At 45.7% G+C, this 237,777-nt stretch overlaps 12 protein-coding genes and 3 long non-coding RNA genes across 36 annotated transcripts in view; 7 read left to right on the top strand and 8 right to left on the bottom strand.

Moving 5' to 3' along the window:
* The window catches only part of cecr2 (CECR2 histone acetyl-lysine reader), a 42,910-nt gene extending 10,795 nt beyond the window's left edge, over positions 1 to 32,115 (bottom strand). The window contains exons 1-8 of the mRNA XM_086208199.1: positions 31,824 to 32,115; positions 12,012 to 12,106; positions 8,987 to 9,170; positions 8,047 to 8,174; positions 7,747 to 7,830; positions 7,188 to 7,252; positions 6,920 to 7,080; positions 92 to 184 (exon numbers count right to left, since the gene is read on the bottom strand). Coding sequence (XP_086064325.1) covers positions 92 to 184; positions 6,920 to 7,080; positions 7,188 to 7,252; positions 7,747 to 7,830; positions 8,047 to 8,174; positions 8,987 to 9,170; positions 12,012 to 12,106; positions 31,824 to 31,943 — 930 coding nt within the window. The 5' untranslated portion in view covers positions 31,944 to 32,115. The remainder of the gene's footprint in view (positions 1 to 91; positions 185 to 6,919; positions 7,081 to 7,187; positions 7,253 to 7,746; positions 7,831 to 8,046; positions 8,175 to 8,986; positions 9,171 to 12,011; positions 12,107 to 31,823) is intronic.
* A 5,078-nt stretch (positions 32,116 to 37,193) lies between these two features.
* Positions 37,194 to 46,531, top strand: slc25a18 (solute carrier family 25 member 18). Of its 3 annotated transcripts, XM_086208197.1 has the most exons (11): positions 37,204 to 37,350; positions 38,047 to 38,075; positions 38,376 to 38,716; positions 38,996 to 39,118; positions 39,861 to 39,916; positions 40,149 to 40,239; positions 40,739 to 40,854; positions 41,978 to 42,164; positions 43,009 to 43,181; positions 44,886 to 44,961; positions 45,062 to 46,531. In XM_086208197.1, exons 3-11 carry the CDS (start codon positions 38,697 to 38,699, stop codon positions 45,201 to 45,203), a joined length of 984 nt encoding a protein of 327 aa, XP_086064323.1. In that variant the 5' UTR covers positions 37,204 to 37,350; positions 38,047 to 38,075; positions 38,376 to 38,696; the 3' UTR covers positions 45,204 to 46,531. The 3 variants fall into 3 exon arrangements, with proteins under 3 accessions (XP_086064320.1, XP_086064323.1, XP_086064321.1); XM_086208194.1 differs by lacking the exon at positions 38,047 to 38,075 and having other exon boundaries at positions 37,194 to 37,350; XM_086208195.1 differs by having other exon boundaries at positions 38,047 to 38,716.
* On the bottom strand, positions 46,231 to 50,889 carry atp6v1e1a (ATPase H+ transporting V1 subunit E1a). The gene is made up of 9 exons (XM_086208198.1): positions 50,746 to 50,889; positions 50,459 to 50,524; positions 50,264 to 50,373; positions 48,141 to 48,207; positions 47,926 to 48,015; positions 47,778 to 47,846; positions 47,581 to 47,675; positions 47,400 to 47,487; positions 46,231 to 46,855 (listed from the first exon to the last, which is right to left on the bottom strand). The coding sequence occupies exons 1-9, from the start codon at positions 50,776 to 50,778 to the stop codon at positions 46,793 to 46,795; spliced, it is 681 nt and encodes a 226-aa protein (XP_086064324.1). The 5' UTR covers positions 50,779 to 50,889; the 3' UTR covers positions 46,231 to 46,792.
* Positions 50,890 to 51,188: 299 nt separating this feature from the next.
* On the top strand, positions 51,189 to 71,979 carry bcl2l13 (BCL2 like 13). 2 transcript variants are annotated; one of them, XM_086208191.1, is made up of 7 exons: positions 51,189 to 51,312; positions 52,307 to 52,511; positions 56,883 to 56,966; positions 59,812 to 59,968; positions 61,168 to 61,240; positions 61,399 to 61,527; positions 68,780 to 71,979. In XM_086208191.1, the coding sequence occupies exons 2-7, from the start codon at positions 52,370 to 52,372 to the stop codon at positions 69,809 to 69,811; spliced, it is 1,617 nt and encodes a 538-aa protein (XP_086064317.1). In that variant the 5' UTR covers positions 51,189 to 51,312; positions 52,307 to 52,369; the 3' UTR covers positions 69,812 to 71,979. The 2 variants fall into 2 exon arrangements, with proteins under 2 accessions (XP_086064317.1, XP_086064318.1); XM_086208192.1 differs by lacking the exons at positions 51,189 to 51,312; positions 52,307 to 52,511 and adding an exon at positions 53,681 to 53,745.
* On the bottom strand, positions 71,957 to 74,121 carry bida (BH3 interacting domain death agonist). The gene is made up of 4 exons (XM_086208193.1): positions 73,973 to 74,121; positions 73,478 to 73,711; positions 72,682 to 72,815; positions 71,957 to 72,564 (listed from the first exon to the last, which is right to left on the bottom strand). Exons 2-4 carry the CDS (start codon positions 73,692 to 73,694, stop codon positions 72,367 to 72,369), a joined length of 549 nt encoding a protein of 182 aa, XP_086064319.1. The 5' UTR covers positions 73,695 to 73,711; positions 73,973 to 74,121; the 3' UTR covers positions 71,957 to 72,366.
* Positions 74,122 to 74,577: 456 nt separating this feature from the next.
* Positions 74,578 to 78,962, bottom strand: wee2 (WEE2 oocyte meiosis inhibiting kinase). 4 transcript variants are annotated; one of them, XM_086208185.1, is made up of 12 exons: positions 78,862 to 78,962; positions 77,913 to 78,190; positions 77,624 to 77,814; positions 77,377 to 77,434; positions 76,878 to 77,047; positions 76,643 to 76,764; positions 76,428 to 76,574; positions 76,245 to 76,349; positions 75,878 to 75,963; positions 75,596 to 75,775; positions 75,213 to 75,361; positions 74,578 to 74,875 (listed from the first exon to the last, which is right to left on the bottom strand). In XM_086208185.1, exons 2-12 carry the CDS (start codon positions 78,165 to 78,167, stop codon positions 74,722 to 74,724), a joined length of 1,617 nt encoding a protein of 538 aa, XP_086064311.1. In that variant the 5' UTR covers positions 78,168 to 78,190; positions 78,862 to 78,962; the 3' UTR covers positions 74,578 to 74,721. The 4 variants fall into 4 exon arrangements, with proteins under 4 accessions (XP_086064311.1, XP_086064314.1, XP_086064313.1 ...); XM_086208188.1 differs by having other exon boundaries at positions 75,605 to 75,775; XM_086208187.1 differs by having other exon boundaries at positions 77,913 to 78,246; positions 78,862 to 78,889.
* Positions 78,565 to 85,340, top strand: dennd11 (DENN domain containing 11). The gene is made up of 9 exons (XM_086208189.1): positions 78,565 to 79,861; positions 80,305 to 80,404; positions 80,485 to 80,643; positions 81,602 to 81,755; positions 81,842 to 81,980; positions 82,201 to 82,332; positions 82,420 to 82,570; positions 82,994 to 83,062; positions 83,193 to 85,340. Exons 1-9 carry the CDS (start codon positions 79,474 to 79,476, stop codon positions 83,386 to 83,388), a joined length of 1,488 nt encoding a protein of 495 aa, XP_086064315.1. The 5' UTR covers positions 78,565 to 79,473; the 3' UTR covers positions 83,389 to 85,340.
* agk (acylglycerol kinase) lies at positions 85,166 to 92,355 on the bottom strand. Its single transcript, XM_086208190.1, has 14 exons — positions 91,252 to 92,355; positions 91,137 to 91,176; positions 90,948 to 91,027; positions 90,782 to 90,857; positions 90,535 to 90,660; positions 90,007 to 90,101; positions 88,672 to 88,741; positions 88,396 to 88,475; positions 87,788 to 87,845; positions 87,524 to 87,671; positions 87,334 to 87,431; positions 87,179 to 87,249; positions 87,011 to 87,095; positions 85,166 to 86,906 (listed from the first exon to the last, which is right to left on the bottom strand). The coding sequence occupies exons 1-14, from the start codon at positions 91,359 to 91,361 to the stop codon at positions 86,772 to 86,774; spliced, it is 1,272 nt and encodes a 423-aa protein (XP_086064316.1). The 5' UTR covers positions 91,362 to 92,355; the 3' UTR covers positions 85,166 to 86,771.
* Positions 91,575 to 110,873, top strand: nup205 (nucleoporin 205). 2 transcript variants are annotated; one of them, XM_086208175.1, is made up of 42 exons: positions 91,575 to 91,975; positions 93,354 to 93,496; positions 93,627 to 93,798; positions 93,956 to 94,100; positions 94,240 to 94,399; positions 94,495 to 94,723; positions 94,862 to 95,026; positions 95,119 to 95,294; positions 95,380 to 95,496; positions 95,601 to 95,738; positions 96,059 to 96,209; positions 96,328 to 96,533; positions 96,660 to 96,842; positions 97,148 to 97,198; positions 97,950 to 98,159; positions 98,247 to 98,484; positions 98,582 to 98,771; positions 98,943 to 99,063; positions 99,365 to 99,446; positions 99,602 to 99,766; positions 99,897 to 100,021; positions 100,135 to 100,249; positions 100,506 to 100,655; positions 101,112 to 101,186; positions 101,336 to 101,493; positions 101,587 to 101,667; positions 101,801 to 101,992; positions 102,193 to 102,394; positions 102,559 to 102,657; positions 102,826 to 102,971; positions 103,637 to 103,828; positions 103,941 to 104,062; positions 106,079 to 106,211; positions 106,691 to 106,817; positions 106,980 to 107,053; positions 108,427 to 108,555; positions 108,688 to 108,814; positions 109,013 to 109,185; positions 109,366 to 109,495; positions 109,628 to 109,756; positions 110,205 to 110,281; positions 110,409 to 110,873. In XM_086208175.1, exons 1-42 carry the CDS (start codon positions 91,909 to 91,911, stop codon positions 110,559 to 110,561), a joined length of 6,018 nt encoding a protein of 2,005 aa, XP_086064301.1. In that variant the 5' UTR covers positions 91,575 to 91,908; the 3' UTR covers positions 110,562 to 110,873. The 2 variants fall into 2 exon arrangements, with proteins under 2 accessions (XP_086064301.1, XP_086064300.1); XM_086208174.1 differs by having other exon boundaries at positions 102,823 to 102,971.
* A 1,704-nt stretch (positions 110,874 to 112,577) lies between these two features.
* fgd4a (FYVE, RhoGEF and PH domain containing 4a) lies at positions 112,578 to 167,058 on the bottom strand. Of its 9 annotated transcripts, XM_086208177.1 has the most exons (19): positions 160,867 to 161,070; positions 160,654 to 160,746; positions 134,155 to 134,238; positions 124,571 to 124,723; positions 123,778 to 123,991; positions 121,249 to 121,639; positions 118,673 to 118,762; positions 118,418 to 118,563; positions 117,868 to 118,024; positions 117,264 to 117,402; positions 117,108 to 117,166; positions 116,880 to 117,026; positions 116,432 to 116,604; positions 116,105 to 116,135; positions 115,933 to 116,013; positions 115,722 to 115,847; positions 114,081 to 114,218; positions 113,853 to 113,993; positions 112,578 to 113,768 (listed from the first exon to the last, which is right to left on the bottom strand). In XM_086208177.1, the coding sequence occupies exons 2-19, from the start codon at positions 160,727 to 160,729 to the stop codon at positions 113,502 to 113,504; spliced, it is 2,613 nt and encodes an 870-aa protein (XP_086064303.1). In that variant the 5' UTR covers positions 160,730 to 160,746; positions 160,867 to 161,070; the 3' UTR covers positions 112,578 to 113,501. The 9 variants fall into 9 exon arrangements, with proteins under 9 accessions (XP_086064303.1, XP_086064302.1, XP_086064304.1 ...); XM_086208176.1 differs by lacking the exons at positions 160,654 to 160,746; positions 160,867 to 161,070 and adding an exon at positions 166,737 to 167,058; XM_086208178.1 differs by lacking the exon at positions 160,867 to 161,070 and having other exon boundaries at positions 160,654 to 160,718.
* Positions 167,059 to 173,574: 6,516 nt separating this feature from the next.
* bicd1a (bicaudal D homolog 1a) lies at positions 173,575 to 210,474 on the bottom strand. Of its 5 annotated transcripts, none has more exons than XM_086208169.1 (10): positions 210,069 to 210,474; positions 191,335 to 191,547; positions 185,072 to 185,224; positions 184,026 to 184,523; positions 180,958 to 181,341; positions 180,099 to 180,863; positions 178,830 to 178,981; positions 178,489 to 178,699; positions 177,082 to 177,167; positions 173,575 to 175,585 (listed from the first exon to the last, which is right to left on the bottom strand). In XM_086208169.1, exons 1-10 carry the CDS (start codon positions 210,282 to 210,284, stop codon positions 175,465 to 175,467), a joined length of 2,799 nt encoding a protein of 932 aa, XP_086064295.1. In that variant the 5' UTR covers positions 210,285 to 210,474; the 3' UTR covers positions 173,575 to 175,464. The 5 variants fall into 5 exon arrangements, with proteins under 5 accessions (XP_086064295.1, XP_086064296.1, XP_086064297.1 ...); XM_086208170.1 differs by having other exon boundaries at positions 177,082 to 177,157; positions 180,099 to 180,866; positions 210,069 to 210,473; XM_086208171.1 differs by having other exon boundaries at positions 177,082 to 177,157; positions 210,069 to 210,472.
* A 2,378-nt stretch (positions 210,475 to 212,852) lies between these two features.
* Positions 212,853 to 213,525, top strand: LOC147258225 (uncharacterized). The gene is made up of 2 exons (XR_015116739.1): positions 212,853 to 213,047; positions 213,320 to 213,525. It is a non-coding gene; the product is annotated as an uncharacterized LOC147258225 (long non-coding RNA).
* A 573-nt stretch (positions 213,526 to 214,098) lies between these two features.
* LOC147258224 (homeodomain-interacting protein kinase 2-like) lies at positions 214,099 to 218,466 on the bottom strand. Of its 3 annotated transcripts, none has more exons than XM_086207654.1 (10): positions 218,345 to 218,466; positions 217,924 to 218,125; positions 217,627 to 217,815; positions 217,345 to 217,526; positions 217,090 to 217,213; positions 216,811 to 216,921; positions 216,326 to 216,705; positions 215,950 to 216,216; positions 215,681 to 215,865; positions 214,100 to 215,576 (listed from the first exon to the last, which is right to left on the bottom strand). In XM_086207654.1, the coding sequence occupies exons 2-10, from the start codon at positions 218,107 to 218,109 to the stop codon at positions 215,068 to 215,070; spliced, it is 2,133 nt and encodes a 710-aa protein (XP_086063780.1). In that variant the 5' UTR covers positions 218,110 to 218,125; positions 218,345 to 218,466; the 3' UTR covers positions 214,100 to 215,067. The 3 variants fall into 3 exon arrangements, with proteins under 3 accessions (XP_086063779.1, XP_086063780.1, XP_086063781.1); XM_086207655.1 differs by having other exon boundaries at positions 214,102 to 215,576; positions 216,326 to 216,510; positions 216,619 to 216,705; positions 217,924 to 218,418; XM_086207653.1 differs by having other exon boundaries at positions 214,099 to 215,576; positions 217,924 to 218,418.
* Positions 218,467 to 224,889: 6,423 nt separating this feature from the next.
* LOC147258223 (uncharacterized) lies at positions 224,890 to 225,245 on the top strand. Its single transcript, XR_015116868.1, has 3 exons — positions 224,890 to 224,930; positions 225,036 to 225,132; positions 225,225 to 225,245. It is a non-coding gene; the product is annotated as an uncharacterized LOC147258223 (long non-coding RNA).
* A 10,491-nt stretch (positions 225,246 to 235,736) lies between these two features.
* Positions 235,737 to 237,377, top strand: LOC147258222 (uncharacterized). The gene is made up of 3 exons (XR_015116738.1): positions 235,737 to 236,099; positions 236,765 to 236,970; positions 237,250 to 237,377. It is a non-coding gene; the product is annotated as an uncharacterized LOC147258222 (long non-coding RNA).
* The last annotated feature ends 400 nt before the right edge of the window (positions 237,378 to 237,777 follow it).

The raw sequence follows: 237,777 nt of genomic DNA, 5'->3' as shown, positions 1-237,777 counted from the left end.
TAGATATCTGACAATTTGTAACTTATATGCAGCTACTGGACTACAGAAGTTGTAAAACTGCAGTCTGAATTAATCAAACAAGCACACACACCTCATCATCATCCTGGTTCATGTGTTTTTCAGAGAATCGTAGCGATGCCCAGACAGAGGTTGGGTGCATGAGCTTCTGGGTCTGTTCCTGCTTCTGAGGACAAGATTGAACAACACCAACAACATAAAAACAATGAAGTCAGGCTCTGCTCTCAACGCCTGTATCTCCAACCCAAATCCAAATTAAAGTCCCGTTGTCAGATTTGAACATTTTTGCCCCCTAAATTGATCAATTGTGTTTTAAGATCTTCACAATCAGGGATCCATTTTAAGATCCATCTACAAACATTACAAACATTATAAACAACAACAACAACGACAAAACAGGATATGAATTACATTTGTGGATATGCCAGTAATGTACACAGTCAACAAACAAGCAATTGAGCCTTCAAGATAGATAGATGGATGGACAACCACACAAAAGCCAACAAACTGAGAGGCCCCGGGGAGTTGTGAAGGAGCAGCTACTTTTGAGAGGTCACTCGCTCTGCTCTCCCCTCCCCCAGTCAACGTCTCTCTGCTGCCAACATTCCCCCACATCTCCCTGGGGGTGACAGCCAAGCTTTACCAGTCAAAAAGTCAACCCCTGTGTATCAGGCAAGAAGTGGGCGTGCTGCTCCACTACACAGTCGGATGATAACAGACACCTACTTTTAATTCAGATGTTCATTCTTTAGTGTTCATCAACAACTACGGTTTAGAATAGCTGGGATCCTAGGGGAGCACGCAGTAACTGAAGAAAACACCAGCCGAAGGACAGCTGTAGCAGCAGAGCCAGTCCACACCAGGGACTGATTTTGCAGCTCATGTCAGAGTTCATCAAGAAAGCAGGACCTAACTGTCAGCATGCTGTACAGAGACAAGATTATGGCAATGTATAAAACAACTGAGTGGTCCAAATGTGTATGTGTAGCTGTATGAAACATGAATGTGAGCAGGTGGAGGAGGAAAAAAGAGGAAGGAAGACGTGGGTGGTGAGTGCGAGTCAGAAAAAGGAATGAAGAGAGAACAAAATAAAGACAGATGTTCCTGATCTGATCTTTCGTGCCCTCCACAGCACCTCTGTCTTCACTTCATCTCTTCGTTGTTCTCATTTGAAAAATTGCTGTATCCAGTGCCTCCACAATTCCTCCTTACATTACCAACAACACAGAATGCCTACCCCCCCTACCCCCATCCAACACACACAAGCTCAAATGCCTCTGGTGTCACCACTTGGGGTCGAGAGAATCCCGCAGCACAACAGAGCTGTCATTCAAGAGGCTCCATCCAGCCTCAAGGTGAGCTCCTGCCTGCTGTCACTGCCCCATGAAATGACTGGTGACAGCAGCCCGAGACACAAGGAGGGAAGAGGGGCTACGCACACTGTATCTTACATGGTTGTATGCACACGTGCACATAAACGCTGACATATTTATGTGAGGTAGCGACACAAGGAAACGCATGCAAGATCATACATGCAGCTTGATGAGAGGAAGGGGGATGACTAGATGGAGCTGAAGATAGGAGGAGTGGCTCTTGGGTTTAAAGTTCATGCAAGACAAGTAAATGCAAACTGAATAAGATTAGCGTTAGCTTAAATGATTCATATATCACAATGACTTTAAATGGAACGACAGCTTCGTACAAGCCGGGTACAGGCCATATGCTCAGACTGCACAGCGCGACAGTGATACGCAAGGATGTCTAGATAATTAGCAAATATGAGTTATCACCTGCTGTGTGAGACAATTGAATTTATTTGCATAAAAGCAGAAAATTGGAGTAAAGCAATTACCTTTCATTAGTTTTATGTTGCTCTCTGATCAAAAGAAGAGACAGAAGTGCGGTGGTGGCGTGCAACGCTTTCAAACATGAGCATGGATGTAATACATGAGTAAATAAAAATCTCTTTAGATAAAACTGTATGTCACTAGTTTGATGATACAAACTACTATCAAAGGAAGTTTTCGATCATTAATCTCAAAGTAGCATATAATTTGACGGCGGTTCCCTTTCTGAAGGCGCTACGTAACATAAGCGTCTTCATAACGTAACATGAGAGCAAAAAAAACAGAACCGGGAGCCAAATTCCATCAGGCTAGGATGAAATAAGCTTGTTTCTGAATGAGGGGCTTCTGATATTGTGAGGACACGGTCTTGGTTTAGAACAGTCAGACACATACCAAGAAACAATAAAAAAAAAAAAACAACTTTGCAAATATGCTGCTGTTTCGCCAGAACTCTTTAACCGCCGCTGCTTGAATCACGTCAGAGAGAATGAAGAGTCTATGAGTGACAGCCACAGAAGCGCAAACGCTGCGAACGGCTTTTACAAGCAGAACATCGTCTTATGAAGACTCACAAACATGGAAGGAGGAAACAGCCGCTACTGCAGCTCACACCTGCAGAGAAGGGCCCCAATTTCCACGGCTGAGAGAGGATGTTTAATGCTGAAAACACTTCACAAGCCTCAGGAGAGGAGGAAATGCCCAAGGTGCTTCACCAAACAACACATCATTGGATTTGATATTTTTACGGCCATATTGAACACAATAGTTTGTTCAACTTTTGATTGCAAATTTGCACAAAAGTAAACTAAAAATCGAATATAAGTAAATAATATTAATTTTTTTTAGCACATTATAGGAAACAATCAAAATAAGCTGTTTTTTTTGGTTATACATGAACAATTTATTCAATGAATTGCTGGTATAAAGCAGAAAATAACGCATATCACCACATGGTGCACTACTGTGATATGGGATTGAACATCAGGGCAGGAGATTTTAGTCATATTGCGGGGCTCTTTTTTAGGCTGCTCCTCCCTTCACATGAGCTGGGCTTATAATGGGTTTATAATAGAACCAAAACCCTGACAACCCAGAGTTCAGACCTGGTGGCAGAGCTTCCGCCTTACACGCTTCTCGACGCGCCCACTAGGGCAGTTACCCTCCCAAAACTCCAAAGACTGTGTCCGTCCCCAGACCACGTCAGTTTATTCACTCCAATTCTACTTGCAGAGGAGTCAATCAGAAAAACCTAATAGAAATTAACACAACCACTAAATTAACTCAAAAGAATATAAAAATTAGATGTGGACTATTAAATATCAGATCTCTGATGCTAAAAACTGAATTAGTGAATGAACTGATATCTGACAACTGTATTGACCTGCTCTGTCTCACTGAACCTGGCTGGTGATGATGAGTGTGTTAGTCTAAATGAATCCAGTCCTCCCAGTCACCTTAACATTCATATTCCTCCAGGCTCTGGCCCAGGAGGGGGCTGTCAACCTTAGTCCCTCCCATACTGATCATTTTATCGATAGTGCAACAGGCACCTTAAGAACACCTTGGGACTCAATTGCCCCACTAAAGAAGAAAAACTATGAATCCAAGGAAACAAGCACGTTGGTACAATTCCGAAACCAGACAGCTGAAACAAAAAACTCAGAAAATGGAGAGAATATGGCGTTCGTCCAAAGTGGAGGACTCACATATAGTCTAGCAAGACAGCCTGTAAGAAAGCCCTTCGTAAAACTAGAGCAGCCTACTACTCGGCACTAATCGAGGAGCAGAAGAACAACCCCAGGTTCCTCTTCAGTACTGTAGCCAGAATGACAGAGAGCCACAGTTCTACTGAACCAAGTATTCCTGTTTCTCTGGGTAGCAAAGATTTCATGGACTTCTTTAATGACAAAATTCTCATTAGAGAGAAAATTCATCTCCTCCTGCCATCTGCCGACAAAATGGCACCTATAGCCTCAGAAGCCTTAGAGGCAGCTGTCGGACCAGACATACACTTTGATAGTTTTCTCCCATTTGCCTTCATGAGCTTAGTTCAATCATTTCCTCCTCTAAACCGTCCACCTGTCTTCGAGACCCCATCCCAACTAAGCTGCTCAAAGACTCTCGACCCCTCATTAGCACCTCCCTCTTAGGTATGATCAATGTGTCGCTGTTACCTGGTTACGTCCCACAGTCCTTTAAAGTAGCAGGAATTAGACCACTTCTCAAAAAAGCAACCCTGGATCCAGAAGTTTTGGCCAACTACTCAAATCTTCCTTTTCTCTCCAAAATTCTGGAGAAAGCAGTTGCTAAACAACTCTGACTTCTCCATAGCAACAGCTCATTAGAGGATTTCCAGTCAGGTTTCAGGTTCATCATAGCACAGAAACAGCACTAGACAAAGTTACCAGTGACCTCTGGTACCAGATGAGGGACTGGTCTCTGTGCTGGTCCTATTAGATTTTAGTGCAGCTTTCAATACTACTGACTAATATATCCTTTAACAAAGACTGGAACCTGTCATTGGTATTAAAGGAACTGCACTAAACTGGTTTAGGTCATATTTACTAGGTCGATCTCAGTTTGTATTGACTAATGATAAACCCTCGGAAACCACTGCAGTCAGTTCTGGTGTTCCACAAGGCTCTGTGCTTGGACCAGTCCTCTTCACTCTGTATCTGTTTCCACTAGATCACATAATAAGGATACACTCAATTGATTTTCACAGTTATGCAGACGACACACTGCTGTGCTTATCAATGCATCCACATGAAACAAACCAGCTGACTAAACTGGAGGCCTGTCTAAAGGAGATAAAAAAACATGGATGACTCATAATTTCCTTTTATTTAACTCTGATAAAACTGAAGTTATTGTCCTGGGCCCAGAACACCTTAGAAACACCCCATCTAATGAGATAGGTACCCTGGATGGCATCATCCTGGCCCCCAGCACTACTGTAAGGAACCTTGGAGTTCTCTTCGATCAGGATCTGTCCTTTAACTCCCACATTAAGCAAATTTCTAGGACTGCTTTCTTTCATTTATGTAACATCCCTAAGATCAGACACATCCTGTCTCAAAAGGATGCAGAAAAACTAGTCCATGCCTTTGTCACTTCCAGGCTGGATTACTGCAATTCCCTCCTATCAGGCAGCACCAGTAAGTCCCTAAAGACTCTCCAGCTGGTCCAAAATGCTGCTGCCTGCGTGTTGACGAGAACTAGTAGAAGAGACCATGTCTCTCCTGTACTGGCTTCTCTGCATGGCTCCCTGTCAAATTCAGAATAGAATTCAAAATTCTCCTTCTAACATACAAAGCCCTCAACCATCAGGCACCTTCATATCTGACAGAGCTCATAGTCCTCTATTATTGTGCGAGAACCCTTCGCTCCCAGGATGCAGGGTTCCTGCTGGTTCCTAGAGTTCTAACAGTAGAATGGGAGCCAGAGCCTTCAGCTATCAGGCTCCCCTCCTGTGGAACCGTCTCCCAGTTTCAGTCCAGGACCCAGACCCCCTCTCTATGTTTAAAAGCAGACTTAAACCTTCCTTGTTGATCAGGCTTATAGTTAGGGCTGCTTAGGCTGGCCCTTAGATATGCTGCTATAGGCTTAGGCAGCTGGGGGATCTCCCATGATGCACTGGGCTTCTCTCTCCTCCTCTCTGTCCTCCTATGTTTGTCATACATAAATCATACTCATATGTATTACTAACTAATCTCCTTCTCCGGAGCCTTCAGGCTCCCGACATCCCAGAACCCGGGTGCTGCTGGAGGAGGCTGCAGACCTGAAGAGGCTCAAGCTGCCACCTGTAGCACCACCTGCTCACGTCCCTGTCTGTCTATCACTCTCTTCCCTTTTTCCTCTCTCTTTATCGGTCCCTCTCTTTCCTTCTCCATCGTCCATCTTTGTCTCTGCTCCACTCTCCTGCTCTCTTTCCCCCCAACCAGTCAAAGCAGAAGGCCGTCCCCACTGATCCTGGATCTGCTCCACGTTCCTGCCTGTTAAAAGGAAGGTTTTCATTGCTGCTGTTGCAGGATGTGCTTGCTGATGGAGAATTGCTGGGTGTAAATTCATTGAAGAAGTGTGGTACTAAACCTGCTCTACTTGTAAAGTGTCATGACATAACTTTTGTTGTGATTTGGCGCAATACAAATAAAATTGATTTGACTTGGGCTTTGCCTGTTGCTTTCATTACAGAGAGCGCATGTTTTACCAATACACAACACTGACAAGGGCCACAGACAGGAGTGTTTGACTGCCGAGCACAAGTTGAGAACGAGCGATACAGCTGAGTGTACAGTGATGAAGGACAAGACCATATTCATCCGCTGACAGTTGAAAGTGAATGACCTCTTTGCCGACATCAAACTGCCAGCAGGCTTCTTTACCTCACAGTTGATGATGATGGAGGATGGCTGCGAGGGTTTCTATAGCAACCGTCAGTGGTGGTTATATATCACAAGACTGGATGGATGCTTCCATCTTTATAGAAACAGGTGAAAAGGCAGGGACCTACTCCAAGGCTGATTGGATGTGATGTAACCAATTAAAGAAACATATTCCACAGTCACTACAGTGGGTGGATCATCTAATACAATGGAAGATGCCATCGCTGACTCTTGCTTGCTATGAACAGGTTATTAAGTATACATAGAGTCTCCCCCACAGTACCACACACTACATTCTACTATGAACATGAAACCAAGACTGGAGCTTCCCTCCTCTCATTCTACCAAGCTAGCTGTTGTTCTCTGCAGTCATGTTGTCAGTTGATGGTCCAAGGTTTGAGGCCACGTGAGTGACCTGAATGAAGACATGTAGAGGCCAACATCCATCATTCCATCTGTCTTCCTACCATTGACCCACTGAGAATGATGGGAGTCTTAATCATTCATGCAACATTACTAAATCATTTCTGAACTAATTACATGAATATCTGCTAGGTGACATGTCATATGGAGAAACTGACAACTAAAGAAACAAAGACAAAAGACACACACAAGATATTGTGAGCTGTTGTCATGGTAACAAATGGGACTGCCTTGCTGCTGTCCAACCTTGTGTTCAATCATGGTGCTGATCTCAGGCAGAAAATTCTGGCTGATGACGCGGTAAAGGTGGCGGTCCTGCGGGGAGGTTTTGTCCTTGATACTTTCTGCCAAACCGACCCACTGCTCCTCTGTATCACACACAAGGGACCAAGCGCCTCGCTTATGGTCTGGTAGAAGCAAAGAGCACATGTTTACATAATGATACAAAGTAAATGGAGGGAACATTAATGCACAGATAATTTAATTATATGTAATATAACTAAAATGTTTTCACCTGTAGCAGGAGGTAGATCATCCAGTCCATTCTCCATACTCCCCTCACTTTCCACCTCAACCTCACTGACAGACAAAAACAAATTTGACTCCCAAGTTAATTCAAAATAAAAATCGTTCTGTAAGACTAGAGATACTGTAATTAAAAAAAAAAAAAAACAATCCAGCAGAGCCATTTGAAATGTCACATCTGGTCAGAATGTGTTTGGAAATTTCAACTACTAAATGTGTTGACAACATCATCAACTGATACATCTCAGATCTCAAATGCGGCGAGAGACCGACAGAGCAAAGAACATAGCAACTTGAGGAGCCTTAATTTCACCAATTATACAATGAAATGCTCTTCACGGTGTTTCATAACTTTTGTATTTTGTTTTACCTGTGACTGTACAAAGCCAGAATAATGACCTTGACAGACCACATGGCAACAAACAGCCCACTGCTATGACACTTAAATGCATGTTTTCTTTTGACATTACTAGCACATCTGTGCAACACATGCACAACTCCACATCTGCTGCACTCCTCTCTGCACTAACAAGAAGAGCTGTTTCCACCTGGAGTGAGGGTCTTCCAATCGTTTCTTCTTTGGTGGTCTTCCCCTTTTCTTTTTCTCTGGTAAAGTCAGCTCAGGGGTTTCACTGTAAGGAGGCCGAAATGAAACAGAAAGTATGTCTTAAAAATTCTGTCCTCAAGAAAGGTAATTAGCAGTGGAAGGGCTCTAAAATTAACCTTTAACAGGCCCATAAAAAAGGGTCAAATTACTACCGCGGGAGGACAACTAACATAGATATGAGTTAAGCACAGAAAACCTGCCCACATGCCTTTGCTGTCAAAGAGAATTCACTTGTATTTACCCAATTTTCTCTGCTTTCCTCTTCAGCGGCTCTTCTTTGTACATGCGAGTGCCGTAAAAGTACCAGTAGAGGGCTCCGTTTCCATCCTGCCCCAGCGGCTCTACCCTCAGACTGTCTGCATCCAGACCCTGGTGGGGGTGGGCACATTACACCTTTTAAATCATGTGGAGGAGTGTGTTTTTAAATCATCAGTCATTAGTGGATGATGTCATTCAGACCTCTCAGCCTTCCTGGCAGTGAATCATGAAGCACTGTCAGTATCTTATGTATTTATGAAATGAAAAAATTGTAATCTGCATTGCACAAACAACAGAAAAAATTAAAATGGTATACAGATTACCAGTTAAATCTAAAAATAAATAAATAAAATTACAGATTAGCTTAAAGAAAGCGCAAATGTTTCCCAATGTTGTGAAACCACAAAGAGGAGTGAAAAAACAAGTCAGGCTACCTGTGAAGAATTCCATTCGTATCGTTAACATTCGGTTACAAAAGTAAGCATCTGAAAATCCTATGACTCGTCCTCAGACTTCAGTTAACAACTCCAGTCGTGTTATGAGAGACTAAAAAAAAAGAAAATGAAAACTCTGGTGGTGAAACTCACTGACCAACTAGACTCTGGTGCTTTCATTCTGTACCAAAAACATGACTTTATCAACACAGGAATGTCCCCATGCTGAAATAAATATAAATATAATGTCTATTCTGTAATTAGTGAAAAGAAAAGTAGTAGCAACTAAAGTACTTAAGTATATAGTGCTTGTGTCAGTCAATTGTTTAAGAGGTGTTTATTCTTACTAATGGTCATTTTGGTTGCTGCAACTGAGGGCAGCACACTGGTCTCTCTCATACTTCATCACCTAAATTTGTATAAATGTGATAGTTTAGGAGGCATATCCTTGGCGTGTGAGCGTGTGTTTCCTGGCCATGGGTGGAGTACCTTCAGCAGGTCAAAGACATCAGCAGCATCCAGACGGTAGTCACAGAGCCGATGCAGCAGCTCCACCTGAGTGCGAGGAGGGAGATTCTCAAAGGGGCCCTCTCGAAGTGGGTTGGGCTTGCCCTCCTCCAGTTCCCACCTGTAGCTGATGATGTCATCCAGGTAACTACTGAATGCCTGGGGGCTGAAGTAAAGAGTGAAGAAAGAGAGTTAAGAGATCCACATCTCCTATATCAGATACAATATTATTTGGTATAAAGCAGCTTCACAAATTCACTGGAAACTTAAAAATTCAAACCTGAAACCTATGTGCACTATTTTTTGGTCTTGTTATCTAATGAAATAACCAGAGATGTCTTTTTTTGTTCCTGTCATATTCCTTTAACCAGTCATTGTTTATTGCACCACTTGAGTCTTAACAACACAATCAGTGACTCGGGTACAGAATCGATCTTTCGCCATCTTTTTCCTCTTCCTGGGTAAAATGTTATCACAATCTTAAGTTTCAAAAAAGTTCAGACCACAAAATTTAAACACATGTCTTTCTTATCTAAAATCTGAATTTGGATGTTTACATATTTTACTGGATATAAAAGTCCAAAAGGGACATCGGTTCTGTGTTTAATACACGTCATAACAGAATAAAACATTTCTGAGTCCAAGTGTTTTTTATCGTCCACTGAGATCTGCCAGTGCAGACACATGCAACCGATTCAACTGCTGATGCTGCTCTTTGAAAGGGACACATTATGAAGTCAACGTGTTTCTATGATGACGAGCACACCATTGTCAAATATAACTCTGGAGACAAACAGCCCAAACTACCACAGTGGATGTAGAGATAGTAGAGGTGGGGCTGAAAAACACATACGTGCTGGTTCCGGTTCAGGTCTAGCCGATTAATCTGTACCCTTCAGTTCCAACTGAGATGAACAGAACAAGAGCTTGGGGCTGGGGTGACCATCTATGCAACAGCACAGAGAAAGAGGGACAGAAAAAATGGCTTATCTTGAAAGAGCAGTGTGCACTTTTCACACAGCTGTAGGCTGCCCCCTCCTCGCCAGCCCATCTCTCTCCTCCTTTCTGTCCCTTGTTCTCTTCAGCATCCTCCCTCCCTCCTTTCCCCCGCTCCGGCAGAGCGTTTAACGCGTGCGGATGAAAAGGGCAGCTCAGTGAAAGGCCAGTGCTGAGCAGCCACCCCCAGGATGCCAGCGCCTGTCCAGTCCAATAAAGCAGGTTGTCCTCCCATTACCAGTTGCCTGGCTGGAGAAACGGGATCAGCCTTGCCCCTCTGCTTATCAGCTCAGTGGTACCTCTATGCTACGAGCTGACGCTGGGCGAGAGTAAAGGATGTTTAGAGGTGAGCCCCATCAGAAACTACTCACATCTCTGGCTTTGATTCACAACCTGAGTTTTGAGGAGAGAAAAGTTTCAGTGGAAATGCTATTTTTATACCCCAGTTGCGGTGCAACATCATTTCGTCAGAGACCTTGAGTCAACATAGGGCGAGAGAAGTCTGACTCTTCAGCGAGTCACTGCGGTGCTGACTCACTTCCTACGAGTCTCCTGGGTGCTATGACTATACTGAGGTGGATGGAAATGCTGGTTTGTCTTGGCATCTTCAAACGAAGAAAAATATTCATTGATTCTTTTCCACGAGGCCTCTAGTGTTGAAGTTTAAAAGGTGCGTAGGATTCAGCTCTTTGTCATGTTAATTTAGACAAAGGTTACACAAATCATAATTTCTTTTCAGGCGGAAAAAAAGACTTAAAAACTAAATGTCTTTTTTAACAAAACAAAATGAAAACATAGTTTTAATAAGTATCCAGTAACTGTCATGTTACTGTTTATGGTTGATCAGATATTTCACATTTAAATGAACAGTATTCCCAATTTTAAATTCTCTTATGAAGTGAAAGTGATCACATAACTACTTCTTTTTAGAAAACATCTTGAACCTAAACTTCACTTGTTGATCAGAAAAATTATTTTGTAGGAAATAAAAGATTCATTTGTTCTCAGAATAAGGTAGATGTGTCAGAGCTGTATCTGATGTCTTTTCAAACGATTCCAAGCGCTGTTGGATGTTCTGCTTACTCCTGTATGCAAGTAGTTTAAGTTCAGTGACATCAGGGATTGCAGCCTATATTTCCAAGGGAGATTTCATCTTGGAACTGAAACCATAGTGCCAAGAAGGGAAATACCCACCATCACTTCACCGTCATCTACAACTGTTAAACTGAAGCTGTGTTTACCTCCATCTAGCTTTCTGGTTTCATACAACTTGTACTTTCTGTGACTCACAATCTCCTGCATCTGACTACAGGATGCCATCTCACAAATCTTGCACTGACATGACATCATACTCACATGAGATTTCTTTACATCAACTGCCAGGAGGTTTCTACTACTCTATGTCCGATGCCTAGACTATATGATTTGAATTCTGGTTTTCAACCAAGGACTCATACACCTTTGCCTCATGAACATCTCATCACTTTCCAAGCATCTCAAGTTACATTACATCTCTTAGCATCGAAATTTATTGAGACCAAGTCACAGCATGATTTTATTCTATGGTGTTCCTCACAGTCTAATACCTCCATTGGACTGAAATTTTAGTGATCTAATAAGTTCAGTGCCAGCCACAATGAGGGACATGGTTCTAAAAACCTGGTTAAGACATCAGTGCTGAGTGTAGGATGAAACCCCTCCTGAATCAACCAAGGCTGCCAACAAGGCAGTTCAACCGCATCAGGAGCATTTTGTGACGCATTCCTCCTGGTTTGTTAGTAGATTTAGGATGCAGCAGCGGTCACACAGTGAGATGGTTATCCTAGATTTCTGATGCCATCAGATTTTTTATTCCCAAATTTCTTCAGTTGGAAGACCGTGATAATGGACGTCTTTGAACTTTTGTCACGGTGTGATGTTGGACCACCGAGCCATGACCAGAGATCATGCCACTTGTTCATCTTTCGTCTGACAGATGATTCCAGCATCCATAAGAACCCTGCATACTTACGTGATGTCATTGCGCTGGTAGCATCCCTGCAACAGACAAGCAATGAGGTCCCCAAGGAAGTCCAAGTCCTGCTCTGACAGGGCTTTCTCCAGCTCCTAGACATACACACAAAAGTAGAGAGGACAGGTAAATCCAGCTATCCAGACACAAAGGTAAGGAACTCTGCAAGTTCCTCATAGTTACAGACACAGGACAGAGGTGCACAACGGATATAGTAAAGGCGAATTAAGGTTGCCATAGCTCAGTGTCAGAAAGAAAGAACAGAGTTCCACATAGCATCTTTATCAAAAGAGAAAAGCCTAATGGGGGGTGAAACATTTTTGATGCAGTTGTTTAGCTCATTATATAAGAGACCTACATGTCAGCTGTGTGATGCATCATAAGATTTGGTAGCCGTGAGTTGAGTGTTGGGATCAGTGCGAGGTATGCTGGCAGACAGCAGGAGGGATGATTTCCAAGTTGCTCTGCCAGTGGTGGTTTGGCTGATGCGGAGGTTCAAGGCAAGCCATGATACCACTCTTGCATGGCATGACATTTCAGCCAGTGAGTTTTTATAAAGTGATGTTACTCGGCAGAGCAAAGTCACAAAAGGTCTCAGGGCATCAAGGAGAGGTGGCGAGCAGCAGGTGTTAGGAGCTGCACCACAGCCATGCCCCCTCCTCTTCCCTGACCAATGGAGGCACAGCACCCCCAATAGCTTCCCAGGATGCAATTCTCAACCCAAAGACACCCAGCAGCTCTGGAGTAGCGCAGGATAGAGGGAGGGAACAAGAGGCTGAGGGCATGAATGCACAATATGCCAGCAGCCAAGTGGGCTTTTCACCAAGTAGGTTGTAAAGCAGCTCATTCAGGATGACGTCTAACCAGTCACTTTACAGGACATATACACGCAATGACGATTTATCACTCATGGTCCCTGCACTCTGACCAACAGAACAGGGGCCAAACCTGGTCTTGCCCTCTTGCTCTTTTCAGAAGGAAAAAATGTCCATTACTTAGAACAAGTGTGCATGTTTGTTTCCTCGACTCATGTCTCTTCAGCCTGACTCTGTTTGGAGAAGCCTAGTAATGCTTAGAGTCCCAGAGTGTGCACACCTCCTGGGCATGGAGAGCAACAGCAGCCAGAAGTCAACAGTCAATGCAGTGAGACATAGAAGGGGAGGAGGGAAGGGAAGGGAAGGGAAGGGAAGGGAAGGGAAGGGAAGGGAAAGGAAGGGTGAAAGAAGTTGAAAAACAGGATGAGATGAGTGTTTCTGCTAGAGGACAGAAAAGAGATTCATAAAAGTTGAGTTTGCTCTTCAGGCTTCTACAGAATTATAACCAGGAATGTGAGTTTGGCATATTTAATATTTGAGTATTCTCAGATTATAGATTCGACTGTCACAGTGGAGTAATAAGACAGACCGATGAATCGAGAAAAATACAAGGCTGAACCAGAGTAGCTGAGGCTATAGGCTTTTAGCTTGGAGGGCAGGAGCAACAGTACTACACTAGCAGAAGTAAGACATCACACTCAATAACAGTTCTCTAAATTTTCATGTTAACAATACAACCACAAGTGGACAGACACACACACACAAGGGCTCAGAACAAGATTTCATCCTAGTAGGTAGGGTATGCAACACATGGCATCGTAAGAAATCGAAAGGACATTTTTTGATTATATCCTGTAAAAACAAGTGTTGATTTCTCCAGTTTTACTGTTTTTTTGTTTGACATGTTCTGAGGAAAAGAGGCCAAAGAGCCAAAGTGATCATGGCACCAGGTGTCACTGGCAAGTGCAACACAATCAGGTTTTGTATTTGTGTTGCAGGGTTATATAATGATAGTGATAACAATGATCGGGTGAGCGATGACCTCACTTCTTGTTACATTTATGTGAGTGAAAATGTTCTCAATCCCCAAATTGTTCATTTGATCTGCAATCATGTGCATATTTCCAGGATGCCCGTCTCAACTACTAGATTGTGTAAGGGGTTAATCCACAAACTCGGAGTGGGAGGACAACGCAGGTGTCACTGCAGTTTCCACCTGATCCAGTTGTCATTTTGTAATCCAGAGCCCACACTGTTCAAACAGCAAATGCACTTTACACTTGGAACCAAACAAAAACAAACACTGGGGCAGGATTTCTCCTGCTTGTACTTGTAACACACATGGACGCACAACAGCACATACATGCAAAATATCACAACTAAAACACTGCAATGTGAAAGATCGCGATGGTATATCACGCCTGCTCCACTGTGGAGTTTGGTAGGTGATCTGCTCACACACTCAAGTCCCATCTACCCTCCAAAACTGCCATCAGCTTTTACAAGCGGGTGCATATTTACTCACTGTTAAGAAAGACGATGTAACTTTATATTTCTGAAAGAATCAGCGTGTCAGAGGCCTTCCAGGAGGTTTATTCATCATATTTTATCTGATTAGGGAGACTGCTGTCAGTATTTGTAAGTTTTTTTAACCTGCAGCCAATTCAGTAGAAAATGTAAGTTACAAACTTGACAAGACAGGAAACTTTCCAGGGGACATATTCGAATGATTAGCTCCTGCATTTTTTTCCCCCACATACAACAAGCTGTTTCTTAAGCAGGACATCACTTGTTACACCAACTTGCAGAAGCCCTCATTTAAATAGTAGGGAGCAATGATTCTGGTGCACCTGGCTATTAGGTGGACAGGTGATTGATTCAGAAATAAATTACAACCCCTTGCTATGTGCCATTCATGATTATGATACATGTAACTAATTTGAATTGGTTTGACATGCTCCACATGAACCTGTGTTAAATAAGGCCCTCTGCTAAGAGTTGACCTGTTGCTCAAGCTAGCACATACTTCTTCACATATCCAGCTGGAGCGCTCAGTCACAGCCATAAACTCTGATCATTCAAGATTAGAAGGTTGTGTGTGTTCAAGCACATTTGCAAAGTATCCTGAGAGATCCTGTGTCACACTCCCTTCTACTTCCTGGTTTCCTGTCAGGCAGCCTTTGGGCCAGAGGGAGCCCATCCATCAGAGACAAACTGCACTTTGATCAGACTTTTAAAAAGCCAGGGGCCGCGGCTGGAACAACCTGGCAGACTGGACTGCTTGCTACAGTATAGCCAAACTGAGCAGAACAGCCTCTGGATTGTGTGTGTGCGTGCGTGTTGATGACGGGCTGCAAGGACACTGCTGCAGCCCAATGTGTCCTGTAGGAAGCTTCCCCTCTATAAGCACGCACACGCACACGCACACACACACTGAAAGGACAACCCTCATGCGTTGGCAATAATCATCGACAGCACAAAACAGGGTTATTCAAAGTCTAACTAAACTAAATAAACACAGTGTAGTACTTTGGCTGCTTCACATTAATGATCAATGGGACTCAAAGATAAGAGAGCTGATACAAAGAGTATGAATCATAAAGCAAGGCTGTCAGATTCATCACCAAGCTACTGCAGTGAACAAAACAGGCTATTCGTATTCACACAAAGGGACAAAGATTAGAGGTGGTGTCAGGCCTTTCGTCAAAAGGTGTGTCACCGCCACGGCTCCTCTGCAGGCCGACTTTCAATCAGCAATTCACCCTGAAGGTATTTGCCACTTCTCACAACCCGATTCCCCTGCTGTTTCTCTCTCGGCTCCTGGCTTAAACTCTTATTCCTGCCCTGCTGTCCAGAGTCTGAGGGCCTCTGAGGCATTCTATTATTCCCCTGACAACACCCACACTCCACTCTCCTCCCCACTCTCCCTCCACACATGTGCCCCTTCTGAGAGTAGAGGAGACTGGCAGTGATTCTCCCAAAATTAGTGTCATGATGAGAAATACATAGAAACACCTTGACAAGACATATTCCAAAAAAAAACTCAGCTGAAAACAAAACCAGTTCTTTTCAGCAGTCTTTCACGCACATGAATGCGTTCAATAGAAATGAGCAGTAGGATTTCCTCCCTGGCATTTGTTCTACTTCTCTTATAACAGGAACAAATTAAACATCACAAACATTTGTGACCTCCCTTTGGAGGCATATTGTGCCTTTCATACACAGCTGTATAAAAATGCACAGAGGGGGAATGTCAGGCAGAAGATTATAGATTCTGTGTCAAAAGTGGTTACTAACAGAATGAAATACATGGATTTTCCCAATACAGGGAGCAGCCTAAAATATGCTTTAACTCAGGGCATCAAATCTAATGAGCTCTAGTGATTCTCTTTTTATGTTAAAGGGAATAATAATAATATAAACAAGCTCTGGAGATGCTCATCTCCTAATACCGGTCACACCTAGCTAAGTCAGACCTTGCATTTCAACTCGAAACTAAGTATTGCTGACAGTGCTTGCTCAGTCCTGCTGCGTTGTGTAAACCACTACTGTCTTAAAATTGGTCATTTTTACCACTGCATCGCACAGTGCAACGTCCAGGCCTTGCACACTGTAGTATTTACCCATTAAAATGTGCAAGTCATACACAATTTATGTATTGTATTCATTTTAAAATTTCAGACACCAAAAATCTATCATTCCTTAAGGCGTGTCACTTTAGAGTCACATGCATGAGACATACAAGTCAAACAGTGTCACATGAAACCGCACTCACAAAACCACACTCATGTCCTGTTTTGTTGTAACACACTCGCAATACTTTCAGATGATCATTCCAAAGTGACTGAACTCAACTGTAGTAGTTGTAGGCCAACTTTAATTTCCTTGAATACTCAACCTTTGCAATGGACCTGCTCGTTTCATTTCATGCATCATTGAACTGTTTTAAAGTTTGACTGACACATTAGTCAATAAATGCTTTTAATTATGACCCAAGACTGCCATACAGTTACGATTCTTTAAGCGATTTACAGTCTCAATTTAAAATCTATGTAACAACACAAACCTACAAACACCATTTTACACTCATACTGCTCCAACTACTATTACCATCATCTAGCGATTAATCATGTTCCGTACTGGGGATGATTTGAGCCACTCCAGGCATGAGTCAAGCTAAACTGAATCTAGAGCAAAAATAATCATGAGCAAACTAAACAGCAGAATTAGAAACACACCTCCTGAAGCCACACATGCAATGTCAAAAAAGCAAGCCAGAAATACAACGACTTTACAAATTTCACACATAAGTAACTTTTAGTCAGTTTCATCAATCCAATGACTTTTGGGAACAACATACACATGTTGATTAAATTCAGGTTCATCACATAAAAAGACAGTTTGATGTAATGTTGAGGTTCAACATTTGTATAATTTAGGAGTGAAAAAAAAAACACAACACTGAATGTAACGCCTTCACACTGCTCAAGCATTTTGTGAATTAAATAAAACACATTCAAGATACAGATATCAATGGGAAGGTCTTATTCTTGAATAAGTTACATGGATGCCAGGAACCACCGTAGTGGAAGCTAATGGAGATCTAAATAAAGAATATAAGAGTTGTAACCCTAACCCATAACTAATTACCGCCACAAATTAGCTCACATTAATGACAGATTAACCCTCAATTAACTAATAACCCTATGATTTACTCTGAACACAGTCTCAACCTACAAAAGTATGCAGCTCGTGCAGTTGAATATTCAGAGACTGAAAGCTACATGTCTGGGCCAATCTTCAATGGATGTAGCAGCTTAGTCCCAACCCCCTGCTACGATTGTTCAAGGCTGTTCGTTGAACCAGTTGTTCCAACGATTAGCAAAGATTGCAATTACATAGAAATCAGCCAGTATTTGCTCTGCAAATAAAAGTATATTGAAGGAAAAGACAAAAGGAGCAAATCTGATTGCATAAAATCAGGCATAAATTCGCACATCCACCAGAACACAAAGCAAAGTGTCAATGGCTCAATAACTGTACAGAAACAGGCAAGTTTTGGAATTCATTTCTTAAGAAGAACTACAAGCTTCTTTCGCAGCACAATCATCTGACCCTGATGCACTACATGCCTCAGCAGCATGGGTTATTTGTTAATTTTGCAGTTAGGGAATAATTTAATCCTCATCATTCCTGTATGACCTGAACAAATTTGTCCTCACCAGTTTTCTAATAGATGTCTATCTGCAGTTATTTTCTGTTAGCACATTTGTCCAAAAAAAGATCCCTTTGGGTAACACACTGGTAACCCTAAATCACATTTATTCAAATAAGCATGATAGAAACCAAACAGTAAAAAGGGCGGAGACTGAGGTGCCTTAAGTGAAGACAAATGTAAGCTTTTCCCTTCCCTCTTTGAATCATCTAAACCTCTACAATATTGAAACTTCAAGATGGACATCTCAGCTCATCCCTTCAGCTTTTCACCATATATAAAGCCTCATAAATCCTCAAGATGAAAATGTCTCAGCCAGAGCTCTTGTAGGAAACTCCCCATTGAGGCAGACGGGTCAAAGACACCACCACTGTTATCTGAGGGTCATCACATATCCATCAATCACACCTTTTCCTCCAAAGTTGAGCTGAACACAGGTCGAAAGCTGCCTAGCATCAAACTTCAATTAACCAATGTCTTGACAGTAAAAAAAAAAAAAAAGGAACAAAAAAGAAAGGCGTGTGTAAGAGTGTGGGCGACCGTGTAATTCTTCTGTGAGGTGAAACTTGTCGCTAAAGCAACAGACAACCAGAGATCCCAGGTCTAACATAGATCCAACTTGTGTTACAGAACTCATGACACGCGTGTCTCTGCAGTATGAAAGAGCTGTAATGATGCCCAGGAGGGTGAAACCGTCTTAGTTTGATATGAGGACCAGAATTTTAAAAGACACATGAATCAACTTGGAGGGGAGAATTTGACTTTTTGAAGAAAGACGACATCAAGGCTAAATTATGTTGAAAACCAACACACCCACCAGACTTCAAGGCAGAGCAGACCCACTGAATGTGCAGATAAAAGTGAAATATGCTTCTCTCAGTGGACAATAAGAGGCTGTGTCCACCAAAGTGTTTTCCTGAGGGCAGCAGCACAAATTTTTAAAAACTGTTTGCAATGGGAGTGCCAAGTTTATGCTACTAAGCACCAGGAGTACGAGACACCAAATATGTAAGTTGCACTGACCTCTGGGCATTACCTCGAACCACCAAAACGTCTGCCCTTGTCACTCTTGAACAAAATGATGGTACAAAAGATGTGTCTCCTTGGCCTCCCCCCTAAAACCTGATGGTGTGAATCATCAGTCTAGAAACCCTGAGTCAACTGAGACTCTTGAGGTCAAGCTCAGAATTTTCTGGCCCGGATAAGAGTAGAGGAGTACTGCCACTGTTGTTGTACGACTATTGTTTATGTATATTTTAAGCATGTCTTAGATGAGAATGTAGGTCTCTAACCCTTCACTCTGTGGTTTTATCTCGCTCAAGCCTGCCATTTGTTGACTTAATGTTATCTGGGGGTAAGACCTGCTTTGACGGATATAAGGCGCTAAAACTGGTTTCCCACATGTACTGCAAACCTGGAAGTAGCTGGATCAAGGAAACACTAATACAAATCATTTCACCCACCTCACATTAAAAAAGTAAGTTTGTAATCGTTTTAGAAATATAATCAAGATAAGAATAATCCAATGTGTTGACTTGGTCGATCTCAGTTCGTACTCACTAATGATAAACCCTCGGAAACCCCTGCAGTCACTTATGGTGTTCCACAAGGCTCTGTGCTTGGACCAATCCTCTTCACCCTTTATCTGCTTCCACTAGATCACATAATTAGGATACACTCAATTGATTTTCACAGTTATGCAGACAACATGCAGCTGTACTTATCAATGCATCCACATGAAATAAATCAGCTGACTAAACTGGAGGCCTGTCTAAAGGAGATAAAAAAACATGGACGACCCATAATTTCCTTTTATTAAACTCTGATAAAACCAAAGACATTGTCCTGGGCCCAAAACATCTTAGAAACACCCTATCTAATGAGATAGGTACCCTGGATGGCATCACCCTGGCCCCCAGCACTACTGTAAGGAACCTTGGAGTTCTCTTTGATCAGGATCTGTCCTTTAACTCCCACATTAAGCAAATTTCTAGGACTGCTTTCTTTCATTTATGTAACATCCCTAAGATCAGACACATCCTGTCTCGAAAGGATGCAGAAAAACTAGTCCATGCTTTGTCACTTCCAGGCTGGATTACTGCAATTCCCTCCTATCAGGCAGCACCAGTAAGTCCCTAAAGACTCTCCAGCTGGTCCAAAATGCTGCTGCCTGTGTGTTGACGGGAACTAGTAGAAGAGACCATGTCTCTCCTGTACTGGCTTCTCTGCATGGCTCCCTGTCAAATTCAGAATAGAATTCAAAATTCTCCTTTTAACATACAAAGTCCTCAACCATCAGGCACCTTCATATTTGACAGAGCTCATAGTCCTCTATTATCCAGCTAGAACCCTTCGCTCCCAGGATGCAGGGTTACTTGTGGTTCCTAGAGTTTCTAAAAGTAGAATGGGAGCCAGAGCCTTCAGCTATCAGGCTCACCTCCTGTGGAACCGTCTCCTAGTTTCGGTCCGGGATGCAGACACCCTCTCGACCTTTAAGAGCAGACTTACTGTAAGACCTACCTTTTTGATCAGGCTTATAGTTGGGCTGCTTAGGCTGGCCCTTAGATATGCTGCTATAGGCTTAGACTGTTGGGGGATCTCCCATGGTGCACTGGGCTTCTCTCTACTCCTCTGTGACCTCCTATGTGTGTCATATATAAATCATACTCATATGTATTACTAACTCGTCTTCTTCTCCAGAGCCTTCGGGCTCCCCTCATCCCAGATCCCGGGTGCTGCTGGAGGAGGCTGCAGACCTGAAGAGGCTCAAGCTGCCACCCGTAGCTTCACCTGCTCACGTCCCCGTCTGTCCATCAGTCTCTTCCTTTCTCTCTCTCTTTATCTCTGTCCCACTCTTTCCTTCTGCATATCTATCTTCCTCCATTATCTGTCTTTGTCTCTGCTCCACTCTCCTGCTCTCTTTCCCCCCAACCGGTCAAAGCAGAAGGCCGTCCCCATTGAGCCTGGATCTGCTCGACGTTCCTGCCTGTTAAAAGGAAGGTTTTCATTGCCGCTGTTGCAGGATGTGCTTGCTGATGGAGAATTGCTGGGTGGAGATTCAGTGAAGGAGTGTGGTACTAGACCTGCTCTCCCTGTAAAGTGTCATGACATAACTTTTGTTGTGATTTGGCGCTATACGAATAAAACTGACTTGACTTTACTTGTGGAAATGCACACAATAGAAGAGTGGGCTATTAGCCTTGAGGGAGGTCTGTGCTTGACCCCCGAGTGGGGCCATGGTATAGCTGTGCAGTTATGAATAAAAGGTAGAAGAATCATCTTTAGGCGCTTGCGAGGAGGACATATTTTTCATTCCTCTTTGAATTGCTGATTTGTACTGCGAGTTTTTCTTATACTTGTTATCTTTGATCATGCTATTTTAGATTGATTGGTCTGGGCTGCTAGCTGCTGGGGAACCAATACCGGAACTGTCAACTCCCCAAACCACAGCAGCAGTGAGCCTTACACAGACAGCAGAGAAGAGTTTAGCCTCAAGTTGATACGTCTCAGGAATGTTCTGAAGAGAACACAAAAAATACATATGAAAATAGGATTTGCTCAGTGTGTTCTTTTGAAACTGTTAATCAACTTGTGACAGTTCATTATCATGACAAGCAGCTTTCATATTGCTCAAATCATGCAAAAATCTGCAAGTGTGATCAGCTGCTGGGTGACCTCAACTGATGTTACCTTGAGCGCAACACTGCACAGTTAATTTGTTTAATTAAAAACACCAAAAACCAAATAGCCTGAGCTGTCTGATGAACTCATAATACACCTCTAGTGTGTACATCCACTTACAGAGGGGACTGGTAAGGCAGTCCAGGTCCCATTTGTATCCACATTGCTGAAAGAATGTGGCCACATGTATTCCAGTCTACCTTGGAATGTGGTGAGCAGATCTCAGAATGTCTTTACTGCACCATCCTGGATCCATTCACACCTGTTTTAAGAACTGTCCATCGGTGATCAGATCACCCAGGGTGCCTGCTTATTTAGGGTCACATCACCGCTATGGAAAAAGGGAGAAATGTGTATGTGTTTGTCCAACTGGTGAAGGGTGTGTCAGAGAAGGAGATTTGATAAGCAGTTCTGCTGTGTTTGTATCAGCAGCTTCAAAGCTGGGTTAGATCCATGGAGCCAAAAGTATCAGGGGGTGGCTTCTCTGGCTACCCTCACAGCAGACACTTTCTATGCCACTGCTGTTAACAGCTCCACTGGGGTCTATATCACTAATAGATGGAGGACGTGTGAGGGGATGGCTGGAGGGGGGAAGGGAGGACTGTTTGTTGTGTAAAGAGTCCTCTATTCCTCTCCTTGGCTCCTTTCTTTATCCTGACTCCCCTCCCATTTTCAGCTCACACATGGTTCCTCAAGGAACCATCATCTGACAACACCTTCCACCCCCACACGTAACCACCTCCTGCCACATGACAAACATGCACACATAGCCATAAAACCACAGGAAAAACGCCTTGCCCCTGGCATCCTCAGGATACCGATCAACAGATCAGAGGACAGCATCACCATATTTTACTTACTGCCACACAGCCCTGAATGAAGAAAGAAAAAGAAAATAGTTGGCATATTTGCCTGATAAACCATCCTAATTTAGAATGTGTGTGTTGGCCACCTCCACAGCAACTGTAGCTAGCTTTCTGACACATTTTAAGACTTGGAGCATCCATATGACAACAACTGAATATGTAGAGGGACCACAGGTTGTTTAAAATCAAGCAGCCCTTCCACGCAGGAAGAACAGTGGCACATACTTAAATAGCTTATGCACTTGACAACTAGAAGGTCAGTTTCCACTCTCAGATGAGTTTTATTATAGTGTCAATGTCAGGGCCAGGTGGGACAGGTGCTGGGTTGCAGGAAGGGGTAATGGAGGAGAGGCTGTCAGGGAAGAGAGACTGTGGACAGATTCCCCCTCCTTCCTTCCAGACAGAGAACCTTTGCCTTGGCCCAGTACTTCTGCTATACCACTATCAGCTCTGAGGAAACCACATATTCAACTTCCTTAGATGATACAGAGCATACTGCTTCAGCTGACATCCCTTTGGTCCCATTCTCGTAAATAAAAATGCATTACAAAAAAGTGGAGGTCACTGTGAAGAGTTTCAAGTATATAATGTATATAAGTATATTATGCGGTTGTAAGTTGTAAAGTTCCAATTCTGGCTGGGATCAATGAGTCACTGAAGTGTGGGAGCTAGGTTAATATTATGGGAGATGTGAAAGAGAGAGGCAGCAACTTGCAGCAAGTGAGGTAAAAAAAAAAACAAAAAAAAAACAAGAAGCAAACACTCTTTTCAACCTGAGGGGCTAAATTTGGCAACCTTAAAGCAGACATGCCAAGAATTGCAGCATTGCTGTCAAAACTGGTTACTCTGAAACCACTTTATTGATGTCAGTGTTGTATGTTGTAACATGGACTGATTTTAAGTGAAAGAGAACAAATTGAGACATTCATAGAGTGTGTACCTATTTGTTTTAACTTTGAAAATGTGTGAAAATTCAGGATCTGATTAAACTGAGAGGCCAGAGAAGATTCACACCCCTACTGGTGTGCTCTACAGTGCAAACAGCTGTTGTAAAGGCCGCAATCACTAGGGTCGGTTGTGAAGTGGCATCAGAAGAACTGGGAAATACTAAGGTGTGTAAAATGAAAGGTTCAGGCAACAGCTGCTAAAGCGAAGTCAGACTAAAATTGACAGTGCCCATTAATTTGTTTCCAAATTGGGAATGTTCTCAAATTGTAGTCTGTGAATGTCATAAGCCAGGAGGCCAATGTGTTTAAAAGGTGCCATTTACAACATGGAAAACAAACTAGGCTGACTGCATGGATGGCTGGGTGCCATAGACCGAAAACTATGGAATGGACCAATGCTAGAGTGTGCCAGTCTGCTCCAAAGATTTGCAGGCTGCTTCACTTGGAAAACTTCAACTTAAACATTTGGATTATCATGTATAACTGTACAATATCCACATGTGAAACTCTCCCTCTTCAAAGCACACATTAGAAAACACCTTTTCTGGGCAGGTTAATTCATCATCTCCAGTAAGTTTTTCAGGAATCCGATCTGGATCCCTGAAAAACTCCGTTTAGTGAAATTACCATCACTTGTCACTTATATCATCTCTGCTTCACAATCAACCATAAAGACAGGGTCTCTTTGCAGCACTGAAGTGATGCCTGCCCAGACTGGAGACAGAAAGAGGGAACCATGGGGAGCAGTAACAATGAAGCTGGCTGAAACAAACCCCAGTGTATGTGACCCTCTACCTCCCCCTCGGAGCACACGCTCCCCATGTGAAACCATCTGATGCATGTACTGCTGCTCTCGCTTGTCAATCAGGACTGGGGGAGGGGTATCAGCCTCTTACATGGCCCCCCTCATGATGCATGCAAGGAGAGGTACTAAAAAAGACATGCAAAAGGATTGAGGGGTACGCAGGGTGAGAAGATGTTTTGCAAGGTAAATGATGTGTTGCCTGAGCTGTAAAGTGTAAGAGGTGGGTGTGTGTGAGGCTGTAATATGGGCTGAGCTGGGATGTGTCAGTGGGTGGGACAGAATGGAAGAAGAAAAGGGATAAGTGAACAGTGCAGATCTGGGATGAGAATAGATCATTGTTGCTGTGTTGGAGACCTCCCTGGAAATGACAAAGGAAGTTAAGAAGCCCATGGCTGAATGCAAGCATATTAGTGACCTAAGACACTAAGCACTGGTCCCCAAGAATGATTGCACAGATCACACCCTCTTACTCACACAAATTCCATCATCTAGCTTCCATTTGCTTTTCTACTGACATCCTGTCACATGTATTCACTACGACCATTCTTGGCCCTGACATCAAAGGCTCCTGTTTGAGGTCAGACTAGCAACAAGCTCACCTCTTTGCATTTATGACTGCATCTAGAATCTCTAAGCGCAGATCAGCCGGAAGAAAGAAAAGAAAAGACTATAGAGTGCACTTCTTTCATAAAAATACATCAGCTCTCCTCTGTCAGTCAAACCCAGCCCCTATCAGATAAACATTTGGCTGGATGGAAATGGGGAGAACCATCTGTGAGAGCAAATCTACACAAGCTTGCATACTGGTCTCGTTCCTAAGCTGGCAGTACAAATTAAGTGACAGCTATCTGTAGTTACAATGCACAAACCCTGGGATCCAGCAGGAGCGTGTGTCTTCTGAAGTTGGGCCATGGTGGGGCAACACTTAAGCCTTAATTGTATTCTCCCCCCCTGTTAATCAAAACAACAGAAACAAGGACATACTCACAGGCAGCCTGCCCTCACTTATTTACCAGATCTAATAGGACTAAACCCTCTTTTGCAATCACCAAGGGCTTTATGAAAAACAGGATCCCCCTCCCCAGAAGGGCTGCAACAGCAGCTAGCACCCAGCCAGAGTGGAAAGCCTCCACCCTTCAGGGGGAAGGGAAAGAAAGAACCATCTGGGATTTAGTCATGGTGATGCCAGGGGCTGGGGCTCTGGGATAGGGAGAGTGCTGGGGCTCTGGAAGGGGATGGGGTAAAGGGCAAACTAATGGGTATGGGTAGCGGGACAAGTGATGGCAATGAGAATGGGGCTTGAAGAGAGGTAGACAGAAGTGTATCCTTAGACATGCCAAAGGTTGATAGGTGGAGGGGTGATGTAGATGATGCTGACCTGCATGCTGCAGCCATACAGAGCTCTTACCAAGTTACTCATATTATTTGCACCAAACAAATGCAGCATTGTTTGGTTCAGTGACTGCACACACGCAACATCTGTGTGTAGAACTTTTTTCAACGATGTCCTCAACTTCCACTTAAGCTTGCCGTTTTAGGGTTGTTATGGTTTTCTCTTCATGTCAGTGACGACAGACAAAGACAGTCTCTCGTTACAGTTTGTCATGTAACCGTTCACTGAACTTGCTCATTTGCTTGACAGCATCACGGGTACAAACACTGGCAAGCAATTACACACACAAACTAAATCTGGGTGGGGTCGTGATAAAACACTCAAGACAAAATAGGAATAAAATAATCCTGGAACTGTACAAAACAATATCCAGGCCTACACATACATTTCCTCTTCCACCTTCTGATATCACTGTAAAAAAAATTGCCAATAATCGCCTTCAAGTTAAATAACCCAGAAAACACTTCCAGTATGTGTTAAGTTTTAGCACTGCAATGTTTTATTTTTGCGACAAATACACACATTTACACACCACATTATCAATATATTATAATTCTTGTGTCTTGTGTCATTAAGCTCTGTCACTTAACAAAGACACACACACACACACACACACCTCTACCACCCTACCTGTACTTTACTATGCAGATTATAGAGTAAATGCAGTGAAATGCATGTGTATGTTATTTATTCATTCAGCTCAGTGTGAGTCTCTTTTTTGCTGTCATTCGATGTGAGGATGTTTTTCATCTCCTCAGTGTACAAAACCATTGGACCCGGAACTGGAACTGAAAGTGAAACGTGACCCCAAAAACTGCAGATCAACAAAAGCAGTGGCCTTGCTGGACCCCTAATCCGAACAGGGCCATCAGTTCACACCTGACACCGCTCAGAAGAGCCCGACTGATACCAGCCGGTCAATATATCAGCCACAGAAAAAATATAACAGCTTATAGGTTTTCTTAAATTAAAAAAAACAAAACAGCTCATTTGTGGAAAACAATGCCTATGGTGATGTAAAAATGGTACAATGTAGTGCGTCCAGCAGAGAGCACACCGGTGACTCCGCCATGTTTATTTTCACATTTTATTTTTGTCTTCATTTAAATGATCATATATGACAATGTTAAATATTCTTGGTTTAAGGTGTAGCCCTCTACCTTCACATGAAAAATGCAAAAAAATCACTATCACTTTCACATATTATTAATCAGTAACTTCTTCTGCCCTAAAATCAGGATCGGGCTCAAAAATCCGATATGGGCACTATAACACAGGTCTCCAGATGCACTGATGAGTCACCATCTGCAGTCAGATGTCACTTACCTGCTCTACATGATTTAAGATTGCAAAAACCAAACATATCATTTTTAATCTGCATATTTACACGACCATTTATTACAAACAAAGCACATGAGTATTACATTCAAATTGTGCAGGAATTAAAAAACAATAGTATCTAAACTATGATTCTAAAGAAATAACATCTTGGTTAATTTGCCTGCAGTGAGAAAACGGCTCCAGCGTGAGCAACACTGTCCCTACCAGAGACAGCGGAAAGCAGGAATGCTCTTCTCTTGCCTCGACAAATGAGGAAGAGGAATCAAAATAGCAAAGACTTGGTCCATTCCTCAACTTGTTCCTGGAAAAACTAAAATCACCCAAGATGTTTGACACGCTCATAACACAGCATCACCCTTTTTGAAAAATGACCAGGTGTTGTGTAATCATGACAATTATCTCTCTGAGTGTGTTCACACCTGTGTTTAGCGGTGATCACTCAGCATCCATGTTAATACCAGGTCATCCAAGTATCAATGTTGCGTCTCTTCTCACAGATGAAAGTACATGTACAATACAGTACACATATCTGTGTACAACAGCTAGCTGGGTTTGGGATCGGAGGAAGTGGCTGGCACTAAGCCTTGAGGACTGGGTGGCTCAGGCTACACCAGTTAAATCAATAAACTGGTCCCCAGCAATGGGGAGGAATGACCAGATCATCAATCAAACTTAGAGCCCAATACAACAACCTCAGAGAGAGGCCCAGTTTTCATACAAAGGATGATCAGTCAGCACACAAATCCTCACGCATCTTTGTGGTCATAGTCAAGACAAAGTTTTATGAAATGCTATGGACTTGTGTCTTTAGGGCCCCCAGTCCCCCATCCTCTAAATGGCCTGGATTTATAATCATCCTCTGTTCTTTGCAAAGGCATGTGATTTTCTTGAAGTTTTCCATTTATCTTTTTAGCAGCTGGTACAGTTTAGTGGACAGCAACCTCTTGTTATCTCTGCCTGGGAGTTCAGCTCCTCTTGATATGCCGTGAAGAATACTGCTTTACGATGCTGGCTGTATATGCACCTCTGTTATGATGTTACACAGAAATCTGTCTCATAAAATCTCAAAGCACTTCATTAGTTTACAAAATGGATGTCATGAGGTGGCTGATGAAGACGTGGAAGAAATGCATCACAAACAGGAAACCAGCAGAGCATGCAGTGGGAAGATAACAGGGAGCGAGGCCCTTAGCATCAAGGGCTATGTCAAGTGATGAAGAGCAAACTGTTGAGCATCCATCAACAGAGGCCTTGACAGCATCCGTGGGCTGAGGGATTCCAGGCGGCATTTCACTCATGCACAACCAAAACAATGAATTCAAGGTTACACGTATGTGCCACAGAGACAGAACACTGGGCACGGGAAGAAAGCCATACTGTACCAGGTCCTCCTTCCTCCAGGTCACTCTATCCCTCAGCAGCATTCATACTAATTGTGATTTTGCTCCCTTGCTCACTCACTCTCCATCTCTAAGATACTTTGCTCCACTTTCCCTTTCCACCCACTTACTCTTTCCTCTCCACATCGCACGCCCAGCCTCCTCGTACACACACATTTCGCACCTTGCTGTCTGCTGCCCGAGGAAAGTGGAAACCAACGACAGTGAAGTGTATCAGCCCAGGAACAATGTGGAAGGGGCTGTTTTTGTGAGGCCTGCCAAGAAGATGGGGGGAGTCTCCCATTATCACTGATCAGCACCGTAGAAAGAAAGGAGCTGCCCTAACAGCACCGCAGCAGCACTGTCAGACTGGATCACTGAGTTTGTCAATATCCAGCCTAGTAGAGGTTTCACACTGTGGTCTCAAATGTGGTTTTCACTACAAAAGCCTCCAAAAGAAGCAGGTGTTTGTCTCAGTGTGACATTGTTACCACAACTCAAAGGTTATGTTACATGTTTACCCAGCTCCCTATGCCACAAATGTAACTGGGTCGAATCTTATCTTGCAAAGGAAAGCTAAATTTGAACATCATGCTTCACATGTTCTCCAGGTTTAATGCTATGGAAATGGGACTTAAGACTGGGAACTATTTTGGCACAAGTGAGGGGATATGGATCTCTACACCTGACTGGAGTTCAATAGCAGACACCAGTTTGAATATTCAGAACAGACCTCCAACAAGAAGACAGTGACCCGCTGTAGAGCTCAGTAGACACAGCACTGACGTTTGACATAGTGACAAAACCTGACACGGTACAACAGTCAATTATAAGACACCAAGGCCACAAAGAAGGACTGCCAGAATGTCTGAATAAGCCTGGGCCTGAGTGAAATCTCTTGACACTCCCCCACTCTGTCATGAGTGTCGATGGCCACTTCCTTTCCCCCAACCCGCACCGTTTCCAACCGCTGATTTTGCGTAACACCATTTGATTGCACTGCATCTGGCTCAAACTGCACAGCCTAAAGGCTCTCCTAGAAAAAGACAAATGGAAATTATCTTGCAGTTGAAAATGTAAATTGGCTTCCTAATTTACAAATTACACTGATCCATTGTCATTAACCTTGAGTATACACCAGGTCATGTAAGAACTAGATAAGAGTCAACCCAACATGCTACACTGAGAGCCCAAACCTGTTAGTCGTGTTTGCAGTATGTGGCATTAAGCATAACAAACAGTCTGCAAGACAGCTTCCTCTTATCCCTGAAACACTGTGTCATCAGAATGTAAACACGTTAGAGCTATACACTCCAACTACGGCACGAGCCAGCGTAGCTCTCGGTTCTACGAGGTCAAATGCTCAACATCAGCATGATTCTTCACACCAGCCAGGCCACCGGGCGAGAACATCAACCTGACGAATGGGACAGGGCTGTGTCACCTCATTATAGACAGCCCTGCAATAGGACAGAGTGAGACTAAGTTGATCTGTACTGGTAGCTCAGCACAAATGTTAACCACTCAAAAAAAGGACTCACGCATTCATCCTAATTTCAGACAAACCACTCGATAGGGGCAAGACACCACTGGAAATAAGAATGCCATTTTGGCAGTGAAACGAAACTGGGCCTACATTTAAGGGCCTGTCACTTGGATCAAGGATCCACCCATTCAACAAGTTTTGAGAAAACTGGCAAGCTAGTTTCATGCTGATCTGGGAGACAGACTGACACAGCACACATATCAATCCTCAGGTTCAAACAGCTTTTACATGATGTGCAATACTTACGGGTTGCATGCCATCTAAGGTGGACCTGCTTTCTCACCCAAAGAATCCCCACCCAAATAAAAAGAGGGTTCTGGTGGGTATCTACAAGGTACAAGCTAACAAAACTTACAAATGTGTCACTGACCCAGAGGTGCAATATAAAAAAGTACTGAATTTGCTAAATCAAGCCGTTTCAAGCACTTTGCTCACGATCCAAGCACTTTTAAGACCCTGGGTGCTGGAATTCCTTGAAAATGCTCATGTACTAATATGATACACTGCATGTACTTAAGCTTCTATCACTGAAGATCAGCTGTTGCTATCACAGTAGATTATTGACGTTCTGAAATATCAGAGGGTGACACGGCAACATCAGTCTCAATAGGAAGAGGCGAATCCACACGTGATCTGCTTGGCCATTAACAGAAAAACGCATTACACGTTGAACAACCTCAACAACGCAAGATCCCCAACTTCCCTGAGAACTCCGCGCAGTGCGCTCCTCCATCTGGCTCGCACCTCCTCGGTCAATAACAAAGCGATGCCTGCTTTTGCTGCTCCCTCCGGAGGGGGTGGGGGTGCATGAGGGACTGTTTATGTTGACCAGTTTCTTTAGAGTACAATCAATCCTCCATGGGCCAAAGCAGCACCACCGACTATGATAGCACACCTCTCTCGATGCACGTAAGCAGGTCTGAATACATTTGAGGAGGTCGAGTCGGGTTGTGAAGTTAAATTGCACACGGGGTGTTATACACATCGTTTATTATGGTATAGAAAAAATAATGGGTGGACGAATTCACTCCTATCACCTTCGTGAACCCCATCGGTGTCGGAAACCATCGGTTGAACCACTCGCTACCAAACGGGACTTTGGGGGAGCAAACAATGCCCGAGAAGCATCTGCGTCCCTATGGCTACCCCAGCCAGATGGCTTGCAACTGCAAGACAATAAACTCGAATCTCAAGCCATGAACTTAACTTTATGTGACTGTGTAATAAACAAAAGCACAGCAGCACGGTAAACAAGATAACACACACTTTACAAACGCTTCCACGACGTCACACAATCTAAACATGTCCATCGATTCAATGTACACAAGTTGAGATCATTTCGTCACCTTTCCCTCAAAACACACGTTTCAGAAATATTCCCACTTTTGTTTTTCAGCGGTCTGAACTAACGTGGCTGAAGAGGAACTGACCCAGTGAAAACAAATGAACGGCACATGGTGCTGCTACTAAGTTACATTGGATAAAGCGCAACACGTAACGTTACCAACGGCCACAACACACCTAAAACTGGTGAGCTGCTTTTTTAACTGACGCCCCCGATGTCAACTTTGAGGACCAACAATCAACCCTTACAGCTAGCCTCTAGCTGTGCTAACGAGTTGGCTAGCTCGTTACCTAACAGGATTGCCTTAGTAACGTTACCGAAGAAGTTCAGAGAACACGGCTAAGATGGTTAACCAGATAACGTTACCTGGTTACGCGCACTCGTAAGACCGATTAGACGAAAAAGCTGACACAAACAACTTTTCATATCGATAACTGATGATATCTGTGTCACTACATTTAACCAAAAGTGCGGTTTACCTCGATTTCAAAGTCTGGAAGGTTGAACGCTGTCCTGAACAGAGAACAGAAGTGGGCTATGGCGGGGACTTCCCACCAAGACTGGATCTCTTCCACAGAAACCGTACATCCCTGGGACATTTTCGGACTGGAGAAATTGTTTAAACCTTTGTTTCTCACATTAGAAAGTAGTTTAGCGGCGACCCCTCATACAAACACACTTCCTACAAATACGGTAAAAGTTGCTGGCGTCGTCCTGTTCGGACCGCTGCCATCGCGACTCCGGGAGCGCTACAATCTGTTTCAATCAGTCTCACCGGAGCTGAACAGATGGGCAGGACGATACCACCACGCGGCGCGGAGGGGGGACTCTACCGGGGTTTGAGCCGTCACACTTAAACACGAGTCACCGTTGTCGTTTTAAACTTTGCAACCTTTAAGTAAATGGAAGTGCTATCGACTGAAAATAAATGGCTGTTTCTCGTCGTCAGTTTCACAATAGCTGCAACTCTGTGGTGAAGACCACCACATCGGCCGAATAGTGCGGCCTAAATTTAAAGGGAACGCTTGTGACGGGTGAATGAATAACCCTTTAACAAGTGAAAACAATAAATAAATAAATAAAAACGGATAAGCCAGGTAACGTACTTTTGATAACAGTAACACGCTTGTATTAAGAATATGCGATGGGGTGTATTTTCTTTATGTTTATCGATTTCCTAATCCTGTTTATAAATGTTTTTTTTCTGCCAATCTATGGTTTTACGCGGACTAAACGAACAATGGCTGTCAAACGGTGGCAAACTAAAGGCTCAGCCGATCATTAGCGTACAGTACCAGGTAAACAACGTCCTCATGGAGACTTCGGATATTGCTCTACACAAGGGCTCCCCCCATCGCAATATGTGAGAAGAGCAGGCTATTATGAGAGCGGCGGTGATATTACAAAAAATGTAGACGAACGGAGAGCGAAGCTTGCGACGGAGTTTAAAAAGTGGTTCGAGTCAAACGTGAGGTGATGAGATGTCATGTGTGCGGGCACACAGTTGACCCATAGGTGGCGCAAGAGGGAAACATTCATTTTCCAACTGGGAGAGGGTTCCAAGTTCAAATCAGGTCTCGTCTGTTAGGCTGTTTTGAAGCACCTCCTGAGTTACAGGAGAGTTACAGGAAAGCTGCCCCTGAAGAGCCGGAAACAATCAAACTTTGCTGTGTGGAGGTTTGGGTAACACCTACAACAGCAGCTTAGACACATTAGACTCACTTCGAAAAGGAGCCATTCGGATTCTAAATATTGTGGGATCAAGAGGGCACACAAGCATACCGGTTCTAAAGTCACATGTACTGAATTGAAGGGATCTGAACAAATTTAAAACCACGTGAATGAAGTTCAAAGCCAAAAAATATTGACTTTCACAAAACAATTAAAAAAATGTGACATGGAGCAGGGCTACAATCGAAGATAAATTAGTTTTATAAATTAAAAAAAAAAACACTGTGTGTGTACATATAAGGGTGACACCAACTGGTTAGGTATTTAGGGTATTTGGGTATGCTTAAGGTACATGTTTTCTTGGAGTGGCAAATAAGTTTTGAGGAAATGTTTACATGTAAAAACATTTAAGATGGATGTTGCTGATATACCTGGGTTGCAAACAGAATTGTAATTGCAATTTCATGCAAGGGGCATTTTTCAAAATTGTTCATAAGTTTTTTGTGTTTTTTTTTTCTTTTTCATGTTTCTGTTACTGTTGAAAATGAATAAATTCCTCCATCCGTTCAAAAACAGAGGAATATCTGCTTGAATGAGACACACACAGTGAAGAAATATTTAAAGGAATCAAACATCCCTTTCCTGACCACACAGTGATGAACTCGTGAACACTTCCATGGATGAAGCAAGTAAATAACGACATAAACATGTGTGTATATGTTATGTACTCTTGTTATCATAGTTGTTGGGCCATCAGGAGCAGAAGAGCTTCAGTAAATCTTTGCATAAACTCTCTAGTCTTAAGGTCTGAGGATCATTCTTCCGAGATATTTTCCCCTCTCCTGTTTTGATGATGGTGGTGATGGAGACTTTGGCATGACAGTTGATCCGCAAACTCCCACAAGCGTTGAGATGGGTTGAGCTTCGGCAGGTCTCCGTGTTTGGGCCGTGACGAGAACTTTTAAAACTTGACCCTGACCTTCACCTGGAGAGCTGTGTGGGTTTGATGGCGCGATCGTAAAGTTAGAAGAACGCTCACGGACTCACTAAACACGACAGGGCTCATTGACTGAGAACCATCACTATCAACCCCACACATCATGACCTTAAAGACCTGCAGCCAACCAACATCCCCACTCTTACAGTCGGCCTCACGCCCGCACGACTCCCTCCTGACTGGTTGGATATGAATTAAATGAGGTCTTAGGTTGGTTTGTAAAGCTGCACACAAGGGGGCAGCAGCTGGGCAGGGCGGTGGCAGTCAGCACCCAGCGTCCGGCTCTGTGTGAGGTGATGTAGCAAGGAGACACACTGCTTTTGGAAGTAGTGGGCGGAATTCAACGAGTCACCCTGGTCACCTTTAAGCACATCGGACTCGTATTTTTTTGAGGGAAGAAACAGATATTTCTTCGTTTGAGGAAATTCACTGGAACAGCGACTTACACGTCAAAACCCAGAGGAGTGTTTTAAATTATTTGTAAATCAGCCCCTGGGGAGGGACACCCACTATGTTCACGTTTACTTTTTGTTCTTCCATAAAGGGGGCACTTAAGCAAAAAAATGTGCTCTAATGGTGACACAATAGGCCTGTTCATCAAGATTTAAGTGTTTGTATGCTCCCGTTTCACTCTTCTTTAATACCACCGGGAGCAGAGTGCAGAAATAGTCACAATGAAGAAAGAAAATCCCCTTTTCCTCTTACTGGAGGTGTATTTCACAGTAATGGAAGGAGATATCTGGCATCTCTCAGTTAGGAATTCTTATGTGGCACAAAAAAACTCAGGAATACATCTTAAAAAGTTTCTGTATTCTTTTAGAGAATCAAGGTGGATTCACTTACAGTTACTGGCAATAGAATAGCCACCATGTTTAAAATTTTTTGTTTCTCAAATAAACGAACACCTCAACCCCGTCAAATCTGTGCAAGCATACTCCACGGTCCTAGAGTGAGAACCGCAGGTAGGCTTATTCATTCCAGCGTTTTTCTGTGCTGAATCAAAAGCCCGACGCATGAGCACTCATCCTTATCCCCTGATGAGGATGAGTGCTCATGGAACCAGCTTTTTTCAAACATCCAAAGACATCTCATAGGGCAGCGTCTCTCTAAGACGGGTATACATTCACTAAAGGGCATGGCAGCCGTTTAAAGTGTTCATTTACAATATGCCTTGGATAGTTATTAAATAATAATATAAGTTAAGATTAATAAATCAGGTTTTATGTCTTATTTTTGATTCCTTCAAGTGATCCCCATCTTTGTGTCAAGCATCCTGTTCAATAATGTCCGTCATCAACACGGGGGGAAAAAAAGGTTATTGATCACTAAAGAACAACGAAGATCGGCGATTAACACAGTAATTAGACAGTTTTATCCCTTCAAGATAATTTCATATAATCCAGTCTTGTAAAAAAAAAAAGAGAAGGCGGAGAACTCTTGGACCAGTTTCTTGCCTTGTTGTAGACTTGAATGCCAAAACCAGTCTGATTGTGATTGTTCTGTAACCATGTGTGACTGAAGGGTTTTTTTCAGTTTAACTTGTTCATGTTCCTGTTCTGCAATGAGAGCCTGTTTTTTAATTCCATAACATCACATAATTCAAATTAAAGCAGAAATAGGTACTTAAAAATTCATTTAAGTAAAACCACTGTCTCCTCACAGCAAGAAGGTTCCGGGTTCGAGTCCCGGCTGGAGCACGGGGTCTTTCTGTGTGAGTCTGGATGTTCTCCCTGTTCCTGCGTGGGTTCTCTCTGGTACTCCAGCTTCCTCCCACAGTCCAAAGACATCAAGAGGGGACCAGGTTAATCCAGACTCTAAATTGACCGTAGGCATAAACCCCACCTCCTGCCTGCTGGGATAGGCTCCACCCCCAACCCCCAACCCGTGACCCTAGAAAATGGATGGATGGATGGATGAATAGATTTAAGTCAAAGAAACATATCAAGTCCAGCTCTTCACTCAGTCTATATGGTGAGAGTTGCAACAGATCCGGTGTCACGCCTCTTATTGCACTGCACCGTCTCAGAGCCTTGGAGCTGCAGGCTGCTGGCACAAGTCACTGATTCCTTTACATTAAAGGTCCATCCTGAATGGAGATGTTTGAACACGGAGAGTTCAGATCATCCTGTTGTTCTGGGCAGCCAATGACACTCGTTTTTGTTTTTTTTTTTGTTTTTTTTGGGATCTCTAAAATTAAAAAATTAAAAAAGTAGGCTGCCTGAATAAAATGTACCAATGTTTTAAAACTACACGTCTAATTCAACCAGACAAAAGGGGAGGCGATGGAAGCAAACACACATGAATGACATCTGCTTACCAAACTAGCTGATTGGATCTTGTAAACAAAACCAATCTACCTCCAAGTGTAAGATGCTTTCATCTCCATGCCTCTCAGAGGGGAGACCTGGCTTAGAGCAACATCTTCTTTCAGAGGTCTTGACTGACACTGAATTTGATCTAAATATTTGTTTGTGTCCATTTTTGATAAACACAACAGCTAAAAACCATGATACTTAAGAAAAAAAGGGTTTGTCTGTCCTAATGATTTCAGATTTTACGTACCAACACTGCTAGTCAAAGCTACACACTGACACACAAGCAGTTTTCTAAACACACAACAAATAATTCCTTATTAAATAAAGTGGGGTGAAAACCAAATGAGAAAACATCACCTTTAACAGAAGACTTTCCATGGATGAGAAAACGATCAGTAAATGTGATTGTTTTTCCATCACTGGGAATCAATTCATTAATCAATGCTCATGAAAAAAATAGTTTAAGGGAGATCAGCGGTTGCTGTGGTAGTCACATGCTCTTTTTCATGATGCCCTTGTGTAACCTTATTTTCCCTGATAATAAAAATGGCGCAAACATGATTTTATCGGTATATCACTCTTATCTGGGAAGTAATTGTGAGTCTGTGGACATTAGTGGTATTCCTCTGAGGTATTATGTAATAACAGAGCTAATGAATAAAGGGCTCGTTAGGGACGGAGACTACATTTGCTCCTTTTCATGTATATATATCCTTAATTATAACCAGGCCACGGTGATCTAATAGTAGGTATTTGTCTGTGTGGTGTGAGTCGAGGCAGCAGCTACACAAGCGTGAGTTTATTAAGAGTTGTGTTAGTGCAGTTGCCTGGCTGTGTCACACAGGGAGTCACCACGAGAGGGAGGGACTTAGGCAGCAGGACAATGCTGGTGTTTGTGCAACAGCCCCTGAGTGGCGGCTGGCTCTCTCAGATCGCTCTCGCTTGACTACCATTTCTGCACGCATTGTTGAAGTGAAAGGAAAGTGGACAGCTTGATCCTGCCTGTGGGATGCACCATCAGAGGTAAGAGCCCTGTTCCCCACTGCTCAGTCTCTAGGATGGAGGAAAATGAAGGTTTTTCAAAGCTGTCTAGTTGGGCTGTGCTGTGTGAACTGCGAGTGGGGTGTCCCTGTAAAGTTTAGCGGGGAAACTGAGGTCTGGGAGCTGGGGGTTGGCTCGGGGTGAGGCACCCTTGTCTGTGTTTTGGCAGGGTCACTTCTGTGTGTGAATGGAGGCTGAAAGGAAGTTGCACAGAAAGAAGCTCCGTGAAAGGCATGTGCAGAATGTTACTAGGATCTTGCAATGGGTACCAAAGTTTTTAAATCTAGAGGAAAAAAAAAAATATATATATATATATTTATATAAAAAAAGGTATGTGGAGTCCGGCTGATGAACAATGACATCACAATCTAAACTGTCTCTCTTGTTTTAAAGGAGAAGACAGGTAAGGATAGAGTGAAGGTTTACAGTGGTAAAAATAGAGGCAGAATGTAGGTGGAGAGATTAAGAGCTAGATTAATTAGAGAGATGAGGGAAGTCAGGAGGGGAAAAGGCAGAACAAGAACGCAAGAAACTAACAAATGGAAGCAAGCTGGGTGAACCTCTGATGAGCTTTCAGCTGCATTTAATCTGCAATTCAAACTGTTGTTCCACATCACAATCAAAGGGAAGAACTTGTCAAACAAAATTCCAAACGTCCCTTCAAATCTCCCCTTTCAGTCGTTTGCAAATGTGGAAAAAGAATACCGGTAAGCCCCTCATTTTCAGTTACTGCCCTCCTTGCTAGATCAAATACTCTTATCCCTTTTAGCAAGCAGATTAGAGAGACTCAAGATGTTCTGTCTCTGTGTGGTTGTCCTGGGATATGCCTCTATTCACATTTAGGAACGGGAACGTCTGGATTTTCATATTCAACAAGAGGTGTATCTCAGAACACTCGACACTCTTGTGCCGTTGCAAATGTCATTCAGCAGAGAAAATATCTGTGTCCCAGAGAGTCTCTGTTCACGTGCTCTTTAAAAGTAACCGCATGTGTTTGGTTGTTCCAGGCAGCAGGAGAGAGAGAGAGACTGGCCCAAAGACCCAACACTGGGGGTTTTGGCCGTAGAGAAATAAGTGCCCCCCCCAACCCCCCCAACCCCCATTACGCACACCCTGTCATAGCCCATTGTTGACATTAAAAGGAGTGAGCTGTGTGTTCGTGGTGCGAGTGGGCGACAGGTGAGGATTGAGCTGCAGTGGCGATTTAAGGCTTTGTGCCAAAGTGTGGGAGGGAAGAGGAAGAAGAAGAGGAGGAGGAGGAGGAAGTAGGAAGAGGAGGAGGAGGAAGAGGAGAGGAGTTGTGGGCCTGGAGCCCAAACACAAGCAGGATGGCGGAGAAGAAGGTTAGGTAAGTATCCTCGTCTTGTTTGTTTAGCTTCCTCCAGTCCAGTGTAAAGACTTTAAAGAATGTGTGCAGTGTTCGGTGGGCCATCTTTAATGGCAAAGCATGGAAGTTTTCTCTGATTCGATGCAGCAGCTGAGTTACTGTTCAGGTGAAGGTTGAGCTTCATTCTAACTGGCTGTTTTATTTGTATCTTCGTCCCTCGACGGGTGTGTCTTTCATGCTGGGGACTGTGTGTATGTGCGCATGCATACGTTTCATGTGTCTGTGCTGATCCCTTTGCAGCCTCCCTGCTAAGCTGATTAATGGGGGCGTGGCAGGGCTGGTTGGTGTGACATGTGTATTTCCTATTGATCTGGCCAAGACCCGCCTACAGAACCAGCAGGGTGTCCAAGTCTACAAAGGAATGTGAGTAGGGCTCCACTCGCCTGAATTAACCCGCCGCTGTCATCTATCTGCCACATTATTGTCTAAAGATTTCTGCTTGAAGTTTTCCTCCGAGCAAATGAATGAAAACAGAAACTGTGACGCTTTTTCCTCCTGGTGATTCATGGGGTTAAATGGGCTCCCTGTAAACAACGGTCAGTAATTGAAGCCACATGCAAATGTCGATTATTTAAAGCACCAAACTTTACATATTTTTCCAGTGAATCTCAACGGGCGGAGCAGCAAAGCTGAACACTCTTCCCATATTCGGGTCTGTGTTTGTGAAGCCAACTTCATGGACTGTCATGGTGCATTACAGTAGTTTGAAGGAAAACTACATTCCTGCTTTTGCCTCCGTTTTTAATGAATTTGTAACAATCTGAAACCGAATCAAGCGCTGCAGGGAAAAGTCAGAACCACTGTCTTTAGTGTTGTGTAGGTCTAAAGGGCAGCACAGCTGATGAGGCTCGGCTATCCTGAGTTCAACAAAACAGACATTTTCCGACTGCGGTCTCCCACTGTGAGTCAGAGAGGGAAAAAAAAGTCATGTTTTCCCCTCAAGGCTCAAAAATGAAATTTCAACATATCGGTTCACGGACGCTACGAGGTCGTGTTTTTGTGTGACGATGCTTGTAAATGAAACTGCACACTGAAGTGTGATGCATGTCTGTCAGCAGAGTAAATGAGAGTCAACATGGTGTGCATTTTGGTTTTGTCTTTACAGGCTGGACTGTTTAGCAAAGACAGTACGCTCTGAAGGCTATTTTGGATGCTACCGAGGTATTCTTTGCATTTCTAATCCATGTGACAAACAGCAGCTGTGCTTTACTATAATCTGGCCACCTACAGGATTGTTTCTCTTGCAAGCGCTCAATCATTTTCTCATAATAACCCTGGTGGTGAGCCGTAAGCTGCCAAGGAGGAGGAGGAGGAGGAGGAGGAGGAGGAGGTTCATTCTATTTGTGAGGCTTAGTGGAAAGTGCCACTGTCATCAGCTTGTTTGTGTTCCCAGGTGCAGCAGTCAACCTCACACTGGTCACGCCAGAGAAAGCCATCAAACTAGCAGCCAACGACGTCTTCAGGCAGAGGCTCTCCAAGGACGGGTAAACTGGACGATATTTTCAGTTATACCAAACACACACTAGATACACTGCAGAGTGCAGCAACAAACCACCAGACCCTCAGCATGGCGGTCATGTATATCACCTCACTTTTGAAGCATGCGAGGCATCAGTTTGAGGTAAATTACATGAAGTCAAATTGCTGTTGTGACTGAATTTCACGAGGTCTGTAAGTCAGTGACTATCGTGAACTATTGCCCCAAAAAAGTGTCAATACTGATTCTGAACTTGTGTTCATCTGACTTTCGCAATTTCTACAATTGGTCAAGTCGGTTTTTTCTAAATAAATTAAAAAAAAGTCGTTCAGCTCACTGCTCATCTGACAAGTGCAATTTATACTAGGAAAAATTCTAAGGCTGGGATTTCAGCAGGTTCTAAATCTAGCGTGCAAAGAAATGTAGTTCTACCATCATGAACCAAAGTGGCCTGCTATCACACAAACATACAGTCAGATCTGTATAATGATCGTCTCCATCATCAGGCATTTGCCCCTGTGGGGAGAGGTACTAGCAGGCTGCGGAGCCGGGACCTGTCAGGTGGTCGTTACCACTCCCATGGAGATGCTCAAGATCCAGCTACAGGATGCAGGGAGGCTGGGTGAGTCGGTACCTGAATTCAATCAACGATGCCTCACAGTTCTGATTGGGGTTTTTTTTGTTTTTTGTTTTTGTTTTTATATAAATTGGTCACTCTCTCCTTCCGTTATTGGGAGATTACTGAAACGTCTTTTCATGGGAAACTCCAGCAGTGTTTTGTGGACTAAAACTTCACCCGACCACGAGTATGAAGGAGAGTAGATCCTGACTGAATTCTCATTTTTTGGTGAACTATCCTTTTAAAGTGCGATTTCACACCAAGCGTGTTTTGCCTGTCAAGAAGTCACAAACAGATGTCTTGAGCTCACAAAGACATTTTTCCCTCCTGCATTTATTTATCTATTCATTTCATAGTTAATTTCATGTGTTGACAAAGAAAAAGGAATATAATATTGACAAAATAGTTTCAAAATCTTGAATGAAAAGGAGCAGAGAAAAAGAAAGATCTTATTTTCTCTGCCCCCTTATACCAAGAACTCAATTTCCAAAAAGTCTAATATAATGCATCACTTCCTTGCTATCTCAGTTGCCTGTGACATGTATTTAGCACGAAGCTAATGGCAACCAACTGCTAACAACAGCAAAACTGACGGACAACATCCATTTACAGTGAACTGTTCACTGTTAACTGAGTAAACCACAAACATGTTGACTTGAGCTAAAAACCAAGCTATAACACTTCCACTTCAGCTCTATCATGAGTGAGCAGCAGACTGAAAGGGTTGTAGTTTTTTTGTAGCTCAAATATTGGATTATACCTCATGATGCACTTGATCGTTCTGCTATTCTTCGTAGCTGTTGGTCTTGGGGCACCATTAGCTTCGAACTAAATAATCATCTTTTTGCATTCTGGAGCGACACAAAAGTGACTCTGCAGTGAAAAAAGTCTAAAGAGCTCAAGACCGCTGACGTTTGTCTTCAGAGCCAGTGTTAATGGAGGTGTGACAAGAGGGAAGTCACAGCAGGGTTTGACAGACGTTTAGTAACGTGAGTGTTCACATACTCCAGATAATTGCATATGGCTCCGTTCCCACTAATCTTCTTATCCAAAATTGGACACTTACAGGAGCACACTCACTCACTGTGGTGTTGCAGGGTTACATTCGACTGTGTTTTCCCACCAGCTGCCCAGAGGCCTGTCCCTACTCCAGCTCAGGCCTCTGCTCCTGGACCTGCTCCATCATTGGTGGCGCCCTCACCAACTCGGCCCACCCCTCCACAACGGCCATCTGCCACTCGCATCACTATGGAGCTGCTGAAGACCCGTGGCCTGGCTGGTCTCTACAGGGGGGCAGGAGCCACCTTAATGAGGTCAAACACACACACACACACACACACACACACACACACACAAACACACTTCAAATGTCAGCCAACTGATTTCTCATGTTTACAGTGTCAATATTTGTCTGTACACATTCTCCACACCTTTTTCCTTCGGAGGGCAAAAACTCTACGTAAATAGTCGGCCTCGAGCTAAATGCTAACACATATTTTGTGGTTAAAGTACCCACTGGCTGTGTGACATTCTTCCATCCATCCATCCATTTCCTACTGCTTATCCTGCGAAGAGTCACGGGGGGGGGGGGCCTATCCCAGCAGCCTTCGGGCGAGAGATGGGGTTCACCCTGGACGGGTCACCAGTCCATGGCAGGGCCAACACATAGAGACAGACAACCATTGGCTCTCACAGCCTAGCCTACGGTCAATTTAGAGTCTGGATTAACCTGGTCCCCTCTTGATGTCTTTGGACTGTGGAGGAAGCTGGAGTACCAGAGAGAACCCAGCAGGAACAGGGAGAACATGGAGACACACAGAAAGACCCCGTGCTGCAGCCGGGGCTCCACCCACAACCTTCTTGCTGGGGAGCCACAGTGAGGACCACTGCTCCACCGTGCCGCCCCTGTATACGCTTCTTAAGCCTCATAATTTTTCTGAATGAACTTTGGCACGGCTCCTTTCATGAGCTGATGTTAAATTGCGTAACTGTGTTTGTTACATTTCCTGACGCCGCTGCTCATCAACACTGATCAATAGATTCCTGCAGCTATGTCTGGCTGCTCTGCTGCAGTTGAAATGGTCACTTCTCCGTCTTTGTTCCTGATTTTGTCCTCTTTCGTCATAATAATTTTCAGTTTATCTCATTGGTTGATAGGGATGTCCCCTTCTCAATGATCTACTTCCCACTGTTTGCCAACCTGAACATGCTGGGGAGGGAGACAACAGGAGGCCGAGGTGATGTGCAGGCCCAGGCACCATTCTGGCAGTCCTTCATGGCAGGCTGTGCAGCAGGCTCGGTGGCAGCGGTGGCTGTTACACCACTGGATGGTGAGTGAACCAAGCAAGAGAAAGACGGTCGGACAGGATCTGCTGGTCACACTGTTGCAAAACCTCGTTCCAGTTTTATATACAAACACAAAAAGGAGAACTAACTTTTCCATGACTTTAATTTTTTTTTTTAATTTAAAATTAAAAAATTGAAGGATTTTTAATATATTTAATATATTTCAAATTTACATCCTCTTATGAATGAAAAGTTAAATCCATTGGGAGTAAAATGTAATAATGAACATCAAAGTCAGTTGCTTCAGCCTCTCTTGTTCTAGTATGACCACCAGCATCTGATCAATACGGTTAATCATGGCGGCTAACTTGTGAGGCATGTTACTGAGTCATTGACTTTTCCACTTTTTCCTCTACTTGTGCTGCGGGCACATGTGTCCCATGCTGACAACTACACAATAATCCCACGTGCTTTAAACGTGTGATGTTCTCACTCTGGAAAAAGGTCCAAATCAAGTGTTGGAGTGCTTAAAAGAGTCAGTATGCACACCAAAACTCTGATTTTTGAGTTTGGTATTGATGGATATTATTCTCCCACAACACATTGCACAAAGGTATGAGCAACTGCACAGTTAGAAGTGGAAAAATGTATATATACATATACATATACATATATATATATACATATACATATGTACATATATATACACATATATATATACATATATACATATATATATACATACATATATATATACATATATACATATATACATACATATATATATACATATATATATATATATATATACACATATATATATATACATATATATATATACACACATATATATATATATATATACACACATATATATATGTCTGTCATATGTACAGACCATCATTAGCATTGGGACCATCAACAACAACAATCATGGAATACCCCCTCCGAGTATCTCTCTGAGACTATATCACTTTTTCTGTAGAGAGTCGTGAGGCCTGGTGCGGAGGGTGGGGGACATCCTGGAAAGGTTGCCAGTAAATAAAGAGAGAAAACCCAGAGAGAGAACCCATGCAGGCATGGGGAGAACATACAAACGCCACACAGAAAGGCCCAGCCTGTCATTGGATTTGAGCATTTCTTGCTGAGACAACTGGGCTAACAGTGCTAACTACTGCGTCACCATGACGTACCTCTTTTAACGATCAATCCTCCAGGCTTGCAAAGAATTTGATGTACCAAGAGGTAAACAATAGATGTCAGGAAGAAGGAGTCACAAATAAGCTTTGCTTCCTGTCTGCAGGACTTAACTGAGGGCCTAAAAATATATACGGCACAGTGTTTAGAATGGTGGTGGCAAGTGCAGGTGAAGCATAGGTTGGCTACAACTGGCAGAAATAAAAGACATACCGAGCGCACACCTTGGTCAAGGTGGACTAAGCTGAACCCAATGTAAAAAATGCCATCTTACTTAATTTTAAATGGATGTGACCCTCAATTTTTCTTTGGCCATTTCAACAAGCTTTCACGAGGTTCGTTAAATTTGGCCTGATAGATTTTGTGTAATCCTGCCAAAAGTCAGATGAAAACACCACTAAAAACTTGACCTGATTGTGAGCGTGAAACCTGAAATATGTTGTTTGGTTCTTATTTCAGTCACGAATTTGGTGGTACTGCTGCTACTCTTCTGAGATTGTTGGTCAGTCAGGGTTGAGTCTGAGCAGTTCTTGTTTCTAACACCCATACAGTCATAAAAACCCGCCTGCAGACCTTGCAAAAAGGTGAGGGAGAGGACACCTACAGAGGGATTCTTGACTGCACAAGGTAAGACCAGAGTTTGTAAGTAATAACAGCATAAAAATAGTAATTACTTGTTGTCTTGTGAGTGTAAACGTTTTTTTTTGTCCTCCGTGTACCTTTGCAGGCGCATCATGAGGCGTGAGGGCCCCTCTACATTCCTCAAAGGTGCGACATGCCGTGCTTTGGTCATTGCCCCGCTTTTTGGCATTGCGCAGGGTGTCTACTTCCTTGGAGTGGGGGAGATGGTGCTAGGGTTGCTGGGATAGTTGTACTGTCATGGTGGTGGTGGTGGTCATGTTGTCTCTGCACACATAATTTGCTGCATTAATCTGCAGCACACGCACAAACTGAGCAATCCATGACTACAGAGAGAGGGAAAGACGGCCGCATTCTGCCAACCAAAGGCTGGGAGATGGTCTGATTTGTAAGGGGGCTCTATTTACTAATATGTGAACTGGGTGGTTCACACTAATCATGTTTCTCTAGGTTTGTGGCATGCTGTCAACAGGGTTCCATAGGTTAAACAGGGTCCTGTGTATGTGTGCGACTAATCTGAAGGTCCCATGTTGTTTGGGTTTATCCCAGCGTGCCTGCTGAAATGTGCGAGTAGCTGTTCCTTTAACCTGGGAGAGATAATCCTGTCAGGTTGTTAGGAGAAAGCTGCTGCATGTTGATCAGGGCTGCTAACAAAAAAGATGCCAACCATGAGACCATTTGTTTGATTGTGAGGAGGAACAGTGCACCATCTAAAGCAAGTGACTACTTCCCCTTGTAAAGCTAAAACTGCATCATGTTTGACGTCAGTCTGACGTGAATATTTGGCCTGACTACAAATGCTTATCATTTAGAGTGTTAAATATCTGCGTGTGGAGAAGCAGCTTCAGCCTGCCGTGCTTTGCATCCCTCTCACTCCATTCGTGAGGTCAGAGTTGTAATCTTGGATTCCTTCACTGGATTGGGAAGTGGTGCCTGCCAGTGTCTCTGAGGTCATGTTAATCTGATGGTAAGGCTTTAATCCCTGCATTAGCGTACAATATACACACACAGCTCACTTCCTGCCTAAAGGTCACAGACTTGTGGGCCACTGTCTCATAGCCTTGACTTCTCTGCAGCTCTGACGGCTTCACATAAATCCAGCGAGAAGCCAAGAGCTGCGACTGCTTTGCTACTCGGAAGAAATACGTCGCTTCAAATGATGTGCGCACAATAACTCAAAAACAACGCAATCAAAGCCTTATTACTGCTGTTAGTTGGAAGAGATTGTAAGTCTGAAACGACTTCCGTGGAACAGCTGGGGTTGAGTCCAATTTAGCAAAGACAATTACATTGTGAGACGCATGGAGGGAGGATGGCACCTTGTCTTGCCAACTGTTCGCCACTGGGTGGCACTAAAAGCTCTTTATGTTTTGTTTTGTTTTATTTTTTTTTACATTTTTAATGCACTGCACATTTTGATATAGCTAGCACTCCTAGGCTACTACATTTCCCTCATTGTAGCGTGAACATAGCCTGAGTAAACTGTCTGTTTACAAGCTGTAAATAAAGATATCTTATAAATGCTGATTACGCTGTGTCACACACATTTATTACTTTGATATTTGAATATTTTGTGCACTAAAAAGATGGTAAACACAGACTCTGTTTGCTCACCAAAGCACACGCACACACACGCACACACACAGATAATATTGCTTCCAAAAAGCTCAATATTTGGCAGACGTTGGAACTGAACTGCACTTGCATGCAGTCCTTAAGCCACCCTGAAGAAGTGAAGCAGAAGACACCTGAAAAGATGTATTTGTCATTGGATTATTCCAAGTCTTTTTTCCTACAGTGATACAACAGGGCTCCAGGGTTAATCTGTGAATTTGCGGTTGGGGTTGGCACCAAACAAGGCCACTCTGATTTCAGGCATCATCTGTCAGAATACAAACAAGTCATCATGAGTGAGACAGATTCAAGGAAAAACAAGTAAGAACAGTGAAACACACAGAGGGCGGATGCCTCCTCGTTTATTTTCTTATCTAACAGACACATGAGCTTCTCTCACAAGCAGACCCTGACGAAGATCATTTGTGTTTGACCATAAAAATTAAGTGAAATTTTTACAGGTTGTGAAGTGGAGGGTTTTTTCTCTTGTATGCCGCTGCGTACAGGAAACACTGCATTGACTCCACCACAGCAACTGTGACATGAAGTGTGATTGCTTCAGAAAACAGAGTATAATTGCATTTGCTTCAGCGTCGCCTCCGTACAGCATCAAAGGAGCAGATAAAATGAGGCACTTTGAATGACATTTGCCAATCAAGCTTTTTGAAGGAAGTGCAGTTGGATAGAAGTGCTCAATACACCTCCCATGCCTGAGATACTGGGCTGAACAGTCGGCCTGGTGGAGTGTGCTGCCCCCTACGGGCTTTAGTGAACTTCCACGGGTTTTACTTATGTGATGACAGTAACTGTACCTGGTGTGCCAGAAGCTCTAGCCTTCCCTCCAGGGTGTTGGTGACCTTTATCTTCCCGTTGTCGTTGTACACCTCCACTCCTCCACAGCTGTTGAGACAAACTTGTGTTAAGCCTCAACCAAAAATTTAACTAAGAAGTTCATTTGAAAATCAACAGAAAAAAGTTCATTGGCTATCCCACATGTCTGACGGAAGAAAACGTTCCTGGTCTATTTTGACGACAATGTTGCTCTTCACTGCCTCTCTGTAGAAAGGGATGACCTCATTGACTGCAGCCTGTCAGGAAAAGAAAGAGACTCAACACTACAAACTATCACATATGCAACTAAAATCTATATAGTCTCCTGTGATATCAAGCGGTGCACTTATCGACCTCACCTGAACAATTTCTACATCCTGTTGCCGACAGCGAATGGTAACTTTTGGCTCCAGCAGCTGGTAAAAACCCTACAAAACCAAGAAGTTCAGACAAATGGAGAAAACCCCTCGACTGTTGGTTTCCCTGGAGGGAAGCTGTGGATTTTACCTGAAGCACAAGCCCCTGCAACAGTGAGGAGTAAATGGCTGGATCCTGGGCAATCTGTGCAAGCCGTCGACGGGCCTCCATCAACAAGTCCTGAGGAACACCAGAGGTAGAGAACACTTCAGATAACAGCGAAAGAGACACGTTTATGTAGCTGCACTGATGTCAGCTGTGAGACGGGAGTGTGAGTGAATGTGTAGAAGACCACGCTCACTAACCACGATCATGTCGTCACGCGCTTTCAGCACCTTCAGCCTCGCTTGGTTCATCAGGTTGGACATCTGGCTGCGGGTGGTGGGAGGAGAGTCATCGTGTCAGTGTAACAGCTGTGTTTTTACAACACATCTAATTAACGTTTGATTTGCCATCACATCTGGATTATAAAGACCCAGATTCAAAAATGCTTCCTCCTCATGTTCATAATCACTCCGATCTTGCATCTAAGTTGATTTACACAGCAGAGGACGATAACCCGTATTGATTACCTCCGTCCTCCGCCTTCCCATTGCTGGCCGAGAGGGTCACGCCTGTGTTTGGTGGTCTTTGTTTGGCTGTCAGCAAGATTATGAAAAATATGAGACCATCATGCTTACAGGGGGGCTGTAGCGTGGCCTAAAGGAAGCCCTTTTTTCGGCAGATGTTTCACGTAGCAAAAACTGAATGTTCTATGTACGCTGGGCTTGGCTGAGCACAAGCTTAGTTCATCTGTATCTGACATTCAGAAAACAGGTCCAGTCAGCCAGGGGACTCCGGCTCATAATTCCATGAGGGAGTTAATCCAAATATTAAAGGCCCTGGCTGACAACGTTGTCATGGTCATCTCATGTAGATGTGACATGAGTGGGACGTGAACTGAACAGCTGAAGCTGTGGAATTACAGACAGGCTCAGTCCACTCACTCTCATCCAGGGGTGTTTAGAGAGAGCAGATCTTTCCCTTGCAAGGAATTTTTGACAATTTTGAGTTTATCATGAAATTTGCAGTAAACTGTTTTGATTACCTGTCACCTATCAGTGTTGGTGTCTGAAGAATGTTTAACACTGAGCTAATGGCACCATAGCAAATCAACAGTAATAGCTGAGTCTATGACTGAGTGTCCCATTTTCAGAGGGCAATGACAAAAATGCTGAAACGTGTTTGGGAGAATCCGAGGAGGAGCAGCGGCACAAAGGGATGCAGTCATGGAAGTCTTGGGTTGAGCACAATCTGTCACGAAGTATGTCCAGAGCGTAAAGAAAGCTAAAGGCCACACACACTTGACCGTTCGTCCACTTGAATCATTAAGTGGAGGGTGCAGCATGCGCTTTCAGCAAAGGAGCTGGGAAAACACGAGTGATAGCAAAGAAAAATTCAGACATCAGGACTGCGGGGCAAAAGAGAAGAGAGGTTTACCTGCACACTAGAACAGGGCTGGTTGTACAGTACGTGTACATAAGATGTGAGAAAGACTAGGATTTTAATGCAATACTTCATCATTAATGTGCATTTTGCCAAACACTTCAATCAAAAATATGTGCCCAGTTTTTTTCCCTCCTCCATCACTTCTTCGCGAGCCACAAATATTCAGCTAACAACGCTAATGGCAACAGACAGCTAATAACCACAGAACTGTGCCAGAGCATTTAATGGTATAATCAACTTCTTGAACCAGCTGTAAGCAGTAATCCACAAAAACTTTGAACCGAACAGAAAACGAGTAACACCTGAAGCTTGGCGTTTTAGCTGAACCAACTGGCTGGCGCTCGCTCATGGTTGCGCCTAATTGAAATTCTTCGATTGAGTTGGTTTTTAGCTCCTTTCAAAGTGTTGGTGGATCACTGTAAATGTGGCTGGATGAAGAAGACGTCGATTAAACCAGAAAATGTGCTTGGTCAGAGTTGGACTTTGTGTAGAGTTTGTAAACGGAGATTTGGGGGGAATTTTGCCGTTGTTTTGTTCGTTAAACATTCGTGCCTGGCACCTTCTACTGTCTGAAATCTCAAAGAAGCGATGCAGGAGGGAAAACATGTCTTTGCGAGCTCAAGACACCCATTTGTGTTAACTTGAAAGGCAAAAACCTTTTTTTTAAGTGAAGTACTGCTTTAAGTTCTAACCAATTCCACATCATTGACTACTGTGGCCAGAATCCAGACTTTTACTCCATCCCATCAACCCCAGGGCCAACTGCACTCACTCCCAGACCCTGAGAGAGCCTGACCAGTCTTCTGATCAGCCAGTGAGTACCAAACCAGGACACTGCATATGCATAGGCATGTGTTCAAAAACAACCCAAATGGGACTGCTCTTCACCTTGAAAAATGACTCTCTTTCCTAAGCCGTCCTTAAACCATCCACCACTTACATTTTCTTATGTTGTTCAATGTGCTTTTCCTTCTTCTCATAGTACTCCATGATTTTCACTCTCTGGGTTTGCACCAGACGTCCTTTCTCAATGTTGAACTCTTCCTCCGCCTGTAAACAATTGTGTACGACAAGAATTTTACCTTGACACGGCAGCAAAAGTCACAAGATAGAGCGACGGACAGAATTTAATTACCTTGGCATCAATTTCCTCCACTTTCTCATTGGCCTCTTGCTCAATGAAGGCCATCATGTGCTTGATCTGACACAAGACAGGAAAACCGTTAAATTCTAGTCTGACCACGTTCGAACATCATTTATAAGATTATGTAAATTCTCTGCAAAATGACAGCAAAGCAAAAACAGCGTAATTACTGACACATCATGTCAAGATTTTGACTGTTAGCTAATGTTTACTTTGTCAGGTTGTTGTCAACAAGGCAAAAGTCAAATTGAGCTTTTGTAAAAGATTGCTAACTTTACCTGTTTCTGTACGTCAGCGTCTGTAAGCGCCATGTTTCTTATTAAGTATTTTTTTTGTGTGTTTGATTACATGAAGTAAATAAAAAAGGAATTCTTCCCGACCACTTGTGCGATCTTGCTCAAGGCGCAGTCTTCTCTCTCAGTTTAGTCACGCTAAAGCAAAACGAGGAACAATTTCCGGCTTCGAGTTTCAAAATAATATACAGCCTAGCCAGACCGTCACGGAATATGGGAAATTTAGCTTTTATGGATATTTACGTTTATTTGTTACGCTTATTTACAAAGCCGAGTGAGCTCTTTTGTGGTCAATCCAACAAAAAAAATACATTTTTCCTCTGTTTATTATGTTATCACAATTTTTGATGAACGAGCGAGATATTACTTTGAAGGTTCTTCAAGGAACATGGCGGCTACGTTTTCGCCAGCATTTGTAGCTTCAAACGCACACTGCTGCCTGCCAGTGGTGGCGTTCTCTTCCAGTGACCGTTACTGTAGCAAGGGCTGTGTCGCATATTTCCCCCCTGTGTCTTTCACTTGTCAGCACCTGGTTGCCTTTGACCAAGGACGGTAGGAGTGTCTTTCGTTTGCCTTAAATTAAATATGTGTGAAGTTCAGGGCTCCTGAAATGCCACCAATTACACGCAACGAAGGCTAGCTAACATTTTATCTGTTAGCTGTGGAAGGCGTATTCAGAAAATGACTTAAAACCGACTTTGACAACCGCTCAGTCGGTCTTGCCATTAATTAGCAGGCGGGTGTAGAGTTAGTCAGGTCACTAACGAACAAAGAATTGTTGAACGGTGAATGCCACATTTGTCGGTGTCAGTCGCAACCATGCTGTCCTTTTGGAGAAGTGCACAGTAATTTTACACCAATATTTCAATTTTGCTTAGATGAAAAGTTCAAAAATTACAGGCGGTATTAATCACCCACTTTTGCAAACGCATTCAGAGCTGGGAAGAGGTCTGAGTTCTGCGTTTTTTTTTTAAATTCTAATTCTAATTATTATTATTATTATTATTATTATTGATTTTTTTTAAAATTTGGTCACCAATCTAGGTTTAGGGCCACATGGCGTCACGTGAACGTATGATCAACTACAGCTTTAAAACCAGCATCCTTTAGAAAACTAAACATTGCAATGCACACCACGTATTTGCTCATGCTCCTTGGTCTGATAGAAACAGAATCGTTTAATGATGTACAGACTAGTGGAAAATTAAGTCAATTAGTGAAAAAAATATGTTAAAATTTAGATGCTTCAAACCAGAACAGATGGGTCACTGAATGGATGCATGTGCATAAAAATGATGTGAGTCACATGATAGTGTCCTCAGTCACCACTTCTTGGGAAATGTAGGACCAACTTTTAGTCAGCGCTCTTCTCATACATAAAAATATAAAATAAGGGATCTTTAGATGTGTGTGTGTGTGTGTTCACAGTTAAGACTGTACTTTTTTTTGGCCTCAGTAAGGATAAATGTGATACTTTCCATCTGTACTATTTGTCACAATAACTGTCTGTTTTGCCTGCCATTTTTTTTTCTCCCCTTCTCTTCAGGCCAGACGTCCAGTGTTGATCATCAGAACATATGTGCCTGAGAGTCTGCCATACCTGTGTCCAATGGCTACCTCAGGCTCCGCCTCTCCTGCCTCCATTCCCGCAACTGTGCCTGAGGGTTTCCATTATGAAACCAAGTACATCGTGCTCAACTACCTGGGAATGCTGCCTGTTAGAAGATCACAAGCACAAACTGCAGCTGAAGGTGAGAGGAAAGATCTGTGCTTCATTTTATTACTTTTATTTTCTTTCTATCTGACTTAGGATATTGCTTCAAACCCAAAATGAAAGTGTAAGGTCACATGGCCTGCCATACTGTGTCACACATATGTAAGGGCAGACCTCACACTTGTGTGTTCACACAGCACACATGGCACTCGCACAAATATTCAGGGTGTGAAGGCAGGCGTGCATGGCAGGTTGCCACCTGTTTACCAGCTCAGCCGCCCCCCCCCGGACACATGCTTGGAAACCCATTCAGAGTCTGCTCCGCCCATTCAGATGTGTACGTTTGTAAGTAGAGAGGTGTCTTATTAGCGGCCCCGTGAGCCCAGTTCAAAATCCTGATTATGGTGTTCAAAGCAGCTGTGGACCGGCCTGTCAGAGCCTTGTGTTGTGGGGCCTGGCTGTTTTTTCATCTGGTCAAAGTTTATTTCTTGAATATTATTGTTGTTGGCATTTAGTTTAAGGTTCCATCATGATTTATTTTAACTTTGGGTATGCATCAGCGACATGTCTCTTCCTGTGTGACGGCAGGATCATGGTCCGGTACAAGCTACGAGCCTGTGTGTCTGGATCCGTTTGTGGATAAGCAGCACTGATATCCTCTCTGTGAATAAAGTCAGTATCGGCTCATGATTCTGATATTCGCCATCTGATATCCCATCTCTGTTGTGAAGCAGTTTGACCTTTGCATGTGTAGCCAAAACCCCAGTCGGACCCCATAGTGCGATTTAAGGTGCGAACAGTTGTACAACACACTTCAGCAATGCAGCTGAGATCAGAATACTCCTCTTGTCTTTCTCTCATAATTGCTCACACCAGCTATGACCTGGTTCAGTTTAAAGTAGTCTGAAATGCTGTTTACATGGTTACCAGCTCATACCCCAGGATATGTGCATCCCAACTAACTGCAGAGTTGAGTCAATGGGATTGTGGCGACCTTTCAGACTACGGACCTACATGTATGAGTAGACTTTGGCAAAACTGCAAATAGACAATGTGACAGATAGAATCATGACACCGGGAGTGAGCGATTCCAGGAAACCCTGGAAAAGTTCTTTGAAGCCAATACAAAAGAATACTGAAGTAATAAAAGAGTTAACATGTTGTATCTCACCCAAACAAAAGTACAGCACAGCAACCGTGCAAAGATATAAAAGCATTCAGTAATGACACGAACACTTGAGGACTTGACGTGTACCAGAAGGAGAGAATGAGTAAGACATGAAGAAAATGTTAGTCTGCATCAATGTGGGACTTATTTAATTGTTCTTTTTGTAAAACATGTCTGTAATTAGCCTACAAGCTTCTGACACATCCACGTTACATCGCTGTATGACCAAAAGTGTCTCTCTAGCGTCGCGATTTCTACAGGACGACAACATAAATGTTTAACCACTGTGAAAAATGCAGACACGGCATTGACACAAATCACTTTCACATTTTACAGTGAGTTGTCTGTTTTTGAGTGCTGTCTAATTGGGGTTAATATCAGAGTGTTGCTCCCAATGTAAAAGTAGTTAATATCACAGTTGTCACAGTGTTTCCAGGTGTTTTAATTAAGCGATTGGTATCCCCAGAATGCAACTTTAACTTCATGTGTGTCCCTGGAGGCAGAACCGAGTGCGCCACCAGGGCTCAAATAAAACAGTGTCCTAGCTATGCATTGGCATCGTTCGATAGTTGCTTTGTTGCCGTCTGTTGACAAAAAAGATAGGTTTCACAGAAGTGTTGATGTGAAAGGTTATAATAAATGTTGTGTCAGCAATGTGGAGGAATGAATTTGTCGTGATAGCGCGATATAAAGGGCTGAAACACTTCAAAATAGCTTTTGAGGGTTGTTGTTTTTTTTTTTAATCCACTAAACACGCTATCAAAAAAACCCAAAAAGCCTCTTGATGCTGGCTGTCAACTAAAATATTATTTTAAAGATCAGTACTGGCACCGGCCCAGAATTTCCCAATTGAAGCATATTTCAAAAGATTAATGTACAGTCAGTCCATCCTTCATGTGTATGTGCCGTTAGAGACGTCAGCATGTCCTGGTTGTTCTGTTGTACATTATGGTAACTATTCGTTTTGAGACACATCGTCAGTCTTGGAAGGTACCTGGCTGTTACATCTGAAAAACTCATACACATACGTAGGCATAAGGAGAGCAAGTAAAAAGGGAGGTGGGGAATGTTCTCCATTTCCTGTCACTCTTTGTTGTTGTTTGCATGCTTGAACTGGGCGGAGAATGGGAGACGAGTGGCTGATCCCTGCTTTCCGCTTGACCCGGTCCAATTTCTGACAGCTTGTCATGTGTAATCACCGTAGGATTAGTCACACGCCAATGGACCAAAGCAGAATCGCTGTCTGGCTAGCTGTCTGGCTGAATGCTGAAACAGCACCAAGCCTAGGAAAAACCAACAGTGGCCCTCAGGGAGGCCGCACATGAGCTGCAGGGCCAGAGTGAGATAGGGGCTGACTGAGTGTTGAAGTGCTGATCAGAAAAGGTTTACCAGTCAGCTTTTAATTGAGTGAAAACCGAATGCCATTTGTGTGTCATGACTTTGGCTGCTTTGTCCTGTTTGAAGCGTGGTGTCTCAAACCAGCCGAACTAATAGAACCCACATTTTATGGATGTAATGAATGCCGTTTAGTTGTGACCAGGCTTTGTCACTCCTCTTGTCACATGGCTGTGGGATGGAATTACGCACATTCAAGATGTGTTTTGTGTGAATGTGAAAGCTGATGGTGAAAGAGCCTCGAGTCTCTTGGGTGCCTCGTGTGGTCTGTCGTGCCCCCAGCTGTGCAGACTAAATGTTGTAAATAATTTACCCCAGTGTGAGCTGTGCGTTCGGTGCTGTGTGTGCACGCGATGAGAGGGAACCACTGTCAGCTCTTTCTTTTGCGTTCAGCCAGAGACGGAGAGACGTAGTTGCTGCATGTCTTGGAAGTACAGTAAAGAACGCGTTGAGTGGCTGTTTGCTTGCCATCGTCTGCACTTAAACCTGCAATTTCAATATTAAAAGTGCACCGGCGGTTTGTTCTGCTAAGTGTGCAGACAACACCGGCTCGTTGACCCATCATTTTCATTCCAAACGGTACGACTGTGTTGTGCACAGTCACAGCTCAGGTCGGGACTTTTCGTTTGTATTCTAAATACCGTTGGATGCTATTTAAAGTATTTGTGAAGAGTCAGTTTTGGATCAGCTTGTGTAAAAGCAATGAAAATGCTGGCGGTCCGATGGAGGTTTCAACAGCCCCATCAGAGGCTCGGTGCCCTTGCAGATGAGGAGGCCACGGGCAGTGATTCTGAAATGACTCCTCCATTTACTTTTTAAAGACGTTGTATAAAATCCACATGCAGTTGTTTACTTCAGTTTAGTTTATGGACACCCATTTGTGTTGTGTCATTAATTATAAGTGTAGAGTAGCATAATGGTAATTTTCATCTTTGCATCTTTAAAATTTGGACCGTTGGTTTGAATTAGGGATACAGAAATACGTGTGTTGTCACTTCATGGCTATCAGGCCCAAGTTTGTTCCAGTCTCCTGTGGTAAATGATTGATTTATGGACTTTTCCAAATGTTCTATTAAAAAGAGGAAATATTTCTTTCAAGTTTACAGTGTCTATGTGTAAATTTCAGTATTACAGTCCTACAGACTTTAACAGTAAACTAAAGTATTGAACATGTTTTCACCTCCATCCATCCATCTTCCTCAGGGAATCATAAAGGTTTTTAACAAAACGTTGTGCAGTGCCAATCCATGTAGTAGATGTTGAGCTGTTTCATTGTGGAGCAAAGTCATGGATGCTATCAAGCCAGTTTTCACTTGGACACTCAGGAGGACCACCTCGTATTGTGTTTTGTGACATTTAATTCAAATTAACTGAATTTTTGATCAAGACAAAGGAAATCGTGATTGACACTGGATGACCCTCCAGGGCTAGCGAATATTCAGGCAGGTTAACTGCTGGACATGGTCTGTGTGTGTTTGGATTTAACTTCCCGTTTATGATTTCATGTTCTCACAAATACCACGGATCAACTCACCCACACATGGTTAACACTGTGCGTTTTGTTTCTTGATGCAGACTTATTGTGTGTCTGAACTGGACCTCGTTCAGAATCACCAGCAGCCTCGTTGCTTACGGCATCCAAGTTTAAACAGGCTTTTACATGTTTGGATCACTGCACTGCCTATTTTTTTAAAACAGTGTGTGTGTGTGTGTGTGTGTGTGTGTGTGTGTGTGTGTGTGTGTGTGTGTGTGTGTGTGTGTGTGTGAGATAAAGATAGAGATAGAGATGGACAGGAGTGTAGCAGACTACTGCTTCATGCGTGATTTGTTTGTTGTCCCTTCCAGGAGAATTCCAAAGAGAACAGACCCGAATAATAAAAGAGCAGATTGAGGAAGAGCTGAGACAACTGGAAGATGAACTCACTGCATGTAAGACACACACACACACACACACACACACCTCCAGCTCTTATCCTCAAAGCGGTTCAACAGTAATATGGCTCTTTCATGGCAGACATTTGGGCTTGTCAAAGCAGGAGAAGCACAGGTAGAATTACCATCAATGATGGCTGCGTTCAGTTCAGGTGAATCAGGTTCAGGTTTGTTCACACACTTCCTTTTCCTGCTCTGACAAGTCAAAGTGTCTGCACAGAAAATGCCTGTTTGTCAGGATCAGCATTTTGTTTTCCAGTCCTCAGTGTTATGATTCCTTCTTTCCTTTTCAGCCATGGACATGATTCCTAATAACTTGCACAGTACCTAAGGGATGACTGCATCAGTCATTGTGGGACAATATTCATTTATTTTTAAAAACGCAGTATTAGAAGGAAGAGATGAAGTATTGCTGGCTGAGGACAGGTTTATAATCTTTCTTGGCAGCCTATGCTCGGTTAATAAGATTATATGAAAAATAAAACCTTAAGGAATGAAAATAGGAAAAAATGTTAAATGGTTAATTGATTTCTCTGCATGCAGCGGGCATTTTAGCTGAAAGGTTACACAGCATTTGAGGTTATAATTTTAAGCCTTTTCAACTTGCAATAAAGGTGGCTAGCTTTTATGCAAATGAAGTGCAAATGATGATCCACGCGCTGCTCGATTACTGTTGACAGAAACCTGCTCAAAGATGATCATTACTTGATTGGAATGTTAATGATGTTGGGGAGAGGAAAACTATTAATATTATTTAACTTTTTGTGTTAGAGTCGCTGAACCTGTCTGGGGGACACGTAACATGTTCCTGGACAAAATGCGATGGAGAGATGAAGAAATTGCGCTCACAAAATATGTGACGTATGTGTTTAAAGGGGAGGTTCACTTCTTTGGACATTTGGCCTCATTTCCAGTTTACCCAGGGTGCTACCAGTCGCTGGAGACAGTTTTCGACCCATTTGGTCTGGTCCTCCTGCCGACGCTCTGTGCAATGCTTATGCTAATGCTAGTGGATAGGATCCCACCAGCTATTTAAATACCATCTTACACACCCCACAGCACATCCCAGGCGAGTGAAATAAAACTCCAGAATATCAGTTTAAATGTGTATGTTGATAGAATAATTATGGATAGAAAACTTTTTGAACACTGTTCTTCTTTTTGAAGGACTAGCCTCAGATCAGAGGCCTTTCCTCTGGTAGGTAGTAGTGGGCTCACGTTACAGCTGCCGTGGACTGATGTGCAGCGATTGCAGTCAGGAAGTAGTAGCTTAACAGTCGCCTACACTACTTTGTTTACATCCACACCAGTCGGAAGAGAGGCAAACTAGTTGGTATTTTATTTTACTCTAGAATGACTACCATTGACAGAGATAGTGATGCATCTGATTTTGAAGACGAGCAAGAAGATTTTGTGTTGAACAACCAATCATACATGTATGAGCTGAATACACGACACGCTGAACTAACACGCTGAACACGAGGCCCGATAGGTTTGACAAATTCCATTTTTGGTCGGAGCCCCGCTTTTGGATACAGCACAACTGTCCAGCTAGCAATTGTATTCGTGTGCCCTGGTGACAAGATCTGATCTAACGTTAGTCAACAGGACACATACTGGGCTTAGAATATACTGTACCAAGGCTGTAGCTAGCATTAGCTTTAGTTGTCACTCAAACACTTAGCTACAGCCTGAGAAGTTGTATTCACCACTAAATGTTACAAATTCCAAACGGGCAACTAGCCATGTATGCTTTGAGTAGCCCCATGACAGGCAGGCTAGCTAGAAAGTAGGTTTAGAACAGCACACTACCTGATCACTGCATGGCAGTCAATTCTGTAAAGTCGCGTCCGGGGTCTTCTGATCCACGCCAGAGGCAACCACCCACAGTTTCCTCCTTTCATGGTCTCCCACTGGAAAACGGTGGAAACTTGAACTTTGCCTTTGCCATTGGGAGTCTTTATTTTGGCAATTTCTAAACTTACACTGGTGCCCCACGATGCCGATAGTCATAGGCCTGTCTTAAAAACTGCTTCTGTTCCGACACTTGTCGTACAACTCAAAGATGTCAACAAACCATGCTAGGCCTACTCATCAGTGGCTGAGAAATGCATTTGAGAAGTAACGTCAGCAGCGTATCAGTCCGCCGCAGCTGTAACGTGAGCCCACTACTACCTACTAGAGGAAAGGTAGAATTACGCCTGTTGACATCCCTTTCCCTTTGTTCGGCGGCCGTGTATTCGGGCTGGTACATGTAGGGTCGGTTGCTCAACACAAAATCTTCTTCCTCGTCGTCAAAATAGGATGCATCACTTTCTCTGTCCACAGTAGCCAGTCGCAGTAACTTCTCTTGCAACTGGTGTGGAAAAGTGGAATTTGCATTGTATCCCTCTGGGGTTCTTCATGTACTTGGGCAGGCCACCCGAATAAAGTCTATTTATGGGAAACACTGCAAGATGGAAAACTATAACAACAAAAGGCTTTCCAGAACATTGTTTCTGTCTGCCCTCAAACATTGGACATGACATCTCGTCCAACTCCAAATGTCAGCTGATTGAACTGATGTCCTCCATGAGTGTGTACACTGTTAACCGCTGCAGATACACGTCCAAGGGACATTCACGCACTGCAAGAGTGTAGCATTGATCCAGATGATACTGAAGCCCTCATGTTCCACAAAAGCTGTTGATGATCAAGGACGATAGATTCCACTATTTTGGCTGATATTTCATTTGGTTTCTCGCTGTCATTGCAACATCTCTGTGTTGTACTCCCTCTTTTAGTTCTTGTGAAAAAAAAAAGAACCGTTGTTGATAGAATTGTGGGCTGTGTGTATTTGCAGCCTTTTCCAGCACGGGCTTTGACCGCCACTCATCACTGGTGTTCAACCCAGCCAACCCAGAGACCTCAATCGAAGATCGCCTCGCTGACCTGGGAGACCAGGTGGTCAGGGAGCTCGATGCATACCTGGAAGCTGCTGTACACACACTCCTCACAGGGTCAGTTTGTTACTCTTTGATTTTTAATCTGTACCAGATTATGCTTAGATGTTCTCATCCATCCATTTACATTATTTAGAGTTGATGAAATATAGTCCTACTTTGTCAAGCGAGTGTATGTATGTTAAACCGGAAGCAGCAGTATTGTTGGAGTCGATGCAGTTCCTTCATTATATAATACTCACTGCTATTTTCCTCACTGTCTTCTGCAGTGTGAGAAAAATATTTGTACTCACAAAGGTGAGTGTTCCAGTGTGAAATCAGTGGCTGAGTCAATGTTTAAATTGTGCTGGTATGCTTTAGTTTCTCCTCAATGAACTCTTGAACTTCAGCAGTTCGGCAGTCAGTTGAGAAGAAATGCTTTATTGCAGGAAAGATGTTGTTCAATTTTTTAAAGTGTTTAAAATCAAAGTATCTGACAAGGTAGTAAAACATACGTTTTATAAGTCATGATGACACAGTGCCATGCATATGTACTTTATATTCTGAAGGCTTGCTTTAAAACATGCCACAGGGCATGAGTGAACCACCTCAGCGCAGAGTGGCTTTGTTCATTTTGGATACACAGGCATGTGCAAAACGGTGAGGAAACCTGAGTCTCAAGACAAGCTGGAATATTTAGAGGGTTCACACACACAAGTGCAGGTCATTTAATGGGAAAACTTTCCCGGTTTACGAGACTCAAATCCAGAATGTTAGCTGCTGCTACCAGTCAGACTTGCTTCATCTTGTTTGTGACATAACAGACAAGTGAACCAGCAGCGTTCCTGTCCAACAGCGGACTTAAATTCAAAGACTATGAAAGAAAAGCGGACAACTGCTTCACTTAAGACCGCATAAAAATTGTCTCCTTGTCCCCCCAGAAATTGGTTGTTTTTGCCATTGTTTCTCCCCCTCCCCCCCCCCCCCAATCACCACCACCATGACTGTTGGTTGGTCAACTACCAGGGTTGAATTCTGTTTTGTGGGTATTTAACGCGTATACTTGCTGGAGTTGATTGATTTCCAGCCATATTAGACCTACCACGTCCCACCTGGAAAGTACAATTTCAGTCAGACTGATTGTTGTTGTTTATTTAAATTCTGTTTTAGTCTGACTTGCACAGTCATTCCAGTTGTCGTGTCAGTGAACAATCAGATTGTAGCTTCATACACAATAGTCAAAAGTATTTTGAAGTGATGGTATGTGTGTGTTTCAGGCCTGTAGACTACCAGGGATTCAGAGACACAGTCCTGGATCTGTCTACACACACACAGGGAGGCTGGCACAGGGTGAGTCAACCTCCAGTCCTTTTAATATTCTTTTTATCCATATTCCTTTACTAAATAACAGAAAATGGTTGCAAACGGTGCATCCAGTGTGTTCACAGTTCCCTCTTATTAGTTTGATGTGTGTTTTTTGTCCTCTACCACCCCCACCCCTCTCCCAGGTGCTAGTTCCATTGGTGCTGCTTCATGCTTTACAACGCGAAGGCCAGTCTGTACCAACTCTGCTGCATCTTGGAGTGCGTTTCCTAGAGGAGGCGGAGGCGGACTATGTCATCCAGCAAGGGGGATATGTGAGTTTTTTAAGCCACAGTGAGCTGTCGCCTGCAAATGACTAATGGCTGTTTATTTTATATTAAAGTGTCAGAATTTTAGTATCGTATGTCTTAAGGAACATTGTAAACATGGCGAAACATTTGATGGGGATGCTCGCTTCGTTGCACTGAAGATTAAACATGATCCTGCAATAGTTTCCCCTCTTATTTCTTAGTTTACATCTCCTCCATTCCTTTATTTGCCTCATCTCCTCCTGTCTCACTCCTTCCCACCTGAGATGTGAGCTGAGGAGGTGACGTCCCCACCACGTCGGTGGGGTGTGGCACCGCTGTGTTATCTGTCCATTGTTCAGTCAGAGCCCAGCACTGGATTTGATGATCTGTCAGATAAGCACAACTGTGATCATGACAACGTTGCCCGTTATTCAGAACAACTTTTAATTCTATTCACAAGGTGGCACAAGTGAGAAGAATTGAGGAGATGTCACAGATGTATTTCATTTGTTCACCACACCTGTACTCCGTCAGTCCTCGGGTGGGGTTTAGAATAAGGTTGCAAAATTCTGGGAATACTTTCCATGTGCATTGATGGGAAGGAACTGGAAATTTGAGGATAGATTATAGTAACTTGACTTACCTTGTCATACACATACATAAATATAAACATTCACATTTGCAATGTACATTTAAGAAATGGCATTTTTGATTATTTGTGAGTAGAATAATAGAATGAATTGAACAACAACATTTTATGTGACCTTAAATATCAATGATTAACAGTATTCGGCCAGGTAATCTCATCAGAGTTTACCAGACTGACTTAGTCCTTGGTTCAAATACAGTAATGTGGACTCAAAAGCCCTGCAGTGGTGTGCAAGATGCAAATTACATGTGCATGTAATGGAAGAATGAACAGTGCAGGGCTAAATAAAGTTGGTATACTTTAGCCCAAAATGTCCAGTTTATTCCTGTAAGTTCCCATCAATCACCTTAATTCCTTTGAATTCCCCTGAATAGTTTCCTGTTCGTTGTGCAGAATGAAAAAGGAAGAACTTTCAAAGCTCATCTTCCCATGTGGGGGCTTTTCAGAAATTCACCTGAATCTTTCCATCGCTTTACAATCCTAGTTCAGACAGATGAATGCAGCTGAGCCGCACACTAAGCATGTTCCAAATGTTTGACACACCTCTTTTAAATGTTGCTGGTGCTTCGAGGATTTCTTCAAAGAATACACTGATGTATCCTAGTTCGTAACTCCTGTAGCAACCTACCCCGCTCTTCTCTGCTCCAGATGCATGTTAGGAATTGAGATTTCCTTCAAGATGATGCACCAAAATACATTTCATGCTGACAGGCATGAGGAGGAGGAGAGAGGAAACGAGGAGGCATGGGTGACATGGATGAAACCGGAAGCTGGGACAGAGTGCAGGGACCAGGCTGTCAAAGGACAGATGGGGGCACCAGTGAGCTACTTGTACAGATGTGTCCTAGAGGTCAAAAGAATAAATATATATTCATGAGAATGTTTTTGTAGGATCGTAGCAGGATTGAAAACAGAGCAGCAGCTCTTATATTAGTCAGGGATCTGATGGTGTAACTTGTATGGAATTTACTTTGTGTGATCCTTTCTGATGAAACGCTATCATCTGCTGACAACATGCCGTCCAGGTTCAGCTGTGTGCAGCTGGCAAAGTCACCTTATTAGCGCAGCCAGCAATTTCCTGTCAGATGAGTTGGTGCGTAATGTTTGACACTCACCTCTCCCGAGTTCAATCCTACGCCAACTGATGAGACAGTGACAGTGTTCCAGCTAGCAACTGGAGACCTTTTCAGATTTCTGTTCCATAAACTTCCAACATGAAAGAAAGTTCTAATCCAAGAATGAGACAGGGGAAAAAAACGTGAATTTAGTTACACGTTTTAGCTGGGATTTGGTTCTAAGTTTGTATTTTCAATGAGCAGTGTCAGAGTTGATATCTGTTATTCTTCATTATTGCAGTAAGTAGAACACTGCGTCACAGACGGCTCCCTGTGAAAAAGGTCATGCTGACGTAGGACACATTAATTCCTGCTTCAGCCACCATTACCTCATTGTCATGATGCTCTGCTCGGGTTTGTGCAACGTAATGTGAATACAGTGGGCTGGCTTCGAACAAAGGTACATTCTTGCCCTGTGTTATGTCACGGGATGATGGAGGCAGGATCAGCAATGGAGGGATGAAGAGGAGAGGAGGAGGCAGAGCGTTGACAGGCTGATGGCAAGGGAGGGAACCAAGAGGAGGGAGGGGCGAGAGATGAGGGAGAAGCGGGGTGGGCGTAGTGAGCCAGCCTTAGTAAAGTGCAATCTCCATTGGTTTGACAGCTGCCTGCATGCACGCTTCTCTCCACCTGGCTTTCCTCTTCCACTCTGTTTACGAAGAGCTTTGTGTGCCTATAAAACCAAGGAGTTTCCAGACTTTGCTTCAAGGTATGTTTTCGTTTGTTGAAGCGGATACGTATTGTGCTGATTGGTGCTGATGTGCGTGTGGGCCTTTACTCTGACAAAGAGCCATGCTACAGCCGTGGAAAAATACGTAGATTCCTTGATAAATCATGTGACACTAAATAGAAGTTGCTGTCATGCTCGGTGGTTGTTTGTAAATGTTCTGTGCAGATCAACATTTTCTAGAGTAGTGGACATTACTTTTTATAATATCATATTTGCTGTTTGCACGCTATCTGTGTTTAATGGATGAAGAGCAGTCGTGTCCTAACACGAGCATCTTGTTGCACCTGCAAGGCGAGTGGAACATTGTGTTTTCAGCTTGTTATGTTCTGTTGGATACATGAGAATTCAACGCATGATGATTATGACCCTAATACGGTGCACACTTCATTTGTCAGGAACAAAACCAGTTGGCCTCAAACCTCTCGCAGCCAAGGGCAAGGAGGACATGATGGGGGGTGGGTGGGGGGCAAATGGCCTACTTGACCAAAGCGGGTACCTCGACTCCAGAAGTTGGGAGAATAGAGTTTATGCAGATTAGAAATGGTTGTGTTGCGTTCAGTAGATGCTTGCGTGCTGTAGCGGCACATTCCCTTGACAGCTGTCTGGACTGTGCACAATATCTTCGCTTATTGCAGTTGTTGTGAAAGTGATGTAACACCCCTCCTGAGCTTTGGAGGTGCAACTCCAGTATTTGCACCTGAGCTTCTGGCAAAAAGGAAAAGATGTTATTTCAACGAGAGTCTTAGCTTTGACTATTTCTTTCTTTGGAAATGGTTTCTGCTACTGACGATATCTGAAGGAAAAGGTGCTGTAAAGGTTCCAGCCTGGGCCCGTGTCAAGTTTATGTCATCTATGAAGTGTGAGACGAATTCTTGGGTTATGTAAGGACCAGCTCAAGGGTGAGACATGTGCTGCTGCTAGTGCTACTGCGCAGAGTCTGGACTAGACTAGAGCTGTGGCGCAAACTGAGGAAGCCCCCAAACTAATCCTCTGAAAACATCATCACTGGGGGCTCAACTGGCCTACTTGTTATTTAGCGAAAAAAAACAGCTTGAGCAGCCACAGTTGGGCCCACTGCCAAGGTGTCAACCTGATGTTCATCCTCTGCTGAGTCCTTCAATCGATTTGAGTCTCACTGCTGCCACAACACGGTTCATGATGACTGCCCAAAGAAAATTTACTTTGGCAAACAGAGTGCTGTAAGAATGAGACACGAAAATGTTAGAACTGTTGAGTGTCCGGTTCCTTCGTCTCAAAAGTCAGGATTTTTGAATGACTTTAATGTCTGCGTTTCGCATCAAGATATTTTAATGTGTTGTTCTCTGGCATAAAATAAACACCTCATTTGTGACTTTTGTAACTCTTTTGTCTTAAAAACTGCAGTTGCTAACAAGTGACTAGACAGCCTACAAAGGTTCTCAGCCAATAAATGTCATCACGCCGCCGAACATGGAAAAGTGCAAGCTTGTGACAATGTCATATGTCTGCAGTGTAGTTCATAACTTTATCTTTTTGTACTTCCAGTGATTGAATTATTCTTCAAAAACAATAAAAGTATGCTTTTAACAAAATGGAAGGTTCGTAAAGTTGTATTTGTAACAGAGATGAACTTAATCCAGATCCATTGCCAAAATCCCCCATTAGCTCATGGCTGCGGGAGCCCGTGGCAATGCTAATTTTCGGGTTGGCCTACAAAAAGGCATCAACACTTTGGCACTATTAAAGCTCAAGGACCTCCGAATGATGTCAGATTTCATAATCGGGGTCAGTTCTGAGTTTGGTGCCGGCAGTTTCATACTGCAGGCAGTTGTTCATGTGATGTGACGACTGGGCTTCTCAACAGGATGATACGGTACTATTTATGGCTTGTATCTGATGGTGCACAAAAATTAAATTAAATGGAGATTGTTCACCAGCATTGTCTCCTAACAAGGTGTTATTGTTTGTTGTGGGCTGATAAAGACAAGTGGGCATTCTCTAGTTAGGTCATCAGAAGAGAGAGAACTAATAGAATGAGTGACAGTGGGGATGGAAATGCCTTCTTCAGTAAGGTCATTTTGTTGAGGGGATGTGAACCGATAGGAGGAGTGAGGATATAATCCTCAACATACCAGGAACACACACGAGCCAGTGAACATTACGTTGATCCAAATAATCTCAACAGTGATTTCTCTTTCCAGATTTGAGATGTTGTGGGATTGATATGCTGTTGAAGTGTGACGTTGGCCATTGTAGCATCCCAGCTCTGGCGTCTTGACCTGCACATACTGGTGACATGCTGCATGTCACATGCTAATGTAGCAGGTACTTGTAACAGTGGCACAGAAACGACAGCTGTTTTTGTGTGTAGAGGTATTCCAGCATCCATATCCTTACAGCCGAGACATGGCTTTGTTCCCTGGCTCTGCGAGGTCAATGATGCTTTTTTCCCCACCAGAATTTTGCAATATTATATGTGATTTTTATTTGTCTTCTCGATAAGTTAAAAAAAAAAAAAAACTAGCTCGCCAACTGTTGGAGGTGAAACTGACAGGTAGGCAGTTGGCCTGACCACAGGAATTTGTACTTGTTTTTATATGGTTTGACTTTGTCTTGAGGCAAGGGTGGAGACGCGAGAACAGCACTGATGACACAATAACATCTTGTGTGTTTAGAGTGTTTCCCATCATCAGCTGAACCGAGTGTTTCCCATCATCAGCTGAACCGAGCACTGAACCAAGTCCAGCAGGATTCTTAGCTGACAATATGATTTTCATTGTCATGCATCCAGCCTCTGCCAGTGTAGTTTTGAGAGCTAACAATCAAAACATGGAATTAGATGTTCCTAAATACCATCAGCAACCTTTTTCTGTGGACTTTATATCACCTCTGTCCAGCTGATGGGCATTTTGTCAAACACACTCATGCAAATCAGCTTAGAGAGAAAGAGAATGTTGGATAACGATGGATGCTGTTAGATTTAATCTCTTTCCTGCAGGACGCAGCTGCCACGTGACACTGAGTGTCCTTGTAAGGAAAATAACTGTCCCCCTGCATGTAACACTCGCGTGTACAGAGGTGAAACCTCATTTTTCTATGCTACTTCAGGAGTTTAGTCCATTGAGATCCTGACACACCTTTACCCTTCGTGCAGGGAGATGGTCTCCACTGTCACATCCTTTCCAACTGCGACACATACATACACACACACGCACACACACACACACACACACACACACACACACACACACACTCCCTCCCAATTCAACAAACACATCTGTGTTCCCTGTCAGCTTGAATGTTGTCCCTTCAGGTCACACCAGTGTGATCTGCACAGCCACACATACCTAGCCTAGCCTAGCCTAGCTTAGCCTGTCATCTACTCCAGAAACCTGCCCATCACTCTTTTGGCTTGCTACTGAATCTGTTCTACATGTGACAGCTAACGCAGCAAATGTTTGCATGGCAGACATGAAAACGTCAGCATGTTGATGTACTAAGCTCTAAGCTCTGCTTTGATAAGGTCATCACAGCTTCGCAGAGATGCTGTATGCGTTCAGTTGAACAGTAGGTTTTGGATTTAAGACGATCTGGTAATATGAAGAACACGTTGCTGATTTTAGAGGACGGATCCTAATAGTGTCACAGGAATGATGATTTTTTTTTTTTTTTTGTAGGCCAACTCTACCTCTACAAAATAACTTTCTTTGCTCACAAGCTAATGATATTTTACATGGTTTTTTGTCTTGTAAAAAAAAAAAAAAAAAAGCTCTGTGGTATTGTAATACCTACCAACAAAGGGGCTGCTCGTTTGATTCCATGTGTTGTTGGACATCTGTATAAAGACACACATGTGTCTGCAGTTAGGACTGAGAATGTGTCCTAGTCGCTGCACCAGCACCCCCTCTGGTAGTTTGGAGGTGCTTGTTCAAAGACAGTGGGGAGTGTGTGTGTGTGTGTGTGGGGGGGGGGGGGGGGGGGGGTTGCATGATCCACCCACAAGCTACACGCCCTAACTCCTTGAAAAGATTTGGGAGATTATGTGACAGAGGAACATGTTGTATTCTACGGTGCTCTCTGGAGCAGTAGAAGGAGTGGAGCAATGGCCAGGACAGCTTCGTAGGGGCAATAGCAATGTAAATAAAGGGGGAAAGGAAAAGTAATAGATCAACAAGACTTCATTCATATATATATATATATATATATATATATATATATATATATATATATATATATATTTTGTTCAGCAAGATAATCTTCACAAATGAACACTGGACGCGTGGCCTCCATGTCATCCTAACCAGATCACGCCTTTTCTGTTTGATGTGATGATTTGAATGTCTGTCTCGTTCAGCCACTTGTTAGCAACCTCCATTTCAGGACACTTAAACACTTGTAAATAATAATTTGTGCTTGTTATTTTTCCTCCTTTTTTAGTAATTGCAGTTAAACAGACCCTGAACTGTTTTTTGTTTTTTTTTTACATTCATGTCAATGAATTCTGCCTCACTGCAACCCTGACCTCATCAGTCAAATGTACCCACATGATTATGTGATCTACTTGTTACATAACAGAAGCGTGCAACTGATCTATTGTTCTCCAGTCGCTTCGTACCACAGAGTGGCACCTAAGTTTTACTGAGCCTGAGGTGTACACTCAAACATATACACATGTGCAGCGTTCTCTTAATGTGAATATAGAACCTGATCTAAATAATAAACTAAAACATGATTTGACATCTCATCTCTCTTTGCTATGCACAGAATGTTGACTCCGTCCCTGTTCCTGTCTGTCTACAACAGGGAGAATTATTTAGCCTCGGTTCAGAAGAGGAGCAAGGTGTCACCATAGCTGAGGACAGCAACGACATTTACATCCTCTCAGGGGAGCAGCACCCCGACCGACTGAGCCCGCCGTCGTCACTCCTTGGTCCTGGACACAGCAGCAGCGTGCAGAGCTCCTGGCAGACTGAAAGCTTACCTGTGTCTCTGGCTGGCCACGAGTCGTGGGCACAGGTCGGTGCGATGGACCCTGAAGATATCAAGAGCCTGGACAGCAATGAGGGCGTGGCTCTGGCTGAGGAGCGTAGTGAGAACAATTCCTCAAACTCTGATATTGTCCATGTAGAGCGTGAGGAAGCCGAGCTGCTGGAGGAAGGCGGTGAAGTTGGAGTGATCGAGGAAAGCTTGATGAGTGTTTTGGGCACAGAGAGTGAGCTGGCGGAGCTCAGGGAGGAGTTTAGGGACCAGACTCCAACTGCTCCAGTGTCCTCGGAGGCCGACTCCACAGCCCCGGCCTCCTTGATTTCCTTAGAAGAGCCAGTTGTTATAGAAACACCTGCAGTTCTGTCAGCCGACATGTCCATCATCTCATTAGAACCAGAGCTGCCTCCTCCAGTCACAGAGGCAGCGGCTCCCCCTTCCTCTGAGCCAGAACCTGCAGCACCTGTATCTGTTCCTGCAGTAGAACCAGAGCCTGAGCCAGAACCAGCTGCTGCCCCTGCCCCAGTGCCTGCTGCAGTGGCACCACAATCTCTAGCCAAGGAGGCCTCACCTACTACTTTCACAGCACCAGCAGAGCCTGAAGCTACCTCAGATGCAGCTTCAGAATCGGAGAAGGCGCCCGTCACAGTGCCTCCCCCGCCAGAACCAGAGACGGTGACAGAGCCTGAGGCCCCACTAGCTGCACCCCCAGTCCCTGAGGCCCTACCTGAGGAGCCCCCAGTGAAGCCAGAGCCAGAATTAGAGCTCCCTGTGCTGCTGTATGGAGGTGCTGCGCTAGTGGTCCTTGCTGCTGTGATGGCCTATGGTGTCATAAGCTACAGGAGGAAGTAGAACAGACAGGTTTGTTTCTCAGGGGACAAATGGCAAGATGTTGACTTAGAAAGTAATGTATTAGTACCCGTAATGGTGGAAGTCTCCTTAGAAATTGTTTGCTTTATCATTTGAGGCTGCATTTAAAAAATGTCCCATACTTCTGAAGGTTTAACACTTGTGACAGCAATCTCAGATCCCACCGCCTCCTGCTCTCTGCTGGAGCTCTCAGCTGTTCTCACTCTCTACCAGGTGCAACCACAGAAAAGGGAAAATAATGCACTCCACTGTCTTCCTCTCTTCACTCTGAGGTTTTTTCTCCCTCACTAGAAAGTGTTAACAGTTCTTTTACTGCAGCTCTTCGTGTGACTTTTGGTTTCTTTTGTGTCTCTAGTTTATTATTGTTAGCATTTGTTTCAGTGTAGCTACATTAAAATTTCTGCTCTCTAAAACCTCACAAGTCCACAGTTGCTATGCAGCAAAGTGGCATGTGGGTGGTGTAATGGCTCAGTGGTTCACCACACCACCAGGTCCTGGGTTCATCGTGTCTGCGTGGGTTTCCTTCCGTTACCTCCACCATAAAAAAAACAAACAAACACCAAAACGCTGCAAGGTTAACACTCATGCCAGTGCTCCTGATCAAGACACCAGCGGAAAGATTTGGAGAGCTGCACGCTCACTGCTCCTGAGACGCTTCAGGACTAATTTTGTGTGTTTATTTACAATCACAATAAAGACTTGTTCTTTTATTCATACCCCCCCCCCCCCCAACTGAGCTGTTATTTAAATTTGAATCAGTATTTCGGTTCTGTTCATTTGAAACACTGCCGCCGCCGCCCCAAAAAAAGACAATGAACGAATATGTCCCCTCTCCACCTGGCACGTGGACTGTGAGTCAATGTACAATTGTGCTGCATGTTCCAGTTCATCATCGTGTGAATAAATACATTAAACGTTTCCTTGAAAGTATTTAAATGAGTCCTTCAGGACAGAACCACTGCTGCAAATTGGAGAAATTCTACTGAGCCCCACAAAATCCCTCTATTGACATCAGTCAAACGCATCTTCTGGAAAAGCTTTGAAAAATTAATGAAAACAGAACATTTTGGAAAAGTCGTGGTAACGTAGTTCACAAATATCTGCATCTTACAGTTTGTGGTTCAAGAGAAAGATTGTGGTCATTTCTGAGCTTTAATACATGCATCAAATCATGTCATTTATTTTCGGTAAATGTAAACTTTGAAACGGATCTGTTTTTCATGTGTAAACAGACATTTCAGATAATGTATGGTGCTGATAAAAATTGTCCTCCTGAGCATGGAAAAGTCATGAAAATGTGTGTGTGAACCCTGTGTAAATGAACAAAAACTGTTGCCCACTGCAGAAGTGGTTGGTGGGATATCCCAGTGTTCAGCCGTGTACAAGTTTTACTTTTAAATAAGGTGGGTTTTAATTGTTTTTCTTTCAAAGAAACTGATCGGTCTTTATGTACAAAGCACAAAACCGAGAAAGAACCTCAACATGTTCAGACTGGAGCTTGAAGAATTGGGCATGACGTGGACCGTGACTGCAGCTGTCAACGCCACCTGGTAAAACGAGTCAGTTCATTTTTTCAGGTTTGACATCGTCAGGCAGAAAAAAAGAAAAGGCAACTTGTGAGGGCATGATTTCTTGCAGTGTCTTTATTCCCCACCTGCTTTGTATGAGGGCAGCACGTCTCCCTGCAGCCGCTCGCTCACTCTGTTAGGACGTCAGGTCCATCGCCTCCCCCCGTGAAGGGAATATGCTCTGTTTGGGCGCCCTCCTTCAGTGCAGCAGTTTAATGTGATCAGTTAGTAAAAGTAGAGAACCTAAAGTCCCCTGCCTCTCCCACATGGTGGAATGAAAAGGTTATTCTGCCCTCCTACTCATCATGGAATCACTCATTTCTAAAATAAAGGTGAGGATTGTTGCCCTCGCCGCTGCCGAAACCTTCTGTGCTTCACCTTTGATGATTTGGCCACTATGTGCTAACTTGTATCACTATGACAATCAATGGCTGTTGAAAAGTTTTGGGGGAAAAAAAATCTACAACTGCATACTAGGGTGAATGTTCAGAGGTCCCAAACGTGACACTTTGTACCTTGAGTTTCCTACAAAACACTGAGATGAGAATAAAGCAAATTTTGAGAATGTTTCTCAGTGCACTGTTTATTAACCGTCATGACTTCAGATTTATTCCAGAGACGTTAGAACAACATTTAACGGAATACAAACGATTTAAGAAGCCAAGGGAGCAAAGCCAAGGCAGGATAACGATGAAATCAAAGGTTTGGATAGAAAATATGCACTGGAACAATTAACTGAGAGGCATTTCTTTATAAAAGGTAAATTTTAAAAAAGTAAATCAAGTAATTACCAGAGTGTTGTTTCTCAAAAATGTGGGCCTAACCTCAAATTCATCCTCACTTCATTGCCAGACAAGTGAGTCTGGAGTAAACACGGCTTTGTGTTTCACAGGGACGACGCCTGTGTCAGCTCAGGCTTGATCCCACTCACGGCAACCTTGTTTTCCTGCCAGTCCCTCTCAGCTTGATTCACGTGGTCCCGCGGTGGCTGATGTAACGCAGCGCAGTGTCGAAGAGATCTCTCAGCAGCTGAGGAACACGTTCACAGACTCCCTTCACCAGGGTGAGACTGAGGGCCACGATGACCCGCTCCTGGGGTAGATGCTCCAGGCACACCCCCTGTCTCAGGGCCTTCTCCACCTCCAGGCTCAGATGCTGCGTCCAATTCTTGAAACAACATGAAGACGGTACAAACTGTTAATGCAGGGTTTGCACTACCTGATGCAGCTTATAAGTGGCTTTCACAAATGCAAGTTGTATGAAAGTAAAAGGACGGCCCCTCACTTCACAAGGTGACCTCGATATATTCCTGCTCAGGTTGTTGGTAGCCTGGACCACAACACACTGCTGAAACTGGTCTGCAATGTGTCTCAGATTTGCTGCAACCTCCTGAATGGCTGCATCTTCAACAAGGTCCTCTACAGGAACACACACACACACACACACATCAACAAGTTTCTGGCTTTAAAAAAAAGATTTGATCGTAAATTCCAGAGTCTACACTAACTGACATTAGTTAAGATTCATTCTGAAACTGCAAAACTGCAGACAACAGAGACTTCCTGCTTTCATAAAGACCAACAGTAGCCAGCTGCAGCCCCAGGGGCCCCCGGGCCTCAACTCTGAGACCGATGACCACCTTTGAGTGTCATAAGTTCAGAGTCTACACCGCCAGCCGAGGGTGATTGGATGACTTTGGCTCGACAACAAACACGCATGTATCGGGGTCAGATGGGTTTTGTATGTTTGTAGAGTCTTCCAGGATTCCTCAGGATCCTCCAGGGACAACTGGACAGCAGCTCTGACGGTCGCGACACCGCATAAACATCAGATCCCCTCTCAATGACTCGCTTCTCTCTCGTTTTCACGTCCAAGTCTAACATCACCTCCGGGGGCTCCTTCTGCAGCATTCAGCAACAAGATGGAGGCATGTGAATACGGAAGAGGCTAGAGTTTGACACTGGATGCAAACGATCAGACCCCAGTTTTGACGGCCATCCTCAAACTTGAACGGGAATCCGCTGGTTTCGGAGTTTATGGAGTGAAACAGCCTCTGCAGCGTCGGGGTTAGTGGACTCACCCTGCCAGCGGAGATCCACCGACGGAAGAATGCCGTCAATAGAGCCGGAGATCGGGTCACAACTGTCACATTCTAAGTCCCCACAGATGTCCCGGGTCAGGTCGTTCCCCAGGGAGACCACAGCCTCTCTGAGGACCGCGTTGCTACAGTCCGCTTGAAGGAACGACAGGACGACCAGGGCGCTCTGGTGGCTGGTCAGATTCCCCAGATTATCCATCGATAATCTCCGAGACGCTGATGGGGACGAGAAAAGTTAGCATGTCAAAAAACAGACGACCAACAAATAAACCACAGCGCCACAATTCCCCCAAAAGTAAACATGAACGTGACTGAACAAACGGAACCCAAATGAACTACAGCCTACGTCACTTGTGACTGCAACTCCCTCGGCAGCCAGGAAGGAAAACTACACAATGCTAATCAGGCGACACTAGCTAGCTCACGCTCAGGGAACGTCGAGAGGAGGCGGGAAGGAGAAAAAAGCCTGTAATTTACCTCTTCAAATTAACTTCAAGCTCCTTAATGTATCATTTAACCCACATTCTTGCGCCAGGTGTGTTCGCCGTCAATTCATACAGGCGGCTAACTGTTGCCGGGAGGGCGAAACCCCACCCACAGCAGCACTGAGCGTGTCCAACGAGCCGAGCAGCTGACGGCAGCAGCAGCCCCGCCTCGTCTGATACCTTCACGGTCAGCCAGTATGGTAGCCTCTTCACAACGAACTTTTAACATTCCTTTTAGCTCCCACAAGCCCCCCAAAAATTAGACCCACACAGCCTCACAAAGACACGAAACAACTGCTGCAAAATGCTCCCTCACAGGCGGCCTTCTTCCATGCACACCCCGCATAAATTAATTCATTAACAGCAGATTAAAAGCCTTACAGGAGGATGGTGTGAAACCCGTGACAGACAGAGAAACAGATTGCTGTTCCTAGAGTCAGGGCTGTAGGTGAAGCCAAACCACTTGCCCTGCCCCACAGTCGAGTGCAGCCACAGACAACATGATCATCACCTCATTGGAAAGTCCCTCCTGTGACTTTCTTAGTGCATTTCTCAAACCAGAACCACACACACACATAAAAAGGAGGAAACGTCCTATAAAATGCTTAAAATGTTTATTTACAGTTAAAAAGAATGAAACAAAGTGGTTTGCAGTTGAACAATGTGGACAAACCCAGGAAACAATGTGCTTTGACACAATGCGACACCATTGAGAAGGACAGGAAGCTTGGCATCGCCCATTCAGACTCCATTTCCAAAGCTCATGGATCTTGCAGTCTTCCTTCCCACAAGCCTCCTCCCTGTCTTAGGTAGAGACCCTGTGGCAGCGAGCTTCAGCCCAGGAGGAAGTCTCTGCTTGGGGGACAGAACAGCCTGACGAGCCTCCTGGAGCTCCCTGCGGAGGAAAGGGTGGGATTTTAAATGGCAGCAGTGAAGGATGCCACAAACCATTGTGATTAAAAACTAGGAAATTACTCATGCCGCTCAGGTTGCTTACAATTAAATGTGAAACAGCGCCACCTTTTGGTATCACTAAAGTATTTCTCTCCAAAACCAAACATCAAGCGCACAAAGTTCCATTTCTCACTTGCCCTTTTAAACAAATCAAGTCTGGGCCTCTGCCCACAGAGAGACTTCCCTGTTCTGGGGACTGAAGCTTGGTCGCAACAATGTCAGAAATCTCCAGGTTGGAGTTCCAATGACCGCAGCGTTCGGGTCGTCACCCGTCTCACCTTTCCAGCATGGCTGTCCTGAACTTCTCTACGTTGAGCTCTCTGCGTAGCTGAGCAGCCAGCCTCCCCGTCCTCTCCTCCTTTAAGACTGGGTGCTTACAGAGCTCCCTGGCAGATGGCCGTGTAGTCGGGTCGGGACGCAGCAACAACTGGCACAAAACAACAACAACGTCAAGAGGGAATTCATGTACTACATATTAATGTGAGTCATCAAGCTGAAGTCTCCAAACAGATGCAATAAATATCGAAAAGCGCCAATTACGGCCACCATGAGAGCTCAGTGCACAAGCAAGCATGAAACAATCCGTGGCAACAGAAGAGTTACCAGTGCCACCAGAAGGCACAGAGAAGTGAAGACGTCGGAGCTCTCGGGGCCACCGTACCAGGGTTACCTGAAGCAAACCTCTGAAGGGGGCAGAGAGCTCCTGGGGCAGCCTGGGGAGGCGCCCCTCTCTGAGGCTGTGCCACTCGTCACCATTTTGTGGCAGAGGAGGAGCACCAGCTGCCATCAGCACCGTCAGACCCAGAGCGAAGATATCGGCCATGGGGAGGTGGGTGTAATCCTGGTGAAAACAGAAGATGGATGACATGAAGACCACAACAACAGGCTGCATCAATGAACTTTAAAAAAAAAAAAAATGAAAAATAAGGCGACAATGAGGCACCTCACGTAGAACCTCACTGGCCAGAAAGCGGCTGTCCCCTTCCTCAACTTGAGGACTGTTCGTTGAAGTCACATGACCCAGATCCCCTGCAGAGAACAAGAAGAGTCACATTTAACGGCAAACGTGTTTATTGTACGAGCATATCCAGCACCTATTGAGTCCCAGAGACGCCATACAGAGGGGGGAAACATGGCCACAAGATACAAACTGTCTCCAATTTTTGACGACTCAACTTGTTGAACAAGTTACATCTCCAGGCCACAAACTCCCAGAGTGTGGGAGCAGCTTTTATCATGTGGGCACACGGTTTTTGTTTCTCTCTCTGGCCTCTCCAGAGCTCCGTAAACCATCAGATTTACAGATGTACCAATTTTGTACGTAACGCCGCCTGAGTTGCCGCCGTTCTCTTCCTCATCACTCTCCCCCTCCTCTGCTGCACCTGTGGCGGGACGCTGGCAAATGAAGATATTACCTACAAACAATGAAAACAGGGCACGTTTTTGAGAGGCAGATTGGAGGGTGGGAGCAACACCAGCTGGATGGGACGTACTTGGCTTGATGTCCAGGTGGACGAGGCCCAGGCTGTGGATGTATTTTAGTCCCAAAGACACTTGCAGCAACAGGTCTTTCAACTCGGCCTCTGAAAACATGTCACCCTCCAACTCTCTCTCCTTGATGGCGTCACTGAGGCTCCCACCTGGCTCACACAAACACCTGTGAGTATCACTGCCGCATCATTTCACGGGCGTTCCTGTGAAAACCCACCGTCACAGTACTCATTCTGGATGATCATGTGGTCATCCTCCGCCCAGGCTGAATAATAGCGAACGACGTGAGGATGGTGCCCAAGAACAGCGTGCGCGTACACTTCCTTTAGAGCCAGCTGCCTGAGAGGACAGCAAGAATGGCTGGTGATTCAATTCAGGTGCCAAATAAAACCAGAATGACGATGTGATCAAGTATTAAAGCTGATTTGGCCGAGAGCGCCATGCTGACTCACTCGTTGGCAGAACCGGCCAGGGGTCGGCGGGATCGTTTTATGGCGTACAAGCAACCATCCAGCCTCTTCACACACTTGTTAACAGCCCCAAACTCGCCCACGCCGATGCACTCCAGTTCTAGGAACTCACTCTCGTAGCGAGACAGCATGAAGGCTTGGACAGCTTGTTTCTGCCAGATTAAAAAAAAAAACAACAACCCCACACTGGGCCTTGCGCTGCAGCCAATTCATTTCTAAAGAGGAAACGTGCGTCACAAAAGCTGAGCCTTTTATTGAACCGGCTCTCTTTGATGTGTCCCCATATTTGGTAGTACTTCCACAAGGAAGGCCTCATCAGCCCGTCAGATTCCTTCAAGGAACCCCGGAAGTAGGACTGGCAGCCCCGTCATTCTTGAACCAAAATAGAATCGAGGAGGCAGCCAAAGATGACAAAGCCAGATTATGAAATATCAGGAGAATCTGAGAGGAAGAATCATCCGCCAGATAAAAATAGTCGCACCTTTGGTGGGAGAAAGGCCTCGTCATCCTCCTCAGATGACGTTAAACTGTGCTTCAACCTGAAAGATGAAAAGCGGTATTAAATTGTGAAAAGGGCAGCGTTATTTCAATATCAGACACCAAAGACAGACAGATGGTGAAACCGAAAAAAACTGACACACACACACACACACTCAATAAAAGAAGAATTTTGGCCAAAAATGGTTCCGTACGCAGCATCATCAATAAACGCTACCCCACAGGTCTACCTGCACCCGTAATAGTCATCGTCGTCGCTCCGGCAGCTCTTCCTCCGGTGAACCGTGTCGGGGGTGAAAGGATTCACGTTGACCGAAGGTGCGCGGAGGAGGTTAACAGCAGCTGAGGGAAGGCGCAAGCTCCTCGAGTGACGGCTGATCTTAGTGGTGGAGTACGGCTGGGACGACTTGGACAGCAGACTCTAGAGGAACAGAGGTGAAGCGGTCTGAGAAATAACTCTATAGATCCTCCGAGACCTTGAGGGCATACAAGGCGCGAGGAACCTGCATCAATCCTCACCTTGGGTGTGCTGGGCGAGTCGCAGAGCCTCAGTTTCCTCCAGACAGCGTAGGGTATGGGGCTGGTGCACTGCAAGGTGGAGGAGAAGGCGCTGCTTCGGCTGCGGTGGCGTTGCACTCTGGGCGTCCTGCACGCAGGGCTGGGGCTTTGGATCCTGGAGGTGTAGTCATCGGAGTTGTTGTCACTGCTGCTCCCTTCCTCCCCACAACTAGAGAAGTCCAGCTGCTGGCTGATCCCGTCAAACATCGTCGCCATGCCCGCACTGTGGATGTCACAGCCTAGAGGCGCAGAAAGGCAACCCTTTCATGTGTTGAACCCGTGCTCTGATTTAGGCCTGAAGTAAGAACATTGTGGCGAGAAGAGGAAGCAGAACTGCCAATGAGTAACTTAACCTCTGCGCAGTGAAGCCTGCGGGTAAAACTTTATAAAGGTTTGATGTTGGACGCCAATAACTATGATAATCGTAGAAACAAGCTTGGAAATAAAAACATCTTAAAATATTCTCTTTTTTGAGAAGTAAAGAGCATCTTTTAATATGTAGGATCCCTACTTGTGAAATCTTTTTTCTTTTTTTTTTTTAATTTGAACGGGCAGCCAGGAGGGACACTGTACTCGGGATAATGGCTTTACAAGAGTTTAAAAAATCCAAGAGGACAAAAGGCCTTCAAACGACACGGGATAGGACGCGTTTGTCCAGCAGTTCACCTTTGAGTTTCAGGTTTGGGCACCGCGGAGCTGCAGCGAACCAGACGGATTCAAGGTCAGCCTGATAAAGTCAGGTCTCTTAGTAAAAGAATGTTTTAGCTCGCTTTCACGGACATTTGAGCGAACACGGACGGCGTAAAGCAGCGCTACGATACGACATGACGCGGGTCTCTGGACGCTCCTGACGGTGCTCGTGCGGGATTTAACTTAGAGCTAAAAACGCGTGTTGATCATTTGTACTCACGGAAGCCGCCACATCTACCACGCTTGAATTTCGCGCCGAGTATGTAAATGACTTCCTGTTTAAATAAACCAAGTTACTGCTTCTCGCTCTGTGATTGGACAAAACTCCCCACGGATACACAACCGATTTAAAACAGGCTTTTCGTGTATTAGCTTTTTATTTATTGTTTTTACCACGTTTCCATTAAAACAATAATAACTCTGATTATCGGGTGATTAACAGACTAAGCTCACAAAGTCAAGAGTAAAAAAGGAAAACGTAAAAAAAACACCGAGACTCAACACCGTGGCGCCGCCTCCAGGAATACAGTAAGAATATTTATATGATTATGACCAAAATTGAGCCCATAACAAAATGAGGTCACCGTATGAAATAGTAATGTCGACACGTGGGCGGAAGTGAGCGACGTCATCAAAACAGTGAGCCAAGGGGAGGAAAAGCGGCCGATCGGTGGATGTGACACGCTTACAAATAGAAAGAAAACACCCCAGCGAGCAGCCGGAGACCATGATCCGCTCCAGCGAGCGTGTTTAGGCTGCGCGATCATCCGGACGTCGGTCGGACTCTTGTCTTATTTTTCTCCCGTCGCGAGTTCTCGGAGGAGGCAGCGCCATGGTGAAGCAGTCGGACCGAGCCCCGCTGCTGGACTGGGAGGAGATACCACCGCCCGATCCCAACCGGGCGCCTCCGGTGCCACTTGCACCGCCTCGGGAAGAGGGCGCACCGGGGGAGAAAAGTTCGCTGTCAGGCGGGCGGACACCGACGGGCCCTGCAACGTGTACCGTCCGCAACGGCAACTGCACCGCCGTCACCTGCAGCCCGACAGCTGTCGCTGGCTGCAGGGACGGAAGCCCGGCCCGAGCCGAGCTGTCCGGGCTCGTGTGGCACCACCCGGAGCCAGGCAAGAATGTGCTGTTCCCCGGCCTGGGGGTGAGGGATCAGTGGGAGGAGAAGGACCAGATCGTTGCTGTGTTTGTGGTCACCTTTGACACGCGATCGGGTGAGAAAAGAAAACTGCAGCTCCTGACATTTGATCTTGGGTTTACATTCGTGGGATGATTTTATTTTGTCTTGCTGAACGTTACCAAGGGGCCGTGATGCTGGAGGACGATGACTGTTCTAGCAAACACCGTGTTTTCTTCCCCAACATTAAGACAAAATAGGGATACAAATGGCCGTTTTGGTGGGAGACCACGGTGGGTTTGCAAGACACCCATCAATCAAATGTCAATCAAACGCCAATAAAGGGCGATGCAGCGTCACTCGTTAGAAACAAGTAAATAAAAGGACTCTCATTCAGTTGAGTCAGTTCAGGCAGCTGAGTCAGTGTCCTTGACCACTTGCTAGTGACAGTGGCAGAATTAGAGGAAGTGGGCAGAATGAAAGTCATGACAGTAACAGTATGGAAAGTCAAGTGTGTGTTTTTGTGCATGTGAACGGCAGGAAACATGGTGGAGTGGTGCTTACCTCATGACATCAACCTAGATGGGGTGGAATTCAAGTCCATGGCCAGCGGTTCCCATCGGATCACCAGTGATTTCATGTAGGTATTATTCAACCATCATGACTTGGAATCCGTGAACGCTCTTTGTTTACCCGGGGTCTGGTGTTGTGTCTGCGTAGATATTTCCGTAAAGGCGGTTACTTTGGTCTGGCCTGTTTCGCTAACATGCCTGTGGAGAGTGAGCTGGAGCGAGGGGCGAGGATGAAGTCTGTGGGAATTCTGTCTCCCTCCTACACTCTGCTGTACCGCTACATGCACTTCCTGGAGAACCAAGTCCGGTAGACACCCTACTTGTATTCTGTGTACCTTATTGACCCTTGTGTTGTCAGATTTTCCCTCATGTGCTTCTTTCCTGTCCTGCCTGCTTCGTTCAAAACCTCATCTTTTAAACATGGAGCTCCCTTATACAGCCATTTTCTCAAGATCTCATTTACATGCAGATTTGGTATGAAGTCTGAAGAAAACCTGACAGCCCTTGTTTCCTGCTCCGGTCCTCTCACGAAAGCTTCCCTCCTCATTGACTATGTATAATAAATGATTCAGCTCCTGTTGCAGGTTGAACATGCAGTTTAGCCTCCAAAATCAAATGCATGGATGTACGCTAATCCAAGCCGCCCTTGTCTGTGTGGACGCTCATGCAGCGAGCAGATGTGTCCGCTTGTCTCAGACGTAGTGAAAGCGTGCGTGCAGTACAAGACAACAGGGTTCAAAGGTGGCTGTAATGGGAAGTGAGTAGCCTGAAATGACACCTCGGAGCAGTACAAAGCAACAGCAGCGCAGACGTGACTGAAGAGCGAGGTTACTAACATTCTAGTGTGTGGAAGAAGGAGTGAATAGTTCATGTTACTGAAGTGAAAGCTCACAAAGATGCGGAAAACTGAATCAGTACATTTAAAGCTGCAGTGCGGAATGTTTGTTTCCATCTTGTGGCAGTGACAGGAATTACAAACAACTGTCAAAACCGGCTGCCGAAGTTCGCTTTTTCCATCGTTGCTGTCGCCGCTGCCAAACGGGGGATAAATTAACTGTTGAAAATGAGTGGCGCCCCCGTCAGAACTTGACCCGTTCGGTATGATAACAGTTGGGAAGCCTGGAAGAGCCGCACAGTTAAATTATTCCTTCATTCCCAGGGAGATTCATTTATATGAACACATGATGAACTGAGGCTAGAAGTAAATGTAATCTGTTCAATGTACAAAACTAACTCCTCCTCTTCCTCCTGTCGCTACGCTGCAGACACCAGTTGCAGTGTCCAGGCCAGTATTCTCCTCTGGAGGCCTTCTATGAGGACAAGAAGGCCGTCTTTCCTCCTACAGGAAACGGCCTGGTCACCGCCTGCCCGACCTGGAGTGTGACCTCTATCAACCGCTGTATGCATCCAGAAATGAAGGTCTGAAAGCAGGAAATTATCGGTGCAGGTTTTAGGTTTTTGTCTTCAGTCCTAGGCACTTTAAACAATGAACTGTGTCTGTGCAGATCACCCATCCAGCCGGCTGCATGTCCCAGTTCATACAGTTTTTTGGGGAGCAGATAATGGTGCTGTGGAAGTTTGCACTGCTGAGGAAGCGTCTCCTCATCTTTTCCCCTCCACCCATCGGGGTGGTCTGCTACAGGGGTGAGAAACTTCACCTGACATGCTCACACACACACACACACACACACACACACACACACACACACACTTCACTGCTTGTACTGTTATGTAATGTATTGCATTTCATCTGTGGCTTGACGGTTACAGCATCATCATTTCTCATAAACTCGGCTGTGGCAACCAGAGTGTGTCCCTTTATTCCTAATAAAGGTTTTCATTTTGAATGCTCTTGCTCACTCAGTGTATTGCTGTTGCTGCCTGGCCAACGTTTCCTTACCTGGTATCGGAGCTGCTGTGCCTGAATTACGGCCTTTCTTCTACATCAACGTAGCCGACATCGCTGCCCTGGAAACTGAGCTGTCATACGTGGCCTGTGAGTGTTAACGGTTAGCTCGCCAGGCTTTGGAATCTACCGAAATGAATTCTTATTTATTAGCCTTTGCATTTTTTTTTTTTAAAGGCACCACAGAGAAGATTTTCGAGGAGAAGAAGGAGCTGTACGATGTCTACATCGATAACCAGAATGTGAAAACACACAGGAGCCATTTGCAGCAGCTCCTGCGGCTGAATGCTGCAGATAAGGAGAAGTACAGGAAGTTGAGTGAGCAGAGGTACGCTACACTCGCTAATGAACCGCTAAAATGACATCGTGGATATCGTGACATACACCGTGTCAGCGGCTTCTTGTTAATCACAATTGTTTCTTTTCAGTTTATCTCAAATATTTGTGTCTGGAATTGTCTCTTTGAAGCGATGTGTCAGAGTGACGGTGACAGAAATGGTATTCAAGCAGTGTTTCACTCTGGTGTTATCATGCTTTCCGAGAAGCGTTTCGCATCATCTGTCTTATGTTTCCTGACGCCATCTTGGCCGGGACAATGTTGAACAAGAAAATCTGAATCTGGGTGGAGTTAAAGGTTCAGAAAGCAGCAGTGAAAGGACCTGGGTGCTGATGAGAACAGCCCAGTCTGCCCAGTTTACTCCAAGCATCATCTTGTCCATATTTCATCATGACGGATGGCTTTTTTCTCCAGGCAAATGTTGCTGTACTCTCAGGAGGTGAATGGAGACTGCACGTCGAATGAGGAGGATCTTTTCATTTTGTGAGTCCTTGGTACTCGCCAGGCACAATCACAGGAAGTGTGTTTAGTGTCCCCTGGATGTCATCATTCGTGGGACTGCAGTTCAGTCATCAGGTGTGTACTGATGCAGCTGTCTTGAATCTTGTTCCAGGTTCTTCATGGAGCTCAATAATCGCATCTTCCAGACCCTGTCAGAGGTGGCGGGGAGCGCTGATCCCACCCTCACCGCTGAGCATGTGAGGGCCATGGGGCTGGACCCCCAGGGCGATCGCTCCTTCCTAGTTGAGCTGCTGGAGATGTACAGCATTGACGTCACGCTGGTCATAGACAACCTCTGCTGCCCCTGAGGCTCGCTCCCATATCTGCCACTACAAGGCTCACACACACTCCGAGACACTGAAGACACTGCCTTCACCCTGGGACGTCATCTGTTGCCTGCTGTTCCTCCTGGGTGTTTGTTTGTTTTCCTTTCACGTGTCTCATTTGACCGATGGAGACAGTTTCCAACCAGTGTGGGTGACAAGGACTCGTCCGCTCACACGCCGGGCGGATGCCACTGCTTCGGCAGCTCTGTACTCTGTTATCACTCAGCACTTACTTTTGTTACAAAATGGCTTCTTGTAAATGTTTGTCTGACTTTGTTTCCAACTTAAACGCCGGATGAAAATAGAAAAGTCCTGAAAGGTTCTCTGCACTAATGAGACCCCACCTTCACGTGTCTCTGATCGTGTCACCTGATTTGTCTGGAGAATACCAGAAGTGTTGTCCTGGTTTTCCTCTGGAAATTAATCTTCTGGCTCCAATTTGAACAGCAAATCCATAATGTGCAACAAATTGACTCCAGACACGGATCTCTCCTGCTCTGGTAAAGCCTTGTGGAATTGATCAAACAACCTTGACTTTTCTATTTGCCTTTAGCTGTGAAGCAATAGAGTCTGTGTTGATGCCTTCTTCTGTTGTCTTTTAAACCATTTCTTCCACCTCTGAAAGTCAACTGTGATGAGATTTGTTCTATGCCTGTGGTTTGTTCAGTTTCTTGCACTTTTGTTGTGGTTAGTGGAAGAATTGTGGATGAATGTGACTCTCTAACACTGACGTACCATGGATGCTGCACCAGTGGACTATTTCTTGATGCGCACAGTGGTCATGCCTACGTTTCCCTCCACCGACTCACAGTCTGAGCCAGCAAGTCGTGTTGTGATATTGTCGGCGGGCTTTATTGTGTTGTAGTGGTCGAAGGTCGGCCCACCAGTGGAAGCTAACGTTTCTGCTGTGATCCTTCTGAAGGAAGAGTCCCTGATGAAGCTGTTTGTAGTTTACTTGTTGATCTGCTTCAAACAGATCCTATCTGAGACAAAGATCCCTTTGTGGATCTTGTGACGTCACAATGAAGCTTTAACTCCTCCTAAACAGGCAGATAAACAGAACTCTCCCCCTCCTCCGCCGGGCCCAGACGAGGGTTTCTCTGTCTTTTCATCACAGGCTCATTCAGGCTCTACAGACGGACTGAGTGTGTCTTTGGAACACTGCTGGCAGGCAGCTTTAGTTCATCCATCACTCTGCCAGTCTCGTGATCATTTGTTCCATGTTGGAACACAGAAACTGGAGCTCATAAATTGTGGAGCGGTGGTTCTCTAACTGTACTGTGAATGTCCAGGAACAGGCCTGATTCCCAAATTGAGAACTACTGATTTAGAGAGCTGTGTGTCAGGCTTTAACATGTTTTAGGATTTGATCTAAAAAAAAAAAAAAAAAAAAAGTTTCCAGAGTTGGTTTTAATCAAAAGTGCATTTGAAAAAGTAGGGCTGAGAAGTGGCGGCAGGGCATAAGGGAAGGGTAACGTTACCGCTGCAGCAGGGACGACTGTGTGTGCGTCGGCAGTGTTTGCTGAAAGATTAAGTAACACTTCTGAATGATCTTCCTGTTGACTCTGGCAGGTCAAGAAAACTTGCTTCCAATGTTGCTTAAATATATATATAATATATATATATATATATATATATATATATATATATAAATAAATAAAAGGAAGTGTTCACAACACACACACATTACTGTATAAAATGCCTTCTCCGTGGAGTTGCTCACAGACATAAACCAGCATTAGCCAAATGATTAGCTTGTACAGTTTATCACTCTACTGAATGTCTAACACTGCAGAAGTCTGGCGCACATGCGGCAACACACCCAAATAGTGTAAGTCAATATCCACCTTAACAAAGTAACAGACGTCAGGAGTGTACACACGATAGCATGAGCAACCGTTCATCTCACTGTACCGCCTCTGTAAGACAATAAAACATGGATGCAGCTCCTGTTCTATTCCGGCTTCTCTCCTTGCATCATTTAAGGACCATCTCTGCACTCGCGGCCTCTTCAGGAGACGCTGCCAGCGTCGTCGTCGACCACGTTGAGAATTCTCTCCCTTCTCTTCACCTGAGTTTGATTCCGCCAGCTAAACAGCATGGAAGTACAGCGTAAAAATACAATTATTTCTGATTGTTTAAAAATAACTGCCAAGAAATTGGAAGTTCGCATCTCCATCAGCTCACCAAAGCAGAAGCTTATGAGATTTTTACACCAGATTCTCCATCCCTGCAAAAAAACCTCATCTGTGGCAAAAACATATGACGGAATACATTTTTTTTCAATGAGATAATTAAGGGGAAATGATTTGAGAAGATGTGACAGCGCTGATGCTATGCTATGCTGTGTTGTGGTGGTACACTACGTTGAGCCACTAGTCAGCAGCCGCTGTTTCAAGATACTGATATATTTTTTGCTGTAGGACAAAACCTGTAGGTTTCCTCAGCCCGGGAAGCACAGCCCTTATTTCAGACACGGAACTGAAAACCCAGCTGACTTTGAGATGAGCGAACAGGATTTTCAACACTGCTGCTACGAGCTGCTTTTAGGGCTCGTCCCTCTTCCACTTTATCTTCTACCCGCTGGAACCGTCACCATCACCCACGCTCGCAGGGACTTTAATGTTAAAAGACGTCAAAAATAGATGTCAGGAGCGCAGAGTCGATATCCATCAGCCTCTACAGCTGCAGCGTGAGGCGTGTGTTGGAGCAGGAGAAACCCTGGGCTTCCTTTTTGTGAGATACCAGATAATTCTGCTGTGGTTCACACATTTTTAGATGCAAGGATCTGGTGAGCTGCCGACAACAAAGCCAGCGAGCCCGAAGCAGAGCAAGGATGGCGACCACTGGCTTAATTTGACTTCATTGATATGTCTGCTATGTTTAACGTCCTGACACTGAAGTGACTCGTAAAGCTGTCAAATGAATACATCCTATAAAAACTTCAGGAAGCTCAAGGACATGTAAACACAGTTCGAATGGCTTTGGTATCTGTGTGCACCTTACCAACAGAATCCTGTGGCAATTTTTACTAAGAGCCATGATAAATGTTTACATACCGAATATCAGACTGGTATAAAAACTTAGGTTTTTAATGACCAGACTTATTATTGATGACAATAGTGGACCTTCAGTGAACAGAATCATCTTGAGAGTCCACAGGTGAGGAAAAACAAAGCCTTGGTCCTTCCACATACAACAGCACGTCATGCCAGGTTCATTCAATTTGTAGTCACTGATCGGTTCGCCGAAGTGATCAGGACTTTGTCATGGACATTCGCAGTAGCAGGTGATGGGGATGAGCTGGGGTTCCATGACATCTGGTCCACTGGTTTTGTTGCTCTCAGTCACTTTTCCTTTCCTCTTCACTGCATCTGTGAGAGGAGCTGCTCTCGACGCTCTCCACTCATGAAAAACTGTAGTTTCCGTGGCAACAGCCTTACCTCCACAGGCATGGCCTCATACTCTTCGTTGTCAATATTGTAGAAGCCACTGGCACCCTGCAGGGTCAGAACACAGAACTGAGTTTCCGGACTAAACACGCACCCATCTGGAGCAAGAAGACGCACGACAAAGCGTTACATCATTTCAACGGCATTCTGACCTCTGGCAGCTTCAGCCGGCAGGCGCTGGCTTCCAGTTTGGTGGCATTTTTAGTGAATACAGTGGGATCCTCTTCTTTCTTATTCCTGTGAGGGAGAACAGCAACTTTGTGTTACGTTCACACTGCATCTCCCGAGCAGAGCGATCGCTGTAAACTCTCTCTACTGACCCAACGGTGATGAACTCGCTGACGGTGAAGTCGTCAGGCTCTGCGCAGATCATCAGAGAGTCGTTCACACGCTGCAAATAAATACAAGAATATTCATGAAAATGACACTCGGAAGGAACAGCTGATGTCGTAGTGAGGTTTTATTCCAAACTGACCCTCTCAACTGGGTTTCTGTTGTGTGTTTGAATAAACAGCTCAAATGATGACAGCTGTTGCTCCTCCCACTTCTCTGGCTCCTCCACTTTGGGAGGTTCTGAACGGACACAAACCACAAATGCGACTGAGAACTCCTCAACTCTGAATAGCTTAGATTCAGCTGTCCCCACAACCCCAGACACGCTGTACCTTCAACAGGGGGCTTCCAGTAGTTTTTAAGTCTGCGGATTATACGATAGAGCAGGTTGGGCCTGGGGGGCCTCTGAGGGTGCAGGTCGGGGGGGCGGAGGCTGGGGGCTACGTAGGCCACTGAGACGTGCCGGACCAAGGGCCACTCCTAAGACATTTTACAGTGCAGAATTTTAAATTTTGTCCTGGTCTTTAATAATTAACTTAACCCATAGATGTCTGAGTTCAGTGTCCCAAATGCAGTTTGGCTTCAAACAGTCTCACCCGTAGAGCACTAAAGAAATGGGAAGCACTTGTCTTCAGTGGTCCCAGGTACCAATATCTAGGCAGAAGAAGACGTGATGTTATACTCTCATATGAGGGCAAGAGGAGAGGAGGAGGGAAAGAGGGCAAGAGGAGAGGAGGAGGGCAAGAGGAGAGGAGGAGGGAAAGAGGGCAAGAGGAGAGGAGGAGGGGAAGAGGGCAAGAGGAGAGGAAGAGGGCAAGAGGAGAGGAGGAGGGAAAGAGGGCAAGAGGAGAGGAGGAGGGGAAGAGGGCAAGAGGAGAGGAGGAGGGCAAGAGGAGAGGAGGAGGGAAAGAGGGCAAGAGGAGAGGAGGAGGGGAAGAGGGCAAGAGGAGAGGAGGAGGGCAAGAGGAGAGGAGGAGGGAAAGAGGGCAAGAGGAGAGGAGGAGGGAAAGAGGGCAAGAGGAGAGGAGGGCAAGAGGAGAGGAGGGCAAGAGGAGAGGTGGAGGGAAAGAGGGCAAGAGGAGAGGAGGGCAAGAGGAGAGGAGGGCAAGAGGGGAGAGGTGGAGGGCAAGAGGAGAGGAGGGCAAGAGGAGAGGAGGGCAAGAATTTACACAGGAGGACTGGAGTGACCAACATAAAATCTTACTTGCGGATGGTTGCAGACACGTCTCTAAAAGCACCCCAACGCAGGCCCATCAGGGCAAAGACCGGCTGATCCGTCTCCCCCTACACACACACACACGCGCGCGCACACACACACACACACACACACTACTCTCACTGCTTGCTTTACAAAAACTCTCAGCGATATTACAGAGTATTCAATTAATTCAAATATTTTTATTCTCAAAAACAAAAACTGCCCCAAGACCCCATCAGCATTCAACTCCAGACAGACTTGTAGGTAGAACCAGTTCCTCACTTTGATTTGCAGAACATCCAGTGGTACGGTTTCTCCCTTCAGGATGGACAGAGTTGCTGAGGTAATGTCTCTGGAAAGGACAGGGCGAGTGACTTGTGAGGAAACCTAGTAGTCCTTCTTTACTCAGCAAGACTTGTTTAAAGATTCAGCTCGCCTTTGAATTTCACTGCCGATCCCTCAGGCATAAATCGCCCTAAAATAACTAAAAGTTTGCTCCATACATGTTGAAAGTCTAATTTCCCAGTGCTCGAGGTATCATCTTTTACAAATTCATTCATTTGACCCAGTAGAACTCAACTACTCACTAACGTGGATATCATGGTTGTGCAGGTAAAGATCTGCAAAAACAGATCCCAGGTTCAGACAAATACATCCCTTCTCTGCTGGGCAGCCTTGAACACTTCGGCTGTGCCATGACTCAGCGATATCTGAAACCTCCAATGAAATCTTCTCTAATATGGAGGACACTGATAAATTTCCCAGGCCAAAAAACACAGACTTACTACAATGTAGATCACCAAGTGATAACAACAGGCCCCTAAGAACCACACACATTTTATCATGCACATCTCTATGAAGGCCTTTGAGTGTGTAAAAACTGCCCTTTGCACTACTGTGTATGCTACACACTGTCACTATGCACAACTTCAATGTATAGGAAATGTTAGTTTTTTCTCAGGACTGTTGAGTTTGATTTGTATTATTTCTATTTTGCTTTATATTGTACTCTAAATCTTCATAGTTTTAACCCTTGCATGCCACCTCCTGGCCGCTCTTTAATCTTCCCTTGTCGGGCTGCTGTAAATACAAATGTCTCCTGGAGATCATCGAAGTATCTATCATCATCCTCATTCTGCACTGGGGATCAACAGCCATGGGTTTGGCAGAATCTTGGTTTTGACATTTGACATATTTCTGCTGGCCCTTTAAGGAGAGAAAAACCCCATCCTCACTAATGCACCTGAAGGGAAAAAACACCAAACACTTCGACACTGTTTGGAGGAAAGCTCAGGCCACTTGAACATTCATCCCCAAAAAATTGTTTTAGAAAGTATTTTGTTCATGTTTCTTGAATTATCAATATGTCCAAAGTTTGTGAAGTAATATATATATATATATTATATACACACACATTAAAAAAAAACACTTTCCATTGAGCAAGTGGCATTTACAAAGCAATACAGAAATTGTAGTAGTACTCAGCCTCCGGGACCAATTAATGATCTTTATCAGCTTCTACCCTGAACAACCAAAATCACTCAACCCCTCACACACACACACACACACACACACACACACACACACTTGTGTGAGTGACTTTGAAGACATACTCACTTAACCTTGTTGTCAGTGAGGAGGTGAAGACTTGGACTCAGGGAATTGTGAGAGCCCAGAGGAATGAATCCGATTGGAGTGTTACTGAAAGTCTCCTGCAGACATTCAAACATGAAACAGTGCTCGTTCATCACCCGCACAACGGATGACGTGTTTGCACTTCTGTTCGTTAGCCTGTGAGCTTTATGATGCCAGAACTACCAGGCTGATTTACACCAAACTGGGTGGAGGGGCGTAGCATGGGCAGAACCACCCGTTCCATTTTGAGGCAACCAAAAAACCCCATTCAAAAACATTTTAAATTAGCGCCTTTGGTTACTTCCACTAAGGAGGTAAAGTGATCACCAGCGTTGTTTTTTTCAGTTAGCAGGCTAATTAAAATAGTTGTGAATGGATTCTGATTAAGTTTGGTTGGATAATAAAACTTTTGTCGATTAACAACAGATTAGACATTAGAATCCATCTGGAACAGGTCTGAGAGTGTCATTAGATCAGTTGGATGATGGGAGAAATGACTGTGACACCTACTTGATCAGGCCGACGCAGTAAGCCTGTGACCACTTCCTGCAAGGTGCCATCTCCTCCGGCCACGATCAGCATATCTGTCTGCTCCATAAACTCCATCAGTTTCTTTGCCTGACCTTCATAGTCTGTCTACAGAGGAACACAACATACTAAAACCAATGCCACACTTGGTGATGTCCACTGGCACTGATGCATCCAACGACAGAACGACAAGTCTTACTGCTCATTGCATAAAGGGAAGTTCAGATACCTTGACTACAGTAACCTCCACGCCAGCCAGGTGCAAAATAGGAGCAGCATTCTTTTCAAACAAGTTGTTGGCTTTCCTGGGGACCATTGAGACGGTGACAGGGAAAACTGTGAGTCCCAACAAGACTGGAAGTTCAGAGGTTTTCAGGTTTTTTTTTTCTTCTTACCCGCTGCAAGCCGCTGGGTTCAGTATCACAGTTGCTTTCCGGAGTCGCTCCTGTGGTGCGATTTGTTGACGCCCAAATTCCTATCAGAGATGATGATCATAATTTCAACGATCCCCTTAAAAACCTTATTCATACATTGCTTCAGGGCGTTGGCGGAGTTTATTATGTTATTAAAAAGTAGCACCTTACCCTTGCCAGTAGACAAGCCTCTCTCCGCAAAACATTGTCACTGAAAAGATGAAATACATAAAACCTAAGATACATGAAAAGCAGCTGGATCTCTTCACTCCGTGCTAATACTCACCAGTATTTCCCATACAGCCAGTGTCCCCCGTAAGACAGGACACACACAGCAAATGTGGACTTCTTCCAGTGATTCCGTAGGGTCCGAAACACTTTTACAACCCGCGCCATTATTTTACCTAGAATGCCCCTAAACCCACTTTACACCCGGATAACATTGACGGCAGCAGCATATACGCGAAACCCATGTATTTTCTGGGTTACCTGCAGCGGTCACGGGGTTCCACAGTCCTCACATCAGCGTGGACATGTTGGTGCTCCCTCAAAATAGTACGAGTCAACTAAAGGCGGAACGAATATTAGTTCCACGTGTGTTTCTGTCAAATGTTTCAGCGCAGCACTCGAGTTGATTTAATGAAATGGCATAAAAATAACACAGGGAAGCAACTAAATTATCTAAAATGTCCAATTATTATTCAATCCACTCCAAATCCTGATAAATTACTTTTCGAGTCAGTGTGCACTGGGCAACCAATCCCATCCGGGCGTCCGAGGACCTTGCCTGAAGAGATCGCAAGGAATTGTGGCAAGGTTTAAAATATCTAGTCGACGTGTTTACACAGTCAAGACATTAAAATGTACTTGATATTTTGTTTCTTTAAACTTGGCTGAAATAAATGTATCAAAATGTGATTTTTTTGGAGTATTTCACACCGGCATGCTACTACGACCGTCCATCCAGTTTCCCGAGGGTAACATGGCGGTGGAGATGGCGGTAAATTCGGGTATGATCAACATTTTTCATATTGAATGACACACTTGAGTTTATTTCTAGCTGTAATTGTTGGATGTTAAGTCATAGAGGAAAACATACTCGCTCGCTTTCAATCACTGCGTCCGCTGTATGGCAAACATTTTGACCACATGGTGATCAATCACCCCAGCGCAGGCTCCGGCTGCTAGGCTAACGTAGCCTAGCCTCAACGTTAACGTTAGGCTTTCTAACGCTCATTCAGAAACGAGTAGTTGCGCGAGCGGGTTTAACTTAAACGTAGACTAAGTGCCAACTTTTGACTTAAGACGCTTTCTGGTATTGTTTTGAAGTGTTGGCATACGAACGTTACGATGCCGTTTTTATTTGAAAGCGCAAGGGAAACTGACTTGGGACCAGGAAATACATTGTTGGAGTAAATCTGCAAAAGTGCCAGAGTGCATTTCTGTGTGTGTTTTGTGTTTTGTCGTGTCACATAAAACTAACAAGTTAAAGTAAAGTCCAGTCTGACGCGAGTCACCAGTCGGCTCTCACCTCGCTCCTGTCAGGAGTGTTGAAGTTGTGCGATAGAGACAGGGTAGGAGGGGGCTGCTGCTGCTGCTGCTTAAGTTTTGTCGAATGGCATGGATGATAGAGCATTTAATGAAATTGCTGTAGTGATAGATAAAGTAACAGTTCTTCCGTACATACAAGGGAAATCAGAAAAGATACACAAACATTGCAGCATTAAACAACCTTCCTTTTTTTTGAGCCTAGATTTCTAAATGTACATTGTGCAACTGAATGCACCAAGACATCAAAACACCATTGAATCAAAGTGGGCATAATGTCCCCCAGTGCAGTTACTTTGAAGTGACCTGACTGTGCCTCTGAAGCAGGATGAGAAGGAATGGCTGTGCAGGAGTGTATCAGAGGGTGAGCACAGTGTGCAGTGTACAGCCCTGAACAAAACCAAGAACCTGGAGATGGTCTGTGTCAGGAAGTCCTTCATCAGACTACCTTGAACGGTCCAACAGTTTTGTTTAGTTGTGATCATGCCAGATATGTTGTTAGTCACATTTACCTGTGAGTGCATGAAGCTCCAGGATATATTTGACAAATGGAAAATGGGCCTGCGTTTGGTGCTCTGCGGGTTTTACTATCAGACCCTGTCTGTGCGTGTTTCTCCAAAGATAATGTGCTTTTACTCTCAGATCAAACAAGTGGTTCGGTAAGGGGAGATTCTCCAGGAGTTAATCGATAGCGGATGGTGTTTTTCTCTCAAACGGATGAAAAAAATGCTGAAACAAGTCACCAGATATACTCAGGGCCCATTTCAAGTCTTTTTTGGAAACACTGGGGGGCTATCAGTCAATGAGGCACCACCTTGTAAAGCTCTTGTGCTCTCCTAGGCGCCAGTCTGTGGGGACCGCTGAAGGAGCTAAGGGAGACAGTGGACGGGGCCGTGTTGAGGAGACAGCCAGAGAGTGTCCACCTCCTTGACTTGCAGCTGAAGAAACACAAACCGCACTTCCTGTCCCTCTTTAAAAACCCGGTGAGATTTTCTGTTGATACTATCCCAGCAGCTCTCCTTTCATATTTTCATGTTCCTTCCTGCTCTCCAGCCTGGGGCTTTTGCTGTGAAACATATATTTGTTAATGCCCCGTATTCTTGTCGTTTTCAGCCAAAAAGTGCAGAACAGAGAGAGAAGGTGCGTAAAGCCAGCACAGAAGGCATCTCCATCCAAGGTCAGCAGGGGTCACGACTCCTTCCTGAGCAGCTTCTGTCAGAGGCCTTCATCCTAAGTGATTTGTTTGATCTGGGAGAGTTGGCAGCCTTGGAGCTTCTGTTGGCAGGTACCACAAAACATCCCCTGTAGCTGTGGCAGGATTGTTTTTCAAACTGTCAGACAAGTTTTCATTACAGATTTGATGGTCATGCCTTTCTTGGAATAGAGGAATTCAGACATTAAGAGTGAGTGCAGTTGACACAGATGTGAATATCTATGTCCAGGTGAGCAACAGCAGCCACATTTTCCTGGTCTGACACGCGGGCTGGTGGCTGTGCTCCTCTACTGGGATGGGAAGCTTTGTGTGGCCAACTCTCTGCGCACACTTATCCAATCACGCCATGGGAAGACCTTCACCCTGGAGCTGAGGTAAATGTGTATATATATATATATATATATATAAATATGTAACAATCTGGTTCTGAGATGTATGTTAATGTTGTACTTTCCCTGGAAACCTACACATGTATATACTTATCACCAGCGCTGTTGTCTGTTTTCTCATCAGTGGAGAGTTGGTTGCCCTAACAACACACTTTACAGATGAACTGATGAGCCAGGGCTTGACCAAACGCATTCTGACCTTGGTGTCAGAGATCAATTTGACGCGGGAGTTTGAACGGCTGCAGAAGGAGCGAGGGCTCGGCAATGAAAAGCACAGGAAGGAGGTGGGAACGCGTGATCCACCCTGGACAAATACAATCAGCATTTGTGGATTTGACTGAAGTAAAAAGCTCATGTTGACATCCCCTCTTATCCTCAGGTTTCTGACCTCATCAAGGATTGTCGACAGGCCCTCGCAGACAGCTTGTTTTTATGGACCTGCCAGTCACCTTTGACTAAAGATGATACCCTGGCTCTCATTGGCCACTTGGAGACAGTGACGGCTCAAGCTGATGGCTCACTGGACAGTGTGAACCTGGCTCTGGTCATGGCTCTGCTCTACTGCTTGGATGTCAGCTTCGTAGAGCAGGGGACTGAAGATAGAGAAGGTGTGGACATTTTTAAGACCTGATGTCGAAAAGCTGCACTTTAAATGCTTTGAAAATACTTGTAGTCACACCACTCAGTAGGTTTCGTGTGTTTTTGTGTGACAGGTAGTGAATGATTGTTTCTGTGCTGTCCTGTAGATCTGCTCCAGGCTCTTCCCCTGCTGACAGAGAGACAGTATGTGTCTGCGGTGCACAGTCGCCTGATGGACAGCCAGCCCTGGAAGCTTCCTGGCCTGCAGGCTGTGTGTCGCCTGGCCTGGGCTTTGTCTCTGAGGGTCCTTTCCCAGCTACCACAGGGCTCCGGTTAGGCTCATATCTCATCGAATTTTAACAAAATAGGGATTCTGAGCTGATTATGCATTTTTATGTTGCGTATTTGTGTGTGCTGGGTGCAGCCCTGGTTGAGTTCACTGAGGCAGACGAGGCTCTGGCTGACCAGGCTGTTCTGGGAGATGTCTTCTTATTTATGAAGGAAGGAATACTGGATTGTGAGGGTTTTTCCCAGGAAGAGTTTTATATCCGCCGCCTTCATTCACTCATCACTGATTTCTTGGCACTAATGCCAATGAAGGTGAGGAAAATATTCATTGGAGTGGATAAAATCTCCTCAGATCAGCCAAAGTTGAATTCCTGCCCATGTTTGTCTGTCTTTGTAGGTGAAGCAGCTGCGTAACCGTGCTGATGAGGATGCCCGTCTGCTGCACATGTCCTTGCAGATGGACAGTGAGCCTCCGTCGTCATTGCGCAGGGACCTCGATCACCTCATGTCCCTTGTTAGTCTTCTATACGCACACACACTCTCATACACGTCATCCAGCAGTTTTTGCACACCTTAATCAGTTGTTAGTGACAGCAGTGGCACCTTTGTATTTCCCAGATTGGAGAGTTTTACAGTAAGGACCCTTTTGGATTGGAGCTGGGTCTGGAGTTCTGGTGTCCCACAGAGTCCCTCCAGCACACCTCTCTACAGGGGTCCTACCTGGGAATGGCGCTACAAAGACCTCCACACAAACAGGTCAGTGCAGTCTTGCCTGGACTCTTTCTTGGGTGCATTTATTCAGCCTGGACTCCCTCTTTGGTTCTCCTTGACCACACTTCTTACATTATGTGAGACATGGCTTTAAATTGACTAGTGGCTATGATTTGAAGATAAATGGATCCCTACAAACTGACAAATCTGACATAGTTTTACTGCAATGACCGAAGATTGTTGTTGAGTGTATGGAAAGTCAGACGTGGATCCCTTTGATCCCCACTAGCTTGAGATAAATGATAGTTGCATACCTTTCACCTCATTCAGTGTTTTCTCTTCCCATTTGCTGTGCTTTGATCCAGGTGGTTCTATCAAAGTTTGTGCGTCAGATGGGAGACCTTCTTCCTTCCACCCTCTATATCTCCTATCTCCGCATGCTGAAAGGTCTGGCCAACGGTCCTCAGTGTGCCCACTACTGCTTCAGCCTGCTTAAAACCAATGGAGCCACGCACAGTAAGACCAGATTGATGCCAGAGCTTGAAGGACCTCAGGAATTCATTCGTTCATCTGACGGATAACTTAAGTTGATCGCACACCAAGTCCAGTTCTTTGTTTTGACACTTGAATACAGGTGATAACATCAAGGGAGCCGCAGGCAGCCCAGTGTCCTGGGAACATTTGTTGCACTCCCTCATGCTCTACCATGAGAATTTGCGAAGAGACCTTCCAAATCCAGACGTAGCCCACTACCGCCATCCGCCCCTGCGGGGCATCACCCAGAGGGAGCTGGAAGGACTCACCTCATTTTTACAATTACTTACTACCATCATTACCTGGGTAAGCCAGAAAGGGTTATTCTAAATGAACGTCATGGTTTAGGTGTGATTGATTTCTCCTGAACTCATCAAATTATACCTGTTTAATGTTTTGGAAATTAACTACTTGGGTTTGTGTGTTTTCCAGAGTGAAAATGCCCGCCTGGCGTTGTGTGAGCATCCCCAGTGGACTCCAGTCGTGGTGATGTTGGGGCTGCTACAGTGCAGCATTCCGCCTATCCTGAAAGCTGAGCTGCTGCACTGCCTGGCTGCCTTCGGCAAGTCACCGGAGATCGCTGCTTCCCTCTGGCAGTCACTGGAGTACACACAGGTTGGTCTTCATAGATTATAAGTGCAGCTGGAGTTTAACTCACTTCATATATAAAATCTCTAAGGGTCTAAAGGATCAGGATGCAGTCGGTCAAGTTATACCCTTTTTAATAACAACAACGGGTTTGATTATTCTTGACTGGTTGAAACGTTTTCATGGATGATGAAAGCAAAAATGAACACTGGTCATCTTTGATCTTCTCAAACAGTCGAAAGAAACTCTTGATTGTCAACCCCTCACCTGAAACAGTTTGACTTTTATCGTGTGATGTCAGGTGTGGTTTGTTACTCCTCTTCTCTCCAAAGATTCTTCAGACAGTGCGAGCCCCAGGACAGAGGCAGGCAGCTGGAATTGAAGTAAGTGAGCGTGATGCTGCATTCTCGCTAATTATTCCAATTTGCTGGTCAGTTAGTCTCCTCTGTCAGGGTAGGAGAGTGAGAAGTCTCAGTGGTATTAAAAATTGATCAACCACATGGGTTTCTTCTTCTTTTAATCGTCCATTTGTCACATTCTCGTTAATGTGATATCTCTGGAGCCCTTTTAGGATATTTCTTCAAATTTTGCAGAAATGTCCTCATGGACCTGAGTTGTCTCAGCTATCAAGGTCACTTTAAACCATACCTGAAGATGATCTCAAAAACAACCTAAGTGCATTTTCTAAATTTGGCACACATGCTGTTGGACTCAAGGATGAATGGAGGTAAAGGTCGCAGTGACGGTACGCATAGCAGAGGCATACAGCTGCTCTGTTATATATATATGATATATTTTATTATTCTTATTATATATTGTTTTATCTTCATCATCGTGAGATGCACGTGTGAATTTTTCACATCGCTGGACATGTGATCTCTGCTGAATCGACTCAAGTCAGGTTACAAATTCTTGGCTGCTTGACAGAAAACTTGCAGACACACGGATCTCATTTCAGGAGTTCTTGAGTGTGATTGACAGGCAGGTTCTGCAAGCACAGCATGAACCACCAATCATGATCGTTCTTGGTCAGTGGATCAAAGCGTACGCGTGTCAGTGAAAGCCTGGTTCATGTTGTCTTTTAACCTCTTAACAGCTTTCGGGGTGACACACTGACATAGTTCTTTGTCTCAGGTGGAGCTGAATGAGATTGAGTCCAGCTGCGAGGAGTACCCTTTGACACGAGGATTCTGTCATCTGATCAGCACCTTGGTGGAGAGCAGCCTGCCTGTCAATCTGGGTGCTGGGCTGCGTGTGCCTGGGTTCCAGCCCTACCTGAACTTTTTGCGTGACTCTGTGTTCCTCGCCTTCCCCACCAGAGCGTATCGCTGTCCCGCTGAGAAGGTAAAGAACCTCTTCACTGTGGAGACCTACATCTGCAGCTATGTATGCTAGTTGCCCTCACAAACATCCGTTCCTTGGTTTTCTCAGTGGGAGGTAGCCGACTGTACCCTGGAAGTGTTCCACAAGCTGCTGCGGGACTACGAGCCGCAGCCGTCAGACTTTGTCCAGGAGATGGTGGAGCTGCAGGGTGAGCTGGTCCCGGCCCACAAGCCACCAGGCCACACCATTATGTTCCATCTGCTCAATGACTCGCCCATGTTGGCGCTCTGCCTCAGCCTGCTGGAGGAGGGTGTACGCCAGCTGGACACGTATGCACCCTTCCCTGGTGAGAAGACATGTGCAGCTGCCATCAGGGAGAGAGGGACAGCTAGTGGGTGTATTCTTTTGTTGTGATGACACCCTGGATTATTCCTCCCCTACAGGGAAGGAGCGTTTGGAGTCCGCTGTGCTGCACTGCCTCTGCTTATTGGACTTGGCTCTGCAGAAGGAGGGGTTGTTTATGGACCTCCTCAGGGAGAGCCAGTCCTCTCTGCTGGTTTCTCCGCTGGAGCAGCTCCTACAGGGGGTCAGTCCTCAAACCCGCAGGGCAGATCACATCATCAATATTGCCAGGTAAGAGAATCCAGTTCTTACTATAAGCTGTGAAGTTGACCCTTTTTTATGTGCATCTTTACTTTAGTAGAGTAGAAAAAAGTCTTGAGTATAATGCGTCAAGTGATTCAACTCCTCACAAGGATGGTAAGGTTCAGAACGAGTCTAGTAAGTTGAGTGTTTCCCTGGCAGGTATCTGTACCACAGCAGCTCCAACCCTGAGGCGGCCTTCCAGAGCGCTAAGATCCTGCGCCGTATATCCAACTACCCCAACATCCAAGCTAGGCTGGTGGGAGACTTCACACACGACCAGGTAATAGAAAGTCTCCCAAGATACTTTTCACACAAATTCTGGATATTTCAGAAAATTAGTGCAGTTAAAAAAAAAAAAAACAACCTTTTAATTGTCATTGTAGTTTTGATCTTGAATACTATATTTTTTTTCTTTGTAAGATTGTCTTGTCGAACCTACATACACATCATGTAGTAATACTGTGGTGTAATGTAAACATCAAATGTTAGCTAATCCCGTCCTCCTCTTTTGGGACCTTTTTAGTGTTCACGTGTTTTGACAAGGATCGTAAAGTTTAGAACTGCTGGTTTCTTTCTCTCAGACTGTCAGTGAGAAGCTGATGGCCGGCTTTGTTGAGTGTCTGGACAACGAGGAGGCCGAGGAAGGAACGGAGGAACAAGATGGTGAGTCAAGTCTTGCTTTCTGTTAAACATTTTCCTGATCAGTTCACCATCTTGGTTTCAACCCTGACATTTTAATTATCCAAAAAAATGAATTGGCGTATTCAGATTAGAATAAGTTAAACTGCAACTCATTTTCCAAAACTGATAACTTCCAGACTCAGACCCACAAAAAAAGGAGGCAAGAATCCAACATGAAACCCAGATTCATATCCTGAACCTTCTCATCACCTCCTTGGAGCTGAAGACGCCCAATCTGGCCCTGTATCTTCTGGGTTATGAAGTCAAGAAGCCCGTTTCCTCCACCAACCTCCAGGACGCTGGTGAGGTCACCCTCAGCTTCACACAGTGATGGGATCTAACGCCATAATGGGTCTTTGAGTGAGATTCTGAGGGATCAGGCAGAAGAGTGTGGGAGGTAGTTAACCTTGTGCTGCTCCCTGTGTGTTGTAGGCGTGTTAGGCTGTCCGCGGAGCTGCCTGCACGCCATCCTGTTTCTGCTGCAGAGAGGCACTGAGAAGAGATCGGGACCTGCGCTCATACGAAAGGCCCCCCACCTGGCTGAGCTCTGCTACCAGGTCTGCTTCATCAGCCTCCACTTTCAAGGCCATCAGCTTGGACTGCTGCTGCAAAAGTGCGGTCTTTTTTCTGCCTTCATCAGTATGTTTCTGGACTTGTCTCTGTGGCGCAGGTGATCTACCAGCTGTGTGCCTGCCCTGACACATCTGGACCCACTATGCGCTATCTGAGGACCAGCCAGGACTTCCTGTTCTCTCATCTGCAGCACTTGCCTTTCATCCTGCCCAGTGAGTACACATAAGTCACAAAAGCTTTTGAGATGTGAAGAATGAAAAGCATTCTACCAAAGAGTTCAAAAAAAGGGCATAAAGGACCCTGAGTATAAAATATTATATGTTTAAAAAAATGGTAAAATGGCTTCCTTGGAATCTGAATGGAAAAAATGAAGCAGCAGCATTGACTTTTTATATTGTTCTTCGTATGTTCCTGATGAAATGTGCTGGTGTAAATAGTGACTCCAGTCGTCCGGCTCCTTCCTCTCAGGTCACCAGATGGCCGCCCTCTCACAGATGTCTTGGCTCATGAAAACCGCTGCAATCGAGCTGAGGGTGACATCACTGAACCGTCAGCGTTCACACACGCAACGACTTGTCAGCCTGTTGCTTGATGACCAGCCGCACACTCAGCATGCAGGTATGGATGGGTCTCCTGGTTCTCCGGAGAGTTGAAAGGGCTTCATGAAGAATTTCCATGCCATTTAAAAAGTCAAAAATACGACGGGTCTTAAAAAGTAACTGGATACTGAAATTAGAATTGCTTTTAAAAGTTGATTTAATCACAGATGCATTCATGTTGGGGCTGAATCCATCATACTCAGTCATTAAACATTTAATTAGATGTATTTTTGTTTTCCAACAATATCTGTATTTATGTCCAGACATAATAACACATACATATAACCAGTGGGACTCCCAACTCGTAGCTGTATCAGTTAACATTTAGAAAAATGCATGTCAAAGCCGGCTCACTAATAGTTACACTCTGAAGTGGATGAGAACATATTGTTTGTCATTAAGCCAAATGTTTTAATGGGAAGTTTTAAACCCGCCAAACTTGCGTGAAGTTATTTTTTATGTCTTTTTTTTTTAGCTGATGGAGAATCAGGCATAGAGGAGGAGACCAGATCAGTCAGCGGCTTCCTTCATTTTGACTCTGTTTCTAAAGGTTTGTTTACTCTCATGACACATTCTCATTAAAAGTGCTCGCTGAATGCAATCAGTGCTGGTCTATTAACACACATCGGGTGTTAGTTTTTCGTGTAAGCTGTCATGTTATGTTACCTGATGGACCTTTACTCTCTGTGTAACCATCAGTACGCAGGAAGCTGCTCAGTGTGCTGGACGCTATTGAGTTCAGTCAGGACATGCCTGAGCTGCTGCAGCTGGACTTTTTTGAGCGCACTCAGATCGAGCAGGTGATCTCCAGCTGCGAGCACATCAATGAGCATGGACACAGGGTGTGCAATGTCAAGGTGGGTCTGGGTTTTACTGTGCCGTCCCCTCCTCCTCTATTTTAACACTTAAATTTGTGTTTGATCTTCCGATGACTTTAATTTTCCTCACAGCTGCTTCACCGACTGCTGGTTGGTGAGGTTAACTTGCTGCAAGGAATGGCAGCCATTGGACAGAGACCCCTGTTAATGGAGGTGCGTGAACTTGTGGCGCTGATGTCATATGCTGTAGCTGTAGTAACGTTTTATTTGTGTGATGCAGGAATAGATTTTTTTTTTAAAAAGAAGTTCCCGTAGACCTCTTCTCACCCCGAGTGTATCCTCCCAGGAGGTGAACTCGATCCTGCAGAATGTGGTGGAACGCAATCGTGTCCGCCGGAGTCTGAGTGCAAAGAGGCATGCGCTGCAGTCGTGGAGGAGCCTGGTGGAGACGCTGCTGACTGCCTGCCCTGCTGATCTGATCCCTGTCGATGATAGACAGCTCATCATCAGAGACCTGCTGCTAGACCTGCATGATAAGGTCAGTGAGGCTGGAATGGGTTCATTTTAGATGTCAAAATAAGTACATTCTTAAGCAAAGATGTTATGGTTGTCATTCAGTGCTTAAGTAGTAAAGAGAGGAGAAGTCAAGTGAAGAAATTAAAGAAATACTTGAATGATTGGTATCAAGGTTCTGCAACATGACTTGAGTGCTAATGCTGTTACAACAACTCTGTCCAGGTCTTATCTGAGGACGCAGCAGGAGAACTGATGCCCATTGTTGCCGGAGCCGTCTTCACGCTGACAGCCCACCTCAGCCAATCCGTGCTCTCCGAGCAGCAGCAGGGCGTGGGATTAGAAGCTTCGTCTGGTTTCGCCTCTATCGCCAACTCCGCCCTGCACTTGATCCTGCGCAAGCTGCTGGACTTCATCCTTTGCACTGGTTAGTGGTGACGTCAGACCCATCTCACTCATGACCTCTGTCAATCCTACAAACGTGGAGAAAGTAGAAGTGAAAGCTGAGATTGTGAATTACTCGACTCTTGAGTCACATTTCAGAACATCAACCGTCATCAGATTTTATACTTGGACTTTTTCCACTTGCAGGAGGTGGCTACCAGCGTCTGCGTGCTCACCTGTATGGCTCCCTGCTTTACTACCTTCAAATCGCTCAGAAACCAGAGGAACCAGACACCCTGCAGACAGGTCCACCTCAAACAGATTCATACACAGAACTGCTACTGTGCTGATATTTCATGAAGTGATACAGGCTGGTGTTTCCTCATGTGACTGACTAGACTGCTGTATTGAGTATTTGTGTAATTTCAAAGAGATGCTGTTCGGCAAGAGTCCCTTTCTCTGCCCCTCTAGCAGGGAAGGCAATGTGGGAGCGTCTCACAGCCCCTGAAGACGGTTTCTCCAAACTGCAGAGGGAGAATCTCACCATCATTGAAAGCTATGGAAAAGCACTTATGGAGGTGGTGTGCAGGGACGCCTGTGACGGCCATGAAATCAGCAGAGTAAGAGCCAAACCATCAACTTCATTCACTTTGCTGCTAGTTGAAGTCCCATCAGCTGTTGCATTATGTGGTGTCAGCTCACTTGTCTCGACTCAGCTCATTTTTCTTACCAGGAAGACTATGAAGCGATATTTCACTTTAATGCCCCAATCTGCTGCTCTTGGCACCAGGGACGATCAGATCTAATTCCAAAGTTTCAGTCATAGAAAAACTCACATCCGTCATCCGGAATCTGAACAGGTCAGCTCAGCTCTTGCAGACACGTGATTGGACGACAAAGGGTCCATGTCATCCCCACTGCATAGTGTCCAGCAGTCTTTCCATTCAGATCGGACTGGAGCTCCCCTCTGTCCAGTGAGCTCAGCAGTATAGCCTGGACCTCCTGCGGGATACTCTGTCCTGTGAAGAGGTCCTGGCTGTACACGGAGCCTGCTACCCATCAGTGCAGCAGCCAAAAACAGTAGCACTGAGCCACGCCCTGGTACGGTGCAGTTGAAAAAAGGACTGCGCTGGTGTGAGGCCGACCTTGTGTCTTTCCTGATATGTGCATTATTTGAATTTAAAGACTGGAAATGCAGCTTTAGAGGTCTGGAAGAGCAAAGCTAAACAGCAGTAAGCCAAAGTCCGCTCCACTTCATTGACTAACTTGTCTCTTTGTCCATCAGATGCTCGCTCTGGCAGTGCTGGACCGAATCATGTCCATAGATCGTCAGAATCAGTGGCTGTTGTACATGTGCAACAGCGGCTACCTGCGGTCACTGGTGGAGAGCCTGAGGCAGGACGACGGTGCCCTGCAGAGCCTGCTGGCACCACAGCCACCCCTCCTCAAACCCCTCTACATCTACGAGAGCAAGATGGTGAGTCGTGCCCTGCTGACACACCACCTCACTCATAGGACTCTGTTTACCTGTTCCAAAGAGGGACTCCAAAACCTCCATGAGGACCAGTAGCTTTGCTGTGTGTTTTCAGGCTCTGCTGACTCGCGTGGCGAAGATGGGCCAGGGGGCTGTGGAGCTGCTGCGCTGTGGTCTGGTGGCACAGCTGATAGAATGTCAGGTGTTTGACATGGTGCCTGACAGTGATGCTCACAGGTACGGCTATTCTACAAGTGCCATTGTATCAATTTGATGTTTAACAGCTAAAGAAAAACACGCACACTCAGCAAAATGTCCCAAAAAATTCAGAGGTGCGGGGCCAAATAATACATGTGCATGTACTACCTACAACTTCAAGGTGTCCCCATGGGGCCCGTGAGTTCACCCAACCTTAGCAGTCTATTCATGGGTAACTTTGAGGAGGATTTTGTCTACAATAATCCGCTTCTCCCTTTTCTTGTGTGTTGGTTTAGATACATTGATGACATTTTTTTCATTTTCTCTGGTACATCTGCTCAACTTGAGGAATTAAGTATATGCATTAACTCGTGAATCGAGCCACGACAGTAGTTTTCTTGATGTTGCTGGAGTAAAAAAGCAACACTTGAACACTAGTGTCTTTAGGAAAAAGACTGATACCAATAGATTTTTAGATTACACCAGTTTTCACCCGCCTGCTCCCAAGAGAGGTCTCCCTTATAGTCAGTTATTTAGAGTCAGAAGGATCTGACACTGACGCTGCTGCTGAGGAACTTTGTCATCACTTTTTAGCCAAAGGACATGGCAAAACCACCCTTGAACAGTCTTTGAGGAAGGTGAGAAATGTTGGCAGAAAATCTCTGTTGAAAACTATGTGTGGACCCTCGGAGTCCCCAGGCTTAATTTGTGCCACTACGTTCTCTAATGTTACTGTTGATCTTAAGAAGTGTATCAAGAAACACTGGTACATTCTGAAGAGTGATCCTCACGTAGGCCATGTATTCCAGGAGACCCCCACTTTTGCCCCAAAATGTGCTCCCAATTTAAGTGACAGATTGGTCGGAGCAGATTGTATCAAGTGTTGTGTCATGTCTTCCTAATGCTAACTTCTCTTGTCGTAACTGTGTTCAGTGTAACGCTACGATTAGAGGTGATCACTTCTCCCATCCCCATTCGGGGCGCAAATTCCCAATAAAAAGTAGAATTTCATGCAGAACCAACTTTGTTGAGCACCTTCTTAAATGTCCATGTGGCCTATGTTTATGTCGGGAAGACCAAGAGAGAACTTCAAAGTCGCACTTCTGAACACAAGTGTAGCATCAGGAACTGAGATGAGAAATCTTGTGTAGCTTGACACTTTAATAGTGCTGGCCGTGGTGTGAGCTCATTGAGACTTCAGGGCATAGAAGAAGTTAAACCTCTGAGGAGAGAGGGAAATAGGGAAAAAGTTGTACTCCAACGTGAAGCGTATTGATCCACACGCTGCAAACTGAATACCCTGAAGGAATGAACGAGGAGCTGCTGCTGGGTTGTTTTCTATGATGCTGTATACTCTGCTTGTGTGTGGGTTGCATTACTGGGACACTGTATCTTGTTATGTGATTAATATTATGCATGTAAGGAGCTATCGCTATTCAGCGCTTGGTTGCCTGACTGTGCTGGTCCACTTTATCTCCTCATATTATAATAATTGACCTGCATTTTTTATTTTTATTTTTTTTTACTTTAGATAGTCATCCTTGGGTATCATTGGATACTTGATGCGTGAATCTGATTTATTGAATATCTATGATTGATTAACTAATTGACTTCTGCTGCGAGTGTGCCTGCTATTTAAATGCGCCACTTCCTGTTTTAGGCTACACACTGACGAAGACGCTGTTGAAGCCGGTCTGTGTTAAGCCCTATGTGCATTGAAAAGCTCTTTTGAGCTTAGAAGGACACGATTGTTGCTGGCCTTTGCTCTTCGTTCATAATTTGATGTTTGCAGTGATGTAGATGGAAAAAGGAGTCCATTGCTCCGACCTTCAGCTGATGGATGTGATGCTCAGATTGAACTATTCGAGGATAAATCCTCACACAAACAACGCAAATAGAAGCTTTTGAGTTGTCAGACAGAAAGGTTGGAAAGCAGTCAGCTGGTCCCCACGTGCTTTGTGTCATAGATGGATTTCTGCCTGTCTCAGTGGTGGTGGGTTCTTGAGGTCAGTGCTTGAATTACCACTTGTGTGTTTGTTTGTGTCTGCTCCCCAGGGTGATGAGGGACCCGTCAGGCTTCATCCCCAGCCCTATGGACCGCTACAGACAGATTCTTTTACCCACACTGAGGCTCTTCCAGGTGATCCTGACCTCCACCACTGTGAACCACCAGCAGGGGGCAGCGCAGGTAAGCGTACAATGTGTTGACCAGTCTGGATTTTCTATCCAGGGATCATATGGTCAAGAAAAACTCAGAAAAAGTTTAAAAAACAAATATGACAATGACAATTGCCAGGACTGGAAATTTTTAAAAAAGATAGCTATGCTGGTTAATCTTTAGCTTTAATACCTGTATATATTGTATCAAACAAGTGTTTATATGGATGTAATGTGTACATAGACATCCCAGAGAGTTATGATCATGGACATGTTCCTTGAAGATCTGGAAAGGTCCTGGAACTTTATTGGTGAAATATGTATCAACCATGATTATCAGGAAAGTCAGCACACAATGAATGAGTGTCTTCCAGCCTTGGTCGACAGGAGTCAGATGTTTACGCAGCAAGTTAAGATGATGCAAGACTAAGTCTGTCTTAAACACCTGCTTAATACTGTGTGAATCATAAATATAAATGTGTGTGTGTGTGTGTGTGTGTGTGTGTGTAGGTCCTCCAGTGGCTGATAGTCCATGCAGACACCATTCAGGCGCTGCTGCGCTGTCAGGAGCTCAGTATGGGGGCGTTGCAGGAGCTCTCCTTGCTCACTGGTATCATCAGTAAAACTGCTCTGCCAGGTACAAAACTGACTAAACTCCACCACCTACAAGTTTCACTTCTTTATATCATATGTTTCCGTCACTTTTCTGGAAACCTCTTAGTGATGTATGGGTTTGAACATGGCGGGACGTGGCCGTCTCTTCGGTCAGTGGTGTTGATTTTGCCCTGCTTTGTCTCAGGTGCTCTAGAGATGGGCGGGGAGGTCAGCGGCGCTGCTCTCATGGAGTTCCAGGGTCACATCAACAGATTCCAGGTTGGATGCATGTTTTTGATCACATATCAGGGCCCACGGGTCCAAGGGATTCACTTCTTCAGTCTTTGGATTTTGATTATATCAGTGCCTCATTTTTAACACTGAAGGAAGAGATCCTCTTACAAATGGAAAGAGGAAATCAGGATATTTGTGGCTCCGTATTTCACTGCTGTTCAACACATTTTGCAGAAATATTCCATCCTTCTTGTGCTCAAGACGGCCGCATGATGAAAGTCAGGAGATAAAATGATGAAGACATTTAGGTGATCTCTTTCTAACGTCACACTGCAGTCATGCATTATCCCTTCAGAACCACCTCAGCCGCTCAGGCACATTTAGGCAACGTAAAGCAAAACAAGCAGTTGACGTTCATGCTTTTAACTCAGCCGACGTTCTCTTGTTTCTCTTCCTTGCATCACACTGTTGCTATGGCAACCTGACATGCCACATGTTGAAAAAAATGGGAAGGTGGCAGTCAGAAACGGTGTACTTGATAATTTGAGAGAGAAGTTGTGAGGCGACTACTGATTTTTTCTCTTTGGCTTCACAGCGCCTCTCTGAAATGAATTAGAAGTACTGAAGTAAATCCTGATGCACGGGTTCATTTGCTCCTTCCAAAGGGAGGAACTTGACAGGGTTTCGACCTGTGCCTGGCTCAACATCTTGCTAGGGACGAGGGCCACAGTTGAAAATGAGCCCGCTGGCGAACACTGGCACGCTAACAGAAATGTTGATTAACGTGCACTGTCCTTTTAAATAAAACAAATGAAATGATGCGTAGCGGTTGACGTTTGCAAGCTGTGCCGTCACGTCAGTGCTGTAATACCTCGACTCTCTCCACTCACCTGAAACTGATGAACAAGCAGTGGGGCTCATCACCAACTCCTCTCAGGCTGCACAAACCTTCATAACAGAAACCGTGTCCTCTCCTCCGCAGGGGTACAGAGAGATTGACGTCGTCGTCTGTCAGAATAATAGGCTCAGTAAACCGTAGCAGTATTTATCCCCAGTAGACACTTCATCATAGCAATCACTTGCTTATTTTAAATCTCACAGAAGCAAATGGAAACCATCGTGGAAGTGCCTAACAAATATATTGGTTGTGTTAATTGGATGCCTTTTGGTCGGGCAGTGTGACACACCATGGTTTTACAGTGCAGTTGAAACACGAAGGCTAAAATAAGTGTTTCTGTTGAACAGATGAATGAGCTCAATACTTGAGGACACAAGTAGTGATTTGCTTTCTATCTAGAATGGTGCAGCCCTCGAGCTTCATGAATGCAGGAGTGTCTCATGAACTCTCCCTGCTGCTGGCTCCTCGTCGCCATCGTTGCCTGGATGTGACTGTCATTAATACGTCTGTTGTTTCTCAGCGCCTGTGTCTGTCCCTGCTGGGCCGTCTGGCCGGAGGCGAGCGCGAGAGGTTGCTAAAGCAGGCTGAGATCGCTGCACCTGAAGACTCGGCCGAGCGGCGAGAGGAGATGGAGGTGGCCATGCAGCAGGTGTGAGAAACGCAGTCAGAGATTACACAGTACACCACAACCTTAAAATTCATAGCCACAGATAGAAAGGCAGTATTGGTCATCCGTCAGAGTACCATCCACAGTGACCTGAGCTGTGTGCTCCGTCCTCAGGTGTGTGCTAATATCATGGAGTACTGTCAGACCCTGCTGCTGCAGAGCTCAGCTCAGGCCCAGTTCAGCATCTGCCTCTTCAGCCCCTCTGGCAGCGAGCCAGCTGGCCGGGACGGAGGCCGTGCAGGTCAGTCATGCTCAGCCCACATTCAAGAGGATAGGTTAACGCCTCCATGTTCTTACAGTGTCTTTGGTACGGAACTGTAGAAATGCAGGAGCTCTGGAAGCTCACTAGCGTCACCATCACCACTCAGCATTTCATTTTATCACCACGTCTCCTCTATCAAGCATGCACCCATGGCTCTGTGGCTCTTATTTTTTTTAGATCTCTCATCCAGTGTCCCATCAGTGACTTATTCCCGGGCTCCCAGCCTGGGCCTGGTCCTGTACCTGCTGAAGAACAGCGCCGCCGACTTCTTCCGGTTTCACCAGAGTCACAGACAGGGCCTGGGCAAACTCCAGAGCCTGGAGCAGCTGCCCCCCGAAGAGCTCAAAGAGGTGAGGAGAGACCAGTGCACTAATTCACTGCTCCTGCTGCTGTACATGCTGGCAGGACTCTTGAGTTCTATGAACTAATTTGTTTGTATTACTGAAATGAAATAATTAGTACAAATTAGCTGTGGTTTGAGGCTGCGTATTGGCTTCTGTTCTTACCACAGACATGATGCTCTGTTGTAGTTATGCCAAGGCCTGGTGTCCGGCCCAGGAGGGGTGGAGAAAATCTCATCAGTCCAGAGGAGCTTACTGGCCAAGAGACGACTGGTGCAGCTCATCAACAACCGAGCCAAGCTGCTGGCCCTCTGCTCCTGTATCCTTTGGCCCCTGCAGGACTAGCAGGCTTACACGAGAGCAGGGCCCTCTTTGAAACTCTCTTACCATGTCTTTGTGGTTTCTCTGGAATGAAATTGCTGTGAAAAGCCTTGACCCGCCTCCTCCTCAGACATCATCGAGACCTGTTTATTTGTGCTGTGGCGCCACCTGGAGTACTACCTTTTGCATTGTACCCCTACTGACCCTAAGGATTCCCTGTTGCCAGGGGCCACTTTATACAGATCCCGCCTCACAGATGGTGAGCTAAGATGTTGGAGGTCAAATGAACATTTAACCAGCAATCCCAATAATACCAGTCATTTAACCAGTTTAAATCCACTACTGCTCCTGGGATGAGCCCTGGATCACGTGACTCTGCTGCTGCTCTGGTTCACGCTCGTCGTGGTTTCAGTGCTAACGCTTTATCACAGAAAAAGGGTGTTAATACCCACAGTACACCACAGTCCACCAGCTGCTCGCAGACCCAGCCAGCAGCTAGCTGGTGACCCATAGTGGTGCGTTGAGGAGGTGAAGAGCCAGATATTTTCCTCAGGAGTTGAAAATGAGATGTCTAAGGGGACAAGACTTAAAAAAATGAAATGCTGCGCCATAACTGCTCCGCTGCTGCTAAGAGGCCAACGTCTGCTCTCCAGGACGACTCAGTTGTTAAGTTTCTCCTCTGAATTTTATTCATTTGTTTTCTTCAGATTCGTTTGGTGGTTTTCAGGCAAGTGGAGGCCGTGGACTCGGCCTGTCTCGAGTCAGTCAGCAAGACTTGGACCTGGTAAGAAACAGCTGTGAACTGGCATCTACCTGCACGACCGTGATAGTTATTCAGGCTCAATGCCTGTTCTATCACTTTACACTTATTATGTGTTCTTGATCCTCACACCTCCCCTTCGTGTGTCCAGCTGAAGAGCGACATGGCTGCAGGTTTTGGGGAGGCGCTGCAGAGGAAGCTCTTGGAGGTGGAAGGCTTGTACAGCCAGGTTCGCTCCCGCTACACCTTCATCCAGGCTCTGGTTCGCAGGATCCGCGGCCTGCTGCGGCAGCCCAAAAGCTGAGACGGACGCACTCGGACACAAAGACTGGCCAAGACCCAAATTCAGGCTTTTCTAATGACAGCAAAGCGTCATTGAACATGGAACTTCCTGAAGACTTCTGCTCTTTCTGACAATATGACTCCTTTTATACTGAACTGCCGCTCAGCACATGGAGGACGCTGGCGCGAGACAGCAGATTAATCCTAGTTTTGTTGACTAACACTGCAGAAGGAGTGTAACTTGCGGAACACTTCGTATTTACCAGATGAGAATTTTCTTTTATCTGGTTTAATTTTTTCTTTGTTTTGTGCAAATAAATGTTTTCTAAATCTGTTAGCAGTTAGTCTTTGGCTTCACTCGTCGCCCCACGAACCATCTGAAGCACACCATCGAGCAGCAGAACTCAGTGTTGGCGAGTGGTACAGTGGAAGAAAACCTTCTCGTCAGACCAGCCACAGGTGTGTCAGGTTTCAGCTCATTAGTCACGTGCCCCTCCAGAGCAGCAACGTCTTATTCACCCATTTTGTGTAAAAAAAAAAAACAAACAACAAAATTGACACCAGAACTAAAAGAAGGAAGCAAAAAAAACTCTGGGTGAGATGAGAGTAGCATCACAATGTCTCATTTCATGATATTCACACAGCACAAACCAGCTAGATCCACATAAATAATATTTAATATTGTTTTACACTTTATAGGACTGTAAAGTGCGTAGATTCTCCAACCTTGGGGAGGGGGATGAGACTACATACACGTGGGGATACATTCAGATCTTACAGGCAGGAACTTTTGTGCTCATTTCTTTTTTTTTTAAATGATCATTTGAGTACTGAGGAGGGGTGAGCACCAGCATCGAGCACACGGGCAACTCGGGAACCATGAGAATGAACGCACTCGCTTATGAAAGTATAGGCACATACAACCCCTCCGCCACCGTCTTTCCATGACCACCGGTGGTTTGAGTTAGTGGGAACAGAACAAATCTACCTACAGCACTTCTCAGCTGACAGTGAGGGAGCAAGTTTGTGCTACTTCAACAGATCATGCTCAGCATACTCTATAAATTATTTTAAATAATAGAATTAATTACAGCATTAAAATCACATATACATGTTATGCACCAGCTATGTCTGATTGTGCATTTGCATCTAATAGAAACCCCCCCTCGCTACGAGAGCTGAGGAAGTTTGCACTTGCAATTCCTTTTCTTTTCACCGCCGTCTTGTGAATCAGCGAGCTTTGTTTTCTTGTGATACGATGAATTAACCCGGGATAACAAGATTATATCCTGTTGTGAGATTAGGAAGCTTGTTATCTTGGTTGCTTTAACTTGTATCAGGAGATGACAAACGCTGGCATATAACATCTCATTGCCACAAAATAAGAAGAAAAGAATGAACTGCTAGTACAGCGTGTTTCAGCTTCCGTTTCTCACACGTCCCGTCACCCCTTAGTTGGTTATGCAGGACCTTCCTTCCTGCACGTGATTGGCTGGATTCTCAATGGTAACGAGCAGCTGTTTGCAAGCCCCCTGGGTGGGTGATGCATGGCGATACAGGGTGGAGAGATTTGTCGCCTGTCTCTACCAAGCTAGCTGTACAACTGAAGGGCTCTTCAACTGGGTTTACTCATCCAAGTCCCTTCACTTGTCATGACGTGTGCTGCAGCTGCAGGGAGCTCCCAGGTTCCCTCCAGACCTGCAGTGTTTGATCAAAAACCTGCAGTATGGAAGAGAGCCGGCAATGTTTCATGAGCCACGCTATTAGCTGCACTGTGGGAATTGTGCTTTAACTTGGCTGGGGGCTAATTATTCCTGTCTCAAACCTCCCTTTTTGTGAAGACGCTTGATCCCTGGAAACCGCTTGATGCACTCACCAGTCAATCCATCAGATGCACACCTCAAGAAACCAGTCCTGAAAGCTGGGATGAGGTCCAACATTCGCGTCTCTCGTCCCAAAGTCAGAGGTTGTTTTTGTTTTTAATGCCTCTTAAAGTAAACGCTAGTTACAAGATACACACCTGTTATAAAACAATACCGCAGGTGAATCCCGATGCTTTTAAATGTCGTAGAAATTGCGGGTGCTGAGAAGTGGCTCAACGGGGCTATGGAGGCAACAGCAGGCGGCGTAGCTGATGACGTGGCCAGTGAGCGTGCGTTTGCGATGTTGCCCTCCACGTAAATTAAACAGGACTTACTTTTGCAAATACTGGTTTCTGTTGGTTTCATGGCGGATCTTGTCAGGCGCTAAAAACAGACATTCCCATTTCGTTATTTCCTCTATTCAGGTTTTCTTGATCTGAATTTACTGCATCGCGAGAGCGATCACGTGACTCGTCCACATCGCCCGTGCTTAAAGGCCACTACGAAGCAGGTTTTCTCCACAACAACCGATTCTGTGGTGGGGTTTTTTGGTGAATTGATGCTTTAGCTTCACAGGAGACTTCCCAGGATGAGACACCCACAGCTTGAGTCAAACATTGATAGGTTTCCTTTGACGAATGAGAGGACTTCTGCATTTTTTTTTTTTTATCAAAACAAGCTTTGTCCATAAAAACACAACTGTCCTTAAGAAAAGAAAAGGAACGCGTATACTGTACAGGTCCGTAGAGCTGAGTCCCAGCAGCAGCAGGTTCACATCCTGAACGGGCCGCTTCCCAAGTCCTTGATGGTCCTTTAGCTCAAGAGGCAAAGAGTCCTGAGGCCCCTGCGCTCTAGTGTTGATTGTACCAGACGTGTCCTCTAGTAATCCAGCACGGCTCTCGCTGAGACTCACATGGGCTTAATCCAAGAGCAAAGTGGGGAAGAGGAGGAAAGGCAGCTTATCCAGCACTGATTTTTCCACTTTTAAGACTCCACGACAGCACGGAGGGTGTGTCTGTATTGTCTGTGCAGCACACGTCCACTCATCCGACCGTCTCGAGCAACCCAACAGCAGTTTGCTTGTAGAGAGGAACTCGTCTTTAAGTGCTATCAGAAGCGGCGTCCTGTGTGTTGTTGTCCATCATGGTGACAGTGCTGCCGTTGGTCTGGGGGCACTCGGGCACCTCTCCTGTCACTGCCACCCGGATCACCTTCAGCCAGCGCTGCTTCAGCTCCTCCGATTCAGCAGCAAAGTTGTGAACAGACTTGGACTGTGAGAGGCGGAAGCTGGCCGGGGGGTCCGTGGGCCGGGGGCTGTCCTCCACAGAGTAGCCGAGGAGGGGGATGGTGCACTGAGCCTTCACGTCCTGGAGAGATGTGTCAGGAACATCATCTGTGAGGACACCTGTCACATCAGCGTGTGCGATCAGACGCGTGTCGTTGGCGTTTACCTGTGGAGCTCCGTAGAGGTAGAGCACCAGACACTCCTTCTCAGGGATGACACACCACACCTTCTGCCAGGGTTTGTTCTTCTCGCAGTACTGGAGGAAGCCACACATGATGCTGCTGCCTGAGAACTGAGCCGCCTCAATCTGCACACACAAGGTCATCACACATGAATACCCAAGTCGCTGTCATCTGCTTCCCCGGGTCGCCATGTTGAGACGCAGCTAACTGACCTCCAGGATGCCCTTCTTCTTGCCCTCCGCGATCGTCTCCCCCGTCAGGATGGAGAAGCAGTCCCTGCACACCTTGTTCATCTTGTTGCCGTCATATTCCAGGGCCACCTTGTTGTCTGAGCATTTCCAGCACACCACCTGGAAGAAGGTTCACAGCTGTGATTTATTCAGTCAATTTACACATTACTTTTAGAATTTTTACTTTGATTTTCAAATTTGATTCCAGGAGTTGACATTTTGCTTTAAAATCTAAAAGTTTCTTTACTCAGTGTGACCCACTCATCGCCTATAACAATATTCTCTACGTCAAGGAGAAGCTGCACAAAGGAGAAGTTTGCCCTGAAGAATTCTGTCAGGAAGAGGTTCGATTTTGGAAAATATTCAGATAGAACCGCTCGCAAACACTTTGTTAGAAGAGTCTGGTAAAAGGCTCTCAAGAGAAAAACCCCCGTGTGTGTGGAAAAGTCCCCACTGATAGTGTTTTTATGCTAAACAGTTTTCATAAAACACAAAATTAAACCAACATTAATTTGAGATGCGGAATATGAGGCAGCATACAACATGCATACAACCCTCGCTGTATCAGAGTACGTGTAGTTGTAACATGCAAGTCCCGCTTTCATCATTTTTGACAAAAACACGAGTGGACGTGCAGGTTCTGATAATCAAAGGTTTACAAGACTGGGCTTCAGGCTCATAGTCCAGTTTAACTAACGAGCTACCATTCTCACACTAGGTAGCTAATTTTTCTTAAGGCTAACTGGTAGATAAATGCAAACATGCACCTTCGTACTGTATTTTTTTTAATAAACAATATGATGGAATAAAGAAGCTCTTGTGAATGATGTTCAAACCACCTGCAAGCTTCTCTTAGCAGCGTGCGTCAGTGTCTCCACAAGTTTACGCTCCTTCCTTTGCACGAGGACGCCGACGGCATCCTCCCCGTAGGTCCACCGTACCCAGATTTAAGGCTGGATTAATCCACTACTCTGTTCTTTTACAGATTGCTGATCTGTGCATAACTAGGGGTTGAGATTAGAATAAGATGAGCACAGATCCCACACACGTCCATCGTTTACACGCCTGTGAGTATGGACCAGCGTCCCACACTAACCACTAAAACTTCATGGTTAGAAAAACACACACAGCCTCACAGTTGGAACATGTCCGAGGGTGATGGGAGCGTTGATACGTAAATACGGTGTGATTCGGTTCAAGGTCAAAGTTCCTGCTGTACTTCAGGGTCTGTGTTCACCAACAGTCGCTCCTAACTGGCTGATTTATGAAAAATCTCAACACATACTTGTCCTGCTAGTCCAAATATTGCAAACTCAAAGTACTTCACGGCTCCTGAGTATGTGATGTAAGAGGAGGCGAGAATGACTCCTGACTCCCAGCGTCGTAATCCTGCCAACTGAGCTTCTAAAAAGGAAGGGTGATGTCGTTCTAGAAGCAAATGCTCCTATAACGATGTTCTTCCTTTCAAACACAAGTTGTACAAAAAGCTGTTCTTGTGTCCAGTTTGGTTTGCGTCGCGGCTACGACATCACCCACAGCGACGGGTTGTTCTCAGCGGCCTCACGAAGAGGTGAGGAACTTTAGGAGGGAGAAGCTCTACTTCGAACGTCCCCTGTGACTTACGTAACCACAGGCTCTGCAGTGGTGTCTCCGTCGTGTCAGAGCGTTGAAAGGCTCTTTACATTTCATGCACATTGTCACTTCATTGTCGCGGATCCAGCGAGGAGCACGCTTCCCCAACTCTGCTTTCTGTAGATAAAAGAGAACACGTTCAGCATGGGAGCGCGGAACGCGCCACGCCACAGTCACGCTGAGTGACTGGTGAGATACTGACCGACACTTCCTCCACATCTTTAGACGCATTCTTAAAGGACTCATTTTTTTGCTGAAAGATCTCGATGGTCTCCCGGAAAGCCTGGAGGACAAAGACATTGAATGACTGTCATTCCAGGTAAAAAGACGCGTTAACAACAGCGGTAGTGATGTTGAGATTGCGCTGTGTGTACCTTTAACCAGTCAGCCTTGTCCTGTTCTGAGCTGAGAGGGAAAACAAAACAGAGGAAAAAAGGCATTCAGACTGAGGATTTCCTCCAGTAACACCAACAAACCAGCTGTGCTGGAGGGTTTAGTAGAGATTTACAAGACGTAAATAGAAAGCATTTCGGTGCTTTTCCAAATATAAGTGAAATTATACCGAGGAGTGCAAATGGCATGCAACTATAAACATCCCTGAGGGAGGGAGACACTTGCAGTCAAACTGCTGCTGAGGAAGCTGTTGTTTCTTTGCTCATCTGTGTGACGTCTCTATCGGCCGGCTTGTGTTTGACGAGTACCTGGCCTGGAGCTCTAGCGTCCTCTCCTTCCCCGACACCTGGAAAGTATGCGGGTAGTCCTCGTTGGTCGTCTCCAGGACCTTCATGCCATCGAGGCCGATCCGCGTCCTCACTGTGTACTTTGACCCCCCCAGGCTGAATTTAGGCACGCAGTACAGCAGCATGTTGTTGAACTGGCACACACACACACAAACACAAACCTTGTTGAAGTACATGTGACACTGGATCAGTTGCAGGAGTCTTGAATTAGGCAGATGGGAGACGTTCAGGCTGAAGTTAATAACCAACTGCCAGGCTATAATTATATCATCTGGCAGTTTCAGTGAGAGAGAGATTTGTGAATGTGCTCCTCCTGCGTCCTCTCACGGAGGGGTTCCTGCCATCGCCCCTGCAGATTTCCCTGCTGTCTCCTTCTGAAGGTGTTTTACTGCCAGAGAGTTTGTCTCACCAGGAAAAGGTATCTCTCCATGGCCGAGGTGTTCCTGGCCGCCAGCTTCAGGATGTGACCCTCTTTGATGAACTCGTTGGAGGGGTGGACGATGTCCTCCTCTTCTCCCAGCATCTCGTAGATCTCCAACAGCTTCTTCAGATTCTCCTGACAAAGAGGAGAGGATGCTTGAGTCAGTCTGATTCACAGAGTCTGTGTTAGGAGTGTAAAGAGGGCGGTTGAACGTACAGATTTACGTATGGCGCTGTTGGAGTGAGTTGCTGCTGTGGCGATAATTTCTAACGATTCTGTAAAATAAAAAAACAAAACAAAAACAGATGGAAACATTTATTCTTTGATTATCCAGAAACTAGATCCTGAAGTGGATTCAGTCTGGAGTTTTACTTTCTGCATCTCTGCGGTCGGGGTCGTCTGGAGGCAGCTTCTTCAGGTAGTCCTTCAGCAGCATCTCATAGCGAGGGACTCTCTGCACCGGCTCCAGCATGTGATGCTGCAGGGTCAGGCAGCCGCAGACCTCCTGACTCTGCCCACACAGAAGCACAGAGCTTGAGTCTACCTGAGCCTAATTCTATAAAACAACCAGCAAAAGCTCACACACGCATAAATAAATGTAGAAATACATTAATACTCGATTAAAAACATTGTCTCAGAGTTTATTAAAATATTTACACGTGTATTTATTCATTTCTGTATTTCTTTGCTTCTTTATTTCTGTATTTCTACATTTATGTATTCCGATATGTCTGTGTCTATGATTCTGAGGGAGGCAGCCTTTGACTGGAGCTGCTTTGTAAAGGCCCAGCTTATTAACGTACAGATGCAGAAGTACTGTAAACATGCAGTATTAGACTTTTTCATGAATTTGAACAGCATATTTAAACATTTATTTGTGCTAATGTCGTTTCTTGTTCTCCATGAGAAACAACAGAGGTTCCGGGGTTTACTGGGTGGTGGGTGTACAGTATTTCTGGGCGCTTGCTCTCGTCACCTGTATCTCTTGAATGATGGCCTTGAACTGAGGCGAACGGTCGTTCCACTGTTTCAGCAGCTCCATGGCCTTGTCGAAATTCTTCACGTACTCCGCGTACATCTTGAGGAAGGGTGTGAGTTTCTGCAGGATGTCTCCGATGCGAGGCGTGGACGCCCTGCGAGGAGGGACGGGGAGGTGGGTGAGTGTTGGTTTCACATGAACAACCTGGATGAGCTCAGAGGTCGCAGTGTTGCTTTGATGCACCCTTCATGGCGGACCGGGGAGTTGATGTTTCAGTGGTGCTTGATCGTCTGTTTGCTGGATTACGCAAAAACGATGAAACTGAATTTCACCAAACTCAGTGGAGGAGTGCAGCACAGGCTAACGAAGAACTATGTTGGAGCAGATCGGTTTAATTTACTTGAAAATGAGCTTCTCTCCATTGAGTTCGTCCTGATGCACGCGTGGGCTCTCCAAGCACGCTCTAGTTTTTATATGGAACGTGTGTGCAGGGCTCAAAAGGCTCCATAAATGACCTCCGAGGCTGCAGCAGTCATAGTAAACTCACCACTCTCCCATTCGCTTCTCCAAGTCTGGAAGCAGGAACTGGCTGTGAAAGGTGTTGATGGAGGAGATGTTGGAGAAGATGTTCTTCACCACGTCCACAGGGAATGTCCCTTTATTCGCCTCCTCCATTAGCTTAGTACAGAATGTCTGCAGAGTCGAGTACGACACAGAACTGATAAGGGACAAGCAAACTGAAAATGAACACTAATTGCATTATATTGTGGTCAAGTGAGTTGAGAGAGTGAGAGTTGCTGACCTGATCCAACAGGTTCAGTCGAGCTACGTAAGCTTTCTCCGTCTGCAAGAGCTCGCTGGCGATCTTAAACAGCTTCTGTTCATTTGTCTCCTGGAAAGAGCCAGAGATGTTGATCATGAAGGGTTCGTGAAGCATGAACGCCAGCGGCACAGTCCCACGTAGACACTTCCCTGACGAGTGTCAGGCTGAGAGGAACCTTGATGATAGCACTGAGCCAGTGTGAGTCGAACTGTTATTCATACGACAGTCACTCAAGAATCACATTGCTGTCTATTACAACTGCAACGTTCTGTCAGTTTCTGGTCACTGGTCCACTGTCGAAACTGACACGACTGCTTTTCCTGCCACCAAAGAGTGAACAGCTGCTTTACAGGAACAAAATGTTGCACTTCCTGCATTTCAGCGAGTAAATGAGTTAATCTTATTGTACTAATTCAAGCAGAGGCCTGTTACACAACAGTTCCAAACAGAAGCACAAAGCGCCGGTGTGTGCTCTTCACAATGGGCTCAGGACCTCTGAGCAGGAAATGAAAATATAGGAGGGGAAATGACACCAAGTACAACGAAGTAAACAGGCCAAAAATGTACCACATGCACACACACACACACGCATGCGCACACACACGCATGCGCACACACACACGCACACGCAGGCAGGCAGAGGCCTGGTGAGAAACGCTTTTGTTGCTGGGCAGTTAGGACGCAGCAGCCACAGCAGCAGAATATTTACACAGGGACGTGATCCCTCCCTCTCTGGCCTGATGGTCTCCAGAGCCTCACGGGTTCATGTCAAAATATCTGGAATGGCACCGATTTTCTTGTGAGAAATGATTTTTCTTTTTCTACTCATGTGTCATGTGTTCATCACTGTCGCCCCCCAGCAAGAAGGTTCCGGGTTCGAGTCCTGGCTGGAGCCTGGGATCTTTCTGTGTGAGTCTCCATGTTCTCCCTGTTCCTGCTGGGTTCTCTCTGGTACTCCAGCTTCCTCCACAGTCCAAAGACATCAAGAGGGACCAGGTTAATCCAGACTCTAAATTGACTGTAGGCGTGGCTGGGAGAGCCAATGGTTGTCTGTCTCTATGTGTTGGCCTCGCCATGGACTGGTGACCTGTCCAGGGTGAACCCCACCTCTCATCTGAAGGCTGCTGGGATAGGCTCCACCCCCTGTGACCCTTAACAGATAAGTGCTAGACAAAATGGATGGATGGATGAATAATTGTGATTTCTTCCTCTGGAAATGAGAGGAACGCCAGTGAGGCGTATGTCCGAGTCTGTGACACTCATACATCTACGCTCATTCGTTACTTAACAGGACCTGACCAATTCTGGGTCTTAGGGTCCGACGCTGATACTTGAGAGCAAAATGTTCAGATATTATATCTCAGTCAATAGCCTTGTCACATAAGAACAGTGTGAGTGAAAAAATTTAAATAAAGTACATTTCTTACGGAAAAAGTGCCAGTTTGGAGTGTTACCTCATGGACACCTGAGCAGCGTTCTCATCATGGTAGTAGTGATGCTGATTGCAACCTATGATACTGCTGAATACTCATATTTACATATTTACGTGTGTGTGTGTGTGTGTGTGTGTGTGTGTGTGGATTGCTCAGGCAGCCTCCACTATGACTTAATTACACTTCAGAGGTACCTCAACTTGAAGCTGAAGAATGTTGACGCTCCGTCATATCTCAAACTTCTCACACCGCAGAATTGCATTTTAAAATGAGAGAAGCATTCGACGCCCTGGGAAGAACAGTCGGCTGAGTTAGCCTGAGTGAGCCGGCGTAGGTGAGCTTGTGTTTAGCAAAAAAACGATGAAAGCATCTTTAGTTGGCAATAAGCCAAACAAACGAGTGGACAAAGTGAAAGTTTGCTTCTTCCAACTTTCTAGTACTACGTTCAGGAAGTTTTACTTCAGTCAAGACCTCCTCTGCTCCTCAGTCACACGCTGCTAGCCTGGCGGAGCGGGAAGGGTTACAAGTTATTAATTAACCAACACAGAGACGAGCAGCACTGCAGGCTTCCAACAGCACAGAGCAGATGAGAAATCCAATAACTGGAAGCCACTCAAAGACCCAATTGATCAAACACCTCAGCTGGTAATGACATCACATTGTGATGACTGTGTCCTGAACAGCAGTTCATCATCATCATCATCATCATCATCATCATCATCCTCCAAGCCACGGCTATGCTACCCCCCCCCCCCCCCCCCCCAGACCGATCAGGGACAGACTGATGGGAACCGGCCATATTTAGAATAGGAGGGGGTCAGACTGAGCCTTTATAAATAAAAATAGCTGAAGCCACTCACATTAGTGATGGATTACAGATGCACACACTCACACACACACACACACACACACACACACACACACACACACACACACACACACACACACACACAGTGACCCATGGTTGAATCAGTTCATTTTTCTGCAGACTCAGAACCACGAGACAGCAGGTGGTCCCGCCCCATCAGCCCATAAATACAGGACTTGGAGGACAGGAACACACACAGCCCTGAGGGCCAACGGCAGCACAGCAAACGTGGAAAATCCATCCAGCAGACGTACCTTCTGGTCCGTGCTTGTGTCTTCATTCCTGTGTTCACTTTCTGTTTTAGTCCCGCTGTCCTCGCTGTCTGAGTGGCGCTGCGTACCAGTCCTGTCTGTGTGTGGAGGTGAATGATCGTCACTTGTTTCAGCGCTCTCGTCTCCCATATCTCCATTTACCATCCCTGCAGGCTCTATCCTCACACTTTCATTCTCCCCCTTCACTTGATCCTCCTCCTTGTCCTGCTCCATCGGTGCTAGCACCCCGTTAGCTGCCAGTACGTGGGCATCCTGCTTCTCCTGAGTCCTGCAAGCCTCAGTCTGCTTCTGGTTGATGCGATGGGCTGGGCTGCCGTTGGATGACTTGCTGATCTGTTTGAGCGGTGAGCCGTCTGACTTGTTCTCTGTATTGCTGGAGGAACACAGGAAAGAGGAAAGGAGGAAGTCGATCAGCACAGCCAGAAACACAGAAAGAGTTTAGTAAAGGAAGCGGGAACACAAGTGTGTTCAGGAGCTGCTCGAGCCGGCAGGAGTGAGGGACTCTGAGCGAAGAGCTTTTGCACGTGAGTGTGAGAGTTAAAAATAAAACAACGGAGTTCCATCTGTCTTATGAGGCTGGTGTGAGGCAGAGGAAGGGTGTGTGTGCAGAGGGGAAGAGTAATGAGTCGAGGAGGAAAGGTACAACAGTGCTCCCCAGAGGCAGATGTGTCCTACTTCCAAACACAGGAGAACCTGTCTTATAAATTAGGCTGAGAAATCGTTCTCATCCTTCGCCGCTTCAACGTGAACGAAATGAAAAAACAGATTGCAATAGGAGATTTGAAGAACAGCAAAGGAGTGGAAGCTAGATTGACCCTAAAGCACTCACTCACACACACACACACACACACACACACACACACACACACACACACACACACACACACACACACACACACACACACACGCACATACAATGTAAGCATTCAGCTGCCCTACATCCTGCACCGGCAGTTAGGGCAGCTGTTTCCCTGAGCGGGACTGGCCAAGTATTACAGCCTGCTGCTGCATCTCTCCTCAGTTTAGCCTCCATTCTTTACAAAGACACTTCCACTGCAGCTTCATCCGTTCAAGCTGGAGAGAAAAAACAGAAGCAGAGTTTGTAATCCTTTCCAGATGAAAATACTCCCCCCCCCCCCCCCATAAGCCGAGCAGGTGATTTTTAGACTTAACAACAGTCACTGTTGCATTAAAATGTCACTGTCCTGTAGAAACAGGAAGTGTGTATGAATACAGGAAGAACAACAGGCTGCCGAAACATTTGTGAAGCGTTTCAACCTGAAACAATATCATCCACTCCCCTCAGAGGGTGATGGAATAATACCACGATTAGCTGCCGAGAGATATCTAATCCTGTTGTGTACTGTTGTGTACTGTTGTGTGTGATGTAGGTGCACAGAGCCGCTCTGCTTTGCATATTAGCAGGACAGTGTGTGTTCAAGTACATGACTGTGTTTTAAAACAGGCTGTAGAAGAAGAGCAACTTTGCTTGCCGGGTGGCAGCCGAGGCGTCTTTAAGTGCCATGAGAACCAGATTAGTTCATTAGCAGGCTAATTCTGTTCCTGGAGGCCTTCTTTGGTTCCAGGCCCACTAGAGGACTAATCTCCACAGCACCAGCAAGGAGAATGAAAAATATACACTTCAGCGTTAAGAGAAACTGTGACGGAAGATGTGGACAACGCCTGGGATGCAGGACATTGGTGGGCTCGGACTTTTAGGACAAGGACGCCATTATCGTGTCTCTCATCACCATCAACTAGTCTTGTATGTGCAAGGCTGCTACAGAAAACTCTTGACTTCCAAAAATAAAAGATGAAAAAGGCCAGTTACTAACAAGCTGGAATTTGAATGTGACAGATCACACTGAGCCCACAGGAAGTGAGCGAAGAGATGCCATCAGTGCTCAGAGGAGACGGTCCTACCTTGTTCTCCTGGGCTTCATCTCGTAACTCTGCCCGCTCTCCCACAACTGAATGAAGAGTTGTCCCGTCTACACAAATCTCCTTTCATCCCCTCGCTAATGATTGGCCAGAGGGAGGCTGCTAATCCCCTCTCACGCTGCCCTCTGAACCACCATCAGTAAGTAACTTTAATCGAGGGGACTTCTGCTTTTCCTCCTTGAAATAACCGCTGGAGGAAACATTAGGAAAGACACACGTTTCTGTCTCAGTCTACTGGAGACGTCACTGTGATTACGACAGTCTCAGTGAGGCGGCTGAATCACAGGAGCCTTGAAATGATGCAGATGGGATCCGTCATGTGAAGCTGGTCGTCGTTGGAGTGACAGCCACTTTTTAAAACTACAGACTGGAGTGGCATCAAATAACTGGTAATCCTCCAGTAACTGAAACCTCAAAATGAACTTGAAAGTTATGTTCTGCACTTCCTCTAACATTAGAGAAGGAAAACCACACACACGCATGCACACGAGCACGCACACACGCGTGCGCACACACACGCACACACACACACACACACATACACACCAGAGGAAAGTACAGAGGCCCTACCTGTTCTCTTCAAAGCGGCTGATGAGGTCTGAGACTTTGGAGTGTTTGCCTCTGGCTCTCTCTCGGTTTGCAGCCCCTCTTCCTCCCCCTCCTCCGCCCATTCCTCCTCTACCTCCCGCCTCCATGGCCGCTTTAAATGATGGATTCTTGACACGGCTCAGCGGGGAAAAGAGCTCTGTCACTGGGCTCTGGAGGTGTGGTGGCTTGGGAGGCACTGCAGGGTAGACAAACATGGTAACTCATTATATAATGCACCTTGAGCTTCATTTTCATCAGTGACAGCGTGAGCTTCCCCGACTCCCGTGACGCCACACATGGGACACTGACCTGTGCTACATGCCCTGAAGGGAACAAACAAGTTAGCCAGGTCTGCAAGGACATACTGGGTCAATTCTCCCAGAATTCATGTGTTTGTAATTGAATTGATTTACAGCTGCGCACAGAATGGTGCACTGTGGCCTGTCGTATCTGTTCGGAATGATTTACTCAGCTCACAAAAGAGGAACAAGGCTCGGAGTGCACTGATCTGTGGCCAGCATCCAACGCTCGATTCCTCTTTTGACTCCGCCCCTGCAGAGACGTATGTGTAATTTGCTGATTTATGGAGTAGACCTGTTAGATAATTACATGGTGGACCACCACTAAACAGAAAGGTCAGCCTGGAAGTGAATACTGAGTTTGTAGATGTTCGTATGTTCCTCACTAAATCCAAGCAAATCACAGATTACCATGTGACGTCATTACACGCTGTTGGTGGGCTTAATATAGGGGGATTCTCTTGTGGTAAATGTACCTTCTGGTTTAGACTGCAGCCGCTGCCGGTTGCCAGAGCCTCTTCCATTGACCCCCCCTCTGCTCTTGTCAGCTGACCCACCGCTCAGTCGATTTAGACACACCTGCACGCTGGGCGGGTTACTGTGCTTGCGCGATGGGCTGCTGCCTAGAGCTGAAGGACACAGAGAGAAGGAGAGGGTTTAAAATCTTTGTTTCCACGGACTGTGAAATGTTAGCAGACTTAATGTGAGTCCTTCTAAAGACGGACGCCAGCGCTGAGGGAACTGAAGGGAGGGATTTGGGAATGTTCCCCCAGCCACGGACTTTCACACAGCGCAGCATCTTCAACCAGGAAGGAACATTTTACTCCTCTCACTGCAACAGACACTCAATAATGAACCGGACTACCTTGGAAATGAGAAAATAATAGAAATACAGCCTTGTGGTTGTACGCCTCAGCATCGACCCTGACCTTTGACCAGCAAAATCTGTCAGATCATCCTCGAGTACCTGTGAACTTCAGAACCCAATTTGAATGACTTCCCTCAAGACGTTTCAGAAATATTGCATTACCGAGAATGGGACGTACGAGTGGACAACCTGAAGGTAGAACACCTGCAGGCTGCAGCTGCGTCTGGTGTGGAGGCGTAATAAGTAGCATGTTTGATAGAGTAGCCTTAGAAACAAGGAGGATAAAAAGGGCATCGCTTCATTTTAAAGTACAAAACAGTTTCTGAGAGTGACCAATAAAAATGATATGTTGGTTTATTAGTGGGAACAGTGCAAGTCATGACTCCTGCCCCCTCCAGATGAGCTACCTTTCATGCCCATACAATCTAAACAGCCTTTATTTGAATAAATGACTTGTCATTTTCAAGGGTTGATGTTTCACCGTTAGCCTGGCGCGTAGCCCCCAAGGGCAGAGATGCCTAATTCCACCCGTAACTCATCACCTGTCTGTCAAACTCGTTGGTTTCATCTGTAAATACATGCATGATGAACAGTGGCTCAGTTGATTACGCAGCTAATTGATGATGATCAGCACCTGTGAGGCTTCACCCAACCAGCTGGTCACAGATGGTGCAGCACCAGTGTTTATATGGAGCAGACACACGCATTTAATGGAGCAACAGACAGACGCAGAGGGGCAGTGTTTACAGCAGCAGCAGCAGCTTAAATCCAACCCCCCCCCCCCCCCACACACACACACACACACACACACACACACCCTGCCTAGTAAGGCAAATGTCCATATATGGAACTACATTATCGGGAGCCAGTGAGTCCCATTATTTTCCATTTAAGGTCACTTAAATATGTACGTGCGTGAGAGCTTGCTTGCATGCTTACGTGTGTGTGTGTACAATTAATGTGGCGTAATCTTTCCCTATGGAGGTCTATGGGATCACGGGAGTGCCGACCTACTCCTGGAGCTGTGTGATAAAGCTCAGCATCTTACAGAGAGCAGGAGGACCGGTCCTTCCCTGTCTGGGCCTCCGCACAACAAGGAGAGAGAGATTTCCCATCCTTGTCACAGAAATTGAGATGATTTCCTGCTCTCTACCCACCTGACAAATAGAAATCCAGTTTTTACTTTTTTTTTTTTTTTTGGTTCAGTTTTACTTCCTGATCAATACATGCAACTCTCTAGCAGCTAAGCTAGCCGCTGCCTTTGTTTGTCTCCTGCTGGGTGCCAGGTAAGCAGCAGATACTGGGTTTATTGACCGGTTTTGTTACAGCGGACTCCAATGTTAATGAGGGTGAAAGCTGCTGAGCTCATATTGATAATAAAGGGTGGGCATTGACCCCCCCCCAAGTCAGACTGAGTGGAAGCTGAGGGCCAAAACATGATGCTCAGTAGCTGCCTAACTAAAAATCCCCTGCATACATACATGAAGGAGAGAGAAGAAGAAGTACTTACATGTGCTGGAGACTTTTTGTTGAAAAACAACTATAATTACTAGCTCGAAATCCTAAAACACCACCTACTATTCTCCCTCATTATAAATTCCAAATTAGATGAGTTTACAAATAGTTCCTCATTTAACAAGTTAACCGATGGACACAAGATGTCTCCCACCTCTCACTCTCCGTGCACTGGAGGCTCCAAAGTTCCACCGTCTACTAACAAAGATCAGCCTCGACGCCACCAGTCATTCTCAGACCAACACCTCTTAAAACAAGCTTTTCACTGAGCACAGAGAAAAATGACACTTTCACCAGGGGAATGTGAAAACCCCCTCTTCAGTGTCAAACTCTGTCCATAGTTGTCATTCTAAAGATTGGAGCTCAAACTTCTACTGTGAGAACAAGAAGTACAACATCTTTGGCTGAAGGGGAACTTCAATAAATTCACTTGGACTCAGGATTCAGAGGTTCATGCAGCCATAAATCATGTACCCTGAGGAAACAGACTCAACTTCCTCTGCAGTTGCTCTGAACATTGTATTTTCATATTTAAAAAAACATCTTAATAGGAACGCTGCAAGCGCTGCAACTCTCTGTCACTGAATGTAACCTCAGTGACCTCTGCGAAGGGAGTCATTCAACATTTCCCTTTATTATCTGCTAGCTTGTAATCGCATTCCATCATTTGTTGATTGATGATCAAGGAAATAATCTGCAGGAACAGAAATCAAACCGCATATACGGAACCTCACAATCCTTAGCTCCTGCTAAGGAAGTCTGCATTCGTACGGTTTCTTACATGAGGGTAAAAACAATTCAACTTCTGTGAACACGAAGCAGATCACCTCCATATTGCACATTTAACATAAAATTAAAGCGCAATGTTTACTATACAAATACATGGGCAAGAAAAAGCCTGGAGTCTCTACCCTTCCATATTTAGTCAACAAAACACACGACCATGCCAAAATGCTACTTTGAGCCCTATGTATTTATTTTCTCCACAGCAATCTTTACTGCCCTGAACCAGAAGGAGAGAAAGCCCACAGAATCATATAGTCACAGTTTCTATTTTTACTTCTTGACCGTAATTAAAGACAACAGCTCCAGCACCAGACTGGCTGGAAACAGTCCCATGGTGTTTTTGGGCGAGCAGACTTTCTAAACAGGGCCCCAAGATTACCAATCAATCCTGTAGGCGGCCTCAGGAATGTATCTTACGTGCTTGGCTTCCCCCCATGGCCACATTAAGAGATCAAGAGAGAACGCTCAGCCTCACGTTAAGCACCATTCTATACATAAATGAGGTCCCTGCCAACAGATTGTGCTCCCCAAGCAGCATTTATCCTGGAAGATTGCAGGGGGTCTCACTCTCCACAGCCAGGGTTGGTATTAGCTGTGTCAAACACCAGCCATCAGCCGGGGGTCACCTCTGCAGACCCGGGGAACGCTTTGCAGGTGGAGCAGGAGGTGCACAGCTCACTGCTGACCTGATTTTAACACCAGTGATGCCGAACGAGAAACACACAGGTTTCACCATCGCACCGTTTCTGTTTGTCCGCCCCTCGACTATTGCTGTTGTTGAATTATTGCTGATTACGCACATTTTAAGAACCTATCAGGCGATAACGTAGGTGTCATTTTATCTAAAACCTTCCAGAACATTTGAAGCTTTTGGAGATGTGAGGCGCCGCTGACATCACTAGCGGCTAACTTCAGGATGATTTTCCAACTGGATGTTGTTGGCGGAGGACTGGAGGGGATTCATGACTTATATTAACGGCCATCTCGGAGGCAGTAAGTTGTGGGGTCGGCTGACAGTGCAGTAATACTTAAGCCATCCGTTTGAAGTGAAGTAGAGTTTACTAAATGTGTCTCAGTCATGCAAACAAGTCAGTGCTCGTAAGGTGCAACAGGAACCCGAGTCAGGATCAGATCATCTGTCCCAAAGTGATCATCTGATCATTTCAAGGCTATGAAATGCTGCTACAGTAAACAAGGCTCAACTCCTTCCTTTCTCAGGAGCAGAGATCGTGGAGGAAACTGCTAACATTCTGGCATCTTCTCATTAAAACTGGTTTGGCACAGGAGACAGGCTGCATTATAAATGAGCAGCAGCCAGTCAGCCGCCACCCTGTAGTAACACTTTGATTCTCCTGCTCCATCTGTGTGACGGGGAGGGAGCCATGATACGAGACAAAGGAGGACCTCCTGCTGGCTGAATCCCACCTGACCCTGCCGCTAAACGCAGGTCTGCTGCTTCGTTAAGAAGCAGAAACTGCTGCAATGCAGGTAGTGAAAAGTTGACAAGTGAAAGTGAGACTCAACCTTTGCCCGTGTCCTTGTTGGAGGATGGGAAGACTTGCTGCCATGGCAACCAGCCTTATACTCTCTGAGGATGTGAAAATTTATTTCACTACTATGCAGACTGAGCTTGGAGGCATCCGCTTCTATGTCAGTAGCTCATAAACTACATAGAGAGCCCAAGAAGTGAGGAAGGACTTCTTAAAGGTCAAGTGTCATGACACGAAAGACAAACAGCAGGGGAAACTTTTAACCCCTTAAAGTGGGACACAGAACCATGTCCCACTGGTCCACAGAACCATGTCCCACTGGTCCACAGAACCATGTCCCACTGGTCCACCGTCTCCATAAAAACCTGCTCCATCACAGCAACAGAGCTCACACAGACGCTGAGCCTAAGGCCCACACACGTCTCTATTTGCAAAAAACAAGCAAGCAAAGTAATAAACAAACAAACAAACAAACAATGACTGTAAATAGTGAATGAACTCCATTGTGCTTAAAATAGCTGATAGTTTTGATCTGTTGCTGAAACCTTCTTCCTTTTGAAGTTTTTCCCCAAATACTCCAAAAACCAAGAACAATGGCTGTGTTGAAAAAGTCCACACACTTCTGGCTTTAGGAGCAGAAATATGATGCCGCCGTTGTGCTGCAGGTGTTCAGACACCTAATCCCCGCACAGCCTCTCTCTCACGTGCTTGTAAATAACTCTTTTTTTTTTTTTCACCATGAGCTCATGACATCATCATCTCCCCTGGGTGTTGTTACCTGACGGGACGCCTGACAAACAAGTCTCCCATGTCTCCTTCTGTCTGCCGACATACGTGCTCGCACCTCAATCGCAGAACTCCAGGTAAGCAAACAAAAGGCACACCTGTCATTCCCCGCCCTCCCCCCAGCACCCGACGCCAGGCTGACGAGTGTCTGACAGCCTGAAAGGCAGGCTTCTTGCTCTGTGGCCCCCCACCCATGAGCGCCACCCTCGGATCACAGGGGAAGTCTGAGAGGATTTGTGTCTTAACAAATTCTGCTTCATCTTCCTAAATGTGCTGGTGTGGCGAAGACTGTGTGAGAGATGGACAGACAATAAACAGATCCTCGGCGCTTTGGGCTTCAGCTGTCCGGCGTGGTGGAAGTACAAAAAAGAAACATCTACAAGGAGCTGCCATCGCTCCTTCACGTACAAAGGCCGTTTATTATTTCAGTGGCTTCGCTGGTTTTAGAAGACAACCACTGCAACATTTCCAACAGATCAAAGAGAAAACCCACATGAGAACACGCAGGCTTGCTCATGCTGCAGCGTGACCGAGTGGTCACTGTTGGAACAAAAGTTAGAAGTGAGAGGAGACGGAGGACGCAAACAGAGAGAGAAGAAATACACACCTTTCTGTCTGAACCTCCGCGAATGAACTCACCCTGAGAATGAGACAGTCGGCAAAACAGTTGTGGAGTGTATCCTCAGTGAGGGACCACGCTGTGTGTGAGAGAGAGAGAGAGTGTGCGTGCGTGTGTGTGTGTGTGTGTGTGTCAATGTGTCCCAGAAGAGTCCTAAGTTTAGTTCTCTATGTGAGCTTCCCAGGCAGTGCTGCAACTAAGTGACTCAGCTCAGAGCTCAGCTTGACTCCTCCCACACTCTCACTCACACATCCAGTATTTAAGTGGCTTTGAAAAAAGTACAAACTACACACACACACACACACACACACACACACACACACACACACACACACACACACACACAATATCCCAACTGACAGGATCTGCAGACTTTACTGATGACAAATCTACAAAAACAGCAGTGGCGACAGCGAGCATGAACACCACTCTCTCTCAGTCAGCTGTCCAGAGGGTAAATGTGCTTCTGGATGTTAAACTCTGGTTAAGGAGATCAGCTTTTATTTTAAAATGTTCTTCCTTCCTTGAGTCTGCGCCTCACAGTCAATCAAAAATGTTAAAACACCTGTCCTTTATTTTTCTTTTCATCCAGGTGGGTTTCACACTGAATTCAATTGTTCTCAAAAATGAGGAAAGCACCCTCTGGCACAGACAAATGCAATAGAACGGTCATTTAATTCTGGACTCCAACATGGAAAGTCATGCACAGCGAGTTTAATGAAATTAACTTTTCATAAACGTTTTTCCTTAAGTGCTTAATTGTGCAGTAACGATTTTTCAACTCTATTTCCATTGATTGGTTTGTGATTAATAGAGAATTATCCGCTTCCTACTTGTCCCGTTGTTTCCTTCGGTCTTTAGATCCTCCGGTTGGAGCCGTGTACTTGTATCCGCCTACCTTTCTGTTTCAGTGATACTTCACCCACAAAGCTTTGTCTTTTACAGACTTACAAAATAGGAATCTTGAACTCATAAAGACCGTAGGTGTGGCTGTGAGAGCCAATGGTTGTCTGTCTCTATGTGTTGGCCCTGCCATGGACTGGTGACCCGTCCAGGGGGAAGGCTGCTGGGATAGGCTCCACCCCCCACTTTAACAGGATGAGCTGTCGAAAATGGATGGATGGATGGATGGATGGATGGATGGATGGATGGATGGATAGGTGAGTTGTCACTTTAAAGCTGGTGTGAAACAGCACCACTAGAACAGGACTGACTCACCATCCCAGACTCAGTGTGTCAAGTCAATGATGGACAAACACCACACTGAGGCAGCCCTCAGCACCACGCACCAGTTCTTCCATCCGCATGCCAACACTAAAAAGAAATACAAAGCACTCAAATTTTCAACAACCCTCCCATCCACTTCTCCTCCTCCTTCTCATTTCTTCAGAAACCTGAAAAACATTCATCTATTAAGAATGGATTCAAATGAAAGAGAGATCTGCATCTGACTGTCGGTTCCCACTGGCCAGTACACTGAGCAGAGGTCCACTTGGGGAACTGCCACTCTTCGTCTCTGCCTGTGCCCAGAGCTGCTGTCACTCACAGTCAAGCTCTGAGCTGTTTGCACATTTAATATTTGTTTAATATGTAAGCGCTACTCTGCAGTGTCCTACAGGAATCACATGTTTACAGGAAACAGGAAATCTTAATAGCAGTGATGTCAAAACTGCTCCTTTTCCGTTGCGACGTGCCAAACATGCCAAACACCACTGACATGCGATGCGTCTCAGCTGAGCTGAACAACAAGGAATGACAGGCATTCCTTTTGTCTTCCAGCAAACCAGTCTGACCGGTAGAAGCTCCGCGCGACCAAATCCCTTTTAAAGCACATGGCTGCTGTGAGCAGTTAAAAGATACACAAGTGCAAATTTCTTAGGAGCAAAACCATGAATGAGTGCAATCACGATGCGCTCCTGTCGAGACTGTGCAACCAAAGTCTGTGCCGATAAAAACTGAGTGTCTGACTGGGGAGACGTTTCAGCTGTATGAGCGGCAACAAGAAATCCTGCTTGATAATCAGGTTGGGGGACGTCTCGTTAAACCCTAGTTGACCCCCATTTCCACACATGCTGCTGGTCACATGCACGTTACTGTTAACAGTGACTCCTTTTTGGGGATATTTTTGGACTAAAGGCGTATTGAGAGGGCAATTAGCACCAACTTGAAGTTCAGCAAATTCCTCTTGTTCAGTTCGGACACCATTCTTTCAGAGGCACGAATGCAGGGATCATAACTTCCTGTTCTGCTGTCACAGGTGTCAAAGATGTAACGAGGCTTCCTCCAGGCACTCGTGACATATTCCACTCAGAGGGATGGGACGGGCTTAAGGTTACACTGACCTCTGGCCACCAAAATGTTTTTAGTTCATCTTTGAGTCCAAGTGGATGTCAGGACTTCCCCCGATGTTTATCGCACGGATGAGATTAGCATGAAGGACACAGAAAACTGGCCCACAGCTATGCAGGCATAAAGAGTAGGTTTCTACAGGAAGATGAGACTCATTTTTACATGCAAATCAAAAAACTAGATGTTTTCTTCTGGGATATTTCCAAGCTTCATCTTTTGATGTGTGGCGTCATGACAGTGTAATCCTATTTCCTGTAGAAATACTGACCAATCCAGAGATATGCAGTTTCTGACAAATACTGACGGTGAAATTGTGTGTGAAAACTTTTGAAAAGCAGCTACGAGATGGAAGAGACAAAGTCCCGCACACCTGCTGCGTCTTCGGTGTGATACACATTCACAGTCTTGTTCCTCATACCAGCCTCTGGTGCCCTACATCGCTAGGCGAGGTTAGGGGTGTGTATATTAGTTCCTGTCTGCTACCCGAAGCATACTTTGTGTCCATCATGCTGCCATAGGCAGTGTGTGTGTGTGTGTGTGTGTGTGTGTGTGTGTGTGTGTGTGTGTGTGTGAGATACAGTGTAACAGACAGATAACCATTACCACCCGGCATGGGGGATTAGCCATTTCTGTTCAACTACCCAGACTTTCCTCAGATTAACCCTGCCTCATCCGCTAATCCATGAGATTAGAACCCTCGTCTGTGTTGCTGGGGGCCACAATGGCACTACAACGATGGGGGGGGGGGGGGGGGGGGCTGTGATGAGAAGGAGGAGGATGGTGTCTGGAGAGGAGGATGAAGGTAGAGAGAAACCTGATTACCTGATAGGTGGATGAACACATGAACACAGTGGTGTTATGTCTCAAGGATGACGAGAGGATGATGAGGAGACGGTAAAAGCACTGAGGAGAAATAGGATGAACAACACAGGGAGGAGGAGAGACGGATGGAAGAGGGCTGAAAGGATAGAGGAATGGAGAGGGTAAGAAGAAAGATGGGAGAAAATGAGAGCAAGTGGAGGGGGACGGCAGGAAAACACCCTCTCATCACGCATGCATGTTCGCCTGTACACACACACACACACACACACTTTGATATAAAAATAGAAAAGCGACCAACATCTTCCTTCACACCCCTACATCGCTGTGCATTGCAGGAAGGAACTGAAATTCACAGCATCATCTATCATGCACCATCTCTTCCCTCGCTCTCCCTCCCTCCCTCTCCCTCGCTCTCTCTCTTTCTCGCTCTCTTTCAGCAACTCAGCCTCCTCCTCAAGTTTAACTGACTGCAGGCAAGTTAGAGGAGCTCACTATATTTAGTTAAGCTCACAACCAAAAAGGGCACTCCTGCAAACACACACCAGCCGTCCTGCCCAGTTTGCAGCTGACAAGTGACAAAGCTTTGCATCTCAACAGGCCTTACAGCGGCGCTTCCTCCCACACACCACGAGATGAGGATCAAGACCGTTTAAATGAATAGAGTTTGGCATCGCCAGCGTTAATACTGATGGACAGGAAACCACAGGACATGTATACATGTAGAGGGGAAATATGCAAAGGAGCACCTGTCTGCTCTACCATCAGCGAGAGGGAGGACACATCAAAGGGAAGGGCCTTAAAAATGGTGCCAGTGATGCTGCTCACCTCTAGACTGTTCGATTTTCACAGCTATACAAGCCTCCTCGTCAGCTCTCTTGGTCCGGAAAAAGCTGGCATTGTCCTTCCTCTCTGCAGAAATGAAGAAAAAAAGAAAACAAAGCACAGGATTCACTTGAAACAGAAGCTGACACTTGTTGTGGAGTACGATCGGGCTCCACGATACATTTTGATACACAACCTGCATTTGAGGCAGGAGCATGTTTTATTAAAGAGGAGCACCGACATAGTGGCAGAGAGAAGAGATGAAAATGAACTCAGAGAGGAAGAAGAAGCAACACACAAGATCTCTTAAACAGGAGCAAAACAACCACCTGCACATGCATAAAGCTTCCCTCTCACACACACTCACACACACTCACACACACACACACACACACACACACACACACACACACACACACACTCACACACACACACACACGCGCGCAGATCAGTAGATCGCTCATCTGCTCCGATCAGGAGGAGATGTGTTTGTTTTGAGAATGAAAGGAATCAAGCCCGTGGAGACAAGAACCCTAATTAGCGTGTCTGATACGTGGGGTATCGTCGACTGGGAGGGCTGGCGTGCTCTCAGTGCAGCCTCTTAATATGCACATAAAAGATTAAAGACAATATTAAAAACAATGATAGACCCACAGGAATCCATCAGGATCTTTTTTTAATGATCTGACACCCGACTGGCAGGGTAACGCCACCCGGCTCCTACATGTCCACCGTTTTCTCCGCACCTTTTTAGCAACATTGTCTTGACCATGAAGAATAATTAGCCATAGAATATAACGAAACAATAAAACTGGTTACACAAACACTGAAACAAATCTCATGCAAAATCTCTCTTTATATATTTAAACCTTTCCAGGGCTATACTCAAACTCCATGACTTCTCCGGGTTTCTCATAACCATATGAACCCTGACAAGAACAGCACAACCCCTGCTGCAGTCTGCCTCTCTAAAATCTGGAACTCGTGATCCAAGGACCCGTCTGATTGCCTCCTCCACTCTTCCTGTCCTGAGGATGGCAACATCCAGCCAGATGAAAATCTCCTTCCTTGACCGCTCCCTCTCTTCATCTCCTGACTCAGCTGTCAGGGAACCTCCTCCACCTGATCTTCATCTCTAAACTTGCACTGCTATTCCTCATCCGAATCTGAGCATCCCTTCCTTTCCTCATCACAGCCTCCCCAGCCTCTTCTACATCATGTAAACAACAGCTATTTTCCTTTTGTTAAGTCTGGAGGCTGAGATGCACAGTTGCCTCATTTGTGCTGACAAATGCACTTTTGGGAGTCCCGTTAAAGAGTGGGATATTTGGCCTTTCAAGCACTCTCAAACAAGTAACTTGAGCTGGTTATTTGAACTGACTTGAGCTTAAAGCGCTACCATGAACGAGCAAACACGTTTTTGGATTTCTGATTTTTTGGGATATTAAAGACGTGGCTTACACTGGAGGATGCGCTCGGGAGTCAGCAGAAGGACGTGTGTAAGCAGTTCTGCTGATGCCAAACCCGTACGTGAGCTGAGGACACCTACTTGAGATCCCCTGAAAGGCAAAATACATTGCTTTAAAAGTTTTAAAATCTAAAACATAAATAAATAAATAAAGTGTTTTTTACAATTCCTTCCTAATAAAACCTTTGCAACCTTCTCATCTACAATGTCTGGGAGTGAGCAGTCTTCCTTACCACAGCGTCAAAGCACCTTATAACTTAAATCTCCATGCAAAAAAAAAACCCAAAAATCCACAGCAGCGCCACTGGTGATTCAAACTCCAGAGAATACCTTTAAGATTAGAATTCAACTGGAAAAAATAAGTCAGGACAAGACAATGTGTGTTTAAAAAAAAGACAGAGGAGTGACCAGGATACTGGCATCTGAAATATATTATCCCCATGCATGATATCAGTTTTAGCCACAAATTCCTGTATGAGTCAGGCTGTAATGGTTTCAGAATGTCAGGAAAGTTCATTTAGATCCCTTGAAACCATAAAAGCCGGAATATCAACATTATGTCATTACATTAAACCCTTTTGTACACATCGTTTAGTAGCTAAATCACTTGAGAAGCACCACTTCCCTCAACGCCCTCAAGTGTTACTGCAGAAAGTAAACAGCCAAGTATCAGTCAGGATGTAGCCGAGCTGAGGGGGTGTGATGCTAAATACATGAAGGGTGGACAAGCTCAGCATGGGGCTGCGCAGACAGTTAAGGGGTGGTGTGTGTGTGTGTGTGTGTGTGTGTGTGTGTGTGTGTGTAAAGGGGGGTATAATATCCTGGCTCAGGGATTAAAGCAGGGCTTTCTCCACCCACCATCTGGACTCCTCATGACACACACACACACGCACGCACGCACGCACGCACGCACACACACACACACACACACACACACACACACACACACACACACACTTCACAGTTCATATTTTTCCATAACTCCTCCATTGAGAGTAGAACACATATAAGCAGCTTACGCTCGTATCAGACATTTACCGATAGAAACAACAGGCGAACTCAACTGTGACGCCTCCAGCAGACTCTTCATCACGTGACCCGGAGTCATCATACGTCTATTGTTTCCTGAAGTGGGGGAAGTGTATGAACTGACAACACACACAATGAAAATAAAAAAGAAGAGGGCACACACTCTGCAGGGACATGAAGAGGCGACTTCCCCTGACCTTTATGAGGGAAAGTTGGCTTGGCTGAGCGTGACGGAGTAACGAGGGCCTGAGTGATGGGGCGCAGTGACAGACAGTCTGTTGCTCAGGATATTTGCTCAACCTGAAGCTACCACTTCCTTTCTGTCAATTTCCTGTTTTTTACGTCCCACAGTCAACTGCTTCCTGTGATCACGTACGTACCCACACACACTTAGCGCTGGCGACGGTCACGATCTGGGAATTGATGTGGGTCGCAGGTCAGGAGGTCCCGCCACTAAGCATGAAACTCAGAGGAACTTCTCTGGTTTCATTTTGAAACACAGAGTTCCATCAACATACGGCTGGAGAGAAGCCTGACTGGGATTTCTGTGACAATGAAACTACTGAGAGGAAGATGGCTCACTCCTCTCCTTCGGTTATGTGTCTTGTTGACTTGCTGTCACTTACAATAAACGCACTCTGCACAAGTGAAGTGTTATGTAACACACCAGTGCCTTCATGTCCCGTCACGTCACGTTGATATTGAACCGCCTGTATGCCTCCGGGCTTCAGTTACTCTAATCATCATGAATTAAAGATGCATCACAGGTGGCAAACCAAAGCAAACCCCCCAATCACAGTTAGCGCACACATGAACGGGGATCCGGCCAACAAACATGAAACATGGCCTCGTGTTGACAGCACAACAGTCACACCTCCTTCCCACTGTTTGTGACCACGCCATGGCAAGGAGGCATTGCGTCAAGTTTGACGTTGACAAAAAATGTCAACATACCAGAAAAAAGGGAATATTACTATCAAAACAGCACCAAACCAGTCCTGGCCATCTTTAGTGGGACGGCAGCAGTAGGAGGACAATGATGGGGTTTCCCTTGTTTTATTTGGTTGTGGTTTTACTCCAATTTGTTTTCCTAACTCAAATGGGTTTTGTGTTCCCATTGATCAGAGCCGAAGGATGACTGTCCACTGCAGGGTCATTTGACCTGCAACTGAATGCAGATTAAAGTGTCCACACTGCAGAAAAAAAAGCTGGGTTAATTTGGGAATTAGCAGGGGTTTTTTTGGCCAGTGAGACTGTAGCTTCAACGTAACCATCTGATCTGTGCGTATCAGTGCAAACAAACCTGCTACTGTACAAACCGACCTCATGGCTCTGGCTGTGTTTCCATGCTCCAGCAGACTTTCAGTCAACACACATACGGATGACGAGGCCATCGACATCGGTGTCTACACATCAGCACACTGGCAACAAGAAAGCCAACATCTCTACCAGACACACAGCAGCAGTAGTCTGATCACTACCAGCAACCACATTCATTCACATTCATCAAAACTATTCTGAAGTGAAGATGAAGAGAGATCAACTACAACTACGAGGATTCCCCTGAAATGAGTCACTCGAAAATCAGCCAGCTGGGTTTTAGTATCGAACCAATAAGGCAGACAAAGAAACATGGCTAAGAACCCAATTGAAAAAAAAACAAAACTCTAAAAGATGAACTCAAACATATTGGAAAATTGATTGATAAATCGAATAAATCTGAAAAAAAAAAATCCATGTATCCTTTGTGTAGACTTGGCCTCAGCGTGAAAGTCACTACTCATTACTTCCTTGATGGTAACAGACCTACTGCATGTTTAGGATGTTTTGTTGTGACTACACCTACACTGATGGATGTGTGTGTGTGTGTGTGTGTGTGTTAAAATGAGTGCTTCCTCCCGGTTTAAAAATTTAAAACGCACGCCACCAACAGAGTTCATCTCACCACTGAAACCCATACTAACATGGGTTTTTTTGAGCTTCCCTGTTGCTCAACCACAAAAACGATCTCCACAGTACCTGAATGCACCTCCCTCCTGAGCAGGTGAGTCCTCCATATCCCGTCCACACGAGCTTTATCCATCTCAGGACTCTTTTACTCGAGCAAGTGAATGTACAGTTCTCTCTTCGCGTTCCTTGACAGCTGCCTCACTTTATGTCTGTGTTTACCATGAGAGCCCCAGCCCTGTCACTGCTCTAACCGGTTCCCTGGAAACTACAGTCACCAGGTGTACCCAATACAGAGAGAGAGAGACAGAGAGAGAGAGAGAGAGAGAGAGAGAGACAGACAGAGAGAGGGCGGGAGCAAGGGGAGGAGGGGGGTGGGGTTAGGGTGAAACTGTCCTTCAAGATGTTGGGTCACAGTCACTTTTAGGGACATTCTGGGTGTCGGCCAGCACTCAATGACAAAGGAGGAGAGACTGGGAAGAGGAAACTGAGGGGAAGGGTGGGATTCACTGGAGTGCCGTGGGAGGGAGGCAAGCAAGGAGAGAGTGGAGGTGGGAGGAAGGGAGGAGAGTGAGTGGGTGGGTGGAGAAGTGTGACGGATGAAGTAACAGTATTTAACCATCTGCAGTGCTGCCAGACCGGCAAACATCACATCATCAAACACGCTTCTCAGGCAGTTTTCTTCCTCTGGGTGTATTTTCTCACTTGCTAACTGGGGTTCACACATCTGACTCCTGGTACGCACCAGCAGGGATGCTGGGATTCAAAATCAGTGAGCAGAATCTGCACTGATCAGTTCGTGATGATTCCGATGTCTGTTTCTGCCCAAAAGCACACAAGAATGCAAACCGACCTGCAGCCTCATTTGCATGTGTGCCCCAGATTGAGATAACTTCCATTCAAATGCAGCTCATAAATAATGGAGAGGGGAGACGGTATTAATATGCCGAGTCACACCCCTTTAATCACAGCGAGGTTCACGCTGGTGATAATGTGTGTCGGAGCCTTTCATGCTCGACGCTGAGGCGATTGGCTGGTGAAAGAGAGCAGATGCGTCTGTCTCCCTGCTCTCCTGTCCTTACATAATGGACAATTACAGAGGAGTTATGGTCATCTGCTGCAAACATAATAGAGTGAGAATTAAAAGACCTTGTAAAGCCTTTATGTGGCCAAGCCAGCCAGATGAGACCCTGTCGCCAGCCGGGGGGAGGCACGCTCCAATGCCGTGGTTTGACCTCCAGCTAACATTTCGACTCTGGGATGAATTCTTGCGGCGTAAATTAGAGTCTTACTGACCGAGCAGGTCCAAAGACGATTAAAAGAATCTGGTATTTTTTGCAAAAAAAAAATTCAGACTTTTCTTTTAAGCACAAAGTTATTAGTTGCCGGCCACTTTGGGGTGATGCAACCAGCTGTAAACACAAAACTGATCTCACTTTACATCTTTTTAAACCCCCCAACTCATGGAGGACAAACCCTATTTAGAGGTCGACTGATGTGTACGGCTACATAGAAGTGTATATGTTAGTGCATCTAATGTGGTTCTCTTGTTCCTCCTCCATGTTCTTAGCTCCTTCATCATCTACAGAATGATGCTCCCGAGGTTTCAGGAGGCCACTGGTGCTCCCCTGGACAGCAGGAGGCTGTCTTGAACGTCCCCCACCAGGATGTGCTCCCCAAACACGTGCAGGAGCTCATTCAGTGACACTCATTCCAGGAAGTCACTCCTGCGTGTGGTCGTCACACACCACAGTTCCTCCATCACTAGACTGACCTCTCAATTATTTCACGTCAGCAGTCAGAAGCAGTCTCGCCACTTCATCCTCACAACTATGTGTGACTAACTTTACCGTAATATTCATCTGCTCACTACGAACCAGACGTGACAACAACCTTTCTGCTTTTTCAGCCTTGCTGCAGCCTCATTCTTCACATTTACAGGCATGCGTTTGTCCACTTTGTGTGCATCTGTTTCTGTTCTGCAAGCATGAATGAATACAATATAGTGGAAATACAAGAAATGAATCAGAAATCAATTTCTATTTGGTAGAATGTACACTTTTTATGATTCAGTTTCTTTCTAAGTTTATATTTCTGTACTGGAATGAGATCCCATCACCCTGCAGGATTTGAACAGTGGTACCAGTGGTACCACCATAGAGGGCTCAACGCCGGATGACAGTGTAAATGTGGCAATAACAGGAAGAATCCAACCCTGATGTCTGTGTTGCAGCTTCAGTCAGACCCTGAGTGCAGATGCAGCCATCAGCCAGGTCCTGACTCAAAGAGACTGATACATGGATTGGTTTCTGTGAAAATGGGCCAATCTCTTAAATCTAATTCTCTACTACTGGACTACATTATGTGCCCAGGGAGGTACACGGCCCACCCTGCAGCCAGGCGTCCGGTGGGATCGAGGGTCCGGGCCCTCAGCTCGTCAGCTCCACTATCACCAACATTTGCCGGGTTTATCAAAGGCTTTTCTCTAAAGAGCTGAGGCGACTGGAGGTTGAATAAGAGCAGCAGGATGAAGCAGAACTGTGAAAAAGAGTGTAAACGCTCAGTTACAAGGCGGTGACTCACTTACACATTCTATACCTGGAGAAAAAAAATGAGTGACTGAAGCGGCTTTGAATCTCTCTGCATAGTTTTATCTTCTGGGGCCTCTAAAACCCTCTACGTCTGCACCCGTTTACCTCTGCTGCCTCCGAACATTCCACAAACTGAAACATGTGCCTCATAAAATCTGTACATCGTGTGCAGATGCTGTCGGCCTCCTTTCAAGCTCCTAGCTTCCTCCCTACACAGCCCCAGCATGTGAAGATAAGCTTTTAGCATGATCAGAACACGCTCTCTGGCCCATGTCTAATGAGGGCAGGCCATGTGGGAGACTGGGAACGCCGTGATCCTCAACTAAACACTTCCCGTCTAGACTTAAGAAGAAAAGATGGAGAGGGAATAGATACTGAGGCTGTTTCTGGATTCTCACTGTCTAAAAACAACCAAAAGTCAGCATTTAAACACACTTTAGTGCATTTAAGTTCACATCTTTTAGTTTTAAAAAGGGTTAGCAGCAGGAAGAGAGCGATGAGAGCCATCGCGTGGCAGTGCAGAGGCCGATCACTGAGAGAGGGATCGATGGATGGAATGAGTGATAACATCAATGGGCAACAGTGACTCTCTCCTACCTCCCCTCTTTCACAGCGCTCCTGCACCAGCCGGTCTTTTCCTTTCTTCTCCCTCCATCCCTCCACCCCCGTCCCTCTCCTCTTCCTCGCTTACGACCTGACTGTCTACCAACAGATCGCAGCTGCTGGGCAGGAACTCCCAAATGTGTCAATCAATACGCTGTCGGCCCAATCAGCCTGTCTGACTGGATCCCAGCAGACCTCCGTTCAGAAATGAACAACAGCGCTTCTTCACGGCTCGACTGGGCCAAATCGATTCGAGTGCAGATGTGAGAGTGACTCCGACATAGTTAGGACTTGTTTGCTTGTAAAATAAGAAACAAAAGCTATTAGAACGTGTGTATAGAAAGCAATAAATAATTAACCAAAGAAAAACAGCTGCACTCTCATGTTTATGTTATTCAGTTTCATAGACCCCCTGCAGGGCCTGGAGCCCCCGGGGACATTTCTTCTATTTCCAAGCTGTTTCCATTCAACATCTTTTTCTTTTCTACACAAATAGCCATTTCTGTTTCCATCAGCTAAGCAAAAGTAACTGACTTCCTCAGTTAAAAAAAATCTCTCAATCTACAAAAATAACCTCATGAGAACTGCTGGTGAGTCATTGTGAGTCATGTGATGTTCATGCTGGTTGATAATGTATGTTGATGAATGGCACACACATTACACCTGTGTTTAAATGAAGGGCGAGCAGTTGGGATAAAGTAACAAAATAATCATCGTGATTAAAAAAACACCAAGAGCCTACGATGTTTGTGAAAGCTTGTGGTGGAAACCTACCTCTTCACATCTTATTCAGACAATTCTATTGTTTACCCAGCAAATACAGTCGTACATTTGGTTCCCAGTTCCTCCTGCTGTTTTTAGAACTTTAAGGAGGCAAAAATTAGCTTCTTGATCACCAGGATAAACATGCTGCATTCATCTCTGAAGAAGCCACGTAGATTCATGTGGAGTTTGTATTCCCTCCAACTCACGAGGGAAATATCAGGCTGCTTATCTGCCAAATGCTCCACCAAGCCCATCAGCGAGTCGCCGACTCTGTTCATTGGCTGTTTTGTGTTGGGTTCGTGAAGAAAAGTGTGTTCTTTCCTGCTGTCACCAAAACTGACGGTCTGAGTCAGGAGAGGAACCCAGAACAATGGATTTGATGGCCAGACATCCAAAGCCAAGTGGAAAAAGGTGAGGTGAGCTAAAGGCGACGTTTGTCCCCAGGTTTCCGCAGTAATGTTGCAGCTTTAAGGCAACAAATAAACCATTGTTTCCATCATCAAAAAAAAAAAATCACAAAATGGCTTCTTCCTTTTGCTCTGACAACATCTGAGAAGTCTAGAGGAGGTGTGCACATTAAATTATCGATCCAGGGTCAAGTTAGCAGAGGGCTAGCCGTAAGTAGCTTCCTGTGCTATCGAAGTCTCAGGTGCGCATCCTCTGTAAGCCTGACTAATGACATCTCGTGGCCGTACTACTTCTGACCAGAGGAAAGGAGGAAGTCACATCAGTGGAGGGGAGAATGTCAGGATGCATTGATAGACAGGTAACAGGAGTGTTCAAGCTGATACTGCGGTTTCACGTCTGTTCTGAGGGATACTTGGACACCGTGAGGTCGTGCCGGGGGAGTTGATGCCGTGAACCTGCTGCTGATTTGGTGTTGCAAGTGGTGAGTCTGGTTCTGCCATTTTTGTCAAAATGATGCTCACGTGAACCCAAACCATGATCTAGCCCCATGGGTTTCTGCACCTTCAAACAACCAGACACAGCTAAACTCAAACGACAGGCACGGCTTCTGTAGCTGCGTGGGTCGGAGGACTTGTTGCGTAGAGCGCATCTTCCCAGCAGCGAGGGACTGTCAGTACTGATACAAACTCAGGTGAAATGTGAGAGATTTACCCAGTGGTGCCGAGCTTAATGAGCATAGGGGGAACTCATTTGGTGAGGGCTCGACTCTCAGGAAGTTCATTTATATGAAAATATGATGCACGATAGCTTTAATCTAACCGATCACAACACAACTGGAAGACTTGTCGAATCTTTCTTGGAGGTAATCAATGTCTCAGTTGATCCTGGTGCCCTGAGGAAACAGATTCATTAATGTCCAAGAGATTTGGCTCCATTCATTATGCATGCAAGTAAACAGATGCTGAATATATTGCCAATCAAACAGAGAGGGCCACAAGATCATTGTGTCAAACAGGATTATTGTGCTCCGTATGAATGGGCCCTTCTGACTGGAGGCACTGGAGCCCACATTCTAAGCGCTGAGCTGGAATGCACAGAAAAGCCTGCAGTCCTGAGAACGAGCCAAGAGGCGAGCGAGGAGCCAAGGCTGGGCTACGGAGTGAGAGAGCGAGAGAGAGAGAGAGAGAGAGAGAGAGAGAGAGAGGAAGGACTCACATTAAACAAACTTCCTCTTATAGGAAACAGCTAAATTTCCTTCCCTCTGCCTTATTTCTGTTATTTGTCAAAAAAATACTTAACTAACCAATATCTGCATTGTTTGAGGATTCACATGCACATGTACCCCCCCCCCCCCCACACACACACACACACGCTTAATCCAACACGTCCTGGTGGAATAAGGTGTCAAACAGAATCAGCGTTTCTTGTTGGAGTCATGGGAGGCTCAGCAGGAAGACAAACTGCTGCACAAAGGACGAGCTGCCGAAAACCCAGTGATGCCTCTGCTTTGGCATGACTCAGCATTTCCACTTCAGCATTTGGAGAGAGAGGAATGACAAATAAACAAGATCATCTGAGTATAGCGGGGGAGAAAGGATGCAGGAAGGGTGCGATGACAGATCACAGCACAGATATAGGGGGCAGAGAGGAATGTACACTAACACACACACACACACACACACACACACACACAAAACTGTAAGTAGAGACCTGCCAAAACAAGCTGGAACAAGCTGTGAAAAAGTGAATCTTGTCCTCTCAGGTTCAGCAGCAGTGGTGTGTGTCTGTGTGCTTCATCGGAACCTGGAAAACCCTTATTTTTCCCTTTGGTTTCTTCTCATAAATTTGTTCGATTTCAGAATCACATTCTCAGCCACTTCACATATCTGCTTCCCCCTCCCTGTCATACACAAACTCCTCGACTGCTTCTTCATTTGCTGGCGCAGACAGTGGCCCGTGGATCGGAGCAGAGAGAAGAGTGATGACAAGAACAAATCCACTGAAGTCCAGTTTCTAGCTCACACATCCAACACACACTTTGGATTGACCGATACCTGTAAACCCCCCAACCTCCAGAGGGTCACCCGTGCCTTTGGATTTGTTGCATCTTGAAAACACTTTCGGAACAGCTAGGAGCGACACGAAAGACAAGAATGACGGAACGATGCTGAAGTGCTGCTGGATGTGACAAAAAAGCCACAGAAGTTATCAGCCACAAACTTCCATTGCCTCCGTGTATATTTCCACTGAGGCGACACTAAACTGAATATACAGAAAACTGAATGTATATGCGACATTGCTGGTAGGGTGTGGGTCTGAGATTAGACCACAAACATGATACAGATATTTGCAGAATCTTGTCTCTTTCAACTAAAAAGGACTGTGGAAGGATTTGAGGACTGTCCAATCAACCAATTCCGACTTTATGATGATGTCTTTCTACCGATTACACTTCACCTACATTTGGGTTAATAACTGGTTGCAACCAGCCTAAAATCTGGATCAAACAAGCACTGGCTGCCTCACTAGAAAGTCCAGGGTAGCTGTCCCAGGGCCGCACTGTGTGGGGTTGGCATGTTCTGGGTCTCTGGTTTCCTCCACCGTTAAAAACCCATGGCTATGATAAAACTGTGCTCCTGACCAAGGTGACCAGTCCCCCAGCACTGCTTGGTAGAGGACGGTTAAATGCAGACGACATATCGAATCAGAGCAGTGTGCAATGGCAATAAGGGCGTCTTCCCCCTCACGTCTTCATATGACTCGTAGCACCACATTGCTTCAGTTACAATTAAGTAGTATGTCATGATGTATTTTACCTTCATCAGAAATGCAGCTCCAGGAATTTGTGAGAATATTTGGATTGATTGTTCAGCCCTGCAGTTTCTTCACGTGTCTAGATTGTATCAGGTTGTTGCTAAGGCATGGTGATGTGTGCGGCACTAGCCTCAGCCATGGAGATACACATCAGCAGCTGATGGCAGGTCGCTATGGAAGCCAGACCTGGAGAGTCGAGAAGAGGAGGCACTTTGGAAGATCTACTGCTGCAGATAAAGTTAATGGTTTCAACTGCAGCGATAGCCGGCCACATGAGTTACTGTGAGGGCGCGCAGCAGAAAGATGAAGTCTCTGTGTTGTGAGCCTATATTACAAAAACGTAAAGTTTATAAATCACATCTACAAAGCAATTTTTCTGAGTTGATGTTGAGAATCAGCACAGAAACGGCAGGCAGTTAGGATTCATCTATCATCAGGAGATTGGATTACAGCTGTGATGACACGGCGACTTAAATCATAGTTGTGTTTGTACTAGATTCAGAAACAGCAGGCCAGTGTATATACACACACACACACACACACACACACACACACAAACACAAACACACACACAGTGCACAGTCTTGCATTTTTTCCCACAGCTTGCTGTGGACAGCTGAGGACGATTACGCCAATCATGGCCAAAAGAGTTAACTGAAATCAACAGCGGTAGCCTCTATGTGTGTGTGCGTGTGCGTGTGTGTGTGCGTGTATGAGATGCAGTTTATTTCTGGAGACTTCAGCTTGCATCTGGGAAGCTCAGTCAACAACGCCTTAAAGAAAATTAATAGTCCCCTCCAGCCAGCACAGCACACACTGCTCACACTGCTACAAGGACACACACACACACACACACACACACACAGTTCTGTCACTCAAACAAACAAATAAACACAAAATATCATGTGCTGAGATCCCAGGTTTGTCTTTCGGGTTGTGTGCTCCTCTCTTTGTTAACCATCAGCTTGGCAGGAGACACGTTTCTGTGTGTGTGTAGAATTGCAAACTGCATTTCAGCAGCTCTGTGGTCATGAGCCGCAACATTTCTCAGCTCTGTCAACCCAACGCCCCGTGGCTGCATTGTAGGCTCGATGGAGACAGCGTGCCGGTGCTGATGGCAAACCGGCGGAAAAGAAAGATGCACTAACCTGAGTGGAGGTCGTGTCCAGGGAGAATCAGTCAAACGATCTCTACCTCCTCTTGCTGTCTGTCGCTCTCAAAGACACACCGGCAGGTTCAAGCTCCTGTTCAACTGCTGCCTCGTTGCATCCTCCCTCCCTTCCTTCCGTCCGTCCCCCCACCCCTCTCTCTCTCTCACACACAGACAAATACACACACGCACACACACAAAAACCCTTGTGCACTCTGACAGGCTGACTCGCCCCTTCGTCCAACCTCTTGTCTCTCTCGTTCTCTTTCTTCTTTCTTTTAGGCTTTCCTCCTCGCTCTGTCTTGCTCTCCACAGCCACAGAAGATAATCACATTCCAGTGGAGATGGGGCATATGGCGGGGGAGCGCCACTCAACCCACAAAACCCACAGTAAAGCCTCCTCTGTGTGTGACTGTGTGTGTGTCTGTGTGTGTTGCTTGGACAATCAGTCCCATTGTGTTGTGGGAGGGGAGGGCCGGCGAGAGGGGAGGAAGCCAATGGCCGCGCTCATCTGCTGATGGTGGTGGTCACAGCACAATCATATAGATGCTGCTGAGCATGACACAAAACAACCCCCACCAGGAGGAGCCCCCAGACTCAAGAGAGGCTTCTGGAGCGACAGACGATGAAGGACTGAGCTTTGAGAAGAAGTTTATCAGATTTCAGGAGACATTCGTCATCTTCGGTGTCTCCGAGTTTGCGTGGGGTTCTTCAGGCTTTCATGGGTGAGCTCAAGCAGGCTGATGGTGGCGAAGATGAAGGAGTAAAAAGCCACCCACTCTTTTTTCCATGACATCCACATCAGCAGCTACACACAAACCCAATACAGCAGCAGGTGCCTGGAGAAATATGATGCAAACCTGTGAAAGGGAGAGCGCTCCTTCTTCAGCTCAGGAGTGAAGCCAGTGGAGAGAAGTCCAAACACTCAAATCAGTTCTCCTCTTCTCACTGATGTCTGTCCGTCTCACTGGTAACAGGCTCTTTTCGAAGGAAAATATTAGTTGACGTATTCAAGGTAAGATAAGATCAATTTTATTTAGCGAGTCAGCACAGTGGAGCAGTGGTCAGCATGTCGCCTCACAGCAAGAAGGTTCCGGGTTCAAGCCCCGGCTGGAGCACGGGGTCTTTCTGGGTGGAGTCTCCATGTTCTCCCTGTTCCTGCTGGGTTCTCTCTGGTACTCCAACTTCCTCCACAGTCCAAAGACATCAAGAGGGGACGAGGTTAATCCAGACTCTAAATTGACCGTAGGTGTTGGACCTACCATGGACTGGTGACCTGTCCAGGGGGAAGGCTGCTGGGATAGGCTCCACCCCCGTGGAAGTGGAAGAAAATACATGGAAGCTTTATTCATACCATATTCGGGAAATTCAGTTATTACAGCAGCATAGGGGAAAAAAAACTTAAATAGATAAGTTACAAAAAGATATACATTTAGTGTTATACAATGTATGACGAGGCTGCACGGTGGTGCAGTGGTCAGCACTGTGGCCTCACAGCAAGAAGACTCGAGCACGGGATCTTTCTGTGTGGAGTCTCCATGTTCTCCCCGTGTCTGCGTGGGTTCTCTCTGGTACTCCGGCTTCCTCCCACCGTCCAAAGACATCAATTGGGGACGAGGCTGATTGATACTCTAAATTGACCGTAGGTATGAATGTGAGTGTGAATGGTTGTTCGTCTCTGTATGTTGGCCCTGTGATGGACTGGCGACCTGTCCAGGGTGAACCCCGCCTCTCGCCCGTAGATGCTGGGATAGGCTCCAGCCCCCCCGCGACCCTTAACAGCAAAAAGTGGAAGACAATGGATGGACGGATGGATGGACAATGTATGACTACCAATTTTTTACTATTATTAAGTATGAGTGCGTTTTCTGTACATATCACGCGGCCTCATTTTCATTCTTTTAATGCTGTGGAAGTTTACAGTCAACCCTGGTCTTATTAAAGTTTTATGTCAAGTCCTCATTTTTGTGACCGGAAAAAAAATCTGTTTCTGTGAAACACTAATAAGAATAGAGTCATGGAGGTCACATATTTTGCAATACTGTTTGTCATGTCCCAAATTCAAATTTGCAGAATGACTCAATTTTAGGAACTAACAGTTTTTGGGGTTTTTGTTTTTTTTTTTGCTTGAGGATGACTTTGTCTTCTTCCTCATTATCTCTCGAAGATGTTCAACCGCCAACGATGACAGAGCAGTGACGTCTCTGTTGACATTGTGAGAAAGATCGCTCCAACAGTTAAACCTGTCTGTGAAAAAGTCCCACTGGCACCACTCAGTGTTAGATGGCGCACACACACACACACACACACACACACACACACACACACACACGCACGCACACACACACGCACGCCTCGGGCAGTCAGGGGCCTATCGACTATCACTCTGTCCTCCTCTTCTCTGACTCACACTGGCAGCTCTCACAGCGCTGACCTCCTTCCTGCTCAAACTTTCACACCTTTGCTAACCTTCTCGATTTAATCTTCTCATCATTTCCCAAACCTTCAACCCCTTTTTTCCGCCCTCTTCATCTCGCCGTCTAACTCTTTATACCTGCTGCAGATGCACCATTTAAATTCAGTCTTTTCAGTCACGTCAACCCTTCCAAAGCAGACTTTCACACACCCTCACACACACGACTGAGTCAGGACTCATTACCAGCAGCAATTAGTGACCAGAGCACCAATGATTATGTCCAGACATAAGCAGCACCATGGTGACAACACTGCATGCACGTAAGTGTGTGTGTGTGTGTGTGTGTGTGTGTGTGAGTGTGAGAGTGTGTGTGTGAAAACCACACAGTAACTCAGTTTGCTACACAACCACATAAATAACTGTTTAGGTCTCTGGCCCTTAAAGGCTCCGCACAACTGCTGCAGGAGTCGTTTGTTTTCCGTCAAAAAGCTATAAAAAGTCCTTTGTAAGCTTCCTTGTTTGAGTCGAGCAGCCAATTGAAGCTTGTTATTTAGTTATTTTCATATAAAGTGGATGGATTTACATTCATCAAGAGGTCAGAAACACAACTCCGAATAATTCCTAACGCTGATTTGTTTATGCATATGCAAAGCATAACCCAAGATCTTTGACTACAGAAGTGTTGTACATGCTGATTTCCTTCATGTTCTTTTTGTAATGTGAATGAGAAATTATTTACCACCTCCAACACCAGAGTGAAACTTCTCTGGAAAAGGGTTTTATACTTTTCAGCTCTTCATAAACAGGCCTCCCAAGCTCACGAGAACACCTTTCCCCTCCTGCATCATTCCTCTGTGACTCCACAGTGCAGAAAGAGCCAATCATGTATATGTAGCTTGTCGCTAATGGAGAGTGACAGCTAACAACAAAACTGTCTAAAAACATCCTTTTACAAACTCTCCAGTGACATCGTTGGGTATAATCCACATCTTCTTCATCCAGCTGTATGATCAGTTACCACAGTAAGTTATCAACTCCAAAAAGACTTCAAACTTCAAACAAACTACTAACTCCTGAAGTTCTGCGCTAGATTGTGGACAAGGGCACCTAAGTTGATCAACTGAAAGCACCAGCTGGTTGAGCGCCGTTTCATTTTAGCTCGAACCACCATTAGCCTCAAGCTAAATATACATGACTGGCTTTTTCTGCGTTCTAGATGTGTTGTGATGTGCCTTTAGAAGGTAAAACTTCTAAAAGGTGCAACGAGGTAGGGCATTTCCAGGCCGCCTGTAAAACAAAAGTGGCTAATGAGCTGAAGGCTGTAGCATGTGAAAATACAGACTATGATGATGCAAGTGACTCGTTCTTTCTGGGGGCTATATTTGAACCAGAGGTGACTGAACAGCAAGGCTCAGAGGAAGAGTGGTGTGTGACACGACCAGTGAATGGCTGCCCAGTTGAATTTAAGATAGACACTGGGGTGGACATCACAACAATGTGCCAGAGCACCTTTAATAGCCAACCCAAAAGCCCCCGTTTGGTCAAAACCAGACGCAGCGCCACCAGCCCGGGTGGTGATGTAAAATGCACCGGAAAGTTCCTCGCCGTCAGCCAGTACAAGGGACAAAATTACTCATACTGGGTGACAGTAATCCAGGGATCATTCCCACACAACCTACTGCGAAAAAGTGTGGCAGAGAGAATGGGCCTCGTCGCAAGAGTGGGCGCAGTCAACACAGAGGAGTACAGTGACACCTTCGGGGACATAGGGCTCATGGACTGCGAACCGGTCAAGATAGAACTTAAGGAAGATACTGAGCCCTATGTCACAGCTGCGCCCCGCCGGGTGCCATTTCCCTTGCTCAAGTGGAGGCGGAGCTAAAGCGCATGTTGGCCCTGGGCATCATAGAGGAGGTCACTGAGCCCACTGACTGGTGCGCCGAACAAAAGAACAAAGATGAAGTTAGGGTGTGTGTCGACCTCAAGTGCCTAAATCAGGCCGTCAAGCAACAGAGATACTTGATGCCAACACTCGACGACATCACTCTTAAGTTAGCTAAGGCGAAGGTGTTCAGCACTCTCGATGCATTGAGTGGGTTCTGGCAGATCCCTCTAGAGACCAGTAGCCAGAGACTGACGACATTCATCACACCGATGGGCAGGTTTTGTTTCCTTCAGGATCACATCGGCTCCAGAAATATTCCAGAGACTCATGTCAAACCTGCTGAAAGACCATGATGGAGTCATCATTGTAATGGACGACGTGTTGGTGTTCGGCTCAAGTAAGGAGGAACACGACCGACGTCTGGAGGCGGTCCTACAGACCATCAAGCCATCAGGCCTGAAACTAAATAGGGCCAGATGTCACTTCAGCAAGTCGGAAATAAGCTACTTCAGACACATCATCAGCGCCGAGGGCATAAAGCCGGACAAGAACAAGGTCAGAGCCGTCACAGAGATGCCCAGGCTGAAGAATGTTGGGGAGTTGAGGCAACGGCTGGGATTCATCAACTACCTGGGGAAGTTTATTCCTGGACTCTCAACCATACTGCACCCTGTCACCAACCTGCTCAAGACATAGAATGAGTGGACATGGGGTGATTCCCAAGAGCAGGCACTCAGGAAAGCCAGAGCCATGCTTGCATCGGCACCCACCCTAGCCTACTACGACCCCAGACGCCACACCATGGTCAGCACAGACGCGAGCAGCTACGGCTTGGGGGCAGCACGATTTCAGGACCACGACGGTGAGTTGAAACCAGTCGCTTTCTGCTCACGCACTCTGACAGAAATGGAGAAACGATACTCCCAAATTGAGAAGGAGTGCCCGGCCATGGTGTGGACCTGTGAATGGTTCAGCCGCTATGTGCAGGGCTTGGACGGTTTCATCCTCCGGACAGATCACAAACCCCTGGTGCCATTTATAAATGTGTGTGACCTGGGCAGAGCGCCACTCCGGTGCCAGAGACTTTTAATGCTGTGCACGTCCCAGGAAAACAGCTCATAGTGGCAGACACCCTGTCCAGGAGTCCTTTGAGCCACGAAACAGAGACAGGGACAGAAAAAGATGTTGAGGCCCACATCAGAGCTGTAGTGACCAGCAAACCGATCTCACAGGACAAGCTCGACGAGATAAGAGAAACCACACGGCATGACTCAGACCTCCAGGCCGTCATCAGGAACATCAGAAATGGCTGGCCTCACCGGCTGTGTTTCCCTCCTTCCAGGCCTACTATGCAGCCAGAAACCACCTGTCTGAGTCGGATGGACTCGTCTTCTACCACAACAGGATAGTCATTCCTGCTGAGCTGAGAGCCAACGTCCTGAACAGATCCACAAGGGCCATCAGGGGCTGACAAAATGCAGAGAGAGAGCCAAGCTGTCAGTCTGGTGGCCCGGCATTAGCAGCGACATTAAACAGGTGACACACTGCTATTTTTGCATCGAACACAAATTGAAACAAATACGGGAGCCGCTCAACACCACGCCCCTGCCAGACGGACCCTGGCAGAAGGTTGTGGCGGACCTCTGCGAGCTACAAGGGAAGAGCTATCTGATAGTAGCCTGCTACTACTCCCGCTACATCGAGATGGCTCACCTGCCCTCGACCTCAAGCCGACAAGTCATCAACAGACTCAAAAGCATGTTTGCCAGGTGGGGGATACCACTGGAGCTCATCAGTGACAACGCCATGCAGTTCGCATCTGTGGAGTTCAGAGACTTCAGTAGAGCCTATGGGTTTACCCATTCTACCTCCAGCCCCCATTTTCCACAGAGTAATGGGGCAGCTGAATGTGCGGTCCATTCTGCTAAAAGAATCCTCAAATAGCCGGACCCGTCACTCGCCCTGATGAGCTACTGGGCGACGCCCATCACAGCAACAAGGGCCAGTCCTGCTCAGCTGATGCTGGGTCCCCATGCTGGAAAGAAAACTACGAGCAGACCCTGTTGACCACGACACTGTTCAGCTGAAAGACTCTAAGGCTAAGAAGACTTATGAGTACTTCTACAACCGTTGACACTCTGCCCTCCCACTGCCAGAGCTGCATCCTGGGCAGCCCGTCAGAGTGAGGTTGGATGAAGAGAAAGGATGAGACCCCTGCTGAGGTCATTGGGAGAGCTGCAGAGCCACGGTCCTACCTCATCGGGACCGAGAATGGGATTGTGATGCGACACAACCGGAAACACCTGCAAGCAGTCCCTGAGAACACCGAACTGTCTGACCCACCGGGTCCGACCCAGCCTGCAACAAGTCCCTGCTCCGCTCCGGCCACAGTCGGACCACCATCGAGCGGGGGAGACTGTACCAGCGACTCCTCAGCGGCCCTCTCCCTCCCACGGGGCAGCTAGAGTCACACAGCGAGGCTGGGTGATTCAACCACCACTCAGGTATAGAGATACTTAGTGAGACAGAAGATTAATCAATCGGGTGAGTTCCTGTCTGGTGACTGAGACTGTTTGTTTATTAATAGGAACATCCTAAGTTAAATCCTTTGAGTTGATGCTCTTTACAAAGAGAGTGACACTGAAACATCCCAAAGACTGTTCATGGACTGTTTTATTAAGGTCCATTTTGAGTTAAGAATTACAGGTCACAAGAGACTTTGGAGATGCTTTACTTTGATTCTTCATAAGAATACATGTCCTTGTTTGCAGTCAATGCAGGAAATGTTTGTGTGATTTATGCAATTGATTATTTAGCTTAAAATGTGTTTGCATGTTCATGTACCTCAGTTCCACTCAAAAGGGGAGATGTGTTACCTAGTTAAGCTTCCGTAGTTCTGGCCCTCCAGCTGTGCGCATGCTCAGCGAGATGAACGTAACGTATCGAGCACTGGCGGTCAGTTGCTGTTGTTGTTGTTATGTTGCCTCTCCACACAGTTAATAAAACGTGAGTTAACATGGACACAAATGGTGATGATTAACGTGACACTAGAATCACAAGGAAGTGATGCAGGAGGAAAAAAGATCTCTCACCTATTTGTGAGCAGCTGGACGCATTTTAAGGTGTAGTATTGCTTTAATGCTTTTCAGAACAAACCAAAATAATTTCCAGCTTTTATTTTTTTCCCCCCTTGTTCTGCAAACACTGAGGCAAAACCTCATGTCGCGATTTTTTTTGTACTGGCGGCTCAGTGATGCAGGAGCTAAACACAAAGCAGCTGCTGTCCTAAAAGAGAAGCATGTCAGCACAAACGCAGAAGAATATTAATATTGATATTATCCAGTCAGCTTTTAGCTCTGCTGGTGGAGGAAGAGGCCCAGTTTCATCCAATTTGTTGCACTGTTACACAGCAGGTGCAGAGTTCTGCCTCGATTAAGTTGTTTAGAAAAAAATAGGCTTGTTACAATGATTGGCATGACACACACACACACACACACACACACACACACACACACAGAGTGCCATCTGGCTTTTCCATCAGTGTTTATCTGAGCAGGATTTTATAAGAAAATGACATTTGCCATTTGAAAATCACGTTAGCAAATCAAACTTATAAGACAATACACTCTCATTCATTCTAATCTGAGGTATGGCTTCTCGTTTCCATGGTGACACCTACAAATTAAATGTCCAGTATGCTTTCAGATTAGCTCAAGCATACCGGCTTTTCCATCACGCAGCTGCACACGGACACACGCCACTAATGTATTATTGTAGCGTCCTGTGTGTTGATGTCACAGAGAACGTGTGTGTGTGTGTGTGTGTGTGTGTGTGTGTGTGCGCGCGCTTGTGTATCTGCGTGTGAGACAATGAGCATCACATAAGGAGTGGTGTTACAGCTGTCACCGTCAGTAGTGCAGTGAGTGGCCGGCAGTTTGGAGCTCTGTTCACTCCGGGTGACCTCACAGACAAAGTACAAGAGGCAACGACAAACACTTTGAGCTGCAGTAGTCATGCCGTACTGCCGTGTTGGCAACTGGTGGCATCCAATAAAAAAACACCAATGTAAATTAATTATGATGGGCACACTAATCTACTGTCACAACAATCATGGTTGCCGTTGAACAAATATGTCTATGCAGGGGGAGACGACAGTTTGAGTCCTGTTTCACACACCGACAATGATGTTTGTCAGACTGAAACATTGTGTTTTTGTCCATAAACCAGACTTTCAGTGATTACCTGACTAAACACTTACTAATCATTAGGTTACCACGAACAAGGAACATTTTTGGTTCCTTATTTTAAAGTGTTATCGCCTTTTTTTTTAACCGAGTGCATCGGTGTCGCACACCTTCTGCTACGAGTCACTCGTCAGTTTGTCTGTGAATGAATACTAAATCTCCTCATGACCACAAGCAATTACTTTTCCATAATGAATCGATTAATTTCTGAGTCAAGAAGATATCAAGAAAATTAGAAAATGGTCATTAAAATTTCTCAGAGCCTAAAGCATCCGCTTTGCTTATTTTGTACATCCAAGTCCAAAATTTGTCATAAATGGGAAAAACAAAAGAGACAAGAAAACAACAACAGCAAATTCTGTCAAACGGTGTCACTGAAACAGAAAAGAAATCCGAAAAAAGAAGTTGCCAATTAATTTTCTTTGGATCGACAAACCAGTTAATATAATCAATGAAAAGCATCTCTGATTCCAATCCCCTTTAAAAGAGTCAAACGTGACTGATTTTGTAGGTTAATTGAAATTAGTGAAGCCAGTCAGAAGTCAGTTTTCAAGCATACAACAAAATGTGTACGTGCATATTTAGTCTTTGTGTGTCCGTCTCTCTCTCTCTCTCTCTCTCTCTCACGAACAGACACACACACAGACAAACACACAGTCCACATGACTGCAGCTGCCGTCTTCTTTCCCCACCTCCACCTCCACCATCACATCACCCATCACTCTGCTCATCTTTCCCACCATCATCCATCTTTCTTCTCTGTTCCCCCAGGAGGGAAGAGGGGGAAGGAGGTTGTAGCCCACCATATCTCTTTTAGCAAACCACACACACACACACACACACACACACACACACACACACACACACACACACACACACACACCACTTCATTTGCATCTTCATGAGCACACACACAAGGACAGCCACACTGCGTTTGATTATTTGAGTCCTTGCTGTTTTCATCGACCCTCCCCTCCTCCCGGTGCAACACGCACGTTATGAAGGTCAGTGATGAATGATCGCCATTGTCTGCACACACACATGTCTTTTTAAACACACACACACACACACACACACACACACACACACTACAAAAGCTACAGAGGCCCAGCATACAGGGCACAGAGGCTGAAATGCTGCAGCAGCAGGGCACATCTGACATGAGGCCACGCTATCGTGTCTGGCTGCCTCATCTGAACCGTCCCTGCTGTCAGCCTGAAACCTCAAACCCATAGAAACCAGGCCAAGCGGGCCGAGCAGCGGCATGAGCTGGACAATAACTCAGCCAGACGATTGCATTTATCTCCACCTAATTGATTGAACTATTAGTTTACTGAGTGTTTGAAAACCGCCTCCGCTGCTTTCATTAGCCACCTTAGCTTTCTCTTCTTTCCCCTCAGTGAATGCACAGAATCCATCAGTGAGAGCCGACTCCACATTCGTGCCTCTGTTTTCCAGCAGCAAGTCATATTTTCCTCTTCATCACTAGGATTAGTGCATTAACCCTGTTTTTCTGATATCAACCAAGACACTGAATCATTTATAGAAATGATTACCATCTTTCTTTTCAAAAGAGATCGATTGTAGAGCTGCAGGTCACAGAAAAGCCCACAGTCCAAAACAGCATCCCTCCTTTTAAGTCTCATTCAGTCCACCCATCCCCTCCCACCCCTGTCCTGGGGGTCAATAAGGCAGAAGACCATCATCGAGCACAACAGGGGAAAAAACACTCAAAATGGTGGAGGAGGGCGGAGAGAGAAGAGGTCCAAAAAGAACGGTGCCAGGTCTGCCTGAATGACTGTGTATCAATGACATAAGAACAGGAGGATGTCAAAGAAGAAGAAACGAGGAGAGAAAAGAAAAATAAAATTAGTGGAGACGAAGAGAAAATGAAACAATAATAAAGAAAATATAGAAGGTATCAGCTCGGGTTGCAAAGTAGGTAAATGCAGTGAGGCCTGTGGGATTTCCTTAATGTGCCCAGAGCAACGATCTGTCTGACCTCTGTGTGCAGGATGCAGCTGCCACTCAGAGTCGGTCCCAGCCGTCAAGATCAAGTCCGGGTCAACAGGATGGACTAGTTAGCTTTTACTCCCTTTTACATCGTAAATCACCGCTCTTAACAGGGCGACTCAGCACGCTGACAGCATTTGCCAGCAAGCAGCATGATGAGCACCAGCACACTCAATACATCAGTTCAATACAGTGAGTCAGCGTTGCATGAGTCAGCGTTGCATGTGCTCGGCTAACAGGCTGGCTGACGGGGTGCAGCGAGAAGACAACCTCTGCCCCGGAAAATGATCAACTTCCACGCAGCCATAAATCAGACAATCAGACGTTATCTGAAATGGTTTGAAGCTGTCTGTCTCTGTCAGGAGCGACAGGGAGAAGACAAGAGAAGCCCGTCAGGACATTGAGAGAACAAACACAGGGGCACATTCGTCCTAAAGGAGGTGCAGCCTGTTCAGGTCCCACTGAGCAGACCGATGCTCTCAGCCGTCCCCTCCCTGCTGCTCTCTCAGAGCCAGACTGCGGCTGCTAGTCATCGGTTAGCTGGAACTGCAGGTGTATCTCCATTTGGAAATGACCCTCCAGGGGTCTGTGTGTGTGTGTGTGTGTGTGTGTGTGTGTGTATCGCTTGTCACTTGTCAGTGAAACAATCAAATGATAAGAAATGATGCCGGGACTCCGCCGTGCCGGGAGGAACGCTGATCCAGCAGACAGATAGAATAAACCATAGCAAAGGAAAAATAGATGATGGAAGAGAGGAAGAAAAAGACATCAACCTGGAAGAACCAAGACTAGCAACCACAACCACAGAGTTGTTAAACAAACGTTACTCAATCATGACTCACGTCAGCTGCCCTACCTGACACCCACACTGGTCTGATCCGGATCTTTCTACCTGATTCTTTTTTTTTTTTACTTATTTCCTATAAGCGCACACTGAGCCACTAAAACGAAGCAATTTTGCTGCAGGGATCAATACAGTTTTCTTTTTTTCTGATTCTGACTTTTAAAACTCATTGATTCAGCTCTGCTTGAGCTCCTTCAGCACATAGGAAGAGAACCAACACAGGAAATTAATAAGTAACCACACTAAGAACAATCCATCAGGCCTCTGGAGCCACGCAGAATCCAGATGGGACAAACAAACTGCTGATTTTGAAATGTTTCAAGTCTTGAACGCGTTTCAGCCCAGGGTAACAGAGCAATACAACCCTTTGTTATAATATTACATGGAATATTTTATGGCTACAATATAAAGAACTTTGAAAAAAAAATAGTACCGTAAAACACAGATCAGGATTCAGTCTTGAGAGCAATGCAAACACAAAAAGTGATCCAGTAAAGTCATTTAATCCTGAATTAAAGTCTGTTTATTATCCAGGGCTACTTCCCTCCATCACAATCTTGTTGGAATGGAATTCTGGAACCTCAGTGGCTCGTGCTGGTGTCTTGTAACTAGACACCTTGAGAACTAGACTCTAGTTCTCAAGGTGCCCCAGGTTTGCTCTGAACTTGCCCAATCTGCATTTTCCTGCTGGGCCTCGCTCACAGAATGACAGCAAAGATTGAAACATTTCCTTCTGTTGCGGATTACGAGAGTTGCACGTTTTAGTTGAATACTTCTGGATTCTATTTTACTTTTTCCGCATAGCAGCACAATTCCAACAATTTGAGGAATAATGGGGAAACTTTGTAGCGATATGGCACGGCCCCACACCTGCCTGTTGAGTACCGTTCATCTCAGAACCTGCCTGATGACGCAGTACGAGTGGAAGGATCAGATCAAATACCATCAGTTCAATTCGTCATGGACCCAAGTATCGATACGTCAGGGTGTCAGGAACGTCTTTACCAACAGTTCTCAACACATCACCAGTCATTGATCAAAGACTATAAAAGAACCAGACAAGGCCTCAATGTGGAAGTGCCTTAAACCTGCATTCTTTCAAACAGACACAAGGGGGCGGCACTAAAGTGAAAACAGATGAGAGAGCAGCATGTGCCTGCTCAGTGATTGACAAGTCGCCGCCACCATGGGGACCTGCCAGTCAGAATAGATTTGTCACGACTCATAACTGCTCTCAGTCAGAGTGATGAGCTGCACCACTACCACGAGCTACCACACATCTTAATATTCAATTACTCTCCACACACACACCAAGTTTTCCAAACTTATCCTTTTTTGTTCAGTCTTGAAGGCCAGAATAAAAACTAGTTGAAATTGAAAACAAAAGGTATTGGCTACACACACACACTGATTCTGACAAGTTGTGTTATTTTTGCAGCTTGTGACACCGTCTCCCACATCGAAACAATGAGCGTGGTGAAAGGCCCCGGGGCCGCTGCTGTTCCCAGCCTTTTCCTTCCTGCCAGTGGGAATGAAGGCAGAATGCCTCACAGTGTTTCCTCTTTTCAGCTTTTAAATCAGGGTGACTCACCCTGGTGCTCCAACAATACACACTGCACGAAGAAAGGTGCACCGTTGAGGGGCTGCCATTTTCCAACACACATACATGCCCTTCCATGCTGCATATAAACACACACAACAGTTGGGTAACGGGCCTTCAGGGATGTTGGCCAAAAGGCCAGACTGGTTGAAGAAGGGTCTTACGGGGGGGGTGGTTCCCAGGCCTCCCAGAACAAAACTCTTTTTTTTCCCCAATGTGGTGGATTTAAATGCCCCCTCAGACTGCGCTCTATTGCAAGCCGGTCCTCACGGAGACACATGAAGCAGCTCAGGGGATCAACATGTTCCCCCAATTCTGCTGGATCTAAAAAAATACTACAAAAAAAAACAACATTCCCATCAGGAACCCCCTGGCAACAACAAGAATCTGAACCAGAATGCCAATTCCAGAGAGGGGGAACCTTTAAAGATAGCCTGTTTTGTTCACATTTTGCCACAAACCACATGGTCAGCGGGAACAGCAGCAGAGTGGAAAATAAATGATGCGCATGGGAGAGCAGCCAGCTGATAAGGCTGGAGGAGGAATCTGGCTCACTGGGAGCACAGCAAATTATTTAAATGGTAGTCAGGCAAGGACAATAAAGCAGGCCGATGAGGACAGGAATGGTGGACGGCAATGAGGGATGATTCACAAACAGAAACACACTTCATCCTTCATGTTTTGTTAGCATCAAGTGTTCTTCAGCCAAATAGCTGAGATCTTACCATAACAGCAGAGAAGACGCATCTTTATGTTTAGACCTTTCCGCCTCCAAACCCAGTACTTGCGCCGTCGTTTCATTGTCAGTCCAGTGTCTTCTTTTAAAAAAAAAAAGAAGTGGGAAAGATGATCACCTAACACATACGGTATACTAATCTGATGACATCCTGACTGCGCTGTCCGGCCTGCGCTCCCTGTACTGGTTTTGGTTCGCCTACCTGATGCGATATGGCTCAGATGGGATCTCCCACAACGGGTGGCCGGGCAGTCCACGCTGAGCCAGTGAGGTCACCAGTGGAATGGTCAATGAGGAAATGGATGTCTAGAACACACCTCTGTTTGGCTCCTTCTCTCCTTCCTTCCCTTCCTCGCCCAGTGAGCTGAGGCAGAGGGAATCCTGACTGGATGCTACACTGACACTCCCAATACTAAAGAGAGACGGACGAGTCACCCACCAACACCTTCACGTCTTCCTGTCCTCTTGCACAGGGGAAGTCCTTCATTTCAGAAAGGTGAGGGAAAAAAAGCAGAAGAGTGTGTCGCAATCTGCTTCACGTCTTACTTCTTGTAAAGTTCCTTCCTCAAAGGGCCAGACCCACAGGACTGTGTTCTCCTTTACTGAGGTAAAAGCGCGTACAGCAGCTTACTGGAAAGAACCTCACTAGCTAACAATGCCACTCAAGAGCAGGGGAAACAACGCGCTGTAGCCAGGAAACACGTGGCGAGACAGACAGAATGACCTGGCTGCAGCACAGCAGAGAGGGATGAGACTGGGGGGCACAGCACTGAGCACAACAAGGTTTTAGGATGTAATACCAGAAGATTTATGGATGATCCCTAAAGCAATACGTCTTGACATTTTTTTTCTTGGTACTCTATCAACAATAAATACATAAATAAATAATAAATAAATATATACACACATAAAACCAGGCTTCCAGCACTGCAATATACCAGAATGAAATGGGGTCGTGACCCACAGGTGATATGGCAGCTCTGATTCAGCGTGTTCAATAATAGTGAGCCACTGGGCGACTCTGCAAACATTATTCTAATAAACTGGAATGAAAAATTGGAAACACTTCTGACTTCACTTGTCCATTATCAATATAATGTGATGTACATGTACATTAGTACTACTACTACTAGTACTACTAGTACTAGTAGTAGTAGTAGTGTATTTACCTTGATTTTGAAAGTGTCAGTATCAAAATATGATAATGGAGGAGGAGTCAACTGACTTTATTCTTCACACATTTATACAAGCAGACCAAAAGTAGCCCATTGTGTGTGTGTGTGTGTGTGTGTGTGACTGAAAATGTGTCTGTTAGTGCCAAACTTTTAAGAGTTTGAATATTAATTGATCATTTTGCTGTGGAATCTAAAACATAGAGCATGCTTGCTTGTTTTCCAGACGTGACCGTCCTCACCTGCTCCCCTCACCTCGACACACACTCAACGCCCCCACCTGCTGCTCAGTGAGTGAAACATTTCCTAGCATTTACCTCCACCTACTGGACAAATTTGAAAACTGCAGCACTGCAGGCTTGAGCGCAGACGCAGGCTTGAGGGTTTATGAGTCCACACCTACCGAGACCAGAGTGAGCAAACCTACGACCACCTCCACACCTCTGCTACAGTCAGAGGACACACACACCTTTTGTAATGTGCTGCATAGATGAAGATGATTTAGAAAATAAGGGTCGGTAGCCACTTCCCTTGAGCTTTGTTCGTCAACTCATGCCATGTTTTAGACAACAGCTTAGAAAATCGTTGAATTACAGGGAACAATTTTTCCTCAGTCTTGAGATTGACGTGCAGACTCGGGTCAGGGAGGCTCTTGAAGTTTGAGGCGCAGCTCGACACTGAGCAAGACCAGACAAGCCGCTGAAGGATGTACATCCACACGGCTGTGTGTGTTGGAGAGAGGCTGACGCCGCTCATCACTCCGAGCCCACCAGCAAGCAGAGAGGAACACTGCGGAGGGCTCACATTCATGGCTTCATTCAGTTTTTCTCCGGCCGTGGATGGAACTACTGGTCAGATAAATATGCAGTTTTGAAAGTGTAACGTGATTGACAGGTTAATGAGTTTTAACAGCACTTGATTTTTGTGAGTGGTCATGATGAAGGACTATTCGTGTAAGTGTTGGACTTCGTAGCAGATCGGTTGTGTTCCCTGCCACAAGCGTTCCCTGTCGTTGTACTGCTACCCTCTATGAGCGGAAAGAGGTTATGACGTCAGTGTTGTTTGTTCGTTCGTTCGCCTGTCAGCCGGTAGAACTGCACTAAAACTACCGAGGGGAGGAGCAAGAGTGACAGAAGACGTTTTAGTGACAGGATGTTCAAAGGCTACAGTGACATCACGCATTGTTAGTTAGCGTCCAATACGCAGCCCAAGGTTCTGTGAGCAAAAGTGAACCGCAACCTTTTGGTTCTGCAAGTGAACCGATGTTCTCATGTGAAAAGTGTTGGAAAGTAAAAAGGCAATATTTACATATAATATGTATATTTGCTCGAGTGCTGTACTTGTATCCGTAGGCTACTGTGCTTGAGTCTTTGCATGCTAGGGGACTGTACTTCTACTCCACCACTCGTCTCAGGAAATATTGTACTTTTACAGAAGAACGTGTCAAACCTGATGAAGACGATGTTCCGTCGAGAGCACCAGAGTACAAAAACATCCTTAGAAGTACATTTTAGTGAAGTCAGCATCAAATACTTCTAGACTTTTACTTATAACTTTGAAAGGACATGTTTATTTTACAAGAGGGCTATTTTATCTTGATCCATTTATCTTTATCTCCAGGGTAAAAAGTACAAGTACTTGCACAACAGTAACCACACAGGAAATGAGAGTAAAATACAGATTTTTCAGCTGAGCTGCAGGTCTGCCGAGCAGTCGCTCCCCTACAGGAGGTTCTACCCGCACGTTCTACTCCAAGACCCTGAGACCTACGACCAGCAGCACCTCCACATGCATGCACTCCAATGATACCAGAATCTCTGAGGGACACCACAGACTAATGACATCTATCGGCAGTCTCCTGTCTTTCGTGACGATAACACCGAGGTCGTATCAGTCGGAAACATCAAAATGATCAAACTCGGAATTTTCCCCTCTGAATGAACTTTGAGTTGAACTCCCATTTTTAGGTTTGCTTTCACGCACAATAACATCAGCGAGCGCAGGATCAAAAGACACAGGAGAGCTTTTTAAAAAATATCTGCTTCTGCTCACTGGTCTGTATTCCTGTGGACTATTTGTGTTTATCATGAGATATTTTTATACTTGGCAATGGAAGTCTGGCGCCTCAGAGAAGCAGCCCTCGCGTTTCTGGTGGATGTATTTGCTTCTGGAGAATGAGGACTGACCTTTTTAAAGAGCTACGTCAGCATTTACAGAAAAGAAATATCGCATTAAGAGTCTTTAAGAGGTTTTGGTGATTCCACTGAACGCTCAAGTCTCTTCTTTGCTCAACAACAGTGATGCAGAAGCATTTGAAACTCGTACATTCCGGAATGTGCAAATTTGGAAGCTTATAAACTTTTTTAGCTATAGGACAAAATAAGTTAGAGAATATCGCCAGAATTCCAGTCTAGTGCATCCTTCTATCTTCCTATAAAATGAAAAAATCTGTCCGTCCCTCCCGTCATTCCTTCATCCACCAATCGATCCAAGTCCACTTAGCTCCTCGCCATGTTGCTGTGGATCAGCATACTGAGGACGCAGGATGCGGCCCTGCACAGGCGGGGCAACCCCGCCGCTCAGCAACAAGATGGACGATCAGACGCTGATCATCAGGACACAGACATGTGTCCAGAACTGCTCAGTCATGGTTCTATGCAGAACACAGTTCTTCAAACCTTGTATTTGACTCAAGAATCCAACTACAAAATGCGATTGATTGATCTGTCCGCCCACATTCATTTATCTTTTCATCCATTTCCAACAAAACTAGGGTTTTCACCCATTATGACAAGACGGAGACACAAAGAATGCTTTCCTGCCTTCTCCTGAATATACCAGTCTGTGGTCTGCAAGGTCACAACAAGAATATTGTTGTGAATATTGTGGTGTGCGTCCTCCAGTGTGAACTAGTCGACTGAAACATCATTTTCTGGTGTAATCACGGGCGCTTTCTCATGTGGTGCAGCCACAGACATGCGTCCCATCCAGTGCAGTCATGGAAGGAGCAGCACAAGGAGGCTCTGTAACTTGCAGAGCTGAAGCCAGAGGAGGACAGGACAGTAAGAGGGCTCAGTTCAGGATGAGTGTGCCCCAGTGCAGCCAGCGACACAATGCCAGCAGCAGCAGTAGGCTACCAGGCCACACAGCACCTGATTCATACAGTCCCACTGCCCCCGTTCCAGAGGCTCCAAACAAACAGCCTCATTATTGTGGACCGATGCAGATGTCCTCACAGCCCCACCAGCTCCAACCTACTCGCCCGAAGCTGTGTGGACTCACTTCGCCGTGCTGAGACGGCAAACACAGAGAGACATCTCACGTATACGCGCTCAGTGGAGCGGCGTTTCCCAGCTCAGCGCACGCTCATCCAACCACAGACACAAAACAAACACAGCCATTTGAGGTGTTGTAATTCCAGGAGTGAATCATGTTCAAATGTGAGCACACAACAGCTTTCCTGACACAGAGGCGCATGAAGGGTCGTGCAACAGAGGATCGACAGCTTAACAATGCAAAAGACAATATTCAGAGAGAATGGATCACAATTAAAGGACATCAGAATTAAAGGTCTCCCATCCTTTTTCTATTTTTTTTTTGGGTGGGGGGTGGGATATACTTATGTGCTTTTTTTAGACCCAGACACCAGATAGAGACCCTTGTGTCCTCTCCGGACCATCAGACATAGTTGGCTTAGCTGCGCCAACAGAGGGGCAGTGGAAATACGTCTCAGAGGTCAAATGCATTTTGCTCCTGAGAGGTCTTTGCCTGCATTACTAGAACAAGAGTTGTGTTAAACTTTCGCTGTGGAAACTTTACAAAATTACAAGATGCTGCTATTTTGAACTCAGATACACACTTGGAGCTCCTGTCCTGAGTGGCTGCAGGGATTTGGCTTTTGCAGACGACCAGAGGAGCGACTGCTGGCCCTAAACATGAGCGCGCTTGGAAGGCAGGATGAGGAGGATGACTGCTGGAAAACTGAATGCATTTGATGCCTTTGAGATAGTTTTCCCAGAAGTCCCCCCCCCCCCCCCCCAAAAAAAAAACCCAGTAGTCCTTTCACAGAAATTACTACTTAACTCGAGCAGGAAAAAAATAATATTTTATCAGTTCACGGATTAAACATTGAGACGACGTGCAAAAGTCATGAAAATTGGAAGTTGCACATAAAAACCGAAATAATGGCCTTTATTGCTTCAAAAAAACAAACTCAAATGAGTTTAATTGGTCAGTCAGACACCAAACGGGAGTCAACGTGTTGCGCGGGACGTAATGAGGACACTGAGCAGCTGATCCTGACAGCAACCATTCAAAGACCTGTCTGGTCTTGAGAGCAGCGCTATCAAGCAGAGAGCAAAGTCCCGACCAAAGCTCCATGCAGTATCGTGGGCTCGGCTGCGTGTTTGCACTGGCGTTCCACCAGCACCTCCCGCCTCCTGCGCACAGGTCCCTGCAGTGCTGACATGTTCTCTGAGGACCCTCTGACCAGGATTAAAGTCATCTAGGCTTCACCTCTGCCACAATAATGCTTCTGAACGTGTCCCTCGCACTAGAGCAGAATACTTCCCGGGAAGAAACGGGAAATAACAGGAGTCCTGCAGCTTACAGTAGGTTCCAACGAGCTGGGACCTGCCCTGAAAACCGTCACAACTGCTGAGCAGCAGGAGCGAGGTGCAAACAAGACGGCGGCTGCAGAGAGGGTGCGTCACATGCGGGTCATTCTCTGCTTACCGAGACTACACACTGACGAAAGCTATCGATTAGAGCTGAGTGACCCTGAGTCACCACGGAGCTGCTGGCCAAAACAGCGAGGACAGAAACCTCCTGAGAGTGAGCAGACGCAACAGAAGTTTGTGTGTAAGTGCACAGTAAACCACCACGCGATGCTTGAATTTACCTACAACTTCTGCTTCTTCTTGCTCCACAGATGCTTGACTTCGGGGCTTCCTGCGAAAAGCGACCCTGCTAAATCCGTCCATTCTTCTGTGTCAGCGAGTGATCCAGCATCCAGTTACACACACACACACACACACACACACACACACACACACACACACACACACACACACACGTTAAAAATTGGTTTAAAAAGCGCGATTCTCTCCTCACAGAGGCGCAGCCCGTAATAAACACGCCAGGACACCTGAGCACACTCGGTTCCGGTAGATGAGTAACAGAATGTGACAGGTGGGTCAGCTCCTACACACACTCACACACGCTTACACAAAAACACACTTCTCCTTCTAAAGTCACCTGGATTGGGGTGTATCCCAAACCCCGCCCCTCGCTCCGCTTCGCTCTTGGTAGAGCGCGCCACGCGCGCGCGCGCTCACACAAACACACACTGATGGAGTGGTTGGTCTCTGGTTCCACTTTAGGCTGTGCAATAAATGCGTCGGGTAAATTAACACATCATTTCTAGATGGTCTAGATTGGCCTTCAAAAGTTTTGTTTTTAATATTTTTTAAGGTTGTCTTGTTTTGATAACTTTCCAAAAAAAATGTATTAAAAAAAAAGCAAACGTGTTGGATGTAATTAGCTGGTCATATCTTCACGTCTCATACTCTCATTTTAAAATGGGATTTTTTTTATTTATTTATTTTTTTGATATTTCCTTGAGAAAAAAAAAAAAAGCATTGGCCTGTGGAGTGTAACCTTTTTTAGCGACAGTGGTGATGAGGATGCTCCTCCTAGAACCCTCATTCAATGATGACTTTGAAACGCTGTTGCAGTCCTGTGGATTCACCAGTTGACGGATGGCCCAGGGATCACGCAGGGACCACATTCATGTTCCAAAACTTAAAAATACATTTATTTTACAGACCGACCGGACACGACTGGAGCAGAAAAGTAAAAAGGGAACAAATGGGCCCTCTTTACGAGGAATGTTTGAATGTACAGTACTTTCAACATCTTCCCTTGAGCTATGATAGCAATGTTGAGTGGTTCATTGTTTTGTTTGTGTTGATATTATTATCATGGATCCATGCGCTGACGTGCCACCAGCTGAGGGTCCTGGGTGGAGGCGGGTGACGTGGCTGAGGCCCAGGTAGCAACTGCTGCATCCTTCGCATGTACTTGTGATTTTTAAGCTCTTTTTGTAATCATGACTTGTGATTGTGTGGACCTGCTCTGCACTTGTGACGTCCATTCTCACCCACGCTGGACGGAGACCAGCTGCCCATCACGACTTGACGTTACCACTGGTAGGTGTCCACTGATGCGGAGTTTTTTGCTCTGGCAGGAGGGGCCAAGTGTGCGTGCACGCACACTCACACACACACACACACACACACACACACACACACACACTGGTCATGTGGATGGTGGTTCTATGAATTCGGCGTGAGAGCCACCTCCACTTTGATTGAAACTTCACCCTGACACTCTGGCTCTCCCAGCCGTCTTCATTTGATACTTCAGTAAATCCTCTCTCAGGGCGTCACCAACAGGCCTGTGAAGGGAAACCACGGTGACGGGGCGACACCGCCGATTGGTCGTCCTGGGCAGGGGGACGGGCCCAACTAAAAGGTCAGGTCTTTTAAAATTCCTCGCACAAGATTGAATTGAACACAACAAAACCAAACACCAACTGATTCACCAAGTCGAGCCAAGTCGTGGTGTGCACAGACAGCTGCTGACATCGGGGTTAATCTCTGACAACCAAGTGTGTGGTTCATTGAGGTGCGGGGGGAGAGAGGACACTCGACAGCGTCTGTGCGTGTGTTTGTATGATTTGTAACTTGAGAGACACAAACAGTGGTGGAGAAAACCCACGTTAGAATTGTCAGCTATCAACCGTACGTGACTATTGTTTAACAAATTAATATTGTAGCAAGCTGGATCTCATTCAAAAGAATTGAAGTAGACCCAATGTAGTTACTTCTTCTGACAACTCCTGTCCTCAGACAGCGCATGACAACAGGAAGTGCCCTTTTTTTAACAACTGCAATGGAACATTTGCAAAGTTCACGTTGGAGGGATGTACTTGATTGTAACGTAACTAATGGTGCGGAGTACTTTTCCCCACAATCACAGCTGTAACCCACTTCAACACTGCAGCTCCAATACAATGAACAGTAACACCAGTGAATGTGTGCTAGATAATGTTAATCTTGGTTTTGAACATCAATAAACCTGCACTATGTCTGTAACACACTGCATGCTGGGAACTCTGCCAACCTACCACCATTGCTCCCCCATAGTGAATGATAGGTTTTTTTTTTTTTTTTTACTGTAGTTTATTGTAGTTTCTTCTATTTATTGCTGTGTAATATTTTTCTGCTGCTACTTCTCTTCTTCCGCTGCTGTCACAGTGCCAATTTCCCCGCTGTGGGACCAATAAAGGTTCTTCTTATCTTATCTCCTCTGAACAAATCCTGCTGGAACAAAACAGAAATAATACAAGCATTGTTTTAGAAAGCAAAACTACAAGCATTACAATTAATAATTAACGAAAAGAAAAGGCCGCAGCCGGAAACAATTGGAAACCCCAAAAGAACAATCACCTCATGCGCATGAATCCAAATCAAACTCAAGAACTCAAAGTTGAGTTGAAGCATTTGTTGTGCGTGAAGAGAGGAATTGTCTGATGATCGGTGTGGCGTGTTGAGAAGTTGCTGAAGTGTTTGATTGCGTGCTTTGTGAATAACTGGTTTTATTGTTCATACACTGCAATGACTTTGGGCTATGCTGTATAGGCCCCTACTTTGTAAAGAGGAGTTTAATGCTGTGCGAGCGGACAGCAGCAATCTGATGCGGACTCTCTGAAGGGTGAACGAGATGGAACACTCGCGTGGAAGGCGTCCTCCCTCAGGTGACAGCAGCTTGTGACTATGAGGAAAATTGTTGCTGTGGCAGGCGAGAAACAGGCGCAGCCGGGAAGTTCACCCATCAGAAGTCGAGAGCAGACTGAGAAAAGGTAGATTTGAGTGGCTCCGCCCATCATTCCCACACAGGCACACACACTCACACACACACACACTAAAAATAGCTAGGTGCAGTAGCTTGGAACCCCCACCCAGCTCCTCCTCCGACTGCGAAAGTCAGACTGAGAGTTTTTTCATTTTTTTTACAGCTAAAACTTAAAGGAGAACAGAAGAGCAATGTTTCGAAACAAAATCCTACAAACCTAATAAAACCCTCAAACACACAGCAATTGAAATACGACCCGACACCCCAGTGGCCTTCGTGGGGTGCACCCCGACGTGTTAAAGGAAGTTCAGAACACTTCAGAAAAGTGGGAAAAGCACACCATGGGCTTGGAATATGCGTGGCCAGATGGAGGCTGACGTCCCCCACCGGGGTCGCTGACCAAAGCTGCAGCACAAGATAGGCTGAAGTTAAACCCTCAATCAGTGCTCAATCAGTGCGGGGGCTGAAGTCTCAGTTGGATGCACTCAAAGTGAGTTGTTCATGTAAGATGTCAACTTACTACTTCCTAGATTTAAGGCTATTGGAGTACAAACTGAATATTGTTGCAAGGAGAGAGAGTGATGGTGGGGCACAGGTGAACTTACATGTGGGGAGAAGCTGCTGGCGAATTCTGTCAAAAGTGGTGTTTATTGTGCTTATTGTGTTCATGTTTAAGAGAAGCAAACAAAAGGGTTGACCCTAGCATGACCCTAGCATGACCCTAGCATGGCCCGAATGACGGGAAGAGAAAAACATTTCTGACATCCAGCAAAAAAAGCAAACTGCCAGAAAATCAATGGAACAACATGGGTGTCAAACGTATGATATTACCTTGAGGCCAAACCTAAGAAAACCTGACTGACACTGATGGACAGTATCCAGTATTAATTGAGGGAGCTAAGGGGCAATATGTGCCATGGCAAATGCTCGGCCTGGCTGGGCTGGTTAGTCGGCTGCCTGATATCCATGATGGTGCAAACAAATGGATCAGAACTTTTGAGGAAGAGACCCAGGGCAAACTGCTGGCCCTGGGGGCATTGAAGCTACATGGGCACAGTGTTGTGGGGTCCCTGCTATGGAAAACATACTAAGAACTTGCATCACTGAGTGGATGTTGAGCCCAAAGCAGATGGAAATGAGTTAAAGAATCAAGACACAAGGCAAAATCACAAGCCGCAGTCGTGGCAACAAAAGACACCCAAGTCATAAAGGAGCAGCAGAGTGAGCTCACGGCACCCATGATGGTGGTGGAAGCGAGGAATGCGGCGCCTCCCCAGCCAATGGGACAACCGCCACAGCCTTTTTTTACAGCTCCCCATGCTCAGCCACCACCAGTGGTCAATGTCTATCAACAACACCTGACGTGCAGCATCCCGGTCATCATTATAAGGGGTCGTACCAGTCTCAAGGGATGAACAGAAGAGGTGGTTGCCCAAGGGCATGTTGAAACTGTGGTGAACCCGGATATTTTGCTGATCAGTGCCAGCACCCTTGAGCTGGTGAGGATTTTCACAGTGGCCGCAGCCGGTCCTGGCGGGGTGGAGCTAGAGGCCTGGTAAACCCATGGACGGGGCCCAATTATGGCCTCGGGCCGCCAAGAGAATCCTAATGGGAAGGGTCACTTCCCAGCTTTCATCATGGGGGCTGGTGAAGCAATAAAGCAGCTGATCCCCATTACTGTCCATCCATCCATCCATCCATCCATTTTCTACCGCTTCTCCTATTAAGGGGGTGGAGCCTATCCCAGTAGCTTTCAGGTGAGAGACACCCTGGACGGGTCACCAGTCCATGGCAGGGCCAACACATAGAGACAGACAACCATTTGCTCTCCCAGTCACACCTACAGTCAATTTAGAGTCTGGATTAACCTCGTCCCCTCTTGATGTCTTTGGACTGTGGAGGAAGCTGGAGTACCAGAGAGAACCCAGCAGGAACAGGGAGAACATGGAGACTCACACAGAAAGACCCTGTGCTCCAGCCGGGGCTTGAACCTGGAACCTTCTTGCTGTGAGGCGACAGTGCTGACCACTGCTCCACCGTGCTGCCCCTCCCCATGACAGCTCCAGTGAAAATTACCACTAATGAGGCTGAAACCAAAATTCCAATATTAGTATCAAGCCAAACTCCAATCCACTATTAGGAAGAGATTCCCTGTGTAAATTAAAACATTAAAATTTGGTGCTCTCCCTTTGGAGTGCATGTGGATCAAGAAGGCCTGGACTGTCAGATGACGATGAGTTGATTGACCGAGGGAAATTTCTACAGCAGTAGAAACGGTGTTGGAGAAATGGGGAAGATACTTTCAAGCTCAAATCCCAAAAGCCTCTGAATCATCATTTGACTCCCACTGTACCACTGTCTATGATGAAACAAAAAGTGAAAAGAGTGGAAGAATTGACAGGGGGTGTCAAGGTCGAACAGACCACCCAGTACATTGTAACTGGACAAGAAGGAGCAGCACTACAGGCAGAGCGCAACCCATTCCTCACAAAGTGGTACAATGTTCCAGAATCAGTACCGCACGTCACCTTGCTCATAAATGCAAATTTTAAAGACAAAGACTTGGGGCAGGTTTTTCGCCTCCATGGTAGGAGATGGACAGATGTCTCATGAAAGTTTACCTGGTATCAGGCGTCATAAGTCTGCTCATGCATTGTCATAATCACACCGAGTTGCTTGAGCGGCTGTACAACCTGCGCACAAAACACATTCACAATACACTACCATTGTTCATGACAGAAATCATGCAAGGGGGGGATTGTGTAGGGGCGCAGAACGGATTGTTCTGACCTGTACCAAGACCAAACATGTCAACCCAGCAAAACAGGAGACGTCTGCAGCATTTGAGACCAGGGGGGCTAAGCACGCGCACACACACACACACACACACACACACACACAATAGAATATAAAAATGTGGGTGGATGTTCTCTGAATTCGTCTTGAGAGCCACCTTCACTTTGATGAAAACACGCCGCCTGGCTGTCACTTCGTAACTCTGTCCGAGTCTTTTTTCCTTTGATACTTCGGTAAATTCTCTTACGCGTAGCAGAATGAGTCGTGACGTTTCACGGCAGTCCAACAACACCGGCCTCCTCCTTCCTTACCTCCTCAACAGTGTGGGGCGCAAACAATTTATTGTTCTGGGACGTTGGATTTGCAACCACGCGGAGAACAGTTATTAAAATGTTTCAGTAAATGTCTGAAGTCCAGAGATGGACACTTTTTGACTGTTGTGGTGTTAAATTAAACCTCACCGTTTCCAATAAAACAAAATCAGTCATGGGTATGCTGTGATTTTCACCTCAACCATTAAAACAAATCTTTTGTTATGAAAATGTCATGTGTTTAATTTCTTTCTAATCCGCTAGCATTCAAACACTGAAGCTTCTTTTCAAGGACACATTAAACCGAGGAGAGTCGAACAGCACAAGGCGAGGAAGGTTGTGTGAGTTTTAACGGCAAGAATTTAAAACTGCTTTCACCACAGGGTAAAAGAACAGCAGTATCAGACCTTCTGGATCAGACACAGCAGCTTTTGGAGAAGTTTTTTTCAAAAGTTTTTCCAGTTTCCCAAAAGTCAGGAGAATGATTTGAATAAGTGTTCCACCTGTGCCCTGTCTCCCCTACTGTGTTTAAGGCGACGTGAGGAACAGTAAATATTCACTTGAGCTCGTAGGGGTTTTTAACGTTTGTGTTGTTGGGAGTGTGTTTGCTCTCTCCCTCTCTCTCTCTCTCTCTGGGGTAAATTAGTTAAGTTTATTAAAGATACATAGATATTAAAACCAGACACAAAAACACAGCCACACAAACTCCAAGGACACACCTTTTATTCAGTGGTGAAACCAATTAAACACTGTTTTAAATGGAGGAGGAACTGTAAAATCCGTTGCAGTTCAGTGTAGAGTTACCATTATTTTAAAAACCTTTACTGAATGAGTCTCTCTCCAGCCTCGTGTACATTGTGCAAACAGGCCAAATGAGTTCAGTCACCATGAGCCTGCTACTTTTGGACCACAAACATTGTCATTGTTCTGCAAAAGTAATGATCTACACTCTCACCAAAGACAAATGAGTCGAGTGTATACACACACACACACACACACACACACACACAACAAAGAGTCATTCATCTCTGACAAAAATGCTTTGACAACATTTTAACGGCGATGTACTGCGATTTCAATCAATTTTCAGATCCGTCTGGCAAAAACAAATTATTCAGTGCAGAGTAGAGAAAAGACACGAACGTTAAAGAGGGAGGGTGGAACGGCGGAAACGGGAAACAGCACAAATTGCTTTAACTGAGTCAGTTTCTCACAAAGAAATAAGACGGTGAGTCTCTCAAAGGAAACTGCTGCTGTCACTGTAAGAGGAAAGTCGGGACACTCGTGCTGTTTCACCTTCCCTGTCAGCCTGCTGGTTACTTCACGGTGAGGGAGATGGTTGAACGAGTCGTTTTCAACCGCTGCGACTGTATTGCTGTGATGCATAGTGCATAATTGTGCTTGGACAGTACTGCATACTGTTTGGAGGAAGCAAGTGGAGACAGATGAACATTGAGCTGTTGTACTGACTCGAAAGAGCTTTGACTGTTGTTGTGCAGTGGAGGGGGGAATTTACTGTTTTCTTGATTTGTGAGCAAAACAAGAGCCCACAGAGAGGACAGAGAATACTTTTTGGTTAGAAATACATTGAGATGAGGGTGACGGTAACTCCAGAAGAGGCACGCCTACTCAGGACTCATGTTAAAACTCCACGGTCACTTAAACCTGTGCAACTCAAAAGGCAAAACTCCAGGCCAACAGCCCTAGTCTGATGTCAAACACCCGCTGTCTCAGTCCGTCTCAGTCTCCGAGGAGGTCGGAGCTAACAAACACGTACAATCACATCACCCGTCTGCTGCAAAACAAATAAAAACAGAAGGAGTTATAAAATAGTCTATACGCACATGGGTCGCAAAATAAAATGAAATAAACCGTATAAAAAACACAAGAAGGACTAGTGAGGTTAGCAAGGTAGTTGAAATCCACCCGTCACCACCACAATAAACCCCTTCTTGTAATAAAACTTTTACTGTCATTAGTTTGTTTGCAAGGTCAAACACATTAAAATGGCATTTATTCTCTTTAAAACACTGATAAAACTTTTTAAATGCTGTGTACCATATGATCTTTAGTGCGTGAGGCCAGTTTTAAACCTTCCTTAGACCAATCAGAACATTCTACTGGGAGAGGTGAATGGGCCGTGGTGGAGGTGCTACGTTGTCTCTGAGCTCGCGTCACGGTTCCCACCTTGTAAAGTGACCGACAAACAAAAAAAAGAAAAAATCCGGTCATAAATAGCTAAAAAAAACAACAACAACAAAAAAAACAACTGTCATATATCAATGCAAATAAATAATCGATAGAATGAATAAATAATGAATAAATACAAATAAAGGAAGTGATTTGTCACTCTGGCATTTGCACCTCAGTCAGTCCTCTGTTTCCAGGACGGGATTTCACTTCCAGAGGAGAAGAGAGTGTCCTGCTCTTCCTCTGCTTGCGACCCAGGGAACCAGCAGGCCTGCCGCCACCCGGCCGTGTAGCGCTTGAGGGTCACAGCCAGTAAACACCTGGTTGGACCACAAGGTTATGGAGGGGAGTCATTGTCTCTGCGTGACTCCCAGCAGACGGAGGTCAGGGCCTGGGCCGGGGCGGCAGGGCGAGCTAGGAGCCGGGCGGCTGGGGCTGCTGGGCCAGGCAGTTACGAGGGTCGCAAGGGGAGAGAAGGGTCCCGCTGCTGAACAGGGCTGCGTGGTGTTCCTGGAGGTCTGCCACAAATTTAGGACTGCAAGGATAAACAGGAGAATATAAATACGAGTGAACAAGACAATCTCCAGGCTGTAAAGGACGACTGACTCAAAGAATAAGGTTACAACAAATAAACAAACGAACATAAGACAGGTTGTGACCAGGTTGAAAAGACGTACGGTGTTCTGAGGGAATCGTGACGCATTTTGGGAAATGTTCTTTCTTTTTGAGATTTTAATGGGAAGATTCTTATCTCTCTCCTGTCTAAGCAGTCAAAGTGAGACCCTTCCGTCCATCCATCCATTTTCTATACCGCTTCTCCGTTAAGGGTCGCGGGGGGGTGGAGGGTGGAGCCTATCCCAGCTGACATTGGGCGAGAGGCGGGGTTAACCGTGGATGGGTCGCCAGTCCATCGCAGGGTCATCAGGACCAATTAGGGGTTCAGTATCTTGCTCAAGGATACTTTGACATGGTCACCGGGGAAGTGAGGATCAAACCGGCAACACTTTAGTTGCTCGACCGCCACACTACCGCTGAGCCATGCTGCCCCGTTAAAGTGATACTTCCCCCAAAAAGTGGATTTTGCCTTTGAGCAGATGTGGCTAACTCTGGATGAGACTTTTAAAGTGTGTAAATAAATATTTTTGCATTTGATTGTCGCTGGTACAGTAAGGTACAGTTAGCTTCAAGCTATGTACACGTGGCTGGTTCTTCCTGCATTGTGGAACACAAAGAAGTCATGCAGGAGGACAAAAATCTTCTTTGTGAGCTCAAGACAGCTGTTTTTGTATACCTGAAACTACTAACGGCAGCTGGCTAGCTGATCTTAGCAAACAGACTAGAAGAAACAGCTAGCTGGCTCAGTTCAAAGTTGCGGGGCGACCGACAGAGACGTCCTGAAAGCGTCTGACTTCACCCCCAATAAACCGACCAGCTTCTCTCTTCTCATCAAACTCTCATAAAGAAAGTAAACCGGTGAATTTCCCAAAGATGTCAAATGATTCATTCTAAACCACCCAGAGACAAGGGAAGGCCTGAGGAACATTCATTGGGCAACAGCTGACTTTTTTTTCTTTTTTTTCTTTTTTTGCTTTTGACTGATCCGCCAATATGATTTTCTTGTTCAATCGGTTAATTACACTGACTATGAAATATACATAATAGGACTGGAAAGACCAGCAGGACAACACCAGAACCAAACATGGCCTCCGATCTGTCAGCAGCTCCCTTGTTGCCTTGTGTGACGAAACTGACAAAGATGAGGATGGATGATATATCAGAATATTTCTGCACACATGTGAGCGACTGATGGTCTCACATAGTGAACATCCATAACGCCGAGGTTATCAGTTTGACATGTTTGGTCGATTAAAAGTCTAAAAGAGGGTGAAAACAATCCCTTCTCTCCCTTGCCCAGTGATTTCTGATGACTAAATAGATAGATAGATAGATAGATAGATAGATAGATAGATAGATAGATAGACAGACAGACAGATAGATGTCCTATCACTAGCAGGCTCTACAGCTTGTTACCTGCGCGCTAAGGAGGCTCTCCCTCGTCTTAGTTGTGGGGAGAGTGACGATACTGAGGCAGCAGGCTGCTGACAATCTACAAGAAACTGATAAATTAGACAGATATACAGAGTGGTGACACTCAGGGTTAGACAACAGGACAGAGAAAGCAGGGGGGACAAGACGGGGGGTTCGGACCACTGCAGTCCAGTCTGATCCGGTGGTCTGACAGCACAGATGGTACTGCTTATTCTCCATAATATAGGTAGTTAATGTCCTCTCCTTGCTCATGGTTTGGTTCATCACAGGTGAGAAATGTGAAATCCTGAGTTTCAGAGGGTACAGAACAGTAGCCGTCTAGGAGAAAACACAGCAAGAGGGGCAAACGCAATCCAGTATTGCGTTCATTCACATAGCACAAAGGGACACAGTCAGACAGGGTGAGGTTCATGCTGAACAGGTCAAAACCAGTCCGATTGGTCAGGTGCACATTTTTTGGAATATTTTACCTGTCAGCAGGACAATTATATAACATATTTTGCCATAAAGTCAATGAACGTGAGGAGGGATCACTCAAGTGGAAATGTGGGCAGTCACTGCCATCTCATGGTGAGACGTGGTACTACTGCTTAGGCTGAGGACAGAATTATTCTGACCTCCACATCGAACACTCGTTGACCTTCTCTAAGTCTTTGATCAAGAGTTGTGGGAACTTAAAATTGTGACAATGACCTGACAGAAGCTGTCTCACAACATTCACATGACATGAATATCTGTCATAGGAGTTAGATTGGGAAAATTAGAAAAAATGTAATTTGTACAGATCACCACAGGGAGGCGCTGTGACACATTAAATGCTAAAACTGAGTCTGCAACCATTTTCTGCTTGCAGACAACTGAGCCTGACCTGTCACATTCCACGGTCACCAACATTTACATTGGAAAAAGTTTCCTGCTCCAGTTTGTTCATGAGGAGCCTGCCGCCCACACGACCAGCAGGGTTCTGCTCAGGGAGTCCAGCCTGATCCAGAGGTGTCTGAGAACTACAGAGACAGTGTATAAAGTGTCAGCGCTGCCCTCGGCAATGACCTTTAGAATGAATCACCGCCTTTGCCGAGGGAGAGGAGATACTGAGGTAATGCTATCGCGTGTGGGATGGTGACTGCTGACCTCCATCTTGTATCGAATGACTGAGTTATCCTACTCTAAGGGTCAGAGTCTATCACGATGGTCCGGTTGAGCAGAGGCTGAGGTCTGGTTGTTCGAGAACTGAGCTCTGTAGTTGCAGGCCTGAGAGGCAAAGTGATTAGTTCTAAAGAGAGAAGGCACAACTGAGGCTCAGGATGGTGTGTGTGTGTGTGTGTGGGGGGGGGGGTGATGGAGGGGCTGTGGTGTTTGCTACAGTGGGATGGGGGCCTTGACACTTACTTTAGGTGGGCTGCTTCTGATCTTGGGCACTTTGGCGCCGCGGCCGCGGTGGGTCTGCTCGTGGTCAAACTCCAGGTCCTCCAGGCGTTGGGTCAAGGCCAGTTTCTGCTGGATCGCCATGCGGAGGAGAGAGTTCAACGTCTTCTTCTCATCCTCTGCTGCCGCCAGCTGCCTCTGCATCTCATCCAGCTGGGTAACGTACTCGTCACATCTGTAGAGAGACAGACCAGGACAGAGGGAAGTAAAGAGACGGGATGATGCACAAATAATGATGTTCCTTAGCTCTGCGTATTCTCTCACAATCCAAAAGGGATGTTTTAAGAGTGACGTAGTCCTCTCACCTGGTGGCAAACATGGCCCTGAGAGAGGAGAAGGTGGCGGCGTCTTCTTTCAGAGCCTTCAGCTCGTTCCTCAGCTTCATCATGGTCTCCGTCACCATCGCCTTTTCATTCTCATACTTGCTCTTCAAATTAGCCAGTGCAACCTCTGCTGTCTGCAAGATGGAGAATCACCTTCAGCATTTAATGGAGGGCTAATTTCAACAAGCTTTTACCTCCAGGATGAGGACGAAACTGACATCAGGTAAAAACTCGAATGGAGTTTGTATGAAAAAGTATCTCCTTTCTCTCGCTGAGTACCTGGTGGCTCGCCACACCAGCAGCCATGGCAGCAGTGCTAAAACATGGACGTAACTTTGCACTGAAACCCTACAAAATAAGGTAACGTAAAAATACTGACAATGGAAACGTGACAAACTACACTTGTCTAGATTCGACCTTTCACAGATGAAGACTGAAATGACACAGGGACTCGTGCAACACAACTTTGTAGCACCAGGAAAAATCCATGAATAAGCTGTGAAAACATGATTCTACCTCTTATAATCGAGCGCATAACGGTAAATGAGCTTCACCAACATCCTCAAAATACCATACACGGTCAGGCATCTGGCACAGTTGAAGAGGAGCTCCATCCAAGAAAAAAGGCGATAGGGCTTTACAAGCTCTGAGATTGAGGCCTCGCAGACGGATCGTTAACACAGAGAATTTAGTAGCTGAGGTCGAGGAATCTAAGGTCCAAGGACTGAGAGAAAAATGTTACATCTTACGCACCTCTGGATACCAAGCTGACGCCTGCTGCAGCTTGGGATGTCTCCGGTAACAACGTTCACTCCTCTGATGTACACTTACATGCACCTCAACCACGTTTTCATGTTATTTGTTTATCTTCAGATATTCTACATCTTTATTCTTGCTGTTGTTTTTCCGACGCTGTATTTGGTATTATTTAATACCACAATTCGGAATTCACCATCAGGATATAAATCAAGGTTGTGGTTTGACTTCCTGGCTGTTGAACCCCCTGGTCATCTTCCCAGTCCATAGCAGCGTAACATGTGATTTACATTTTCAGACTCAAAGGATCGGCAGGTACAAAAGGTCTGCACCACCCGCAATGTTCTTAAAAGAAAACCACAAATACGAGAGCACTGGTGAACGCAGTGGTGCTCATAAATCCTACGAGCCCCAGTGTGACTGTTTACCAAAGACTTCACCTGGCTGGGATATTACTTTTCACGGCTGTTTCATGATACAAAGCATGCGTTTCACCTGTTTGTTGGCCTTCAAAACCAGCCGAAGCGTGGCAATCTGCTCTCGCTTGGTGCTGAGCAGTGACTTGAGTTTGAGTATCTCCTCCATGCAGGACTCTTTGTCTTTATCGAGCATCGGCGCCAGCTCTCGGGCTGCGGCCCTCTGCCTGGACAGCTGTAGCGAGCGGTCCACAGCCCTCTGGAGGTGTTTGATCTGGTCTCTGATGATGGCGTTCAGGTTGTAGATATTCATGGGCTCCTTCCGCAGGTCTCCGCCTGCCTCTGAGGGCACTGGCGATGGGCAGGGTGACATGCTGATAACTGGGGAGCCGGTTGGGTTGCGAGTGGGGCTCCCCTGGTGAGCCAGAGAGTCCCTGTCCACTGTGCTGGTTGTTGTATCACCGTGATGGGAGTCTTTGGATGGGGAGTCATGGGGACTGCGCTGGGACTCGGAGGAACAAGCCGCCGAGGCTGCAGCAAGGCGTCGTGCCAGCCGAGGTGAAAGTAAAGCCCTGGGGTCATCTGAGCCCTTCAGGCTGCCACTGCGTGTAACACGGCTCTGGCGATAGTAGTCAAGCATGACGCGGTTCGGTGTCTCGTTGTTGCACAGGCAGACGTGGTGGTAGAGCTGCGCCAGTTCTTCACTGAAGGTTACCAGCTCATCCTGCGCCGTGTTCAGCATCCCCTGGCTCTCTGTAGCAGTACTCGTGGCCGCTCGCAGCTCCGCCTCCAGGCTCGCCACCCTCTCCCGGCCCTCACGACAACTGTTCTCCAAATGAGTTACCTGCTTGGAATCATTTGAAAAGACAGATTCACAGTCTCTAACATAAAGGTGAGATACTTGGCTGCATGTTGCAGTCCATGCAACGATGACAAACCTGTTCAGTCAGCGTGTGGACTCTGTCGTCACTGTGGCCGTCTCCTTGCCCCTCCACAGCCTGGTTGTACTTCTCCTTCAGCGCTTTGAGTTCCGCTTTCAGGTCGATCACCTCTGTCACCGCCACCTTGTACTTACACTCCAGGATCTCAAAGCCATGTATGTCCGGATCAATAGCTGGCGGCGACGAGGAGCCGCCATCAGGCTTCTCACTCTCTTGAGGGTCATCAAGCTCTTTGTCCCCGTTCAGACGTTTCATGACGTTGATGCGCTCGGTGAGACGGTGGACCCGCTCGTTCTGCTCTGTCAGGGCACCCTGGGTGTGCTGCAGCTGGGTCTGGGACTCCTGCAGGTTCATGAGCAGCGCCGCCTTCTCACGCTCCACCTGCAGGATGGGAGGGCACACAAAGACTCTGAGTTCTCTGTGCTTTTTAATGGGGCAGGGGGGAGGTCCTCTGAGCCTCCGGGCAAAACAATTAACAAAACTGAAGTTTTGTATTATTATTTTTTACTTCGTAACTGTGATGCTATTTAGAATGTAATGAAGTAAAATACTGAATATAAATAAAACTACTCAGTCACAGTAACTGTAGTACATGTATTTATGTCCAAAATTAAAGTGTCAGACTTGCAACTATCCTTTGGAGTGGCTGAAGCACACAAATGTTGCACACGCGCACACACACACACACACACACACACACACACACACACACACACACACACACACACACACGAGAAAAGGCCTAAACACAGCCAACTTTAAAGGATTCAAGCCTAACTTGTTCTATCGTTATTAACTTAATAAAAAACAACATTTAAATACAGTTATTGTACTATTTTCTATCATTTGTAACCGTTATGACCTTAAAGAGCTTTGAACTTATTTGATTCCCTCCAACTATGAGAGCCCTGGTCACAGTCAAGAGCTGCTGAGCCGGACCAGCCATTAATAAGGCCCTCAGGACATGAACACCTTTGATAACCGAATGAAAACTGATTTGGGACCAGACATTCTTTGACAGTGAAAGACTAACGTGATTATATAATTGCAGCTAGCAATGAGAAGCCTGATGCTGCTGATGTTTACATCTTTCCAAGAATAATCGACTGCAGGGACAAAATGGATTAGTGAGCAGTTGCGTTTACATGGAGAGACACACTCTTCCTACAGCAGCCTCCAATCTAATTGTCCTTCTCTCGCTGGAGTTCAGCTCTTAATGACTGACTTAATTAGATTTTTTTGAATGAATCTAATCTACCCATGACTTTTATACAGTTTGACGTACTGTATTGCTTCTGTAAAGAGTCCTGGAGAGTTTCCAGCACGAGTTTAAAGTCTATTTATATTGTCTATGTACGTAGATGTGTATGATGCTAGGCCGGGACTACTCATCGTGCAAATGTGCAGTGAAAACCAACCCATTGATACAGAGGGAAACCTAGAACTGCGTGACGGGATCTCTATTTCAGTCCTTGTTTTTAACCCAAGAGTAGAAAAAGTCAGTTTCTCTCTCCATCCTTGTCTCAGCATGTGTGTCCCCTTTCTCAGCCTATCAGGCACTAATCAGCCCGACAAGACTCCCTATGGCCCCTGCAAATGTCCCGCTATGGTCTCCTCTGCTCCTGGGCTGAGATTTGTCTTGTTATCTTCACCACTGAGACGGCAGCACACAGAGAAGCTTTCCCGCTGCTAAACCTCGTACTGTGTGTGAGCAGCAACAGAGCGAATCTCTACCACTGCAGACGTCTCTTCCATATTTTCATATAAATACACGTTTGTGCCGTTCTGCAAAATATAATTTGAACTATTTCACAAAGTATTTTGTGGCCTAAAATGCTTGAGTCAGGACACGCATTCCGTTCAGGTGAGACAGCAACATAACAGTTAAACATCAACTAAAGCCTGTGGTTTCCTCAATGTTACCGTTGGATAAATGTGACGCTTTTGTCTGTGGAGCAGTAAATAGCTCAGCGGACACACGCGCACAATGAGGTCAGTGGGCCAGATATCCAGCGTCAAAGCTACATGAGGGCGCTCATCAAGAAACAGCTCCACTTCCTCACTTTCTCGTGGTTCTGGGTTGGTCTTGTCATTATAAAGTGGCCATGAAGGGGCCTCACACCCCCACGCATGCCACAGAGTGTGTGGCTGTTTCGTACAGGAACAAAGGGGTTCAGCCTGATCATGTTTGGATTTGCGTGAAGGAGCAGATGAACACCTGCATTGCGGTGCAAATATCACTTCCTGCATCCACTAGGTGGCGCTAGACAACGCACACTTTAGTTTATGAGCCAGCAGAGGGTATCAAAGTTTTTCTCCCACTCGTGCATGCTAATTCTGCCTCTCAAGCTATCTTGGCAGTTGCTATGGGACACCAGGGACAACCACACACTTCCTCCACCAGTTGAGTCCTCAGTCATGTCTTTTTACCTGACGGTGATGAGTTTACGTAGCTCATGGCAGGGTCACATGATCCCCCTTCACCGCAGTCCAACCACACCGGTGGTCCCTGTGTTGGTGTACAGTGCAGTCAACTGTACTATGACTCAAATTCAGCTATCAGATGTTGTCAGGTCAGAACCCTCATCAGACCTGTGAGGTTTGGAAATGATTTGACCGTGTGGATTCCAGTTACACCGCTTCTAAAATTCTTGGCTAAATATTAAAAAAAAAAAAAAAAACCCTCACACCTCCAAAACTCAGTGAAACAAAAATTCCATCTCAGCCTCTTCAGCCTGACTGCACCGTGCGACGCCCTCCGCGGATGATGCAGTGATGAGTCTCACCGAGGCTCGCCCGTCATCTGCACCGTGCCCAAATTTAGATCCTCACAATAAAAACTGAAAACTACTGTGGGAACCTGGATCATGAAAACAAAATGTGCTGCTCTCCTCTCTGAAGTCAGCCAGCTGCGAGTGAAGCGCTGTAGCAGCTTTAAAGGTAAAGAAACCTTCCCAGACAGCAATGTAACAAACACGTGTTGGGGCTCCAGTGCTGCGATGCCATGAAAACCTTCAGCAGTGGAGTGGAGCAGGTCAACGCTCCGGTTTGATTTACTGACTCACCTGTAGCAGCTGCTGTTTGAGCTTCTGCATCTCCGACAGGTTGAGCTCACTGAACAGGTCTGGCACCGGGTGCAGACCTTCCCCTTTCCGGCCGGGACGGTAGTCCCCGTTCATCTTGGCCAGCACTGCGCCTGAGTGGAGGTGGCTATTGTGACGGTTGCTGTCCTCATTGTTGCCATTGGCAACAGGGATGGCACTGCCATTGGTGCCGTTGGTTCCGTTGGTCTCATCGGGAAACTTGAGACCCTCAACACCAGTGACGGTGAGCGCCAGATGGGCCCCCGCGCCGTAGACGCTGTCACTCAGGCTGATGTGGTGGGCCAGCTCCTTTCTCAGGTTGTTCTTCTGCTCTCGCTCACTCTTGAGGGCATCCAGAGCCTCCTCCAACTGTCCTGCAGAGATTTCTTTCAGGCGTAAAGCGTCTTCAAGTTGGCTGTTCAGGAGAACAGTCTCCTCCTCCAGCACCTTTATCTCATGCTTCAGTCCTTCATACTCCACCTGAGGAGAGGCACCGGTGACAAGCAGAGGACAAAATATTTCAGCTCTACAACTCAAGAGTTCTTCCAGTATCAGACTCAGAGGCCCAGTGCCACCGGGACAAAACAGAGGGAGAGCAAGAGAGACGCAAATAGCAGGATAGATTTTGTAGTATGTTTGATATTTGTGATACAGAAAAATACATGTGTATGTTTTAGTGAATGATACTTTCATATTTGATTTTTTCCCTCCCTGAATTATATAAATGTAAAAAATAAATGGTAACATTGTGCAGGTGGTGGCATTTACCAACAGCGATAAAGCAAGATGAGCCACGACTGCAGATGGATGACCGCACGATGTGGTCATCCTGCACATCCTGGAACTGGAAAATGTAACTGGTACTGGGGGAATGCTGACAAACTGGGTCTGAGTCATTCTTCTCAAATAATAAATCAATGTTGGTTGGTGTCCGTATCTGCACTGTGATGGAATTTTCACTTCATTTGAGAAGCAAACCCATGAGCTGCGTCCACAGCGGGGCTTTATTCAGGTATTCCAGTACTGACCTGGCTCTGTTTGAGCGTCGAGACGAGTTTCTGCAGGGTGATGTTCTCCTCCTCAAGCTCGGTGTAATCCTGAAGCAATCTGGTCTCTCTGAACTTGTACTCCTTGATCTCCTCCCTCATCCTGCTCCGCTGCAGGTCCAGCATCTCATTACTCTGCAGCAGACACGGAGAGAAAGAGGGAGAGTGAAGGTGTAATTCAGTGTTTGGTTGACCAGTTATGGCCCTGTGCAGTGTGGAAGCTGTCTGCCCCCTCTGGCACTCCGGAGAAATATCAGAAACACTGTTGGCACTGCCAACCTGTGAAGAGAAGTTTGGCTGAGCTCTTTCGTAAAACCTAAAACTGGTGCTGCCATAAATGTTTACTGCCTTGTCCTGTCTTGACAAGCCGACACAGTGCAGTAAATACAGGAACATTGGACCATTTCTTGTTCATCCGGCTGTAGGAATGTGTGTACGTGTGTGTGTGTGTGTGTGTGTCGTCTCTGAAATGACAGCTGCAACAAACACTGTCTCATGAACATTCTACAAGACAGCATATTTATCTGGTGATGAAGATGAAAACGATGTGAATGAGCCCAAAACACCATGATCACTAATATATTAATGTCTGTTCACCCCTCCGGTAGAATCTATGACAGGGAGCATTAAAGTGTGTGTGCATGTGCGTGCGCGTGTGTGCGTGTGTGTGTGTGTGTGTGTGCGCGTGTGTGTGTGTGTGCGCGTGTGTGTGTGTGTGAGGGGCCGACAGCGGCCAATGCTTTTAGAACTAACGACCGGACTGAAGACCGTTATGATTCACTGAGTCTTTTGAATCCTATTGTGGCTGACAGCAGCTCCAGTCTCGGTGCAGCTAATGGAGGCTAAACTGCACCACTGGAAGTGCAGTTGGGCTGCAGCTGCACTGAAAACATCTTATAAACTCATCCAGGACATCTAAGGAAAGAGCACACTCAAAGCTAGAGCTGTCAATGCAAACTCCAGACTCCAATTTACATTCAAATTGTTACAAAAATGAAATGGGAAAAAAATAAAAAGCACCACCAGTCCAGGCTCTGTGCCTGAGACTGCCCGGTCTGCAGCTCTCACTGAATGCATGACAAACAAGGAGTCATTCATCATTACTTGCTCGTCTGATGACTGGATGTAGGTCAAGTGGTGCAGAGTTCACAACAAAGGTGAGTGATCCGAAAAGCCACAATTATAAATGAGCACATCTTGTTCAGAAAGACTTACTTTAGGTGGAAGGCACGGTGGAGCACTGCTGCCTCACAGCAGGACGTTTGTGGGTTCAAGCCCCACTCTTCCTCAAATTTTCACTTTTTGTTTCATCATAGACAGAGGTACAGTGGGAGTCAAATGATGATTCAGAGGCTTTTGGGATTTGAGCTTGAAAGTATCTTCCCCATTTCTCCAACACCGTTTCTACTGCTGTAGAAATTTCCCTCGGTCAATCAACTCATCGTCATCTGACAGTCCAGGCCTTCTTCATCCACATGCACTCCAAAGGGAGAGCACCAAATTTTAATTTTTTAATTTACACAGGGAATCTCTTCCTAAAAGTTGATTGGAGTTTGGCTTGATACTAATATTGGAATTTTGGTTTCAGCCTCATTAGTGGTAATTTTCACTGGAGCTGTCATGGGGAGGGGCAGCACGGTGGAGCAGTGGTCAGCACTGTGGCCCCCGAGCAAGAAGGTTCCAGGTTCAAGCCCCGGCTGGAGCACAGGATCTTTCTGTGTGAGTCTCCATGTTCTCCCTGTTCCTGCTGGGTTCTCTCTGGTACTCCAGCTTCCTCCACAGTCCAAAGACATCAAGAGGGGACCAGGTTAATCCAGACTCTAAATTGACCGTAGGCGTGGCTGGGAGAGCCAATGGTTGTCTGTCTCTATGTGTTGGCCCTGTGATGGACTGGTGACCTGTCCAGGGGGAAGGCTGCTGGGATAGGCTCCACCCCCACCACCCTTAACAAGATAAGCAGAAGAAAATCGATGGATGGACCGTGGTAAGACATCGTTTGTGGCTCAAGATGGAGTTGTGTGCTAACTACGTTAGCATTAATAAATCCTTTATTCAATTTGAACTCTCTGGGGGGCAGCGTTTATTACGTGACAGGATGCAGATTGTGTGTTTATTAAGGAAATATTCCCATACAACACAATATTTCTTTTGTTTGACTGATTTGTCCTCTTAAAATAACTGCCTAAGTCATTTTTTGACAATTTATTTTTTTTGCTTCAATCAACTGCTTCTGACGTTTTGTCTCCAGTTTCTTGTGTTTTCTGAAAAACTTTGAAAAAATGGCCGGCGATTATTTTGAGAAGACAGCGATTTTTGAGAAGTTTGACCCGATGTTGTTTACTTAGAAAAAATACTTGAACACAGTTTATTTTAAGTTTTTGAAGCCCCTCTAACAGTCAGTTGAGACCTCTTTATAAATTCCAAGTGCTTTCACCGCTGTGGTGAGTTTGCTTTTGGTCTGAATCAGTTGATGGATCAGTCTTATGCAGCGCTTCTCCATTGGTAGGGTTTTTTTTTAATCAAGCCACACCACAACTAACCACAACAGGTGGCAGTGATAAACCTACGAGCTGGTTTTGGTTCCACAAATAAACCCACAGAGAAGAAGGACGTGAGCATGTTCTCAGTGATTATGGGACAGATGTGTCTGGGTTGAGGGCAAGAGAGTAAATACAGGAGGAAGCTGCCGTGCTCTGGGCTGGTGCTTATTCCTACGACTTTTACTGTGTTTCTTTCTCTGTTTCAAACAGCGTAGTTGTTCTCACGACAAACACATCCCACCAGCGGGCTGGGAAGGGTGCCAAGACCATCTCCTCAACAAGGTCTTGGTCCTCTTGTCTGGTGTGCAGCCCAGTATGTCGTACCAGAATTGATCCTAAACAAGCCAAACAAGGTCAGTGTGAAAACTCCTCCATTTGCCATAGAATACAATATTTTTCCATCATTGATCACAAGTCTTCTTCATTTTCATTACCATGCAGGAATGAAGCCAGAGCTGGTCTTAAGTGCTCAGGCCAAGAGGTTAATTATCAGTTAGTACTGAAGCTCTACATGGGCATAGCTGAGCAGGGTGCCCAGCAGTCAGGGACAGGGACAGGGACAGGGTCAGGGTCAGGGACAGGTACAGGGACAGGGACAGGGACAGTGTAGTACACAATACTGGCACTACAACAGGGCACAGCTGGTCTCGACCCTGACCTGGTACAGACTGACACTCTGGCAACTTTTAATGGTATCAGTGACACACAAGGGCTGAAGTCCAGCCATCCTGTGTTAGTTTGTGGTACCGTCATAGCCGCTCTGGTTTTGGGAACTTAATGATCCTGCAGAACAAAGATCTACATGAACTCAGGTTGTTGGTGTCAGGCTGCCCGTCAGCGGCAATCTGCTCAAAGCTACTCAAGTTTTTGCTGGTTGCGCTCAACAAGGTGTTTGATCAGGTTGTGAAGGAACGTTAGGGCAGAGCTCCCACGCACTCAGGATTGTGTTCTATAAACTGCATTCACTGGTAATTGTGTTTGTTTTGTATGAGAGTCAATCAAGGGTCAGAGGGTCAGACTCAGTTCAGGTTTGGACCTGCTGACTCAGAGAACGTTTAGTGGCTAAAGTTAACTTTCCCTCTTGATTATTCTCTACACATCAACAGCGTTTGTAAAACCTGCAGAAATCTTCTGAATAGACTCGTGACCGATGAAGCCCCGCGTGTGGCTGCACCCCTGCTCCTTGCAACACAAAGCCGACTCCGTCTGAGGATTTCCAAGTTTGACGAAGTTATCAAAAAAAGAGCCGGGATCCTGATGGAAGCCAACGGCAGGTGTGTGTTTTGACGATGACAACTTGCAATCAGTAACATCTGTGAATGCCGTTTATCAGGTAATTGGTTAGAAAGCTGGCGTGAATACAGATTATTAATCTGCTCACGTCCTGATTTGACATTCAGTGGGATCAAACAAGTCAACACTCAGAACCTCACAACGCTTCCTGATGAAAATAGTGAATGAGAATATGTGTCCCTGCAGTGTGGTGCTAGTTGTGGCCGGCTCACTCTGTCCCTACACATGTGCCGAGCTCAGGGTATTTCACTTATTCCACAGCTTAGCACCGGATTTGCCCCCCACAATGGGGTCGTGGCCGCAGCGTCTGACCCCAACTCGAACTCCTGTGCTGCTCGCAGCAGGGGCTGCAGACATGCATACCGCTTCCTCTGTGTGCACTTTTCTGCCTGTTACTATGATCTCTGACTTAATCAAACACAATCAGTGAATGTGACTGTGCACTGTCGATACGGCTGGATAGAAGGTGGAAAATAGTCAGACTGAAGAAAGTTAAAGTTCAGAAGTTTGCATTCAAGCAAAATGACAATAAAACTCTTTACATCTCTCTAAAAAAAATTAGTTGGGTTACACAACTACCTTCTCAAAGTAACACACCACCACTGAGGCAGCCATATTCAAATTACAACACCACATTTTTTGGTAAATCCCCTTATTTGTGCTCCTCTCTAGAGCCAGACAGGTAGATAGAGATCCTTCCCTCCTCTGTGGGTGCATAAGGCTGCTCAGACCCACACAGACCAGCTAACTGCTTGTTAGCTTAGCACAATGAATGCCAGTGGACGGGCTGGTTAGCATACCTCCGTCTTGCCTGCTCAACTTCCCTGCAGCATGCAGTTCCTCGTCTCTATCCTGGTTCATATAGTTTGGGTTCAGGATTTTGGTTTGTCCAGAATTAATCCTCATCATCCTGTCAAAAGCCTATAAATGGCCTTCAGTGTCGGCCATCATTAGTCGTGGCAGTTGCTCTTGAGTTGTCAACAAAAGCATTGTTTCGCTGGTCAAAGGTGCTGCATTGAATCACTGCATCCAGTCAAGAAAGTAGTCCTGGCAACATATCTGATTCTAAAATTACAAGATCCCCATCCATCCATCGTCGTCTTCCGCTTATTCCTCACTAGTAAGGGTCTCGGGGGGCTGGAGCCTATCCCAGCATCTACGGGCGAGAGGCGGGGTTCATCCTGGATGGGTCACCAGTCCATCGCAGGGCCAACATACAGAGACGAACAACCATTCACACTCACAGTCACACCTACAGTCAATTTAGAGAATCAATCAGCCTAGTCCCCAAATTGCATGTCTTTGGACTGTGGGAGGAAGCTGGAGTACCCAGAGAGAACCCACACAGACACGGGGGAACATGGAGACTCACACAGTAAGATCCCGCGCCCGAGCCGGGACTCGAACCCGGAACCTTCTTGCTGTGAGGCCACAGTGCTGACCACTGCACCACCGTGCAGCCTAATTACAAGATCTCGCCATTTAAAAATAGTTATTTCATAACTGAACCACTGAACTGAACCTGAGTTACATGAATGCAGGTTCATTAATGTGGGGGAAAAAACATTCTAGAGCAAAGTATATGTGGTTACTCATGCTATTGCTAATGCCTCTTCACTTCCACTCATTGTGCTAAGCTAACTAGCAGTCAGCAGGTCTCTGTGGGTCTCGGCTGACGAAGCACGCAGACAAGTGAAGGGTATCTTATCTGGTTGTTTGCCTCCACCAGCAAAGTGCCACTGTTTAAAACTGAGATGTCACAGTGAAGACAACCTTTAGCCTTTTGGCTGTAAATCATCACAGTGAAACTGTGACATAATCACAGCATGAATTATTGAGTGTGAGGTCACACTCACCTTGACCTTTTCTTTGTGAAAAGTTTGAAGGAATTCCCTCAAACGTGTTCATGAAGTTTCACATTCAGAAATATGGGACAGATGGAGGGACTGACATCTCAGAATGATGGCGGGCGCCACTACAGAGATATAACTATGTATTCAATAAAATATGTATGAATCCCTCCAGCTACAGCTCATTATAATTTTACTTGAAGCTCTGTTCAGACGCTTTTACAATTTCACGGTTTAGAAAGTGGTTGAGATGTCTCGCTTTTAGTGCTCACCGCAGTTCCCACTCCAAATGTTGAATCCTGCATCACCTGAACCACATTTTTTTATCCGTCCGCCCCAAATCACGTCAATAATAGGATCATTGGGCTTCATTTGTACACTTTGACTGCTCCCTGCAGAGGCAAAAGTGTGCTCACAAAGGTGCAGTAGTCCTCCTCAGCTCAATGGAATACTACCAGCGGAACGGCCAGTGTTTACTTTGAGCGGTGCCAGGACTGGCGCCGTACCGTTTCATGTGTTTTCCTTGTGTCGCATCACCTTTCTACAGAGTTGACAAGCTCACCTCTCGGAGCTCCTGCATAAGTAGGTTGAGCCTCTCGTTCTCTGACTGGGTGTTGGACGCCACTGAACGGCTAAGCGTCAGGTCTGTCTGCAGCTCCAACAGGCGTCCCACGTAGTAGGCTTCCTTGGAGGCAGACTCCTGCAGAAGCGTCTCCTCGTTGCTCTCCCCATCCTCTGCAACCTTACGCTGGTTGGTGTAAGCCTGGCCAAACGCCTGGAGAGAGGGAGGGATGGTCAGAGGAAGAGAAAGACATGCAAAATTTTAAAAGGGAATACAATAACCAACGAGCATCTTTTGCACAGTCCAAATTAAAGTGACACTGATCCAAATCCTGTCATATCACATCAAAATCCTCATCCAAGCAGTGGTTTGGCTTGGCCACTAGTAGGCGTAGTCCTGCTGCACTTTTAACCAGTGGCACAGACTTCCTGTCCCTCAACGCTTCCCACTTTCTGTCTGTGTGGAATGAAGTTTCACTGTGATCAATAGACACACTGTTCCCATTATCCTGACACAGGTTTTCACAGCGCTGACAGCTGACGTGTCACGATAAAGGAGCCGATGTTTGATTGAGCAAATCAGAGAAAGAAGCAACAGCACGACAGGCCTGAACCTGGACTGAACTTGTCAGCCGTGGCAACAAATGCACACCCATCGCTCTTTAGGCTGATATGACTTGAGACAGAGTCATATACTTCAAGCAATATGTGCATTTTATGAATCTACTCTTCTTTTCTGCAGACTTTCATGACGACACACTGGATAGCTAACTGGTTCGATAAATACTAGGAGGCATTCTTCACCCTTCCAGTGGATCAGCAGGAGAAATGGTTATGGTGAGACAATGGATCAATACTGCCTCATCTGAGAATTATGCTTTGGCTCACAGTTGCCACATGCAGCTGTAAAATATACCAGACACATCCATGCAATCTCCACAATGCAGTTCCAGGACTGAGTGACTCCACCTAAATGGCTATGGGGGTCTGAATCATAGGGGAGAGAAATGTTTTCAGTATCAATAATTTACACTTCAGCATAATAAAATCCCTCTGTTGAAAATGAATCATTCATCGTTCCGAACAAAACATACGAGCTTCAATGTGCAGCTGCCATTTCCTACCTTCTATTCATGAACTATCAAGTTTCCAACCATCCATTTACTTCTGCTTATCCTGTGAAGGGTCGCGGGGGGTGGGGTTGGGTGGAGCCTATCCCAGCAGCCTTCAGGTGAGAGGCGGGGTTCACCTTGGACGGGTCACCAGTCCGTGGCAGGGCCAACACATAGAGACAGACAACCACTGGCTCTCCTAGCCACGCCTACGGTCAATTTAGAGTCTGGATTAACCTGGTCCCTCTTGATGTCTTTGGATTGTGGAGGAAGCTGGAGTACCAGAGAGAACCCACACAGGAACAGGGAGAACATGGAGACTCACACAGAAAGACCCCGTGCTCCAGCCGGGGCTCCACCCACAACCTTCTTGCTGTGAGGTGACAGTGCTGACCACTGCACCACCGTGCCGCCCCTAACAAGTTTGATAATGTGAAAATGTACAGGATGTGAGGTTTTGTTATTACCAAATATCACACCAAAGTCAGAGACTGCAAGCCTCTTCCACCCCCCCCCCCCCCCGTTAGTTGCTTAGGTCCTCCCAAGTATCACATACGTCAATACTTCAGATGACACCAAGTACACAAAAAAGGTTTGTCCCTCAGGCATTTAGTTAATTTTGACAGGAAAAATGGAAGAAAAATGGTGGCACGGTGGAGCAGTGGTCAGCACTGGAGCCTCACAGCAAGAAGGTTGTGGGTGGAGCCCTGGCTGCAGCACGGGATCTTTCTGGGTGAGTCTCCATGTTCTCCCTGTTCCTGTTGGGTTCTCTCTGGTACTCCAGCTTCCTCCACAGTCCAAAGACATCAAGAGGGGACCAGGTTAATCCAGACTCTAAATTGACCGTAGGCGTGGCTGGGAGAGCCAATGGTTGTCTGTCTATGTGTTGGCCCTGCCATGGACTGGTGACCTGTCCAGGGGGAAGGCTGCTGGGATAGGCTCCACCCCCCACCACCCTTAACAGGATAAGTGGAAGAAAATGGATGGATGAATGAAAATGCAAAAACAAAACAAAACACAATACTCCCCAAAACTCAATTTTTAATCAAATCACATATTTAGCATTTCTGGTAAGTTTGCTTTTCAACATGAGATTGGTAAATTTACGTTCATCTAATCTAATCAACAACAATAGCAACACGGTAACAGCAACATGTGCTGCAAATTGACGATAGATCACCATCCTGGGCTGATACTGGTCCAACTGGTCCAACAGTGATTCTGGTTGCACGTGTTGATGCACGCAGGCACCGGACAGATCAGGTCACATCCATGTAAAGGGCTGATCTGAGGCCTTCAACTTCAAGGATTTTAATCAGAATAACCAACACCAAAAGTGGGCATGTGATCCTGCCACTTCTGTGTGATATGATTAGGGCCATGGAGGAGGAGGAGAAGGAAAAATGAGGGAGATTTTTTTTTCTTTTTTCCATTTTGTACTACAGGAGGTAAGTCAAAATGTCCAGAGAAAAGGTAAAGGGCTGATAGGTTCAGTGACAGTCGGGAAACCCAATGACTAATTCAGCACGGCGGTTGTAAAATAGAGTTTTAGTAGGAGGGACACAGGTTCACGTTCAATTATTGCCTTTTAGATACATTTGATGTACTGTTTGATCAACCAATTAACTTTTAAAAGGAAACAAAATGTAAGGGGTGTCGGAGTGCAAGGACCCAAAAGTAAAAAGGAGAATCCAGGCAGAAGTACAATGTCCACAACACAAGCTTTTACATCTAAGATGTAGCAAATGTCAAAAATCCCCCCCCCCCCAAAAAAGGCAGTCAGAACCAGGCAAACAAAGCAGACAGGGAATGAGCAAAATCCAAAGGTCAGAAAAATAACAAAATGGGTCATACACAGGTGAGCAGAGCGCACACGAGCTTGAACACAAGGTAGCAAAGACAGCCTGGCGAAGACTTTCAGATTCAGAGAGACATGGGAAATGAGGCGGGGTTTAAATACACCGGGAACGAGCAACAGGCGGAAGACATTCAGGCGGAGACAGCGATCCCTGTAGAGGGGGAAGCAAAGCCAACAGCAACTCAACAGCACATAGACTACAAAATAAAACAGGAAATGCATACAAAATAAATACAGATCCTGACACAAAATACAGCAAAGAATACATTTTCCTGTTTTGATGATGAGCAGGAAGGCTGGACTACGGGAAAAGTCTGCTTCCTTGTTTCGTTTCCTTTTAAAAGTTACGTAGTACAGCAGTACCGTACAGTACCAAGCATCAACTGTTTGAACTTCCTACTTTGAAAACCTCTGGAAAATCCAGTTCTTGCTCTTTGACAAGTGTTTACATGTGAAAATGAATCATCATTTACAAAAACAGCTGTAAGTATGCAGACCATTTAGCCAGAGGGACTACGAAGTAATAGCCTCAAAACACATTGCATTGCTACTGTCCCTCGCTCCCTCACACGTTCTCTGGTTCATTCACCCCCGTGCCCTCCCTCGTCCTCAGGGGAGACACAGTGGAATTCTGGTTAATGATTAAGAGAAGGGGCCTCTTGAACAAAGCAGCTAATTAATTCTAAGCACAGTCTGAGAGAATGAGCTCAACTGCTTGCGTCAGAGTCGCTGCTGATGTTCTGCTGGCCCTCTCTCATCACAGCTGGACCCCACAGGAGGAAAAAGGAAAATCTGCCCCACCCACCCCCACCCTCACCCCCCCAACATGAAATACCACAAAGAGACTCAACAGGGGGAAATAATGTGTTCAAACTTTGGCTCCAGCCTCGGCTGAGAAGATTCAGAGGCTCAAAGAAATAAACGAACAAAGGTTCCATTCCAGTAATACCAGAGACAACAAACTTCATTAAGAATCTACATTCCACACATTTTATTGACTAAATTCAACCAATCTTCTTGATTATGAAAGGCTTCATTTGAGAAAGTAGAATTTTAGCCTGTACTTGCAAGCCCTGGTCAGTCTTTACCTGTAATACCCTTTCTTTTCCTCAGGAGGTGACAGTGACTCACAGTGTTGTAATGGAGCCACAGCTGTACACGCAGGATGCTCCTCTACTCATAGAGTTACGGTAATGCACTATCTCTCAACAGCAGGTGATGAAGTCCGATGGTTGCGGCCGAGGCAGCCGTCCTGGTGAGACAGTCGTTTCAACTGCTTGTATCAGCGACAGCCTTGGAATGTAAATCAAGTCAGTAAGAACTTTAGTTTATTTTACCAAATACACCGAAAAATTCGGAGTTTCACCCTGAGCTCATGCTAAGACAGCTAGCATTTGCTAGTTTCTTACAAAAAAAAAAGGTGAATGGCCCAACCTTCTGGTCACATGCTGCCCCCTTTTGATTTGGAGTGTGAAATGTTCGAGCTTGTTGGAGTCAGCTTCAGCACACAGTGAACCAAACAGAGCAACTTCAGTGAGGTAGGAATCCAAAGCCATCACCAAAGGGCGTGGCTACTTCTGACCTCCTGAAACGGTGCAGCCAGGTCATGATAACGATGAATGCAATCTACCATGCACAGCGACTCGATGGGGGTTTTATATTTTGGCTTTCTCTCACCATGGCAACGCAGACTAACAAGAGCCCAGGAATGGAGTAGCAATTTGTTGTGGAAACATTTCAGATATATGGTAAATTAAGACTCCGTGTGGGGCTGCAGCTACGACAGCCACGCCAGTCTCAAATTTAAGTTGTGCTTTTTTTCTGCGTTAGATAGTTGGCAGTTATTTGTGCCCTGCAGATCTAAGTAAATGATATTGTGTAATTCATCTAAATCCTACAATAAATACATACGCAAGGAGGTCGGTCAACACCTTTACAGCTCTCACTCTCATCACGCTTCTCAAACAAATTCTGACGATGATTTTTCTACACCGGGGCGTTTGGCCCTTCACGCTAAAAACACATCCTTTTAACAGAACAACTAGGATGTGAACGACAGCCCTACTGGAAGCAGAAACACAGAATAGACGTTTGCTGCTGCAGCCAGTGATTCATCAGCAGCTCATCCACGGAGGAGAGGAGCAGTGTCTTGAATGAGTAACGAGAGGCAGGCAGATGGTTTGAAAGAAGAAGCCTCCTCCACGGCTGAGACGTGTTCCTGAAAGTCAGCAGGCTCCGTCTGCCTTCCTGTTGCTGTTGCACTGTAGCTGCTAGTCAGCTAAAAATAACATTGACAGCTCTGCATTTTTCAGACTAATTACATGAAAAGCTCTGACGGTGCATGCATGCCGGGTCATTATGGTGATGGATTTGCAGTGTCCATGCATGCTTGTCCTAACTGACTAAAGTAATAGTTCTTCATGCCAGATGACATGTGAAGAACAGCATGGAACATCAAAGTTTAATAGCATCACCTCAGGATTGCATTAATATGGAGTCACTGATTGGCAGCCGTTTGGTTCTGTGTACTAATACATTCAACCTTGAGGCTCCTCGGCCTTCTGCGGCTCGGTGGATACGGTCCAGACAATAGACTGGCTGCTATAGATATTCATCCCTGGGGCCATGGAAAGAGAAGCGGGCAGCGGGAACCAACCCAGTGCTGCACCAGTAGGAGGGGAGGAGTGTGTGCAACCCTGAAATCCTTCCCTGTCTGTTGCAGTTCCTAATGAGGAGTCAGGGGAGGGCCTGCAGTGCGTGTGCGTGCGTGCATGTGTGTGTGTGTGTGTGTGTGTGTGTGTGTGTGTGTGTGTGTGTGTGTGTGTGTATACACAGCAGGATTCTATTTTCACACCCAGGAGAGAGAGGGAGGAGTGAACTATGTCTGCAACACCAATTAATCTTAGCCAAACTTCCATAATTAACAGGAGGTATCAGGTCCAGCCCGCAGCACGCGCTGAATAAATAATAGAGTCAAGAAGGTGACGTACTGATCCAGGATGATTAAAGTCTGAAGGTAAGACAGCAAGGTTGAGAGCTACATGGGCATTTTAGAAGCAAGTCCAAGCTGTGGTGAAATAGTACACCTGCAGAATAACAAGCTCCAGCGATCATGTATTCATGTGTTTTCATGTGTATTCAAGTTGTGATTACCGTTGATTTTAATTAGATCCATAAGATTCAATCAGATCAGCCAATGCATTACTGATGACGGTGAGTCTAAGAGAAAAACAACAGCTTAACTGATGGTCACTCACACTCGTCTGACTTATTAAAATTAATCAGCAGCACTGACCCAATCACATCTAATTAGAATACAAAAAATACATCATTACTTCTCAGTTAAAGATAGAACCACCCTCAATTTGGATCAAGAAATGATGTACAGTTCAGCCAACGGACAGCTTGCTGAGCTCTAATAATCCCTGCCGCTGCAATGTTTTATACGTTATGGGAAAGCAGAAATCACAGTATTAGTCAAGTGATAAGAAGCAGCGTTCTTATGATTGACACACACACACACACACACACACACACACACACACACACACACACGTACAGTTGAGTCCTGTCCAGATGGCCGGGGCCAGCCAACAACGTCAGGGATTTCAGTACCATGGAGAGAGACATGCAGGACTGCTGCTGAGAGGCCATGCAGCTGTCAGTTGAGGAGGCAACTGTGTGTGTGTGTGTGTGTGTGTGTGTGTGTGTGTGTGTGTGTGTGTGTGTGAGTGTGTGAGTGTGTTACTGTAGTCTACTCTGAATCAGTCTCCACAGATCTATGTCTTAGATGTTTTATGTACATTTCCACCTCAGAGAGTTTCCTCTCCACTGCCTCCTGGAGTCTCTCAGTGGTATTATTTCTCCACCAGGTGTTCCAAAGACAAAAAAATCCCTTTCCAGCTCCTTCAGGAGTCAACAAAAACCATGATGGCATAAATACACATGTCACAGTTTTAGACTGAATTTGCAAACAGGCAAAGCTGTTGTAAAGATGTGTACTGTATCATAAATCATTGTTTGAGATGTTGTTGCTTCTCTCTCTAGGAATGTCAGCATCTGCCTCCAATCACAGGTCAAAGATCTCCTAATTGTTCCTGTCCATCGTGGAATGTGCAGCTTCTGCCTGCTGCTGACTGCTTCGTGGATGAAGCGGTTAGAGCCTCTGGAATGACGTCATAGGAAGTTGTTGGGTGTGAATATGCATGTTGGCTTTAATGTCCTGGTGTTAAATTAAATTTATGTATTTTAATCCCATATCCACGATGAACCACTGAGGTGGGTTAATGGGGGACGATGCCCCGCCATATATCGCCCTTTAGCAAGGACACAGAAATGTCCCCGTGTACTTTTCAGCCGGGGGAAAAGTGCCAAGTCAAGAGATCTGTCGTCTAGAAAAAAAAACCCCAAAAACACACACAAGCACATTTCCACGAGCGAGGGGATGCTGGGAAATCACAGCCCAGCAGAAACCTTGCTGGAATTCAAATCTGGTGGTTTGTAGCCTCACAATCACTAAGCTGGTTCATGTTTGAGGCCTGCAGGCGTGAACCCACAGGGATGTTTATTCCTGTGAGTGCCTGCTGATTTCCTGACCACATAAACATTAAGTGTGTGCTGTTATGTATGAGTGGAAAGTGAGCGCGGCACTATTTGGCGCAATGAATCCCGTTATCCCTCTTATAAAAATACGAGGACACTTGACAAAAACTGTAACGCGGAGCAAACGCTGAAGAAAGGTGGGATGTGCTTCAGAGTGGAGGATCCAGGCCAGCAACAACAAATCCTGTACAGCTGCATCTGGTGCTGTCTCACCATCCCAGTGAGAACACACATTCTGAGCGAAACTGGAAGGTCTACCAGGGACGGGCTTTAGCTTGTAAAAATGATTCAATTTGGCTCAAGTCAGCTCATGGTAAGACTGATTCCTGGATTCTCTCCCAGAATGTCTGTCACTTTTATGTGCTCAGCTTCTGCCCGGCTGAGTGGACGATGAATTGATGCACAGAGGAGCAGCTGAGCGCAAGGTTTGTTTGGCGGATCCCAAATGACTCTTTTATCGGCCTGTTTTCCCTCACAGACCTGATCCATCTTTACATTCTCCTCATAATTCCTCTTTGGATTATTATGTCTGAACACAAGCTCAGCACACTGACCTTCTGTGAAACTAAACGGTGGACCATTAACCGTTGCCACCGCCGCCTCAACGCCAAACCATGAAACATCCTGCAACGTTAAATTTTTTTGGAATCCAGGAGTAACTTGAGAGTGACCTGTGAGCTCCGAAGTGTGTGAGAGCAGAGAGGAAGACGAGCCACCGGAGCTCCAACTGTGCAGCCTTGTCTCCGTGTGCTAATGTGCCTCCCAGGACAACATAAGCAAGTCAACCACAAAAACACATGGTCTACACTTCAGGCTCTCCCAGCACACACATACATATTCAACAACACACCGAGCTGCAGGCGTGCACCTCACTGGTGGTATTCATCGCTGCCTCACACCATTCATGTGGGGACAGTACAGGGGCCGTCGGGCCGGGATGCAGCATAATGGCTCCCATGTCCATTAAAGAGCCGGATGGAAGGAGACAGAAAGAATACTCTTGCACACTGAAAACACGTCACCGTGAACGCAACACACCAAAGGACAAAATCCATTAAAGGACGAAGCTGAATAAACTGTTTTTGTGGCAGCCAACTGAAAGACAGGCAGAACGCTCTGATGTCATCATGATTACAGTGTCAATCATCTCTGGCGAGCTAGAACTGCTGGTTTGAACCCCGGCTGGAGTATGGGGTTTTTACTCCGGCTTCCTCCCACAGTCCAAAGACATCAAGGGGGGACCAGGTTAATCCAGACTCTAAATTGACCGTAGGTGTGGCTGGGAGAGCCAATGGTTGTCTGTCTCTATGTGTTGGCCCTGCCATGGACTGGTGACCTGTCCAGGGGGAAGGCTGCTAGGATAGGCTCCACCCCCCTGCAACCCTTAACAGGATAAGCAGTTGAAAATGGATGGATGGAGTCTAAATGCTGCATCCAATGTGTTGTCAAACTGATGGGGAAAAATTCCTTGCTTGTTTTGTTGATTTGCACGCGTTGAGCTGTCAGGGCCTCCAAACGCAGGTCCCAACACGTCCCGTTGACTTATCTGAATGTCGTACGTAGTTTGACTAGCATACATTTACATACATTAACAGTGCGTGTGAGAGGGTGTGCCTGTGTGTGTGGATGTGATTGCGTGAATGAGTGTAAACAGCTGGGGAAGCGGCGTCCCAAACACAGCCTCCTCCTCCTCAGTATCAACCCAGATAACCACACAGGAGCTCCACTGAACGGTTTCAGTGAGAATCCCCTTCCCTGGATTTGCTCTCTGCTCTTAATTCTCAGGGACAAATACTATCAGTCAAATATTTCCATCCATGTTTCTGCGGAAGGCTCAACGTTGTTCCGCTTCTATCCTAATCCTCCTGAGCAGCCCTTTCCCATTACAATATCTAAGCAGTCAGTGGCTTGTTCAGGAACTGGCCTGGGGTGACGAAGAATTAGAGCACTGATGTGGAGTGTGTGGAGATGGAATGACACACTCTGGTCTCCCTCCCTCGTCCTGTCCTTTATGTCTTTGTTAGACTGAATGGCGGAAAGATCCCACAGCGCACGAAACCTAAAATTAAGAGAAACATCCTGAAGAGGAGAAGTGAGTTCGGAGGAGTTTGTCTGAGATGTGTGGAAGGAGGCTCACGATTAGTATTCACTAGACACCGAGAGACAGAGGAGAGAAATGAGAGGGAACGCTGCTGAGGATGAGGAGCGAGCCACGGCAGACTCTCAGACTACAATAGGAGGGCTGGCCAGAACACCGACGCCTCCATGGAGCATCTGGGTGACTCAGGGCTTTTTGCAGCCACAGAGAACCTCCACGCCAGTACAGCGTTCTGCTGCTGAGACAGGATGAGGCGATGCTAGTGGCACAGCTAACAGCTGACTGTGTGTTGGGTTTCTAGACGCTTCAACAATAGCACCGAGAACACTCTCACATAGACGGTGATGGTGTTATTCAGTGATGAGGCAGGCACTGTCCTTGTCTGAGAAAAGTTGCCTATTGAGGTAGGAATCCATGCGTGTGTGAAAAAACACTCACACATCACATCAAGACACCATAGTGAAAATTACTGTCTCAAATGCAGTCAGTAAATGTAACATAATTGCAATACTTGACAAATATATGACAGTCATGCATCTCGACCTGCGGTTCGTCATGGCAACATAGAAACGCATTGCTCTCGTCAGCTGTTCAGCTGTAGACTTCCAATTAACATATGTCACGATCTTCCACACAAATTGCAATTTTTCCAGATCCTCAAAAGAACACAAACAGATGGCAAAATTTGCTCGATTTTTTTAAGAGAATCAGCTGCAAAATCAGCAAAATCAAGCATTTCTGGATGCAACAATCACACAAAAACTCTCCAGAATCGCACAGGATTGCTGCTTACTGCTACTGCCACGACTGATCACTGCTTCACGTCCTCGACGAAACCTGCAGTCTCGTTTAGCCACTTGCTAGCAACCTTTGTTTTAAAGACACAAAATCAGTGCTTAAATTTCAGAGGTGGTATTTACTGACGAGTCCTCTGTGACAGGGCAACGGGATGGGAGTGGGAAGATGGGAATGTTGTGAAAATCAAAGTATAATGTTGTCCTGATGCCAGCATTTATTATCCATCATCCTGAAGGAGACAAGAACGTCTGAAAGAAATTATGAGAAAAACAACATGATCAAGGAAAAGAGTGAGTGTGTGTGTGTGTGTGCGTGTGTGTGTGTGTGCGTGCGTGCGTGTGTGTGCGTGCGTGCGTGTGTGTGCGTGCGTGTGTGTGCGTGTGTGTGTGTTGCTGAGTATAATGGCCTCTGGTGATCTTGATAGGTTTCTTTCTTCCCGCCATGCAGAGATGATAAGCTGGAAAAAGGCAGCAGCTGATTTGCTCCCTCTTCACCTGACCAAGACAGATTCAGGCTCTAATGCCTTACGTTTCTCGTCCGTACAACAAAGCATTGCTTTTACTGCTTTTATTATCACAACAGTTGACAATTAATCTATACAGCACAATCTTAAATACACACGAGGAAGACCTTTGTTGCAACGTTTTCCCGGAGAGGAGACGAGCTGCTATTTTTGCAATGCTTTCAGAGTTTGTAGCACACACAGCTAAAGTGGACGACTAATCAATACAGCATCCTGCAGGCAGGGGAGTCCTGTTCCCTATTCCCCAACTACTGTATTTCACTGCAGCAAACAGGAGTTCTCTGAAAACACACATTTATGCAGGGCAGGGCTGGTCCTCTACACAGAGACCAGGTTCATTACAGCCACAGGATAACTGGACAAAGGCTACTGCAGTTAGCTTAGCCTGGCCCATTAACCCAGCTTCCACTCAGCTTCCACTTGCAGAGTCCCATGATGACTCTTATGGAACAGCAAGTACCAAACTGAAAGAGAACAATGGTACATTTTCCATTCCACATGCTGGACCCTCTCCTGGCCCCTCCTCACACTGCAGCAACCATCCTCTGTCTCTGCACATTAAGTCAACACACCCATAAAAACCTGAAACAACAAAAGAGCCTAAGTGATGCACTGAGTCTCTCACCAGCACCACTCTATCCTGTCGCCCCTCCCTCACTGGTCTCAATCACAACATCTGCCCCCCACCCCCACGCACGCACACACATTTACACACACAGGACAGGAAAATGGTCCTGATGTGTGGCTCAGTGACCTTCCCTTCAGGTTCTAAAAACACACACAAAAACACACAAAAAACACACACGCACACACACTCCACCCGATATAAAAGACTGGAGGCCAAACACAAGGGCAGACAGGTGCTTATCTAGATGCTCCACTGCACCTCTGAGCCTGTTGCAGGGTCACGGCTCACCAGCAGCATCATGACCACAGCCTCCAAACACCAGCGTCATTTTCATCGAATGAACGATGCAGCCTTGGTTTTTTTTGGCTCTGCTCCTTGAATGACTGCCATCATTTGTAAGGATGCGTATTTGTAGCTCGGCCTGGACTTTTTCCTGCCAGAACCAGTGGCGTGTGCGGGGCGACCCAGGATGTAGAGATGACACGGAGTCTCACCCATTCTCATTGAACAACGTACACAATGAGATCAGCTTCGTTACAACTTCACCATACAGAGCAGAAACCGATACTAAATCCCCTTTACTAGAAGAAGGGACCGTAGGGGATGGTGGGGGAGGAGAGGGGGGAGTCACAGGGGATGGAGAGGGGGATGGTGGGCTGATGGTTTGGAGCACAACCCAAAGAGAGAAACAAAAGCATCATGCGAGGTATTGATCCACCTCCCTCCTCCATGTCTCCTGCCCTCCCACCAATGCGCCAAATGTAAAAGAGCGAGGCGGCGGCTGAGAGACCTGTAATGTATTCTGTCATTGCAGTCGGCTGATCCTTTCACCTGATGCTCAACGGACGCTAACTCTGATTCTTTGAGCCACCTCGTGAGTGTTGCACTCCTCTGCTGCTAATCGCTAACAAATAACACATCCTGCGCGTACAGCTCATTGCTGCAGGCCACAAAGAGGCCTGCAAGAAAAGCGTGACTTTGTGCAGGTCAAAACTGGGCGTCACAATTCACTCTGACGGAGGTTCATCAACCAACGGCTCGTCGTCTCAAGTCCCTGATGGCTGAGAAATCGCATGATGTTAACTTGACATATGCAGCTAGCGAGGGGCTCACTGACGGCTGACCAATCACCTGTGGTGAGTTTTGCTGAGAGAAACCTGCCCTTAAGACACACATTTACTTCAGAAACAGAGGAAAACACAAACACTTCAAGCATTAAAGTTAAATGAAATGAAAATCAAATGTTCCCAGACTCTCAAAGCAGTTACCATCACTATAAAAAGTGATTATAACGGCAATAGAAACACTGAAGTTTTCAGAGTTCTCATACACGAAGGCATCATGATAAACTGCAACACTATACGTTACAAAGAAACTGCAATACTCTAAGTAACCTACAGAAAATTATGGTCTGACCGTTACCGGCCTCAGAGGCCCACCTCAGACATGTTGCATCATTGTATATGTTTTGTGATATATGCTAATATTAAAAAAAAAAAAAAAAAATTTTAACAGCACATAAAAGGCAGAAAACAATGATGTTAAAATGGTGTCACCCAGTTCGTCCAGCCGAGAGAGCTCCTGCTGATTTTACCGTTTTATTGTGGTCTTCATTTAAGCGGTCACGTATGAACATTCAATGCAAACATCTTTTAATGAAGTAAGTTATTTGTTTAAGAAATTAGTCTTCTACTTTTACATTGTCACATCGGTGCAAAACTGGCGCACAGTGACCATAGAAAGGGTCTGTTCTCGGTCCGGCACCAAATTTCTCTCAAAGGGTTGGACATGTCGGGGATGGTCCTGCTCTAAAATCAGCACTGGGCTCAAAAAGCCCATATCAGCTGGGTCTTACTGAAAATGACTGAAAGCACAACTTCCAGTGTGCCACCTGAGTGGCATAATAATGTAACCATGTAACTATCGTGACAACCCAGCTGGCAGGTAGAGTCAAAACGATGCCAAATGCTTATTATGAAAGGAGCCAACAGTCCCAGCTACATCCTGGCCAGGATAATAGAGAGACAGGCAACGATCACACTCGCGTTCACACCTGCAGCCAATTTAGAGTCACCAGTTCACCCAACACCCATGTTTTTGTTCTCTAAGAGGAACCCGGAAGGAACCCACCCAGACACAGGCGGAACATGCAGACTCCACACAGACGCCCGCCCGCCCGCCAGCAGGCTTAGACCCGGAACCTTCTTGTGGTGGTAACTTGACGTTCACCAGTTTCCATTTGCATTCAGCCAGCTAACTGGACTGAATGTCCCGGTACACAAGACTCAGGGAGAAATCCATTTATTGACGGACTGTGTCCATATCTGTAATGGTGGGTGGACAAATGCCCCATTTCAGCTGGTCAAAGATCAGACATCTCCTCGAGCTGAGCCAGCATAAAGTTTGTCTCCTCATCCGTCTAAAGAAGTGTTGTCTTCGCCCTGGAATGATTCCACCGCGAGCGTCTTCTGTCCACTTCCAGGTTCCAATAAGGCGTAAACACGCCTGACGCCGGATGCACCAGGCCTGTCAGTCTGACTTCAAATGTATGATTCAGATGGGATCGATGTTTTTACATTTTAAACAATACTACCACAATAAATATGAAGTGTCTGTATTTTCTGTACATATTAATTGTACAGATGAGTTGTAACTCCTCATCCGACTCTTGTTGATGGAGAGGATAAAAACTCATCTCACCATTCCTTCAACTCGTCACTTCTCCAGCTGGCTGTCAACTGACTGCAAAACAAACTCCTGACAGAAGGAGGAGGGTTCATGTTTGCTGCACTGCCTTCAGTCATAGGTCACAAAGTGAACAGCGGCAGGTAACTCCGCTTGGGTCATGAATATTGAATGTGTCGACACTGGGGAGAATAATGCGGACTAAAGGAGAGGGAGGACTCCACATCTGCAGGGAAACGTCTTAAAGGCTTCAACACAGCTGGAAATGGTGCAAAACAAGCTGTTGGGGTCTCTGGCAGAAGAAATATTTCACGGTGAGCTGATAAATCCTGACGGAATCTTTGTCTCCAGGTGTTCCAGCATCTGAAGACTTTGATGCTGATCTCAGCGGGCACCTTTCCCAGCCCAGAGCCACGAGAGCAGAGCTGACCTGTGGACCTCCTGCTCCGCAACTACCACAGGTAACTTCATCTGCCAGTTGGTAACAACAACAAAAAAACAAAAAGCCCATCAATGACATAAGAGACGTGACATATTTCCCTCTGATAGATGTGGGTGCTGATCCTGGAGGACTCAAAGGTGTAATGCCAAATCGATTATTGGAGCAAAGGAAAAGGGTTCTCATGACTGCGAGGCTCCACTTCTCCCATTCAACTTCTGATTTCAATGTCCTCCATCCACCTCTTATTGTGTCCTATCTGGGCTTGATCTGCCCAGAGACAGCACTAACAAGCCAAGAACCACAGGGTAATGGTGGCTCCATCACCGCTTAGGCAGCTATCCAGAGACGTACAGTCCATCCACGCAGGGAAACAAGGAACGGCAGAGTGATTGGGCTGGGAGGCAGGGAGAACAGCGGGGAGGGGGGCTGAGTGAAAGAGCTGGGTGAAGGGATAATATATAGTGTATGAGAGCAGAGGACACTACAGAGGAAGAGAGGACTTCCTGCTTTCAGCGCCGAACACGCTCTTAGCCTTCTCTTTCTTTCCTGAGGAGAGCATAAACAAAGAGAAGCATTGAAGTGATGACATTTACTGGAAGACCATCAGCACAGAAGTCACCAAACCAACTAGACACTGATTTATTTTTGTTGGTTGCTCTGTTTTCCCACACGGTCGAACACATCACGATCTCTGTACAAGTGCAAATCATCAGAATGACATAGAAATGGCAGATTTTTGAATATTGCGTATAACATTTTACAAATGAAGACAGTTCTGCACAAGCGTTCACGCGCTCGTGCTGCAGTCAGCTGCTGCCCACCAGCTGTGACGTGAACTGGTGGCACATGACCAGAGCATGAGGGACACCAATGTCACCGTGGAACATATGAAAACCCTGTAGGAACATCCATGTGGAGCTCGCCAGCGGCACCCAGTGACTCTCCCTCTCTCTACATATCTACTGTGTGTGTGTACGTAGAGGCTCGTCTCCTGAGTGTGCAGAGGGACTGTTGAGGAGAATGTTTACTTGCGGCATTTCTGTGTCACAGTCATGAACGCGTGTGACAGACAGAATCATTCTTTTACGTGGAAGTACTAATACCTCCAGATAGTGTTCCGTCTGTCAGCCGGGAGCACCGACAGACTGACGACAGGCAGGCTGAGGACACGGCGGTTGCAGACGTGAGCGACTTATAGATGGAATTACCTCTGGATTAACAGCTGCTTATGTCTCCAAAATGATACATAAATAAGTGAACTGTAAACAATATCAAGGATATTGACCCCCGATACTGGAAAAGGTGAGTTAGTGATGATCACCGTCACCCCCAGAGACAGGAAGTTACTCTCTTTATAAACCATAATGCAGCTTCTCAGTCTCCATCCAGACGCACTTAAAGGCACTGCGGGCTCTCGTCTCCAGTCCTCTCCCGGCTGCTCCCCTCTCACACTCTACAAGCATCTTTATGTCTCTGTTTTTGCCGCCCTCTTGTCTGATCAGATTCTCGCTCATCTCATTCATTCCCTGAGTGTGCGCTGGACAGCGCGCCGCTGCCAGCTGAATCAGGCTGTCCCCTCCTTTTACCTCCCACACAGAGATCATTCAGTGAGAAAGTCAAAACAAAATGTCCAGCTAGTTGAGCGGCGGACGGGAAGAAAGCGGGCGAGGACGTGCATATAGCCACACACACTTTATGTAACGTGGCCTCCAGTCGTATAGGATGTTATGTTTTAATTATGTGCTGAACCAACTGTGCAGGGAACATCCACTGATGGAGGAGATTCTTCTCAGGTGAAAAAAATCTAAATGTAATCTTGCGTTTGATTCATGGGCGCACAAACTTTTCCCCTTGACGGGACAAAACTGAAACCGTTAAATGGTACGATCCCAAACCCCCTTAGTTACATATTACTTAAGCTTCAACATAAATATATTATTAACGTGTTACTGCGAGTGCTTCCATTACATTCAGGTCAATTCGTCAAGCCCACATAACTCTTTGAAAAAAATCAGAATCGGGAGAACACAAATTACGGCAAGAAGAAATTTGAGCTGAACTTCAGCCGTCTGGTCACGCTTGCAACTGATCTAACCAGGCACAAACAATAACTCACCTACCTAAGCGCATTTTTACCTGATGAACTAGACAACAGCATAACTGTACATGTTTTAGATTTATTTCTTTTGATTCGTTTGGCCAAATCCAACCCAAGTTCCCCCCCGGGCCACACTTGGTTCAGCCCTGGCTAGCACTGAATTTGGGCAGAATGCAGATTTTGTGTAATCCTGCGACTAGTTTACATAATAGTTGGGAAGTGGACCGGGTCAACACTGGTGAACGGCCCCAGGAGTGAATGGACTCAATGGATGAATGGATAAAGTGACAACAGGACAATACAAGACACTCTGGTACAGGACTTACTTGGATAGAGGTCGTCCTTTGTCTTTCATAACACCGCGTTCTCACGTTTCAAATCTCCCTTTGTACTTTCTCAAGGTTTTTCTCCTGACTGAGTGACCTACTGAGGAGAGCAGGCGTGAATAGAAATGACACTCTTTAAACAATGATGAGTGGCAGCAGCAGCCCCTGGGCTCCTCCCTCTCCGGTTCGGTCTCCATTAGCGACCTTGAGCTGTGAAGCCCAGTCAGCGTCGCCCGCCCGGTGTTGCTCTGTTGCCTTCGTGGCTGAATGTAGAGCATCAGTCGTCCTTCAGGCTGGACCCCTCACTTCCCCATCACCAGTGTGGACTTTTGATTGTGATGTCACACCCAAATGATGAGGACACTAACACAGGTTTCAGATGTGTGTGTGTTTGTGTGTGTGTGAGCTCCATTTTGAAATATTCATTAAATGATGAAAAATATGTATTGCATTGAGTCCGCATTATTCTCCCCAGTGTCGACACATTCAATATTCATGACCCAAGCGGAGTTACCTGCTGCTGTTCACTTTGTGACCTATGACTGAAGGCAGTGCAGCAAACATGAACCCTCCTCCTTCTGTCAGGAGTTTGTTTTGGGTTGTTTGTTTTGCAGTCAGTTGACAGCCAGCTGGAGAAGTGACTCAAGTTTGGCTCTACTTGAACCTTTACACATCATTTAAAAAGAAATTAAGGCTGCAACATCTTATCAAAATGCAAGTTATATAGTATCTTAGCAACATATCCAAATCACAATCGTTTGATGGGGTAAAAACAGGTCCCCGTACAAGTGAAGCAATAGAGTGTCCATAATTTATTTTTCATTTCAAAGCAAAAACAAGCATTCCTGGGTCATGTGGTAATAACTGTCAAAATAATCTAATTGGGATTATCATTCTTCCCTGGTAGATCCGCAGCCTGGATATTAGATTAATGGGCGACTGAATCTCTCTCTCTCTCTCTCTCTCTCTCTCTCTCTCTCTCTCTCTCTCTCTCTAACACACACACACACACACACACACACACACACACACACACACACTCACTCTTTGGGCTAACCGTTAAAGATGCAATTCCTGAGAGATTCCTGGGAAACATTATTTGCAAAACGCGCTCCAAGTCCCAGGCCTGTTAAAGTAATGAGTGTTTCAAACGAGGAGGGACTCTGGAACGGTAAACCTTTGGTGTTGTGTTGTTGTGGGGGGGGGGGGGGTCCTTGATTAATTATGATAGATTCTATGTCTTCATTACACTTCGCTACATCAGTTACTCCGTCAATCACAATCAAACCCCTGGGATTAAAGCTTCGGCGGTGTAAGAATACACACATCTCTCAAAGAAGCTTGAGATCACATGACGCTCCCTGCTGGGCGCAAACCGACCCTCTCCCCCCGCTCAGGGTAACACACCTGCACACACACCCGCTGAGAACAAATCCACACACCACACAAGCCCTGGCTGACATCAGCCTGGCATGGATGGTGGACTCCCACCACCCGGGCTGGCGATGCGGCCGATCCCACCTGACTGCAGTGCGTTTACGCCACCGTGCCACAGACCCACCTACCTCCTGTAATTGTTCCAACTCTTTCCTGAGGATCTCCTGCTCGCTCTCCAGGTCGACATACTTCTGCTTCAGCGCTTGGTTCTCCTCCAGGACCACCAGACCGCACTCCGCGGCCCGAATCTTCTCCCGGTTCGCCTCGGCCAGTTCCTGAGTGAGCCGCTCCACCTCGGCGCGGTACTGATCCACCGACTCCCCGCATCCTGCACCGGCGGCCATCGCGCCTCTCTTCCTGACTGTGTCGCTCGGCTCTGCGGTTCTCTCCCTCCCTAACTCTCTCCAGAGCTTTGGGCAGAGCGGAGAGGCGGGCGGAGGCTGAGAGATGCTCAATAACCGCCCCCTTCCTCCCCTCCCCTGAGACGCAGCCAAGGAAGCAACAGAGATCCACAACAATGAATATCTGTATTTCCATCAACCGTTTTACCAACGACTTTATTGTATTAAAACAACAACAATCGATGAGACATCGCTTTCAGAACCAGGTCACTGGATCTGGATGACACCAAGCATCACATTTCTGCTTATTCATGAGTGCAACAGCGCCACCGGCTGGATCCACCCACCTCTCCATCTACGTGTCCATACATTTCTCACGTCAATCATGGAACCCTCTCAACTACTTGTTCATCCTCCACATCCTCACGAAAACAGCCCGTCGTTATTTCCAACAACTGGTGAATGTGAAGGATTAGGAACACTGACGTCATACATGCGTTTCCCGTCATCAGTAACTTGCACTGACGCCCCCCCCCCCCCCCCCCCGTGAATAAACCTTTATATCCAAATCAGCCTCTGTTCAGCTGTGACTTTATCCAGAAGTTTTCTTCATGCAGCTGATGATGAAGGTCCATGTTTGTCCCTGAAGGCATCAGTGTGTGTTCATGCACCAGGACTGAAAAAAATGGCGAAAGCATTCTTGTCTGAATATTAGAAATACTTCTATTTAATTCTTTCATTAAGTCCGATCTTGACAATCCAGGTGGACCGAACGCATCATGTGGATTCACCCATTCTCTTTCACAAGACATTGAAACCCACAGGAATCACAGAGTACAACTGTTGTTGACAATGTTTTCACAAATGTGAAGGATGGAAAAAATAGTGAGTTGGACCTTGATGAGTGAGGTTGGTGATCATTTACACGTTTTTACCGTCTACAAGAACGATCGATGGAACACTTCAGAAATCACCTTTAAAAAGGAATGAGAAACAGACCTAAAGAAGCCTCGGAGTGGAGCTGAACGGCTCCTGATTCATTCATGATGTCACTGACTGGTAGGAAAAAACAGTAAACTTGGGGGCCTTAACAGGAAAAATATTACAGAGAAACCCTGGAATACTGAAGGACTACAAAATGCCTGCTAGCATAACTGCCAAAGTCATGTTATGTCCAAATTGAGATATCTGCCTGACGTTGGTCATTTTTATTTTGAGACCTTTTTCACTTGTTTCAAGTTCATTTTTATTTCAAGTCAGACGAGATTTGTTTTGAGAAGAAATGAGACATTTTGACTAGAAGACCAAGAAGGGAAGTATTTTTGGAATTCTTTTGAGCAAGAACTGCTTGACTGTGCTAAAATACCCAGCAGCAATTTATTTTCTTCTGCTTGAGGGTCAAAAAATGTCAGTGGTGGCCGTCAGGGTCAGCAGGGCCTCTCTGCTGGCCGAGAATCACCACAAACCATGGTCATAATTACAATGCAAGTTAATTTCATTTTTAATTCATTTTTCATAAATATGTACATGAAATGACTCTCCCCTGTTCTCCTCATGTCATATTATATCCATGTGGTTACACTCCTTGTTGTATTTTAAGGTTAAAGTTTTTATCCAATCAGAAGGCAGCTGGCTTGTGTTGCCAGGCTGTATGAAATCTGCCTGAGGCCTTCAGAGTCAACAGTGCAGGCGTCTTTAAAACCTTTTGGGGACATCCACCCTATTTTGGTGGACTAATTAAAACTTTGTGAACAAATATTTTTAAATTGCCTTTTATTTCTAAGTTCTGACAGCGATATATATACACATATATATACACACACACACACATTAATATCCACACACACACATTCATATCTACAGACTTCCCAATGTTCAGTTTGAGACAGGTGATCATTTGCTGTGATTATTATTGGCAGTAGTGGTGGTCGTACTGGTATGTAGTTAATATTATTGGTGCCTGGTCAGTTGAGTTCCTCACTCAGGTTTTGTAATTCATCAATTCTGTGTGTGTGTGTGTGTGTGTGTGTGTGTGTGTGTGTGTGTGTGTGTGTGTGTGTGTGTGTGTGTGTGTGTGGTGGCACTCTGCTCCAGTGACATATGAGGTAGAGTGAGAGCCATCACTCCATGCTAGACTACGAGCCTACATGGTCATCACGCAGTCACTGCTGGCCTGACGGCAACAAGAGTCTGACAAAGTGATACCTTTATGTATTAAGACCTGCAGTTTAATGCAATTTATTGTCTTTTCTGATTTCTGTTGTAGTTTGGATGAAGGTATGAAAGATTTTTGTTATTTTAATGACTAAAAACAGAGAAAGGCAGCTTCTGAACAGTTCTGAATAAACTGTACCTGTGTGGAGGCACAGCAGACGTCACAAGTTTGTTCAGCGTCGATCTTACAGAAGCCTGTTTGCACCATCTAGTGGCAGGAACTGGTAACACAGGGCTGCTGCTGATCTCAGCCTGAATAAAAATGAGTGTGTGTTAGTGTGTGTGTGTGTGTGTGTGTGTGTGTGTGTGTGTGTGTGTGTGTGTTGGCTCTCTCTCATTTCTGCAGCAGGACTTTTCTGTACCAGTCATTTCATTTATTAACACAAAGACAGAGGGCTGCAACCCAGTGGAGTCCCAGCTCAGGTGGGCCTTTTTAAGCCGGTGTTGTTTGGTGATGGGGTCGGTGTGAGATCACCAGGGCTGACATCATGCAGAGGAGCTGACGGTGTTTATCCACAGTGCTTTTGTATTTCCTCAAGACCACACAAGAAGGTGACAGCAGTGACGGACGACAGCTTTAAATGAGTTACAAATAAAGATTTAAATGTGTACTTTTTTATCAAACAAAACACTCAACTCAATCTGCTTTGTCCCCTGTTCACCTTTTAAAATCACATCTTTATGATCTGTAACCTTGTGCTGCTTCAATCTCGTCTCTCCCTTTGGGAATTCTAGTTAGAATGTGAAAAGCCCAAATTAAGAATTTTATTTGATAGTCATCAATCATTAAATTATTTGTAATCACAAGTATTTCTCATCTCGAGGTCCAGGGCTCACAACCAGAGGCTGCTGGGTGACCTGAGCTCTCTCTCTACAGCCACTAGAGGGGGCAGCAGCATCAACATCAAGGCTCAACAGTTTCCACATCAGAAGTTCCAAACATTTTAGCAGGACCAGCTCGCTTGCAGATTGCTGTCATGTAGCAATGTTAGCATGCTTTAAAAATACAGGAGCATACTTTTACCAATAAGTTTGTGAATTGCTATCATTCCTTCAAATGTTTATCCTGAAATATATGCTGCTAGCACATTAGCATACTAAATGTTAACAGCAACAGGTAGCCACCTGGAGAAAGACATACATTTTAGTGTATTATGATCCTCTAGTATGCGAAATACTCACATGCTAACAACAACAGCTGCCTTTCCATTTGTTATTCCATCCATCCATCCATTGTCTTCCACTTATTCCTGTTAAGGGTCACAAGGGGGGTGGAGCCTATCCCAGCTGCTTCTGGGCGAGAGGGTTCACCCGTGACGGGTCACAAGTCCATGGCAGGGCCAACACATATAGACAACCATTGTCTCTCCCAGCCACGCCTACGGTCAATTTAGAGTCTGGATTCACCTGGTCCCCTCTTGATGTCTTTGGACTGTGGAGGAAGCTGGAGTACCAGAGAGAACCCAGCAGGAACAGGGAGAACATGGAGACTCACCCAGAAAGACCCCGTATGTATCAACATACATTATGTATCAACATTAAAATAGTAGCATGTTGCTAGCAATTTGGCATGCTAACGTACGAGCAGCAAAATATTGCTTGATGTGTAGCGGTGTAGTATGTAGCAATGTTAGCATGGTAGCATTGGGCAAAGATTTCCTGCTTTTAGCAGGGACATTTATTTGATCATGAAGGTGAGGGCGTCAGCTTCATTTAGAGATAGATTTATAACACTTCTCTTCATGTCATATTACAACAAAAATGACTGATAAACAAATGGTTTCACCTCTGAAAAGGCACTTTATTAGTCAACATTGATACAATGGAGAATCTACATCGATAGCATTCATTGCCTTCAGGCTACTGAGGCTGTGAAGGGCCATAAAACCCAATATTGTCTTGATGATATTCTGAACACACATCAGACAGCGACATCAAATCCTTTACATTTTATTTTCAAGCACATTTTAGACATTCAGTGCAGCTCAATGTTCTTGATATCAATCTTTCTTTTTCTTGATTTTGAAGGATGTTGGTGGCTGCTCCTGTTTGAAAAACCTCCAGGCTGAAGACTCATAGTGGTGAAGATGATCGTTGTGAATTCCCTTCTTGAGTGTTAAGTTCATATGAATGTCTTCATTTAATTTCAGTTCATATGTTATTTTATCATTTTGATCAGGCATCATTTCGTTGGGTAGTTGACATTGAGTCAGGACCTTCAGGGAGCAGCCAAGTTCATGTTTGGGAACTTTTTGGGTCCTTGGTTTTTCTCAGGCATTGACATAATGATGCTAAACTGTAGCTGCTCAAACCCTTTTTTCAATAAAGGAGTTAAATGTCATCCGTGTCCTGATCTGTGTCTCTTATAGGGGTACGTCCTTGGGAGTCGTGGTCCACCGAAGAGTTCCGTATCCAAAAGGTTATCGAATCGTGATGAAGGGATGCTGGAGTGAGAGGCGGTGGTCTTCAACTTCAGACGGGGGTTGACTGGTGGGACTGCTGGAGTGTTTGGAAACAGGAGGGGGCATGACGGCCGGAGGGGGGTCTGATGGAGGGATGGCTAGAGGGGGAGTTAACAGGAGGGGGTATGACGGCCGGACAGGGGGGTGGGATTGCTGGAGGGGTTGTTGACAAGAGGAGGCATGAAGGCATGAGAGAGAGGAGGGATGGTGGGATTGATAGACGGGTAGTAAAAAGGAGGGGGCATGATGGGATAAGTGGGACGTTGAATGGGGGGAACGATAGAGGGGTAGTAAACATGGGGGGGCATGATGGGACGAGTTGGACGTTGAATGGGGGGAATGATAGAGGGGTAGTAAACATGGGGGGGCATGATGAGACCAGTGGGATGTTGACTGGGGGGCATGAAGGAGGGGTAATAAACAAGAGGGGGCATGACGGGATGAGTGGGGGGTTGGATGGGGGGTTGGATGGGGGGTATCCTGGGGGGCAGGTAGTACACATGGATGGGATTGGGAGCAGGTTTTGGGGGGGCAATATGGATGAGGGTAGGGAGGGAAGAGGGGGATGATGGGAGGTTTTCGGTCCTGGTGTTCTCCTGCTTGGGTTCCTGGTGAGGCTCTGAAAGTCAACATCAATCACAGTCACATGTTAAACACAAAAAGTCTCAGTGGGTCGTCAGAGAACTCTGATCTGATATTTAGCTTCTCTACACGTCCACTCACCCGTCCTTCCTCCCTCCATCTCTGGACAAGCTGCAGCCTTCTTTCTGGTCTTCTTCTTCTTCTTCTTCTGATTTTTCTCAGGCTGTTTATCAGTTCTTTTCTTGCTTTTCTTGCAATTTCCATCGGTCTTCTTTTTACGGGTGACGCCCTGGTTGGGGGGCTGGGCCGGGCTCGTATCACCGGCTCTGTAAAATCATTTTTAGGATGTTGAAAGTGAGTCATATAAATTAAAACCTCTAATTATGATCAGGTCAAGAAGGGGAGCCTACCTGTGTGAAGGCCCATCGGTCTTCATCCTTTTCGGTGCTGGGCTTTGATTCCCATCGTCACCTCCATCGTCAGCCTCATCTCTTTTGCGCTTCCTTGTTGCAAGAACACGCGGCCTCTTGGGATTTGGTGCTGGGCTGGAATTCCCATCCTTACCATCATCACTTGCATCTCTCTTCCGCTTCTGTCCGGTGGAAGGAAGAGGAGGCCTCTGCTGGGTTGTCTGGGCAATCCAGGGTAATGTTGCAATTTGGATGCAGGTCTTGGCACTGCAAGACAAGAACACATTCCATCAGATGTGCAAGTACAAAACATAAAGAGTGTTTCCTGAGGAAGAAGAGAGCACAAACTTAGAATGAAATCAGAGTGTTGACTTACTAGGTGCTGGTGGTGCTATGAGCCTGTAAGTGCTCCATGGACATAAACGTGTGCTCCAGCACCTCACGGGGTGTGATCCGTTTTGAGGGATCCAGCTGAAGCATCTTCTTGATCAGATCGACAAACATTTGTAGATCAGACCTCTGGGCTGCTTGATCAGCAGGATCCTGCAAATAAGCACCGTACTGGAACACACAAGGATCAAGGTCAGGGGTATCTTCAACTCTGACTGGAGTGCTTGAGCTACACTCCAAAAATATGTTCATTTGCACATTTTGACAGTTGACACTTACATGGAGAAGGTCATCTAAGCAGCTGAGCTCAATCATCCTGGTGTCCAGGAACATGGCTCCTGTCTCCAAACAGAAGAGCTCTGGTGTCTTAAGAAAGAGAACCACATTTTAATGAACTCTTTTGAGTGCAGAGAAAGAACAAAAATGTGGTGTGGTTCAGTTGGATGTGAGCAGTAGTGAGGAGGTACAAACCTTGAGTTCCCACAGACCATCTTCATCTTGATGGAAGTAGTTGGCAGTCTTCCATCCAGACTCCAACATGAATTGAGGAATTGGACCCTGGGTATCAGTGATGAACCTGAGCTGAAGGTAGAGCACAAAGTCAACTCATGCTTGCAGTCAACACAGAGGACTTAGAAGCACTCATTTTGATATTGTGAACTACTGTATTTGTACTCCAAACAACTTCCAACTACACCAGTATAAATAAATATACATGCACACACACAGTGGACTTTAAGGGGAACTTACCAGGTTGTACTCGTTGCTCCCAGGGTAGAGAAACTCTCCAAGGAACATGTAAACGGCCATGTTGCCCACAGACCACACGTCAATAGCTTCCGTGTATGGCAGCCCTAAAATGATTTCTGGAGCACTGAGAGAGAATCAACAGAAAAAAATCACATGAACCGTGAGAAGTACTTCCATTACCTTCAATGAAGTAGATTCACATAGTTGGCCAACAATACAGCCACGAAGAGATCAATTATTGCTGCAGTTCCTTACCGGTTTGCAAGGCACTGAAGAGTAGTGCCCTGCTCTGCCTCACTGGCTTCAAGGGCAAGGCCAAAATCAATGATTTTGATGCGGAAGGGCTGTTTCTGATGGTCCACAAGCATGACATTATCAAGCTTGAGGTCACTATGCAGAATTTGGGCCTCCTTTAAATGGCATAATCCACTTGCCAGCTGAAAGAGTGTTAAAGGAGAAAACATGAATGGATCACAAGGACAAGAGTATTCCATCATGACCCCTTTTGAATTGTGGAAGGAATGTTGTAGAACATACCTGATGGATGATGGGCCTGATAGATGTCAGACTCAGAGGTTTGAAGCGTCTTGCCTCCATGACACTGTGCAGAGTCTGCTGTAAAAGCTCAAACTCCAGACAAGCGTCTCCGTTTAAGGAGAAGGCCTGCTCCCAGTGGATGAAGAGAGAGCTGTGGTCCAGCCTCTTTATCTTCTGCAGCATGTTTATCTGCAGATGTATGAAAAAGATGATATTAAGTTGAGTTGTTTGGTCATAAACTTCATTGGACCACTGTGCCAAGTATTTTCACAGATGATGCAGCGTTGATTGTCCTACCTCACGTCTGGCATCGTCTCTGTTCATGGTTTTGAGGGCCACTATTCTCTGATGGCCGTTCTTGTCAGTCCTCCTACACTTGATGACTTTGCCAAAGGCGCCCTGTCCCAGAAAGCACAGGACCTCGTAGGTGGAGGTTCCTGACTGCAGAATGCTTCCATGGACCAGTTCGTCTCTGTAAGCCATAGTTGGTTTTCTGAGACTGAAATAAAGACACGACATTGAGAACACGAGCGAGACGTCTCTTTCTACGTGTGAAAGATCAACAATTGAAACTAGACGTGATAAGGTTGATGACAAAGTTAATATTCGGTCTCACCCTGCTTCAATGGGGCAAATTTAAAACTTCAATACTGTGTCTGATATAATTTACATCTTCAGGAACAAACAACCGCTTTGTATTCAAACCCTTTTAGCTCACCTGTTCACAACAAAATACCGTTCTCTGTATAGAAACGGGGATTATTTGTGTTTTGATGTTGTCTTCCTCTGACAAAGGTTGCACCAAGGTTGAAATGTCTGAGGTGATCAAGTGAGGTCTTTTATAACTTTTGAAAATGACCCCATGTTGGCAGGCAGGGTTGTGTGATGTGAGAAGATGTCTGAATTCTGACTCAGAATTCCGATTGTGCCAAGATGACCCACATGACTGGGCAGGTGGGGTTAGCCTAGCCTACTAATGTTGCTAATGTAATGCTAACCAATGTTGTTGATTCACAAAGATTAATAAATCTGCAATAACTTATTTATGAGAGATCTTTAGTGGTCCCTGCCTCAAATTAATTTTGAACTGTTTTATTGATTTTAAATGACTTTTGAATGTTTTAATTCACGTATTTGATTTTGAACTCTTTCTAACTTTCAATTCCCTCTTTACCTCTGTAAAGCACGATGAATTTCCCTGTGCATGAATGATGCTATACAAATAAATTTGCCTTGCCTTGCCTTGCCTCTATGTTTCTGACTGTGGTCTCCTGATCAGGTTGAATGTGGAGCGAGCCCCTCTTTACCACCTGGATGTCTACTCTACCTGGGAAAATATAAATGTGTAGACTCAATGTGTGGGTGTATTGAATGAGTATTTTTATTTCTCTGTTTGCATGCAAAAATGCATGAATTTCAAGCTGAACTGACCTTCTTTATGATCCAAAGTGCTTAACAGGATTCTGCAGTTTACTCACAAATCTCTGGAGAGGCCCCCATGTGGCGTCGTGTCTGGGATCCATCATGCAGCGCGTCCATGTGGTGGGTAGCAGACCTGGCAGAAAGCATCAGTTTCACTGAGGCAACGACTCCATCCATCAGCTCATCAGCAGCTCGTTCCTCCTCAACTGTCACCGTGACCTCTGTTTAGTGAATGGCCTCACGAGTACCAAAGACACTTCAATGACGCTCTGGTAACTTTCTGTTGAGATGTGAGTCCTCATGCTCGCGCTGTGCCAGCTTGCTGCCAGTGCTCGATTGCACTGCTGGCCTCTGTGTGGAGTGGAAAGGCCACACTGAAGGTGCCATATTTTGCCTGGTGGTGCCGTCTAACAGTGTATTCACTGCAAACAACAGCAGCGGCTTTGCCTTTCTGAAACCAGGCAGGATGAATGCATGAATTCATACTTCACTCTGCACCCAACCTAGTTGACAACCTTCAACATAAAAACCAAAAAGTTGCGTTGCACCAGTGGCAGCTGACCCATGGAGGGCGCTAGGGTGCCGCCCCACCACATTGCCTTCTATAAGACATTAAAAAAATTAGGGCAAAATGAAATAATAAAGTAATATTCTGATCTGTACGTATGTGTATATTTAGATGAGCAGGATAATTTTATATAGTCAATGATGAGTAAAGTTTTTTTGTTCATCCGTGTAAACGTTACCTTTTTCTGGTGATTTTAATCTGATTATGTACGAAATCGGGACATTTAAATTTTGCGACCACTGAGGAATCAAAGTTGAATAGTGTCGCGTAGACTTCTTCTTCACGGCAGCGTTTGTAGTCTTTGGAAAGGGGAGAAGCTACTGAATCGATCGACACCTACCATTCCAAGAACTGCAAATCCCAGCTACGTAAAACTTCGAGCGTAAAACCTGCGCAAACTATGCGCTCTCGCCGTCTTTTACACGCAGCGCCCCACAGACGAAGGCAGACCGCTGAACAAAAGCCAAAAGCTCCAATAGTAGACAACTAAAATTAAAATTTATTGTAATTTGGAGCCGGTTAAAATAATCCCTTTGGCACAATTTGAAAACTGAGTTCTCTCCTGGGTGTATCCTTACAAAATCCTTGATGTGGGCTACACTGTTGGCCCAAATTCAGGTCATTCATCAACTTTGGTAAATTTGTGGTCCAGGAGTGGATGAAGCTTATCAGTGGTGTTTGGGTGCCTGAAATCATTGCTGGCATAGTGTTTTCCTCTGTCAAAAAAATAAAATATTTTGGCGAGAGTAAAAAAACAAAACTTTTCCTCTGGTTTATTCCAATTGACTCAGGCTTAATGACAGATACAACACTTCTGACACTTGGAACACATTCTCTGAAGTCCCTAGATGTCCAAGGACATCAAGAACATGCATATAACCTTTAGTAAAGTGTAGTAATACACATTTACGATGGGTATGTCTTTTTAGGCGTTTTTTTCGTGAAAATATGCTGCGAGTGGAAGAGGTTTTAAGTCATGGCAGTTGGAGACGATGGGACAGAGACACAAAATGGAGAGAAAGATCAAATAAATCATTTAAGTCCCTTAATACAACATGTATTGAGAGGAAAACATGTCAGGAGAAGATTGACCGAACAGAGCGTGGACCTGATCAGCCGACCATCGCAGTCAATCAGCAGTCCAAAGACAGAGGGAGGCGCTACACCTGGTCTTTTTCCTGGACCTGGTTTAGCAACGAGGATTGGCCAACTGAGTGTAGTGAAGCTAACGCTTTATTCTGCTCTCCCTCTCCTCCTTTTTCAAATGTCAGGATCTGACCCAGCATGGATCAATACAGCTATCACTGAGTGAAGCACTGTTCAGAAAAGGCAAAGAAGCATGAACAAACTGCGATCCACATGGAAAATGCACTGAGACTTGAAAAAAACGTTTCATGTCAGCTCGATGAAGGCTGCAGGATCAGGATCCGCAAGCACAATGAGGAGGTTGGCAAAACAGGCACATCCTCTCTAAAATGATGACCAAGCCCATGATTTCCAAGAGAGGATTTTTGAGTTCGGGCTGCACGGTGGTGCAGTGGTCAGCACTGTTGCCTCACAGCAAGAAGGTTCCGGGTTCGAGTCCCGGCTCGGGCACGGGATCTTTCTGTGTGAGTCTCCATGTTCTCCCCGTGTCTGCGTGGGTTCTCTCTGGGTACTCCAGCTTCCTCCCACAGTCCAAAGACATGCAATTGGGGACTAGGCTGATTGATACTCTAAATTGACCATAGGTATGAATGTGAGTGTGAATGGTTGTTCGTCTCTCTATGTCGGCCCTGCGATGGACTGGCGACCTGTCCAGGGTGAACCCCGCCTCTCGCCCGTTGACGCTGGGATAGGCTCCAGCCCCCCCGCGACCCTTAATGTGTAGGAATAAGTGGAAGATGACGATGGATGGATGGATGGATTTTTGAGTTCATGCCTCTCCAAAGAGCCTCAGCACTTCTGGATAGGTTGAGCTCCATTCTCCCTGATGGCCAGAAGAACCAGCTCATTTCCCAAGCATACGATGGAGCAGGTGTCACGAGAGGAACCACAAGTGGTCTGCAGAAGAAGGTCCAGGATGTTTACGTGAATGCACACTACGTCCACTGCTATGCTCACCAGCTTAACCTTCTCATGCAGCAGGGGACTTCTCATGTCCCAAAAGTGAGGAATTTCTTCTCAGACCTGGCTGGATTCTCTGGCTTTTTTTTTTTTTTTTGCCACCGTGGCGGCCTACAGAGTCCCAGGAGCAAGCACAGTGAGGTGGAACTTGGCACAGCCAAGCAGTGAACACTGTATTTGTGCACAAAGAAGACCTGCTCCAGTGTTGTGAAACCATCAGGGACTCAGGAGAGTTGGATCCTACCACTGTGAGAGAAGCTGGAGGCTTTGTGAGGCGACTGGAGGATGACAGCTTCAGCTTCTTCCTGAAACTGTTCCACCTTACCGTGCCTCATGTGGTCATTGTCTACAGCAGCTCCAGAAGCAGAGCATCAACTCAGGGTTGGTTCAGGGAATCAAGCAGCAGTTGACACACAACATAAAAAGATCAGGTGAATGAATTTGTATGTTGTCCTGTTTAATCTTACTGATATTGTGTTCATCTCCATGATGCTTGAACAACTTCACATTTCTTGTTATTTTTTCTGGGAACAAAAGCTGAACTTTTCTCCTCTGGTTCTGTTCAGAGCTGGAGGACACAGAGGCAGTGGATCTCAGCTGGCCAAGAAACGCTGCACACTGGGCCCAGGCGATGCCCAGAGGGAGGCTCCAGAGGTGAAGCTCCATGTGTGGTGTAAGTGATGAAGTGAAGTGATGACCTGCTAAACATCGCAGGAAGTATGACTCCTGTTGGGATTTTTTTAGATTGTGTCTGGATTCACATTGAATTGTAGCTTGATTTAAGTGTCACTGCACACAAACAACATTGAACTCCTTGATTATAACTGAGAGCATTCAATCACAGCGATGAGGGATTTGCTTTTTATTTGAGCGCCTGCATAGAAGAGGATTCCACTGCTGTAGTTATTACCTCGTCAACTGTCTGAACCCATCAATCACTTTGAAGAAAAAGCTGATGCAAAGAAAAACAAAGAAACTGATGATGACGATGATGTACTTTCAAATTAAAAGCCTGGCAATTTTGGCAATCAGAGCAGCAAAATCAAAACACAGAATTCCAATTTGACCTTTAGAGGTCAGGGGTTCTTTTACTCAACATGTTCAAGCACTAGAATTCACAAATGTTATGTAGAATGTGTACTTTTAATTATGACACTTACATATACTCAGCATCAAACACTTGTCTACTTCTACTTATAATTTTGAAAGGAGACTTGTACTTTTACCAGAGTATTCTGTTGTCTGGGTACTACAAGGAAAGGAGTTGTGTATTTCTTCCATATGAGACTTTCTCTTTAATGTGCAATGAAAGCTCTTCTGAGGCATCAGGCTGAAATGATGAGGAGACAGGCAAGGAATGCTGTTTGTTCATGTTAAGTTCACGTTTTACTTCCAGTGTTTTGGTAAGATTAAGGTGGTTCTTGCTTATTTGACATGGTTTCTGCATTTAAGTTGTCATCTTTTTCATGCTGCAGCTGGTGTTGGCCCCCAGTCACCAGAGAGTCTGTGGCCATGTTGGTTAACGTGGCGCTGATGGTTTGGCTCTCCTTCTGTTGGTAATATTTGAGCTCATTGATTGGTTCTTGAGATGCAGCAGCCTGGCCATTGGTGCATGGCTGCAGCAGGAGCTAGAGTGCAGGTTAGTGGCTGTCGGCTCTTTGATTGAAGTTCAGCTGCGTTTCCATCAAAGCGTGTAGCCAGGAGTCACACTGACGCTGTCAGCAGGACTGTGAGGGGAGGACTCACTTTTGCCAGCAGAGTCCTAAGAACAGAAGAAAGAATTATTCCAAATTAATGTTCCATGCAATTGGAATCATTTTCTGACCCTTCAATGAGCCCTGAGAGAAATTAGAATTTTTGCTGGTCAAAAATGTGTTGTGCATACGGACCCTCAACAAAGGCCTGAGTTCACACATCAATGTAACTATGTTAAATATGCAACAGGAAGAATGTGGAGGCAGTCTGTGACTACAGAGCAGACAATGGCACCTGCACCCTCAACAACATGGCTGCTTGAAATAAAGGTCCAGCACCTTTAACCTCTCTGGCTGGGGTGACACTGGCAACCGCAAAGTAAGTGATGGTAACACTGCACCCCCCTGAAAAAACTCTGGATCTGCCCCTGGTTAGTGATTCCCAGTGTCTCTAAGAACAGACTGGGAGGTAGAGCCTTCAGGTACCGGCTCCTCTACTGTGGAACCAGCATCTCTCCATGGGTCAGAGAGGCAGACACATGAACTCCATTTAAGTCCAGGATTAAGACTTTCCTTTATGACAGAGCCTTCAGTTAGGACTGGTTCAGGTAGCTCTGAACCATTGATAGCTATGCTGCTATAGGCTTAGACTGCTGGGGGACAAATCAGGTTACATGGAGCCCTCTCCTCCTCTCCTCTCCTTTCCTTCCTCATCTATTAACATTTCCATGTTTTCCACATTTGTATTATAAACTCCTCTGTTGCTCACCCTGATGTTCCTCAGATTTTTCCCTGTTAAAGGTTTTCTCAGGTTTTCCTCAGTCGATGTGAGGCTCTGAGGGCAGAGGATGTTTTTAAGATGCCAGGTGAAGCCCTTTGAGACAAACTGTTTGAAAGAACGGGCTCTACAAGTAAAACTGCCTTTCCTTGCACAAGGGTTCCCATAGCAGACAAGCAGCTGACAGCAAACTCATGAAGGAATCTCGTCTATTTTTTGGAAGAACTGAAAGATGTCTTTTGCTTGGGATTTCTTCGTTTCTAAACTGATGGATGCAGTTCATCCATTCCTCTGCTGTGCCTCAACGTCCGACCAGGAAAACTCTGATGGCGATGAGGGAGGGCACAGCTCTGTCTGAGCCATTTATTGGTTTAGCATATTTACACGTGATGTTCATCATCTCACTGCTGAATTTGACGTCTTTTGGGTTTAAAACAGAGGAACGCCACTGGTGATGTGAACACCACTGCTGACGAGAACCCCACTGTTGAGTAGAACGTCCCTGTTGACGAGAACGTCATCGCTGAGGAGAACCCCACTGTTGAGTAGAACGTCCCTGTTGACAAGAACGTCATCGCTGAGGAGAACCCCACTGTTGAGGAGAACGTCCCTGTTGACGAGAACGTCAGCGCTGAGGAGAACTCCACTGTTGAGGAGAACGTCCTTGTTGACGAGAACATCACTGTTGAGGAGAACGTCCTTGTTGATGGGGGAGAGAAACTGGAGGAGAATGATGGTAAGAATTGAAACTCAAATACACCACAACATTATTCAGAGATCCACTGAGTACAAAACTACAGACAGAGACGCGTCATAAAAATGTTTCTTTGTTGTCTTTCAGTGGTGGAGGACGATGAGCGAGAAGACCATGGCGTCTTGTTTAGATCCTCCACAGGGTTCGCCCAGGTCCCCACTGAACCAGACCACTGTGTGATAAGGTAGGACTGCTGATCCAGTAGAAAAATGTGGCCAGTTTTATTTTTAATTGTCTGTGAGTGTGCTAACTGTCCTCTGCGTGTCCATGTACCAGGACGAGCCCACGGACCCTGCCATCAGAGAGTTCCTGAGACATCAGGACAATTTTATGGGAAAGCTCTTCAAACTAAAAGCTACCCTGAGGGATTTGGTCGCTGAGCCAGAAGATCTGGATGTTCCACTCAGCAGCAGCCGACTTTGGCCTGGTGCAGATGAATGAGCCGGCACCCTGCAGTCGCTAGACTGTGGGGCCACGATTCTCCTGGTGGTCAGACATGACCTGCTACTGTGCCCTGCACCAATGTGGCCTGACCACAGATGGGTCTGCCAGGGTTCAGGACCTGGATCGCCTTGAGCCTGCCAAGCTCCTGCTTTGATGACCTGGGCCACCTCTGGGCTGCACAGCCAGGCAATGAAATAATAAAAGATCCAAATGTACCGAATGTGTTGTTGATGTGTCGTGATACATTTTGTTTTCATCTGAAATTATTAAAAAACACTTTGGGTCAAGTTTTGAAAAATCACTTTGCATCTGTAGATACAAATTATCAACTGGTGGGTCAGACTTGAGACTGGACCTCAAAGACTGGAGCCTTGACGTGGACTTGAGACCAAGGCCTTGGAATCCATCTTTGCTCCCCTGCATCCCCCTTAAAGAGCAGGGTGAGACAACAAGAGACGACACTGGAGACCCACAAGACGCTTCAGTAGAAATATACAAAATCACATATATATATTTTTATTTATTTATTTTTTACAAGGGGTGCAACAAAATAGTCGACTCACGAAATGATACATACGGTACCGTATACTCACGATACGAAATAAAGATTAAAGAAAATCAACAATCAGAAATGTAGAAATCAAATATTCTTTATTTATTCCTTAAAATGCAGACATACAAGTTTTTGCTGTGTCAGTACAAAATAAAATGCTCTTTTTTAAAAAAAACAATAGATTTGTATTTTTTTCTGTTATTTAGACTACAATACAAATACAAACCTTAAATTTCACTTAAAAAAGTGCTGTGTTGTGAACAACGGGGCCAAATCCTTTCTTGATGAAAAGGAAAACAAATGTTCACTCATGCTCAGGGCTGCAGTCCAGTCTAGATCTAGAATGTCTGACCTCAGGGAGCTGGAACACTGAGCCCTCAACAGGTTCAGAACCTCCTATCATGCCAGTGGTGCTCGCTGCAGTCTCCGCTGTTGTGGACCCTCATAGTTGGACCACGGTCTTTGTTTCATCCTCCATCGTCTCACCGTTGCCTTGTCTTTTCCATGGGAAGCCAAAATACGTCCACGCAACCGATTTGATTGATGAAGGAGCGTCCGCTACTTGTTCGACCTCGTCTTCCTCCATTCAGAAATATTTGTTTCACCGCTTCTTCTTCTTCTGTGGCGTTGCTACGGTTTTCTTCTTCTTCTTCGAATTTGTGTGTCCAGTAGGTGAGAGGGTCAAAAATCATCAGTTGGTGTTGCGCAGCACCGTTTTTGTTTTTTACATTTCTTGCATCTTTGAATTTTATTTTGTCATTTTTTATTTCATAAAATGTCATGACGTGAAATTTTGTAACACCCCTAATATATACATATATGCGACTGTATATGTTTCTACATAAGAGCCTTGTCCATTAATATTTACACACTTTATAATGTTCATTTTTTATTGAATTTGTCTGAGAGAGGTGATGATGTCATGATCTCTCTAAATTGACCGTAGGTGTGACTGTGAGTGTGAATGGTTGTTCGTCTCTGTGTGTTTGCCCTTCGATGGACTGGTGACCTGTCCGAGGTGAACCCCGCCTCTCGCCCGTATGTGCTGGGATCGACTCCAGCCCCCCGCGACCCTTACTAGTGAGGAATAAGCGGAAGACGACAATGGACAATTATGTCATGATCCCTGTCCTGTGTTTCCTGTTGTGTTGTGAAGTCAGTGTCCTGCTTCCTGTGCTCCTCCCTGTGATTGCCTCATGTGTCTCACCTGGGTGATGACACCACCTGTGCTTAGTTCCCTTGTGGATTTTACCTCTGTGTTTCCCTTTGTCCGCGTCAGGTCATTGTCATGAGTCTTAGTTTGTCATCAGTTTCGTGTCAGTTGTCAAGAGTGTTCGTTGTCTTTAGTTCACGTTGTTTGTGTCTCGTCACACGTCTTGTTGTCTCCACTCGCGAGCCTCCAGTGTCCCACTTCCATTCTTGAGCTTCCAGGGTTCTGTCTCAAGCCTCCAGCCCCTGTCTAAAGGGTTAGGGTTAGCCTCCAGTCCCCCGCCTCGAGCCTCCAGTCCCCCACCTCGAGCCTCCAGTCCCCCGCCTCGAGCCTCCAGTCCCCCACCTCGAGCCTCCAGTCCCCTGCCTTGAGTCTCCAGTCCCCTGCCTTGAGTCTCCAGTCCCCCGCCTCGAGCCTCCCTCAGCCCTCAGCACCTGTGACGTTTTCAATTTTTCATGTTTTTATCGAGTGTGAGAGACTGTCGGGTTTCCTCACTCTTTTAACTCAGGTTTTTAACTGATTTAATGTGCAGTTGTCAGAGAAGACATTCATTTGTGGTATGACAGGAAAGAAAATAAGGGAAAAGAAATGGCAGGTTCTCAACTTTGCTTCTGGTACAGCAAAGCTGGCCATGTACGTGTCCAGGAGAAACAGAGTTGAGGAGCGGCCAGGACAGGACGCGGCCTCAGTGTGGCGCTGCAACGTGAGGTGCAGATTAACGCTGGACTTTGGTTTTCATAAAATGTCCGGTGACCTGCAAACTTTTATGGAAACCTGGTGCCATAATGGTATTTTATGTGCTATTCAAGACAACAAATTTTTACACGTTACTGAATTTTTTAAAAACTAAATTGATAAAATTGTAGGTAAATTGTGTTTTAAATGTGTTGTTTTTAAGAGTGCTTTTAAGTTTGGAAACTGTACATTTCTCAAAATAAAGTGGAGTTAAAAAATTAAAACAAAAATCTTCCTGTGTGAGAGGAGTGAGAGTGGAGGAGCAGAGTGGGAGAGAGAGTTTTGACTTCTTTTCCCTTTTTTCTATCTTTTTTCTCTTTATTCTTTTGGTGGTGGTTTTGTAGGTGTTTGTGGTTGCACTGGTTTAGTTTGGAGTAAAGTTTGTCTTTGTGTTGGTGTCTTTTTTCCCCGCCGGCCTGTGGCTGGCTGGGCACTGGTGAGGAGCCGTCATGGCGACTGACAACTTGTCAATGCTGTCACGGAGTCACGGCGTCAAGGTGGGCGCCGGCTCCATGAACAGCGTGGAGGGGGTAGCGTTGGCTGTGGGGGAGCTGGTCGGGCACAACGCCGTGAAGTCCGCCGCCCGGATGAACAAGGCGGTGGTACTTTTTTGGAGAAGGTAGAACAGGCAAACAGGTTGGTGGAAACGGGGATCACGGTGAACGGGCTGTTCGAACCGGTGCTGCCGCTGACGGAGCCCGCGACCTGGATCACCCTGTCGAACGTGCCACCGTTCATCAGCGATAGTTTTCTCATCAATGAGCTGTCCCGCCATGGGAAGGTGGTGTCGCCCATGAGAAAGGTGCTTTCTGGGTGTAAGTCACCATTGTTGAAACACGTCGTGTCTCATCGCAGACAAGTGTTCATGATATTAAACAACAGAGCCGAGGAGTTGAACTATCGCTTCATGGTGCGGGTGGACGGTTCGACTACCCACTGTTCGCCACCTCCTCCCTGTTAAAATGCTTCGGCTGCGGGGAGGAGGGACACCTTGTCCGGGCTTGTCCGAACCGGGCCGCTTCGGCCGAGGCAGGGCCCGCCCCGCAGGGTTTGGAGCCGGGGGCGGCGGCAGCGGCCCTGACAAACCAGGGGTGAGTGAGACCGGGAAGATAGGTGATACAGGTGAGGTGGTGGGGGAGACACAGGTGAGATAGTGGACATGTTAGGTGAAAGGGAGGGGAATGAGGTGGTGGGGGAGACAGGTGAGGCTGTGGAGAAGACAGGTGAGTTTGTGGAGGAGAGAGGTGAGGTGGTGGAAGAGACAGGTGAGTTGGGGGGGACAGGTGAAGTGACAGGTAAGTTAGATGAGTTGGGTGAGTTGACAAGTAAGTTAAGTAAGACAGGTGAGGTGACAGGTGAGTTGGGTGAGACAGGTGAGATGTCAGTTGAGTTTGGTCGGACCGGTGAGTTGTGTGAGGATGGTGCAGCTCCTGAGGTTGGAGTGATGGAGGCTTGTGTGCCTGAGTGGACGCCTGCTCCTGTGAAGCGGCGCAGCAAACACAGAGGCGTGCTGAATGCTGCGGTGGGCGGTAAAGATGGCCGACTGGTTGGTCGACAGACTGCTGCAGACAGCAGTGACAGTGATGGGAGTGTGTCTGACCTCAGTGACTTGTCCCACACCCAGACGACTGCTAGTCAGGAAAACAAAAGGTATCCAGCAAAAGTGTTTAAAACGTTTCTGCAACAAACCAAAGGCATAAAGGGCCTTGATCTGGATCAGCACTTTCCAGATAAACTTCTATTTCACAGCCCAGCAAGGCAGCTCATTAAAAACAGAGCAACATCTCACTGATCAAGAAATATTTAGATTGAAAAAACAGATGAATAAAGTGAGAAAGCAACTTAGTTTTTAATTGTGATGAGGATGTTGGCTCTAATTTGAATTATGGTTTTATTTTTTTATGGCCCATTGTTTTTGTTTTTAACGTCCCCTGCACAACGACTACTTTTAGAGTGGGGACGTTAAATGTAAATGGCGCCAGACAAACGGGCTTTGGTGTTTGACACAGCACGGATCAAACATATTGATGTGTTATTTTTACAAGAAACTCACAGTGATGAGAGCGATGAGGCGGACTGGAACAAGGAGTGGGAAGGGCAGGTGGTTTTGAGCCATAACACCAGTCTCAGTGGTGGAGTGGGCTTCCTGTTCTCCAGAACCTTTACTCCATCATCCCTGGAGGTGGAGCACGTAGTAAAGGGGAGGTGTTTTTTAGCCAAAGCACAGTTTGAGCATCGTACTCTGGTTTTTATCAATATTTATGCTCCAACCAACGGTACAGAGAGGAAGAGCTTTCTAGAGAAAATTCATGCTCGATTGAATTTTCAGATTGATGACAGTCCACGTGGTCCCAACTGAGAGAGGATAGGATCTCTTTAGCCAGACTTGACCGTTTTATTGTTTGAAGCATCATTTTAATGTTTTTAAGGAGTGTAGAATCATGCCAGCTGGTTTTACCAATCATTCTTTGGTTTTATGTCATCTTGCTTTTAAAAATATTTTACCAAAGAGTGCTTACTGGCATTTTAATTCGGTTTTAACATTTGATAACGGTTTTAGAGAGGTGTTAAGTTATTTTGGACTTCTTTTAGACACAGGAAGAGTGATTTTACATGTCTCAGGCAGTAAGTAACTTTAAAAAAATTTTCTTTCAATATGGTAACGGCTTCTGTATGCATTTATTTGTCCCCCCCCCCCCCTTTTTATAAACGTATATAATTCATGCTTTTATTTTTTTGTGCTCTTCTGACGGAAGTAACGATCGCATAACTAAATGAAACTGACGCAGCTTTGTAACAGGCGGAACGGTTAAAAACGGATTGCGCTGTCCATGAAAGGACACTCTTCAGAATTTTAAGCGCCTAGCCAGAATTGGGAACAAGGTATTGTGTGATAAATATTTGTTTTGTTTTGTTTTAACTTGCTCTGATGTGTAATTTGGTTTATTTGCTGTGTTTGAAGTGTTTAAATGTATAGCGGTGTTCATAGTCTTTGACGTTAAGCTGATGGAGTTACAAGAGCTGTCTTATTTCTTCATGTATTGTTGTCGATGTCAATTAGTTTTTCATTAATGCACTTAAGTATGGTTTTGTCATGAAGTTTATGTTTTTAAGATTTAATTGTATTTATTTAACTGTCTTATCTAGCTCTTACGGTGTTTCATGGAAGGATAATGGCCGAATGAAAATAAAGAAAACATCAGTACGCCTTTACCATTGACTGGCTGGGGTCGCTCCACAGGCAGTGGTGGGACCGTGGCAAAACTGAGATGAAACTCTTGTGTCAGCAGGATACTGTCAATGTCACACAAAGTACCTGTAGGTCTATGAAAGACCTGGAGACTGAGATTGTGGAACTAGAAACAATCAGCGGTTCCACAGGAGGACAGGGATATATTGAAATCCTCAAGTCCAAAAAAATGGCTTTAGCCAACCTGCTAGATACCAAGGTGCAGGGTGCACTGGTCCAGTCCCGGGTCCAGAACCTCACCGAGATGGATGCTCCCTCTAGCTTCTTCTTCAGCCTGGAGAAGAAGCATGGGCAGAAAAAAAAGTAGTCCACTCTCTGCTCTCTGACACGGGGAAGGAACTAACCGAGCCTGACCAGATAAGAAGGCAAGCTGTGGACTTCTATTCGTCCCTCTACACCAGTGAGTACGAGGAGAACGATGGACTGTTGGAGGGGTTCTGTGGTGAACTACCTCAGGTCTCTACGGAGACGAATTCGCAGCTGAATCGGCCATTACAAATGGAGGAGCTGCACGCCGCTCTGCAGAGCATGCAGGGACGGAAGGCTCCCGTCTTCGATGGCCTGACTGTCGAGTTTTACAAAGCTTTCTGGAACATTTTAGCGCCTGATATTTTAGAGGTTTTTAATGAATGTCCGGCTTCAGGTTCTTTGCCATTGTCCTGCCGCAGGGTGGTTGTAACCTTCCTGCCAAAAAAAAGAAATTTGCAGGTGTCACGACCCGGCTCGGAGATCGTGACATCAAAGGAGGGAGACGCGGAGTCAACATGAAACACAACTAATAATTTATTTTTAACAATGCAAAATCAAAACAAGGCAAACCATAACGTACAATGGAGCGTGGTTATCAGTAGTGTCAGTGGTGAGTGCGAGTGAGTGCATGAGTGTACAGGGGGTGTAATGTGTGCGGTGTGATGGATGCAGAGAACTAAAGACGTAACTCAAGAAACGCAACCATCGCTCCAATGTGGGCCAGGAGGAGTGAGCGAGAGCCAGCCGGCCAGGTTGGCCGCCTGCCTTATAGCTGGGAGACGCCGGGCCCAGGTGCTCCCAATTAGTCAGCAGCTCCGCCCCGTAAAGCTCCAACCTGAGAAGGGAAGGAAGTCACACAATTGATGCCACGCCCCCATGCCCGTGACCATGGGGACATGACACAGGACATTAAGAACTGCCGCCCTGTGCACGGACTACAAGGTTCTGTCCAAGGCTTTGGCTAACAGGCTGAGAGAAGCTATGGAGCAGGTCATCCACCGGGACCAGACCTACTGTGTGCCTGGCAGGTCTATGGTAGACAACGTCTACCTAATACGAGATGTTTTGGAGGTCTCCAGCTCATTGGGCAGAACTATTGGTCTCATTTTGCGAGACCAAGAAAAGGCTTTTGAACACAACTTCCTCTGGAAAACCATGGAGAAGTTTGAGTTCAGCCCTGGCTTCATTGCCAAGATCCAGGTGTTGTACAATGGCATTGAGAGTATACTGAAGTTCAACGGCAGTCTGTGCGCTCCTTTCAGGGTGCAAAGGGGCATCCAGCTGTCACAGTCCCTTTCTCCCATCCCCCTCCTGTCACTCAGCTGCAGTGTCTTTCCACTCTACCTCCCTCTGCTCCACTCTACCTGCCAGCCACTCCCACCTCATCAGCCCAACTCTGCTCACCTGCCTACACAGCTGCAGCTCATCCTAATCAGCCCTGCATATAAGCCTCTCCTGCACTTTCACTCGTTGCCAGATTGTTCTTCTGCAGTATGCGAGACTTTCCAGCATTCTTCTGGCTGATCACCTGGTACCGACCCAGCCTGTTTCTGACCTGCTCTCCTCGTCTGCCTCTTGGTAAACTCACCTGCCTTCCATCCCTGACCTCATGCTCTTCCTCGGTGTTTCTGGTGTCTGACTGCTTTGCTGGTAATTACTCATCTGCCTGGCCTTGGCTGTCCTCCTGCCTGCTAAGGGAACTGAACTGTTTAGAGCCGGGGGCTCTGGAGCTTCCCCTCCCCTGGAGCTTACAGCCTGAAGAGCGAACTTTATCCTGAGGTTACTCGTACTGCTCCGTACCTTGTTTGCTGTGGAGAAAATAAAGGTCATTACCAACTCTTCCTGTTCTCCGGTGTACTGCATTTGAGTCTAAACCACACCCGTTTCACTGGCAGGGCTGTGCTCTGTCTGGGATGCTCTATGCACTCTCCCTAGAACACCTCCTTTGTAAAATTCGCACATGCGTTGTTGGCCTGATTTTACCTGGTTTTAATAACAGCACTGCTTATCTGCCTATGTGGATGACATTGTTATCAAAAGGATGTGGATTTAACCAGTTCTTTTAATGTTCTGTCTGCGGCGAGGGTGAACTGGAGGAAAAGTGACGCCCTTGCAGTTGGTGAATGGCATGACGCTCTCAAAGTTGTGCCTCAGAATTTGTCTTGGAGAAAAGACAGTCTAAAGTACCTTGGTGTCTTCCTGGGGAACGAGGCAATGACCAAAAGAAAGTGGGAGTGCGTCAAAGGAAGAATTAACAAATGGAAGTGGCTACTTCCTCAAATGTCTTAGAGGTAGAGTTCCTGTGGCTGAACAACCTGGTAGCTTCAGCGCTGTGACACCGCCTCACCTGTATGGATCCTCCATCAGGTTTACTGGCCCAGATCCAGGCTGACGGCAGCGCTGTGCCGAACCAAGACCCTGGTCCTCGGACAACTAGTGTACACTGTGGGGCCGGCGCTGGTGGATTCCCAGGCTGTGGCCTCTCTGCTGGGTATTCAGTCCACTTGAGTAGCTCAGAAGGTCCTGGGCTTTTGGAAGCAGAGGCTCTCTGGGAGGGAGAGAAGCCTCCTCGTGGACCACAGCCGAGGCACCGAACCTGATCGAGATGATCATTTCCCAGAGGTATATATGAGTCCTAATTTTGGAGAGCTGGATGGACCTCTCCTAAAAAACTCCAGGGTGCTCAGCCTGCACACAGCCGACAGAAAAACCCTCTACAAAAACTGCGTGAACGTGTTGAACAGGAAAGGACTGTGTAGCAGAGCGGCCACTGCATGGACCGACAGGCTAGGAGGAGATGGAGTGAGTCCACAGTGGAGAATTTTATACAAACCTCCCCTCAAGAAAAGAACAGCCGACCTCCAGTGGAGAATTTTACATGGTGCCATCGCCTCAAACGCTTTCATTTCTGTTCTTAATCCTGCTGTGTCAAACCAGTGCCCATTCTGTCACCTCTGCGAGACAGTTTTTCATGTTTTTAGTGAGTGGAAGAGATTCACAGTGCCCTTCACTCTTTTTACAAATGTTTTTAATTTATTTAACGAAAACCTTTGTGTTACAAAGTTCATTTATGGTGCAGGGTACCAGAAAACCAGTCAGGGAAAATGGCAGCTCTTAAATTTTATTTCTGGCGAAGCGAAGCTGGCAATTTATGTGTCCAGAAAAAACAGGGTGGAGGATAAAGCAGGTCAGGAAGCAGCCTCAGTGTGGCGCTGCAAGATGAGAGGCAGACTGAGGCTAAAATGTGGGTTTTATAAGATAATCAATGATCGAGACACTTTTAAAAACTTGTGGTGTCACCAAAGTATCTTTGCACTGTTTTTAAAGACAAACTGCAATTTGCACATTTTTTACGAGAATGAGTGTCTCTTTGATTTTTTTTATGCATATTTTATTTATTTTACTTATTTATTCTCAGGTAAAATATATATTTTATTTTTATAGGTAAAATGTATATTTTTTCTCAAGTAAAATCTGAGTAATTTCTCAGGCACTCCGTGCAGTTAATGTGAAATGAATTTTGTGAAATGTAAATAAAGTGTTTTTAAAAAATCAAAAAAATCTTCTAATTTGTGCGTACGGTAGGTGAGAGGGCCAGAAATCATCAGTTAGTGGTGCGCAACACTTTTTTTTTACATTTCTTGCATCTTTGAAATAATTTTGTCATTTTTTATTTCATAAAATGTCCATCCATCGTTGTCTTCCGCTTATTCCTTACTAGTAAGGGTCGCGGGGGGGCTGAAGCCTATCCCAGCACCTACGGGCGAGAGGCGGGGTTCACCCTGGACAGGTCGCCAGTCCATCGCAGGGCCAACATACAGAGAAAAACAACCATTCACACTCACAGTCACACCTACAGTCAATTTAGAGTATCAATCAGCCTCGTCCCCAATTGATGTCTTTGGATGGTGGGAAGAAGCCGGAGTACCAGAGAGAACCCACGCAGGTACAAGGAGAACATGGAGACTCACAAAGAAAGATCTGGCGTCGGAGCTGGGACTCGAACCCGGAACCCTCTTGCTGTGAGGCAACAGTGCTAACCACTGCACCACCGTGCAGCGTCATAAAATGTCATGACGTGAAATTTTGTAACACCCCTAATATATACATATATGCGACTGTATATGTTTCTACATAAGGGCCTTGTCCATTAATATTTACACACTTTATAATGTTCATTTTTTATTGAATTTGTTTGAGAGAGGTGATGATGTCACGATCCCTGTCCTGTGTTTCCTGTTGTGTTGTGAAGTCAGTGTCCTGCTTCCTGTGCTCCTCCCTGTGATTGCCTCATGTGTCTCACCTGGGTGATGACACCACCTGTGCTTAGTTCCCTTGTGGATTTTACCTCTGTGTTTCCCTTTGTCCGCGTCAGGTCATTGTTATGAGTCTTAGTTTGTCATCAGTTTCGTGTCAGTTGTCAAGAGTGTTTGTTGTCTTTAGTTCACGTTGTTTGTGTCTTGTCACACGTCTTGTTGTCTCCACTCGCGAGCCTCCAGTGTCCCACTTCCAGTCATGAGCTTCCAGGGTTCTGTCTCAAGCCTCCAGCCCCCGTCTCAAGGGTTAGGGTTAGCCTCCAGTCCCCCGCCTCGAGCCTCCCTCAGCCCTCAGCGCCCGTGACGTCAGGGAGCTGACAGGGACCTCTCCCGACCTTGTGGAGCCTCCCTCAGCTGGCTCTGCAGAGCCAGAACATCTATCACCACTGTTGTGGTAAGTTCCACTTGCAACAACAACAACAACAAAATAATTTGGAACACTGAACTCATCAACAGTTTACCACTGGTGTTTGTGTCACAGCATTTAAAACATTCAACCACACTTTTAAAACACATTAGCATCAGAAATATGAAGTTCATTCTTCTCTGAGGGCTGTCCTTACTCCAGCCAATTCATCAACACTGTGTGTGTGTGTGTGTGTGTGTGTGTGTGTGGTGGCGGCACTCTTCTCCAGTGACACATGAGGTAGAGTGAGAGCCATCGCTCCATGCTAGACTACGAGCCTACATGGTCATCACGCAGTCACTGCTGGCCTGACGGCAACAAGAGTCTGACAAAGTGATACCTTTATGTATTAAGACCTGCAGTTTAATGCAATTTATTGTCTTTTCTGATTTCTATTGTAGTTTGGATGAAGGTATGAAAGAGTTTTGTTATTTTAATGACTAAAAACAGAGAAAGGCAGCTTCTGAACAGTTCTGAATAAACTGTACCTGTGTGGAGGCACAGCAGACGTCACAAGTTTGTTCAACGTCGATCTTACAGAAGCCTGTTTGCACCATCTAGTGGCAGGTACTGGTAACACAGGGCTGCTGCTGATCTCAGCCTGAATAAAAGTGTGTGTGCGTGTGTGTATTGGCTTTCTCTCATTTCTGCAGCAGGACTTTTCTGTACCAGTCATTTCATTTATTAACACAAAGACAGAGGGCTGCAACCCAGTGGAGTCCCAGCTCAGGTGGGCCTTTTTAAGCCGGTGTTGTTTGGTGATGGGGTCGGTGTGAGATCACCAGGGCTGACATCATGCAGAGGAGCTGACGGTGTTTATCCACAGTGCTTTTGTGTTTCCTCAAGACCACACAAGAAGGTGACAGCAGTGACGGACGACAGCTTTAAATGAGTTACAAATAAAGATTTAAATGTGTACTTTTTTATCAAACAAAACACTCAACTCAATCTGCTTTGTCCCCTGTTCACCTTTTTAAAATCACATCTTCATGATCTGTAACCTTGTGCTGCTTCAATCTCGTCTCTCCCTTTGGGAATTCTAGTTAGAATGTGAAAAGCCCAAATTAAGAATTTTATTTGATAGTCATCAATCATTAAATTATTTGTAATCACAAGTATTTCTCATCTCGAGGTCCAGGGCTCACAACCAGAGGCTGCTGGGTGACCTGAGCGCTCTCTCTACAGCCACTAGAGGGGGCAGCAGCATCAACATCAAGGCTCAACAGTTTCCACATCAGAAGTTCCAAACATTTTAGCAGGACCAGCTCGCTTGCAGATTACTGTCATGTAGCAATGTTAGCATGCTTTAAAAATACAGGAGCATACTTTTACCAATAAGTTTGTGAATTGCTATCATTCCTTCAAATGTTTATCCTGAAATATATGCTGCTAGCACATTAGCATGCTAAATGTTAACAGCAACAGGTAGCCACCTGGAGAAAGACATACATTTTAGTGTATTATGATCCTCTAGTATGCGAAATACTCACATGCTAACAACAACAGCTGCCTTTCCATTTGTTATTCCATCCATCCATCCATTGTCTTCCACTTATTCCTGTTAAGGGTCACAAGGGGGGTGGAGCCTATCCCAGCAGCTTTTGGGTGAGAGGGTTCACCAGTCCATGACAGGGCCAACACATATAGACAGACAAGCATTGGCTCT

The sequence above is a fragment of the Aulostomus chinensis genome, chromosome 7 (assembly GCF_037954235.1).
Source record: "Aulostomus chinensis isolate RoL2024-O1b breed Wild chromosome 7, RoL_Achi_v1.0, whole genome shotgun sequence".
Classification (NCBI taxonomy): Eukaryota; Metazoa; Chordata; class Actinopteri; order Syngnathiformes; family Aulostomidae; genus Aulostomus; species Aulostomus chinensis.
The sequence above is the reverse complement of the archived record's forward strand: the minus strand, read 5'-3'. Positions and strand labels throughout refer to the sequence as shown.

Bases quoted from the DNA above. Each gene is read 5' to 3' on its own strand.
- slc25a18 (XM_086208194.1), top strand. From the start codon at position 38,697: ATGGCGGAGAAGAAGGTTAG. The intron at 38,717-38,995 runs GTAAGTATCCTC...ATCCCTTTGCAG, and splicing joins ATGGCGGAGAAGAAGGTTAG to CCTCCCTGCTAAGCTGATTA. The intron at 39,917-40,148 runs GTATTCTTTGCA...TTGTGTTCCCAG, and splicing joins CTATTTTGGATGCTACCGAG to GTGCAGCAGTCAACCTCACA.
- atp6v1e1a (XM_086208198.1), bottom strand. From the start codon at position 50,778: ATGGCGCTTACAGACGCTGACGTACAGAAACAG. The intron at 48,016-48,140 runs GTTAGTGAGCGT...GGTGTTCCTCAG, and splicing joins CGCGTGACGACATGATCGTG to GACTTGTTGATGGAGGCCCG. The intron at 46,856-47,399 runs GTACAGTTACTG...GTATTCTGACAG, and splicing joins TAGAGCTTCTGGCACACCAG to ATGATGCCTGAAATCAGAGT.
- bcl2l13 (XM_086208191.1), top strand. From the start codon at position 52,370: ATGGCTACCTCAGGCTCCGCCTCTCCTGCCTCCATTCCCGCAACTGTG. The intron at 59,969-61,167 runs GTCAGTTTGTTA...TGTGTGTTTCAG, and splicing joins GTACACACACTCCTCACAGG to GCCTGTAGACTACCAGGGAT. The intron at 61,241-61,398 runs GTGAGTCAACCT...CCCCTCTCCCAG, and splicing joins CACAGGGAGGCTGGCACAGG to GTGCTAGTTCCATTGGTGCT.
- bida (XM_086208193.1), bottom strand. From the start codon at position 73,694: ATGGATAATCTGGGGAATCTGACCAGCCACCAGAGCGCCCTGGTCGTC. The intron at 72,816-73,477 runs GTGAGTCCACTA...GTGTTCCTGTAG, and splicing joins GGTGGATCTCCGCTGGCAGG to AGGACCTTGTTGAAGATGCA. The intron at 72,565-72,681 runs GTGAGGGGCCGT...TGTTGTTTCAAG, and splicing joins TATCGAGGTCACCTTGTGAA to AATTGGACGCAGCATCTGAG.
- wee2 (XM_086208185.1), bottom strand. From the start codon at position 78,167: ATGGCGACGATGTTTGACGGGATCAGCCAGCAGCTGGACTTCTCTAGT. The intron at 77,815-77,912 runs GTGAGGATTGAT...CTGTTCCTCTAG, and splicing joins ACTCGCCCAGCACACCCAAG to AGTCTGCTGTCCAAGTCGTC. The intron at 75,776-75,877 runs GTGCCTCATTGT...TGTTTTCACCAG, and splicing joins CCAGTGAGGTTCTACGTGAG to GATTACACCCACCTCCCCAT.
- dennd11 (XM_086208189.1), top strand. From the start codon at position 79,474: ATGGTGAAGCAGTCGGACCGAGCCCCGCTGCTGGACTGGGAGGAGATA. The intron at 79,862-80,304 runs GTGAGAAAAGAA...TGTGAACGGCAG, and splicing joins CACCTTTGACACGCGATCGG to GAAACATGGTGGAGTGGTGC. The intron at 83,063-83,192 runs GTGAGTCCTTGG...ATCTTGTTCCAG, and splicing joins GAGGAGGATCTTTTCATTTT to GTTCTTCATGGAGCTCAATA.
- agk (XM_086208190.1), bottom strand. From the start codon at position 91,361: ATGGCGCGGGTTGTAAAAGTGTTTCGGACCCTACGGAATCACTGGAAG. The intron at 91,177-91,251 runs GTGAGTATTAGC...TCATCTTTTCAG, and splicing joins TGGCTGTATGGGAAATACTG to TGACAATGTTTTGCGGAGAG. The intron at 86,907-87,010 runs GTCAGAATGCCG...CTGACCCTGCAG, and splicing joins GCCGGCTGAAGCTGCCAGAG to GGTGCCAGTGGCTTCTACAA.
- nup205 (XM_086208174.1), top strand. From the start codon at position 91,909: ATGCTACTACGACCGTCCATCCAGTTTCCCGAGGGTAACATGGCGGTG. The intron at 95,497-95,600 runs GTTAGTCTTCTA...TGTATTTCCCAG, and splicing joins TCGATCACCTCATGTCCCTT to ATTGGAGAGTTTTACAGTAA. The intron at 96,534-96,659 runs GTAAGCCAGAAA...TGTGTTTTCCAG, and splicing joins TTACTACCATCATTACCTGG to AGTGAAAATGCCCGCCTGGC.
- fgd4a (XM_086208176.1), bottom strand. From the start codon at position 166,818: ATGGACGGATTTAGCAGGGTCGCTTTTCGCAGGAAGCCCCGAAGTCAA. The intron at 116,605-116,879 runs GTGAGACAAACT...TGTGTGTGCCAG, and splicing joins TGGAGAGATACCTTTTCCTG to TTCAACAACATGCTGCTGTA. The intron at 114,219-115,721 runs GTAAGTCACAGG...ACCTTCTTCCAG, and splicing joins ACTGCAGAGCCTGTGGTTAC to GTGGTGTGCTGGAAATGCTC.
- bicd1a (XM_086208173.1), bottom strand. From the start codon at position 210,284: ATGGCCGCCGGTGCAGGATGCGGGGAGTCGGTGGATCAGTACCGCGCC. The intron at 180,867-180,957 runs GTTTGTCATCGT...AATGATTCCAAG, and splicing joins TCCACACGCTGACTGAACAG to CAGGTAACTCATTTGGAGAA. The intron at 178,700-178,829 runs GTGAGAGGACTA...GTCTCTCTACAG, and splicing joins AGGGCCATGTTTGCCACCAG to ATGTGACGAGTACGTTACCC.
- LOC147258224 (XM_086207653.1), bottom strand. From the start codon at position 218,145: ATGTCGTGTCTTTATTTCAGTCTCAGAAAACCAACTATGGCTTACAGA. The intron at 217,816-217,923 runs GTAGGACAATCA...ATACATCTGCAG, and splicing joins GAGACGATGCCAGACGTGAG to ATAAACATGCTGCAGAAGAT. The intron at 216,217-216,325 runs GTAAGTCAACAC...CTTGTCTTGCAG, and splicing joins CATAGCACCACCAGCACCTA to TGCCAAGACCTGCATCCAAA.